We start from the raw sequence: 288,358 nt of genomic DNA, 5'->3' as shown, positions 1-288,358 counted from the left end.
GTGCTTGTCAGAATACTTTGGTGGTCATCAAGATTGAAATCTACAACTTCCTGTCAGTAGTATTGATGGCGGTTGTTTGTCACACACACTCACACACTCGAAGATAAGCACATTAAGGACAAGACATACAAAAGGTCATTGCACGTTTCGGTGCAGGTCGCTATAGGCACAATCCAGAATTTGCTCAATCGACAGTTTTAATTGTATTATATGTATGTCATGTATGTATGTTGAACTTCTTTCGCAGCGTACGTCGCCAACAATGCTAATCGGAGGTGCGGAATATATTAAATATTGTACGTAAGTCATGTTTATCATCAGCAGCAGCAGCTATGCTCTAATTGCTGCCGGATGAAGGTCTCCAAGCCATTCTGATCACTCAGGGCCCCCGTGATGTCATTATTTATCCAGGGAAGCTTCACTGAGTCGCAGCCCTCTTTCAGGAAAGCCCTGCTACATTGGATTACAAATTTAAGACCTTTTCAGCGAATTAACGACGAGTTGTGTTCATTAAACAAGCGGAAGAAACCCGGAACACCCGGAGCAAACCCACGAGCCAACACTCTATCCCCCGCACCGATGGAAACAGGTGGCGATTAGTCCACTTGCTGTACTCCCTTCCACTGGCGAGCCAGTGCATCGGTACCACCTTGACGCCCACGGCAAGTGAGTTCCACAACATTCGTGTGGTGATCCCCTAACCCTCGCCGTTGCCTCCACAGTGCTGGATTCCAGCCGGCCACGTGCAGCGTAGCCACCACGTGCCCCGCTCGAAGGAGCAAGTCACGTAGCTCCTACACTTTAGCTGATCTCATCTCCCCAGAGGAGCGGCGGGGGGAGTCTTTTTTTGCACACAAAAAAAAAAACTGCTGTTTTCTGGATTTTCACACTTCTTTAAGACGAACGGTATCGTCCCCAATTCTCCCTTTGTCCAAACAATCACCTCGTGACATTTGGCTTTTCTCAGCTCCTGAGATACCACAAACAGTGGTTTATGGCGTCGCAAGGTTTCCTCCTACGTTAGCACGAGGCTGTGTTTGGCCTATCACGGTGGTCCTGCCCAGCTTTCCGGCGCATTTTCGGGTTGCTATCGCGCGTTGTTCGGCACGGCGTCCGACGTTCCGTCTCCACGTGCCATATTCAGCACCGCATGCAGCCCATGAAATCTGTGCAATTCCCAACAAAGTTCTTGGCGGCACGTGCAGCGCAGCGGAGGACATCGAGCTGAGCAGCGTACGCGCACAACCCGAAAACACACGTACCACGGCTGCCCCCTTCCATTGCACCTCTGATTGGCACAGTTGGTTACGTACGGCGCGAAAGAAGTTCAGCACACATCGCGCATCGGCGATTTTAAACAACTGGATTTACTCTTGACTTGAAGCTTTCGTGACTGCAGGAATCCATACTCTTTGCTTCTTTCGGTAAAGTCACGTAGGTAGAAAAAATAATAATAGATGATGACGTTTTGATCGCCACGCAAGCAATCGTCTTCAGGTGATTGCTTGTGTGGCGATCGAAACGTCGTGATCTATTCTTATTTTATCAACTGGATTTACCCAAACAATGTTTTTTAATTACATACTTTTTTTTTTTACCAGGTAAGGCCAAATTGATCTTTACAGGTCCTTAACAGAAGCGACCCGGCCACTAATGATAGCTCAACGGAAGTGGCTTATCATGATGTGGACATTTATAAGCAGCCAAATACTCTCAACCCACGTTGATTCTAAATGAACAGGGAAAACCCGGAAGACCCGGAGAAAAAATTCACGTGACCACGGGGAGAACACGTAAACTCCAAATATATAGGTGTCAGGGTCGGGATCGAACCTGCGACCTCCTGGATACCAGGACAAGCCGTTGACATCTTTCCACCGTTACGCCTCACAAACTTTGCTGCATAGTAGGGCAAAATCGTGAAGCAAACAGCGCCAAAATACAACATTTCTATCATGTCGTTTATACGGTGGCTTATTTTCCCACATATTGAGGGGGTAAAATCTAACTAATATCGATGCCGATTCAGAGTCTCTTTTTTTTCGTACTAAAATTTTACAACCGTGGCAATGTATCATAGCTTGCTCACACGAAGCTCATATTTTCTCAAAACATCGTTTTTAAGGTCCCGGACATTGTAAGAGGCCACTGCTTGCCAGGTGTTTTGTCCTTTCGTGGTTGATTGTTGTATTCGGAGACTGCGGTTTGATGTCCCATCGAGTTGTTCCCAACAACATTTCCAAAACACCGTTCCTCTATTCGTTCAACATTTTTAATAAAAAGTTATCCTTCATTTCAGTGACACCACAGCTTTTGCGAATTTTTAAGATTCTCAAAATCGATTGATGTTGAGCAAGTTTTTATTTTTTTACGCCGTTGTAACTAAAAGTGTAACCGCCACAGGCTTTTATGGTTCGTGGGCTGTCCAGTCGATGAGGGAATGATGATGAATTGTGATCGTACGAGTGTGGTTTTACCTTACGGGGTGGGTGGTGGGGGCTGGTGGGGACCTTGGTTTGGGATGTCAAGCAGAGCTTCCAGTCGAACCTCTCTCCCCTCTCTCTCACACATCTTGATTTGATCTCGTCGTCGAGATGCTGGGCTGGCTAGATAGTGCGCGTGCTAATTTCAACCAGCATCTCATTACAATTACTTACATTTGGCTTACATTTCAGCATGCTTGCTTAAACAGCGTGGGGTGAGTCGGGTTATTGTGTTCAAAAATTGAACGGTCAGCAAATAGGTTGGGCTTGTTATTAGATTACATTTTGAGCAGTATGCCAGCAGAACAAATTGGCTTTTTATGCAGATTCTTAAACAAATATATTCCATGTCTGCTTCGGAACTTATGAATGCCATTAAATCTGTCAAAAGTGTTGAATGAGATATCATTAGTGTGCCGCGTAGCCAACAAACTCTCGACGATTCTCGTGGCCCATATTGAGGGCAGGATATCCAAAAAAATCCTCATGATTCCTGCCTAAAAAGTTTTAAAGTAGCCAGCCCGGGTGTTATTTCACCCCCTCTTCTTATATTTTGTTAGTCAGCGAGCGCAATGTCATCAGAATGTCGAGAGGCCACGCGCCACGATGACGTCCCAAAGAATAACGGCGAGTATTCTTAGGTTTTTTCGGTAAAGTCACGTAGGTAAAAAATTAAAATTAATAAAAGTAAAATAAAATAAAAATAAAAGATAAAAATCACGACGTTTCGGAGGCAACACAAGCTTCCGTCTTCAGGTGGAACCGTCACAGCACGATGGCTGTATTTTTATTTAACTTTTATTAATTTAATTTTTTTACCTACGTGACTTTAAAAAACAAAACCTAAGAATATGAATCCTTGCAGTCACGAAAGCTTCAAATCTAGAATTAATAACGGCGAGGTCACGCATCAAAGCTGACACGCGTGGTTACGTTGCGTCGAGTCACAGCAATTGCAGCGAGTTCTAGCGGGGCATTGACATCAAATGTCCCCAATGTTGCAGGTGCACCTGAAGTCAGTAGCCGAAAGGATTTCTCAGTTATATGCGCGCATTCGGACTTGTTTTCTACCGCCGCACAAATTATTTCGGGAATAATTTCAGCCCTTTCGTCAAAGCCACTGCTGGTTGAGAGCCTCCCCGCACCGTCGCGAGGTCACGGGGGGTTACCTTGACCATACGTCACTGCGCTGTGCACACAATCGCACGTCAAATTGAAGTTATCTTCAACACCCACCTAAGTAGAAAATTTACGTCCGAAAACATAACAGAGCGGAAGGTCGCTACTCGCAGGGCACGTGGCAGGCCGACAAGTCCTGCAAGGGGCACGGGATCATCCCCTGCGGCAGTCTATCACGTGCCCTGGTCGTGGTTGACCCCGTGCTCCCTCGCCGAGTAGTTCAGCTTGCCGAGGTCTTACTGCGTAGGCCGCGTTTGAACGCGAGAGCTGATGAATAGGTTTTCGGGGGGGGGCTAAGACCTATAAGCCCTAGCCCCCAATCGCTGCACGTGTTGCAATGTTAACATTTGCAATGTTAGCATCGCCACTGGGGGAGACAAAGGCGGCCGAGAGTGGTGCTGGCCGGCCTTCATAGGTGCTCGCTAACAGCACTTGCCCCAACAGTGTGTCAGGGCTATACGGGGGATCTTTGTCTTTGCAGCGAAGTTGTGCCGTCGAGTGGAGTGAGAATACTCTAACGATGGGGCTGGGACACAGCTGAACAGAGACTCCGATGGAAGGCATGGAGAGGGCATTTTTCGTCTTTTTGACATTTTTTTTTCTCAAGAGGTTGGCTAGCATGGACAACTAGACCAAATACCGTCAAGAGGAGCCCTTTAGCAATGCATCAAGTGGAGTTATTCTACCAGCAGTGGAATTTCAGGGCTGCACCTGAAGCTATACTATCGGTATTTGTTGTAAAGCTCTGCAACCCTCCACGTTAGAGGACAAACCTTGGAAGTGTATATCACATATCTACTTCTGAGATCTCTCAAAATAACACCCGGTCCACATGGCAGCAGCTTCACACCCTCGCTGCGATCGTCACAATTCTCAGAGATGACATTTAGCGCGATGAAATGCGGAACGGATTGCAACGTGACAGAACATTTTGTGTTGCCATTTGGTAACTCGTCTGAGACCATCAACTTAGAAAACCTGGTTTAATTGCAGGCAGCTGCCTGGATTCTCAAACCCATGATATTAGCGGTGCCAGTCCAGCACTCTAAGCTCCTGAACGACCCGGACATCTCATAGTAAGAGCTTTTCAAGAACGCGAAGTTGTACAGCATTGACACCGAGAATGAAATGCCATCAAAACATTTCCCGAGTGTGGCCTCACGGGAGTGGTGACAATGTGGGGGAGGTATTATTGCTTCGGCTTTATGCATGTTGAACTTCTTTCGCACCGTACGTAGCCAACCATAATGAATCGGAAGTTGTTTTAGCAGTTGTCCTGTATAGCTCTACGATGTGTTTTGGGTTTCAACGTTTATAATTGTCCGGCACGATGCCCGACGGTTCAGTCCACATTCTACTCCACGTGCTGGGATCTTCTGCAGGAGCTGAATGGTGAGAAGCTCCCAGCACGCGGAGCGAAAGCTCAGACATCATGCCGAACAACACCTGGTGCAACACACGTTTGAGCATGTGGGGGAGGCCTTCATCCAGCAGTGGCGAGGTCATTGGTTTATAATAATTGTTTGAGCGCTGAAATGCTACACCGGGTGTCTCACAGCACCATGTGGTTGTGTTGTGAGTGCGTTGCCTCTCGCTAGATGAGGCTGCAGTTCCACGGGGCTCTTGCCGTGCGTTTTGGGGGCCTCCAGAGGGAGCCCCTAATGGGGCCCTTGGGCAACAATGAACTGGCAGTGTAAAATGTGATGCATTTCCTCGGCTTACTCTTTGCTGCATTTCAACGTGTGATCCACATTTATCACACCCTCGTGTAGGCCTATAACACGCAATGGCCGGCATATACTACTGCGTGGACATATAAAGTAGGAGTCGTATTCGTAACCCTATTAGCTGGGATTCCCATTATCCGCATGAACTCTCAGGTCCGTGAAAACTCCTATAGTGCATGCCCCTTCTCGTCCTACTATTACTCGCGATTTTTCAAGTTGATAAGTGAATGACATCGCGTGTATAATGGGCTCCGTGAAGTTCCCCCCCCCACATCACCGCGGATAAGAAGAGTTCTACTAAATCTTAGATTGCCTGTGGCCAATTGTACGGTTCTGTATGGTGACCAGCCCTTGTATCACGGCCTCGTTTACAAGTTGAGCAGGGGTGGCATACAAAAATAAATATATATTTAAAAACTTTAAACAAATGTTAAATCCTTAACAGAATGACTGTTTGATTTGATAGCTTTCGTGACTGCAGGAATCCATACTCTTTGTTTTTTTCGTTAAAGTCACGTAGTTATTTTATTTTTATTTGTTTTATTTTAGTTCTAACTACGTGACCTTACCTAGAGAACCAACGAGTATAGAATGACTGTTGTTTTGTTTCTGTGTATATGAGGACGGAGCTAATGCCCGTTGCTTGTCTGCCACTGGTTTAAATTCATCCGGCATCTCTAATGCGACGAAAGTGCTGTGACGTCACAGTGGACAGTGCATGCTGTGATGAAACCATATTTATTGGACTTCTTTTGCACCGTACGTAACCAACCGTGCTCATCGAATGTGATGTTATCCGTAAAAAAAAACTTCATTTTAAATTTGGTTCGCTAGTTTTTAACACTCTACATACATGTGGGGCTAAAGCGGCGGCACAGTGGAAAGCTCGCTGAACTACGAATCCAGAGTCTTAAGTTGAATCCAGCGTGCCAAGAAACGCCATGGTGTGTACATGTTAACTACCTCGCTTGGAAATACCAGAGGTCGTGGGTTCAATTCCGACCCTGAAATCTTAATAATTTGGAGTTTGCGTGTCTCTCTCCCCATGGTCGCGTGGATTTTTTTCAGGGTCCTCCGGTTTTTCCCACCGCATTTAGAATCAACGTGCGTTTAGAGTACTTGACTGCTATACACTTCCACGTGATAAGCCACTCCGTTGAGCTATCATTTGTGGACAGGTCGTTTCTCAAAAAAGAGCTATTTAGCTTCGTGTGCCTTACCTGGTCAGAAAAAAGTCGTAGTTTTAGTATTCCCGGCCATGACTAACATCAGCGGTGAGTGACGTCTGAGCCTGTCCTGGCCTTCCCACTTCACCAACCCGCACTAGCGAGTGTGATGAAGTATGGTCAGACACATCACATGACTGACACACAACATGGGGAGGCCTTCATCCAGCAAAGGACTGAGAAATCTTTTATATAACGTCACATTTATTGTATAGAATGCTGTACGTCACATGCTCTAGGTTTAAGGGTTATTGATGCAATGAAACTCATTTGATATTGCTGGGTTGGTGATGGGTATAATTTCCCAGAGCCACAGAGCTCTACTTCACGTTTAGTTTTATCCCCCAGAATTACATCGTGCTATTGAGTTGCAAAGCATGTACCTATCGGTGCCATACCATGAGTTTAATACATTCAATTTTCGAGATAACCAACGCGATCCGACAAAAGGATATCACAGATCTGCTTATAAAGTCCCTTTTTCTAAGCGTATACATATATATCCCCACGAGGGGGAGGACTTTTACGTGCGCCCTGCAAATAGCGGTCGTCTTGTGCCAATCAAACTTAAATGTGCAATTATCGGTGCTAGAATAAATCAACTTAAATGACAAACCAAATTATTCTGCTGTTTTGTTTGTGTGGTCATCGCTGGCTGGGTTGAAACGATCAACTCACTCCACTTGTGACCCAGCTTGTGGTAAAATAAAATAAAAACGTTTAATAGTAATATTTTAGTTTAATCAACATTTTTATTTATGCTAGAGAAGGAATCTGATGAGCTATGAAGCTCTTTTTCACAGATGCCCAGTAGGGGCGGGTCAGTAGGTAACATCGACAAAAATACAAAAATGACCACAACAGTAATATTAAGTCAATAAAAAAATGTATAGACATAGCATGACAGTACTTATTGCCCTGGTGCATACATGGATGAATGGAAGGATTGTTATAATGATCACTCCACGAATATCAGCAGTGCCGGTTCTGTTCTTGGCGACGATGTTACCTCCCTGAGCCACTTCACTCGCCAGCTATGTTGATGACAAGTGAGACAGTCCCCGATGCTTTCGTAATAAAACCAAGTCGTGGTGCCATGGATCACAGTGGCGTTGTTTATCCTGCTTGGCATTGTTATCCTGTGTAGCATTGTTATCCTGGGTGGCATTGTTATGCTGTATGGCATTGTTATCCTGTGTGGCATTGTTATCCTGTGTGGCATTGTTATGCTGTATGGCATTGTTATCCTGTGTAGCATTGTTATCTTGTGTGGCATTGTTATGCTGTATGGCAGTGTTATCCTGTGTGGCATTGGTATCTTGTGTGGCATTGTTATGCTGCATGGCATTGTTATCCTGTGTGGCATTGTTATCCTGTGTGGCATTGTTATCCTGTGTGGCATTGTTATCCTGCGTGGCATTGTTATCCTGGGTGGCATTGTTATCCTGTTTGGCATTGTTATTCTGAGTGGCATTGTTATCCTGAGTGGCATTGTTATCCTGGATGGCATTATTATCCTGCGTGGCATTGTTATTCTGTCTGCCATTGTTATCCTGCGTGGCATTGTTGTTCTGTGTGCCATTGTTATCCTGCGTGGCATTGTTATCCTGGATGGCATTGTTATCCTGTGTGGCATTGTTATCCTGTGTGGCATTGTTATCCTGTGTGGCATTGTTATCCTGTTTGGCATTGTTATCCTGGGTGGCATTGTTATCCTGTGTGGCATTGTTATCCTGAGTGACATTGTTATTCTGTGTGGCATTGTTATCCTGGGTGGCATTGTTATCCTGTGTGGCATTGTATACTTGGGAAGTCCACTGACATGGGCCAACGACTGCACGAAAGACTTTTTTAAAATAAAAAATCACGAGTAAAATCTGAATTTATGTCCGAAACAAAAGGTGTATAAACATTTCCATTAATGTCCAGATAAACTGCGATTGCATCACAGCCCCCGCCCCCCCCCCCCCCCCGTATCACCAGGAGGAGCATCAGGGCCCGCTGGTGGTCTGGGGACCCCACTGCCTGAGTGTGCGTCCGTTCCACGACACTTACACTTGAAAGCGTCCGGGAACACCTTTGTACACTTATGTGATATTACCACCTATCAAGATGCGCTATGCATCACACCTTGATTGTTGATATTTTTAATTGAATAATTTTGTATAGAATAGTTTTTCTAGAATAACTTTACGCAGTTTAGTGTTTTGTATGTAATATTACCACCGATCAAGATGCGATGTTAATCACACATTGTTGATCTTTTTTATTGAATCATTTTGGAAAGAATTCTTTCTCAAGAATAACTTTACGCAGTTTCGCGTTTTTGATGTAATATTACCACCTATCAAGATGCGATGTTAATCACACCTTGATTGTTGATCTTTTTTATTGAATCATTTTGAAAATAATTCTTTCTCGAGAATAACTTTAGGCAGTTTAGTGTTTTTGATGTAAACATGCTGCCACCTGCTGGTCACTACCAAAGTGAAACCAGCATGGACACATCGGGCTAAGGCGGTTATTGGGGGCCGTCCATAAATGACGTCACGCAATTTTTGACGATTTTTGACCCCCCCCCCCTCGTCACACGGCGTCACAAAAAGTCAGACCCCCCCCCCCCCTCAAATATGATGTCACAAAGCTCTGCCTCCTCCCCCCCCCAAAAAAACCAAATTTCCATTTTGAAAATAAAACATGCTTCAAATCGCTTTAAACTATTGTCACTGTAGTGCGTATTTAATGTGACGCTGCACTCTGTTGTTGTGCGAGAAAACATTTATTAAAAAGTCTATTTAATTCAGTAGAACGTGTTGTCTATATTTATTTAAAGTTACACATTTTGATGTGACGTCACATTTCTCAAACCCCCCCTCCCTCGCTACACATCGTCACAAATGTCTGACCCCCCCCTCCCCCCTAGGTGCGTGACGTCATTTATGGACGGCCCCTTAGATTGCTCCGCGTGTTGTTCGGTATGACGTCCGACGTTTCGCTCCGCGTTCTGGGAGCTTGTTCAGGAACGTCGAGCGTCACGCCACGTGACCCAACAGCGTATCGGAGAGCGCTGCGGCACAAGCGCAGATAATTATTCGCCAGGCTGCCTTCACGTGTTACCAATCTTTCATGTTCATATGCAAATTGAACCACAGCGCGCTGCACGCACCCGATGATGGGTAGTCGTGGCGAGGCATAGCACGAGAGGGCCGCGAAGCAACTGGCGTTGCTAAACACTGTGCACTAGAGACGTTAAGCATGGCGTTACTCGCTTACCTCGCCTGATATTTGATGCATTTTCACTCTTCGGGGTTGCTCATCAAGAGAGACAATATCGACGTTTTGTCTCGATTTTATAATAAGCGTTCGAGATTTGCACTTAACACAATATCGAGTGGTGACTGCAGACTGTAAACATTTTAAATTCGATCTGGCCGCTCCGTTTACACGCTATGAAGAAGAGCCATTGCCCGAAACATCGCCAATTATAGTATAGCAGGGCACAAAAGGGGGTGGGGGTGGCCAGCACCACGCCCCGCCGACTTTGTCTCACCGCACACCGCACCAGGTACACTCCTCATTGGAGGCTGCGTCGATCTAGGGGAAGGCTCAGGGCCGATTTCTCAACTAAAAATGTACTATTTTTTATTTTACCAGGTAAAGCCCACTGAGCTACACAGCTCTGTTTTTCAGAAGCGACCTGGCGATCACAAATGACACCCCAGTGAAGTGGCTTAGCGTGTAAAAATGTGCAGCAGACAACGCAGATAAGCGTCACTGCTGGTGGCCGTGAGCGGGAATCGAACTCAGGTCGCCGGCTTCGTAGCGCAGAGCGCTACCTGCTACACTACCGCTCCCTATCTTGTAAAAAAACCACCAGCTCGTCTCTCTATGACCAAGAACAACCTCCTTGCAGTGGTTGATTCTGAAACGGTTACAAATTGGCCAAAGCGCTTTGAGATGCTAATTGTCGTTATAGGGTGCCATATAAAATCTGAATGCAAATCGTCATGTTACACATTGTTCTTTTACAGAATGTGTAATTAATATACGGTTAATGTACGTTGCCATTCGGTAGGTGGTCGTCATTGAGCGTGCAGGAGCAATTGGTGGACCAGCAGAGGGCAGTAGCAGCAAACCCCGTTGTCACGTGGCACTCACTTGCTTCCCACGTCAATGCCACCCCGCACTGACCGCCGTGGTGAAGTATGGCCAAAGATAACCACCACGACCCGCATTACTCGCACACCTCCGATTAGCACGGGTGGCTACGTACGGTGCGAAAGAAATTCAACGTGCAGTACATGCGTGGGGGGGGAGGCTCTTATCCAGCAGCGGATGATGTGTCCGTCATATATTGGAATCGCTGCGCCCACGTGAACCACCAGGTGGAGGAATTGTTCACACAACGCAACGGCCCATATCGAGCTGAGTGCGAGCCTCAACGAGTGAATGTGTGCCCAGGCAATGCTGATGTGTTGTTTCGTCAGCTGACAACAACCTCACATTTACAATCAACATTGTGAGTATTTACACTATGAGATCTCTTTTACCAGTGGCAAAATATGATGGTAGGTTTTTACCCTTTTAACTGGTACAAAACTGACACCTTTATTCAAGGCATCATGTTTGCAATGACCACAACACAAGTAGTCAATAAAGCAAACAAAAAGAAGCAACTCTGATAAGGATAATAATATGCACTGTCCTTGAAGTTGATTGGCCCACACCCGAGACGGCTTTCTTTAGAGCCTAGTCCCCATTGGTGTAGGGCCAGATGACACCAGAAGGCGTACAACTCAAAAACAGTGCAATATCAGAGTATTGAGAGTTCGGGGTAAACATTTACACTATGAGATCTCTTTTACCAGTGGCAAAATATGATGGTAGGTTTTTACCCTTTTAACTGGTACAAAACTGACACCTTTATTCAAGGCATCATGTTTGCAATAAGGATAATAATATGCACTGTCCTTGCCACTGGTAAAAGAGATCTCATAGTGTAAATGTTTACCCCGAACTCTCAATACTCTGATATTGCACTGTTTTTGAGTTGTACGCCTTCTGGTGTCATCTGGCCCTACACCAATGGGGACTAGGCTCTAAAGAAAGCCGTCTCGGGTGTGGGCCAATCAACTTCAAGGACAGTGCATATTATTATCCTTATCAGAGTTGCTTCTTTTTGTTTGCTTTATTGACTACTTGTGTTGTGGTCATTGCAAACATGATGCCTTGAATAAAGGTGTCAGTTTTGTACCAGTTAAAAGGGTAAAAACCTACCATCATATTTTGCCACTGGTAAAAGAGATCTCATAGTGTAAATGTTTACCCCGAACTCTCAATACTCTGATATTGCACTGTTTTTGAGTTGTACGCCTTCTGGTGTCATCTGGCCCTACACCAATGGGGACTAGGCTCTAAAGAAAGCCGTCTCGGGTGTGGGCCAATCAACTTCAAGGACAGTGCATATTATTATCCTTATCAGAGTTGCTTCTTTTTGTTTGCTTTATTGACTACTTGTGTTGTGGTCATTGCAAACATGATGCCTTGAATAAAGGTGTCAGTTTTGTACCAGTTAAAAGGGTAAAAACCTACCATCAAACATTGTGAGTGTGTGATTTCGCCGCGTGGGGCCGCACGTGGCCGCTAGGCAGCCCAACGCAAAGCAACACAAACAGACACCGGTGACACGCCCGGGTGGGACGTATCGTAGGCACCCGATCTTTCACACCGTTGTTGTTCGAAGACGAAATTACACTCTTATGGAATGACACATTAGCCGGGCGGTGGTGGCTATGGGGTCGCCTGTAATCCAGCACTTTCAGTTTGTTGTCATTACCCCGCACCTCCGATTAGCACGGTTGGCTACGTACGGTGCGAAAGAAGTTCAACATACATATACATATTATGGAGGTGAGGGTTACTGAGGGTGCATGGACCCAAAAAGTGCGCGTCGTCTGCTTCACAGCGGACGTTAAAGATCACGTGATGTCATTTAGCTAGCCTAGGCCATTGTGTGTCGGTGCCCTGGTTCAAATTTGCAAGGTTTGTTTTTTATTACAGAAAAATCATCACTCCCTACTACAAAACACTTGGCAGACCCTCCTGAAAAGTCATAAGACTCTGTGAGTAAACAAGGGAAATAAAAAATAAAAATAATAATAGTTCTTGATTAGGGGCCACAGCCCAGGGAATTACATTTCGTGGCCCACGTAAAAATATACACTACTGCCTTACAATGATTGAAACGCCACACTGGAGGTGATTTGGTAATTAAATCAATAGCACCGCTGTGTCTAAATTAAAAGAGTTGCGTTCATTTGAACTTTATTCTATCTTTACAATTCGTATATCAAATTTCCAAGGTAAATAACAATCGAGCGTTTGGCATAAGGGCATGGTTTGTGGTAAAAACTGTCCAGGAAGGGAATTAAATCTTTACAAAGAATTGAAATACAACAACTCTAACAACCCCAAACTCTTGTCATACTTAACTTGGCCCTGGCTCAATCAGATATCCCTCGAGTTAATAATCCTGGAATCAAGTAACCTGTCTCTCCGCTCACAGTCCTGTGCCCAACCCAAAGGTGATCGCGTGCAGTCCCTTGCAGGCCACTTGGCTTACATGCTGTGACCCCTGGAAGAGACGTTGACCCCGCCACACAGGGGACTTGTTTTTGTACTCCTTTCCCGGAACAGCTGTATAAGCTTTACATTCATATCGCTTTATGTTTCTTTTTGTTGTTGTTATTTTATTGTAAAGCCCGTTTCCTTGCATTATCTTCCTGCCACCCTCCTCAGGCATCCTGTACTCAGCAAAGCTCACTTCCTGCTCACAGGAAATACTTCCTTTGTGGGCCCTTTATTCATTAATTTATCTCGCTTGCATTTTGTGAGCTGTGGTGGTTCGCGTGGTTGCGCCGCCCCATTAAACAGGGCATCATTTAAATGTTTTAGTGCCTTGAAGTAATGGTAAACTGCGCAATGCACTGCACCGCTTGTGTCTGTTAAGGCGGGCAGCAAACAACCTGCTCCTGCATAAACGTGTACTATCGTTGCCGAGATGTGATCATAGGACACATCTATCGTACGAGATAAGGTCCCGGTAAGCATGCAGAATTGGTCAAACGCTGCATGTTTAATAGGGTGGTATCAAACTCTTTGGGTCTTTCGGTACGATCGACACGTCGTGATATTTTTTAAATAATGTTTCTATCTACGTGACTTTCCTGCAGTCACAAAGCTTTAAGTCGAGGGTGGTATCAGTTTAGAAAAAACAAATCTTGTCTTGAGTACTGGTAATCGTTTAATTTCCTAAAAAAATATCCAATGTTTTAGGTTATTTCCTGTCCAAAGTTATTTATGTAACCTAAACACGGCACAAACACATTGCAATCCAAGTGTAACACACATTTACAAAGTGACAGTCGTCTTGACGTGAACATTTTATTTTCAACTGTGTCCGTGAATCTCGACATCATGTCAACCTTTGTGCGTGTGCATTTGACAATTAGTGCTTGGAATTTATGGAGCAATATAACTTATCGAGGCAGGGCACATGAGCAAAGATTGAGCTGATAATCATGATGTGCTGTCATTGCCAAGTGACTCACTGAGAGAACACCTAGTCAGGGCACATAGCCGCACCGACTCAGCTGTTGAGATCACACTCTGACACTCATTCTCGAGCGGTTTGCCAAGCGTAGAGAGAGTTTCACTGCCTCAATGCAATAAATAATGACCGCACCAACAGATCACGTCCAATTTGCTTTGCCAATGTAATTAGGCACAAGGCCGTAGCTATGGAGTCAACATTGGGGGGGAACAAATCTTCCAGGGTGTCTGGGGGTCCCAACACAGAAAAATATCTAAATTTGAAAACTCATTGCCTGCGTAAAAAATAAAAAATGCATTAACACGTGGGATGGACTTTTTGTTTAGTTTTTACAATAATGTCTAATAGTGTATTGTATTACACTACTCTGTTTTAACTTTTTTTTACCATTTCTTGTTTCATTGTATGTAATGGCAGAGATTAGGGATTAATAAAGTACAACCATAACCACAATTACATAAACAGAAATCTATGCATTGATTCATATGAAGACAAGTCCAGATATTGTGGCCAAGGGTTATCAAATAGTTTTTAGTTACATAGCATCGTAATTTTTTTTTTTGCAATATATTGGGGGGGACATTTTGAGCATATTTGAATGTCCCCCCCAATATATATTATAATTACGGCCTTGATTAGGCATATTACAGTTCCGAGAACTAAAAATGCTGGATATATTACGACGCAATGGACAGCCTTCGTTCACTTTACGCGGGTACGGTTGATGCTATTTCGCAATAATATGCAGCTAACGAATGTCAACCCCAAACATTCGCTGTGTGCAGTTCGAATTCACTCGTACGCGGCTACGCGGTCAGGCGTGGGACGACATTGCGCGTGTTTACTGTGCACGCTACTCGGCAGGCAGCTTCCTTCTCGTGCGGTTTCGCTTCGTTGCGCCCTCCTTTTCTTTATTTGATCGCATCTACAACCGCGTAAAGCGAGGCAAACCTGTGCACTCTCTGTAGCAGGGGTCCACAACCCCCGAGCCGCAGACCGGTACCGGTCCGTGGCCTGTTAGGTAACCGGGCCGCACAGCAGCAGGAGGTGAGAGCGGTGAGTCCGCGCGCGTGGCCTGCCCCCATTATTTTATTATTCACCACTTCCATCCGTGCCTCTTTCCCGCACCGCGCACAAGCTGCTAACCCCTAGTAGCCACAATGAGTAAAAAACAAACGTCGCTGGAGAGCTTCTTTGAAAAGGGGGAAAGACCCAATGATGAACTATCCCCCCACCGGTCCGTGAGAAAAATTGTCTTCCACGGTCCCTGGTGCCAAAAGGGTTGGGGGCCGCTGCTCTGTAGGACGCAGCCACCCGACCTGTGGAGTCGGCGATTGAGCGCCGCTGCCCGGAGTGCAATGCGGCGAGGAGTTCTCGATGCTGGTCACGAGGGGCGCCAGAAATTTACATTTGTTTCTGCCAGCACCCAACTTGACGACCTCACTCGCCATCCAGCGCCACCTTCCGCCGACGCTGATGAGTTTTGCTCGTCTCGGCTGCCGTGTGTCCTGCAAGGATAGGGTGTATTAAAAAGTTAAAGTGGCAAATGGTGTGCATAGGATATCTTTTTGAAGAGACCTCTTCTTGGTTCTTTCGGTAAAGTCACGTAGAAGGGAAATAATGAATTAATAAAAATAAAACATAATAAAATACAATTCTCACGACGTTTCGGCCACAACGCAAGCAGCCGTCCTCAGGTGAAGAACAGGTCTGTCGGAAAGAACCAAGAAGATGAATCCCTGCAGTCACGAAAGCTTTAAATCGAAATTTATTTGAAGCGAGTCTCGGAAATATCTTTAGAACAGTTTTTTTGTGTGTGCAGTTTGTTGCCCTTCTGGGGAACCTCCGATTAGCACGGTTGGCTCTGATATGATCAGACCTGGAGGCCAATGCTCATTAGAAATACTGCAGCATTGTTTGCTGAAATTGTATTTATAATTGTAGTTGGAAACCATTTTGCATGTCAACCATTAAAATTGTGATTGACACGTCTACCGACCTGCAGCAAAAATTGTAAGAAAATCTATTTATATAAAAAAAAACATTGGAAATGTGACATGTTAACACAGCTGGAATAGTGACATATTTCATTGGTATTGTTTTCTTTAAATTCAGAAACTATGTTGTAACGGAGGTTTGAGTTTCTAGTTAATTGTATTTTTTTTTATCGTGAGAGTGTTTATTTTTAAATATCCTCAGGAAAGTACGTGGCAATCTGTTGCGTTTGTAAAATAGTGGCGTTCCAACATAGTGCAGACAATGTCTGCAACCCAATTCTGCAAAGCATTGTGGTCGAATTTCCTGCACTGAAACAGAAAAAAATCATTCCACCTTCCAAGAATTATACACCCACGCCAAGTTCATATGTTCGGGAAACGCTTATGTATATATTCTTGTGTCTTTCGGTAAAGTCACGTAGATAGGTTCAAAGAAAATAATAATCAAGAATAACAGAAAACTACGACGTTTCGATCTTCAGGAAAGTCCCTTTTCCTGAAGCCCCTTTTCCTATAGACGACCGCTTACGTTGTGATCGAAACGTCGTAGGTTTCTGTTTTTTTATTATTTTCTTTTAACCTATCTACGTGACTTTACCGAAAGAGCCAATAATATGAATTCTTGCAGTCACGAAAGCTTTAAGTCAACACTTCTGTCTATTTAATCAGGCGAATCGCTGGGGCTCCTCCTATTATTTCACTAACCATGCCAAGCGCATGCATTTGGGCAACCACAGAAACACAAATCAATGATGTTAATAATGGCATTTCCAAAGAGCTAGCTAGTGTCGTAATGAACTTTGCGTAGTTTATAAAAATGCATTTTTTCATATAGATTGCAGGGCTTATGCTGGCCATGTTATGCTTGTGTTGTCAATTTCCGGCTATTTTCATCTCTCTGCAGCCTCTCGTGAGCTGGTTTCCCGTACTGGCTGGCTGGCTGCCTGCCAGCGACACGCTCTGTGTTATTGAATGTTCTCTCCAGGATGCAAGTAGATTCGGTCGTGCTCCAGTTTCCTGTCCAGAGAATGGGAGGGAGAGAGGGAGGTAGGGAGGGAGGGAGGGACCCAAAAATGTTGACTCCCTTGTACGCCCGATGTGCAGTGCTTTTGCTGCTTCTGGTGGAGAAGCCTCTCTCTTTTCAGGGTGGCCATCCACCCCGCCCTCGTGTGCCGGCCTTCACAGGTGCTCGCTAACAGCCACTTGCACACAAAGTCTGTTGAGGCTACACGTGGGGGATCTTTGTCGTCGTCGTCGTCTTTTCAGCGTCACTTAGCTTTGTCGTCCATGTCAGCCGAGTCGACTGGCAACCTGGTGGTGGTGGTGGAGGTGATAATACCCCCCAAAGTGATGCTGACACAGGAAATAAATTCAGAAACTGTCACGAATTTTTTTTTGCATGGATTTATGCTGAACTTCTTTCGCACCGTACGTAGGCAACCGCGCTTATCGGGGGTGCGCGATAAGGACAACAAACCAAACACAAAAGGCAGTTCTAAAGAAATGGGGTTTCACTCGTACCCCTTCTCCATTGGCATTGGTGATTTGACGAGTCGAGCCAGAACCAAACCGGGATACGATGGCCTCGCAAGACGTCTGATTCTGGTTCATTGTCGAGCAGTGCGAGTGGTGGGGTGAACAATTGTCATCGTGTTTCATCAGTCACACATTCATAGCGTGTGACGTCCAATGCCGGATTAAGCTAGTGCGGGGCCTGTAGCATGTGATGTTATAAAGGGGCCCTGAATAAAACCCACGTAAATATTAAAACACAAATGTTTAACTTGCATAGTAAAGTAATTGTATTTTTTCATTTGCTATACGGCCTGATAATACGACAAAGCGCTAACCTTAAATACCCTGTCGTTCATGAAAGTTTAAGGCAGGATAGTACTATAGTAATAGAGCAAGTGCAGAATCACTGATAGCTTGAAAGCATTTAGCGCGGGCCCTTGAAAGTGCGGGGCCCGTAGCTACATACGTAGCTACTTTTGCTACGGGGATCATCCGGCACTGGTGACGTCTGAATCATGGGCTCGGGTTGTTCAGTGGAAGAAAAAAACGATCTAGCACCTCCTGAGCTGTGGAAAAGAGCTATAGATGCGCAAAGGCAATGATTAGATGAAAATGATCAGGTATGTAACAATACATTAAGTCATAGATAATGCATGTATCAAACCATCATTATCATCCACGATCTATTTACTGCTGGATGAAGGCCACATTTAGGTTAGCCTGTGCGCATGAGGCAGATACAAATGGCAGTCACAACAATAAATGATTGAATCAAGCAATGACTCCAAATTGTGAAATTAATGAAATTGCTGGAGGTGTGGGTGCATCGTTACATACTTTAAATATTATCTGAAAGTTTACAAAAGACCTTACACGGACTTAAACCTCGCGGCCACAGATATCTCACTATGTGCTATTTTTTGAAATCTGCAACTACAATTCATTGTCTGTTGATTACATAAAATAAACAATCATTTCATTGTTGCACCACAAATATGCAAAAAAAACTCTTATTCTTCTATTGCACACGATTAGGAAAATATCTATTTCGGAACGTATGGTGGTGGCAGAGGGCCCAATTGTTTCACGTTAAACAGCGATAACATACAGGGCTGGAGCGGTGGTGCCGTGGTTACTCCGCCGACGCACGATGAACAGGGCGAGCCGAGTTTGATTCCCAGGCACGGCTAACACCAGTGGCAAGTGATATATGTCTGAACTGCCATGTTGGCTCTTTGGTTCTTTCGGTAAAGTCACGGAGAAAGAAGATAAATTAAATAATAAAATACGACGTTTCGATTGCAACACAAGCAACCGTCATCAGGTAGAACTAAATTTGAGAGAGAGACAAAACACAGACACGGAGACACACAGACAGACACACAAGCAGAGAGAGACACACACAGAGACACACAGAGAGAGAGACACAACATAGACACACAGAGACTCAATGCCTCTGTGTTGAGGCCTTAAATAGAGAGGGGGGGGGGGCAGAGAGAGAGAGGTGGGTCTGCTGGAGCAGCTGCTGGAGCAGAGAAATTAGCATGCCAATGAAAGACTCAACAAGACTGGTAATTTTATAGAGAGTTGTAGTTGTGTGAATATCCACCCCGAAGCGACTGAAGGCGAGAAAGAGCGAATGGACCTATCAGGGCCTGGTAAATTTTAGAGAGAGAGAAATAGGCGGATCGGACAGCTCAAATCAAGTCACCACACTGCCCAGCATGGTGAAGTATGGTGAAACAACAACAACAACAAAAACAGCTTCCCACGAATGAGGCACCTCGTGGTGAAGGGGGCCCAGCATCTCATCGGATCTCCAAAACAGTTGAGGCGTTTAAACTGGAAATTGACAATGCACCCACTTGTCCCGTGAAAGTGGTTAATAGCCTTCGGGTGTTATTTGACCGTTCACTCCCCTTCAATGCACACGTTTCTAAGGTGGTCCGGCTCTCCTTCTTCCACCTTAGAAACATTGCCCCGCCTACATCGCATTGTCACCTACTGACTTAGAAGGTGCACGCCGTTGTCTTATCTCGCATTCATTATTGCGAAGCTTTGTTACTCGGGGTTCCGAACCAAGGTCTTGGGCCGACTGCAGTTGGTCCAGAACGCAGCCGGCCGGCCGCCAGGATGCTCACACGAACCTCGTTCGCGTGAGCACATTACCCCGATAATAACACCTCTGCATCGGCTTCCAACTCAATTTACGGTGCGATTTAAAGTATTGCTGCTAACATCAGAGGGCCTTAAACGGCCTTGCAACATATTCTTGGGTTTTTTCGGTAAAGTCACGTAGGTAAAAAATAAAAATTAAAATTCATAAAAGTAAAATAAAAATAAAATAAAAATCACGACGTTTCGGAGGCAACACAAGCCTCCGTCTTCAGGTGGAACCGTCACAGCACGATAGCTGTATCAAGTAAATGACAAGTAAATGACTTGATACAGCGAGCGTGCTGTGACGGTTCCACCTGAAGACCGAGGCTTGTGTTGCCTCCGAAGCGTCGTGATTTTTATTTTATTTTTATTTTACTTTAATTAATTAAAAAAAAATTTACCTACGTGACTTTACCGAAAAAACCCAAGAATATGAATCCTTGCAGTCACGAAAGCTTCAAATCTGGCCTTGCAACATTTTACATTCAACAGCTCATTCACTCGCACGTACCGTCACGAGCTGTCCGATCCGCCAATTTGCATCTGCTCCATGTGCCGAGAACTCGACTCTGCACCTGGTGTCACCGAGCCTCTTGCATGCGCTGCGCCAAGACTATGGAACGCACTGCCACCTGTGGTCATAGAGTCGAGGTCACTCACCTGGTCTACGTCTTCTCTCGAGACTCGCCAGCTGCGCCTGGCCTACACTTCCCAAGTGTGACCAGTGGATTCTGGACTCTGTACTATTTATATTTTCTAACTTCGTGCATGGCGCAACTGAGATCCTTGGACGAATTACGCATTATAAATGTCAATTCATATTTTTATTAATTGAGCAATGTGGTGTCCGTCGTTAGTTGTGGCTCTCCGAACTTGCTCAACAGTTCTTCCGATGTGTTTCGGGTCCTCGTGCGTGTTGTTCGGCACGATGCCCGCGTAGCTTCCTCTTCTCCAAGAAGCTCACAAGCTCAGCGAACAACAACAACAACAACAACTCTTCAACCCGAACCACACAGCACGTCCGCGAAAATCTACACACGGGTGTTGTTCAACGTCGCTGGAACACAGGGCCTGTGTCTTCAGAGGTGGAGTTTTATGGGGGTCTATTGCTGGAAATAAAAAAAACTTGACCTGCCCTAAGCTTCCTTTTTCTAGTGTATCAACCCATAAAACGATAAGTACATGCACATTTATGTGTGTGCGTATATCGACATATATGCATGCAAGAGCATGCGTGGTGCACATTTACAATGTTATTTCAGCATTTATTTTCCCTTTATTATCTACCCAAACATTTTGCTGAAGGTTACGTTTTTCATTTAAATGTCAAGGATTATTACCCGCGTGTGCCACATCAATGGGCAGCAGTAACCGTAGGATGGGTTTTGCATTCCGTCTTCGGGGTGGATTTCCATCCGTCATCCCCTTATTTAGCGCACAGCTGGACTTCAAACGGTTCCGTTCAAAGTGCATGTACGAATCCGTTTAAGCTTTTTTTTTGTGTGCAGATGTTGGCGCTCTGCTTGCTCGGGCCGTCGCTGCGGAGCGGGTGGAGTGTGAATGCGAGCCCCCGATTTCTCAGCCGCAACGTTGACGATGATCCATCCGCGACAGCTAAAAAATTAACCCGTAAAAACAAAGTTTTTCACTATAAATCCTTTATATGAGTGGCATTGGTTTTATTTTATTATTCATTTCTGTTTTTCTTGAGTAAGAGTTTCATTTTTATCACATTGGTATTTTAAATTAAATATGAACAACAAATTTTCCTAAAAAGTGTAAAATTTTGGAAAAAATTTTTTCACGAAAATACATTGTCACGCACAACGAGTCTGTGTTGAAAATGTCAGCTCGATTGGATCACGGGGAGTGGGTTAAAAAACGACCGAAAGATTTGCACGGTCGTAAGCGCGCAAGCAAGCAAGTGAACTTAATATAAAGGATTTAAAAAGGCGTTCGGCTAAGACGGCGCTCACACTTGGCATTTGTGTCCGCGCGTAACATTTCGTCTTCACGCCGTCGCTCATTTGCACTCGCGCGGGGCACGCCGCTTGTAAAACGTGGCGACGTTTCAAAAAAGAATTCGTAACTTGTACTGCTGGACACCTGCGAGAAAAAAAAGCTTTGTAGCTCATCGGATTCCGCCGGTGAAAAGAAATATAGAAATTCTGATTCTATTCCACGTGAACGACTGCAAGGCAGAGTTTTTAAATCCTTTATATTAAGTTCGCTTGCTTGCGTGCTTGCTTGCTTGCGTGCTTGCTTGCTTGCTTACGACCGTGTAAATCTTTCGGTCGTTTTTTAACCCACTTCCCGTGATCCAATCGAGCTGACATTTTGCACACAGACTCGTTGTGCGAGACAATTAATGTTCGTTAAAAAAAATTCCCAAAATTTTACACTTTTTAGGCAAAATTTTTGTATTTTACATATATTCAAATATAACTCATTCATGGCTTTGGCTGAACGTCACAGTGTAAGAGCCCAGAGCGTAACCCCTCCACAGGCCGTGGCGGAGTAGCGCAGTTGGTAGCGCCCTCGCTTCCCATGCCAAAGGTCGCGTGATCGATCCCCGCGTCCTCCACAGGCGAATATATTTTTAAATCCTTTATATTAAGTTCGCTGCCACGCATATAAAGGATTTATAGTGAAAAACTTTGTTTTTACGGGTTTACTTGTGCGAATTTCCACATCGATGATCGTAACATTTCACCCTAGTTTAACCCCGTTTCATTTTAATTAATATGGAGATTAGCCAATCCCTCCCAAAAATCTGAGGAAATAGGGAGGTTTTTTTCCTTGTAAATGTGAAAAGTAAATAAATCTCTAAGCTGTCTGCACCATCCAAGGCAACCGATGAGTAATTACAGGTTAATGAGACATTTAATGGTCCTCCTCATTCAGTAATTTAATTTAAAAATCAGAGTGCACCATCTGCTATCGTGTGCGTGTGTATATATTAGAGACCTTAATTATAATAGTAATACGGTAACGCCCGACGTTACTCAGCAAAGCAGACCGCTGTGGATTAAACTCCTAGGCCAAACTCAGTAGTCACTAATTCATAATAATTAATTCATAATAATTGTAAATGTTGTGGTTTCACTCTTCAACACACCGGTGGGCTAAAGTGGTGAATTATTTGTCTTTTGTCAACGTGACACTTTTTTGCTGATTGGCCGTGTCGGGTGGTGGAGGGTTACGACACATTTATAAATAACGCGATCTAAACCCAAAAACGTTGATTATGAATAACATTGGTCGCGAAAGCCTACGTGTCAGTCACTAATTGTGAAAAAAAATAGTACTGCCATTACATAATTCAGTTGGCCGTGCCTCGCTTTCAAAGAGACCATTAATCTGCAGTGGCTTTCGTCTGGGTAAATTATCATATGCAAAGCACAATGTTTAATGGCGCACGATCTGTGCGCATGGTAAGTGGCTGATCTGCATGTCTGTATGTGTTTTGTCTAGAGAAGCCCTCCTTGGCCACTCCACAAATTCCATTGCGTTCTATTTCATATGCAAGCTTTTATGTGAACGAGGTGGAAATTATTAAGACGACCTCATAATTCTGCTAAGTCAGCTTATCTAATCTGCTCTACCATTTACATCAGCCTGGGATGTGATAAGAGCCACGTTTCAAAATCCTACAACGAATAAGCACATGCTGGTTTTTTTGTTTTGTTGTATTAAGCCGGATATTTGCACGTGATATTTAACCGCTACTGCAGAACTAACACACACACACAAGTGTTCCCTACCCATGGCACTCTTTCCTGTTGTTGTTGTTGCTGTGGGTTGTAAATGTTGTGGATTCACGCTTCAACACACCGGTGGGCTAAAGTAGTGAACTATTTGTCTTTTGTCAACGTGACACTTTTTTGCTGATTAGCAGTGTCGGGTGGTGGATGGTTACGACACATTTATAAATAACGCGATCTAACCCAAAAACGTTGATTATGTAAAAAAAAAAGTTGGCGAGATGTTAACTACCTCCCCTGATTAGGAGGGGGCCATGGGTTCGATCCCGACCCTAACGCCTGCTGTTGTATATTTTGAGTTTGCGTGTCTCTCTCTCTCTCCGTGGTCACGTGGATCTTTCTCCGGGTCCTCTGGGTTTTTCCCTCCACATTTACAAACGTGCGCTTAGAGTATTTGGCTGCTATATAAATGCCCACGTGATAAGCCACTTCTTTGCGCTGTGCTTTGTGACCAGGCCGCTTCTGGAATAGAGCTGTACAGCTCAGTGGGCCTTACCTGGTAGAAGAAAGAAAAACGTTTGGTTTCAAATAGTTTTCGTTTAGTAATGAGACATCACATTTGAACACACACGGCTTCGGTGAAATCTCTGCAAGTAATTTATGAAAGGGGAATCGCAGTGGACCTCCTGCAGCCCGTACTGCATTTACAAGCGCAAATGAGGCAGTGCGAAAGTGAACTGAAAGCAATGTGCACAGATATACTGAAATGATGGACCATAAAACGTATTACGTGCTTGCGAATGGCTTAACAAACCCAAGGCTAAGCAAGAGTCCACGCTATTCACCCTCAATCATCCCTTCTGCCGTTGGTGGAATGTTAATGCCATACTTAAATGCCACTATTATGCTTCTGCTGTGAAAATATACTCTGGGAAGTCAATGTGATGGACAGGCTAGGGTTAGGAATGTTGGCTCTCTGCCTGCACATCTGTGTTTTCTTATGTTAACTGGTGTTCTACTATCACTCGCCCCCACGCGCGGAGATGATCAAAACATGCGGTGGTGTCACGTGCGTTGGAATTACACTCTCCCTTCTAAAATGTGCACCGCACATTACGGGATGCGGGTCAGAGCTGAGTTAGTGTGTGTGTGAGTTATTTTAATCGCACTCTCGCCAATATTCCACCTTTCCTTTCCCCTCCGCATGTGTGCAATGCACATGCGGATGTGCGCAGAGGTATGGGACAGTGCCAACGTTTTTAGCACAACATTCAGAAAAGTAGTCAAATTAAAACACGACGAAGCTTTCTTTTTTTTTAATCCTTTATATTAAGTTCGCTTGCTTGCTTAGGACCGTGCAAATATTTCGGTAGTTTTTAACCCACTTCCAGTGATCCAATCGAGCTGACATTTTGCACACAGACTCGTTGTGCGTGACAATGCATTTTCGTGAAAAAAAAATTCCAAAATTTTACACTGTTTAGGGAATTTTTTTAAAATATTTAATTACCAATTATTTAATGCTGCCAGACAACCATCTGACCCATAGGTGGCAGCCATCTCAAGCCAGAGGACGAGAGGACTCTAGCCGCCCCGATGCCACGCATACAAAGGATTTATAGTGAAAAACTTTGTTTTTACGGGTTATACTTGTTATTGAGTCCAGTTGTACCGTCGCATCAGTGATTCACATGGAACTCGTAGTCCACACTTTCGACCGTACAGTACACCACTGTATAGGTTGGTCCAGATGTCTTGTGTCTAAAGTAAGGTGTATTTGAAACAGAAATGAATATGCAAAGGGAAAAACTAATACTGTATTAGTGATTTACAGCTTTCGTGACTGCAGGGATTCATCTTCTTGGTTCTTTCGGTAAAGTCACGTAGAAGGGAAGTAATAAAATAATAAAAATAAACCATAATAAAATTATTCTCACGACGTTTCGGCCACAACGCAAGTAGCCGGCTATTATTTTATTACTTCCCTTCTACGTGACTTTACCGAAAGAACCAAGAAGACTGTATTAGTGGTCAATTAATTGGGGGAGAGGGCAGGGGGGGCACGGGGGTGGGGGCACAAGACATGTGGACCACGCTGTAGGCTGCGTTCCTTCAACAGGAATAACAAAACGACACGGACTCTCTCCTGAAGCCTTCTCGTAGCTTGCAGACCTCGACATTGGCATGTAGCTCCTGAACACATTGCCACACGCCATAGAATACTGCCTTAAAAATACAATAAAATATGTACAGACCTTTATCCAACCGCCACTTGGATGAAGGCCTACCAGAGCCATGCCAGTCAACCATACTTCACCATGCTGGTTAACGTGGCTTGGTGGAGGAGGGGTATCCAGGGCCAGTTCATCACTGATGCGAGCCTTGGTCAGGAATTTAACTTATGTTCCCGGATTCATAGTGCAGTGCCCTCACCACTGCACCCCCCCCCCCCCTCTTACAGACATCGTCATTAAAAGCAATCAGCCATGGTCAATCCACTGCTGAGTTCATAATAGCGCAGTGTGCTAACCACTGAACCACCGCTCCCCCCCCCCGTCGTGGGTTATGGGTAATGAATGAAATAAATGTGACCTCATTCTGCCCACAAAAATCAAACATCACGTCAAATATTAAAACGGTGTGTGAGTTTAGGCACACTTTTTATAAACTGCAGGCATTCCATTTTCATCATATATATATCAGGGATATAGTGAAGTATCGATTCGTTGATTATTATTGAGCCTTGCGCTCACAATACAACGTGTAAAATTGTGCTTGTGAGAACCGATCATTTGAGAGTCATTTCTGTTCTATGGATGGTAATCGATTTACGTGACCTCTGTATCCACCTGAGGCACTTAAATGATCAACAATGGCCGAGAATAAGAATCAATTCACGAAAAAAAAAATTGTGACCCCCCGAATCGTTAAAGTTAATGAGGTCACACACGAAGAATATGCTCCGGTTTGCAAAGGCTAAAAAAGTGACCACCCAAATTTTGTGATGGATGATTTATAAATATACAAGGCTTGTTGCAAGTGATGACAGTGGCGGTCCTTAAAAAAGCACTCCTGCTCATCACCACTGCACTCTTTTTAGCTCGTGTCGAAAGATCGTTTGTAAAATATAAATATATAAATAAGTCCAACTCGCGGTATTGTACACACATGCGTGTAGCATACGACGGGCATGAACATAATTCCACGAAGTTACGTTGACGTAAATAATTTCATTTGTGACCACAGTCTGTTGAAAAGTGCACCTTTCATGGCGAGAACACGTTTAATTTTACGATTTAAGATTAGGTTTTCAATGAACATATACAGTCTAATTTCGCGATTTAAGATTAGGCTTTCAATGAACATATCCAGACTGATAACGCGGTCGTTGCGTTCCCGAGGAAAACCACGTTATGGAAAAACCTCGTTACAACAACAAATCCATAACATCGGGTAAAGCACAGTCCGCGATAGCGCGTGACACGCGTACGCAGGCTGAACAAAGACCGAGGCGCGTGGGTAGCGTCTAGAAGCATCCAGCAGCATCCCGACTCGCGTGACGCTGCGCCGAGGCAGCCGCACGAACGCCTTGTTCCTACTCGCGCGACGTAGTTCCGTTCGCTCAATCGCGTTCTATACAATTCGCGTGATGAAAACAACACGCGTCACAGGAGAACAACACTGTCCAGTACACATGCGGTGGAGTGGTGGCACAGTGGTTAGCGCAAATCAGACCTGAGAATGAAATCCGGCCAAGGGTGACATCAGTGGCGAGTCATATTTCAACTTGTCAGCCCACCCACCCCCACCCCCCCATCTATCATCCCACATCAACCATCATGGTGAAGTATGGTCAAATATTAAAACGTTCCCCATGACCGACACAGCATGGGGAGGAGGGGGAGGCGGCAGGGGGGGGGGGCTTTATCCAGCCGTGGATTGGTAAAACGTTACAAATGTAATTTTTATTCATCGAATACCAATTGTCCTTTACGGTCTCGCTCCACGCCACCTATCCATTCATCGCGGGGAAAACTGTGCCGCACAGCGACGGCTTGAGTGTTACAGCTGTTAACAAAGGTAAATCAAAATGACCCTTCTGGTGGGGTTTTTGTTTCTTCTCTCCAAGACGTTTTATTGCTCTTTTTTGTGTGTGCGCGTGTTGGCTCAGGATGCCCTTGAGCTGCGCATTGGTCACGTGGGGCTCCCCGCAGGCCGCTGACCTTTTGACTCCGCATCTGTAGCGCCTGACCACCTGCTGTGGCCCCTGACAGCCCCCACACTTCCCTTAATTAACGCTGCCCTGAAGCCTGCGGGGCTCGGAGCCTTTTAATCAAGACGTGACTGCTGCTGGCCACCGCCAATTGGCCACAGTCCACGGTGAGACCATCGATTCATTAAGTTGCTTTAAAAACATCACCGCTGAGACTCAGCGTTCCACACCAATACGCACGGCAGCCTCTTTTTAAAAAAGGTCAAACTTTCATAAAAGTCGTGTTTATTTCGCGGGTGGCTAAATGGCTTAGAGGTCAGAGTGATGGGCTGGTTCCACTGATATCCTGGGTTTGAATCGAGACAGTCGTCTGTGATTTAATCTGGGTTCTCAAGTGTCGGTGGGTTGATGGTCTCAGCCCGGTCACCCCAATGATGGTACAGTCAACCCATCTCGTTCAATTTTGGTTCTTGCACTGCATCCGTCTAAATTCCAGCTCTGAGAATAAAATATGAGTTTGACCTCTATGCTAACATTACTCTCTTGTGCAGAGTGGGTGTGAAAGTGCTGCTCTCTACAGCGTAGACTTAGAGATCATTTGAACGGGTCTCAGAAGTAGCGCTGTGATGTCCACTTCCTCGGGCGTTTCTCTAACCCGAGGAGTTGCACTGCTCCGCGAGAGATCCGCATTGACACTCCGTCTTGCGGCGTGACACGGAGAGCACTATCGGGATAAATCTGGGGGGGAAATGACTCATTTTTCATTTTTTTGAAAATATGTCACGCAGATGAGGGTTGGTTTTTTTCGTAGTGTTGTCATGCAAATTGTATCTGTGCTCAAACAAGGGGGTGATGCTCATTTTCATCGGCTGCCCTGGATAGAGTGGTTGAAATTCCACATTCACATGGCAGAGACAAGTCTTTCCAAAAGGAAAAATCACTGTTGACTTCTAACAAGGTGGTACTCGTATCACTCACTGTGGAGGGATAATGAGCTGATTTGACCCGCCCCACCCAGGATGTGATCTTGTAACCTCGCTATTGTGAGTCAAGCACTCTACCCATTGTAAAACTCGGACACGTAACGTGATGAGGGTAATTTTGTAATCATGTTTTGAAATCTATCGTAACAGATGTCGGTAAACAAGCTATGTAATCAGATTTCTTCTTTCAAAAATGGTGCACACATTTGTGATAAAATTTAATTTGCATGACAAAAATATGTCTCCCTTAAAATACACTCTCACCTGGGTATAAATAATGGTAAGATGATTGTTTGAGGGCGCTTTATACATTTTCATTATTAAGTTTGAAAATGCACAAGTACAAATGGCAGCAGCATGCATTATGAAATAGTCATTTACCGCTGTTCATTAAAGTTGCACAATTCGAGAAGTTTGTGTTCTGCACATTTTGAGTCGACATTCCTCGCTTAAAATACCTCACCACGATCACTCCACGTAAGTCTTTCTGCCTGCCACCGCTTCCAAAGCAGTTAAATTGCGTGAATGTACGTTGAACTTATTTCGCACCATATATAGCCAACCGTGCAAATGGGATGTGCGAGGGAAGGACAACAAACTAAACATAAAAAAATCGCTTCTAAAGAAACGAGCTTTCAAATGGATGGAGGGAATGTGTTTTACATCGTGGAAATTGCTCTTAAAATTAACCTGCCATCTCAGCACCGTGCTAATCACACGCCTCCCGCTACAACTGTACACCTTCATTCAAAACGCCACAAATATTGGTGCCATCAAAGTGGGTCTCGCTTGAAGCGAACTGCAGTAAAGGCTCCTCGGCACACACACACAACACATGTCACTCGCTGCGTGCGAGCTCAAGTGGCTGAATTCGTCGCATCCCCACTGAATAGGCCCTGGATGCCCTGCAGATTTGACCGTCCCCTTGAGAAACGGGACCCGTCAACTTCGTTAAGCCTCACTGGAATTGACAACAAACGCAAGCGGGCTTCCGAAGACGCTCGAAGATAATGAAATTGCGTTGTCCCAGTAATTGAGTGAAAGGGCTAATGTTAGCGCGAGTAACGACTGCATTAAATTCCGTGCCGCTTTATATTTAATTTTCGCTGAACGCCATCGAAGTCCTCGAGTATTCTGTATGCGAGGCGTGCTCTCTGTCTGCTTTGTCACGGGCACGCAGATGCCGTGCGTGTAATAGCTACCGTCGCGGTAAATAAGCCGACAAGCGAAGGGGGGGACCTGTGTTTATAGGTTAGCGAGCGGATGAACAGATGGACCATGAGATAGGCCAAGGGCGTAATTAATGGCAGACAGATGCATCACACTGAAAAGGTCCCATAATAATCATACGGTGCACGTAGATTGCCCGCGGAGATAATGGCAAGTGGCAGACACATTTATCAACATTGTAAAGTTCGTCGTCGATTATGCTCATTCCTGTTTTCAACACCGATCCGCCTGTGCTAGTCTTTAACCCCGGTTATAGATAAAGTGTGTGCGGGGGGGGGTTAATATTTCCTGCACAATTAGAACATAAGAGTAGACATTAGACAAAGTATAAATACAGGAGCTAGGGTACGGCCTTAAACGTTGCTTGGCCTTGCTATTGCTGGCGGAAAGGCCTCCACGAGAAAGAGCGCTCCAGCGAGCCCCTCCGGAGGGCGTTTGGCCTACTCTTCCACACTGACCAGGAATCTGGGAGTGTACATCTGCACGTTGAACTTCTTTCACGCTGTAAAGTAACCAACCTTGACACGTATCGGAGGTGTGAGAGAGATTGGAGTAAACTGCTGTTGAACTGCCGGTCGACTCACTGTGTGGTTGCACCCATTTACACCGCGGACGGAACAGAGGCAGTGGGAATTTAAACTCAAAACTAAACTATGTTTTATTTTGCAAGGTAAGACCCACGGAGCTTATATATATAGCTCTTTTATTTCAGAAGTGACCTGGCTATCACAAATGATAGCTCAACGAAGTGGCTCATCGTGTGGATATTTATAGCAGCCAAATACTCTAAACGCACGTTGACTCTAACTGGGGAGAGAAATCCCGGAGGACCCAGAGAAAAATCCACGCGATCACGAGGAGAACATGCAAACTCTAAATATACAGCGGGCGTCAGGGTCGGGATCGAACCCATGTCCTCCTACATACCAGGCGAGGTAGTTTAAATAAACTTGCCGCATTATTTCAACTGCTGTGCCTGAAGATCGAACCAAACCGGTGACGTCTGGTTTCTCTTCATCCTATCCGGCCAGCTACCGGTACAATGTTATCCAAGTCATTCATAACATTGGAAGAGATAAATAAATGTTTTACCACGGTACAAAACATCGTAATTGCTGCAAGTCCAGTTGAGTGTGCGATAACCACTACGCCCGGCAGCATTGCAGAAGGGGTAGCACTTAAACCTGGTTACAGAGGAAGACGGTGATTGATAATTTCCTTCACGAACGACAGAAGGGACAACAGACGAGGCATGAGACAAGCCGGATTATTGATGATCGCAAATTATCTTGAGTGCCCTCCCACCGCTCGCTACTGTAACAGCAACAGCAGTAACGGGCACTGCGTCTGCCTTTCCCTGCGATGTGAAACCGCCTCTTGCCTCCCCCCCCATCGCCTGGACCCCCGCCTCCTTCAGAGCTTTCTCTGCACCGCCACTCGCTGCCAAAGAACACAGGGAGAGGCATCGACACGTGCTTCCCGTTTGGAGCCACTCTCGCTGCTAACACCACTCGGGCTGCTGCTGCTGCTGCTCAATGCACAAGGCAATCACCCAGCAAGGTTCCATCCTCGAGCACTGAATTCTTCCCCCTCCCACTTCGCCACGGTGAGTTACAGCTTTACTAACCACCACTAACTTGCTCGCTCGCTCGCTCGCTTGTTCGTTCGTTGTTGTAGCTGTGCATTGGCGATTTGTCAGCGTGTCAAGTTCTTGCAGGGACGTCAACTGCCTCGCCTGGTTTGCGGGAGGTCGTGGGTTCGATCCTGACCCCTTGACGCCTGCTGCTGTATATTTGGAGTTTGCATGTTTCTCTCTCTCTCCGCGTGGTCGCGTGGATTGTTATCCGGCTCCTCCGGTCTTTCCCTCCACATTTATAATCGACAAACTTTTATTAGAGTATTTGGTTGCTATACATTTCCACGTGATAAGCCACTTCGTTGAGCAATGATTTGTGATCACCAGACTGCTTCTGAAAAAGAGCTATATAGCTCAGTGGCCTTGCCTGGTGAAATAAAAAGTTTAGTTTCGACAAAATGACTTATCCAGACAGAAATGCAACACATTCGTCAATAACACTGCCCTAAAAGGAAAAATATATTTATATAAACTGAACGATGTTTTTGTATTTTTACCAGCTAAGGCCAACTGAGCGACCTGGCCACAAATGTTAGCCCAATTAAGTGGCTTACGTGGAAAATTATATCAGCCAAAAACTCTAAACGCACGTTTTTAAAATGTGGAGAGAAAACCCAGAGGGCCTGGAGCAAATTCCACGCGACCACGGGGAGAGAGAACATTAAAACCCCAAATACACAGGTCGGGATCGAACCGACGACCTAATGTTAACCAGGCGAGGTGGTTAACATCTCGCCACCATGGTTTCACCTACGATATACTGTATATATCGTAGGTGGCGTTTGGGGCAATTGGCATCTTATTTAAAGAAGGGGAATTTTCTGAAATGTAACCTATTAGTTATTTGTTTCCTTTTAAGGCAGTGGTTATTAACGAATGTGTTGAATTTTTGCCATTTGTGCTTTTGCACCGCTGCCAATGCAATATTAAGAATATAATGTTTTATCTACACAAGGTGAGAGGATGATATACTGCTGGTGGTGTTTTGTGGGACGTTACATTATTTAAGTGCCTGTCTAAATCACCGTGACTCTATAATCTGCAACGAGTGAGCCAATGTTATTCGTACGTAACTATTCACGGGCCATGTATTTTTATTTTCCAGTGTTATTTTTTACAGCGGAAGATTTTGCAATGAAACAAAACGTGTCTACAAAAGTTGCAGGTGCCAGGTTATAACCATCCTTCGTTATGCGGTGCATTAATGGTTTTAACGACGATGGTGAAAAAGTTTAACGTAAGTTTACAAAGCTTTCTCAAAGTTTCGATTTAAAGCTTTTGTGACTGCAGGGATTCATATTCTTGGTTCTTTCGGTAAAGTCACGTAGAAGGGAAATAAAAATAATAATAAAAATAAAACATAATAAAAATTCTCACGACGTTCTCACGACGTTTCCCAAAGTGTTTTGGCCACCCATTGTACAATAACACGAATAAAGTATATTTAACACTTCATATCACATTCATTTCAAGTTTCACGTCATCTCTTATGAGCAATGTATCGTTAAGATGCTATTAATAATGTTGAATGTATTACTATACATTTTTGGGTGGGGTGAGAAAGCATTGTTTTCTTGACTGTACTTTGAATTTGGTGACCTGAGTTTGTTTTCTGGCCATGGTTAACATCGGTGGGTAAGTGAAGTGTGATGACAAAACTTCCATGACCAGCCCATTTGGGCCTTTATGCAGGAGTAGATGGACACGCTTATGTAAATTAATTATATTTGTTAAATCACTCATTGATGTGTGCATGTAATTAAAACAAACGAATTATCAGTGGAAGCAATACATATTTACTCAATTTATTTTATGCAGAAATATGTTTGTTTATTTGAAGAATAGTAAGTAAATGTATAATCGGGCCCAGAAATGAAGTTGATTTGGCTTAGGGAGAGACACGAGTGGGCTACCTCGACAGGATACACTTTTCGTGGGATCTCTTCACTTCAGCCACAATGCAATCGGTCTTCTTGCCATTCCTGAAGGTGGGAGTGCATTCTTTGGGAAATTCATTGGCCACAAAAGACTTTCAGAAGAGGGGCGACCCTTTGCCACTCGAGTAAAATTGTTTATAACCCAGGCCGATTAGAGGTGGCAGAAAATACTCATAGGCAGCTTTGCTTACTTTCAAGGCCACTGTTTGAAATTCTATCCTAACCTCTGTCAAGCGTTTGCCATCATTCATATGAAATGTTCAAACAAAATGTCCCCTTGCTTTTTGCCGTAAGAGTTTTGTGAACATATTCACGAGCACTGTTATTTCATGTCACAGGGAAATCAATCACTCGGCCCGTTGAGCAGTATTCCACTTTTTGTTCAACTTTATGTAATGTACTTGGACTCATATTTAATGGCGTCGTGCATTATTAAGACACCCTCTCGCATTGAGTGGTGCAAGTGGTAACAATAGTGAATACCGCTTCTTGGTTCTTTCCGAAAGAACCAAGAAGATGAATCCCTGCAGTCACGAAAGCTTTAAATCGAAATAGTGAATACAGCAAGAAGCACCTGGGTTCAATTCCTGACTCTGGCACCTTCCCGTGTGGAGTTTGTATGTTCTCCTCCTCTTACACATATGTTGTCTCTGGTTTCTCTGGTTTTCTCCCCAAAGCTAAACACGTACATTGTCGCCGGTGTTGGCCAAATAATCGCAATTCAGGACTCTTCTGGAAAAGTAATGAGACTCAGTGTGGCTTTCCTGGGTAAATAAGAAATGAGTATTATTGTTGTACTAAAAGTGTGCTGACATACATGTATGCAGTGCACAACGCATGGGGCCATCCATTTAGTACGTAAGCATGGAGGGGGGAGGGGATGGGGTTAACCCAAATGCGTACGCTTGCGTATGGGGGGTCGTACTGACAATGTACGTAAGCATAGGAAACGGGGGGGGGGGGGTGAAGCCTCGATAATAATTTGTCTACATTGGCCTTCAAATGAGCCACAGTTCAGTGTCTTCAGCTGTCAGACAACAAGTCCTGCCGGGAGAAGTGGGACTGTGGGAGAGGTGTCACTTGTATGCCCCCCTGACTGCAGCTATCACGCAGCTCAGCAAAATAAGTGGCCAAGGTACGCGACTTTATTCTTTAATGTAGCCGGCGGTGGACTATCTGTTTGCTTAAACACGTTAATATTATTCATCCTTGATCGTTTCTGCGTCGATTAAATATCGGCCGTTCTATAGGATTCGGGGGGGGGGGGGGTGTAAAAAGTACGCGTGCCTACAGAGAGGAGGGAGGGGTCAAGTTTTGACAGATTTTTGCGTACCTACTAAATGGATGGCCCCTATAGCATGCCCTGGTCCAACAGAGCAGTTTGACGTGGAACGTGGCGACCGCGTAGCGCGCGTTGTAGCTGGAAAATAAGCAAACGCACATTGGCGAGGGCTGTGTTCATGTTGGGTTGATTTACATCGGACGGATATTGTTAGCTGTAAGCTGTAATGAGTGGAGTCCCTGCCCAGCCATGAACCTCCGTGATGGATGAAGTGATAACTGATTAGCAGCAAGTATAACACGCTCGTGACCCGCCCCATACATGTGCAGCCCTCCTCCAGAACAGGGCTCGGATCACGGTAAATGCCTCTTCTATCAGATCTGGCATGAACACGGCCAACAACTTTTCCCCTTTTTTGAAAAAATATATACTGGGAGAGCATAACAACTCTTTCGCTCAATAAACATTCTCTAGACGTCGCGTAATATTTACAAAAATAGTTGTGGGAATTTTATTTTCTTTGTTTGTTTTTTTTCCACCAGACGTCCTCTGACTCTGGCTCTGGCTCAGACGTGAGCGCGACGATTTAAAGGAATTGTTTTGAAATGCGACGAAAAATATCGTAGCCTTAGGCCCGCAGTTGTAGCGGTGTACAAACACTGACTGACTATACCTCTCCCCTATAGTGAGAAAAAAGTATATACACTCGCTTCTATCCTCGAAATATTTCAGAAAAATTAACTTACTGTGTGTGATGCAAACGCAGTGCAAGTGGCTGTTTCCGGTCCGTAATTGTAAAAAATATTTAAGTTTAGCTCTTCGGTGTATTTTCCGGTTGTGACCATGACGTTGTTTGGCATGATGTCCAACGTTCCGGCCCACGTGCTTCTCCTGGAACTGAAAACAGTGAAACGGAACACGCCGGAACACCACGTCAAACAACACCCGGCACCATCCGAAAACATATCAGAGGGCAGAGCCATCCAGCAACAAAGACAAAGATCACCCGTACAGCCTGAACAGACTGTTGGGGCAAGTGCTGTGAGAAAGTAGCACATATGAAGGTCAGCACAGCACACGAGGGTGGCCAACACCACGCCCGGCCGCCTTTGTCTCCCCAGTGGTGATGCTTACACACCGCGCCAGGTACTCATTTGAGGCCGAGTCGAACCAGGGGATGGCCCGTGGCCGTTTCAGATAATCGTCACCGGTGTTGGCCGTGAGCGAGAATGGAACTGGGATCGCCGGGGTTCCTAGCGCAGCGCGCTACCTGCTACACTACCTACCGTACAGCAAACTCAACCGCGAATAACCTCGACGCAGCGGCGACGATTTATTAAGTTGTCACATCCATAAGTCGGGGGCGGGGGGGGGGGCTGGGGGCGTGAGGCTTGCCGGAGGAGAGAAAGTCATTGGCAAGTGAACAAAAAAATACTGCGACTATGCTGGTTACTGGCAGATGATGAGTAAGGGGAGAGCAAATGAATAGGGGCTACCTTGTTTTCCATGCCTCCCCCCACCCGCCTCACCACCACCACCATGTGAGTGCTGGGGGAGGGGGGAGGGAGGTCGCATTTGCCGGTGTTGCGTTACCGTGCAAGAATGCGCGCGCCCCAGCGGAGGTGCGGGCTCCATGTGGTCCACCCGTGTAATTCTGCAGATTAAAAGTGGTGGAGGGGGGTGTGGGGTGGAGAGACACGACACGACACACAGTGGGGGGAGAGCGATGGGAGGGAGACGTGGATGGAGGATGGATGGGTGGTGTGTGTGGGGGGGGAAGAGCAGTTAAGCCTGGACACCATCTGGTTCGAGTTAGCGCCCCCCTTGGCTTGGCGAGCGTCACGTCGGCCGGGTTTTGGGACTGGCACGGCCAAGCGGTGGTGATGAACACTTTGCGCGCGTCACTTGCTCGCGATCAAATCTCCCCTGGATTGGCCCCCCCCGATCCACCGAGCTCTTGTCAAGCCAAGCAGGTGCTTGGAGCCCGGTTAGTGTTGGGTCGGTTTTTGTTGTTGTTGCGGTGCAGTACAACATCGCACGTCCGACCTTCGTCACATATCTCGTCCCTGAACGAATAATTAGCCGCCCTCACCCAGCGCCGTGTTTGTGCGCGACGTCGCTGCCTACGGGATGTTTAAAACACGTCCACCGCCGTTTCACACGCGGTCGTGCATTCTTAATCTTGCGTGGCATTTGCTTGCTTCTAAAGCGCAGTGAAGCACTATCCCGCGTGTTTTTTGTTCTTTTTTGCTATTATTATTAATACTACTACTACGTGTAAAGCGGTGTGGTGCGCATTCGTTGTGTTCAGTGACATATTTGTGCACGGTATAACTGTCGTGATTGACTGAGGATCACGTATCTGGAGATGTTCCCATATCCACCTGTAAGTTCACAGTCACCAGCAGGTCGGATATCGCCACGTGGTCCTGGGCTTGGATGCGAGACCGCCACGAGAACGCACCACGTTGCCGTGCGGCTGTGGGACTCCGCCTGCCTGAGGTGGCCAGGACATGGACATTCACAGCAGTGGAGTGAATCTCTCCGTGCGGAGCTTCGAGCGTTATTCTCGCTCGTACGTGCCACGGTTTTTTTTTCTTTCTCCAGGGTTACTTTTGCTGTCCCCCCCCCCCCCAAAAAAAAAAACACTCGTTAATTTCATTTGGTCACTAGTTGATCGGCTACTTGCATTTTAAAGGCTATTCCTGATGAAGGCAAAGAATCAGTGACTCGGTGACGCCTTCTTGGATAGATTAAGGACATTGTTATCTTTCCAAATACAAGACTCCTTGTCTCAATTAGGGTTGCCAGCTCAAAAAACAAGGGCATCCCATGGGAAGGTGACGATCTCACAATACCTGAAAAAAACAGGGGCTTTCATTCTGTCACTGATTTTTGTGTCTACGTCTGTTGTCTTCCCCCCCCCGCCGCACCTCCAATTACCACGGTTTTCTACGTACGGTGTAAAAGAAGTTCAATGAACTGTACATACGTGCGTGTGAATTACTCCGCTGCAGTTCGCATCAGACGCGTATAGGAGCTGGATGTAATAATGCGAACGACTGAATCATAAGCCCCAACTTTATTACCAAGGCAATTTGCGGTTACTGTCATTTTCGTGAAATCCCTGCAGTTAGCATCGCAGTTCAAAATCGGAATATTTATTGACACTGGAGGAATCCGATGAGCTATGAAGCTCTTCTTTTTTACAGATGTCCAATGTTGTCAGGCCAGCAAGTTAGAACAGCAAACAGGACAAAAACAACGATAGGAGCGCAAAATAGAGAGAATGGTAAGCAAGTCACTAAAACGTAAGTAAATTAATAACACATTAAGTATATCCGTCTTATTTATCAAGCTTGGGCAAGGCAGCAACAACAACAACAGCAAATCAGGTATACTTCATGAGATAAAAAAGAACACATCGATCAATTGGTAAGATTTGAGCAATGGTCTGACAATAGTAGGTTGCCAGGCACGCGCAGCTAGTTTAGGTATCTAAATGACGAGTGGGCGAGCATTCGAATCTAATCTGACGTTCTGCTCCGACATTCTGACCGGCATGGCAGTTGAACCAAAGGGCAATGTCCCTCAATCTCCCCGCCTATATCCACCCAGCAGCAAACACCGGCACGCCACTGTTCGTCAATCGGTAGGTCACGTGTGCTGGGGTGTATAGTGGTCATCTCGCGTGTGGTGGGGTGTATAGTGGTCATCTCACGTGTGGTGGGGTGTATATAGCGGGCACTCTGACCACTGGCCAAGACATCTGGCCAGAATGGAAGAGTAGGCCAACATGCCCCGGAGAACGGACCCGCTGGTACCCCCCCTCCCCCACCGCCCGCACCGCAGTAGATGCCCTTTGGCCAGCAGTGGCATGAGAAAGACGCTTCAGAGCTCAGTTTTCAGTTTCATTTATTAGGTATAGCCCTGTGAGCCATTCGGCTCTTGAGCTGCACCTTTGCTTCGTATTATTCACAAGGATTGCGAGTTTAACAAGGCGCAACTGGTGAGCGCCTCCCATTTTGCGAGGTGTTCAACGAGATTGATCCAATTCATATTATTGGTTCTTTCGGTAAAGTCACGTAGAAGGGAAATAATAAAATAACACGCTTAACAAATGAACTCAACACCCATACCTGTCATACTCGCCGTTTATAGGTTGCTCAGAAACACTGCGTTCACCCAGATTATATGATCAGCCCATTGTGGGTAATAGGGCCAGAACAGAACGCTCTGTACTGAAGACAACATTAAACGGTGGCGGTGTTAGCGATTAAAAGTGCATCCGTAAAGTTGTTGCGTCCCTTAGCTTGCAGCTATAAAATAAACGAGTCTCTACGTCGGGTACGAAACTAAAATGATTATGCGAACTGACTCACGAGCCCCAATTGTATTATGAGTGCACACTAAACCATGAACACGTGTTTCTGTCGTACACTTCAGCATAGCTGAACACACCAGGTTAATAATTGCACGCACACAAACACACGCACACTGAAACACAAAACACACACACACTGAAACACAAACACAAACTGAAACACAAACACACACACACCGAAACACACACACTCAAACACACACACTGAAACACACACACTGAAACACACACACACACTGAATAACAAACACACACACTAAAACACAAACACACACACTGAAACACACACAAACACACACACACACTGAAACTCAAACACACACACACACTGAAACACAAACACACACACACACTGAAACACAAACACACACACACTGAAACACAAACACACACACACTAAAACACAAACACACACACACTGAAACACAAACACACACACTGAAATACAAACACACACACACTGAAACACAAACACACACACACACTGAAACACAAACACACACACACTGAAACACAAACACACACACACACACTGAAACACACACACACACACACTGAATAACAAACAGACACACTAAAACACAAACACACACACACACTGAATAACAAACACACACACACTAAAGCACAAACACACACACACACTGAAACACAAACACACACACACTGAAACACAAACACACACACACTGAATAACCAACACACACCCACTAAAACACAAACACACACACACACACTGAAACACAAACACACACACACTGAAACACAAACACACACACTGAAACAAAATGCCCAAAGTCTTGACGTCGGCTCTCTCTGTGTAACTTTTTCTTTCATCAACCGCACACATCCTGAAGTTGTCAAAACGCCTGGAAAGACCACAGCTCTTTCACACATTTTGCCTTTTATTTTATTCCCCCCTTCCCTGCCCGAACGCCCGAGGTCATGGTTTCATTTCACTCGTAAAGTAAAACTTTCCCCCAAACCCACACACACACCTAACGAATCTCTGACAAGCCCCTGTAGCCCCTTGTGTTACAGCCACAGTGAGAGCCCTTGTTTAACATTAACTGCTGCGGCATTAAACACACGCAACAAAAATCAGCGGTTGCGTTTCAGTTCCACGTTCCTGTTGTAATTGAACCTGCTCTTAAAACCAAAACTTTCGGGGAAACCTCCCCACCTCCGTCTGTTTGATCAAGCGCATGTGCATTTGGCTAAGAGTAAAGCCGTTTTTTTGTGTGTGTGGCCAATTAGTGCTGTCTGGGCAATGTCGTAAAAAAACACATTGCATGAAATAAAATGTATTAATAGTATCCTGTGGCTTAATGTCCATTGCAGTGCTTTTTAAAAAAAATGTCATATTAACATGCTGCACTGGTACGTAATCATTAGGTTGGGTTTTATTTGGTACTAATTGCATGTAATGTTGCATGGCCAGTTTAACATGTAGGCTTTCGCGACCAGTATTATTCATAATCAACGTTTTTGGGTTAGATCGCGTTATTTATAAATGTGTCGTAACCCTCCACCACCCGACACGGCCAATCAGCAAAAAAAGTGTCACGTTGACAAAAGACAAATAGTTCACTGCTTTAGCCCACCGGTGTGTTGAAGCGTGAAACCACAACATTTACATTTTTTTATTTTGCATGGCCAGTTAGAAGAACACAGCACGCGTGCATTTGCGCACCGTGTCCATTTTTTCGTGTTCCCTTTGCAATTTGTCGAGGCGGAACGTTTTTGTCAAAAAAGAAACAGCACGCACGAGTTGCAGTGGCTTCTGCTTCCTGTCTCCAGGAAAGCATCGAGACTCTTGTGGCTGTTGGCGATCACAATTCGGGAAAACGTACGAGGTTGGAGGGCATATTCAGAAATGCGTGCCAGTCCTCACGGAGACTCAACGTGAACGCGGTGTTGCCATCTTTGGCTTCATTGAAACCAGGTCGGGTCGATGACCAGAAACTCTTCCGACCACCCGGTCCACCACATCCAGTATACCTATCGCCATGGCTGTGGCTACTCGCCACGTGCCTGTTCCTACGAGTCAGAGTGCCTGTTACTCGTCGCGTGCCGATTCTAGCGGCGATTCAGAAATTATTTTGCGGGAAATTCATGGCTTGGTCAAGGTTCAGGGCAGTGATTCCATTCGTAAATCGACGATTATTTTTTTCTTCAGACATAGCGAATCGTGGCATTTCTAGTAGCACCAGGGGTGACATTAATCCATTACATGTAAGATATTTTAAAATGAATGTATCGTGAGATTAAGTATTGATATCAATCAATTATTCGATGCATCACTCGAAACCTCAACAATATTTGTTTTGGAGTAATATATTTTATCTTGTTTATCGAAAATACAGCATCATCGTCAGCCAAGATTAACATAGCTATATAAGAAGTTAGTACACACATGAAGCAATGTTTGAATTACATTAGTGCGCAGATTTGCAGAGGTGCGTGTGTGTAGAGTGCTCACGATGCCTACGCTACTTTGATCTATGGCTGTTGTCCAGTGCATAAAAACATTTGACTCAAATTTCAACGTTGCTGTCACCTCTACAATCACCTCTTGCCCATCTCCTTCAGGGTTGCCAGTCAAAATTAATGAGCCAGACGAAACGTGTGTTTGTTCAGACAATATGCACTTTTTTTCTCTCACCACACAGATGGCGTTGGAGTTCGCTTAAATATATAAGCAATTGTTTTACAAACTAGATTCGAAGTTTTCGTGACTGCAGGAATTACTCGTTGGTTATTTCGGTAAAGTCACGTGGAAAATAAAATCAAATAATAATAGAATACGACTTTTCAGTTGCAACATAAGCATGTAAGAATGAATGATAAAACACAGACACGGAAACAACACAGGCAGACACACATGCAGAGAGAGACACACACAGAGACACACCGAGCGTGACACACACCAAGATAAAACACTTTATTGAAAGAACCAAATAGCAATTGTTTTACTTTACCAGGTACACTGAACTACGTAGCTCTCTTTCAGAAGAGACCCGGCCACAAATGATAGCCCAGCGAAGTAGCTATTCACGTGGACATTTCTCGCAGTTTATACTCCAAACGCGTGATGTTGATTATAAATGTGGAGGGGAAAACCGGAGGACCCGGAGAAAAATCCATGCCACCATGGAGAAATAGAGAGACACGCAAACTCCAAATATACAGGCGTCAGGGTTGGGATCGAACCCACGACCTCCCGCATACAAGGTGAGGAAGTTAACATCCCACCACGCCCTATGGTGGAATATGCTTAGGATCTGTTTAATATCAAGTTCTCAGGCTCTCAGCCCCCCTATAATGCCCGCTCAGATGGTATGTGTCCTTCAAAAGAAACCCAGCCTCCATTATAGTGGGGTTTTGCCATCGAGAGCAGTGTGGTACTGCATGACTGAGAGCACCTCTGTATATGATGGCAGCGTGAATCAAGCGTTAATTTTGAGTGTCATTCATATAAGCCACATGGCTCTTTGGGTTGATGTCAAAATTCTCTCCCATGTAACGTTTGATTGGGTATGAATAAATATAGAGAAATGTCCAGAACATTAGACAGGCTTTGCGAGAGGTGTGGTTAAAACAAAGAACAGGGGTTTATATTCCCATTGCCAATGTGCTTGCTCATGGGCTGCCGAGATCCTGGGCTCGAATCTGGGCAGCCAAACATCATTCAACTTGGGCTTTCAAGTATAACGAGTTTATGATCTCTGCCTGGTTACCAATGATGGTACAAATATCTATCAGAATACATATTCTATTTGGTTTTGCACTTAATTCAATATTTTATAGTTCTGTGAATTCATAAGATATGGAGTTGGCTGCCATGTGATGAACAATTTTATTGCAGAGGTGTGGGAAAATGTAACACCTACTGTTCAAAAAATATAAAGGCCACTTGAAGGATGTTTCCTAAACGAATCTATTTTATTTTATTTACCAGGTAAAGCCCACTGAGTTACAAGCTATATTTCAGAGGTGATCTGGCCACACATGAAAACTCATCGAAGTGGCTTCTATCGTCACGTGGGATGTATACGAGCAGCAAATAAATAAAATGCATGTTTCTAAATGTGGAGGACAAAATAGGAGGACCCAGAAAAAATTGTCACACGACCACCACGGGGAACACGCGAACTCCAGATGTACAACAACAGGTCTCTTTAGGGTTGGGATCAAACCCACGATCTCCTGCATACCAGGCGAGGGAGATAACATCTCACCATCACTGCAGCGACAAGTCCCGTGAAAAATGTCTTTTGCAACCTATCTCTACTGCATCTCACTGCACTGCAAGATTTCTGAATGGATTCTCTCCCTCGTGACATAATCACGGCACGTTTGGAATACATCGGGGGGGGGGGGGACGTATCAAAGTAAGATTAAGAAAACAACAATGGAGTAGAGATGTAAAGAATATATCACTAAATTCCTAGAATCGTATGTTTTAGCTGTGGGATACGGCATAGTTCAAAAGTAATTGCATTTATAATAACCAAGCAAGGAATGTAATTTACCATTATCACCGCACTGGGAAAGGTTAGTTTTTAAATTGTACGTGATTAATAATTAGAGATAGTGAACATATTTTTCAAAAAGGAGTATGGACAATGGACATGAAGGAGCCCATGTGAAGAAATTATGGTTAGGGCTCAACTGTTTATTTCTATCTTGATTTGAAGCTTTCGTGACTGCAGGCATCCATACTTTTTGGTTCTTTCGGTAAAGTCACGTAGGTAAAAAATAAAAACAAGCGTCCGTCATCAAGTGATGACGGACGGATTTTGTTTATTTCTAACACACAAGGAGACGGTGCACTCAAAGTGCGGCACAAGGTGAAGATGCAATGAAATCACCGTGTTGGTAAGCACAATGGCGGAGCCAGGATTTTCAGGTAGGGGGGGCAACCCCTCCAGCAATGAGACATGATAGAGGAGTTGTTAGTAAGTAAGGACTTGTCCCTTGCTTTTTATTCGACGCGTGTGCGGCGATGGCGCAGCCATCGATAGAGGATCGAAGTCGAACCGCGTGTGATCGGCATCGCGCTCGCTGAAGGTGAATGCCTTCAGGGAAGTCGTGGACTGTATACGCAATTGCGCAAAATTCTGAGTCACTTGTAACTGCTTTGCCGTTACTTAATGTCAATTATGGACTCAGACTATTGTCATATCATCTCATAGAGTCCCTGGCACACAGTGGCAGTGGGGGTCGCAAAATACCGATTTTTTACTAATAAACCCCAATGATCCGATGAAAATTAGGGATTTCGATCGGATCATTGGGGGGAAGGGGCACCTGCCACCCCCCCCCCCTCCCCCACTGGCTCTGCCAGTAGGTAAACATGATAAAGAATCAGTCCATATCTCTCTACATAAATAACAAAAGGTAACATGAGAGATGTCACAGTTGTGGGCAGATTAGTTCTCATCACAACACTTTTCTTTTCTTTCGTATGGCATGTAAGAAACCGTTTGTAATAGACGCCACAGTTGAACGTTGAGGTCCATCAACCAATCCAAGGCGACAGTAAGACGCCGTACGGATTGCAGCGATGCCGCCAGGGTGGGCGCGTGGCTGATGGCGCTACTCGTCGATGATGCGTTTGACGGTTTGGGGCTTCGTCGCAGTTTCGACGATTCTTTGATTTCCCCGTTGATGGAACAACGTTTACGACGATGGACACGTCCCGTGCTGCGTCCGAGTGCAGTTCAGCGTGCTCCACAGCCGTCGTGGATCAACACTTCAGGCGGGGCAAATGCAACTCTGGTCGTGCGGAAACAAATTGTCGTGTTTTTGGCTTTCGCTTGGTGTTGCATTGTCCGCTTCGCTTGCTGGCCGCTTCTTCAAGGATGCTTGAAGTCAGGGCCTTGGAGCGAAACGTTGTGGACATCGTGCCAAACAAACACGCGGCACGAGTTGATAACACGTCGGAGAACTTCGTAGCACAACTGTGACATCCTACACAGGGATATTAAGCTGCGGTGACGAAATACCGCTGCCATCCAACTTACCGCTCCTGGATGTAAGATCTGAATTGCTGACCCCCTGCTCATAATTATAAATTATTTATTTATCCAGGAATGCCACACTCAGTCGTAGGACTCCTTTTCAGGAGGGCCCTGTCCCATTGGGTTTTTTTCGTTATTTGAAGAATATTTTCATCCGATTAATGACGAGTTGCGTTAATTATACACGTGGGAGGAAACCGGAGCACCCGGGTAGAAAACTCACGTGGCGCGAGGGGGCAACACTCGATCCCCGTACAGATGGAAACAGATGGCGCTTGGTCCACTTGCTGCACCGTTCCTTTCCTGGCTCGCCAGGGTATGGCAACCCCGACACCCACGGGAAGAGAGATTCACGGCAGCTGTGCGGTGATCCGCCAACCCTCGCCTCCACATCGCTGGACTTCTAGGCGTGTGGCCACACTGCCCAGCTACCAATACAACCAATCAAACCCATAGGGTGCTTCATGTAACGCCTGCTAAAACACTGGTGTACGTTTTTTATTTTCTTCCCCTCATAGCCGCAGGATTTCGTACCGCATTGCCAACTGAACAATGGTGAAATGCTTCGTGTTGCCAAGAAGCCACTGAGTTTTATTTTGGCTCCCAGCTTGTTTACTTCTGGCAACATTTATTGTCTCTGTGGACTCATTGCAGTTTGAGGTCTCTCCTGGGGTCAGCTATAAAATAATAAATACGCGAAATCCACACGGAGTTTCTCCCCCTATCCCCCCCCCCGCTCGTTTGTTGTAAAAGCATGGCCGTGTTTTCCAGTCAACGAACCAATTATTTGCGATAGCAAAACGGAACCACGTGTATCTTCCCTCAAGATGAACAGTGTTCCACTGTACACACAACCCCTCCTAATTGCCAAAAAGCGGCCGGGCTGTCCACCGAATCATTGTTAGTTCAGTCTGCGTGGGGTGTGTTTGGTCTTGCGATTGTGTGTCTAACACTGGGACGTTTGCGGTCAGAGGTGAAAGAGCCAAAATAATCAGTGCCCCTTTTGTTCCTCCTCCTCCTCACTTCTGAAAATTGGCAAGCTGATGTCTGCACGCCACATGCACACGGCGCCCCGAATCTGCATACGAACTGTCCAGCGCGCGACAGGAATACTACACTCGCTCGAGCTAAAGCCGGTGGGGTCAGCAGATTAACCTAAATGGCTCCATCTGTTCGGTCTTCTCGCTAATGCGGGCCAAGCCTCGGACCTCCGAAATCTGTTCTCACTTAGCGGAAGCCGAACATTTTCAAAGGGCACGACATATTTGCTGGTTTTCTGTTACTGTACGAGATTAATTTAATGGGGGGGGGGGGGCATTCTGCCGGGGTGAGGTTAGGACACTCGAAACAGGCAGCTGTGCAATTAGCTACTAATTTAACTCGCAGGAAAACTGGATTAATTGCATTAAGGAAACAATTTGCTACATCCATTACGGTAACGAGATGATGACCAGACAGGTGAATGATATATAATCTGCATGCAATGGAGTGCTCAATGTACGTTTTTAATGGCATTTGTCACGTGCTATTTGATTTTTAAATATTAGGCTCTCATCTGCTTAATCGAAGGACGTAAATAAATACATTAATCGTAATATTAATTTACATAATAATCGATTATTATTTTTGATTGCCATTTTGTATTTTCTTTCGTGCATTTTTGTTTTGGCATTTTATTAAGTCCAGATGGGCATATGTTACAATGCACAGGAAGGGCGCTGTGGAACTGTAGGTTGGTGTTCCTTCCTAAGCAAAGGCCTTCTGTTGTACGTCTCAGTCATCGGTGTATTTACGAGCTGGCATTGTTCTACATGCAGCCGTCCATCCAGCACAATGAAGAGCATTACTTTGATTGAGCACAATTGCAATTTTCCACGACAAGAGAACATGGATTATGTTTTTTTTAATCCGTCTAACGGCAGCATTTTAAAAAAATATTAACCCGTAAAAACAAAGTTTTTCACTATAAATCCTTTATATGCGTGGCGGCTAGAGTCCTCTCGTCCTCTGGCTTGAGATGGCTGCCACCTATGGGTCAGATGATTGCCTGCCACCATTAAGCAATTGGTAATTAAATATAATTTTTTTTCCTAAAAAGTGTAAAGTTATGGAAATTTGTTTTCACGAAAATAAATTGTCACGCACAACGAGTCTGTGTGCAAAATGTCAGCTCGATTGGATCACGGGAAGTGGGTTAAAAAACGACCGAAAGATTTGCACGGTCGTAAGCGCACAAGCAAGCAAGAACTTAATACAAAGGATTTAAAAACAGTCTCAAACGTAATGGCAGTGCAAATCGTTCTCCGGCGGAGGTGCAACCCTGCATTTGTTTTTTGTCGTGCCACTGCCGGCAGAAGCGTCTCCAGTGGAGGCAGCAGCAGGACCTTCAAGTGGATGGTATTTGGCCCACACCTCCACGCTGGCCAGATACAATCGACCGCACGTAACCTGCCGAGTAGCGCAACCGTCGTAAACCCATTTATACTGCCGGGTAGACAGAGGTGGGATTTATTTTAAGAAACTCGCCGTGTCGCCACAGTCCTCCTGGGGAGAACAAGCAAGTGACCTCTGGTTTGCGAGTCGTGTGCTAACCATTACACCGTCGCAATGACCCTCTTAGAACGGACATTTTCTAATCGGCGCTGCGCAGGCTGTGTTTGTGTGAGTGCGGTTTACCAGACTCATCTGTCCGTAGACATATCTCATCAGGTCTCTTGTTTCACCGCCAACATCAAATCCCGGAGCACGTCATGGGACACGTCCATGATCTGACCATGAGCTGATCTGGCTAAATCTCATTAGCGGGGACATCTTTGTATTTATCGGCGGGTTGTGTTTAGCAGTTGTGCACATTAAGGGCTAATTAAATAAATAAACGTCTGAAAACGTTGTGGGAAATGTCCGTGGCAAAGTGGCCAAATTGGCACAAGACCCCAGAGTCAGCTTTTCAACCTGAGTTTATGAGAAATGTAGAGTCAGCATACAATTGCCGCATGAGTACAAGACAAGCTTGAACAACTTTTGTTTATTAATTGAAAGTTGTGGAGTATTTATATTGTAGATTTGAAGCTTTCGTGACTGCAAGGATTCATATTCTTAGGCTTTTTCGGTAAAGTCACGTAGGTAAAACATTAAAATTAATAAAAGTAAAATAAAATTAAAATAAAATAAAAATCACGACGTTTCGGAGGCAACACAAGCTTCCGTCTCATTTACTTGATACAGCAAGCGTGCTGTGACGGTTCCACCTGAAGACAGAAGCTTGTGTTGCCTCCGAAACGTCGTGATTTTTATTTTATTTTTTATTTTATTTTACTTTTATTCATTTTAATTTTTTACCTACGTGACTTTACCGAAAAAACCGGAGTATTTATATGTGTATGCTTGTTGAGTTGTATTAATTCTGACTCTTGTCTTGTATGTGAATAAGATCAATTTGGCGCTTCCAGGCACTCTGCCGGTAACTCGATTATGCAAAAGGCTCAGATAATACGCTGAAGTCACTGCCAGTTACGGACCACTTCTCTTAACCATGAAAACAAATAAAGAGAAGGAAGAATCCGTCCATGGATAATCGGAGTTTTCATAGATCGATGGGTGCCACAGATAATATGAGTCATGGGTAATAGAGCTGTGTTTAAGAAGAGTTTCACACCATATACATAGAACGGCCCACTTCAATAAATGCTTGCTTACTTTCAGAGTAGCTCGGTTGCTCGGAAATCAGAGTGCTCAGCTGATACCGCTGAGATTCTGGGTTTGAATCCAGGCCGATGCCTGATATATTAAACCGGGATTTCAAGTGTACTGAGTTGATGGTCTCAGCCTGGTCCAACGATTGTACAAAAAAACATCTCATTTCATTTGATTCTGCACTTCATTTGGCTATATTCTAACTCTGAGAAATAACAATATCGGGTTGACTGTCATGTGACAAACGTTAATCTCAGTGGCAGGGGAATTAGCAAAGGGATGAAAGGGACCTCAGAAGTGGCTCTGTAATATCTGCTTCTGTAGGCCGTCCTCGACACAAAAATCGTTGCACTGCTCTGCGAGGAATCTAAATAGATTCTTCATCGCATGACACGATGCCGATGGCACAATCGGGATACAATTAGCGAATAACATTAACAATTAACGCGTTATTTATTTTACTCAAATTTGTATTTCCCTCTGAGAGTTGGAGGAACATTGCTGAGTTGTCAGTAGGGGGCACTACGCATAGGTCAGGTCATCGGCCACCCAATATGGGCCCTCTGCAGGGTGTGATGAGCCGCTGAATTGCTGCTGTACTAGTGAATATCCTATCACGTTCAGCAAATAAAGCCAATGAGTATAATGTCCAGTTCTTAGTTGCAAACCACATTCGGTGCTGCAGTGGCAAGAGGTTAACTACCTCGCCTGGTATACATGAGGTCTTGATTCAATCCCGACTCTGACGCCTGTATATTCGGAGTTTGCATGTCTCTCACCGTGGTCGCATGGACTTTTCTCCAGGTCCTCCGGTTTTTCTCTCCACATTTAGAGTCATGCGTTTACAAATGATAAGGATTACTTCATTGGGCTGTTACTTGTGGCCAGGTCGTCTCTGAAAAAAAGAGCTGTATAGCTCAGTGGGCCTTACATGCTTCAGTCGACCATTAAATTGTCTCTTTTTGTACACGGCTCTTCCAAAAATCTACAGCAGAATATAATATATGTAGCCATGAAAACTTCAAATTAAGATCACATTCAATAAATTTGACCGACTTAATTGTCCGATTGGAGCTATACCGATCAGGCAGCACACTTTACGATTCAAGCCAGAATCTAAAGTTCCACTTCCATGTGTGAGCCCTTTGCAAGCTTGTTGTTTTTTTGCATCACGAGCTCACTGGTCGCACCAGGGCCAACAATAAAGCACCCGGCAGCACAAACGCCACGTGCGTGGCGGCCCAAAATCTGGTGTCTGCGTACACTCTCCCCGATTGCCTCTTTACGCGTCGCCAAATGCGTTCGTGTTTCTGGCCACTCGGGAAATGTGTCACTTAAGTACACGCAGCCTCAATTGCGGTCACGCAGGCCAAAGTGTCTCACTGTTGGTTTTCCCCTTAATTGAAAATAAATAAAACAGCTGCACGCATCTATTAACTTAGCGCAGCCGTGCACCGTTGCGTGGGTGTCTCTGAGCCATATCTAAAACATATATATGCTTCAGGCCATCGCCCGTCTGCTACGAATAAAGGCCAATGCCCTTCACGTCGCCTATAATATCCGCATTTCCTCTTCAAGGGGCAGCGCTATTGAAGAACGTGTTTCGAGTACTTGTTGTGTGTGCTTGTGCACCGACTGTCAACGCCGTTCCACGAATTCGTTTTTAACACGTAGGAGGCTTTCGCGAGCAATATTATCCATAATAGATTTATTTGGCGTTAGATCGCGTAAATATGTAAATGTGTCGTTAAAACCCGCCACCACCCAACACAGCCGATCTGTTGTCCTAGTCACACCATTTACAAGCCACAACAGATTGTAAATGTTGTGGCTTGGCTCTCCAACACGCCGGTGTGCTGTACTAGTGACGAATTGGCCACGTTCTGTTTACGTGACAAACCTTACTAGTTGGCTGTGTCGGGTGGTGGCGGGTTTTAACGACACATTTATATATTTACGCGATTTAACCCACAAAACCTCGACTATTAAGAGGCAGTGTTTATCGGCCTCATTATAATCGTGTACAAAGTATGACCAAAATAAATAAATAAATCAGATCTAGGAAGCAAAAGCGACACGTTTATATATTTAGGCGATCTAACCCCAAAACAACCTCTATTGTGGATAACTCGTTTTAATTTCATTGGGGCTGGGTGTCTGGACACTCGTGCCTCCCGCAGTCGCTGCACCACTGAACTGCACCACCAAGTTCTCTTCAAGCTACAACTCCAATGGTTAAATTAGGCAACATATTCAGACTTGTGCTTGTTTACTGGAGGGGGAAGGTGGGGGGTGGGGGGTGGGGTGCTGTTTAACTAATACCCTATAAAAAATGCACATTAAATAAAAGTGCCTCTCGCGAATACAATAGTTGTAAATCGTGGCCCTTCGCCTGTCAGTGAAACGGAAACAGCTGTGCCGTGTGCCCAGCGTTCTTAGACAAAGCCCGTGTCCCACGCTTCCGATCGACTATTGTGGGGTTTTTTTGCTGCCGCGTTTCGTTATTGTTTCGATTGAACTTGGGTTAACCTGACAACACCCTCTTTTTTTTACGCACGACTGCCACGTTTCAATCTTTGCAAAGGAAGACCAGTGATCGTTATGGACGTTATGCAATTAGTATGCCTACACACAGAGGTTGCTGGTTCACTCTCCCGGCCCTCAGCAGTTGAAACGCAGGGGGGAGAAGTTACTTTAAATCCTCCACCGCACCTCTCCCTGTCCACCCAAAATCTTGCGCTACACTTAAGCAGCTCCGATTAGCACGATTGGCTACGCGCGAGACGAAAGAGGTTCAACATACTGCACGTACAATTCATTAACCCCCATTGTCAAACTCAAGAAACGTAAGACGTCCGTCTAATCGCCTTTTAACTATCCCAATAAACAAGCATAGGAATGGATGACAAAGCCGTTGCGGCAGCAACGTTTTGGAACAACCTCGTTTCCTCCCTTAACTTTGTAAAATCTTCCTTCAACAAAAAATTATCCTGAAGCAGATGGTTAGTGCTGCATGCAACTGCGTTTGCGAATGCGATTTGTGGCTTTTATCCTTACCCATGTATTGACAGTTACATTTTTATTTGCAAATTTATTGAGGGACTGTGTTGTCTTGGGCTGGTCTGGGACTCTTTTTGCTGTTGTTTTGCTGCCTTGCCTAAGCTTAGAAATTGGTATACATACCTAAAGACGGAGGCTTGTGTTGCCTCCGAAACGTCGTGATTTAATTTATTTGTTTTCTTTTTTAACCTACTTGACTTTACCGAAAAAAACCAAGAGTATGGATCCTTGCAGTCACGAAAGCTTCAAATCTAGAATACTTACACAATTTGAACTTATATACTTTACTATTTATTTTTAGTGATTTTACTTACTTTAAATCTTGACTTAAAGCTTTCGTGACTGCAAGAATTCATGTTCGTGGGTCTTTCGGTGAAGTCACGTAGATAGGTTCAACCTATTTACTTCCCTTCCCTATACTTTGCACTTATTTAGTTTTGTTTGTGTATTGTTTAGTCGCTGGAACGTTCTCATCCGCCCCGACTGGACATCTGTGAAAAAGAGCTTCCTAGATCATCCGATTCCTCCAGGATCAATCAACATTCTGATTCGGTAAACAGTAAATGTGTACACAATGGTGAATCGACTGGTCACATGACGTCTGGCCAGCGAGGAAGAGTAGGCCAAATACACTCTACGGGCTCTTCTTTCCAGCACATCCGTAAAACAAAAATTGTTGGGTTGTGAATTTCCTATTCTATGCAATAAGTATGCTTGCAGACGTTAAAAAAAAAACATTTATACTCTATGGCTGAATGACTTAATGTTTACACTCACTTTTGTTTAATGCCCTATGCGAGCACACGATTGCCTTATACTGGTTGGTTATCTTAAAATAAACGCTCACATACACACTGGTGAGGTGCAGTGGAGGGAAAAACAAAACTTCCTTCCTATCTGCCCCCCTACTGATAGAGGTACTTTGAAAGTCACGAATTATTTATCAAGAGATATCTCAAAGGAGGAATGTAATCAGGAGCACAGGCACTCCCAACTGGAATGCACCGCTTAAAGATGATAACAACAATACGTGGGGAAAGGGAGGGGGGATGTCGAAACGAACGAAGAGCTGGTGTCATGCTTGCACGCCCTGCGCTGTGAATCTTGGGCCACGTGAGTCGTTCTTTACTGGTGAAGGCTACTGGCGGCTTAGCACCGGTCAGGCGATCGGTTTCACCAACCGAGGCACTCATCAGCCAGCGTGGCCAAAGTCTGTGAATGCACGGCGGGAACGAGTGTATCTCCCCCGACCGCTGGCTGGGCAGCCCGCTTCAGCAGATCTCATACCCTCCTAAGCACGCATTGGCGTCGACGTTGATTGCAACACAACATCACCAATTCACATTCTCCCGAAGCATCCGACTTTGCCACGCTAAAGCCTGGCCTTCTCCCCCCGGTCGCCGCCACCGCCGCCCTCCCCCCGTGTCTCTTTCCTGCCTTCTGCACGTTTCGCAACGACTGCAAGGTCTGTGTAGAGCAGAGCAGGGGGAGGAGGGGGAGGAGGGAGGGAGGGAGGGGAGAGGACGGGAAGTATGATGACTTTTTTTGGGAGCTGGGGGGGGAGGTAGCAGGGGGTTTGGGGGAGAGGATGGAGGGTTGTCGTGGACGTTTCGTTCAAATAGGGGGGAGGGGGGTGAGGGGGGGTGGGAAAAGCTGTGGGGAGGGGGGGGTGAAGGTTTGGGTGCGATGCTTCCCGTTGTTGGATCGGAGCCAGGAGGGAGGGGCCACGGACGCTTGCTTTGGGCTCCATCTGGAATCGTGGTGATGGACAGGCGTGTCCTGTTTTCTTGCTACCGTTTACGAGGGAGCAACCGAACCCAGGGCACTGCTCCGCGAACTCGGCTCCAACGAAGTTTTACTCTTCAGCTAAATGCTTCGTTAGAGTACTGCTAAGGTTCTCGTTAACGGTGGGAGGGGGTTTATATATTTGTTCGTTTGTTTTCAAGAAGCGTTTGGTGCCAAATGTGGCTTTCGCGTGTTCGTAATTGACCCGTTCGTTTTAGGCGATTTTGGTTGTTTTCAATCGACCGCAAGGTAAGAAGAGATTACGTATTTTGTTGTGCTTGGCTAGGAAGCTTCAAACACACACGTGTAATTTTTTTTAAAGTTCGGCCAATGTCGGATGAGAGTTAAATCTCTCACGTATCGTCCTAAATTGTTGCGGTGTTGTAAAAGTTGTTGTAGAATAACGCAAAAGCATACGTCAGTGTTTAGAGATATTGCTCCTTAATATTGGCCTTATGCAGTATTCAATGTAGGCTGTGGCATGTGTATTTGCTATGAGTCTAGCTTGTAGCATATTTTCTTTGCCTAAACTTAACGAAATAATATACATTTGTATAATATCCCATACCATGAACTGAATAAAATTAATAATGAACTGAATACTTTATCTACAATATATAATTGTCATCGAGTGTAATCTTTCTTATTTTGTCTGGTGGGAAGTTGGTTCTCAGGATTTATGTTATCTTTCTAGATTTGAAGTTTGTTATCTATTAAGCAGGTATAACACAATATCAGTCCGTGTTGTGTATATTTTTTTCACCGTTAAAATGAGTACACTATTTCAAGCGGGTTTCCGGTACGAATATATTCGTAGATCTATCACTCTGCCATGTTCTCCATTTGTTGTCTCTCTCTATCTCTCTCTCTCCGTGCGTACATGAGAAGGACATGCTGTGTCTAGTAGACTCATGTCTCGTATTAAGGGAAATGAGACGGGGGCTCATACTGATTTGATTGCGGTGGATAAATGATGCATTTGGCCAAAGCACTGCACTCGAGTGGCTGACATCAGTGGCTAGAGATATCTGAACAGCAGGTCCCGAACTCCCTCGTTCACCAACCTCCACTGGCCATCTTGGTGAAGTATGGTCGAACAACTTCCATGACCAACAACAGCAGTGGGTTAGGTATAAGTCGCCGCGGTAGCGAGATGTTAACTACCTCGCTTGGTATACAGGAGGTCGTGGGTTCGATCTCGACCCTGACGCCTGCTGCTGTATAATTTGAGGTGTGTATGTTTCTCTCTCCGTGGTCGCGTGGATTTTTTTCTCCGGGTTTTCCCTCCACATTTATAATCAACATGCGTTTAGAATATTGGGCTGCTTCTGAAAAAAAAACGATATAGTTTAGATGTTCTTTGGCAACCAAAAAAAAAACTCACGACGTGTCGACTGCAACACAAGAAGTTTTAACTTAAAACTTTCGTGACTGCAGGAATTCATATTCTTTTGTTCTTTCGGTAAAGTCACGTAGATAAAAATATATATCATAATAAAAGTGAGCGTACTGGCAGTCTACAATGTATACTGTAGCCTGGTAGACTCTAGCCTGGTTTTTCTGCTGGTGAGCGTATTGGCAGTCTATAATGTAAACTGTAGCAATTGTTATCAAACTGAACCTGAGTGAGCGTATTGGCAGTCGACGTTTCGGGCACTTGCCATTCCACATGCAACTAGAACACTTTGCAGCAGTTAACGTTGAGCGGAATCAAGTTGGGGGGGGGGGGGGGCGCTAGTCTCTTGCGTTTAACAAGCGAGAGATGATGTTTAAGCGCTGCGGTGATGAAACTGTGTTCACCGTCATGGCGAGAATCCCTCGCTATTAAAGTCGTCACCGTAGAGCACGTCCCGGGGACAATACACTTCCCTGTCTCACACGACTCTGGCTCAACAATACCCTCTCCCTCCCTCCCGCTGTCTCAGCCCCCCCCCCTCTCCACCAGCAGTCTTGAAAACGTCCACTTTGTCGCAATCCTTGTTTTTACGCAAATGAAAACTTGTTTTTACGCAAATTGTAATTTGCGTAAAAATTATTTGGCGATGCCGCATTGGCACAAACGCACACATTCGTTATTAGTCCGCAAATAATTTGAATTTAATGGGTCCTTGCGTCAGGGTCAGATGATTGATTGAGCTGTACCCTAATGTTCACGATTTTTCGGGTGGCGCGGTGGTTGACGCGCTGCGCTGTGTGAACGAACCCCGCGAGCCGAGTTCAATTCGCGGCCACGGCCAACCATCATTGGCCAAGCGGCACACGGTGGCGAGATGTTAACTGCCTCGCCTGGTATACAGGAAGGCGTGGGTTCGATCCCGACCCTGAACTCACGTATATTTGGAGCTTCGCGTGTTTCTCTCCCCGTGGCGGCGTGGATTTTTCTCCGGGTCCTCCGGTTTTCCCCTCCACGCTTTGAATCACCGTCACGCGTTTAGAGTATTTGGCTGCTGAACATTTCCACGCGACCATACGCCACTTCGTTGACCTATCGTTTGTGATGGTCAACGTTGCTTCTGAAAAAGAGCTACATTGCTCAGTGGGCCTTAGCGGGAAGAAACAAAAAATAGTTGAGTTTTTATCAGCCTACCCTGCACTGAGCGATCAGCATCAAGTCTGGTCACACAACAACAACACCCCCCGTCTGGCTGACAAGGAGGCGTGGGGAGGGAGGTCTTCATCTAGCAGTAGGTGGATTGACAAATGTCTGTACAACAGAATCAACATAAAACAACACGACTGCTCTCGCCCCCCCATCGTCTGCCCACCTCTCTCGCCTTGAGGATTCACTTGGCAGCGAGGGCATTTCAGATGATGGTGATGACGACGACGACTGTAATCTCCTCTCCTAGTGGTAGTTAAATGGTCTCACGAGTAGAAACGTTGGGAATCATTGTAATGCGGGGCTTCTGCAACGCCTTCCAAAGTGTGTGTTTGCCCTAGGAAGTATTTAATTACGCAGTATGGAAGCCAACGGGCGTCTAGCGTTAATAATGTGTAATTAGTGTACACACCTTAGTCAATCCACTGCTGGATGATGGCCTACCAATGCTCTGTCGTCCGTATTGGATGTTTTGTTTACATACTTGACCACGCTGGTCAATGCGGGCTACATGAAAACAAGTTCAGGTATCACTCGCCACTGATGCTGCTCGTAGTGTCTGGGAATCGAACTCGGATGTAGGGCTGAACGATTAATCGATTTCAAATCGAAATGGCAATTTGAAACAATGCGATTATTAAATCGCAAAAGCTGATATTTTTTTCGATTTGAAAAGTCCTCTTACTTTCTTATTGGAATTGTTTATTTTATTATTATTATTATTATAACTTTATTTAACTTAACAATTGTTCCATGTTTGATTGTTCTATTTCAATGAAATTTTTTTTATAAATACATGTTGGAAGCAATTCTTATCTTTTAAGTTCTCATCCATGCATTAGAATATATAGAGCAGTTCATATTTCGATGGTATCATGTGGTAATGCTCCATCACATGTTTTAAATCTATTACACAGTAAATATTGAACTGAAGCTAGACTTAATTTTTTTTTATCGCAAATCAAATCGCAATCGCAATGTCTGTCAGTACAATCGTAATTAGATATTTTCCCCAAATCGTCCTGCCCTGCCCGGGTATACCGCGATCAAAGTGCAGCACCACCGCTCCACTCCATTGGCAAACGCAGTCCAGTACTCGAGTCCTTCTCTGTTTCTCGGGGTTTTGGGAATCCCTTCTAATAAACGTGATCAATATCCAATAGGCTGAGTCCACAATGGCGACTCGACTTTTAATTCTCGAATTTCGTTCAAATTGTATCAACTTCAGTTTAGGCTTTCGCGAACAATATCATCCATAATATAGGTTTTGTTTGGATTAAATCGCGTAAATATAAATGTGTCGTTAAACACGCCACCACCCGATACAGCCAATTATTAAGGTTTGTCACGTAAACAGAACGTGGCCAATTCGTCGCCTGATGAAGCTAGTTGTAATTACTGGTGAAACGTCGTACTCAGATTGTCAATGTTGTTGATTTGCTCTGCAACACACCGGTGTGCTGCACTAGTAACGAATTGGCACGAATTGGCACGTTCTAACCCCCAAAAAAACCTTGATTATGGATGACCTTCGTGAGAGTCACCATGCCCCCTCCACCCACCACGACTCCACCCCACTCAGCCACGGACAGACGGGCGGACGGAGATATTCCGCAATGCATAAACGCGTGCATGGAACGACAGTGCTGCAGTTGGAAAGCGATGGTCAAGAGGGGCTAAGAGACCCGACGTTTCGTTTACGAGAGACACCGCTCCTGATCAGCTGCACGGGCGGTTCAATGGGCGACACGGCAGAGAGCAGCAGGCAATGCTGTCCAGAGGGTGGTCCAGATCTCTTGTTACCGCCCCCCCCCACCCCCCATTTCTGTAAAAGTATTAATATACGTTTGAGCCAGGTTCATTTAAAACAGAAATTAATATGCAAAGGGAAAAACACGTGAGCGGTCAATTAATTGGGGGTCACGAGACATCTTGGACCACATTTAGAATCGACGTGCGTTTCGAGTTTTTTGGCAGCTATGAATAACCACGTGATGATGGATGATGATGGGCCACTTCGTGTCGCTTGTAATGGCCAGGTCGCTTCTGAAGAAAGAGCAGTGGGCCTCAACCTGATAAAATAACAAACACACTTTTAGTTTTGTATTGGACCGCCCAGGAAAGTTTAGAGCGTGACTTTGTTCTTGCAGTCAGTCACCCTGCCATGGGTTTACCCAACTTTCACTGTTCACTCACGATAGGTTTAATCAGTCCCATACTGCATTTGGAGGGGGGGCAAAGTGGAGGGTGGGGGGCAGCTAAACTCCCCCACCCCTCCCTTTCTCGTCTATTCTATGAGTATAATCCCTCCCCGGTCTATTTTATGAGTAGAACAAATTTCTATCCACGAGTGTAAGCTCAAGTAAAGTGATGCGCATCAGAGTCTTTCTTCATACACTGTACATGGGGGGGGGGGGGGGGTGTGATAGCCGGAGCAGAGTTCATGACAGACGCAAGAAGATCATATCGCGAATGATTCTGTTTGGGCGTTTGACAGTTTTTAAAAGTTTGTTTTATATTTAATGTTCTGCACCACTCCCTGAGGTTTTCGTATACCGCCCCCACCACCACCACCCTCCCCCCACCACCTTTAAACAAGGTCATGCTTCAAGGCTTGCGTTTCGTCTACACAGTGTGGAGCTGGAACTTACCCAACGTACTCGTCCTTAAAATGTGTGACGCAGTTTGAATTATCACCGTAACACTGTCACAGCGCCACCCATTGTGGTTCTTGAAACGCGACACGCGTCCGACTTTCACGCTTTCGGATCTAGTTTGCTGGTCGATTTGGAAATGTGGCCCCGCATCAAATGAAATCTATCCCCGAATAAATTTTGCAGAAATATATTTGTTTTTGGTAAGGATTCATCATTAAACGCATCTGTGATAGAATTTAGAATATTTGTGATGGCGTAATGGTGCTTTTAAATATTTCTGATAATCCGATCTGCCTGAGTGTTCAGACACATTAGCGTGCCCTCATTTGGCGAATTTTTCAGATGTCTCATCGTCTGATGTTGCTGCATTGATTGCCAAATCGACGCCAACAACCCCCGTCCACTCGATTCAACTCCTTGGACCCTTTTGTGTGCGCCAACTTTGCATTGTTAACTTCAATTGTTGCATTTATCTCTACCCAGTTGTTACTTCGCACAGGCAATGTTCCATCTCCTTTCTAAATCGCCACCATATTTCCTCTCGAAAAAAATCCCCCCCCTCTACAAAATTTAGACCCAAATACATTGAGCAAACTTTTGACCAATCTTCGTCCGTTCGTTTCTCAATCCCGCTTGTGAGAGTCGCAGCGACAGTGTGTTGAGCAGGACGGTCCAGACCTCCCTTGCCCTGGCAACAGATTCCAACACTGCATTACTATACAAGTACTACATTACACTATACACTGCTAGACTACACCATACACTACACTACTGTACACTACTATACACAGATACAAAATTAAAATTACTTGATACAGCTATCGTGCTGTGACGGTTCCACCTGAAGACGGAAGCTTGTGTTGCCTCCGAAACGTCGTGATTTTTATTTTATTTTTATTTTACCTTTATTAATTTTAATTTTATTTTTTTACCTACGTGATTTTACCGAACCCCCCCCCCCCCCTAAGAATATGAATCCTTGCAGTCACAAAAGCTTCAAATCTAGAACTATACACAGACTCTAGCTCTTCATGGGGAATTCCCAGGCGTTCCCAGGCCAGCCGAGCGACGTCGTACTTCCAGCAGCAGCGTGGTCCTGGCCCTGCCCACGGGTCTTCGCCCAGTGGGACGTGTCCGGAAGAGTTTCCAGGGGGAGTCTATCTGGGGGCTATCCATCCATACAAGGTGCCCGAACCACCTCAACTTTTGACCAATCTAAAATGTTCAATTTTTTTCGAAGATCTTTGAAAAATGATCGCAGGACCATTATTTGACCTCAAATGTTTTTTTTTAGAGCCCCTTCCTTCAGTCTGAGATTTGAAGCTTTCGTGACTGCAAGGATTCATACTCTTAGGTTTTTTTCGGTAAAGTCGCGTAGGTAGAAAATAATAAAATAAAATAATAGTTAATGAAAATAAATCAATTAAATCACGACGTTTCGGAGGCAACACAAGTCTCCATCTTCAGATGGGACCGTCACAGCTAAATTTACTGTAATTTACTGATTTATTTTCACGTATTTTTATTTTATTTTATTATTGTTTACCTACGTGACTTTACCGAAAAAGCCTTGGGTTTTGCATAGTACAGAGATAGCCCTGGTCTAGGACACAAACAACTCGCTCATTGCTGCTGACTGGGGCATTGTCCATTCTCGCTCTCCTTGACCTGAGAGCAGCGATTGGCACGATCGATCACGGCGTCCTTTTGCATTTCCTTGCCGAGTCGTCCACTGTTGGGGTGACCGGCTTGGCACTTATGTGGATTAGGACATATTTAACAGGCTGGGGATGATGATTTTAATGTGATGCCATGATTTTAAAACGATAAATGTAAATGTTTTGTTTTATTTTACCAGACGTTAAACACCTCGCCTGGTATACAGGAGGTCGTGGGTTTGATGGCAACCCTGACGCCTGTATATTTGCAGTTTAAATGTTCTCTCTCCTCGTGATCGCGTGGATTTATCTCCAGCTCCTCCGGTTTTTTCACCCTACATATTTAAAATCAACGTGCGTTTGGAGTGTTTGGCTGCGATGCATTGCCACGCGATAAGCCACTCCGTTGAGCTATCATTTGTGGCCAGGTCGCTTCTGAAAAAGAGCTGTGTGGCTCAGTCGGCCTTGTCCACCTGGTTAAACAAAAATTGATTTAGTTATCTTCTTGGTTCTTTCGGTAAATTCACGTAGAAGGGAAATAATAAAATAATAAAAATAAAACATAATGAAATAATTCGCACGACGTTTCGGCCACAACGCAAGCAGCCGTCCTCAGGTGACTTTACCGAAAGAACCAAGAAGATGAATCCCTGCAGTCACGAAAGCTTTAAATCGAAATTTGATTTAGTTAGTTTAGTTTTAGCTCTGCGGTGACCGGTGACCCCTGCGCATTTCCCGGACGCGGCTGCCCCCTCCGCACGGTGGCTCTCGGTGCCTCCTGTGCAGTGCTGCCCCTCGCTGCGTTGCCATCGCCTCGCCCAGTGGTGTCTGCCGCTCGGAGACGACCGTCGGCGTTTAAACCCCGCGCCTCCTGTTAGCGCCGTTGGCTACGTACGGTGCGAGAGAAGTTCAACGTTCAAACGTGCATTCATAGTCCCTTGCTTTTTGGGTTCTCTGACTTAGCGTTTTTACTGCTTGGATTGTTTTCCCACCTTGGCCAATGTTTGTGTGTGTGTGTGCGTGTGATGTAAATTGCCTTGAGTAAGTTGTAGTTGTACGCAGGGCGCTTTGTAAGTGTAATTTTTAATGAAAACCTATTTGAGTATGAGGATTCAAAATATGTTAACTTTTAAGAAATATATAAAGTGGCGGAATTATAACTGTTAATAAATCATCATATTGATGTTGCATTGTTGTTCATATTTATTTCCCGTTGCTTCTACTCCGGCAGATATGGTTCTGTGTTTAAAGACATTTGCTTTTAAACGGAGATTGACAGCTCAATAGGTTTCTCACTTGCCTTTAAATTAAGCCAGTTTGTCAATTAAACTCTTTATGAATACGCGAACGATCTGTAACTCGATGCTGTATAAAGGCCTCCTTATCCCATCTCCGTCGTATGGGTTGCACGACTATGCTTCACCACGATGGCCAGCGAGGATTGGGTGTGGTAGAGGGGCCCAACGATCGGTTCAGAGGTCATTCACACCGCCGGTGACATGGCCGTGGCCAGGAACGAAACCGGCTGGGCGCACCATCTATTTCGTTAAATAAATAAAACATCCACCATTGTCTTCTTGGTTCTTTCGGTAAAGTCACGTAGAATGTAAATAATACAATAACAAAGCATAATAAAATAATTCTCACGACGTTTCGGCCACAACGCATGAGAATTGAGAATTATTTTATTGTGGAGGAGGTTGCGAATATTTTTTTATATTTTTCCATTCTACGTGACTTTACCGAAAGAACCAAGAAGATGAATCCCTGCAGTCACGAAAGCTTTAAATCGAAATCCATCATTGTGTGAGCCCCGAGGTTTTTGGTGAAGCGAAACATAAATGGCCGGGAATGCAAATGAGGATCATCCCCTCGCTTGCTTACGTACCCGAGCTTCATGCGGCGTCTGTGTCTGTTCCAGAGCCCAACGCCAAACGCTACGATCCAGGATTCCCTACCGGCGCTGTCGTCAGCATGGAGGGGACATGCATGAGCTGCGTCAAGTACCTCATGGTGTTCTTCAACGCCCTTATCTTTGTAAGCCACAACCCTCGCGTCTGCACAGACTTTTTAAGCACGTAAGCTTCCAAATACCTAGGCTTAGCAGTAACACCTCCTGCTGTCCATAATCCTTTAGAAGTTTCCTTATTGGTTTCAAGTAAATCAGCTGGCAGGCCATGTGTTAACATTACCTACCATTTTCACGTTTACGATGGATCATATAGTGCTAATGTTCCGTGGCTTGCATGACTGAGCAGTGTACTTAAACAGAATTTATATGTCTCAGTGACCTTGCCCCAAAGGCATTTAAGAAGTTTCTAGAATTGTTTTTGTTTTGCGAGTCACTGTAAAACGTTTAGAGAAGAGCTGACTGTGACCTGAGCAGCAGCAACAACAACATAAATCCCTCTCCTTGCAGAACTGTTTATCTTTTTAAACGATGTTTCTTTGAACGGCAGAACATAAAAATTTTATTTTTTTACCAACTGCCACTCAACTTCACCCAGAACATCGGAGCAGCCTACGCCAGGCTAACAACAGCACAGAAACACACAAATCCCAAATGACAAATTTTTAAAATAGTCCCCCCCGCCCCTGCCCCCGTCCACCAGCCTCACTCCCAACTAATAATATTTGCAGTCCTGGAATACCACGAGGCTGCTGGCGAGCATTCCTGGCTGCCAGGCTCTGGGTGTCTGCAAGCCGCTAATTGAATCCCGTCTGACAGCTGGCGGGACTCTGCCTGGTCGCGGTGGGCGTGTGGGCAGTGGCGGACCCTGGCGGGGTCGCCGAGGTCGTCTCCTCCCATCATCCCTTGCTGCTGAGGAGCGTGCACGTGATTTTGGCCGTGGGGGCCGTGTTTCTGCTGCTGGGGCTCCTGGGCTGCTGCGGAGCTCTCTGTGAGAGCCGGAGGACGCTCACTTTCGTGAGTATTTGCGTGCGTGCGTGTGTGCGTGGGCGTGCGTGTGTGCGTGTGGGCGTGCGTGCGTGCACGGGAGAATGGGGAGCGGTAGTGTAGCGGTTAGCGCGCTGTGCTATGTACCCGGCGACCCGGGTTCGATTCCCGCTCATGGCCAACACCAGTGACGATTATCTGAACCGGTCCTGGGCGTCCCCTAGGTCGACTCAGCCTTAAAAAAGTACCTGGTGCGATGTGTAAACATCGCCACTGGGGAGACAAAGGCGGACGGGCGTGGTGCTGGCCACCCACCCCTTCGTGTACTGTTCCGACCTTCATAGGTGCTCGCTAACAGCACTTGCCCCTACAGTCTGTTACGGCTATACGGGGGATCTTTGTCTTGTGCGCGGGAGAGAGAGTGGCAAGTTGACACCTCTCCCGAATGGCTGGGTAGTTTAAAGTGTGCGCTCTGGTGTTCATTGATGTGCCACCTTTTGCACTGAATCTCAACTCGTATCTTCCGCCATGCCACTGTTGAATTATTCACAGGTATCGGTCATTACGCTGGTAACTGGGGGGTTGCCACCGGCCCTGGTTTACCCAGAGTCGTCCCCCTTTTTGAGGTAGTTGCCTTGGGAAATGTGTAAGTCTTCCTGGGGCACTACAAGCCCCATTTTATGTCAGTTGCATAAACAGGACCCTGCGGGGTGGGCTGGTAGGAACGAATAACCAAAGAATATAAACATAATGTATTATTACACTTGTTAAGCCAGGAAAGCCCCACTGAGTCAAAGGTTTTTGTAGGGTCCTGCCAAGTGTTTGCAGTAGGGGGCGATGTTGATACACGGACGGACGGACGGACGATATAATCTATTGGTGGTCTGGTCCACTTCGTTCCTACCAGTATAACACACCCCTGAAGACAATGCAAATACATGCAGTTGCCCCTTCTTCTGCCATTGTCAGTTATTCCTCTTCCCGCGATATGTAATGGGGTTTGATGAAAAATCAGAGGTGGCTATATGACTTATAACTAAATAACCAAAAGGTAGGAGCAAGGGCGAGGGATGCGCCAAATATCGGCAAAGATAAATTCCATTTCCGAAATTAAAGTGTGTGCTTTGGAAGGGAGCGGCCTGATTCGGAGAGTGGGCAAAAATGTTCCATGAAGAAGATTGACAGCTCCACAAACACCGCCTCACTGCCATCTGCGAGTCGCAAAGCGGTACATTTTGAGAGATATATCAGAGATTGGCCAACAGTGCGTGTTTGGAACAATTCAAAGGCAGAGTAGGGATTGAATTCCATTCATCCACTTGTAATAAAGCTCTTTGAGACGACTTCTGGAATCTGTCTTTTATTCACTTTGGGTTACATCTACTTCACGCTGCTGGTAGGCAGCGTGAAGGGAACAGATAGACCAAGAGAGACGCACTGCCACGTGGCAACTCGGAGCCCCGCTCCCACAGATAGACCAAGAGAGACGCACTGCCACGTGGCAACTCGGAGCCCCGCTCCCACAGATAGACCAAGAGAGACGCACTGCCACGTGGCAACTCGGAGCCCCGCTCCCACAGATAGACCAAGAGAGACGCACTGCCACGTGGCAACTCGGAGCCCCGCTCCCACAGATAGACCAAGAGAGACGCACTGCCACGTGGCAACTCGGAGCCCCGCTCCCACAGATAGACCAAGAGAGACGCACTGCCACGTGGCAACTCGGAGCCCCGCTCCCACAGATAGACCAAGAGAGACGCACTGCCACGTGGCAACTCGGAGCCCCGCTCCCACAGATAGACCAAGAGAGACGCACTGCCACGTGGCAACTCGGAGCCCCGCTCCCACAGATAGACCAAGAGAGACGCACTGCCACGTGGCAACTCGGAGCCCCGCTCCCGCGTGGTCCCTTCCTCCGTTGGTTCCCGTTCTGACCCCCGTGTCGTTCCTCTCTACCCCTATTTAATACCCGGGTCACGTGGTACGCTTCCGCCAATCCTCGTTAGCCTGCATCGAATCTTCCAGGCTCCCTCGTCAGCTCCCGGGACCACGCCCCTGACTCATCTCCCCATTGGCTGAGGCCAAAGCCAGCAGAACCAATCTCCATAGCTGTCACCCTTCCATCACGTCAGGGCCATGCCCCCAGGCTTCCCCCCATTGGCTGTAAACCAGGACCGGCAGAGCCAATCACCATGACAAGTTGTGATACGTCAGTGAGCCGGATATATTCTCATATTACACACTGAATGCCATTGTCCCCTTTCTAGTTCCCTTCTTGCCCATGTCTTTGTGTCGCAACTCCTAAGTCCATGCCCAGGTCTGATGGACCAGGCACAGGAAGCTGTGGGATGTCTCCAATGCCTCCACTGAACTTAACCGAGAAGTTCACACCGGTTCACAAATGTGATCCACGGTCTGCTTATGATTACCATCGTTGCACGCCACCGGGATTTATCTGACTTTCTACGATATTTGGTGGCTACATCTGGAAGAGGGTGCTGCGGATTATTAGATTTAGAGGGGAAGCATTGTTTTGAAGGCAGGACTTAATCCAGTGTGTTAGGTTAAGATGAGACATTTATTGTTTCATCTCGCATCCTGCTTTTACACCATTTCCTAGGTGAGACAATGCATGTATGTATGTATGTTGAACTTCTCACACTTAGCCAACCGTGATTATCGGAGCCAACCATGCTTATAGGAGGTGCGGGAGAGGGGAAGGACAATAAACTAAACACAAAAAGCAGTTCTAAAGAAAGAAGTTTTCAATTTAGAATGTCTCATCTCGCATCCTAATGTCACACCAATTCCACTTCAACATATGCCTGTGTATCATAGTAGTCGACATTTTGCGGCTATTTTAAAATGTAACCATTCGTAAAACTACGACAGGATTAGGAATGAGAGCCATTGTCACTTTGATCTCCACTGCGTTGCCAACCGCTGTGCATGATCGTTTCCTGGATGCATTTATGAACCTGGAGTCCACGAGTCACATTGGCATTGAAGTAGAATTGTCACGCTTTAAACAAATCTGCTGCCATGGGAGATGAAAGATCGCTCTCTCTCTCTCTGCTCTTAGAGAGCGTTTCGAAGTGCTATTAGACGATTCCACCATATGTGCTCCAGGATGTAAGATGAGCTCTTTATGAGGCTGCACGTAATGGCATAATAGAGAATATATATATAACAAAGACAAAGATCGCCCGTATAGCCTTCATATATTGTTGGGGCAAGTGCTGTTAGCGAGCACCTATGAAGCCGGCCACGGCACACGAGGGGGTTGGGTGGCCCGCACCACGCCCGGCCGTCTTTGTCTTCCCAGCGGCGATGTTCACACATCGCACCAGGTACTCATTTCAACTGAGTCGACTTCGTGGAAGCCAAGGATAATCGGGACTGATTCAGATAATCGTCACTGGTCTTGGCCGTGAGCGGGAATCGAACTCGGGTCACCGGGTTCGTAGCGCAGCGTAGCGCTAACCGCTACATTACCGCTCCCCCTCACACTACCGTAAATACATATATACACACACTCATATATATGTCAAGGATTGGTAGGGACTTCATAGGCTCTGTTTTGAGTTTCTAATTAAACCTCTTTACATGTATCAAATGTATGTACTGAGCAGTTGTTATTTGTAACTAATAAATCGTTACCTGATGAAGATGAAAGCAGTTTAAGAGAAACGTACGTTGATGTGGAATTCAGTCATGAAATCTGTAAACGATACCTTTGTAAACGTGACAATCTTTGTCATGTGGTGGAGAGCTAATGACAAGAATACTGGCATAAAATGCGGAGACATTGTTGGTAAGGTATAATCTTACAGGCCACATTCACGTAACGTGATTAAAATAGAGTAGAAAAACTCACTGAGCAACTGAGTCGAGCATTTTGGACAATACATATATCCACTTCCATTCTGTATTCGCACATATGAACAACATTTTCTTTTAGTTCCGAGCCAACTGGTCCGCTGTTAACCAGAGAAAATGTCTAGAGGCGTGCAAATTCTGAACCGTTTTTACCCATCAGGTGCTCATCAGCAACCAGGCTTTCGAAATAACTGCTGCCGCTTTACCGGACCTTATTTGGCAAGCTCTTCATCTCGCTACAACACGGGCCCAATAGAACGATAGGCTTTTAAAATATACCTTGAAAATAAATTGGCAATCTAAATGTACTCTGTTAGACGATTGATTGATACTACAGCAGAGTTATTTTGAAGTCGTGGTCTATAGCTCTCCAATCTTTTCTTAGGGGTGCACTGCATTGTTGTAGGGCATGGCGTCCGATGTCTCGCTGCATGTACTGGTAGCTTATTCAGAAACTGAACTGTTGTCCTTCCCCCCGCACCTCCGATTAGCACAGTTGGGTACGTGCGGTACGAAAGAAGTTCAACATACGTACACATCTCTCTCTGTGACCCCTCCAGGTGACTCGTGTCCCCTGGTTCTGCCTAGGTGAGAACAAAAACACGTGGGAGAGTGAATCATTGTTGACCTTTGTATTTTCAGCCACAACGATGCAAGTGATTGTTCTGGTGTGTGTTTTCGGTTCCAGTTCTTCATTCTGCTGCTGATCATCTTCATGGTCGAGTTAGTTACGGCGATCGTGGCATTTGTTTTTCGAGAACAGGTACTGTACTCCAAAACCGTGGCTTCTATCCATCGCAAGCATTGAACCCAGCCCCTTGTGTTTTAGACACGGAGTGGATCGTTCCTGATTTCTGACAGTGGCCAATGCAGCAAACGATTTAAACATAACATGACCCTCCGTCCTCACCGACCTGTCGTTTATGTATTGCCATACAGGGACTCCTCTTCATAATAAAGGTTTTTGGGTTAGATCGCGTTATTTATAAATGTGTCGTAACCCTCCATCACCCGACATGGCCAAACAGTTAAAAATGTGTCACGTTTACAAAAGACAAATAGTTCACTACTTTAGCCCACCAGTGTGTTGAAGAGTGAATCTACATCATTTAAAATTTGAGTACGACGTTTCGCTGGTAATTACATCCAGCATCATCGGGCAATTGACGTGTTAAAGGGACTCCTCTACTTTCAAACATTCGACTCACGAACTTTCAGCGATACGAACAAACCTGTCCATATGTCCAGTTGCCTGTTCGGACCGAGAGACGTAAGTTCAACCGCCGCGCAATAGATGGCGGTGGTGGCATCTATATCTGTAGAACATGAAGAGCCAGTGGCATCTACATCTACAGATAATGATACAACTTTTAAAGCCTTTCCCCGTGTTTAGTGTACATGCCGTCCAACATGTTTGGAATCGAGAGGAGTAAAGTTGAACTTACGAACAAATCGACTTCCGAACAGACCTCTGAAACCTAACTCGTTCGTGAGTAGAGGAATCCCCTATACTTATCCTGCCTGATGCTGCTGTTGTGTAATGGTCAACACAACCAAATTTTCCACCTAGAGGTCATTAGTTCGACTATCTGGCTTGCAAAGTCAGTGGTCAAGTTTCTTAAATCCAATAGTGTAAATTGGTTACACACCCACAAGTTAGTTGATCGGCATGCCGCGTGTGGTGAGGTAAAGTATGGGTACCTCCACCTCTTCTACGGTGTCTGGCCGGTGTGGAAGAGTAGGCCAAGTTACCCTCTATAGGGACTGTCTAGATTCTAGAGCGCCGTCTGTTTGAGGCCATTCTGTCAGCAGTGGCGTGACAAACATGTTACTGGGCTGCACCTTTACCTCTTCACGCTCACCTCTTCTCGGAATAGAGGATTAGTTACGTATTTTACGTGATTCAATGCCACATGTATTGCCTATTGCGATTTGCGTACCCAGTTTATTGAATGCAGGCTTCTTGAAAAAAGCTTCAAGATTTAAACTTGATTTGAAGCTTTCGTGACTGCAGGGATTACTCTCTGGTTCTTTCGGTAAAGTCACGTAGAAAGAAAATAAATTAAATAATAATAGAATACGACGTTTCGATTACAACACAAGCAACCATCATTAGGTAAGAATGAATGAGAAAAAACAAACCTAGTAAACTTAGCAATATAATGCAATACAACACAGAGAGTCGGCTAACACAACAGTCAACACCCCACCTGGTTGATTACGTTCTTCCAAAGATGGCTAAATTTGAGAGCGAGAGAAAACACAGACACGGAGACACATAGACAGACACACACAAGCAGAGAGACACACACAGAGACACGCAGAGAGAGACACACACAGACACCCCCCCCCCTCTCTCTCTGCCCCCCCCTCTCTATTTAAGGCCTCGACACAGAGGCGTTGTTTCTCTGTGTGTCCCTCTTCAAGTTTGTTTTTGTTTCTTACAACACAGAATCATTCTCATCGTATTCATAAAACACAATAAACTGTACGGTACATTATGTGGACATTTTCACAAATTAGTACCATCTAAAAATAGCAATGCTTTCAGACAAAAGCTCAAACCATTGGCCAATAACTTCCGCTCAAAAAAATGGAAAAAAATACAAGAGGTCATGTTTTTAGCAATGCCCCTTTCTTCATAGGGGTGAGCTAAAACGATCCTGAGAGATTGAGTAGAACAATAGTTGGACACTGACACCATGGGACCCTGATCGACATAATTTTAGGGAGGAAAAACAACATCGATATTGACCGTTCTTAAATTGGAAGATCAACAGTTACCCTTTTCATTCGCAAACACTTACTCACAGACAAAGCCTTCAAAAGTCTACAATATACGCATAAACGCATTATGTGTCAGGAGTTGGCGATGCAATGCTTCCATCGGTAATTCCGTTGTGCTCGCTTCCCCCTTAACCCTCCCTCTGCGTAGTTAAACGAAGATTATTTTGCTCTCGAGCTCAAGATGCGCTATCAAGGAGACAACGCCACTGATGTTTTCTCAAGGTTTTGGAATTCAGCTATGAAGACGGTAAAGAGTCCTTTTTCTCATGGGACCTGTTTGTTGCTGTTTTTGTTGTCAATGCCGTGCCCTTGGAACATCCACCCATCCCTCGGTTTTGTTGTTGTTTTTGCTGCCTTGCCCAAGCCTGATAAATCGGACTCATTTAATTCATTTATAAAAACACTTTTATTAATTTATAGTTAGCGACTCGCTTACCTTTTTCTCTCATTTGCACTCCTATCGGTTTTTGTTGTTGCTGTTGCTGTACCGTTTGCTGTTGTCGAAACTCGCTGACCCGCCAATGCTGGACATCTGTGAAAAAAGAGCTTCATAGATCATCAGATTCCTCCTCCTCCAGTCTAAACAAAGATGCTGATTTTGATGTTGTAAAATCTCCCTCCCTCCCTCCTGAACCTCTTCCAACTGACTCCCTCCCTCCCTGTCCTCCTGACCTCCTCCTCCTCCTGAACCTCTTCCTCCTGACTCCCTCCCTCCCCATCCCCCTCTTCCTGACCTCCTCCCTCCCTCCCCCTCCCTCCCTCCCCCTGCCCCCACCACTATCTCCCCGCTGCATATCCAGTTCGGATGCTGTGGGGTGCGAGGTCCCTCGGATTTTTGGGAAGGAACCCTCTTCTGGCAGCTGTCCTCGGGCAAGATAATCCCAGAGGCATGCTGCAAGGGGGACATTCACGCAGAGAGTGAGGCCACGATGGACAGGCTCAGATGCTTGCTGGGGGACCCCCGACACCGGAATGAGCAGGTACATGAACAGGTACCTCCACAGGCACCTCCAGAGTGGAAGGGGAGCAGTGGAAGAGCCTGGCGGATATCCGTTATACTCTTAGTGCTTTCGGTAAAGTCACGTAGGTAAAAAAATGAAACTAAAATTAATAAAAAATAAAATAAAAATCACGACGTTTCAGAGGCAACACAAGTCTCCGTCATCAGGTGGGACCGTCACAGCCAGATTTGCTGCATCAAGTGAGGCAGGGATTCCAAGATGCAAGCTCTTAAATACAAGTTAAGGGGGAGGAGGGGGGGGGGAGCTTATCAGAATGTGGTAGCCAATGAATGGAACGTATCGGGAGGGGGGGCGGGGCTAAAAGAAGGCACGAAGTGCTCGTAGGCGTCGGCGACGTGGGCGTGTTTGTGCACAAGTAACTATTGTTGCACATGATAACGTATTGGACGAGGAGGGGGGGGGGCTAAAATAGAGTACGGGGTGCAAGTGTACGTGGACATGTCTATGTACAAGCACCTGTTGATACACATGATAGAAAAGAACGATATCTGTTACTTAACAAAACATATCTCGGGATACATTTCCAAGAGGACCTGCAGAACCGTGATGAATGGCTATGCCGTGGGGAAACCATTTACCGGACAGTGGCTCGAGATTTGAAGACAATGTTCATACTGGGAGTATGACTCCTCGTGATGATATCGTCATAGTAATACGATTCAGAGCCACAAAACAGATGGCGATATAAGTTTCGAAATTTTGGAAATTCAGTGGAACGATTGTTAAATCTTGCAATTTTATCCGAATGAAGGGGAAGCGGTGGTGCAGCGGTTAGCGCGCACAGCGCTATGGAAGCCTGAGTTTGATTCCTGGCCATGGCTGACACTGGAGTTGAGTGACTGAGACAACTGTAAATGGAGGTGGGGTGATGATTATTTTTACAGCATCTACAGTGAGGGAAAAAAGTATTTGATCCCCTGCTGACTTTGTACGTTTGCCCACTGACAAAGTAATGATCAGTCTATAATTTTAATGGTAGGTTTATTTGAACAGTGAGAGACAGAATAACAACAGCAAAATCCAGGGGATCAAATACTTTTTTCCCTCACTGTATTCATTACCCGCAGATATTGTTACATCTGGCAGGCGTGGTGGCGAAGTGGTGAGGGCGCTGCATTATGATCCTCGCGACCCACATTTCAATTCCTGGTCATGGCTAACATCAGGCCCACACATCACCAACCCACATTGACCAGCATGGAAACAATCCCCTTGGCCAGCATGGCTTATGGAATCCTTTATTCAGCAGTGGATTGACAAAGAGCCATAAAATAATTATTGTTATTGATATGTCATACTCGGAATAATAGCGACCACTCCATTTTGAGAATTGCATTAAAATTTATCATTTTGTAGCTCTTGAGGTTAATTTTCTTATGATTGTTTTAGGCATATGCTCTGTACTAATTATGGAATTATGTCCCTGGCCATTGTGTTTAAAAAATACCACGTAAAATATAAAATACAGAAGTACAAACCAAACACACACTTTCATTCTAGTGCCTGTCAAGTATATATTTTTCTATTGCTAAATTTGTCTCGTTTTTTTCAATTTAACATTGGTATTTCAGGCATGGTAAATTAGAGTCTTATATTTTCCATACCTATTATAATGATTATCATTATTATTATTTATAGCATCTTTCGTCCAATTGCATCTCAAAGCTAAATACAAATACCTCTTTCATATAACTTTGCTGTTGGCTATTAACAGGGCCTCACAGTTTAGCAGAGGTGTGGACTCGAGTCATGTGACTTGGACTCGAGTCAGACTCGAGTCATGAATTTGATGACTTGCGACTCGACTTGGACTTGCATAACAATGACTTTGTCCCACCTATGAGATGTGGACTCGAGTCATGTGACTTGGACTCGAGTCAGACTCGAGTCATGAATTTGATGACTTGCGACTCGACTTGGACTTGCATAACAATGACTTTGTCCCACCTCTGCAGTTTAGGTGGAGTGCTCTTACTAATAGTACCTGCTAATCCAACAGCAATTGTTTAACAAGCCTGGCTCTGCTATTAAGACGCGGACAGTTGAAACTGGTTCACGCTTTGCTCACTTAAACAAAGGCTGCTTGATAACATGGGCCTGGAAAGCCAAATAGGCTGATTTAATAAAAAATATTGTTTTTTTTATTTAAATGTGGGGACTGGGTGGTCGTTATGCTTTATGGTTTTTCCATTTATAATTTAGTGGGACGCTGGACAGATCCTAATGCAGCGTGGCTGCGCTAAACTGTGAGCAGCTGCAAAAAGCACAGCGTCATGGTTTAATTGTTTAATTTCACTGACAGACATAGGTCTGCTCTTCCTTAAAGCCCCCAGGGTAGCAGTGGTTTTTACGGAGCCGCACCAAGGGAGTGAGTTGGGACCTGTCAGCAAAAACCGGGTGGCAGATGGTCTCACGGTCAAGTATTCTTAGCGCGTAGAATGCGCACACGATTTTTGTTTTCAGGTCTGCCGACGTAACGAAGCAAGATTAGCGACGAAACTAATTTCTGGTGGAAATGTTCCTTGACAGGGATGCTACACGAAAATTATGCAGTCCCTTCACAACTACATACTGACTGTGGGAGGAGTGGTCATAGGGTTACTCCTAATACAGGTATGAAATGCACAATTATACTCACTCAATGTGAAGTCAATTTGTTTGTGTTGAGAATATCAATTCACTACACCATCCGATGTAATTTCTTCAGTAGCAGAACTTTACATTGAAGGTAATGGCACCCGTTAGTTGATCACAATGTTTACTGAATCTGTAGCTAGCATGTGCACTTCACAAGAACTCGTTGGCCCCACGATGTTTGTTTTAACGCGTGCTTTCAATCACTTCATGCAAGCCACTGGAGATGTCCTTCTGTGACTGTTGCCAGCCAATAGAACTCAACACGCCCATCAACCAGGGCCGTATTATCCAATAGGCACAGTGAAAACTAAAGGGCCTACGAAAAAAAATGTTTAACCATATTTTTTTGTTGTTTGTATGATAACAAAATGTAACCAAGATATATTGTTGAATAAATATATTCATTTTTTTTCGATTTAAAGCTTTCATGACTGCAGGGATTCATCTTCCTGGTTCTTTCGGTAAAGTCACGTGAAGGGAAAAAAAAACGTAATAAAAAAAAATACATTTAAAATTTTATTTTATTATGTTTTTTATTATCATTTATTATTTCCCTTCTACGTGACTTTAGCGAAAGAACCAAGAAGAAATATATTCATATAACTAGGAGAGGCACAGTGTATATACTAAGAGGCAGAGTCATGTCAATGTTAATGTTTTTTTCACAAGGTGAGAGGAATTAACACCAGAGATTAATTTTGTCGAGATATTTTCACGTAAAAATTAGCAATGACATCTTCAAATGGTGTTTTTTGCACAATCTAATTCTCAATAGAGAGTGGTGCAAAGAAAGACAAGACATTATCACTGAAGTTATCACTAAAGGCCTATGAAACAGAAGTGCCGAAGGCCTATAAGAACCTTAATCCGGCCATGTCGTCAACAACACTTCCTTCAAATAAAGGAATACGTGTGCTTATGCACAGTGCCAGCCTTTTGGGCCACCCTGTATATAATGGGTGACATTTCTGGCAATGACCCTTCTCCACAGCACGTGCTATATGTTGCGCTATGAAGCTGGAGGGCAATTGCCCAAAATGTGGCCGCTTCAATATTTATTTCGTTAAGGCCACACAGTGTTGGTCACGAGTGTATGTGTGTCAATTGTGCTAGTGCACCACTGACAGCCAGCGCAGCATCACCAAATTTGTTGCCACACAAGGATAGCTCTGTCGGCGATAATATCTTTCAGTCAGCAAGCCCACCGCGCACAATATTTTCGATGAATGAATGGTGAAGTAGGTCAACGTAATATCCAGAAATAAATTGAGACTGCGGATAATTGTAATGCTCTCAAAACACCGCCCGCTATTATGCAGAAAGCCATTAAGGATTGGCAATCAAGGTCACGTTTTGTTTGCTGCGATGAAATTTCATCTTGCGCCCGCATCCCCCTTTTCCTCCAGGGCTGTAATTAAAAGAAAATGCAAAATTGAAACCACCCCACGGAATTCTAATACCATCCTGTGTGCACACATTGTAGTTGAGAGGAAACAATTCCAACGATTGTTTGGCTCAATGCGTCCTTTAGGAATCAATTTTAGCAATCCATTCCGGAATTGTTTCTCTCTTTATATTTCTCTTCTGTAATAATTTTTTTACATCAGCAACCAAAGCCCACTGAATTATTAGCTCTTTGTCAGAGGTGACCTGGCCACACGTGATAGCTTATCGCAGTGGTTTATATCATCGTCATCATCATCATCACGTGGGAATTTCACGCAGCAGCGAAGTAATGTAAACGCGGGTTTCTAAATTCGGAGTGGCAAAACCGGACGAGAGGTATTCAAATCCATGCGACCACGGGGTAAAACACGCAAACTCCAAATGTACAACAGGCATGCGTCGTCAGGGTCGGGATCGAAGCCACGAACTCTTTCGTACCGGCGAGGAAAAGAACGTCTCGAACGGGGACGAATAATTCCTGGGATTGATTGTTGAAATGGTTCCTGAATTTCCACTCTGTATATGTCCAAATTAAATTGTGTAAGTGCATTGATTCTCTTCGCGGGACAGTACAACATTACTTAAAAGGTAATTTAGAATCCTCCTGACGTGGCCGTTTAGACCGCTGGCACCCCTTACAGGTTTCCAATCATTACGAAATGAAAACAGATTGTTCCAGGGCACACATTTATTATACTTATGAAAATAAAGTATACAAAATCAAACGTGTGTGATTTATACCCAATATATAACAAATGTAGTGCCATTTTTACATATTTTTAATGTAAAATGTCAAATATACAACAAATATAACTTGAAGTGTAGCTTCCTGGAAATTGAGTTATATGTACGTAAAAAGTATACTCCTTAATTGTTTTACATTGTTAACGTATTATTTATTGTTGCTTAAATGTTTATACAGGTTTCCGTTCATTACGAAATGAACACATTGCTCGATGGCACACATTTAGTAAACTTATTAAAATCAAACTTTAGGTCACATATATGGTTTGTACCCAATATATAACTAATGTAGAGCAATTTTATATTATTATTTTAAAATGTCAAATGTACAACAAATATAACTTGCAGTGTCGCTTACTGGAAAATTAGTTATATGTCGATAAAAAAGTATACTCCCTAACTTGTCAAATTGTTAACGTATGATTTTCTGTTGCTAAAATGTTCGCTTAATGCCAATGTTGATATCAGGATTATGATGCTGTTTATATATCACATTGCTTTGCATCACATGTCTCCCCCAGGCACTCCTTAGGTTTCATATTATACACAAAAATCATCAATAACACAGTGTTTTTGTGTGTGTGTCTCTCTCTTCAACAGCTGCTTGCCATGTCCTTCACCCTGTGTCTTTTCCGAAGAATGATATGATTTATTTCGTTCGTATCCGACAACCAGATTTATTCATTATCATCATCATCATCATCATAAAACCCAAGAACCTACAACTCCTCTTAAAAAAAAAACTCCAGGGAAGCAAACGTTCTCCTGACGTTTAGCGGTGCGTGTGGAAGTGGACAGTTTCCCACCACGCGCAATTGTACATCTGTAACATACAAATTGCAATTTATGATTTCACTTATGAAGGAGATGAAAACGTCTCCCGCTAATGATCACCTTTTCTACGCAGCACGTGTACATATTGACTGTACTGTATGGTGTGTCTTAATTTTTTGCTATTACGTGTTTCTTATGAAATCAAAATGTAAGATCTAAATCATTTTTGTCGACGTAGTGGAGAGATAACAGCTTGCTGTGGAAGATTAGACACCTGCCAGTTATTAAGAATGCCGCCCATCAACGTATGCGGTGAACACGTCTGTTACAAATATCTTGTAGCTGATATTACTTTTGTATACTGTGTAATTATTCGCCCCATTAATCGTGTCATTAAACGAAGCGATTAAACTCCTGATCTCTCAGTAAATGAATCCATATACTGTATGTGCACTAAGTGTGAGCAATGTGTTCAAGACTTGTATTATTATTATTCCGTAACAACTGGGTTGTTTATGATAATTGGTTTTTTACCCTTCTATCTGGCAACAAAACTGACACCTTTTTACAAGGAGTCATGTTTGCCTAGACCACAATATCTGCAGTCATAATGCAAACAAAAAACATAACTCTGATAATGTGCACTGTCCTTGAAGTTGATTGGTCCACACCCGAGACAGCTTTCCTTAGAGCCTAGTCTCACATGGGTTGGACCAGATGACGCCAGATAGAAGGGTAAAAAACCAATTATCATATTTTTACTGGCAAATGAGGTTCCCATAGTGTAGATGGGTTGTTTATGTTTATACATTTTTACAAAATTTTGATTACACCACGAAACTAAAATGTGCAGCTGGTGTAGATTTCATGAATCTTGTGTAAACGTTCATGATAAATCTATTCTGTACCCTTCACAGGAAAACTAAAGTGCATTGCTTTTGAAAAAAATTAATAAAGTTGTCCATACTCAGCCTATGCATTGAAGACATTGTTTAGATTTGCCGCTTTGCAATACACACCACGTGTGCTCCTTGGATAGAATGCGAGCTAGTTATGGGTGCAGACGCTGCGGGTGTCTTGCGTCTCCGCAATACCCCCAACCTCCCCCCCACATGCTTACATTGGACTAGAGACAAGGGGTTGACAACCTTTTACGAAGGAGACATTTTTTTTTTCGACCAAAATAGCCCAAGAGCTTTGCATCACACGCAGAGCTACTTGTACACGTGCACAAACATGGCAGGTTCTACGACAGATGACAAAGAAACAAATTCCGACTGAAATCAACAAAATAGGTGATGGAATAAACTGCGGCCATTTTGTCGTTGTCCCCCCTTTAGATGTTCTTTATGAATACAATTTGACCCTTGTACATTTTGGTGTCACCAAGACAATTCCATAGTGACTTTTCATTTTATAAAAAAATTCAAATTATCTTTGCGTTAAATTTCGATTTAAAGCTTCCGTGACTGCAGGGATTCATTTTCTTGGTTCTTTCGGTAAAGTCACGTAGAAGGGAAATAATAACATAATAAAAATAAAACATAGTAAAATAATTCTCACGACGTTTCGGCCACAACGCAAGCAGCCGTCCTCAGGTCCTCAGGTGAAGAACAGGTCTGTCGCTGTCTTCCCGACAGACCTGTTCTTCACCTGAGGATGGCTGCTTGCGTTGTGGCCGAAACGTCGTGAGAATTATTTTATTATGTTTTATTTGTATTATTTTATCATTTCCCTTCTACGTGACTTTACCGAAAGAACCAAGAAGATCTTTGCGTTAAATAGTGTTTAAGATTAGGGTTGTTTTTCAACAAACGGCTGCCCACTTGGTGGCAGCAACAGATCCGCAAGTAGCCGCCAGGGGTTTGAAAGCCAAAGAGGCGTCACATGCGGCTTCGGAGACGCAGGCCGCCAACCCCTGGACGAGGAGACAGGTTGTTTCTGAACACGGGGCGATAGCAGTGCCGGATGATCCTCGTAGCAAAAGTAGCTACATAATGCTACAGGCCCCGCACTTTCAAGGGCCCCGCGCTAAATGCTTTCAAGCTATCAATTCCGGTTCAACAAAATGAGGGTACCCCAATGGGTTCTCTCTTATCGCCAGTGGTAGCGAATGCTTTCATGGAGAAATTTGAGACAGATGCCATCCAAACATCCACCCTACGTCCTTGTGGAAGAGATACGTAGATGACACGTTCGTCATCTGGCCACATGGCCTGCCAGCACTGAACCGATATCTCAACCACATCAATTCCATACACTCATCTATCAAATTCACCATGGAAGTGGAAAAGGATGGCAAGCTACTATTCCTGAATGTTTTTATCGAGAAGAGACCTGATGGCTCATTGGGACACTCTGTCTACACCATGAGCATCACCTAGCCAGTGAGCTGGAGCACATACACCAAGCTCTCAGGATGAACGGATATTCTGACCGTACAATCCGCAAAGCTGTCTCCCCAGCCATGGGGAGACAACCATCTGAGGATTCAACAAATACCATCACTTTGCCATACATAGTAGGCGTTACCAAAAATATTATACAAAGTCGGTGATTTAAACCCATCTGTAAAGGATGTGATTCCTGATATGCAATACCCGGGTGTCTACAAACTGAGTTCTGGCTGCGGCAGCAGTTACATTGGGGAAACTAAACGACATGTCTCGGACCGGGTTCGCGAACACAAGTCAGATCTGAAACACGGTAGGACCAATACTTCTGCCGTTGCTGATCATTGTTTTAACGCAGTGGGCTCACACGAAATTGACTTTTCTAAGACGAAGGTACTCTGCAAACCCACCAGCTATTATCAGAGATTTGTTCATGAAGCCATCCAGATATATAAACACAGACACAACTTCAACCGAGAAGATGGGTACAAACTGAGCAATCATTGGAAGGACGTTATTAACCAGGTAAAGTCTTAACTGACTGTGATGTATACATCCTACCTGCCTATGTCAGCTGTTATTTCCGACACTCTGTGTGTCTTTCTCTCTCTCTGTTCATCTCTCTCCGATCTCTACTCCAGTGACCTGGGTGCTGCCGCGGGGTCCATTTTATGCCCCCCCCTCCTTCTCTCTCCCCGCCCCCTTCTCTCTCCCCGCCCCCTTCTCTCTCCGCCCCCTTCTCTCCCCGCCCCCTTCTCTCCCCGCCCCCTTCTCTCTCCCTCCCCCCTTCTCTCTCCCCCCTACTGCCGAGGTCTATATAACCTCGTGCCACGGCAGATCTTTCGCCTACTTCAGCAGCTTTTACTTGCTGTGGTTGTCCACCTGATGACGATTGCTTGTGTTACGATTGAAACGTCGTGATCTATTATTTTTCTACCTACGTGACTTTACCGAAATAACCGAAGAGTATGGATTCCTGCAGTCATGAAAGCTTAAAATCAGATTAAAAGACATTGGCTAGTGCTAACTCCGTGACTTGTGTTATAAGACTTTGGCTCGTGTCTCGGGTTAGCTGAGCTTAACTCTGTGACTTGTGTTCGAAGACAGCAGGTAGTGTCTAGGGTTAGCCGAGTTAAATCAGTGGCTATAGCTAGAAGAAAGTAGGCTCGGGCCTATGGAGGCGAGGCCCCATTATGAGAAGAAGTTAAGAGCCTGGCTTACTTCGTTGAAAGAAAACGGTGACATGAGTGATGCCGAGTGCTGTTATAGGCTCCAAATGTCTTCCAGGCTTGACAACGCGTTTACTTTTTGGGGATTTTATCAATGGAGAAGTGCATGCAGCTTAGCCGACTAGTGTGGGGAAAACATGAAGAAAGGATAACAATCACAGCTGGAAAAAAAAATATTGCTCAATAAATATTGCAAAGCATTTGGCAAACTTTCGAGACCTGACTTTGAGAACAAAGGGATGGACATCAACTTAGCAGTGAACATAATCGTGATACGTATGGAGTAAACCCATATATTAAGCTATATTTTAAATTTATAACCTGTGTAGCAATAAATAATACGTTTTACTTGTCCAAGTGAAAAGTGTTGTCATGCATCACCAACTCGTAAAAATGCCAAAGGTCTTGGTTTTATTGGTTGTGCTTGCCGCGCAAATGTATGCCCCAGAGTGCAATAATGCAAAGTACGTTGTACTTTGGTACGGAATTTCCCGGCAACGTATTATCGCTTAGTTTCAGTGAAATCTTTATTGGCCAATTCACTCGTTTATCAACACTCTTAATTGTTTTTTCTTCAAAAATATTTGCATGCATTCAAAAAAGTTTATTGCATGGATGTGTAGTGAGTCCAACTGAGTCACAGACCATGTTCTTGAGAGGCAACAACATTTATTTCACAACACGTATATACAAAAGGGATAACTGCCCCTTTACCAGATACAGCCGAGGGTGGTGACCACCCAGCTAACAACACAACCATACAGGAGTTATGGCTACGATGGACCGGACTCTCACTCGCGTCTTCAGACGTAGGACATGGAGCTTCAGCTTGTAGAACGAAGCGACCCCGGTCCCTCCAAGGGACCCACCTTATATCCTCCCGGGTCGGGGCCGGCTCCGCCCCCGAAGAGTATGGATTCCTGCAGTCATGAAAGCTTAAAATCGATAAAATCGATCCCTCTCAAGAGCTCTCCCTGGACACGTGATCACCCCTAGCCCCCCACCTGGGGGCCTCTCTGTGGACCCTCGAGATCACGTGTCTGCAGGGTCAACCAGAGTGCCATGGCCCTGGGCAACCCTGCCCCTGGGCTGACACTCTCCCGCTCCCCCTTGTGGGAGCCCGCACTGCACGCTATGCGTGGTGCCCTCGCTATCCCAGCGCTCACCAAGCCTCGCTAGGGCTGGTACTACACCCACCTACGGGGTGTCCGCGTTGTAGGGACATCGCACGCCACGGCCCTCCAGGGCCGGCACCACACAGTGACATCCACAATGTCACTGTAGATGTATAATTCAACTGCTTCGACAGTTCTGCTTATTGCTACCCTCTTGGCATTTTGGGTTCTTTTTCCATAAACTGATTTAAAAGAAAAAATCTCACACAAACGAACAAAAACATTTTGACAATAGACACATTTTCTGGCACAGGGCTGCGTCTCGAGGTGTCTGAGCTGTTAATGAAATAACTTCGATAAATCTATCAACATGTCTCCCATTCAAACAATGTGTCCAAAGCCCACGGATAATTGGTATATATTTTAAATAAGTAAACATTTTTTACAAAGGGGAATGGTTTACAATCAGTGCATTATTTTTGCTCATGGATTAGAAGCAAGAACAATGACAATGAAAGTGGAACAAAAGGCTGAACAATACACAACCATGCATGGAGAGATAAATATGCTTCGTCACATGCACCTGTTAAGGAAAATAGGTGGGCTTGGTTAGGACACGTTGCTGGTAAAATGAAACAAAATTGTTTAGCTTCATTTGTATATATGTTTTAAGTGATTTGTTTACCTTTACTATACTTTGCGCTCCAATCGTGTTTTTTTCTTGTTTATTGTTGTAACATGCTGACCCCGTTCCTCGACTGGACATCCGTGAAAAAGATCTGACAAGCTCACCGGATTCGTCCAGGATGAATAACGATTCTTATTCTGCTCCGAGAGATGATGCCTAATAGACAAGACTGGCAGAATGGAAGCCGCGTGGAGCGATGAAATCAGTTTTTTTTGTGCAGGGATTAGATGGGCTATGAGGCATGGTGAGAGTGTTGGGGAGTTCTTCATCCAGCAGTGGAAAGATATTGGCTAATGATGATGATGGTGATAAATAATTGTTTAAAGAATTCACTGTTAATCATTCACATAGTAAACGTTTACAAACAATTGAACATTTATTTTACATTGTGATCATCGATAAATGTTGGACTTGAATGTGCCACGAAGAATTGGTGGTGTAAGACGCTTCAATAATTACAATTTAATAGAATTATAGTCACTCATTGTACAGTGTGAATCTCACATTTTAGCAACAATTTCCATTTGCCGCATGACACATCAAATACCTATTTTCTCTTTCTGAACAGTTTGGTTGAAATTATAATTCATTAATAATTAATAATTCCAAGCTTAACTATTTATTAAAACACATACATTTTACATGTCAGGCAGTTTTTAAAACATTTATTTGAATATCTTTGCCAGATGTTTTTTGTTTGTTATAGAGCTGTGACCGCCGTGGAAAGGGAGTTGATCGATGTAAGTTTTCTCGTAATAGCAGTTGCCTCAATTACTTGTCATTTAATCACTTGGTTCACCAATTGTTATGGCATATAGTGGGGAAGACACACGCGTTCAAATATAATGTACTACATCAACAGAGGGTGCCATGGTGGCTGGATTTTAACTACCTCGTCTGGTATACAGGAGGTCGTGGGTTCGATTCCGACCCTGATGCCTGCTGTATATTTGGAGTTTGCGTCTCTCTCTCTCATCATCATCACGGTGGCTAGGATATGTTAACTACCTCGCCTGGTACACAGGAGGTCGTGGGTTCGATTCCGACCCTGACGCCTGCTGCTGTATATTTGGAGTCTGCATGTCTCTCTCCCTCCTCGTAGTGGCTTGGATTCTTCTCCGGGTACCTCCGGGTTTTCCCTCCGCATTTATTTGGCTGCAATACATGTCCACGTGATAAGCCACTTCATTGAGTTCGCATTTGTGGCCAGGTCGCTTCCGAAAAAGAGTTGTATAGGTCAGTGAGCTGAGCTTACACGTCGTGCACACGTGGACGCAATATGAAGGAGTGTATTCGATACGTGGTTTGGATCTGATCAATTATAGATACAATCGTTGTCCATGAACGTTGTGCACGCAGACATGCGCTCTATTGTGTGGGCTATGTTGGATACAACGTCCGTTGCTTTTTAATAAAGCGTTACAATGCGAAGAATATGTGACGTCAGTTGCCTCTAAGGGAGTGTTTTATGGACGAAACACATGTGTATCACTTTAAGAGTGATGCACAAGCACACATAGCAAAACAACTCAACACACTCACCAACAACCCTGCCCCATCATGACGCCAGTGTTACAGACTCATGTGTTAGGTTGTTTTTGTTATATGTAGGAGAAACTTACATTGGAGTGACATTAATGAGATAGAGAGTAATTGCATTTGCTGTCATTCACAAACGGATTTAAAACTGAAACAAGTCATTATTAATAGTCAGATTGACCGAGTAAAAAAGTACAAAAATATACATATTTAAGAGGTATTTGTACGTGGTATTCAGGCAGAGTGCTATTGAGTAAGAATTTCTTTATTTTCAGTGTCAAGGTTTAAGTAAACCTGAATGGCTGGATGTTTTTTTTCTTTCTATCTGATCATATCGTTGTCATCTTGGACACAAAGTTGCAGAGTTGTTAAAAAGTTGCACGTTCCGCTCAGTTATCCAGAATGTGATTTGTGAAAAAAACAATTGAAGTCAACTGATGTTTTGAGTTGATAGTTGTGCAAAACCAAGCTGAACCCATATTTCACGTTGTCATTCATCTTCCACTCGTTATTTGGTGCCTTGAGCTGTCGAGGCGTGACCGTTTCCTTCGCTCATCTCTCCTTGCCATGCTCTCCCTGTCCCCATCGCTGCACCTGTCAACTGAGCCAGCTTCCATCCCGTCCAGTGTCCCGACGAATGACGTCCATTCAGATCCCGGTCTTGCTCCATCACCGCCTTCCTTTGCAGCCGGTCACCATTCACCCCGGACCACCGTCGCAGTCTTTGTCGTTCGTTGCACGCTCTCTCTATCTCTCTATCTCTCTCTCAGGGGTGTTTTTTGAGAGTTTTTTTTTTGTCAGAAGGCTTTCATATCGAAGGCAGGTATCTTCTCGCTGATGCCATTGGATGACACGTTCGGGCAGCTTCGTGGACGTGTGGCACTGCCAGCCGTTCGTGTCACGTCCCTCTTCTCCACACACGTGGGCCTCAATGCATGTCAAGGCAGACGCTTGCTGCCGATGATTGCCTTCAAAGTCGCAGGGGGTGGGTTTATTTTGGTTTCCATACTTTGCGGTGTTCAGTGAACATGTACACCTTCGTCGAGCAGTTTCACCTGTGGACTTTCTAGGCAGTGCAACCACACCGCATCCCAGGTGTTCCGCCCTACAAGGAGGCAGGAGACTGTACAGGAGCCTCCAATTGATGATTTTCATCAGAGCCCACATCTGTGGTCTTGTTGTCCGCGTCTTTTATGCTTTGAAGTTACTTCCGGCAATTCAACAGATTGAAGAGTTTGATCACATGTGCTGGGCCTTTCACCAGTCTCAATTTCCAATGCTTTATGCCGAGATTGCTGTTCCCCTGAAGTCCTTTTCTTGCGCCTGCCATTCCAGACACAACGCAGTTAAAATTTTTGTTGGCGTATCGTTCGACACACAATGTGGGTCATTACGTAATTACCTGGCTGGCCATTTAATCGAGTGTTTACATCTGTTTTCAGGTCAGCTCAAAGTGTCTCACCGTTTAAGCAAACAATGAGGCAGTGCATATCACCGCTGTGCAGCCCTGTACCACTGGTGGAAAATCCACATTCACATGGACACTGCCAGTCCATCCGGAGTGCAAACGATGCTGTCTTCCTACACACTGATACTTGTACCAATCCTAGAGTCCTGATACGCTCAATTAGGCCCCAATGTGGCATTCTACCCGCAACGGTCTGCGATTAAATGTTCTTGCCATAGCGCCACCTGGATACATGTGTAGAGGAGTAAAATGGGGACGTGACGTCAGGTGTGCCGTTCAGTGCGATGACGTCACGTCTCCTAGGGTACTTAAGGGAGTACCCATGACGTGAGCGGGGTCACCGTGGGAACGGGTAACGTAAGCAGGGTGAAGAGGGAACCAGTGGGTAGAGAGAGGGATCGAATAGGGAGTCTGGGGAGAAGCCGGTGGTAGCCGTAGAGCTGCTTCTCTCTCCGGTCGGTGGAGTAGGCAGAGTCCACGATCCGACACGAGAGAGAGACCGGAAATTTGAAAAAAGTGCTTTCACTTTTTTCAAATTTTCACTTTTTTAAATGTTTATTTCTGTGGATTTCACACCTGATGATGATTGCTTGTGCTGCAGTCGAAACGTCGTGAGAATTTTCATTGTTTTATATCAATATTATTTTATTATTTCCCTTCTACGTGACTTTACCCAAAGAACCAAGAATATGAATCCCTGCAGTCACGAAAGCTTTAAATCACTTTAACATTGTTAGTCGTGTGGCTCAGAAGTCAATGTGGTTGAACGTGGCTCTCTAGCGTAAGGATTCGATTGTCTCCGCCTGGTCACTGATGACTGCACGAAAAAAAAATAACGAAGTTAAGAATTTTGCTTTGCACTTCATTTGGTGAAATGTGACTGTCATGCACCGATCTCATTGCAGAATGTGTGGGGAAAGTGCACCTTCACCCCCCCCCCCTCCCCCCTGGCCTAATTGCGTAAATAATAGAGAATTTCACATAAGTCCTGTGACAAAAAATCTTCCCTTGCAGGCTTTCTGTGACACTTAAAAGTTAAATTGCTGTGATATTTCCTCATGGATTCCTTATCATACGACCCGATGTCGATATCACCATTAGAATAAATTCGCAGCTCGTTAACATGAGGATCCCGTGTTGCTAAATCGTGAAACTGTCTGAAAGATTTACAAAAAAAACTCACGAATATACAAGATGATAACTACAAATAGAAAGTGGAAGATTGCCCAGCAACCCACTTGCTGTCCAACCCATATGCTGCCCCACCTTATTGTCGAACAGGTGATAGTCACACACACGTTTGAGTGATCCACCTACCCAACCTCAAAAGTGTTATATTACTGGCATGTGCCACTGCAACAACCGTCATTCGCCACTAAGTGGCGGTGACGTCACCACGACGCTTGTGCCAGGCCATGTGCACCCTGAGGCCACGTGAAGTGTGTGCCACTGCACACAGCAGTAAACACATCGTGATGGTGGAGGATTTTAATTATTGATGGCAATGCTGCCATGGAGATCGCTGCAATGTTACCGGTGGCAATATGAATCAAACACAGCTGCAAACAAATGTAGTTGCGTTCGTGCCGCTATTACCTTGCACGATACAGAAGATATGAGACTATTATCAATATGATCAATAGTATAAGTATTACGATCGAAAATGATGTATTCGTTGCAATCAAGATGCTTTTGTATGCTTTAATATCATCTGACGTTGTCAATGTCCCTGTTTGTGTTTCCGTGTGAGGACCGCCACCTGCAAAAACAAAACGAAAAAAAGAGTGGATTGTTAACGTGGGAAATTATTTCGACCTCTTCTTTTTGTATTCATTGCTGGATGAAGGTTGACCCATGCCACATCGGTCATGAGAGTGGTTTGACGATACTTGACCACGCTGGTCCGTGCGGGTTGGTGATGAGGAGGGGTAGAGGGAATCGAACTCAGGTGGCAAACATAATAGAGGTTTTTGGGTTAGATCACGTAAATATATAAATGTGTCGTTAAAACCCGCCACCACCCGACACAGCCAACTAGTAAGGGTTGTCACGTAAACAGAACGCGGCCAATTCGTCACTAGTACAGCACACCGGTGTGTTGGAGAGCCAAGCCACAACATTTACAATCTGAGTACGACTAACTTCATGATGAAGCTAGTTGTAATTACTGGCGACACGTCGTACTCAAATTTTGATTTAAAGCTTTCGTGACTGCAGGGATTCATATTCTTGGTTCTTTCGGTAAAGTCACGTAGAAGGGAAATAATAAAATAATATAAATATAAAACAAAAAAATTCTCACGACGTTTCGACTGCAACACAAGCAATCGTCATCAGGTGTGACATCCACAGCAAAAAAAATTTCTTGCTGTGGATTTTTATTGTTTTTTATTTATATTATTTTATTATTTCCCTTCTACGTGACTTTACCGAAAGAACCAAGAATACGTGGTACTCAGTTTGTAAATGTTGTGGCTTGGCTCTCCAACACATAACCGGTGTGGTGTACTAGTGACGAATTGGCCACGTTCTGTTTACGCGACAACTCTTACTAGTTGGCTGTGTCGGGTGGTGGCGGGTTTTAACGACACATTTATATATTTACGCGATCTAACCCAAAAACCTCTATTATGGATATAGGTCACGAAAGCCAACAACGTGCTAATCAGGTGGCAAGGTTCGACGCAGCACAATGCACGATCGTCCCCATCACTCCCCGCAATTATATTGTATGCCTTTAATTTATAGGATAGAGCTCTTGTGTGTAATCGTGTATTTACGAGCACAGGACAGGACTGGATTGGCCAGTGCTAAAGCATACGCACACATAATTAATATAAACAGTTTAGATAGAACCTTTGTGTAAATAAGCGGTTCATTATGGTACAATAAATTAGTTTATGTCCACAAATGTCATGAAATCGGAGCAAGACACTGGAATTTACTTTGATGAAACCCAACAAAATACTCTCGGCGACAATTGATGGAAAACTTTTAGAAAATGGTTATAACAGTAACTCGAAGGCCTGTGGCCGCATTTGCGGAGCTAAAGCCACCGCTGCCTGCTTGCTTAGCAGCACGTGTTTGATTCTATGCTTTGACCTAAACTCAACGGGGAAGTTCAACCTCTCTGTACGCCCTGCCTCACGCCACTTTAAAGCCTGTCCCCTGTACCCCCCAGGCCTCAAACCCACCCTGATGAGGCCACAACTTTTGGCTATTTTGGCTCTAAGCATTCTATTTTTGTAGGCCCCCACCTCCATAATCGTTACGCCCCGCCCCTTAATGTTAGCCCCGCCCTTTCCTTTGTTATGCCCCGCCCCCTTATTCATTAGCCCCCGCCTCTTTCCGTCAACATTACACTCGCCAGTGAAACACCCATTGCAATCAACTTGTGTTGTGGTCTTTTTTTTTTCAACACCTGACGTTGTCAATGCCACTGCGTATGTTTTCGTATACGTTTCCGTATGAGGATCGCCATCTGAAAAAAGCAAAACGTCACCGTTGATGTGGGGAAATTATCTAGACACGTTTTTTTTTCATTCATTCACTACCGGATGAAGGTTTACCCATGCCCCCCCCCCCCCCCACATCGGTCATGGAGAGTTGTTTGATAATACTTGACCACGCTGGTCAGTGCGGGTTGGTGAAGGGGAGAGGGTGGACGGAATCAAACTCAGGTCGACAGGTTCGTAGCACAATGTACGAACCTCCCTGCTCCACCACTCCACGCAATTGTACGTTATGACCTTTATTTATAAGATAGAGCCCTTGTATGTACTCGTGTATTTACAAGCACAGGACTAGACGGGCCGTAAAAAGTAAATAAGCATATACACAAAGAATGAACACAGACATTAGAAAGAGCCTTTGTTAAGTATAAATTGTTAATAATTATAGTACAGGAAATATGTTGGCGTCCACGAATCTCAAAAGATGGCGGAAAGTACTGGAATTTAAATCCAATTATTTACTCTTTGGGGAAATTAATGGAGCACATATAAATATAACTATTCCGTAACTGGGTGGCCTGTGGTTGCATTTGCGGAGTTTAAGTCATGCTGTCTGCTTGCTTGCACGTGTTTCATTCTACACTTTGACCTTAACGCAACGGGGAAGTTCAACCTTGCGAAACTCCCTACCTCATGCCACTTTAAAGCCTCTCCCTTTACTCCCCAGGCATCACCCCATCCTGACGAGGCCACGACTTTTGACTCTTTGGGCTCTGGCACCTTTAATTCTTTAGGCCCCACCTTCTTCATATTTATGCCCCGCCCTTTTAATATTTAGCCCGCCCTCTTCATGGGTATGCCCTGCCCCTTACTCACTAGGCCCCACCTCTTTATGTTAAGCCCCCCCCCGTCCCTTCCTCTGGATGCGTTTTTTAGGTCGTGTTGGGTAATTGTGGAAGTTAGGGGTTGGGGTGGGATGGCATCATGGTGATCAAAATTCTTCTTCGAGCGACCATATAATAATCAATGCTTAGTACATGGAGTGCTGCAAACTGCAGTGATGTGGTGGCAAATTCACAAATGGGTGATGTTGAAAATAAAGGACCAGTGAATGCATTGTATAGTTTTAATTTAAATTTTTCCAGCTTTAGAACGTGCATGATGTTTGATGCCATAGGCACATGATCTGGTTTAAGTGTTTGTGTGTACGTGATAGATCAGTGCTGAATTTTGTCATTAGCTTGTAATTGCCTCGTAAATAAATTACTCACCTATAATTACTGTGTACGATTCTCTAATTAACAATCACCAGTGCAATTGGAACAAGTGTACATTTTACATTTGTGCCGACAAAAGTAATATCCGCTTACCGGTAGTTACTCGCATAACATTTGTGCAAACAGCTTCATTCTTTTTAAGGTTGTCTGGACATCTCTTCAAGAATTCTTCAACTCTCTCTATTGTTGAGTTAAAGTGGACCATGAATTTGTCCAGATTTTCTTCAACGTTAGTCAAGTACCTGCTGTTCATTTCCTGCAAGCCCGGCTACAGCGTTGACACGTATTAAATTCAACATTTCATAATTGATTACATAAAACCAACATTACTACCAATACCATTAATGTATCTAAATAGATTCCTTATACATTACAAATTCAGGTAGCTAACCTTAGCTGCAGAACTAAAAAAAAAATCTTAGAAAGTACAGCCCTTTGCCAATCTATGCCCTATGATGGCTTCCCCATACCATATTTCACTACGCTGGTCAGCATGAGTTGGTGAAGGTGGGGGAGGTCCAAGACCAGTTCAGATATAACCAATGGTGTTATCTATGTGTCCAATGGGTCAGAGCAGAAAACTGGTACCACCTAAGGTAGCACAACTTTTGCAGTATTGTTGAATTTGCATGGCTAATGAGAGTGATTCATTTGATAACCCACTCATTTAAAATTGTCATCACATAATTCGATGTTCTTGGCCACATAATAACGTTGGAACTACTAAAGTTATGCCACCTCGGAGTAATATCGGCGAGTCAGAGATGTGTTCTGGGCCCATGTGTAATAACAGCCATAGAGGTTCACGTGGGGATTGGCTTGCCGGTCCTGCTTGTAGCCAATAAGGGTTGAGATAGGGACCATGGCCCAGGCGTGATCACGACAGGTCATCAGGAGTGATTGGCCTAGCCATTCGGGGCCCCAGCTAATGGGGAGCCGGATGAGGGGCGTGGTCCCGGGATTGGCAGGGAACCATCGAGAATGGTCGAAGCTGTCCATGAACGATTGGCTGGGGGGACCACGTGACGAAGGTATTAAGAGCGAGTGGAGCGGAACGATCGGGAGCAGACTGAAACTGACAAGAGCAGGGTCACGCGCGGACGGGGGCTCGGGGTGCCACGTGCGCGGTGGGGACTTAGTGCGTGGTCTGTCCTCTCTCCGTTGTCTGCCAGCAACGGAGAGTGAGTGAGCAAAGTGTATTGTGGAGTGGAAATAAAAGGACTGATTCCGAAGCCGTCTCAAGAAAGATTATTACACATGGACTCACAGCGCAGAATGTAACTCAAGTCACAGGGTGCGTAGAACAGCGCTCGAATCACAGTGCCACAACTCTATCTTTAGACGTGACTTAACCGACTTTGCCGAAAGAACCAAAGAATAATTCCTGCAGTCACGAAAGCTCCAAAATTAAATCTTTACACCAATAATAAACTATTTAAACATGGAAAGTTGATTGAAATGTACAATTATTTAATATAAAATAATTGTTCTTATACATCCACATGTTGCATACATTGTGTTGATATATGCATAATTACTCACAAACATGTACTAAAGTCACGTGGTAAACTGGGCTCGAATTTACAAATTAAATGGGAAGGTGTTTGGTAAAAAAACAAATAGTTTTAATTTTTTGGACATGCTGGTACAGCTCAGATAATTTAATATCAGCTCCTGATGATTTTTTTTTACATTGAATCCACGATGAAGTTGTTTTCATTTAAAATGATGCTTCAAACTTACCAATTTGAACGTGTTGTTACAGCCATCATTTAACGCTTCAGAAATGTAAGATGTGATTTCATGAGGACATGACCCTTCTCCAACATTTGTTTTGTATTCGTGAAAATATATTCTTATCAAACAAATATTGATGATGCTCTTACAGTCTTTCTCCTATAAATGTAAAAAAAAGAATCGATTAAAATATTTGCAAAAGTCAAATAAGGCAATTTCAGCAAACAAACATACAGTATATGTGAATGTCGAATTTAAATGCGGTAGTGGTTGCTTACCTCATTTGAGAATGTATAATTTACTTGAAGATAATTTATAGGACGTCTTTTATCGTGGCCTTTGCTCTGAAATAATACAACGATCCAGTTTTCACAACGTTTCATGATTATTATTGACATTAAAAGCACATTGGCATAACATGTACAAGGCCATATACATTTTTATTTATATAGACATTGCAATGAATTTCAAAGTCTCTGCTATTTAATGTATTTGCTTACATGGTTAACATAAAATTGGCATGGAATTCAACATATTTCATTATTCCACTGAATGTGTTCACTATCAGTTTAACACGTAGATTTTCGCGAATGTGTTCACTATGTTAATCTGGTATTTCATTCATGTTATATTTTATATATATACGCTTTTATGTAACAATGTATATTTATATAATATATGCTTGATCTGAATTCATATACTTACAAATTCATCAATATATTGTCTTGCCTTGACATCGATCATTTTATTACAATTTAAATTTCTCTTATCAACATTTCCCTGAAACAAAACAAGTATCATTATATGTAGTTGCATAAAACATGTGGGGTTTTGTTAACAATTTGTATCTCATAAATGTTCAGATGTAATTGGAGCAATATCCTTTCATTGATTCTTACCTTTATGACATGCGTGCAAAGCAGAAGCATCAGCATCTAAAAATGTCAATATCACAAGTACCGTATTACTTTTCAGGCTCACACGCAAGACAGACATTAGCAGACATCTCAACAAGCGTCAACGTTCATTGCAATCGATCAACACTGCACATTTGGAGAGCTTTGAGAAATCTCGAATTTCAAATGACAATACAGCGCTCAAGCTGATAAATGGGCACCCATGTCCGATGACCCCACCGTTAGCCTTTAAAGGAAAAGCATCCCACAAATCACTGCACAGGACGCCAAGATATGACCTGAATTAAGTGCATAGGCAGGGTTAGAGTGGGCCATTGGGCAAACCAGGTCTTTGCACAGTAACCCAATCGTGGTGCTGGCCGAGATATTATCTCCTTTTCCCGGTATGCGGGAGGTCGTAGGTTCAATCTCAAACTTGACGTGTCTATATTCTTAGGTTTTTTCGGTAAAGTCACGTAGGTAAAACATCAAAATTAATAATAATAAAATAAAACGTCGTGATTTTTGTGTTTTATTTTATTTTTATTAATTTTGATGTCTTACCTACGTGACTTTACCGAAAAAACCTAAGAATATGAATCCTTGCAGTCACGAAAGCTTCAAATCTAGAATTGACGTGTCTATATTTGGAGTTTGCATGTCTCCCTCCCGTTGGTGGCGTGGATTGTTCTCCGGTCCTCCGGTTTTTCCCCTCCACATTGAGCATCAACATCACGCGTTTAGAGTATTTGGCTGGATGAATGGTGACTCAGTCCAACTCTGTTTTGAAGTTGAATTAAAAACGGGGTTAGGATATATATATTCACAACATAGTTACTGACGAAGCACAAGCGATTGTCAAACAACTAAAGGCAGCACACACTGATACAAAAAAACGATAGAATCAATGCGCTATAGCACTGATACTAGAATCAGTGCGCAATAGTTTTTTTTTGCTTGGACAACGTTTTTTGCCAAAGAAGGTATGCAACAACTGGTTTGGCCACAACGCCATCTAATTCTTTAAATATACATCAGCCAGTGATACATCAAAATCTTGACACTTTTGAAAAGCGCATTTTGCGACTTCCATCAAGCCAAGCACATGTCAAGTAACATATTAGTTTTTTTTTTCATTTAACATCGTACATTTTTATGTCTTTGCTACATTTTCCACTCTTAGTAGAGTACATATTAACATGAGTATATTTACAAGGCTCATTTGTTACACAAGTAACACAACCGTGCTTGCAATGTTTTGTTCATGAGAGAAGCTTGACGAATGAGCCACGGCACGTTAAGGGAAAAATAAATCAGAGATGAACGATTTGGAGATTTTAAAATAGATATAATGTAGAGTCTTGCAGCAGTGGTGGTTTGAGGATATAACCAAGAAAACAAAGCAAAAGCTGAGGGACCTAAGTCGCTAAAAGGGTAACAGGTTGTTGAAAAATAAAATAAAATCCGAATAAACTCATTAGCCAAAGATCAAATCCCCTCTCGTACCTTTATCTTCCACGTATCTCCGATAAACACGGTTGGCTACGTACGGTGCAAAAGAAGTTAAACATACATACACCTTGCATCCATCTCTCAACTCACTACATCTCCAGCAGAAAATTCTGGTAGCATGGCCCTTTGAATTTTTTTCCCATTGTTTAAAGCAAATTCGTTTAACTACGATGACAAATATGCCTGAAGCTGGTGAGTAAAAATACAATTGCGGACAATCACTTACAGCATATAATGGCCGTGCAGGTGAAGATATTCTCAATAAAGTCCGAATACGCATGTCTTGTTTCTTGATCAGAGCAGTCGGGGTCTTCTCACACTCGCATGCTTGTAAGCCCACTTGGAAGGCAGTGTGAGCTTTTTGATGAACGTGCAACACAGGAGGGGAATCAAACGTACCCGATTAAAATACGGACTTTGACTCAACAGCTTTGCGTCGACAAACAAAATGAACAAAAGCACGCGTCTTTAAATTCAACACGCGGTCCAATACCGTCCACGAAACGCTCGCACAGATGCGTACAACAAATAATTGCTCACTTTGCTCCTTTCGACGTGGGAAAATCTGACAAATTCACTCAACAGTCCCACTTCGCCCTCTCCTCGTCCGACAAACGCAAACGGGTTAGCGATGTACTCCCGACACACTCCCGTCTTGCGAGCGAGCTCGAACATTAAAGTCACATCGTGTGTCCGCGCTTGCCTCGTGCACACGAACGCTGACGAGTGCGTCTCGCCTGTGGGTTCTGTGTCTCGAACTTACCGCTTCTTCTTCTCTGTGTGTGCGTGCTGATGTTACTTAGAGGGAGGCGTGTTTTTTTTTTGGGCTGTTGCTACAAATCATCCCACGTCAAGACTCCTCCCACACGAGCCGGCAGATTTCACTTCTGCACTGGCAGGTTGCGTTGCTCAATGCAAACAAGACAAAGCGCCGTTCCGTTTCGAGCTGTGTGCTTACCATCGATATATTGCGAAAGGTTCCTGTCTAACAACTCACGCACAGGCAAATGATATCGGGCAGAAAAGAAACCTGTCCGCAATAAAATTGCGTGGAAGTACATCGGCCCTTGTGTTAGTTGGTTTCGTAACACTCTAAAGGTCGTTGAGATTGCACAGAACATTGTTTGGCAAAAGCCGAGTTAAACAAGTTTGCAGACCTGAGGTACTTTCCGTTATCAGCCGTGAACAATCTGTAAATGTCGCAGCAATTTTACAATTGCCTGCGCTGCATTCAAGGCCCGCTTTGTAGAACATAACTGGAGAAAATTTTATCCAGTTTTTTTATATATAGTGTGCAATGATATAATTACCCTATATGTGTGCATATATTTAGTTTAACAAAAGTAAAAACGTGAATGTTCTAGCACAGTGTGTTGATTGACTGATGCCTGTCTATGTAGTCTGCTATACCTATTATAATCACCCAGGAATATCCTTAACGCTCGTGACGTCACTCCACATCGACCAGCCCCCCTCATTAATATTCATGAGCAGGTGACGTCCTCCAAATGTACACCCCCCCCCCACCCCTCATTCATAATCATGAGCAAGTGACGTCACTCCACATGGAACAGCCCCCCTCATTAATAATCATGAACAGCTGACATCCTCCACATGGACCCCCCGCCCTCATTAATAATAATTAGCGGATGACATCACTCCACATGGGGGGGGGGCGAGGCGCCTCCTCCCCCCTCCTCGGCGTCAACTCACAACCCTCACTACAAAGGCAGAACCCTCACGTCACGTGATCTCCGTAACGCTATTGAGACATCAAAGTAAAAAGGACGTCATGATGAACAAGGGATTATAACCTTTAAATGACATAGGTCTGTGTCACCGCGCCCTGACAAATTGCACACGAATGGATGCAATGAATATCACGTCGAGGTCTGCTTTTCGCTTGCAAGTTTCAGATTTACTGCAATGCACCCCCGTCCTTGGACGGGCAAAAGGCTCGTGAAGTATAACGTGCACGTGCAAGCACTTTGTGAATCCACGGCTGAATGGTCTCCCTATATTCACCGTGTCAGTCCTGGAGGTTGCTGGGCGATATTTCATCACGTTGGTCATTGCGGGTTGAACGGCCTTCGGCCAAGGGTCTGCTTATGCATAAATCACCACTGATGTTAACCGTGATTTAGGATCGCCAGGTTCACAAACCACAATGCTTCACTCCCATGCATAACTACACACTAAATGTTACACATCTACATTGATAAGATACGTATCTTGAAAAGGTATGCATCTCCAAACGCAGTGTATTCCTGCAGTGTGGTATTATACATGTTCTGATTGAATGCGTTGAAATACAGCCAGCGCATTCCGAAAATACGAGGAAATCGCTAAACTTTGTGTCTGGATAGTTTCTGAAAAATAGCAGTGGCCCGTTAATATTGATTGAGTGGAACTGTTGAAGGAATCTACCAGCAAACCCATTCAACAATATAAACACAACGTAGCAGCCATTGGGCTTCCCACGCTTCTGGACAATGTCCCACGTTGATTCACTTCTCATTAATAGGACAGTGGATCTACACGCGTTGTTAATCACAATTGCAGCTGCCCACAGTTGACACCAGATGTGTTACATCGCCGTTAATAAAGGCAGAGCTATCACTGGACCTATGGATTTTCAGCGTTCAGTCAAACGCGGTGTTGGTGAAAGGCAAGTGTTCTAACTTCGTGGAGTTTCATCTTCTTGGTTCTTTCGGTAAAGTCACGTAGAAGGGAAGTAATAAAATAATCAAAAATAAAACATAATAAAATAATTCTCACGACGTTTCGGCCACAACGCAAGCAGCCGTCTTCAGGTGGAGAACAGGTCTGTCAAGTATTATTATTTCCCTTCTACGTGACTTTACCGAAAGAACCAAGATGAATCCCTGCAGTCACGAAAGCTTTAAATCGAAATTCGTGGAGTTTGTTTCTTGCAGTCGTGCCGTGTGTGCCTTCTCCGATGTGTTGTCCCCTCTCTTGCACGTGCCGACAGCTTCTTGGACAACGCACGTCCTGAAGTCGCCTCGTCACCCCAACGTGGACGAGGCTTGCAACTCGATCACAATCGACAATCGTCGCATGCAGAAGAGCAAGTGACTTTGCAGCGCTGCCTTTTTTTGCATTGGTTTCATGGCTTTATTTTGGTGATTTCGAAAAGTGTATTGGTTGAGCCATGTTTGTTTGTTGTAGTACAGAGTTAGACTGATGGCCTTAATCTAAGTTGTTTTATGGTTGTTGTTGTTGGTTGTTTGACTTGCATCCCACTGGGATTTTTGCACACAGCGTTGGTGTACGGTGATTTTTTCTGCAATATTTTGCTGTCTTTTCTTGGATTTTCTGTTTGCACTCAGTCACATATTCACTTTAAGATGTTTTTTTGTTCATGTTTTAGTTTTTTGTTTGTTGCGGTTGCACCCGATTCAAGAGCCGAATGGCTCACAGGGCTATACCTAATAAATGAACTTGAACTTTTTTTTGCAACAACGAACTTTGCCGGAATCTCACGAGTAACATCGGCTGCCTTCACACCAAGACGTCGGAAACGAGCAGCGGCGGCAGGCCACGACATCATGGAGGGAGAATATGAGCCCATTCAGTTCCTGAAGAAGCTCCCAGCATGTGGAGCCAAAACGTCGGACACCGTGCCTGAACGACACGCGGTGCAAACCCGTGAACGCATCCGAGAGCAAAAAAATACCGGAGGGCGACACAAATGCAGGGCCACAGAGATGACAAACGAAAGTCAGGAATTTCTAAAACACAATCCGGCTACAGTGATCAACTTTGAACAACCTAAATACCTTGTTTCATCGGTATGACTCTTAACAATTTTCGGCGTTTCATGAACGCTTAACTCTGCACCTTTAAAAGCAGAGCAATGTGGCTCACAGGTATAGTCCAGCACTTTGGACGTAAGAGTTGGGGGAATCATGCAAGGCAATACAAATACTTGAGTTTATGCACCCACCTCTCTAAAACGTTGAGTGGTATTTCTTAATTGCCGTGGTTTTTATTCGCACCTCCGATGAGCACGGCTGGCTACGTACGGTGCGAAAGAAGTTCAACCTACACACATACGAGGTATGTTGCCATGGTGTAATGGTTAGCACACGGGACTTGCAATCCAGAGGTCACTGGTTCACCCTCTCAGAGATGGGGAGAGTTGTCTCAATACTCTTTGGAAGGGGCAGTGAATTAAGAAAATGCCGCAGATCATTATTTTTACTTCTTAATAATAACTATTGGTCTCAAATGTATGTTTTATTCGATCTGTCGATCAGCCTCTATTCCCCAAACCGAGGGATTTCGTAACGTGCATTGGACATTAACATGGTGGCATTAAAACACACAAACTACGAGAGAAAGTGATGTGAAAGATGCACTTACACATTCGTTCACTGAAGCACAAAAACCGTATAAAGTGCCTCGTTTCAAATATCATGAATTGCACATTCATTCCACTATGATATATAAGACCTAGCCATGTTTTAGACAGTGGTGCATACTTTAAAAATAATGAAAAACTCCAAGGCAGCTTTTAAGACGTCTTCATGTTACACGTTCTCTTGCCTGTTCTGAAGTTTCTGCCGCTCAGACTTTGACATGACCACGTATCCTCACGTCCGTCGACATACAAGTGAAATGTTTGTGGTTCATTTCAATCCCCACAAGAAAGGAAAAAAAACCGCAGCTGTCATGTCAATGAAATACTCTTTTGGTTATTTTTTACATGAAAGTTGTCATATCAAATGCAAAAAGTAACACCGTATGACGTCCCTGGCCAGTATCAAAATATTAAAATAGTGTTTCACCCTCTCTGGCAATCAAACAACTGTTAAGATGTTAAAACACTAAACAACAACCTTTTGCAAGTTATGTCTGCATTAACCACATATACTTGTGGTGAACATGCAAACAAAAAAACATGCTCTGGTGGTATATGATGCATTATCTTTAAACTGAATGGTCCACACCAGAGACAGCTTTCTTGAGAGCCTCGTCTCAAGCGGTGTTAGACCAGAAGACGCCAAAAGGCGAACAGCACAAAGACAATGCCACAATCAGGACATTGCGAGCTCGTGGTAGGCTCTCCAACACACACCCGGTGTGCTGTACTAGTGACGAACTGGCCACGTTCTGTTTACGTGACAACCTTTACTAGTTGGCTGTATCGGATGGTGGCCGGTTTTAACGACACATTTATATATTTACGCGATCTAACCCACAAAACCTCGACTATTAAGAGGCAGTGTTTATCCGCCTCATTATAATCGTGTACAAAGTTTGACCAAAATAAAATAAAAATCAGATCTAGGAAGCAAAAGCAAGGGTGGGCCTCCTAAGCCCTTGGATGTAGGACTGCCTGGGAAAAGCAGCAAGCGCCATAGCTTTGAGCTGCCAGATGGCTATAAGGCAGATGTGTGGATTCTTAAATATATCTGTGTGAAGCGTTCGAGTGTTTACACCCCTTGTATGGAACGCAGTTTTTTCTTTCAGAGTGATCTTGTTGCCCCACGACCACAACACTGGAACTGGTTCGAACATCCAAAATGTAGGATGTACCTCAAAACAAGTATTGAGAATGAGTGCGGATTGCTTCGATAAATAAAGGCCGTTAATGAAAATTAATATAAATCATCTCTGTTGCTAGCCTGGCACCAGTGGTGGAAATTCCACGTTCCCATGGCAAGAGCCACGCTGTATGTATAGAATGAACACTGGTGATGTCCCACAAAGCAATACTAACTTTTTTTTATTCTATAGGGATGATGGGCTGAGCCCAAACTCTGTCGATTAGTTTTACTTGCAGCGATCCAAATTGTGAGTAGACTGTGTCACCTGGCGATTATGTAACATGAGTAGAATTTAAATTCAGGACTGTATTCACATAGGCAACCTTCCCAAGTGTCTGTAATTTAAAAGATCGTGTGATTAAATTAAAATATTTGAAGTCTCTGGAATTCCCAAAAAATAAAAAATGACAGTATTCAAATCGTCGAAAGCAAATGATTATCAGAACATGTAAAGTTGAAACGTACCTCAAAAGAAACAAGCCTACCCGGTACTTAACGTGCTAAAACAAAAGACGTATACTGAGTGACAGGATTCAGCTGACGCCGTGTTCAGCAAAGGTATCTTTATTAGTTGACCCACAGGTAACGCCCCCGGTCATACGGCAGGTAACACGCCACGCTTCAGCAACTCCGCCGCAGTTAGAACTCCCCTCCCTCGCTCTCTCCACTTTGTCACCCAGGGTTCCAGCCTTCCTTCCCAGCCAATGATTGCCAGGGAGCTTTATCCCCGAAGGCGACTCCCTCTGTCCGCGGATGTCTTAAATCTTAAACTAATATCTGCCCAGGGATTTGACCCCCCCCCCCCCCGCTTATCATGAACTGGCCAGGTGTCCGAGTGTCGCATTCCTTGCCAGTCACTCATTGTCCCAGGGCTCTTGTGCCAGGTTATAAGTAACTGATTCTCCCACATCTACCCCATTGCATTGCGTTTGCTTGTCTGGAATGCATAGATGATGTGTTCTTGAATCTGCTCACTGATTTGCCCGCGGGATTTTAAAAATGCGGATGGAACAATTATTATTTGTATAGATTATTCATTGCAATCTTTCATAATGTCCGATTTCATCTTAAACTGTTTCGCAGTTAGCGATCCAAGTGTCCGCAAATATTTCATGTCAGATTTGATCGCATCACAGGCAATGAAACACGCGGCAGCGGCCCAACCTATGGTGCATTGATGCGTTTGGTCAATACAATGAATGGGTGATTGGCACGCCAAAGGAAATTGATTAAAACCCACATGTCGTCAACGTCATTCACCATGATCTACCCACTGTTCGATAAAGGCCTCCCCAAGTCGCGACCACTCCTCATAGCCATTCACTGAAACAATCCATCTCGATCCTACACACGAGCTGCAGTGGATGTGCTCTGAGGGCATGTTTCCCTCCTTTGGCTCCTATTCCGTAGTTAGTCTCGACCACCGGCCGTCATCTCTTCTAGCCACGTGTCCTGCCCCAGCCCACTTTTGTTTTTATTAATGGTTAAGAAGATGTCTCTAACTTGTCGTGGTTCTCTGTCTCGGCTCCGGCTGGAGCACGCGTACCACACACATGTCGGTGATGTGCAGCGCGTCTTCTTCGAACGCTGGGGAGCCGGAAAAGCCCCTCTCTGTACCAGCGTGGAGGGCACCCTCGTGTTCACCTTCTGAAGCGCTCGCTCGTCACCGTGGCGTGCGCGATGACCACCACCACCACGTGACTTTTCTCTCGTGTTGTGCGCACTGCATTTAGCGCCACAGCGCGTGGATTTGTAGCGTTTATTTGTTTGCTGGTGACTTTGTGTGTTTCATATCGGAATCGCCTCCAGTGCTGTTGCTGCTGGCGGCAATAAAAGCTGTTTAAAAGTCTGTCTCAAGAACAAAGACGGTCACTGCATACCGTGCGCTTTCAGATGCGCGCGCTTCTGTGGCCGTCTGGAACCCTCGTCCTTCCGATCTTAGGAAGCCACTGAAGCTGTACACTTTTAAATCGAGATTGATTTTTTTTTAACTGCTTTTTGTGTTCAGTTTGTTGTCCCCCCCCCGCACCTCCGATTAGCGCGGTTCGCTACCTACGATGCGAAAGAAATTCAATATACATACACCTTGCATGCTTCTCTCATCTCACTACATAAACGCGGACACCTAGTGCCACTGCGGCTATTGACAACAGCCCATGGACCGTGCACTGCCCGACAAAAGAACGTGAAGGTGGTGGTATCAGCAATTCACCAGCTCACAGACAAAGCATCACTCAGCACTGAATCTCTCAAAAGTCACTCATTTAGTCATGCAAACGAAGATAATATATGGCTTGCGCATTGCAGTATCGGCTTTTCCCTTTGTGCGAACGTGTGTTAACGATAGCAGTGTTGCCTGAAGGAAGCCAGCCAAAGTGATGTTTGAGATACAAGACGTTTAAAGTTCAGTGGCCTGTAAAAAAAAATATATACACTTACGTGCATGCAGGGGCGGTTTCTTCATTAGGGCGATTGGGCGACGCACCACCAATGTCATTCAACCACAGAGTCACGCTAGCCGTCACTGTGCCTCTGGATATAGTCCAATCAGCGTCATGCTACGTTCTGTGGAGTACCGCCTCTTTTTGGGCGATTTCCCTCCAGCTGAGAATCGCCCCGAGTGGTCCCATAGACTTATATTCAAAGATGGTTTTTTTTCGAACGGGGGCGCTGCAATGCATTCTCTATGGCTTCCGGGAGGGCTCGCCCTAACGTGCTTACGTCATCATACGTGCTTACGTCATCATACGTAAGCACGTTTCATCCAACAATATAATTTGTCGCCACCTAGTGGAATCTTTAATAAAATAAACTTGAGTGGTTTGTTTTAATAGTGAGTATAGAAACAAACAAGATGTATTGTAAGAGTCACTTTATTTTTCATTAATATTAAAGAAGTGAAGTTGCCTTTACATGCTTAAGCTGTTAATTTATCCATTGCATGGGTGGACCTTATCCTTATCAATCATCCAGACATTTGCCCCCCCTGAGAGATTTTGCAGGAGCCGCCACTGCGTGCATGTAATAACTTGAATACATCTTAACGAAGTGTGTCGGCGGAGGGGAGTTTGACTTCACGTGAACTCTCTCCCTCACTGCCACACCACCCTAAAGACAAAGATCTCCCGTGTAGCCTGAACAGACTGTTGGGGCAAGTGCTGCTAAGCGAGCAGCACCTACAAAGGGGGTTGGTGTCCAGCACAACGCCCGGCCGCCTTTGTCTTCCCGAGTGGCGATGTTTACACACAACGCACCAGGCACTTACTCGAGGCTACGTCGACCTAAGGGAGGCCCAGGACCGGTTCAGATAATCGTCGCTGGTGTTGGCCATGAGCGGGAATTCGAACTCGGGTCCCGCGCTAACCGCTACCCTACTAAGACCATCCCGACAGCAGTTGTTGACCTCCAGTGTGCTGATGATGCTGTGGTGTGTGCCCATTCGTCATGCAATCGTCTAAATTTTTAACGAGGCATATGAGAACGTGGGACTGACGCTTTAAAAACTAAGGTCGTCCATCAACCAGTTCTCAATGAGCAGTCCCCAGTACCAATAGTCTACTTCCACGGTGAGACTCTGGAAAATATTGAGCATATATCCCATACCTCGGAAGCCTTCTTTTTTTTTTACTTGATACAGCTGTCGGGCTGTGACGGTTCCACCTGAAGACAGAAGCTTGTGTTGCCTCCGAAACGTCGTGATTTTTATTTTATTTTTATTTTATTTGACTTTTATTAATTTTAATTTTTTACCTACGTGACTTTACCGAAAAAAACCTAAGAATATGAATCATTGCAGTCACGAAAGCTTCAAATCTAGAATTCTTTCTCAGAATGCTGACGTCGATAAAGAAATCCAAAATGGCCTGAAATGTGCAAGTGCAGCTTTCGGTCGGCTGAGGAAAAGTGTGTTTGAGGAACGTGGCCAAGATCATGGTTTATCAAGCAGTCGTAATCTCTACCTTACTGTACGGAGCGCAGACGTGGGTAACATCCAGGATTCATCACAAAGCGCTTCACAGCTCATCCTGTGATTTCCATTTGCAGCCGTTTCAACAAATGTATCTTCCTTTGTTAACATTCAGCTACAACACACTCTGTGTGTATTGCAGGTGAATTGTTGTGTTATGTTTACAATGTAGCGGAATGCTGGGTTCAAACCACGAAACGTCTGCAACAGGCGGCGAATGAGCCAGCCATGGGCCAGGTCACCGTCCAATCAGAGTAATAAAATATCCTTGGACTCTCGTTCAATCCGGACAACAAAACGTAATCTCTCCTCTAGCACGCAACAAACTTTCGAGCGTCGATTAACACCCTGTAAGTTTATGGATAGTTGTCTGCAGGTGCAAAGTGCATTGAGAATACGTGTGTACGGTTTCTTAGACCTGTGTGTATATACATGTACAGTACATATATATTTCCTCCAAAATATATTTTTAGCCGCAAATGTTGACAAACGTGTTCAGACTGGTACACGCGGGTGGTTCAAAAAAATAAAATATAAGTGCTGGGAACACACCGATAAACACGACGCGAGCGAGGGAATCATAGACAGAGGCTGTTTAAACATGCTCACGCACGAAATAGACGCCTTTCACGCCCGCCACTCGGCATCAACTCTTGCATTAAACACACGTACATGACGTGAAACATTGGCAACAAATATGCTTCGATAAAGAACGCCTTTTCTTTCATTATCCTGATACTGGCAGAGAACAAAACACACACCAAAGCGGTCCCATATATTCGGGACACTACGATTTAGATGGAGGAGAGAGTCCATTTACAAGGTGCTTGCTGTGATGACCATTGCCAACTCTGAACACATCATGAGGTTCTTTACGTTAGTATCCTGTTACAGCTGATGATCTTGAATCCGCGTGAATCTAGAATGCACATCAACTGTACCCTGTCATCTACTTTGAATTTCTTTTTTACCGCGCCGATGTTTATATTTCAAAAAGTAGGTTTTGAGCCTGGTTAAGTGCAATAATACCACCAGGGATTTCCAGGTGAAGGCGTTGATCTCTTATCTGTGGGAAATGTATCAGGGTCATCACATCTCTACACGAGCAAAACTGGCCTCATCATTATCCGCTCCTCACGCACCTCGACTCAGTGACGTTGTTCCATCTTCTTGCTTCTTTCGGTAAAGTCTCGTAGAAGGGAAATAATAAAATTATAAAAATTAAACATAATAAAATACAATTCTCACGACGTTTCAGCCACAACACAAGCAGCCGTCCTGGCCGAAACGTCGTGAGAATTGTATTTTATTATGTTTTGTTTTTATTATTTTATTATTTCCCTTCTACGTGACTTTACCGAAAGAACCAAGAAGATGAATCCCTGCAGTCACGAAAGCTTTAAATCGAGACGTTGTTCCAATGTCAATTCAACGGTTGGTGGCACGACACCTGCTTAGGAAGCAATATAACCAACAACACCGAACTAAAACTGAACTTTATCCTTTTCTTTTTCAAGGTAATGCCCACTGAGCTCTATAAAGCTCTCTTTCAGTGGCGACCTGATCACAAATGATAGCTCAACGGAGTGGCATGTCGTGTGGAAATTTACAGCAGGTAAATACTCTAACCGAAGGATCTAGAGAAGAATTTACGCGACCAATAGGGAACACATTCTGTGTCGTCACCCTGAATCCACGTAGGTTAGCCGGAAATATGTTTATGGGGCCTCATTTACAAGATTTTCTTTATCCATATTTGAGTTGACATGGCTAGCCTTCCTGCCCCTCCCGTGACCCTGCACGAATGGGAGATGATTGTCACGTGGGTGGCTAGGGGAGCGGTAGTGCAGTGGTTAGCGAACAGGCTGCACTACGAACCCAGCGACCCGACGACTTTGATTACTGCTCACGGCCAACACCAGTGACGATTATTTGAACCGATCCTGGGCCTCTCCGAGATCGACTCAGCCTCAAATTAATACCTGCTGCGGTGCGTAAACATCGCCCACAAAGGAAACAAAGGCGGACGGGCATGGTGCTGGCCACCCACCCCCTCGTGTTCCATACTGGCCATCATAGGTGCTCGCTAACAGCACTTTCCCCAACAGTTTGTTCAGGCTACACTGGGTGGCTAGAGGAGGGCTGTGATGACTCGTTACCATTTGTCACGTAGGTTTTCTCTGGGTACTCCTGTTTTTTTCCCCACCCCTTCACCAAACGCTCAATAATGGACATGCCAACATGTCCCGATCCAGGACCCTCGTGAGAGAGAAAGACAGAGAGCCTTGAGACGCATTGAGGCTTCCCTGGCGATACACGTGGCATTAATTACAGATTCCAAACTCGAATACTCGGATCCACTGACATGTGACGGTTACCAGAGCGCGTGGAAATGTGCAGCCCTGAAAGCACTTGCTAAAGGCTCTGCTGACGGAAGGACCTCCACTGAACACAGCCCTCTGGAGGGTGTGTGAACTACTCACCCGCGAACCGTGTACGAGCGACCTGCCGATCCGACTTCACGGTGGTGAACCCATTTCTACTGCTGCTGGGTGGACAGAGGGTATAGGTGTGGGGGGGGGCGGGGGTTAAGAAACGCTCCTCACTGTTTCACCCGCATCTCTGGGAGGGTGAACCCGTGCCCTCTGGATTGCGTGTGCTAACCATTACACCGTGGCAGCATGCCTCGTCAGTTGGACTTCTTTTGCACCGTACGTAGCCAACCGTGCTCATCGGAGGTGTATGCTTGCACATCCGTAAAGGTATACAACGATGTACAGACATGCACTCACCGCGTGTCACAAGACAATTCATCGTACTTTATAATATCGTTAACGTTATCTTTATTGACATTGATTCCATGAACCCAACCGCAAAATGTCCTCTCACTTTTTGCCTTAATAATCTCAATTCTGTCGAATGGGTTCGAAGTTCACCTGATGAAATGTCGCAACTCTCATATACTTCCCTCCACATTTAGAAACATGCGTTTGGATTAATCAGCTGCTATAACGTTCCACATGATAAGCCACTCCTTGGAACTATGATTTGTGGCCAGGTCGCTTCTGAAAAAGGGCTATGCAGTTCTAGATTTGAAGCTTTCGTGACTGCAATGATTCATATTCTCAGGTTTTTTCGGTAAAGTCACGTAGGTAAAACATTAAAAGTAATGAAAGTAAAATAAAACAAAACAAAAAAACAAAAATACTTTTAATGTTTTACCTACGTGACTTTACCGAAAAAACCTGAGAATAGGGCTATGCAGCTCAATGGGACTCATTTCCCTATGACGACCAGTATCTCTCTCCCCAACTGAAATATGCGCATTGTTTCTGTACAGCGTGTAGTAGGCAGACCAAGACTCTATGCAAACTATGTAAAATAAAACGTGAGTGTGTGTATTGCAACAGTTGCATAATTGTAGAGCAAAGGGTACATTTCGGAGCCATTGCCACGTTGTTGTATTGATATGCTTGAGTTATATTGATATGCTTGAGTTATATTGATATGCTTGAGTTATATTGATATGCTTGAGTTATATTGATATGCTTGAGTTATATTGATATGCTCGAGTTATATTGATATGCATGCCAGCTTTGGTAACCTTTGGTATGGATACAAGTGACAATTCGCACGTGATGTGATCTAATGTTTAAAGGTCATTCGAAACCGTTTCTAAAAGGTTTAGTTTAATCAGACAAATTCCCCTTGTTTTAAAACTGTATCTGAAGTCACACATTTATTTTTAAAAACCACAGTGTTTCTATACTAGTGCTCCTTTGAGCCATACTCAGCCACACCCGTTGGACAGGTCAAATTTTACATCTTCTCAGGTTTTTTCGGTAAAGTCACGTAGGTAAAAACATTAAAATTAATGAAAGTAAAATAAATAATGTTTTGTTTTATTTTATTTTATTTTACTTTCATTAATTTTAATGTTTTTACCTACGTGACTTTACCGAAAAAACCTGAGAATATGAATCATTGCAGTCACGAAAGCTTCAAATCTAGAATCAAATTTTACATCGGCATGTGTCCGTGATAGAGCACTATTAACGATGCCAAATAATTACTCCAGAATAATAATGATGACGACGTTGGCAAATATTGACCCAGAAATTGCCTCGATGGAAATTCGGCCTCAAAAAGTCTCAATGAGCCTCAAAACTCTCCTACATGAGCGTCTCATATATGTTTGATGAAGACGAGGAATGGGTGCTTGGCACGTCAGAGGAAACTGATTAAAACCCACATGTCGTCAACCTCATTCACCATGATCTACCCACTGCTCGATAAAGGCCTCCCCAAACCGTCACCACTCCTCATGGCCATGCCCTGCAACAATCCATCTCGATCCTACACACGAGCTGCAGTGGATGTGCTCTGAGGGCATGTTTCCCTCCTTTGGCTCCTACTCCGTAGTTAGTCTCGACCACCGGCCGTCATCCCTTCTAGCCACGTGTCCTGCCCCAGCCCACTTTAGTTTTTATTAATGGTCAAGAAGATGTCTCTAACTTGTGGTGGTTCTCTGTCTCAAGAACAAAGACGGTCACTGCATACCGTGCGCTTTCAGATGCGCACGCTTCTGTGGTCGTCTGGAACGCTCGTCCTTCCGAAGCTACTGGAGCTATACACTTTAAAATTAATATCGAAATGTATTTTTTTGGGAACTGCTTTTTGTGTTTAGTTTGTTATCCCCCCCCGCACCTCCAATTAACACGGTTGGCTATGTACGGTGCAAAAGAAGTTCAACGCACATACATACGTACAGGCATACGTCTCTTAGTGTAATTCCAAGCATGCTCCTCTCCACGATTGTCTGCACAACGTTTTAGCTTTCGACCCATTCTCTTGTTCATTCTCCAGGTTTTTTTTTCTTTAATTATAAATAGCAGGCAATATACACCAGCTTGAAACGTTGTTATTATGCAGGCACATTGGCGAAGTTTCAAAAAGTATCACATCCTGTTCTTGTGTGCCTCTGTATTTCAAACATTTGATCCCAGTCTGTCCTCAATAACTGCCACAGCGTAAATGTGCGTTGCATGTCTTGTTTTTGCTAATATTTATATTGAGCCCAAATTTGCATCCTCCTTGAAAAAGTTCTTCATAATTTTCGATAGTTATTTTACATTCGTTCTATAGCAATGCCTATGTAAGGAATGGCGTTATGTGTAGCGTTTGGAGTATTTGGCTGATCTAAATGTCCACGTGATAAGCCACTTTGTTGAGCGCTCATTTGTGGTCAGGTCGCTTCTGAAAAAGATCTATGTAGCTCAGTCGGCCTTGCATGGTAACATATAAAGTTTATGATAATTGGTTTTTTACCCTTCTATCTGACAACAAAACTGACACCTTTTTTACAAGGAGTCATGTTTACATAGACCACAATACCTGCAGTCATAATGCAAACAAAAAACATAACTCTGATAATGTGCAGTCCTTGAAGTTGATTGGTCCACACCCGAGACAGCTTTCCTTAGAGCCTAGTCTCACATGGGTTGGACCAGATGACATGTTTTACTGGCAAATGAGGTTCCAATGATATAAAGTTTAGTTTAGATGTCACCAGCAATTCTGAGATGGTAAATGTTTTTTTCTCTCCATTTTTGTGTGGCTACTCCCCACCTATTCCAAGACGTCTGACCAAAATGTGAAGGTGGCTCAAGACGCCGTCAATTCTGGAGGTGCTCTCCAGAACTCTTTCCTTTGGGGGAGGGGGGGGGCCTTAAGCCAGCAGTGGCATGACCAACTGCAGGGCCCTCTACATCGCAGCAGGTTCTGTTACTGCTCGACAAAAAAGCCGGTGCGGTGGTGTTATTTTCGTGCGCAAATTTTTGATCGTTTCAGAATTAATAAATTCATTCGGTCATCGCTATCGCGTTTAAATGCACGCCCGATTGTAAACAAGTCACGTGACGTCAACGGAGAGTGGTTTCCTTCGCGGTCACACATGTTGCGGCTTTTGCTGAACATTTTTTTTCTTTTTTTCCCGCAAACATGTTCCAAAACAAGAAGCTTCCAGCATCTCATTTGTCGATGTCCAATGTGTATCGCGACTGTTATTGCTGTTAAGGTTCGTGCCACCGAAATTGGCCCGCACTCGAAGACGCGTGTTTGGATTAACTGGCAGCATTTCAAGCTAGTGTGAGTATTGTTTTCAATTGGTACGTGTTCTCAAGTTACAGTTCGTATCGACGCTTGCTATATATACTATGCGGTACGGAACATTTAGAAAAAAACATGACTTCAAGACAATAGTCGTGGCTATCATAAGTTCCATCGCACACCTGTATCTCTGCCATCCCTTGCGTCTGCACACGCACAGTGTGTTATCAACAAACAAGAAACTACATTCAAATGTGTCAGTGGTGTCTTGTTATGAGTAGCTTGCAATCGGCAGGCTTGCGTTACAACATATTTGAAATAAAGTGTGACACTCATTGCATTTACGTGAAAACATGAACGTTGAAGTGTCTACTTGCTTGGGCTCCGGCGAGCTTTGGGTTGCCTTCATCTCTACCGGTGGCCCTACGCCGGCATTTGTAAATTCCACATTACTATGGCGAGCATCAGTGTATCCAAGTGGCAACCACTGTTAGCTGTCCACAAAGTGGTACCCGTTTTATCGCCTACGGAAGGGCTGACGTGTCGCATCTAATGACAGCTGATATAATTTTTTTAATAAATAAATACTACGAAATCCGCGACGCTGTCTGCAGTGTAAGGTGCAGCAACACCTCACTGATGTCCTGTGCTCCAATGTCTATCCTGCTTGCCTACAACTGGCACCGACTACCCGGGGAAGTGTGGACCTCACCTAGTCGTAGATTGACAAAAGAACTGTACATGTACGTGTACCTCAAACTGAGTATTTGGATTATTTCTTTTATTTTCTTGGTTCTTTCGGTAAAGTCACGTAGAAGGTAAATAATAAAATAAAAGAAATATAAAACAATAAAAAAATGCTCACGACGTTTCGACTGCAACACAAGCAATCATCATCAGGTGTGAAATCCACAGCAAGACATTTTGAAAAAAAGTATTTCTTTTGTTTATGTATGTGTATAAAACAGTGTTGATTAATATCTTTGGCCAATTTCGTTTGAGTGGAGATGTTTGATATATCACTATTATTATTATTTACCACGTGCGAGCTGGTACAGGCAACGTTTTTTTATATGTACAACCCAGGACATATAGATGGCAAACTTGTGATGGGGGGGGGGGTCCCAGCAAATCTGAGTAAATTTGAGCCAAATCAATGCACTACTCGCAGCTCACTGCTGTCAGCTTGTTTACAAGTGACTCTATTTGGCGGAGCCGAACTCCATTCTGTGTGTCCACTTATAAAAGGCCTGTATGTTAGTAGAGACAACGAACAGCATGATGTTACAGCGTATGTGTCTGTGCATTCACGACATCAAGGCGTAATAAACTCGTACAACACGTAAGCAGGTAGACGCCATGCAAATATTGCGAGGGTGCCATTTTATATTTTTATACTTAAATGAGGAAGCAGGAAAAATGCATTGTTCATGTCAGTAATGTGAAGAATGTGAGTAAAACTATACCCCCCCCCCACCCTGTTCTTTAGAAACATGAAGTACAGTCCTGGTAAACATACAACATACTTGACTATTATACAGCAAACACGGCATTTGAACTTATCTGAGTCTGTGACAGCTGGAAAGAAAGACGTGAAATACACAGCACTACACACTCTCGCAATGTATCTCATTGTTACTGTGATCAATTTCATCGAAATTCCCTCCATGGCCAAATCACTAGCAAGGCACCGAATCTCGTCAGATCTGAGAAGCTAAGCGGGTTTACAGCCTGGCATAGTACTTGGGTAGGCGACCACAGGGGGTGACTTGTCAGCAGAGGTCGCAACCGGGTACCCGATACCCGTAACCTACCCGATACCCGGCTACCCGTACCCGGCCGGGTACGTTTGCGACCCTGGTGCGACCGGCTACGGGTAGGCCGTGAGTCACTGGTGAGTCACCGTTTGTCAATCATTTCCCAACGTATTCTTAGGTTTTTTCGGTAAAGTCACGTAGGTAAAACATCGAAATTAATGAAAATAAAATAAAATAAAAAACAAAAATCACGACGTTTCGGAGGCAACACAAGTCTCCGTCATCAGGTGGGACCGTCACAGCCGAATTAGCTGCATCAAGTGATGCAGCTAATTTTATTTTAATTAATTTTGATGTTTTACCTACGTGACTTTACCGAAAAAAACCTAAGAATATGATTCCTTGCAGTCACGAAAGCTTCAAATCTAGAATTTCCCAACGTCTTGTCTCTTCTCACAATTCAAGTTCCTAGAATCAACCCACCCGCGCCTGCAACATGGCTTCATCCCAGAGGTCGCAATCAGGTACCCGATACCCGGTCGGGTACGGGTAGGGTACGGGTACGGCCGGGTACGGGTACCTGTTTGCGACCCTGGTGCGGCCGGGTATGGGTAAGGAATCAAAACCCGTTTGCGACCTCTGCTTGTTCATGCGTTAGTGTGCATGGGCTGTGACGGTGGCCAGGAAAGGACAATTGTCGCGTTGTGTTCTCCTCTAGACGTTCCGGTTTTTTCCCACGAGACAAACACTCGTCTGTGCTGTCTACTGTACCCTTTTTGCTATTATCAAGACACTGAACGATGAGACGGGGATTTACACTTTCTGGCGTAAACACAGATGGTGTTCTGATGTTCAGACACCGAATTGACACCAACAGCAAAGTGTTCCGTCTGCATTAAACCACGTATACCTGTGGTGGAAGATCATTCACATTAGCCTTCATAATACGTACACCGTCCTTGAAACTGATTGGCCCGCACCAGAGACAACCTCTTTTTAAATCCTTTATATTAAGTTCGCTTGCTTGCTTGCTTGCGTGCTTGCTTGCTTGCGTGCTTGCTTGCTTGCATACGACCGTGCAAATCTTTCGGTCGTTTTTTAACCCACTTGCCGTGATCCAATCGAGCTGACATTTTCCACACATACTCGTTGTGCGAGACAATTAATGTTCGTGAAAAAAAATTCCCAAAATTTTACACTTTTTAGGCAAAAAAAAATGTACTTTACATATATTCAAATATAACTCATTCATGGCTTTGGCTGAACGTCACAGTATAAGAGCCCAGAGCGTAACCCCTCCACAGGCCGTGGCGGAGTAGCGCAGTTGGTAGCGCCCTCGCTTCCCATGCCAAAGGTCGCGGGATCGATCCCCGCATCCTCCACAGGTGAATATATTTTTAAATCCTTTATATTAAGTTCGCTGCCACGCATATAAAGGATTTATTGTGACAAACTTTGTTTTTACGGGTTATACTTATTACACACTTCCATTTAACTGTTGTTGTCGTTGTTGTTGTCGTTGTTGTATCCTCAAAGCTTGTAACTCAATTTTAACCCACTTCCCAATGTGGTATCGACTGGAAACTTGGTATACTTATGTCATACTGATGACAATACTATATTCTATCATAAAAAAATAGATATTTTTTTTTACATTCTTTTTGAAATGTTATGTTTCGGCTTGGGTCTAATTGTCCACGGTCAACTGACGTTGGCTGTAATTGGCTACGGTCCCTTACGTGATGGCAAGCTTTGGGGCCACTTCCTGGAGTCGTGGAGTTCTTCCATTACTAGTACATTTCATAAAAGCGTGTTTTTTAAAAAGTGTTTTAAAATATTACTTATCATAGCTTCGACTCAGCAGTGCTAGACCAAAGGCTGCCAAAATGTAAACAGTACCACTGTGGCTGTCGCCTGATTAGGCCGGTTGTAATTGCCAGCGAACCATCGTAGTAAATTTGTAAATGTTGTGGGTTTACTATCCAACACACCGGTGTGCTAAACTAGTAACGAATTGGCATGTTTCGTTTACGTGACAAACCTTAGTCATTTTCTATGTCGGGTGGTGGCGGGTTTAACGACACATTCATATTTACGCGATCTAACGCTAACACCTCTATTAAGAAGACCTGTGTTTTATTCCAGAGAGGTTCAAGGCTTTTTTTTAATAATGCAATGCATCAGTGCATTGTCATGTGGATTGTTTGATCATACATCACCATGCTGGTCAGTATGGATTGATGATAGGAGCATAGATGTGGAAGCATAGGAGTGCAGTACAACAATGGATTTGTTTGCACTGCACTCCAAAGCTCTATCTTCGATCCCAGTAGCCACAAGCCCTCTTGGCAGCCTGTTGACACATGGCAGTGACCAATCCAAGCACGAAAGATGATTTGGCCGAAGGCAATTTGCATCGTGAGATCGTGAGAGGTGGAGAAGGCTTGGGAAGCCTTCATTCAGCGGTGGATAGATCGTGACGAGCATGATGATAGTTCATAGGAAAATCAGTCATGCTAAATTTACCAGTGTGTGCTCCTGCATGAAAAGATAATGCACAAACTGAATTTAATGCTGAACTATCTTGAAGCAGGCCATGATGTGTAGCACCTAAACCCAAACATCTATTCCCGCAGGCTCCTAAAAAAGTGCACTCAGTTGACAATTATATAAGCAGCGCGTGATTTTGATGCGTCACGTACAGATGCGTGAAAGAAACATTGTGGACATTGTACATTCGTATTTTATGGCATGATTGTGAGTCGGTTATTCACTTTAGAAAAATAACCAGCTATTTCCAATGCACCAATGGACGAAGGCCTCTCCACACCATATTGATCATGGTGGGGAGGGGGGGGGGGTTAGACTATACTTCCCCACGCTGGTCAATGCGGCGGATGTCACTTGTCGCTGATGTTAGCCGTGACTGGCAATTGATCTCTGGTCGCTGGGTTCACAGCGCGGCACGCGAACCATGAGAACAACAGCTCCACCCCATCGGTCTAATCACACTTCAAGTATGTCTACAATCTCGTGGCAGCTTCGACTCTGTTTGACGTGGCACTGTGTTGTTTAAGTACGCAGACACAAAGAAGGCACTGGGCACTCACACAACCAGTTCACGTTGAAAATTGAGTTTTTCATTTTGACATTTTGAAACCGGTTTCATAGACACAAGACAAAAGCGGCTGCAGCATTGCATCAGCAAGACCTACTGTATTGAGAAATGGGCCTTTTTTTGTGAGCAAACAATAAGGCCCATATCGGTGCTTGAGGAAGTGAGTGGCAAGGCTGAGATCACCCCTGGGCAGGTTCGTCTCTTCGTCTCCCCAGTTCCGATGATGTAAATGCGCACTAGGTGTTCGTGAATATCCGAATTGGAGGCCCAGTTCGGATATCACTGTTTTGGGAATTGAACTCGGGTAGCCTGCCTCGTAGCGCAGTGCATTTAAGGATGACACTGCATTGGTGATCAAACACACGTGCAAATAGAGTGTGCTTCAAAAAAATGTTAACACTTATACGGGACTGTCGTTTTTAATGGGAAAATAACGGATAATAACACAGTAACATGATACCAATGGAGACTAGGCTCCTCTAAGAAAAGCTGTCTCGGGTGTGGACCAATCAACTTCAAGGACAGTGCATATCATCATTATCAGAGTTGTTTATTTTTGTTTGCATTTTGACTGCTTGTGTTGTGGTTATTGCAAACATGATCCCTTGTATAAAGGTGTCAGTTTTTGTACCAGATGAAAGTGTAAAAACCTACTACTAACTTTTAAAAAAGTCAAGGAGTCTCCATTTATTCGCCATCATTGTCAACACGTGCCTGGAATCCTCTGCAGGTGGTCTCCAGAGCCCGACGGCACATTGCTTGTGGTATTGTTGTAAATTCTCGGAAGTGTTCAAATATTTATTTGATGCGTCCTGTATTTATAGGTATTCGTATTCAAGTGTATGCAACGATACATCTTAACTGTACAATTAGTTTTCGTGACTGCAGGGATTCATATTCTTGGTTCTTTCGGAAAAGTCACGTAGAAGGGAAATAATAAAATAATAAAAATATCAAACAATAAAAATTCTCACGACGTTTCGACTGCAACACAAGCAATCATCATCAGGTGTGAAATCCACAGCAAGAAAATTTGAAAAAAGTGGCATTTCTTTTTATTGTTTTATATTTATATTATTTTATTACTTCCCTTCTACGTGACTTTACCGAAATAACCAATTATCATGTACAATTAGTGTATAGCACCAGTGCTCTTCGCTGCAAGGCCCGCTCGCCACTGGGGGCCCCTGGCGGCCTTTAGTACGACCCCGATAATACACAACACGTGACCGCCCCCCCCCCCCCATCATGGTGTCACAAAGCACAATGGTTTGAAATGTGTGGCAGCCCTCGCACTGATGACGTCGGCGAAAGTGACCCCCCCCCCCCCCCCTTGGTTAATGCAAACCATAATCTCCACATGATAAGACGAACCTTTTGTTTCCCGATACGTTGAAACTAAAGGGATTTGATTTTCTTAGGTTTTTTCGGTAAAGTCACGTAGATAAAAAATTAAAATTAAAATTAATAAACGTAAAATAATTTTAATTTTTTACCTACGTGACTTTACCGAATGAACCTAAGAATATGAATACTTGCAGTCACGAAAGCTTCAAATCTAGAATACAGGGATTTGAGGTGCGTATTCACTTTCTGGGGCGTGTTGCAATGCAGATGACATACAAATAAATGCAAACATTTATGGGCAGGGAAATAGTTAATGACATTAATATACTTTATTATCAAACACCTGGAGGCTGGGGTGAAGGAGAGTTACGGTTTGCAAATTCTTGCAGGCACTAAGATAATTTATTGCAGGAAATTGACGCGTTTACAGCTTTTCTCTTATGTGAAGGAAAGACACAAATGTACACGTTTTCTCATTGAAAATAGGTAAAATTTCAAAATATCAATGTTCTGGTCAAAAAAGCAAAGTTTCTGGGGAATAATAGCCATTTTCTGTACTTTTGAGGCATACGCAATTAGGAAATAACACTTACTACCCAGGAACAAAATGTTTTTTTTGTCACAGAATGTAATCTTTAACGGAAAAAAGTAGAATTTCCAGTAAACGTCTATATTATGCTTGTAATGTGTAATCGTGCAGGTTTCTAGCGTCATAAAATCCACGGTATGAGTCATCTGTCATCTATTAACATTGACAATGTTGTAAATCTTCTTGATGTTGCATACATTCTGCCATAGCTTGATTCACGCTCTCTCCCCACGTGTGTATCCAGTCTCTTATCTCTGCGATGTGTCCACACCAATCCACCCAGCGGTATAAATGGGGGCCGTCACAGGTCCATAGGTAGGTCCGCGTGCGCTAGGATAGGGCGTGGGTGCTCCTACGTCTTCAGAAACGTCCGGCAAGTTGGGAGAGTAGGCCAAATATCCTCTAGAACGCCTCTCTAAAGCTGCTTCTAGTCGCGACTTTTCCCCTAGCAATGGAAACAGGAAGACTACTTCACAATACTGGAAAATCGCCTGATGAAGCTGGTTGTAATCACCAGCGAAACGTCGTACTCAAACTGTAAATGTTGTGGGTTTACTCTCCAACACACCGGTATGTTGAAGCAGTAAACTAATTGGCACGTTTTGTTTACGTGACAAATCTTAATAATTGCCTGCGTCGGGTGGTGATGGGTGAACGACACATTTATATTTACGTAATCTAACCCAAAAACCTTTATTGTGAATAATATTGGTCGCGGAAGCCTACGTGTTACACTCCACGTCTACCTTTTTACGTCTGCAGCACAACTTAGGCAGAGCCACTGTCTACAACATATCCCAATGCCTGGCACAAAGCTTGCCCGGACCCTCCCCGGTCCACTTGAATTATCTCTCCACAGAACTCGCATTTCTCCTGTGCTTATAACATATCCAGTCACCCCCTCCTGTCTGTCTCTTCTAAGTGAGTAATTCATCGTTGATTCCCCCTTGGGCTCAATGGCAAAAGCCCTCTGTCGTGTCCAACCTTGAGCTGTGTTTTTCCTTTCACCTTGTGGGCTAACTTCCCTAAAGATGTCCAGAAGAATCCATTGTTTTCGGCCTGTTGGCCTATTTTTTTTTCTAACTTCCTTCCAGAACTTCCTTCATTGAGCTCTCAAGTCTGAAATGGTGCCAATTCACTTTTTTTTTTGCTCAACGTTTGGATTGTTATCAGAAGAGTTCTCACCTCATTAACTTGCTCGAGAACCTTCTCTGCATCCAGCTGATGTCTCTCCGTCCGACGTGATAGCCACATCATGAGATGTTCCGGTCCCGTTATTTCTTCCTTTATCGGAGTCTGACGCATACGACACTGCTCCATGCTGCGCTCTTCATCCCGTTATGTCCTTCTAACAATAGCGAGACGTGTCTGCTGGCTTTACGGTCCAAATGTTTACAAAATTCAAATTCACTCGCAAACAAATTTGGGTAAATACCGCGTGACAACAATTCTCCCCCACCGGGCAAACTACACTTGCCTGTGAAACATAGCACCTTTGTGATAGACGTGTGCTATGACAATGGTGAGAATAACAATAAAATACATTTATGAGTGGGTATATTAACTGCGAAGTCCTGTGACTTGCAGGTTATACATTACTTTTCTGCTGGTTGCACCGAAGATTGATTTTGAGATTTGGCTACTTTATTCTCAGATTCAGAGAGAAAATGTATCTGAGATGTAGTACTCACTCAACATTATACGGCTGCTTAAACTATGCACATTTTCCCAAGAGTAAACAATCGCATCTGGAATATTCAATCGAACCATATTCAACATAGCTGCATTGGCATAGACACACGGTTTTGAAATTGTCAAGAGTTCAAAAAAATGATGTAATTTGCATATGTTTATATTTACAATGAACACATGCTGAAACTTAGCTTCAAAACTGTCTATGTGTAGGTTATTGAGTTTGTGGTTGTTCATACTCTTAGCTCTTTCGGTAAAGTCACGTAGGTAAAATTAATAAAAAATAAAACAATACAAATCACGACGTTTCGGAGGCAACACAAGCTTCCGTCTTCAAGTGAAACCGTCACAGCAAAATATATAAGGTACAGATATTTTGCTGTGACGGTTTCACCTGAAGACGGAAGTTTGTGTTGCCTCCGAAACGTCGTGATTTTTATTGTTTTATTATTTAAGAGTATGAATCCTTGCAGTCACGAAAGCTTCAAATCTAGAATTTGTGGTTGTTGTGTGCCCACATGCACTTGTGTTTAATGTCAAATGCAACTTGAAACGTTAATAAACATAGTTTTAGAGACATGTGTTTTATAGCAGGCTTGTGGTGGGATATTCAGCGTGAGACAGCGCATTGTAAACATGGTCGTGAGTTTTTTTTTGGTATAATTACTGCTTTAAACATGATTACTTTCAGCAAAAATTGTTCATCCATTGCATAGGGTATAGAAACTCGGAAGAACATACAACAAGCCCCATTTATGATAATAGTTTTTTTACCCTTTTGTCTGGTAACCAAACTGACACCTTTTTTTCAAAACAGTCATGTTTGCATTGACCGCAATACCTGCGGTCAGAATGCAAACAAAAAACACAACTCTGATAATGTATGCACTGTCCTTGAAATTGATTGGTCCACACCCAAGACAGCTTTTTTTTAGAGCCAAGTCTCACATGGTGTTGGACCAGATGCCGCCAAAAGGCGCACTCACTTGGCAATGCTTTACTAGAATCTACTGTCTTCACATTTACACCCTTTAACGGGTGCAGGTTAAAGTGCAATTGCCCGCCCACACAAATGGGATATCTGGAGAGCATATTATTCCACACTGGCTAGAAATCTTGAGAGCGAAAGAAATACTCGCACTTTACCCCATAATCAATTAGGAAATAACACTTACTACGCAGGAACAAAAATAACTAATTTGTTACACAGTGCTATTACACCACCGTGGCAGGATTGCACCCATTGCCAGACATAACGATACATTGACAATAAAGGTTTTTGGGTTGGATCGCATAACTATAAAAGTGTCGTTAACCCACCATCACCCGACGCAACTAATTCAGAATCAGATCAGAATATGTATTCCTACTGGAGGAATCCGATGAGCAATAAAACTCTTTTTCACAGATGTCCAGTAATTATTAAGGATTGTCACGTGAACAAAACGTGCTAATTAGCTATTATTTCAGCACATCGATGGTGTGTTAACGACACATTTATATTTTGCAAGATGTAACCCAACAACCTGTATTATTAATATTATTAGTCGCGAAAGCCTACGTGTTAAAATAACAATACATCGAGTGGACTTCAAGCGACGCAATATGGAATAACGAGCATTTGCAGGCCATCCTGCATGCAACACTATTATAGTTCGCACTTGTACCCTTTCGTTATAAACATTGTATCCTATAAATAGCATGGCACCCCAGACAATTCTGCTGAGGATCGAAAGTGACAACGGGATGGAGGAAAAGCTCAATAAGTGCTTTCGCGTCGTGTTCCACCAAACTGCGCGTATCCTGCTGCCCCTCTTCCTTCCCACCTGCAAAGTAAACTGCATTTTGTCTTCCTTTCATCAGTCCTCGGCAAGAAAGCCTTACGTGTGCAATATTAACTGCCTCGCATCATTTCCCGCTCCCCCAGCATAATGCGAATTTCCTTGCAGGCCTGCCAAATGTCAGGAAACTGTGCTTGAGCATGTATATGCGAGCGTAAGTAGAAGATACATCCGGGGTTGTTTGTCTCAAAGCACACTGGCTTAAACGGGGACTTAGGAAAAGCATTCGCGTTTATCCAGCGAGTACCTTGCCTAAGCATCTCACAATAATTTCAGTGGTGATGAAAACAAGCAACTATGCCACTGAACTGTTTATGATTAAACAGTTTATTTGGTGATGTTGCATTGGCCAGTGGTGCAAAAGCACAAAATATCCCCAAAACCGCAACATTTGTCAACGCTGCATTCAAATGAAAATCATATAATTGGCAACACATCAAGCAAAGGTCCTTATAATTTGTACGGACAACCAAATAGGCTGATGGACTAAAACATGTTTTTTTGGTGTGGAGACAGAACGCAGCTCCGCTTATATACTGCATCCTTTTGCTAAACTATTTTATTCATTCTTTAATTTCATTAATTATATATCGATTACTCGTTGGTTCTTTCTGTAAAGTCACGTAGAAAGAAAGTAACTTAAATAATAGAATACGACGTTTCGATTGCAACACAAGCCACCGTCATCAGGTAGAACTAAAATTGAGAGAGAGACAAAACACAGAGACGGAGACACACAGACAGACACAAGCATAGAGAGACAACAGAGACACACAGAGAGAGACACACAACATCGCCACACAGAGACCCAATGCCTCTGAGTCGAGGCCTTACATAGAGAGGGGGGGGGGAGCAGAGTGAGAGGTGGGTCTGCTGGGGCAGCTGCTGGAGCAGAGAAATTAGCATGTCAATGAATCCATCCCGAAGCGACCGAGGGAAATAAGATCGAATGGCCCTCTGAGAGCCTGGTAAATTTTAGAGAGAGAAATAGTTTGAGCAAACAAAATTTAGCAAATCTTTTGGAAATGTAATGTAATGCCACACAGAGAGTCGGCTAACACACAGTTAACGCATAGTCTGGTTGATTACGATCTCCAAAGATTGCTAAAATTAGAAGTTAAGTGTGATATTTGACAAACAGAGACACACAGAGAGATGTGTGGAAATCCACCCCGAAGCGGCCGGGGGAGAGAAAGAACGAATGGACCTATGAGAGCCTGGTAAATCGATTCTATTTTTTAATGGGATCTATTTTACCCCCCCCCCCTCCCATTCGTTCAAATTGTATTCAAGGCGCCATGTCATGTGATTCAGGATGCAGCTGGAAATGTTCCCCTCGCATCGCACCGCTTGTGCCAGAGGATGGCTTCGAGGGAGGTTGGGACGGTCGAGAAGAGACGTAACGTGAGACACTTTTAGTTGCTGAGGCATTCAAGTTCCCTATAAATGTACATTATTATCCTTAAGTGATTGCAGATGTCAAGCTTCACGTATTTATAGCCAACAATTCCTCTTATTCATCCTTTCTATCCTTCCATATCAATGTCTTCCCACAAAACATGCCAATATGTTTACCCCAGAGAGTCGGGTTGCTCAATGTATGCTGCCCAGGCACAGATAGCAGCAGTAGCAAATGGTGGCAATATCGTAACTGATAGCGCCTAGAAGTGATTACACTGTTGTCCTGTTGCTGCCTATAAAATAAAACAATGTAGCAATCTCCACTCCTTTGAGTTACTGGCCATCATGGTTATGTGTGCAATAATGGTGATGTCACCTTGACAATGATGGCGATGTCACCTTGGCATGGAATGCATTCTGGGATATCCTGTTATTTTTTGGGATGTTTAAGATATGTATTCACGTGTAGTATATGTTCACGGAGATGAAGCGATGAACTGTGCAATTGATACGGTTCACGTGTAGGTGCTATAGGTGGAGTGTCAATGCTGTCAAGCAAGCAGACATTGATTTAATGACTTAACATTTCCCGTCGTTCAAACAGCCCAGATCTCATTGCTCCACAGATCTTGATGTTTTAATCACTTCATTTTCATAATAAACTCCAGGAATCCATACTCTTTGGTTCTTTCGGTAAAGTCACGTGGGTATAAAATAAAATAAATCACGACGTTTCGGGTTTTCCCACCTAATGACGGACGCTTGTGTAGCACCCGAAACGTCGTGTTTTATTTTATTTTCTACCTACGTGACTTTACCGAAAGAACCAAAATAGTATGGATTCCTGCAGTCACGAAAGCTTAAAATCAAGATTAAACTCCAGGAGGAATGCTATCCTCAGCTTACCATTTGCAAACAGACTGGAGACAAGGCCATTTTTACTTGAATCCCGTTCGACATTAGCTCCATGTTGAGCCTTCATCCTTCTGAGAACTTCACAGCACCCTCTCAAACAATCTTTGCAACGTATTCCCTTGTCCCAAATTGCCTTAAACTGTGTCCGTTGCTCCGAAACCCGTACCCACACCACGGTTGCGGAATGGCCCAAGTTGGGAAATAATATCTCACGACATCAGAATAGGGGAGCAGTGGGGGGGGGGAATCTGTACAAATGCATTGCCTTCAGTGGTAGATTAGAATGCAATCAGAGGACGATGCTTGGAAAACCAAAACAGGTGGAGATGAAGCGATGAAACGCACAATTGATACAGTTCATGTGCAGGTGCGGCACGGTGGCGATGGGGGGGGGGCACGGTGGCGAGGGGGGGGGGCACGGTGGCGAGGGGGGGGGGCACGGTGGCGAGGGGGGGGGGCACGGTGGCGAGGGGGGGGGGGCACGGTGCCGAGGAGGGGGGGGCCACGGTGGCGAGGGGGGGGGCACGGTGGCGAGGGGGGGGGCACGGTGGCGAGGGGGGGGGGGCACGGTGGCGAGGGGGGGGGGGGCACGGTGGCGAGGGGGGGGGGCACGGTGGCGAGGGGGGGGGGGCACGGTGGCGAGGGGGGGGGGGCACGGTGGCGAGGGGGGGGGGCACGGTGCCGAGGGGGGGGCCACGGTGGCGAGGGGGGGGGCACGGTGGCGAGGGGAGGGGGCACGGTGCCGAGGGGGGGGGGCCACGGTGGCGAGGGGGGGGGCACGGTGGCGAGGGGGGGGGCACGGTGGCGAGGGGGGGGGGGCACGGTGGCTGGCGGCGTGACGATGGCGGCGATGGAAACCACGTAGGAGATCTTCCACGTGGCCGGACGATGGAGAGAGATGTCGGTGAGCAGCGACGCAGCCAGGACCCAAGACCCCACACACGAGCCCCGAGCCCCGGGTCTGCTCCCCCTTATATCCCCCCAGGCGTGGCTCGGCCCCGCCTCCGGCCACGCCCTCTCGTGGAACCTTCCAGCAGGTTCCACGAGTATCTCGGCTAGCCCCACCTTATACAATTGCTCCAGATAAAACCTCCTTCTCTGATTGGTTGTTACTTAAGCGTGCCCGTACCCGTGATTCCCCTTCCAGGCCGCAAGGTGTCACCCTGTCATTACACATGTATTGCAATTCATACTAATTTATAAAAAAAAAACGACATTCTGTCAAATAAGTGGCAGAGTTGCAGCCAAAATAGCTACATGATATGGGCCCTATCGATTTACACCTCTGTCAATTGATAGAATAAAACTATGCTCTTAGGTTTTTTCGGTAAAGTCACGTAGGTAAAAATAAATAACTTTACCGAAAAAACCTAAGAATATGAATCCTTGCAGTCACAAAAGCTTCAAATCTAGAAAGAATGAAACTACTTAAACAAATGTTGTTGTATACATCATTATGGAAGACATAGACTAATTCTGAAATAGCTTTTCACGTGTATTTATTTACAGTACTGTACAGCATATACATGCTGATGTTTCATCTGCTGGATAATTACGTATGGTGTATATTAATTAATCTACCTTGAAGATGTTCCTGGTTGTGCTGTACAGTTCTTCAGATGTGTTTTTGGGGTTGTACCGCGTTTTGCTTGCGATGATGTCCGACGTTTCGCTCCACATGCTGGGAGCTTTTCCAGGAATTCAATTTTCAACCGTCGAACATCATGCCATGAACCCAAAAACACATCTTACAGGAAGTTATAGGAGATGGTGTACCGGAGGGCAGCCCATACTATGAACGGAATTATGTGACACTCACCTGACCCTCGACATTCACAAAATAACTGAGCCTTGCCACTCAGAGGTGTATACAATCTAGTGGGAAGCTCGTTGAGATGCAAAAACATTGTAACCAATGTTTTAAAACCAATGTTTAACATCAGCATTTGTACCAGCAGTTTTATTATTACATTTACAACAAATGGTTAGCCATTGTACGACTGCAAATGGGTGTTTGCCACGAACTGAGTTCTTGTAAATGGAAGGGCAGATAAACACCACCAGGACCAATATGCCAAATTACCGGATAAAATGTAATTTATTTTCTGAATTTCAAACTCGGTGAGCTAATCAATGACATTGGTGGAGCAGTCTCAGGGGAGTTCTACAAAGCTACATATATTTATGTGCAAATTAGATGTTGGTTATCAAACATATTGAAATTTGCATTTATTGGAGAGATGATTTTCTTTTGGAAGACCAATAATCAATCAATCTGATGCTACAACTGCAGTGGAATTTGTGAGCATTCTATAATTTTAATATTGCATCTCAAAATTGTCTGGAGATTTGTGTTTATAGACTCGTTATGAAAATAAATGTATTTTGTACATTTCAAGACAATTCACACATCACTCGTTGGTAATGCACGTTGGAATACACCAGTCTACCAAAGGGAAGTGTTCAGGCTTGTATGTACGTTGCCAATCTATGATATTCTTGTGTATGGAAACATGTTCAGGAGCTCAATGGCAATGTGGAGGTCTGCGAGCCACAAGAGGGCTTCAGAAGAGAGAGTTCTCGTGGCTTTGCTAGTCCCCCTTTGGCCCTTGAAGGGGTGCAGACAAAGTGGCTTTCTAAATGGTTCATAGCTTGGGGTTTAATGGCCATTAAATAGTGAAGAGTTACCCACCTGGAGCACTTCACCAACTCGCACTGAACAGTGTCGTCACGTGTGGTCAAACTCTACAACCAACACTTCGTAGGGAGGCCTTGATTCAGCAGTGAATAGGAAAAGGACCACAGTTATACATGAACCGCGTACAAACACATTCCTGCGGAGGGAGATGGTAGGAACGTTGGGTTGCTCGGTCAATGGCCAGGGTCAACAGCGGCGTGGTGTATTCCGCAAATATGCCAGACTGTGAGGGCGGGCACAAGCCGGCGTGAGTAGGTTAAACGTTGAGTTTTATAAAGGCACCACGGGGTGACCAGCCCCTCCCCACCCAGCCCCCCCTCCACCCAGCCCCTCCCCGCCCTCCCCCCCAGCCCCTCCCCACCCTCCCCACCCAGCCCCTCCCCTCCCCACCCAGCCCCTCCCCACCCAGCCCCTCCCTGCACGACGGACGGACACAATAATCCCCTGTGGGCTGGTGGAACCAGTGGGTTCCTGCCAGTGTTACGGATGCAATGCAGGGGTAATTGGGAAGAGGACAAGAGAGTGATGGGAGAAGGGTGCAGGTTAGATTTGTGGGTGCTGGGAATGTGAAATTAAAGCAGGGCTGACTTGTCGAACCAGCCTTGCCGCTGCTGCGATTCACCTCCAAATTGCGTCCAATGCATTGGGCTACGCGTTCCTTTTATACTGTACATTTAAAATATGTAGTCTGTGTGGCACAGTCTGCAACTCGATGTCGTTTTTTTTGCTGTTGTAAAACACATTCCTGCGGAGGGAGCTGGTAGGAACGTTGGGTTGCTCGGTCAATGGCCAGGGTCAACGGCGGCGTGGTGTATTCCGCAAATATGCCCGACTGTGAGGGTGGGCACAAGCCGGCGTGAGTAGGTTAAACGTTGAGTTTTATAAGGGCACCACGGGGTGAGCAGCCCCTCCCCACCCAGCCCCACCCCTCCCACCCCCTCCCCACCCAGCCGCTCCCCACCCTCCCCACCCAGCCCCACCCTCCCCACCCAGCCCCTCCCTGGACGACGGACACAATAATCCCCTGTGAGCTGCTGTAACCAGGAGGTTCCTACCAGTAAAAACACATAGAAGGGAAGCAGAATAAATCCATGCTGAAGAATCAACAGCGCCACATTGCCACCTAGCGTCCACCTTTTGTGATACAGAGGTGACGTACCGATGAAGGTTCACACATCATAGAACAAAGGTTCTTGCAGACAACATAATGACTATAATGTACAATGCGGCATTCGGTCTTAAGGTCCCAATGCGCAGTGGATGAAAAGCAGGAAACAAAACAGAACCAGGGGCAACCGAGGGAAGGCCACTTGAAAGAGATGGGTTTTTCAAAGCTGACTTAAATACATCGACCGACTCCGATTGCCTCAATTCAAATGGCAAGGCGTCCCATAGCGTTGGTGCAACGCTAATAAAATCCCGATCACCAAAAGAGCGCTACCTAGAGACCTGAGAGTGCTGAGCAGTTGGAAATCTGAATGACCTTGATGGCATTTTAAAATAACGCCCGCAGCATTACAGGTGTTAATGCTACCCCCTGCCCCCTCCCTTTGGTGCTGCTGATCCTGCATAATGCATGGGCATAATATGACTTTGAAACCCCCCCGCCCACCTCCTACGCATTTCCCATGAATATGCTAAGTTCCTCTTGATATGCACATTCTTTTGTTAAGGCGCTCTTCTTCCACCTCCAACCCAGCTTATATATAAGCTCCAAGCTTGGCAGTGTCTCATTCTTCACCTGAAGACGGCTGCTTGCGTTGTAGCCGAAACGTCGTGAGAATTATTTTATTATGTTTTATTTTTATTATTTTAGTACTTCCCTTCTACGTGGTGACTTTACCGAAAGAACCAAGAAGAAGAGGTGGGGGAGTCTACAGTCTTGGTGGAGGTGGGGGGGGGGGGCAGTGGCAGTGGCGGCCAGTTGGGGGTCCACCTCGCTCCTCAGATGCGTGAACACCGATGGGGAGATGACAGAAGAAGTATAGGCAAGAGAGACTGGGATGCAGTGGGATGAGAGAAATGTGGGCTAAAGATATAGATGTATTAAAATATATATATAACGGGACCAGAGAAGAGATACAGATGATGAATACAAATTTTGTGAAACGAGAGCGATGTCGACAGGAGAGGGAGTTAGATTAAAAAGAGATATACAGGGTGGTCCAGATGTCTTATGACCCCAAATGAATTCTCTCTAACACTTACTATTTGTGTCCACCAATGGGGGTGTGTGATGTAAGCAATATAATATGCGTAAAATTAGGGGCCAATTAATTGGAGATAGCGACATCCGGACTACAGTACAAACAAGATCGGGATTATAGAGTTTAAAATCCCCACGTAATTGTGAACTCGCGATTTGAATTCGAGCTCATATTCGGTGCACCCCTTAATTGGTGAATGTGGGGGGGGGGGGCTCTTTAGTTGCTTGGTGCCCAAGCAGAGTGCCACCCCTGGTGGGCACTGGGAAGGGAATACACCCTGCCACTGAGGACCCCCTTCTAAAAAATAAAAACACTCTACTACAATTTAAAAGTTAAGTCCAAAAAAATTGGTACCGTATTAAACAAAAGTTAAGTGGGTTCTGTTCTTCAAAAGGGCTCCTTTCAATATGCTAACCGTCGTTTTGATGTCCAAAAAAAATACAAAAATGTGTCCTAATTAAGTAATGAGCATCACAGCCCCTTGAGTTTTGCTCAGACTGCTGACTTCGCAATAAAGCCGACACGAGTGAACGTATTTCTGCCTTGTTGCATAACCCCTCGTCCACAGTAGTTACTTTACACACTGTTATCTTCACTGGTAAATATTTGCACATGTTCAGATATAAAGTTGCTCTAGAGATTACGATGATCATGATGGGCCCTAAAGTAGCATCGTCACTTCGATTAATGGCCAACACAACCGAGACCCTTATCGTTACAGTCCTTACAAACAACACTGTTCTAAGCCTCGATTTAAAGCTTTCGTGACTGCAGGTGATTCATCTTCTTGGTTCTTTCGGTAAAGTCACGTAGAAGGAAAATAATAAAATAATAAAAATAAAACATAATAAAATCATTATTTTACGTGACTTTACCGAAAGAACCAAGAAGACTGTTCTAAGCCTTTAAATACTTCCAGAATTCACTTTTGTACTAGGTAGCTCGTCCGATGCTAAACATCTGGTTCGACTGTCTGTACGGATGTGCCAAACAGAAGGCTCTGATTAATGTGCTTCTGTCCTGATAGGAAGCTAATTCCAGTCGGACGCCCCGACAAACCGCATTTCGTAACTGCCATGTAACGCCACTTGTTAACACATTTGCCCTACGTGTCAGTTTTTTTTTCGATTTAAAGCTTTCGTGACTGCAGGGATTCATCTTCTTGGTTCTAATGGGTAAAATCACGTAGAAGGGAAGTAATAAAATAATAAAAATAAAACATAATAAAATAATTCTCACGACGTTCCGTCCTCACCTGAGGACGGCTGCTTGCGTTGTGGCCGAAACGTCGTGAGAATTATTTTATTATGTTTTATTTTTTTTATTATTATTTTCTGTACACATTGTGTCCAGAGGACCAGATGGAGCAGTGTGGTGAGTGCACATCACTGGAGAACTTGCCACTTGAGTTCGATACCCGAGCGTGATTAACATCAGTGGATATCGATGCCTGCAGCAGTCCTCCTCCACCGATCTGCATTGATCTGGTGTAGTATGGCCAATCAGCACTCATGATCAAAAGCCTCAGGGAGGTCTTCGTCCAGCAATGTAATTACAAAGGGCTATGAATTACGTTTGTGTTACATTTATTATTACTTAGTAATTCTTCAGATCCGGGGTTCATTGTAATAACAATTACAGCAGTACTGTTTTGCCAGCTCACATTACAAATTGCAATTACGTTGTAATTGTGTAATTAATTCCTAATTACACAATTACAATTGTGATTTGCCCCAGGACTGGTATACATACACAAACTATATCGCAAACTGCACTTTGTGCCTGGCCTAAGGCCAAATATCGTTCGTTATAGTTCTGCAGAAAATATTATTTAACTACAAAACTGAATCTAAGCAGTGTTCCCCTGTCGATGTAATGCTACACTTTACTGTGAATGCTTTTGCTCAGTGAGAGATAATAATGGAAGCAGAATGCATTTTACCTTTCATTATCAGTTTAACACGTAGGCTTTCGCGACCAATACTATTCATAATCAATGTTTTTTGGGTTTAGATCGCGTTATTTATAAATGTGTCGTAACCCTCCACCACCCGACACGGCCAATCAGTAAAAAAGTGTCACGTAGACAAAAGACAAAAAGTTCACTGCTTTAGCCCACCGGTGTGTTGAAGCGTGAAACCACAACATTTACAATTTGAGTACGACGTTTCGCTGGTAATTGCATCCAGCATCATCGGGCAATTCGCCAGAATGGTGAGGCTCTGCTCTGTCTCCCGTTCTTATATAGAGCAGCAGCAGCAGGGTGACGTCATTATGTTTCTGAAAAGGCAATTTTTAAGTTAAGTTTGGCACGTGACTGCCACAAAATCGCCCTGGACGCGAGTTAGGCCTTGCCAGATGTCAGAAATGAAACGGAATCGACGAGCCTGGTTTGGATACGTGCCCACCAGGAGTTTGGAATGGGCGACCAGCAGGGCTGCGAGGTTGGCCATGAGTTAGCAGCGGTGAATGTTACCTCCTCTGCATGTGCGGGATCTTCTCCGTCACTCCAGTTTCCTCCCGTATGCCGAACACGCGTCAATGGAATTTGGCAAAAAATGCCCCAGTCCAGGAAACCATCCCGAAAGAGGGTGTTGCAACCCAGTGATGTTTTACCGTGAATAGACATACTTTATTTTTATATTTTACCACGTAAGGCCCACTGAGCTATACAGCTCTTTTTTCAGAAGCGACCTGGCCACAAATGATAGCTCAACGAAGTGGCTTATCACGTGGACATTTATAGTAGCCAAATACTCTAAACGGCATGTCTCTAAATGTGGAGGTAGGAGGAAGAGTAGGTCAACATATTCTCCATATGTGGCTCTCTGAGCTCCCAGCGGTGCGGGCGAGTGATACCACGTCTTGCACCTTGATCCTTATCTGCACATGGAAGCAGGCTTCAATAATTTCCGTGGCTTCTAGGTGGCAGTAGAGGTTTACAAATAAGAGCTACGTAACTAATGCGTCATACGCATTGCCATTACATGTCTCTCGCAGTGCTGGGATGCCTAAGTTGATAGAACATCAATAAAAAAATATCCATTGGAATTGTTACCAGACATCGTATTATACAGAGCACTTCACTCGTCATGCTTTCAAATGCAATAAACTAAAAAGGAAGCTATCTTATCAAGCATTTGATGTAGAAACCGGTGTAGTATTTCAAAAATACATAGACCATCTATGTATACAACACTGTGATAAGGTATACTTTATACTTCATGCATATTACTGATATATTTTAATAGTGCATTTTAAAGCAGACTCATATCCATGCTGTTAATGATAAAAAAATATATTTATTTTTTTACTTTCTCAAATGACATCTATCTCCACTCACAGTCTGAAAACATTTTCAGGAGCACCCTGTCTCGGTTAACTGATTGCATGTGGAGTGGTGGTGCAGTGGTTAACACACTGCACTCTGAACCTGGTAATCCAAGTTAGATACCTGAGCGTGGATAATATCAGCGGCGAGCGATATCCAAACCAGTTCTGGGCCTTCCCTTCACCAACTTGCATTCACCAGTATGGTGAAGTATGTCCAATAACCCCCCCCCCCCCACCATGACCAACAAATTGTGGAGAGTAATTCATTCACAAGTGGATTGACACGACGGCTGTATATAATCGTTAATACCCTGAATATATATTTTTAAAATATGAGAGACCAAAAAACCCACAATGCTCATAGAAAACCCACACATGCACTCTAAATCTAGGTGTGTAGCATCTCATCCCCTCGCAAATCTGGTGAATAATTGGAATTCAGGGTGGCAATACAATTTCAGAATCGTTCACCCCCCCCCCCCCCCCCCCCGTTTTTTTTGGTGAATGTCGCCCCTGTAAGTGACTGCAGCCTTTATGTGAACCGGTCGCATCACACGCGTACGAATCGTGGTGGATTTTTTTACACGCACGAATTAATGCAGCGATGAATTTCCGCACACGTACGTAGACAATTCCATCAGAAATCTTGTACTGCATATCTACATGTTGAACTTCTTTCGCATCCTCCGTATCCAACCGTGCTAATCGGAGTCTGTGCGGTGTACTGGCCTATACCAGGCACCTGATTGGCCCAGCAGGCAGTGCCGGATTAAGCTAGTACGGGGCCTGTAGCATATGTGATAAAAAGGGCCCTAAATTACTTTACTTTAATTAGTAAAGTAATTATATTGTTTCATTTGCTATACGGCCAGATAATACGACAAATGGCTAACCTTAAACACCCAGTCGTTCATAAAAGTTGAAGGCGGTATAGTACTATAGTAATAGAGCAAGTGCAGAATCACTGAACCGGAATTGATAGCTCTAAAGCATTTATCGCGGGGCCCTTGAAAATGCGTGGCCCGGAGCATTGTGCAGCTACTTTTGCTCCGAGAATAATACAATCCGGCACTACCTACAGGTCGAAGTCACAATGCGCTATGGCCGCATCCTCCATGCGATCCACGAGTACCGCGTCTAAGCCGTGGGCCGCAGGCGTGTGCCAGCAAACCCGCACAAAACCTCTCAGGTTCTTTCGGTAAAGTCACGTAGAAAATAAATTTAATAGTAATAGAATACGACGTTTCGATTGCAACACAAGCAACCGTCATCAGGTAAGAATGAATTAGAAAACCCAACCTAGTCAATTTAGAAATAGAATGCAATACAACAGAGAGTCGGCTAACACAACAGTCAACACACCACATGGTTGATTACTTTCTTCCAAAGATTGGTCAATTTGAGAGAGGGACAAAACACAGACACGGAGACACACAGACAGACACACATGCAGAGAGAGACACACCAAGACGAAAACCCTTCGTGGCTACGGCGGTCAGCGGTGGTGGCGCTGGGCATGAGAAAAGACCGAGCAAAAAAGTGTAGGGCTTCAAGTGGATGGTGTGGCCCCTGATTCATGGGGGGGGGGGGGGGCGGTATAGTTAGCTCATCGCACTGCATCTCTATTTCTATCTACCGGTACCCCCCCCCTTATCTCACTTCACCCCTGGCTCTTGCCTACATCTCTCCTGTCATCTGATGGGGACGATTGCTCAAAAATGTATTTATACTCAGGGCATCCAATGGATCGTCACCACCACTGACAGACTGTACGAATAAACTTTTGATCAAATTCGTAAATCACTGTGGACTTGCATAGAGATGTTGTATACATTATCTCTGACTTTACTCCTAAAAGAGGCTTATTTAGTAACTTAAATGCCTCGAACAGCCTTGGGTGGTGACTGGGACTCAATCCATTTCTAGAAATCTGGCATGCTGTTGCTTTTCTGGATGAATAGTTCACTCAGGAATGCGAGATCATTTCCCCCGTATAATGAATTACAGCTTAAAGCAGAATTTAACAGCTTTAATTCTAGTCACTGCCTGCCTTCCTCGCCCTTTGATTTTTTTTTCATTGCTTAAAGCAACTTTTAAATAGAGCGTTGGCACTGATTAAAAATCTGCCTTTAGCAGGGCAGGAACACACGCGGATTGTGTACATGTACACGTTGGATGATGGCCTCCTCTCGCTATGCAGGTTGGGGGGGGGAAGGGGAGGGGTGTTACTTGACCATACTTCACCACACCGGGCAGTGCAGGCGGGGAGCACGCGCGTGGAGAGTTACATCAATTTCATTTTGCTTGCAGTGCCTTCTGGTAGCAACCCCGGAGGCCCAACATCTGTGGCCTGCGCAGTAACATCTGACACGAACGGTGGGTGCCCATCCAAGCATTGTCCAGGCTCACGCCTGCTTAGCTTCCGAGACGCTGATGAGAGCGGGCGCACGTCACGCGCGATTCGCTCTTGGGCAAAATAAAAGTAACGGAGATGTCGCGCATATTATTCACAATGTTAACCAAATAACGTTTAAAGCTGATGTATACCGTTTGCGCAACGAACAACAGTGAAGCAATAGCGAATATTATATTTTTTTTAAACAAAGACATTCGTAAAAATCCTCATAGTCCCATGCAAATGAAATGTATGATGTATGGCAGCAACATTGGTCAACAGAGCACGCACATTTTACCCGTTCCTCCGAGTTTGCAGTGAATGCGATGAATGTGTTTGCGATTAATGCCACACGTTTTTGAGTCTGAAGCCACTTGCTTTAGGGAGGTGTTGCAAACATGCATACATACCTCACAGAGCACCGTAATCTGCAAACAATGCACTCGCTTCACGCATATGCTGGCCTGGGCGGCTGCTGTGCGCGTTTGCTGAATTTCTTTCGCACCGTACGTAGCAAACCTTGCTAATCGGAGTGTACCCGTTGGCAATCTTTCTTTCAGGAGTCCCCATTGCATTGTTTTGCTTTGATAAAGGCTCGAGATTGGTCAGGGGGTCAGGTATGTGGCTTGAAATGTGGGGGGCGGGTGGTGGTGGAGGTTTTGTGGCCAGCCGTGTGGTCCACATTACACCGGGGGGGGGAGGGGGTGTTTGAGCAGAGAGAGTTGAATGTTGCACGTTAAATTTGAGCAGACCCGGCAATTGACGCTTTAACCCTTTTACCATCCCGATGAAGTCTGAATGGCGATAGCTACCAGGGGCACTGGCTTCACACCAGCCCCGAGCTGCGTGTACATCTTATTTGCCTCCTCTGTCCGCGCTGCTTCTTTGTATATTATTTGGCTGCGCGAAGCTCCCTAGTTTCTACTGCCCCAAACAAAATACACACGTTAGCACATTCGCGGCACGCACGCACGCACACACACGCGCGCGCGCGCGCAAAGACACGTTTCGAGTCGAGCACAACGAGCCGTGGCACTTGGGCCAGCGCCGGCTACACAGGAAGGTCCTTCCGGAGAGCCTCATTCGCCACATCGGCCTCGGGCTCACTTGCCCCTTTCGATCATCATCATCTCTCTCTCTTTCTCCCCGCCGACTCGCTCGCTCGCTCGCTACATTCTGCATTGTGTGCAAGGGGCGGCAAGTAGTTAGGAGGGTTTTTTTTTGTTTGAGGCATTCCGCGAATTCCAGAAATTTCAAAGATTGACCCCCCGGTCCCTCGTTAATAAGGCCCCCGGCTTTTTTATTTTTGTGTCGCAGAGTCCTCGCTGACAGACTTTGCAGGCTTCTTGCAGAGCTGTCCATGGGGGAGATACAGGTGACCTGTTTGTTTTGCCCGCAGTAGTTTCCACATGGACAAGGGGGGGGGGGGTCCTACAAACCCACCCGGGCAGTCAACGTGTCGCTGCTGCTGTTGATGTTGTTGATGTTGCGTAGCATTTATCCTGTTTTGGTAGTACGTCGCTACACTTCAATGTAATACTGTGTGCAGTTGAAATGTCTTCAACCAATGCAAGGCGTATGAAATGACAACCAAGACGTTGAAGTCCAATTCTGGAATTCACCATCGCAATTTATGAAACGCATTTAGTATTTATATTTCCCTTGTTATACCACAATATAAATACTACTACAAAGTACAAAACCATCAGGGCTGAATTATGAATGGTATATTGTTCATGCATTTCAAGCTGCTACAGTAAGGCTATTATGTTCGTGTCGAAGGGTAATGTAATGCATGTTTATCTTGCAAAAGCCGTTCTCAAAATGATTCATCGCATTGCGATAGTTGTGTAGATAACTATTTCAGTGTGCTCCTTGTTAACGAATTTAGTAGAGGGGCATCAGACGATAAATTATCCTTTATCTCACGGCTTTATAGGGCAAAAAACATTATTTTATATGTTTTCTATCATTCTTCATGTCCGACAGTTGTAGATTTGAGCAGATGAGGCAATGTCAACTACGCACTTTAAAAACAATAAAACCATGCAATAGTAAATTGTCATTACTGCCTTTAAGCCACAGATGGTTAATCCCGATCTGCTGTTCAACTGGTGACAACAACACTGCTATTTCTCATATACATCGGCATTAACCCTTCACACTTGTAAGATTTTTAGATTAACTTCTTGCGGGATTTCTTTTGTTCATCAAGAAAGCGACATATGATCGGAACCCTTCGAAAGCACTCAAACGGTCCGTGTTAATGTATTACCTTCGACTAAATGCTTTGGAATACATTAATTAGCGCAAATTATAGAGCATCGTTTGTCAGATGTCAGTATACAACACCGTGTAGTTTTTTTTTCCCCAGCTCTGGCCATGCTTCTAATGACGCCACGCCAAGACGCTGGTAAACTCTTGCCAAAAGGACCTCGGCGTCTCGGCGTGGAAGAAGAAGAAGAAAAAAAATTAAAGTTACACAAAAAAAGTCTCTACAGGCACGCTGTCAACACAAATATTTGCTTGGGAATGGCGCCGGGAAGCTGACAAGTATTTTATTACCGCGGCTAAAGTCGCTTCGTTGTCCCAGCCCCCCCCCCCCCAATTTGTTTTTTAGAGCGTTTCCATTCCTTGGTCTCGGCGCTTTCTAAACGTGCGCGCCGAGCCGCGGATTTCTTCACGAAACGCCGCGAGGTTGGCACAGGCGGTGCCGTGTGCGAGACGCGTTTGAGGATGGGGGGGGGGCGGCGAGGGGGAGAGGGAAGCGGGGGGGCGAGGGGGGAGGGGGGGCGAGGGGGAGAGGGGGGGGCGAGGGGGGAGTGGGGGCGGCTTTGGGGGAGAGGGGGGGCGAGGGGGAGAGGGGGGGCGAGGGGGGAGGAGGGGCGGCGTGGGGGGAGAGGGGGGCGAGGGGGAGAGGGGGGGCGAAGGGGCTAGGGGGGGGCGAGGGGAGAGGGGGTGGGGGAGAGGGGGGCGAGGGGGGGGGCCCTCGTCAAACGCCGCTAATGCCCCCCCCATCACCACCACCCATCAACCCCCCCCCCCTCAAGGTTACAAGCAAGGCGTCTTTAAAGCAGGGGCTTGTTGGCGAGCACGTTTTTATTGCAGCAGCAGCAGCAGTAGGTGAGGGAAGAGAGGGAAAAAACCCAACCCAGTCTGGGATGAATCACGGAAGAATTGGAGAATACGTAGACGGAGGAGTACAGTGGACTTTCTGTTGAGGGGGGGGGCGGGGTGTAGAGGTAAGGAGGGTTTCAAAACGAAGGTCTCAAATATACATATTTGAAAACAATGTAGCGATCATAAAAGTACGGTTTGCATTACGACGCGCGTGAAGCGGTGTCAAGCTCAGAGCGTTGTCGAAGCGCAAACCCCGAGTTTGGCCCCTTGTAGTGAGTGTGCGACGATCACCGCCCACTGGAGTGGGAGCCTTCGCCCTGTGCGAAGAATGTTAAGCCGCCTCTCGCCGCCCTCGATGCTAATATCAATTGTCAATGCACACCAGGGTGCCCACTAACATTGGACGTTGCTACGTATTGATCGAGAATGGAAATGTAAGATGACGTGTGATACGCCAACATCATCAGCAGCAGCAGCAGCAATCCACTGCTGGATGAAGGCACCCACAGGCGGACGTAGCCACCTCGCATGACCTTGTGATGCAAACGATCCACTCGGCAACCTCACACGGACTGGTTCCGTCGCTCCATCTCCTCACTAGACGTGCGTTCATTCCTTGGCTGCCACTCTTGTTATTCTTGACTCTCGGCCATCCACATCCCTTCTGGTGACGTACCCGGCCCAACGCCCACTTACTTTTATTAATATTTAATTTTGTTTGAATACATTGAAGAAAATTGTGTTTTTTTTACTAGGCTATCCTATTATTTAAGAAATTGATTCCTCCACCAATTTGTCCGTTGGGTTTCTGGAATACATCCGATAACACGATAATAGTTACCATAGTAAGTCTTACCTCTGTTCTCATATGTGCCGCTGGACGGGAGGTGATGAGAGGGGCTTTATGTTGTCATCTGCATCATCAGCCACGTCACGCTCGGCATGGCTTGTCGGGAGTTTCCCACCTTCGGGAAGCAGTTTTTCTTGCTGGCAGTCGTTTCTAAAGAGACCCGAGTAATCAAAAGACAAAACACATCATTATTGTCTGATTGGTTCTTTCAGTAAAGTCACGTGACTTTACCGAAAGAACCAAGAAGATGAATCCCTGCAGTCACGAAAGCTTTACATCGAAATTTACATCATTATTGCTTTTATATTATTAATCAACGAATAATCCCAACTCTAGTATTATACTATCTGTGTATATATTTGCGCTGTAAAACTGCATGCGTTTTTAAAACGCGGTAATTTCTCAATTACATTGGTACTGAATTTGACTTTAAGAGACCATCACACATTATACACTACCGTGTGTAAAATTAATGTTCATCTTCAAATAGCATGTTTATACGAAGATTGATATGCAGTTGGACATATCGATATATGGATCTATAGATAGAAATAACATTTCTATACAGCACTCAATATAAAAGAAAACATTATATTTTGCGTATATTCATCTACAGAAATAAATACATACATGTGCAAGAATATACAATATACACAGCCTATACCCCAAAACACCCAGGAATTTGTCCGATCGCGTTAGATTTCAGAAGATAAGAATAACTTGAACCTGGATAATGCTTGACTGGAGAGGCAAGCACGATGCACAAGACGAAAATTCTCGACTGCCTTGGGCTATGTTGGCAGCAGAAGGCAATGCAACACAACTCAGTGTTGTACTGTACTATGCATATTGCGTCAACGCTCTCGGCCTTGACAAACCCACACTGACCAGCTCGGCGGTGAAGTATGATCAAATAACTCCCATGGCCAACCGTGGCATGGAAAGACCTTTCATCTAGTAGTAGATTGACGAAAGGGCTGTACACACACACAGTGTGTAATAACGTTATATCGTCAAGATAACGACTGTGTGGCGCTCTGTCAATCTACCACTGGGGAGGTTGTTTGACCAATCATCACCGCATTGGTGCAGGTTGGTGATACCACTCGCCACTGATGCTATCCGCAAGCTGGGAATCGAACTCGCCTCGCCCGTGTTTTTGTAGATTTCGTGCGGTAACCACTGCACCACCGCTCCCCCCTTCCCCCCCCCCCCATAATCAAGATAGGTATATGGATTTTGAAAACAGATAAATGTAATCACGGCGGGTATCTGCTACAGTGATGGGTCTCACCTGAACAGCTCCACACACCACCGCGCCGTTGAAAAAATTCGTCAATGATGCTTAGACGACACCTTCACTCGATGCCATTGAATGCCACCCGCAGGATAGATGCGTCACATTGTGTGCACACACGACATGTTGAGGCTTTCATTTTTCGTATCATTATTGTTTGTGCTTGTGCACCACTGCTGATGCAGCAACGCCAAATGAGTTCTTGTAAAGTTTATTTGAAAACTAAAGTGAAAATGTCTTGCTACCTGCAGTCCACACAAAGACAAAGATCCCCCCTATAGCCGTGCTGTTAGCGAGCACCTATGAAGGTGGGCACGGTACATGAAGGGTTGGGTGACCAGCACCACCTCAGCCGTCTCCCCAGTGGCGATGTTCACACATCGCATCAGCTGTGCTCATTTAAGGCTGAGTCGACCTAGCGGAGGCCCAGGACCGGTGGAGATAACCGTCACTGGTGGTGTTGGCCATGAGCTGCAATCGAATTCGGGTCACACACACAAACACACACGCGCGCACGCACCCACGCATTCATGCATTTACAAGCAGTGCTTTATGAGATGACATTTCCAGTGATGCAATGGGCTGGTTGAGATGCTGAGAAGGCACTTGGGAAATGGGACGGGCGAGCAAGGAGAGCTCGAAGCACGGCCACCTCTTGCAACACGATCTTGTTGCGCCTGTTAAGCGAAAGGGGTTCACATTTAATGGCCTGGTGGTTACTTTGGCTTGCACTGGTATTTGACCCACAGTCCGTCTTAAATGTCAAAGCGACATGCTTTCTCTTCATTAGGAGGAGCATGGAATCGTCCATCAGAAAGGAAGGCGAGTGGTAGGGCATAGAACTGGTTTGTTTAAAAACACACAGAAGTTGCATTTCACCATTGCCGTCCTCATCATCATGTGGCTATTGTCAACTTCTAGATTTGAAGCTTTCGTGACTGCAATGATTCATATTCTTAGGTTTTTTCGGTAAAGTCACGTAGGTGAAAACATTAAAATTAATAAAAGTAAAATAAAATAAAAATCACGACGTTTCGGAGGCAACACAAGCTTCCGTCTTCAGGTGGAACCGTCACAGCCACGACAGCTGTATCAAGTCGTGATATTTTTTATTTTACTTTTATTAATTTTAATGTTTTTACCTACGTGACCTTACCGAAAAAACCTAAGAATATTGTCAACTTCTCCAAACATCATTGATTACCCTTCCCACGAAAACCACCGTGTATATGAGTAACTGTGAAGTGCAGCATATATATACTTTCACGTCTCCCAATGTACAGTAATGTACCCTACTGATGTTAATAATTGTATCGGTAAACTGCCTATTCAATGGCCTCATATGAGATGCAAATTATTCAATAGATTTGTTTTAAATGAAACAATCCCCATTCATAGTATCAAAGCATTGAAATGTAAGTTATTAGAAGCACATTTACTTGATTATAACTGCGTGTACAGTTTACCATGTTATGCGCACGATGGCAGAAACTGCGGTGCTGTGAATAAACCTAAACAATGCAGTTGTTTCACATGTAAGTTATATCCTGTGTGTTGTTTACCAGTCGCGATAACATGATCTCTTGATGCGATACAGTGATGTATGTAATGCGGACATTTCTCCACAAGTAATTCACATTTCGTTCACTCGGCTGGTGAATATTCCTGCACTGTAATAAAAAAAAAATCTGCATTTTTGAAAATACTCAATTAGTAGGTGTGAAAATTAATCAGCACAATCGTAGCTCTTCGTGTGCTCGCTAGGCATTCGTATTCACTTGTCTGCCTGGGGACAGCTCCCTCTCTCTACCTTAACCTCCCTCCGTCCCATACCGATCCCCCCCCCCCTCCTCTCTCTCTTCACGTATCGTAGCGCCGCACTCCACACGATGTCCCCTTGAACCACAGATATAAAAAAAAGGCACACGTTGAGGTCACTTCTCCGTTGATATTTTCCAACAGTATAACATTTTAATTTTTTTTACTTTTTGCTCGGTGACACCGTCGCTTCGTGCGTTTTTTCATGTCACGCTCAGGACAGATACTTCATCTTGTGTGCACAGTCTACCCTGTAACGTGAGACGCGTACGCAAGGCTGAACAGAGACTGAGGCCCGTGAGTAGCATCTGGAAGCATCCAGCAGCATCCCGACTCGTGTGATGCTACCCCGAGGCAGCCGTGCGACCGCCTAATCCACACTCAATCGCGTTAAATCCAATTCGCATCCGCGTTATAAAAAATTAGCATTCATCCATCGTGTTACTGTATATCCAATTCGCGTTATGAAAACACGCGTTATAGGATGACTGACTGTACACGAAAAAATGCATTGTATAATGAGAATATATAATCATACGAATGATTACACTTATTTACTCGGGAAAGCCTCATTGAGTCTCAAGACGCTGTTTCAGGAGGGTCGTTCCAAAGTTCTTTGCAGTAGGGACGACGACGTTGCTTTGTGCAATTTCACTTTTCATCATTTGCGGGTCATTTTTCACCATTGCGATGGTCGGCCCATGCCAGTTGCAATGTATGCTTTTTTAGCTATGGGAGGCTACCAAAGAACCCGGAGGAACCCCATACAACACAGAGGGGGACAATATAGAAACCCAAAACACAAATCGAACCCAGAGCACACTCTTGCTGCGAGGCAGCATGTATGGCCGTTTTTTTTCACTTATTTGCTGGATGAAGGTCTCCCCACGCTGTGTGAGTAGTGGGGGTTGTTTGACCATACTTCACCACGCTGGGAATTGTGGTTTGGTAAAGGTGGGAGTGGGGGGAGACCAGTTCAGATAGCACTCGTTGCTGATTTTAACTATGGCTGATAATCAAACGTAGGTCACCAGGCTCATACACACGGTACACATCTGGTGACAATATGGGGATGCATTGATCCAGCAGTGGATTTTTTTGACGCGGAAGCAAGGACGACTTTCAGCGACTTCTACATGGCGTGAACAAGTTATACACGCGGCACGGCTGCAAATCGAGAGCGCACAACACAAAGGCACATTCGCAAGGCACTTATATCGGACAAGTGCACAATTATGACGCGCGTGACGTTTGTGCGTGCACATCAATGTGGGTGCGTTATCTGCGCCTGTGCAGCCGGTCAGAGTCCAACCAACTTTCGCGGTCACCTTCATAGACAATTTATCATCGGTCATTCATCTCGTTCATTCAGGCACATCGCCGCTCGACGTGGAAGTGAAAGTCGGGGCGACGGGCCCTTGAAATGCACATTTGCTTTCACGAGCCTCGCCGGGACATTTGACAAGTTCCACACTGCGCCCTCCCCCGCCCCCCGGCACCTCATCATTCCTCGCTGTTTGTTGGCGTGCAACATTTGCGAAACCTCCGGGAGTCGGAGAATGAGGTGTGGAATCAATGGGGGGAGGTGGTGGAGGAGGATGAGGAGGAGGGAGCGGACGTGGGGTTCACGGGGACGTCGGATTAAGCCTCGGTTGGGCATATGGAAACCTCAGCTGCTGTACCCACACCCATCGTCAGCCAGTCGGAACACCAACGTGCCATTTACACGAAGCATGCCGAGGCACGAGCAGCCGCAAGCTTCAAAAGTGTAACATGACGGGGGGGGGGGAATGCGAAAAGATCTTAAAGAAGTAAAAAAAAGAGGGCATCTCTCACCCGCTGCCTTTTGATATTTCACAATTGAACTCTTGAACATCATCATCCATCACCGTCATCACCAATGATCAATCGTTCGTCATCATTCACCAACATCACGCGTGGTATTATTGTTGTTATTATATTTATCCTCGCCATCGCCAACATATTGTAGCGATGCACCACAGCAATTAAAAGCAGACATTTTGAGTACTACCTAAACGAGTAAATTAGATTATCTTCACATGTTGATTATGGGTAGGCACATGTGTAACAGACTAAATGTCAATGTGTAATGTTTATCGTGAGGGTCGTGCTTGTTATTTTATCCGTTCCTACAGACTTAGGGCTGCTGAGCGCTCGCTCTCCAATAGATGCTAGATTTGGGACGAGAAGAAGATGCTTTTTACACATCACCGCTGTTGAGTCACGTGCTTGTAAGTGACCAAAAAACAACAACAACAACAACAACCGTGATACAGCTGTCGTGGCTGTGACGGTTCCACCTGAAGACGGAAGCTTGTGTTGCCTCCGAAACGTCGTGATTTTTTTAAACTTTTATTAATTTTAATGTTTTACCTACGTGACTTTACCGAAAAAACCTAAGAATATGAATCCTTGCAGTCACGAAAGCTTCAAATCTAGAATTCCACCGTGATGGCGCACAGATTTTTTTCTCCTGGGAAGCGTTGGGGATTCCTATGGAGAAATCCGAACATCACCCCAACGTTTTGAATTAAAACTTTCCTGACTTCAGGAATTCATATTCTATGGTTCTTTCGGTAAAGTCACGTATAGATAGAAAAAAATATAACAATAAAATGATAAAAAATAACAATGAAAATAAAGTGAATACAAATAATAAAAATATAATAAAAATTGTGATATTTTTTTGAATTGTTATTCACTTCATTTTCATTATTTTATCGTTATTATTTTTTTCTATCTACGTGACTTTACCGAAAGAACCATAGAATATCACCCCAAAGGCTCCAACTCAAAAAAAAGTACCATCTCTTGAAACCAGCCTGTCTGCCCTCCCACGCATCACGAACGCTGCGTTTTGTGACTGCAGTCTTCGTGAAGACTCCTGGCATCGTAGCAAATAATTCTAGATCATTTGTAAAAAGAGATCGCATGAGCTCTCTGATGTTTTTTCAGGTTATACTGTTGGTTCACGTTAACACATTCCTGCGGAGGGAGCTGGTAGGAACGTTGGGTTGCTCGGTCAGTGGCCAGGGTCAACGGCGGCGTGGTGTATTCCGCAAATATGCCCGACTGTGAGGGCGGGCACAAGCCGGCGTGAGTAGGTTAAACGTTGAGTTTTATAAGGGCACCACGGGGTGACCAACCCCTCCCCACCCAGCCCCACCCCTCACCCAGTCCCTCCCCACCCAGCCCCTCCCTGCACGAGGGACGGACACAATAATCCCCTGTGGGCTGGTGTAACCAGGAGGTTCCTACCAATATTACTGATATCTGTTCAAGTTAGACCGTACTGATGTGTTTTAGGGTTGCGTCGACGTGTGTTCGGGCTATAGAAAGTGAGATGCCCCTTTGCGGTTCCTGAAGAATCACCCGGCGTGCGGAGCGAAGCGTCAGACATCGTGCCGAACAACACGTGGTACGAGCCGAGAACGCGTTCGGGAGCGACACGACACACAAACCTGTGCAGTCGTGGATCAACACATGCGATAATCGATAATCACCTGTGTGAGACTGAACGCACCTGAGCGTCCATAGTCTCGTTCGCGGATAGCATAAACTATTAAACTGCTGTTGGTTGTATTTTTCGATTTAAAGCTTTCGTGACTGCAGGGATTCATCTTCTTGGTTCTTTCGGTAAAGTCACGTAGAAGGGAAATAATAAAATAATAAAAATAAAACATTAAACATAATAAAAGTATATAATAATATAATAATATACAATAATATAATTAAATAATTTTTTGCATGCTTTTTTTCTTCTTTTATTATTTCCATTCTACGTGAATTCACCTGTTGGTTGTACTTCATGCTCACGTTCCAACACGATCGATCACAGGCTGCTGCAAACAATTGCACTTGCACTGCTGTGCAGTGAGTTGTCGAACACGGTTTTTGTAGCGGTTGCTTTTGTGTTCCTGTCAAAGACCAGTAGATGGCACCCACATCCACAGATCTGGCTTTGCTCAGTCTTGCTTAAAAGACTGTTGAAAATCATGATCATTACTAACTGCAAATATACGTAATGCAAGAGTAATAATAATGAGAATGTTATGAACGCGTTAGCCTGGGCTCAACACTAACAATCTCCTTCGATGACGGATGCAGGCCATAAGGTCACATCCGAAACTGTCAGGACTTTTAAAACCTATTTAATAAAGTTTGGAATTTAGCCTGGACCTGTCCGGTTCTTTTTGTTACTCGAATATATAATGAATAATGTGTACTAATTTATTAACCTCACACGAAACCATTCAATTTCCAATAATATTTATATCGTTAAAATCATAGACCTGCGTTGACTTTGCTCTCGTAATGTGGTCCCAATGATGTTTCATTTTCAATTATGCACTTTTAAAAATATAGACGGTACAACCCTGTCATGATGAGAGCACGTGCGGAGGTTAAAAACATCGTTCTAACTGTCGAGAAAAGCACGTGGACCAGGGTGGGATGTCACCTGAAGGGGCGATGACCAATGGTCAAGAATAATAATGGAGCTGCAGCCAAAGGGAGGAAACGCACCCAAGAGGACATCCACCATGAGGATGGAGCTATGAAGTGCTAAGCTAAACTTTTATATTGTTTTATTTCACCAGGTAAGACCCACTGAGCTGTATAGCTCTTTTCAGAAGTGATCTGGACAAAATAATAGCTCGACGAAGTGGCTTATACTCGAAAAGCATGTTTCTAAATGTGCAAGGAAAAACCGGAGGACCTGGAGAAAATTCCACGCGATCACGAGAACGTTTAAACACCAAATATACAGCAGGCGTCAAATCCACGACCTGTATACCAGGAGAGGTAGTTAACATCTCGTGTGTAGATTATCGGTGAATTATTTAATCGCAGGATTGTGTAAGATGGAAAAGGCTTGTGGATGGATTCATCCAACTGTGGATTGGCCATGGCTGATTATTGTAATCTCATATAAAATAAATACGTAATAATTGTAATAGGTTTTTACCCTTTCAACTGCTACAACAACTGACAGTTTTTGGTGTTGGACCAGATGACGCCAAAAGGCCTTTTGGCGTCATCTGGCCTTTTGGCGTCATCAGGTCCAACACCAATGGAGACTAGGCTCTAAGAAAAGCTGTCTCAGGTGTGGACCAATCAACTTCAAGGACAGTGCATATCATTATCATCATCAGAGTTGTTTCTTTTTGTTTGCATTTTGACTGCTTGTGTTGTGGTTATTGCAAACATGATTCCTTGTATAAAGGTGTCAGTTTTTATACCAGTTGAAAGGGTTAAAACCTATTACTATATTTTGCCACTAGTAAAGGAGGTCTCATAGAGTACGTAATCATTGTGAGTCTTTTGTTGAGGGTTGTTTGACAATATTTCACTATACTGCGTGTTTGTGAAGGAGGCCACCCATAACTGGTTGAGATATCGCTCGCCGGGAATGTTGGCCGTGGCTGGGAATTTGAGCTCAAGTCGCCAGATTCATAGTGCGGTGTACTCGCCAATACACGTCAGCCCTATCCTAGCCGTATTCTCCACCACCATCATCATTCTTGTTGATAACAGATTAACACGTGAGAAGTGCAACCTAGAGAGTCGGTGCAAAGGTAAATAGGTGCAAAGTTTATTCTCTCTTTGCATTATAGTTACTCTTATCTCGAGAGTAAAAAAAAACTATGAAGAATTCTGCTGTCATCTTCTTGGTTCTTTCGGTAAAGTCACGTAGAAGGGAAATAATAAAATAATAAAAATAAAACGTAATCAAATAATTCTCACGACGTTTCGTCTACAACGCAAGCAGCCGTCCTCACGTGACTTTACCGAAAGAACCAAGAAGATGAATCCCTGCATTCACGAAAGCTTTAAATCGAAATTTTATTTTGCTGTCATTGAAACTGTGAATAATTCAAAGTGAAAACTTGGCAGTTGTGTCCATTGTACCTGTGGCCAAATCACCAGGAATGTTCCTAGTCTTGATAATTTTCAGAAGCCAAGCAGGTATGAGTCTGGGTAGTGCTTGGATGGGCAACCAGCATGCATAGAACAGGCATTGTCGGCTGCTGTGGGGAGCCACGTTGTCAGCAGAGGACATTCTTGCAATATTCATTGTTGTACTGTACTATGCTTCGGCATATATATATACTCTTTGCCCTCACCGACCTACACATTGTTTGCGAGAATAGTAAATTGTACTTTTGCAGCCTTGATTATTTTCTTAATTTTAACTTTATTAGAATCGTAAAGGATGCGGGTGGGGAGGAGGGAAAAAAATAAAAAAATAAAATGAGGCGCATGGAGAAATGTCTCTGGTTCATTTCACACGGAGCAGCGTAATTTATTAAAACAACTAACAATTAGTTATCACAACAACGCACACAAAAAATGAAACCCATGAAAGAGATCGTTTTGAATTCACTAAGGAGTCAACCCTCAAAGCGGGCACATTTTTTTTCGTAACTACCGGACACATGTAATATAGAAATGCCATTTGCGCATGTAATAAACTTGTTTATTTACATAGCAGGGAGTCTGTCTTCATCTCCATCCTGCAGAAAGAGGGAATGCAGTCTGCGGGGACCTTGATGGAAATGGCCACCCATGGTTATCAGATAACTGTCTGGGAAGATGCCATCAGATTGGGCTGTGTACGTGCAGGCATATCGGAGGGGCCATAGAGCTCTGTGGTGACTGGATCGCATTTGTAAACAGAGTGAAAAAGTCGGGCATCTCGGTAACAAACTTTTCAAAAGTTTGTCGCTCCGCTCTAACATTATCGTTAGAACAGTATTAATAACGTATTCACAAAACAATGGCTATATTTGTCACTGTGCTATACACGCAGTTTTTTTCAAGATAACACAAGATTTCATTGGCAAATTATTGATATGAAAGCAACTGTCTGCGTATGATGTAAAATAGGAAAATACACTATTTCAACTGGTCCTCTTAGAACATAATATGCTGTGTTAACCTTTTCGCTATTATACTTCACATCCAGTATGTGTTCCTTATTTGTGCTTTCTCTCTCTCTACTATCATCGATACCGGTAATAATATAAAACCATAACCGCAATTCTAGTTGGTAACCATCGTCTCGGCATGATGATGATCATAATTATGAAGTTTACGGTTCCTAAGATTTATCGCATTCAACTTGAGGCAAAGAATACGCCTCGTAGCCATGGACCTTGAACTTAATACCCACACTCCTCCACACCTAGCCACCCTGCTGATAATGTACCAATCCACCTCATAATCAGTAAATTAATCTTTGTAAAAAAAAAAAATCTCTAACGGCTTCAGTGGTCACGCAGAATGTGCACTAACACAGTCTGCGACCTCGATGTGTGTGCGCGCGTGAGTGTTTTGTGCAAAGTCTGCAAAACAATATTGGCAACTTTTACATTGCATGCGGACTAATTTAGATTATTGTTGTACCATAGGAATGTGGACTTTCCACCACCGATTTGGTGCCACTAACGGGAATCAGCGCAACCCAATAACTCAGAGAATACACATTTGACTTTATTCTTCAGTTTAATTTAACGGTGGAAATGTTTGAACATATTTTATTGAGCATTTTAAACAGAATATCTGTACGCACAGGTTTATTGGTGTTTATATCCTAGTAACACGTTACTATTACAACCATTCAACCATTAACAACTGCATCATTATCAGAATAAGTGTTAAGACCCATACAAAGTGTGCAATGCATTGTACGAAGCTGGGATTAAACACATTGTGCTTTTAGAGTGCATAAATTCAGGCTGCAGCCTGCCTTGCATTGTTTAAACGTGTAAACGATAAGCGTTCGACGGATGTGACTACCACTGAATATTATTTTTATGACACACTTCCTTTGACTTGTTTAGTAATCATAGAATGTGTTTTTTTTGTCAATACTTTTCTTAGAGGCTGCACAAAAATGGGAAACTGCGAGTTTATAAATATTGAGCAAACATTCTTAAGTATTAAGTAAATAACTGTAAACATTGTTATATGCCATTAATAAGGTTGTGCATTTAAAGTTTGTCGGATGTGCACAATCGTCAAGTTAACATTTTCCTGAACAATTTGAGTTCATATATATTTGCTTTTAGACAATATATATGCCTGGGCGATACATAAAGTGAGTGTGCTATTCTGCTTTCTCTTGAATAACATCATTTTAAATGTAACCAACATTTTTGTTCCATTGCACTGTTATATTCCAGTATGCTTAGTAAGTATGGGTGGTTGGATGCAATAAACACACTGTTTCCATCATAATGTGCTGAATTACTAATATTCTCGCCAATGTGTTTTTGCTTTAATAGTAATAAAAAAAACAATGGTGAAAAAAATCAGAGCATACCAAGAATTAAGCTTTATCGTGAAGGAAATGTATGGTAGGCAGGACAAATCAGCAGAGGCAAGTCCTTATTTTTCGTTGGCAGTACTCCACTCCACTGCAGGAACTAAATTATCTGCCGCATGCATGTTGAAGCCTCGATGCCTCGTGTGCAATGTGTCTGGGCTTGATTGGCTCACCCTTCTGTGCCAGAGACGCAGTGGACATTCCTCACGTGTGATGGAAGCTCACCGGATGGCTCAATTATATTGAAGGCTGACTAACTGGCTGGCTAGCATCTGTTATATCCTCAATGAGTGGCTATGAATGCGTTTGAAGGCCGATTCAATGCCCGGTTACTAAGGTTGCCACGTATCGTGGTTTTCCCAAAATAGTAGTCGTTTTGAGGTATTTGTCCTGGGAAATCTATAGGTCTTCTTGGGACATTAAAATTATTGGTATGTGTCAGTCGTGTAATAATACAACCACGACAGAGAGTGCATTTACGTGTGGCTTTTAGCTCTTCCACTAATGTAAAATGTACTTCTGTCCATGATATGTGCTCGCTTTTCCACCCCGTAGGTGGAAACCAAATTGGTAAATGGCTGTCTCTACCCCTTATTAGAAACGCCCATTCCTGTTTTCTTACCTTGTGCAAGTTTTCCCACTGCGTCATGGCCCACACCATAAATGTAAACAAACAAATATCAGCCATCAAAAAAATTGTGCTCAAGAGCGTGTCATCATTGCAACATTTTACGTGTGGCTCATTGAAAAAATATTTATAATACATATTAATGTGATTGCGCGTGTGTAAATGATAGATCAATAGTACAAAACATATAATCGTGTTTGGTGGAGTGGTGGCACAGTGGTGAGTTCAGAGCGCTATAAAACCGGTAACCCAAGTTTTAGTCATGATCACGGCGAACATCAGTGTTGAGTGATATCAAAACCAATCTGGCCCTCTCAGCCCTTCACCAACCTGCACCAGTCAGCGTTGTGAAGTGTGGTTGAAAAAATTCAATAACTGGTGAGGCCATCATAGCCAGTGGTGGATTACGTATAGCTGGAGTCCATTCTTATTTTATTTACAGCAACGTGAATCGTGATATAAAGTGCATCTTGTAAAAGCAGTTGCTAGTGGTGATATTTTATTATTAATTGTTTCACAACTGGTAAATTAATGGCAGAGGGGGTGCATTTTGCTTTGGGGGGGAATTGTTTTTTTATTGTAAACATAAAAAAACAAATCCATGAAGACGAGAGTAAATGCCTGAACATGAAAGTGGGCAGGCTGAGAGTAATGTATATGAGAGGTGTGTTCAAAAGTCTATAATCTGTTTAGCCACAGGCAGTTAGTTAGCAGTACAATGCCAGGCCGCACACCGATGGGGAGAGTGGTCTCAAGTTTCGTTTTTTCATTTTTTTGCTTAATTGTAGTTTTCAAGAGATTCGGTGTCAGTTTCCCAGACGGCACATGTCACTGTTTCATCGATGGACGGAAATCACCAAGCGATCACTTAATTCGGCGAAAATGTTCCACTGCAGACATGCACTTGTATTTCTGCCATTCCGAAGTGGCCCAACGATCCTTAAAGTTCATACCCAGATTGTTATTGTTGACGATTGAAACCTACTTATTGGCAGCCTCGCTCATGAAACCGATGAGCTTTTAGATGCTGAGCACATTCTCAGATGACGCTCTGCTATAATGTATAGCAATCCTCTTTATTATTTATTTGTTGTTGGTTATATTGTTGCAACGCTGCACATGTGTGAGTTAATCGTTTTTTTTTCCTTCCACGTTGGAACAACAAATTCACATACATATTAAACTCATTTTTTTTTACATAACAGTACATGTTAAATTAAATTCTGAATCCAGTTCAACGTTGATTGATTGTTATCTGATTTGTTCCTGACTTGTCTTTCAGAGGCTTCCGTTTGAAGCCTTTGATGTGACGTTACATTGCTCGGAGGTGAAATTGTGTGACTTGTAAGGAGAAGCTTTTTCCAAAATCACGCACCTGTGAGTGTGGTTAACGCATGCTGCCAGATTCAACAATCTGGCACGCACTGAAATTCAAAAAAGAACACACGATTACCCACAATGCGTTGCAGTGACCCATGCCCTCATTGTTGATTTGAATGTCAGGGCAATCTTTCTATGTTGACTTTATTTTATGCCAAACATTTGCAGGTTCATTTCGCAACAGTAAAAAACAATTACATTAAACCATTATTGCATTAGGCATTCGCAACTATTCTTACAGCACGAGCATAAACGCGAGGGCGCTGTTTCACAGATGTCTATCATCTGTAATACTTTCACAGTATGAGGCGATGTTGCGATGTGGTTTACCCAATTCCCATGCAAGATTTGTTTTTTTTTCTGCCAGGCAGCGATGGCTATGCACGTGGCCTGCAATCCTGTACTTTGGAGGCAGCTATAGTCAGTGAATATCGAGGTGCCATACCCTGGCCTTCCAGGAGAACGAAGTGCAGCAAGTGGACTAATTGCCATCTGTCTCCATCTGTATGGGGATCGAGCGTTACCCCCTCGCGCGTGTGATTTTTCTCCGGGTGTTCCAGTTTCCTTTAACTTGTATAATAAACACAACTCATCATTAATGATCTGAGCACGTAATAAATATGGGACCCTCTTGAAAAAGAGTAATATGACCGAGTGTGACTTGCTGGATAAGTAATTAAATTATTATTATTTACAATAGAGCCTTTTGCGAATTACTTTATGATTAAATTTGATTTGTCAAATTTGGATCGTGACGCCCACATGCATGGCCACCTCTTTTTTAGAACGCCTTGAACTTCCACTGTGAAAAAGACACGTGCATATTTCAGGGTCATCTTTTAATCATCATAGTGTGTATACGCTTAAACCTGCAGAATCCATCTATTGGGTCATAGCCACAAAGTAATCACATGGTGTGAGTATATATTTGGTGTATTAATGAAGACCATTGATTGAAAGGAAAAGCCAATCAAACTGTAAACAACACCCACCATCAGGCGTATTACCTTCATGTAAACTCTTTCCCGGAAAAAAAAAATTCTTTATAATTCAAGGTATCCTAAACTTATATTTACAGTCCAATATCTTTCATCAAATATTTGTAATAAAGTATCATCATAGTGATTTTCTTGCTCAAGTTAGCATTGAGGTGGTGCTCATGTGCTGTTTACAGCCCTGAGTTAGTAGTGGACATTCCACATTCTTATGGCAGGTGCAGGACTATCCCGAGGACAGCCACTGTAAATATACGTGCATTGTGTTTTAACGTACATAAAAGCAAATTAAATTGCTTTTTGTAGTGACATACCAAATTGATGTATACAGCATCTGTACATCAAAGATATCAAATAATAGTATGACCACATTCATCTTTTTTTTTACTTTACACTGCCATCATCACATCAATAGAGATCAGATGAATTATCGTGGAAGATGTTTTTTTTTTATAAATCTGAACCGAATAAATAATAAGTAACAATATATTGCAAATGTGATTTTAAGGACGATGTGTTTTCTGCCACCATCGCAGAATTAAATTCCTCTTCGATCATCAGCTTCCGCTTTACTCCTGCGATAAGTACGTGGTAATTTTGTTTGCTACGTGTTGCTGGAAAAAAGTTTTCCTTATCAAATTCACAGCGGTGAACATAAAAACCATACACAGCCAAGCTATACCACGTGACATACAGAAAACAGCTGACAGTCCCGGGTGTCCAGATTGTGTTTCAACCTGGTACAACTTGGGACAATGTCCAATGCCTTCGAGACGGGGTTTACTCGGTTGCTTCACAATCGACATTTGAGTGCCTTGTTATGCTTATTTTTAGGTTTTTTCGGTAAAGTCACGTAGGTAAAAAATTAAAAATTATAAAAGTTAAATAAAAATAAAATAAAAATCACGACGTTTCGGAGGCAACACAAGCTTCCGTCTTCAGGTGGAACTTTACCGAAAAAACCTAAGAATATGAATCCTTGCAGTCACGAAAGCTTCAAATCTAGAATTTTTATGCTTACCCAAACTCCATGCCTCGCTCATGCCTCCTCTGGCTGAGCCGTGCCGGGATGGCACAGGCGTTCGGTGTTTAGCTTGTATGTAAGATAGTTGCGTTCATGAAGAACACTGCGTTTTGGAAAAATCGCGTTATGATAAATAAATTATCAACAATATCGGGCAAAATACAGACCGCGATAACACGTGAGATGCGTTTGCAGGCTCAGCAAAGATAGAGGCGCGTGGGTAGCATCGGGAAGCATCCAGCAGCATCCCGCCTTGTGCGACCTGCTTATTCCGTTCGCTCGATTGCGTTTTATTCAATTCGCGGCCGCGTTGTCCAAAAAATATGTGTTCCCTCACACATTCGACGCGTTAAATCAAATTTGCGTTGTGAAAACACGCGTTATGGGAGAACAGACTGCACATGCATTTTGTGGCCGTCTGGCACCGCTGGGGAACCTATGTTTGAATCCAGGTTTGTGATTAAACTGCGTTGGCAGGTGTGGAGAGTTGATGGGTCTCAGCCCGGTCGACAACGACCGCTCAAAAGAAAACCATAACATGAAATTAAATGTTGACTTTTGTTACATTTCCATCTCGGAGAATTGAATACAGTTTTGATAGTCACGTGAGAGGTAGTGCAGAGTGGGTATGCGAGTTCTTTTCTCGAGTTGGCACCAAGAGGTGGCTCTGTAGCAACCGTGGGCTGTTCTCAAACACGAAGGGTTGCAGCGCTCTGTGAGTGATGCGAATTATTTGTCTCATGATAGGATGCCAATAGCACAATCGGGATATAATTTCGTGGGATGTTACAATAATAATAAAAACGAAACGTGATGAATTGGCAGATAAAAGTAATTCTGACGACCGCGATATAAGCATCCAGTCATTCATCTGAGAATCGATGATATTTTATTCATGTAAATTGGATTCTAAGAAGATGCTTATATACTTACCTGCAAGGGATAACACGAAACCATTATGTACATTGGTACATAAAAGAAAACATCGGTTCTTATACATTCCATTGGATGTGTGTACCATGAGCTTAGGACTCGATTAATCAGTTTTGTTGATCGACGCATCGTTCCACCACTGTAATGTATCCACTGCAACTTGAAGGGTATCAGAGGGGGACTCAAATGGCACCCCCAAAAGTCTTAAAATGTGGCCCAAGGTTGAAGGAAATTTTTTCATTATTATCTTGAATTTTTATCACCAACATTTCCAATGAGGAACCATGGGGCTGGTCATAGGAAAACATGAGCGAAGCATTAGCAGCTTAATTGTATGAAAAGCTTTTCCGAACCAAGTCAGTGACTCATAGGTAGGGGTCTATAAAAATCTGCAGAACCATCAGCTTCCTTTAAAAACATGTTATTTCATCTTGGGGCAAAACAAAAAAAAACCTCCTTGGCATGTTATGTTTCAGATTAATGTGGATGACATGCCTTCACTTGTGTATAATTCATTTATGCAATTGACTAAAAGTATTTGATAGAAAATGCTGCTAAGTCGATTCACGAATGTCTAACGCTCATGCTTAACTCCTTCAACATTCTGCTATCAATGAATTATCTGACAACCGTGAGGTAGGCAGACACATTCCATCTAGGTCATTGCCTTCCTACAGTTTGAATAACTTTTAACATAAGGAAGCAATTTTTTGGTATTTCCACTATTTTCAAAATATGTACAGTATAGCTGTAATTGTCTTTACTTTTGCACTTGTGTACCAAAAAAAGCCTCATTGAGTCTCAATACACCTTTTCAAGAGGGCCCTTCCAAGTTATCGCAGGAAGGGGGCAATGTTTGCTATGCGTAATCCAGATTGAGTAATTTGGAGGTAATTGTTCAGGACTTGAATGTTTAACCAATCCCAGTTACAATTTATAGGGTTATTTTTTTTTGCTATGGTAGGAAACTAAAGAACCCAGAAGAGAGCCATACAGAACAGGGAGAGATCATACAAACTCCACAGAGAGAGGCACCCAGATCAGAAATAAAACCCACGTCTCTGCCAACCTGCCACCATTTAAATCATAATCGTGTCATTCGCTGCTGTGGAAGATTGTGCATTATAAAGTATGTACATCTTTCCACGTCAATATAAAAAAAAAACTTCTAATTTGCTTGCTGTGGATTTCACACCTGATGACGATTGCTTGTGTTGCAGTAGAAACATCGTGAGAATTTTATTGTTTTATATTTATATTATTTTTTTATTTCCCTTCTACGTGACTTTACCGAAAGAACCAATAATATCATTAAAAAAAATCACTCCATTAGCCGATGGGTATTCCGGGTTAATTAACCCCCATTGTGAAAGTGGCGTGATCTGGCCCACAACATCTGGCAACCCAGCGGTGTTTGTTTCACAAGCATGACACTGCTGATGAGATTCAAAAATGTTGAAACTGGTCCAGAGTTTCTGATTGCTCAAATGCTGCTGCGAAATATGAGTGTGGAAGGCCGAGAGGCTGATGGACTTAAATAATTGTTTCATGTGGAGAGATGAGAGTAAGTCTCTTGACTTATTTTAAATAAATAGCAAATCAGATAGGCTGGTGTTGTTTGGGATGTAACATTGTTGTACTATATTACCATTGCACTTCTAGCAATAGTGACATTTATTTATCCTGGAAAGCGTCGCTCAGTTTTAAGACTCATTATCAGGAGGATCCTGCATTGGGATTATTTGGCCAATTTTGTTAATAAGCCTTCGGCTTCGTGTGGGAGGCAGCAGGGTCATCCACAACACCATTAGCAAGGGAATAACATTCGAGACTCCGCACAGATGGATTCAATCCACTTGTTCTACAGCCATTATCTGGCTAACACACTGCCCAGATAGTTTAGGAAGATAATATTACGTTATTTATTTAATTACAAAATCGTGCCATCACCTGTGGTGAGAATTAAAAAAGAGAAGACTTTTTTAGTTGTTGTGCAGCACTGACATCCGCAAGTGTTGTGTCTGCTTGGTCTTCAACGTTTTGCTTTCGGAAGGCATCAAAGCTCAGATGACATTATTATCACCACACTGCTGTGAACCCTTTTGTGAATGGATATGATTCATCTTGCTTTGTCCCAGAATCAAAAAGGGACACTTTCTGCTTGGATGGCATGTGCCTTTCTCATCTAGATTGTTTATTTAAAATTCTACAATACAATATTGCAGATGAGGCTTGGTGTAGTCGTGAGTGATCTGGTGCCAGCTGTTTTAAAATGCCAGTTTTAGGCTGCCAAGATTTGAGCAGGTCTGTATTCCTAAACGTATTATATGCTTTCTATGACATCACTGATTTGCGTTGTTAAATACAGCATAATGCAACAATCATTGTCTAAGCCTAAGCCTGCCCATTAACGCTACTTTTGAGCCCAGAGGCCACATAAGCCTGTAAAACATTTGTGCGTAGATGTAGTATTTCAATGGGGGGAGGAGGTGGCACAGAAGTTGGTGTCCCACACTTTGAACCCGATGACCCGAGGTTGATTCGGAGCAACTCCAAACATCAGTGGTGAGTGATATCTGAACCCGTCCTGGGGCACCCCCGATTTCATCAATCCGCAGTAATCAGCACGATAAAGTATGTTCAAGTAACCCCTACGACCAAGGTGCCATGGAGAGGCCTTCATCCAGCAGTGGACTGAAAAGCATGTGTAAAAAGTAAATGTTATAAAAGCTATGTTTATGTAAATATTAAGAATATATCTATTTTTTTTTTGTTCAGGAGAGCTGTCCCGCATTCGGGTGTTTGATGTTGATTTCATTTGCGAGTGCGTGGCTTAATGTGGGAGGAACCCTGGGAACCTGGAGAAAACCCACTCGCGCGTAGGGGCAGCATTCAAACTCCGCACAGAGAGATGAGAGAATACATCGCTGTTCTGCCATCGACTGACACAGGATCGTAGACTATTGCCACTCTCTCACGTGACCCTCCCCCCTCCCAGTGCCGGATTATCCTCGTAGCATAAGTAGCTACATATGTAGCGGTAGCTACGCGCCCCGCACTTTCAAGGGCCCCGAGCAAAATTCTTTCAAGCCATCAATTCCGGTTCAGTGATCCTGCACTTGCTCTATTACTATAGTACTATACTGCCTTCAACTTTTATGAACGACTGGATGTTTAGGGTTAGCGAAATATCGTATTATCTGACTGTATAACAAATGAAAAAATAAAATTACTTTACTATGCAGGTTAAACATTTTTGTTTTAATATTTACGTGTTTTTTATTTAGGGACCCTTTATAACATACGCTACAGGCCCCGCACTAGCTTAATCTGACACTGCCCCCCCCCCCATCATCCAATGAGCTATCTTGGCTCATGCGAGGAGCTGGGAGAGCATTGTGTGTGTCAGTCAGTGGGGGTGGGCGGTGCTCGTGGCTGCTGCGAGGAGCTGACAGTATGACCTGGTTACCATTATAAACACCTCTTGGCCGCTATCCATATATTTCCCCTCTTGTTTTATAATGTTGTTCAATTCTGGACTCGGTGACCTTGTTTACGAGTTCCTTCTTCGGGGATTATCCCCTTCCTTCGTTTAATCGTGTAATCATTGAACGGCGTTTTGCGATGCAATTGTCATGAATGACAAGATATACAATTACATTATTTTACAATAATCACCATTTGATCAAAGGCATGATTATCGCGAATGGCTCGGGATTATTTCCTGAAACATTGTCACCGTGTTCTTGGTTCTTTCGGTAAAGTCACGTAGAAGGGAATTAATAAAATAATAAAAATAAAACATAATAAAATACAATTCTCACGACGTTTCGGCCACAACGCAAGCAGCCGTTGGCAGGTGAAGAACAGGGCTGTCGGAAAGACAGCGTCTGAATGAACATCACCGTGGTGACACCACAGTGACAACATCTGAACTTGGCCTGGGCCTCCCACGGGTTAGATCATCCTCAGTGCACGGTGCTTTGTGGTCAACATCAATAGCGGGGAAACCATAAGTGGTTGTTGGCCACATCAAGCCCCCTTGTGTATCGTATTGGTTTTAATAGGCGTTCGCTAATAGCACTCGGGGGGGGGGGGTGGTGGGTGGAGCAGCGGTTAGCGCATCTGCACTGTGAAACTCGACGACTCCCGAGTTTGATTCTCAGCCGGGGCTGACATCAGTAGGCGAGGGAGTATGTAAGCCGGTCCTGGGCGCTCTCTCTCCCCCTCTCACCAACGAGCACATCGGGGAAGTATGGTCAAGCATCCCTCGCCGCCGACACGGCATGCTGAGGCATTCGTCCGGTCCGTGGTGGATTGACAGAGGGGTTATAAGTTAATTCATTCAATGTAATAACACGTGTCCCATCAGACCGTAGTGCTCAACAGGGCCTCTTGCTTGCTACTTCGTGTAAATATACATTGCAGTGTTACGGGAGATCGTATTTCAGTCTTGTGTGTAAGGCCACGTAACCCATTCTCACCTTGGCGTGTTAACATACGACGAGTGATAGAGATGTAGAATCATTTTCAGAGGTAAAAAAAAATGTTTTTACTGATCAATACCAGCATGGGCGCAACAAGATTGCTTGCAAAATACGTTGCGTTGTGGGTGACATCATCAGCTTAGACGTACTGGAACAAGAAACACATTACGAACCATCACATTGCCTTTTTACAGACACGTACACCACCGGCTGTCATTCACGCAGTTGACTTTGGCAAGCAAAAACACGCTCAAATATACTGCGACATGTTTTTTTTTTTACGGATGCATTTATATATAATTCAACAACGAACACACGCTGTACACACATACACGATCTCGCTCATAATTCTTGAGCACTTACCGTCGATTGAGTGTCATTGTATCGTATATTAATGAGCCCCCTCCCCCCCCCCGCTTTCATTGCACTGCGGGTGGATATCATTGGTCTTGTAAAGCCGCTCCGGTGGAGTCGTCGTAGCAACGTGGCGCAGTGGTTGATGCACCACACACTCCGACAACCGTGGCCTGAGTTGGATTCCCGATCACGCAATTTTCACTTGCCCCCCATCCTCCCCCAGCCCTTCTCCAACGCACACTGACCACTGTGGTATATATGGTCAAACAATTGATCGAGTGTGGGAAAGCTTTCATCCAACAGTGGAAAGAGAAGAGCCGGAGATTATTATAATTATTATAAATGATTTTTTTGTTATGTGGCTGCCTACTGATTTTAGTGACATTTATGTCAGTGGCCCATCTGGTCACAACAGGTGGTCGGATTACATTGCCGTTAAACATTGGCCGTTAAAAGTGGTGTTGCCGTCTATAACGCGATTGTATAAAGTAGCAGCAGACTTACTGGCAGTGGTGAAGCAAACAGAGGTGCCCTTTAAAGTGGCACACATGTCCAGTTTTGCCACCTTCTGTTCCACAGAAGAAGAAAAAAGTCATTTCAAATCTTGCTCACGCTGGCACCTTAACAACAACAACAACTATTCACGTTTCAAGTTTGGCCCCTGCATAATAAAGCAGTGCGTGTGGCCTTGTATTGTTCAATTTTAAAGGTTATCAGTTGTTAACGCCGAGGTCTGGGGGGGATGTCTATTATGATGCCTTCTGCCATCCTCCCCCCCCTTGTATAGCGTCTTGTGTAACACTACGCGGTGGCCTATTCTGCTTTTTTGTTGTTGTCCAGGAAAAGTCTGGCGAGGGCTTTGCATCGCAAGCCAGTTTAGAGGCCAATAGACCCGTGCGGGGGCTTGCTTGTGAGACGGCCAAAAATTATCCCCTCCATTCCGAGGGCCTTAACCAGGGCGAGCTGGCATGCCTCCCCGGCAGTTTTAATTCCGGGGCCAAAGAATGTCGAGAGACAACCACAGAGACTTGCCGGCTTATTATTCACCACTCGCCCGGCGTGATTGGCTGTCAAACCTAGGGCAAGGCTCTCCCACCGCCCGGAGGATTTTCCCATGCCATTCACGTACAGCCTCCACCCACCTCTCCACACCCAGCATATTTGTGCCCTCCTACTTCGTTTCGGGAGAGGAGGAGGAGGGGGAGGGGCGGTGGCGGCGCGGCTTTTTGGTCCCTTAAATGCATGAATGCGTGCCTGGGCTCTGTGCATGCCACACGTGGGAGGGGGGGGGGTCCAGTAGCAACCTGTCATCTTCGTATGCTTCATGGGAGTCTCGTCCCACGCTCGCGCACCCAACGCACGTTGGCGAGAGGCGTTCAAGTTATGCGAGCTGGAACAGACTTGCTATCAACGCCCGTGGTGTAATATTTGGTGTGGTTGCTGTTACCACGGGCAGGTAGTTACGTGCTGTGTGTGCGCGTGTATATATGCGTGCGTGTGTGTGTGTGTGCGCATGGGGTTGTGTATAATTTATGTAAACAGAGGGCGAATCGTTTTGAGAAAGAGATGCCAGCAGGCAAATTTAAGGCTGACTTTGAAGTCCGTGTTCAGCGCCGTGTCCACTATCCACCAATCCGTCCACTGTACGAAAATCTCTTCTCGCATGTCACTTTATAACTATATTGAAAAACGCATTATCAAGTGCAATGTCTGCAATGTATTTTCACGTTCAAATGCCAAATCTCGTTAACAAGGCCACGGATGAATTCCCGATACAGAATGAAAGCATCTTGAGCGAGTAATATTTCAAACATTCATCATCGTTCAGCTCGGCAACACACACGGCAGATGGTGCAATGTTTTTTTTTATTTAGAAAACAGAGCTCTGGAGAGAGTGAGGAGTGAGTGAGTGAGGGGGGAGTTAAGAATAGCAGTAACCTTCAGCGAGCAAGTGGTTTGTTTCAGGCTGGTTGCACGCTGGACTCTGAGTCATGCAGCCAGCCTTGGCCGAGCTTAGCATGGGAACAGCAGCAACCTGGCGTGGTGCCTCCGCGCGCCCCGGCACCACACACATTGAGCCAACATAAAGCCTTGCAGTCACCGTAATTGCTGCGGGGGTGGTGGTGGTGGTGGGGGCAATTGTACAGCAGTTGGGCAAAAGGGGGCTTACCTTGCCACATGGCCTCGGTGCCCCGTTGTGGGGATGTTGCTCTTGTAGAAAAAAAAATGTGTCTTCACTCACGTGGGTGCAGAACGGCGTGCTTTATTGGCCGTGTTCTTTGGCCCACTTTCGATATCACGTTAAATTAAAAAGTGAATATTACGAGTGTATGTTCCACATTCAAGGCGTTAAATATTTCCTGTAATAATTCTTCAATGCTGGCTGATGCACGCTGGCCTAGCCACTAGACTAGACAATAAACTAGCAACCCATCCACCAGTTTCAATGTAGCACGAGACTGCAAATTCGCCAGGCTACGAAGCCGCGAGTTCAGAGAGCCACTCGAATAGAAATTGAATTATACCCAGCCACTTATTCAAGTAGGCACGAGGTTAGTTGATAGCCAGGCTACCCAGTTACTAGTTTAACTAGTCACTAGACTGGCCAATTCACTTCCTTTCCAGCCTTTCATTTAGTGAGTCACTAGAGTAGCCCTTTGCCAAACTCACCGACGCATGCAGAGTATTCTACATATGGATTTATATAATGGAAATTATTTTGAACAATCTCTAAGCATAGCAAGTAAAGTTATATATATATCAATTTTTTATTTTGCAGACAAGGTAAAATAAGAAAATAATTTTTTTTTTCGAAATGTATTTTGCAAACTCTTTGGTTCTTTCGGTAAAGTCACGTACCTCCGTGACTTTACCGAAATAACCAAAGAGAATGGATTCCTGCAGTCACGAAAGCTTCAAATCAAGATGTATTTTGAAAGATAATGTGATCATGACATTAATGTGTTGTAATATATCTGTGCATAGAAGTGGGAACAAGGATTTATCTTCCATGTCGTTATTGCCCCTATAATTATGAATGCATTGAGACAAACCACACTGTCAGGTGGGTATTAAGTTCCAACATATACAATTTAATGCATTACTAGCTGCGCTACTCCCGTGTAAAATAGCTCCAAAGCTCACATTTAAAACAAAAAGTTCACTTGGAACCAGTCTTGAAAGAGTTAATGTGCATTTCGAGTTAGCAAAAAAAGAAATGCATTTTCAGCAGAACGGAAGAAAACAGGCGCAGTGTTAATGAATGAATGGATTTTTTTTTAAAGTACCATAAAAGGCGGCAGGTAGAGAAAGCCTTGGCCGCGTGCCTTTCCCACAGTTACCTGAAAGCGAGGGGCGATAAACGCGTGGGGGCTGCGGTGATCACGTGGAAGCAAAAGGAATGTTTTCGGTGGTACCGTCAGCGGCAGCAATGTCCCCCCCCCCACCTTGTAAACACTTGACTCCCCTTTCAAGAACTTGCGGGGGTGGCGTTGGCAGGGCGGGCGGGCGGGGCATTAACCCCGCTTTTGTGTCTCATCGCCACCCTCAGCCCGAGCCCATTGGCAGAGCGAGCCAGCGACGCTGCTGCTGCTGCTGCCGTTTGCTGCAAGTGGCTTTCTCGCGAGCCGGTGCTGTTTGGCTTTCCCACACAGCTGACTCGACTTGCAGCGGTCTGCCAAAGCCGCACGCCCCGTACGTAGCCTGCAGACCCGTGCATTCCTCCGGTGAAACTTATCTTCCGATTGTAAAATAACAGGCATTGCACAATGTGGTCGCTTGCTTTTATAGACTGCGTCTCTCACGGCCCCCCCCACCTCCTCCCACCCGCCACCCTCATAAGTTGTGCAACAAACCAATCTGCGTCTAACTACGAGCTGATGAATTGTCGGAAATATTCCGCTATCGGTTATCATGCGCCGCGGTAGAAAGTGTTTCCCATCTGTCATAGAAAATAACACAGCTTCGCGTGCACGACCTCCACGTTTGCATGGGATCAGAGAAGCGGTTGAGCCAGACAGAGCCTGGACTTGCAATCCAGAGGTCAACGGTTCAATTCCACCCCCCCCCCCCCCGTGGTGGTTGAAACAATGTTGCAAGTTTACTAAATCCCCCCCCCCTCTCCACCCCCTTCTCTGTCCACCCAGCAGTGTAAACGGGTGCCACCACAGTTACAACATTTGTAAGATCGCACGTGGCGTGATGACGTTTGGGTTGTTGTCTCGCTGATTCCAAGACGTTAGGGCCAGTGTGCAAGAATAGGTCTCAATATCCTCCACGGCAGGGGCCTCCCTACAAATACACAATCCCTCTTGTCGAGCCACTTCCCTGAAGCAGTGGCGTGAGCAGACGATTTCAGGGCTGAACCTTTGCCTGCTATATAGGACTTGGCTTTACTACAGCGACTGGCGCGTTGTTCCAGAAGTCAGAAACCCGATGAACATCACTCAATGGGAAGTCCCCATCTGGTTGTCCTCTAGGGTTACTGATAGAAAAAAAATCCCCTCCCCACAGGAATGTGGAACTTAGTGACTCACGGCGTGTGGATACTATATATGCTGTGCGCACGAGCATTTCTATAGCAACTTTGTGCGCGTGTTATGCCGAGTTGGAAGCGGCAGACGAGGACAAAAAAACTCAATAAACTCGTCAATCACACTGCCCTGAAGTGAACACATATCGAACAATAATGTCAACTTGTAAAGGTATTCACGAGTTCTCAGAGAGAGAGAGAGACCACGACTAAAAGGGTGTAAGGAACGAAAGACAAGTGGGAACGGACGGCACCAAATTCCACCCCCCCCCCTCCAAGCTTTGCGGCCCTCTATATATCAAGCTGTTTTCAGTAATTAACAGGTGTTCACGTGCGAGAGGAAACCAGGGCACTTGGTGAACGCCCCACGCGTGTGAGGGGGAAAACACTCTATTCCTATACAGGTGGGAACAGATGGAGTGCACACTCACTGCGCCGCATTCCATACCCTTGCGAGCCCGGGGTATGTCACCTCAACGCCCACGTGGAGCGGGTGTATTCATGCGGTGATCCGCCAACCCTCAATGCTGCCTCCACAGTGCTGGATTACAGGCCAAGTGCATTAGCCACCACCGCCCGCTGCATCCGGGCAATAACCCTCTCTGCTGTGTTGAGAAGGGCCATTTCCCAAAGCATCACCTTCGTCGAATATGATATTTCCCGAACAAATAAACGTCGATCTTTTGACGGGGTTTTTTTTTTCTGACATATCTTCACGCACTGGCTGCATTTACGTAAGAATGTCTGCATCGAAGCATACAGCCATGAGTGCCAGTCTGTGCCTGTTTTATGTCACTTTATCAAAATGCACCTCACACACGCGCGCGCGCGCGCATTTATATGTAACAGAGGAAGGCCCAGTTCGCCTTTGAAATCTTGGCAGCTTTTGGGATTGTTTTTTTTAAATAACCGAGTGTACACTTGACCGCTCCATGTCACGTTCGGTTTGTATTTTACTATTTTTTAACCCCACGACAAACAAGCTCGCCACGAGTTCCCTTACTCAGCACACTGCCCTTTTCATCTCTCAGCACTCGAATCGTGGCTCCACACACCTGCCTTCAGCTCCCTGTTAAACTATAACCACCGCAACGTTGTCATGCTTTGGTGACTCACCAGAATGATTAAACTGGGATATTGATCCAAACGATCAATGCCGTTTTTGGGGGGAAGGTTTCGCATTTCTCCACGCGCTCGCAGCGGCGTTTGGATAACCGTCGGACAAAGCGCTTTCAGATGCGCTGCTGCGGCCGTCTGGAACGCTCTCTTCCTTCCGATGTTCGAAAAACCACCGGAGCTACGCACTTTTAAATAATGTAGATTTAAAACTCATTTCTCTCGAAGTGCTTTTTGTGTTTAGTTTGTTGTCCTTCCCCCGGGGCCTCCGAATAGCACCGTTGGCTACGTACGGTGCGAAAGAAGTGCAACATCCGTACATACACATATCTGTCCTTGGCCCCTCCCAGTGACTCGCGTTCCCTTGTTCTGTCTATCTGTGCTTCTATTTGTCCTTACAGTAGACCGTCGCATATCTGACGTTGCTCGGGACTGAGGTATAGAGGTCGGATATTTGAACGTCAATTAGAAAATGTGTCACACTAGGCACTCATTTTGTTACTGGACAAAAAGCGATACTACTACAAAAAACTGTGTTAAACATGCTGTACTGTAATTCAGAAGCAAGTGAATGTGCATTATCATACAAATGCATTACATTGTATTTGTGAATGGTTTGGATTTGTGAACATCGATAGAAAAATGAATGTTACACCATGCACAAATACTTCACTGGGTGTTGGAGGTGCATTGGTCACGATGCATATAAGGTGGTCGGATACGCGGGCGTGGTGCTGTGTTCCTGCCTTTGTCTTCACCTCCGTGGCTCTTAAAGCGAAGTAAAGATGCCTGTTTCTGTATATGTACACGAGAAACCAATTGAATATTCAGCGGGTAGTCATTCTACGATGACTCATGCACCCAGTCACACTTATCAGCAAAACTGATCCTAGAGAGTGTGGTTGTGTGAATTGCCGTGATAATTTGTGGCGACATAGACGAGTCCGATAAATCAGAATGGTTCTATTATTTTTACGGCATAATTTGCGGGTGCTTGCAATATCTCGAAAACATAATTTTAATAGGGGGGGGGGGGGGTAAATACATTCTTATTTGATATTGGGGCATCAGCTTTCAGGCAGATATATTCATTGCATGACTCGAGAGGACATGAGTGTGTAAAATCTTTCTCCAGACCAGTTAGGGGCAAAATACAAATTTGTTACAATGCCTCGTTGATGAAAGCACGGTGATCGAATCTTAATGCAATTAAGCCTCAAACCTGGCCCCCTTATTTCCACATGTAAGCAACCGTATTGCAACCCAAACGTTTGTTCAAAAAATCGAACCTCCTGCAACAAGCTCTCTGCATTCATCAGCTACGGCCTCTCCCCATTCATAACAGTCAATGGTGCTAGTTCAGGAATCCGCTGGTGCTGCCGGTTCGAGAGCCAATGGGCCTCAGTAAGAAAAGGTTTTAGGCAAACAGCTGATGCAAATCTTCTATCCCCATTCTGTGCGCTCACGAGCAGCGCAGTGCAAAGCGGTGAAGTTGTGTTTGCTGTTTCCGAGCAGGCGTTAGAATGTTGATGGATTGTTGCCATCAACATCAACATCCCGTCGTCCTCTTTGGGATCACGTCTTGGCTTAAAGCCAGATGTGCCGAATTTAGATTTGACGGATCTCAAAGGACCACGAGACAGGGGCAGTGGCTGTCCCTATAAGCGTGGCGCTTGATAAGTTGCGTCTCTCCGTCGTTCTTCCACGCTGTGTTCTGCTCCCTGGTTTGTGTTCACAAGTGTCCAATCCGCTTCGAGATGAGTGGAGACTCGTGACTACATTTTTATCAAGACAGAAATTTTGAGTGTGTTTTGACTCCTAAAATTAGCTTTCTTTATATAGACAGGTGAGAACCCATTTAGATTAATTGTTTTGTTTTTAGAATGAAGACTTTGTATGACCTTGCAAATACTTGCTTTGCATACGATTTCCCATATTTGTGAATTTGCCCATGACGGTTGGGATTATGTGGCTTTTGAAATCGATAACACATCCGAGCATTTCTTTTTTTACAAAGTTCGCTCAACTCATAAAATCGTGTGGCTTTTTTGTAGTGGAAACAATACTGTAATGCCATGTGGAATTTAAATGTTTGGGCAGCTATGGAAAGCAATCGCGCACTTTTTTTTTTGGTAACTGACTCAGTGGCAAACGTGACGACTACGTGACTGGCGACTCAATATCTTCTCTCGTATAAAAGCCCGACGTTCCGTTTGTCCGTATTCTCGTCCCTTTGGGCAGCCGACTAAATTATAAGAGCCTTCCAGAAGGCCTGACTCAAAAAGTTATAGAAAGTGGGCACCCCCACCCCACCCCATCCACTACGGATGTGCGCATGAAAAGTTGATCTAACATCGAGTCCAGACTACTTTTGTAGGCAGGAGTTAGAATAAGGCGACCGCCGGAAACATAGTTCAGTGATAGTACACAGCCAGTGATAGTACACAGCCAGTGATAGTACACAGTGATAGTACACAACCAGTGATGGCACACAGTGATAGTACACAATCAGTGATAGTACACAGCCAGTGATAGTACACAGCCAGTGATAGTACACAACCAGTGATAGTACACAGCCAGTGATAGTACACAGTGATAGTACACAACCAGTGATAGTACACAGCCAGTGATAGTACACAGCCAGTGATAGTACACAGTGATAGTACACAATCAGTGATAGTACACAGCCAGTGATAGTACACAGCCAGTGATAGTACACAGTCAGTGATAGTGCACAGCCAGTGATAGTACACAGCCAGTGATAGTACACAATCAGTGATAGTACACAGTCAGTGATAGTGCACAGCCAGTGATAGTACACAGCCAGTGATAGTACACAGCCAGTGATAGTACACAATCAGTGATAGTACACAGCCAGTGATAGTACACAGTCAGTGATAGTGCACAGTCAGTGATAGTGCACAATCAGTGATAGTACACAGCCAGTGATAGTACACAGTCAGTGATAGTACACAGTCAGTGATAGTGCACAATCAGTGATAGTGCACAATCAGTGATAGTACACAGCCAGTGATAGTACACAGCCAGTGATAGTGCACAATCAGTGATAGTACACAGCCAGTGATAGTACACAGTCAGTGATAGTGCACAGTCAGTGATAGTACACAACCAGTGATAGTACACAGCCAGTGATAGTGCACAATCAGTGATAGTACACAGCCAGTGATAGTACACAGCCAGTGATAGTACACAACCAGTGATAGTACACAGCCAGTGATAGTGCACAACCAGTGATAGTACACAATCAGTGATAGTACACAGCCAGTGATAGTACACAGCCAGTGATAGTGCACAATCAGTGATAGTACACAGCCAGTGATAGTGCACAACCAGTGATAGTACACAATCAGTGATAGTACACAGCCAGTGATAGTGCACAACCAGTGATAGTGCACAATCAGTGATAGTACACAGCCAGTGATAGTGCACAACCAGTGATAGTACACAGCCAGTGATAGTACACAGCCAGTGATAGTACACAGTCAGTGATAGTACACAATCAGTGATAGTACACAATCAGTGATAGTACACAGCCAGTGATAGTGCACAACCAGTGATAGTGCACAATCAGTGATAGTACACAGCCAGTGATAGTGCACAGCCAGTGATAGTACACAGCCAGTGATAGTACACAGCCAGTGATAGTACACAGTCAGTGATAGTACACAGCCAGTGATAGTACACAGCCAGTGATAGTACACAGCCAGTGATAGTACACAGCCAGTGATAGTACACAGTCAGTGATAGTACACAACCAGTGATAGTACACAGCCAGTGATAGTACACAGCCAGTGATAGTACACAGTCAGTGATAGTACACAGCCAGTGATAGTACACAGCCAGTGATAGTACACAGTGATAGTACACAGCCAGTGATAGTACACAGCCAGTGATAGTACACAATCAGTGATAGTACACAGCCAGTGATAGTGCACAATCAGTGATAGTACACAGCCAGTGATAGTACACAGTGATAGTACACAGCCAGTGATAGTACACAGCCAGTGATAGTACACAGTGATAGTACACAACCAGTGATAGTACACAGTCAGTGATAGTACACAGTGATAGTACACAGTGATAGTACACAGCCAGTGATAGTGCACAATCAGTGATAGTACACAGCCAGTGATAGTACACAATCAGTGATAGTACACAACCAGTGATAGTACACAACCAGTGATAGTACACAATCAGTGATAGTACACAGCCAGTGATAGTACACAGCCAGTGATAGTACACAACCAGTGATAGTACACAGTCAGTGATAGTACACAGCCAGTGATAGTACACAGTGATAGTACACAGTCAGTGATAGTACACAGCCAGTGATAGTACACAACCAGTGATAGTACACAGCCAGTGATAGTACACAACCAGTGATAGTACACAGTGATAGTACACAGTCAGTGATAGTACACAGCCAGTGATAGTGCACAATCAGTGATAGTACACAGTGATAGTACACAGTCAGTGATAGTACACAGCCAGTGATAGTACACAACCAGTGATAGTACACAGCCAGTGATAGTACACAACCAGTGATAGTACACAACCAGTGATAGTACACAGCCAGTGATAGTACACAGTGATAGTACACAGCCAGTGATAGTACACAGCCAGTGATAGTACACAGTGATAGTACACAGCCAGTGATAGTACACAGCCAGTGATAGTACACAATCAGTGATAGTACACAATCAGTGATAGTACACAGTGATAGTACACAACCAGTGATAGTACACAATCAGTGATAGTACACAATCAGTGATAGTGCACAATCAGTGATAGTACACAGTCAGTGATAGTACACAGTCAGTGATAGTACACAGCCAGTGATAGTACACAACCAGTGATAGTACACAACCAGTGATAGTACACAGCCAGTGATAGTACACAGTCAGTGATAGTACACAGCCAGTGATAGTACACAACCAGTGATAGTACACAGCCAGTGATAGTACACAGTGATAGTACACAGCCAGTGATAGTGCACAATCAGTGATAGTACACAGCCAGTGATAGTACACAGTCAGTGATAGTACACAGCCAGTGATAGTGCACAATCAGTGATAGTACACAGCCAGTGATAGTACACAGCCAGTGATAGTACACAATCAGTGATAGTACACAGCCAGTGATAGTACACAACCAGTGATAGTACACAACCAGTGATAGTGCACAATCAGTGATAGTACACAGCCAGTGATAGTGCACAATCAGTGATAGTACACAGCCAGTGATAGTGCACAATCAGTGATAGTACACAATCAGTGATAGTACACAATCAGTGATAGTACACAATCAGTGATAGTACACAGCCAGTGATAGTGCACAATCAGTGATAGTGCACAATCAGTGATAGTACACAATCAGTGATAGTACACAGCCAGTGATAGTGCACAATCAGTGATAGTGCACAATCAGTGATAGTACACAATCAGTGATAGTACACAACCAGTGATAGTGCACAATCAGTGATAGTACACAGCCAGTGATAGTACACAGTGATAGTACACAGCCAGTGATAGTACACAGCCAGTGATAGTACACAACCAGTGATAGTACACAGCCAGTGATAGTGCACAATCAGTGATAGTACACAATCAGTGATAGTACACAATCAGTGATAGTACACAGCCAGTGATAGTGCACAATCAGTGATAGTGCACAATCAGTGATAGTACACAACCAGTGATAGTACACAACCAGTGATAGTACACAGCCAGTGATAGTACACAGCCAGTGATAGTGCACAATCAGTGATAGTACACAGTGATAGTACACAGCCAGTGATAGTACACAGCCAGTGATAGTGCACAATCAGTGATAGTGCACAATCAGTGATAGTACACAGCCAGTGATAGTGCACAATCAGTGATAGTACACAGTGATAGTACACAGCCAGTGATAGTACACAATCAGTGATAGTGCACAATCAGTGATAGTGCACAATCAGTGATAGTACACAGCCAGTGATAGTGCACAATCAGTGATAGTACACAGTGATAGTACACAGCCAGTGATAGTACACAGCCAGTGATAGTACACAATCAGTGATAGTACACAGCCAGTGATAGTACACAACCAGTGATAGTGCACAATCAGTGATAGTGCACAATCAGTGATAGTGCACAATCAGTGATAGTGCACAATCAGTGATAGTACACAACCAGTGATAGTACACAACCAGTGATAGTGCACAATCAGTGATAGTGCACAATCAGTGATAGTACACAGCCAGTGATAGTGCACAATCAGTGATAGTACACAGCCAGTGATAGTGCACAATCAGTGATAGTACACAATCAGTGATAGTGCACAATCAGTGATAGTGCACAATCAGTGATAGTACACAACCAGTGATAGTACACAACCAGTGATAGTGCACAATCAGTGATAGTGCACAATCAGTGATAGTACACAGCCAGTGATAGTGCACAATCAGTGATAGTACACAGCCAGTGATAGTACACAGCCAGTGATAGTGCACAATCAGTGATAGTACACAACCAGTGATAGTACACAGCCAGTGATAGTACACAGCCAGTGATAGTACACAGCCAGTGATAGTACACAATCAGTGATAGTACACAATCAGTGATAGTACACAGCCAGTGATAGTGCACAATCAGTGATAGTACACAATCAGTGATAGTACACAGTGATAGTACACAGCCAGTGATAGTACACAGCCAGTGATAGTACACAGCCAGTGATAGTACACAATCAGTGATAGTACACAACCAGTGATAGTACACAGCCAGTGATAGTACACAATCAGTGATAGTGCACAATCAGTGATAGTGCACAATCAGTGATAGTGCACAATCAGTGATAGTGCACAATCAGTGATAGTACACAATCAGTGATAGTGCACAATCAGTGATAGTACACAATCAGTGATAGTGCACAATCAGTGATAGTGCACAATCAGTGATAGTACACAGCCAGTGATAGTACACAATCAGTGATAGTACACAGCCAGTGATAGTACACAACCAGTGATAGTGCACAATCAGTGATAGTGCACAATCAGTGATAGTACACAGCCAGTGATAGTGCACAATCAGTGATAGTACACAATCAGTGATAGTACACAATCAGTGATAGTACACAGCCAGTGATAGTACACAACCAGTGATAGTGCACAATCAGTGATAGTGCACAATCAGTGATAGTACACAGCCAGTGATAGTGCACAATCAGTGATAGTACACAGTCAGTGATAGTACACAGCCAGTGATAGTACACAATCAGTGATAGTGCACAATCAGTGATAGTACACAATCAGTGATAGTGCACAATCAGTGATAGTACACAACCAGTGATAGTACACAATCAGTGATAGTACACAGCCAGTGATAGTGCACAATCAGTGATAGTACACAGCCAGTGATAGTGCACAATCAGTGATAGTACACAATCAGTGATAGTACACAATCAGTGATAGTACACAGCCAGTGATAGTACACAGCCAGTGATAGTACACAACCAGTGATAGTACACAGCCAGTGATAGTACACAATCAGTGATAGTGCACAATCAGTGATAGTACACAGCCAGTGATAGTACACAATCAGTGATAGTGCACAATCAGTGATAGTACACAACCAGTGATAGTACACAATCAGTGATAGTACACAGCCAGTGATAGTGCACAATCAGTGATAGTACACAATCAGTGATAGTACACAATCAGTGATAGTACACAGCCAGTGATAGTACACAGCCAGTGATAGTACACAGCCAGTGATAGTACACAATCAGTGATAGTACACAATCAGTGATAGTACACAACCAGTGATAGTACACAGCCAGTGATAGTACACAGCCAGTGATAGTACACAGCCAGTGATAGTACACAGCCAGTGATAGTACACAATCAGTGATAGTACACAACCAGTGATAGTACACAGCCAGTGATAGTACACAGCCAGTGATAGTACACAGCCAGTGATAGTACACAGCCAGTGATAGTACACAATCAGTGATAGTACACAATCAGTGATAGTACACAATCAGTGATAGTACACAGCCAGTGATAGTACACAGCCAGTGATAGTACACAGCCAGTGATAGTACACAATCAGTGATAGTACACAATCAGTGATAGTACACAACCAGTGATAGTACACAGCCAGTGATAGTACACAGCCAGTGATAGTACACAGCCAGTGATAGTACACAGCCAGTGATAGTACACAGCCAGTGATAGTACACAGCCAGTGATAGTACACAATCAGTGATAGTACACAATCAGTGATAGTACACAACCAGTGATAGTACACAGCCAGTGATAGTACACAGCCAGTGATAGTACACAGCCAGTGATAGTACACAATCAGTGATAGTACACAATCAGTGATAGTACACAGCCAGTGATAGTACACAATCAGTGATAGTACACAATCAGTGATAGTACACAATCAGTGATAGTACACAGCCAGTGATAGTACACAATCAGTGATAGTACACAGCCAGTGATAGTACACAATCAGTGATAGTACACAGCCAGTGATAGTACACAATCAGTGATAGTACACAATCAGTGATAGTACACAGCCAGTGATAGTACACAATCAGTGATAGTACACAGCCAGTGATAGTACACAATCAGTGATAGTACACAATCAGTGATAGTACACAGCCAGTGATAGTACACAGCCAGTGATAGTACACAATCAGTGATAGTACACAACCAGTGATAGTACACAATCAGTGATAGTACACAGCCAGTGATAGTACACAATCAGTGATAGTACACAATCAGTGATAGTACACAACCAGTGATAGTACACAGCCAGTGATAGTACACAATCAGTGATAGTACACAGCCAGTGATAGTACACAATCAGTGATAGTACACAGCCAGTGATAGTACACAGCCAGTGATAGTACACAGCCAGTGATAGTACACAGCCAGTGATAGTACACAACCAGTGATAGTACACAACCAGTGATAGTACACAGCCAGTGATAGTACACAGCCAGTGATAGTACACAGCCAGTGATAGTACACAGCCAGTGATAGTACACAATCAGTGATAGTACACAGCCAGTGATAGTACACAGCCAGTGATAGTACACAGCCAGTGATAGTACACAGCCAGTGATAGTACACAACCAGTGATAGTACACAGCCAGTGATAGTACACAGCCAGTGATAGTACACAATCAGTGATAGTACACAATCAGTGATAGTACACAGCCAGTGATAGTACACAGCCAGTGATAGTACACAGCCAGTGATAGTACACAGCCAGTGATAGTACACAGCCAGTGATAGTACACAGCCAGTGATAGTACACAGCCAGTGATAGTACACAATCAGTGATAGTACACAACCAGTGATAGTACACAGCCAGTGATAGTACACAGCCAGTGATAGTACACAGCCAGTGATAGTACACAATCAGTGATAGTACACAATCAGTGATAGTACACAGCCAGTGATAGTACACAGCCAGTGATAGTACACAATCAGTGATAGTACACAATCAGTGATAGTACACAGCCAGTGATAGTACACAGCCAGTGATAGTACACAGCCAGTGATAGTACACAGCCAGTGATAGTACACAACCAGTGATAGTACACAGCCAGTGATAGTACACAATCAGTGATAGTACACAATCAGTGATAGTACACAGCCAGTGATAGTACACAGCCAGTGATAGTACACAGCCAGTGATAGTACACAGCCAGTGATAGTACACAGCCAGTGATAGTACACAGCCAGTGATAGTACACAGCCAGTGATAGTACACAGCCAGTGATAGTACACAACCAGTGATAGTACACAGTCAGTGATAGTACACAGCCAGTGATAGTACACAGCCAGTGATAGTACACAGCCAGTGATAGTACACAGCCAGTGATAGTACACAGCCAGTGATAGTACACAACCAGTGATAGTACACAATCAGTGATAGTACACAGTGATAGTACACAGCCAGTGATAGTACACAATCAGTGATAGTACACAGCCAGTGATAGTACACAATCAGTGATAGTACACAGCCAGTGATAGTACACAGCCAGTGATAGTACACAGCCAGTGATAGTACACAGTGATAGTACACAGCCAGTGATAGTACACAATCAGTGATAGTACACAGCCAGTGATAGTACACAATCAGTGATAGTACACAGCCAGTGATAGTACACAACCAGTGATAGTACACAGCCAGTGATAGTACACAACCAGTGATAGTACACAGCCAGTGATAGTACACAGCCAGTGATAGTACACAATCAGTGATAGTACACAGCCAGTGATAGTACACAATCAGTGATAGTACACAGCCAGTGATAGTACACAATCAGTGATAGTACACAGCCAGTGATAGTACACAATCAGTGATAGTACACAGCCAGTGATAGTACACAATCAGTGATAGTACACAGCCAGTGATAGTACACAACCAGTGATAGTACACAGCCAGTGATAGTACACAATCAGTGATAGTACACAACCAGTGATAGTACACAGCCAGTGATAGTACACAGCCAGTGATAGTACACAACCAGTGATAGTACACAGTGATAGTACACAGTCAGTGATAGTACACAGCCAGTGATAGTACACAGCCAGTGATAGTACACAGCCAGTGATAGTACACAGTGATAGTACACAGTCAGTGATAGTACACAGCCAGTGATAGTACACAACCAGTGATAGTACACAGTGATAGTACACAGTGATAGTACACAGCCAGTGATAGTACACAGCCAGTGATAGTACACAACCAGTGATAGTACACAGCCAGTGGTAGTACACAAGCAGTGATAGTACACAGCCAGTGATAGTACACAAGCAGTGATAGTACACAACCAGTGATAGTACACAGCCAGTGATAGTACACAACCAGTGATAGTACACAGTGATAGTACACAGCCAGTGATAGTACACAACCAGTGATAGTACACAGCCAGTGATAGTACACAGCCAGTGATAGTACACAGCCAGTGATAGTACACAACCAGTGATAGTACACAGCCAGTGATAGTACACAAGCAGTGATAGTACACAGCCAGTGATAGTACACAACCAGTGATAGTACACAACCAGTGATAGTACACAGTGATAGTACACAGCCAGTGGTAGTACACAAGCAGTGATAGTACACAGCCAGTGATAGTACACAACCAGTGATAGTACACAACCAGTGATAGTACACAGTGATAGTACACAGCCAGTGATAGTACACAGCCAGTGATAGTACACAACCAGTGGTAGTACACAACCAGTGATAGTACACAGTGATAGTACACAGCCAGTGATAGTACACAGCCAGTGATAGTACACAGTGATAGTACACAGCCAGTGATAGTACACAACCAGTGGTAGTACACAAGCAGTGATAGTACACAAGCAGTGATAGTACACAAGCAGTGATAGTACACAACCAGTGATAGTACACAAGCAGTGATAGTACACAATTCAGCGTTCTTATGACACGGACGTCACGTGTGGACAAAAAGTTGTGAGCTGAGGCAGCAGCAGCAGCAGTTTTGTGTTTCTGAACATAGGTGGAGCTCACGTTCTGTAGTTGTTCGATCAAAGTTACTGTACTCTACCAACTAAGATAGTACACTTCAGCATCATCGTGATCCTTTATTCGTCCCACACCGACCACCACTCGAGTTGTGTCTGTGTGTGTGCGCGTGTGCAGCAGATGATAGAATGCATTGCCATGGCGAGCAATTGCACGTTGGTTTTTGTAAAAGAGCACAGACACTTGTACAAAAACACATCAGGTCGAGGAAAAAAATGGTGGGGAGGGTTTCTCTTTAAAAGTAACCCCCTACAACATAAATGGAGCATTCCATAGCTAATTCCTCACATATGCGTGGCTTCATAAATAGGGCCCCATCTAAATCACAATTTCATGGTAAGTTGCAATTACCACAAAATCTGATGTTCGCCGCAGGGATTATTTATTTATATATCCAAAAAAAGTTAACGTGTTCCATCAAAAATGTTCAGGTGTTTGTAACAATTTCACGTGGTATTAAAAAAAAACACATTTAAGATGCCTTCTGCTCATTAGCATTTACAAAGTTTAGTTATGAGCATTTACAAAGGGTTTACTTTTTTTTAAAGAAATTTTACTTGCATAAAGAAATTAATTCATCGGTTTGGACTTAAGGTATTTTATCTTGAACGTGAGTTAATGAAGACATTTTACTCCACATGAACACTTTTTAATTATTTGTCAAAATAAATGTTTCGTGTATTGTCTGTAAATATGTAAACACGATCAAATGGGGATGAAAGTATTTGGAACGAGAGAACCATACTCTATTCACCTTAAATGCTACACGTAAAGCATTTTTGACCATAGGTTACAATAAAGCTGTCTCATTAAAACCTAACTAAAATACTTGCTTGTTGGAAATGACTTTACCTGCATATATAGACGTTGGATTTGCGGTATTTTGTATATATATAATTCGTAGCTGGGTGGTCCAGAAGTAAAAAGTTTGCACTTGCGATGGGTTCAATGGCTTGGGCCCTCATCCTCATCCTTCATTCCAACATGTTTTTTTTAGCGCAGTGTCCCAAAGCACATAGGGGATGTCAAGAACACTATATGCCATCTGCTCACTGAAGAATTTAAATATTTCACAACACTCAAATATTGTGTGGGCATCCTGGCGAGACTTATAGAAGGACAAATGAAATGAGAAGTGGTAGGCTTCAGATTACTGTTTTAGATTTTTTGCTTTCTTTTTTTCACCACCTTACCGAACTGCCCTGTGATTATTATTTTTTCTCGTTCTACATTTCTGCTTGCGCGGGGTTTTTTTCGTGACTTCTGCATTGCTTTTCTTCCTTGCACGAAAAAAAAAACACTCGGTAATGATTTCGATTTAAAGCTTTCGTGACTGCAGGGATTCATCTTCTTGGTTCTTTCGGTAAAGTCACGTAGAAGGGAGATAATAAAATAATAATAAAAAACATAATTAAATAATTATTTTATTTAAAAAAAATACAGCATTTCACCATAATTATTTGATTTTATTATTTTATTATTTCCCTTCTACGTGACTTTACCGAAAGAACCAAGAAGATGACTCGGTAATGAGTTTATGAAACTGCCCAATCAGGGCCATCCTGGCAAGGAGTCTTGAGACGCGGTTTAAGACTCGTTTGAGGCTTTCCTGAATAAAGCATCGCTATAAATTGCCCACAACGCTTCAAATCTCGGAAAACTAAGCCAGTTTGATCCTGGATAGCGCTTGGATGGGTGACCACCATTCATAACACATGTTATAGGCTGCGGGGCTTACGTGATGTGTAGCAGAAGGTAACCCAGATAACGCCATCGTTGTGTTTTACGTGTAGGTTGTCCACCCCCCTTTTATGAACCTGCACCGACCAGCGTTGGGAAGTATGTTTTAACGTGTGTGTTTTTTTTCTATTTGTTATTCAAGAACCCAGAATACAAAGTAGATTCCGCAGAGGTGCGGTGGGACAGCGAATAGCTTGAAACAAATCCGGAGAGATAGAACCCTCAAAATTAGGGACCAACTGCAGGTGCCTGGGCTCACTGCCCTACCACGGTTGGCTACGTACGGTGCAAAAGAAATTCAACGTACGGTATATACAACTATCGCGAACAGTAATAGGTGAAGTATGGTTAAATTACCCATATGGCATTAGGGGATTGGTGTTCACGTGCAGTCGTAGTTCAGTGTTGTTTTTCTCAGCGCATGTTTTAATTGTTACTGGGCAGTAACGTCTGCAACGGGCAGGCATCGCTACCAGAAGTTTTACGAGCATCACAAACGGTGCATTAACCTTTCTCTCATACTGCACTACGCACACATGATGGATGTATGTATGAGTGCATACGTTAAAGATTTATGCCTCTGTGTTGCTGAACATCTGTCCCCATGACCCCAACGAGGCAATGTTGAGGTGTTAAATTATAAATATATTCTGCTATTTGTTAAATATAAAAACTGTGTTTACGGTATTTCAATACTGTCCTTTACCCTTCAAGTTCTGAACTTTTAAATGACAGCAATTGCTCAAGAACTAACCATCTTGTGGCAGGAAACCATAAGATTTGAAAATATGTGAATGTCTGGACATTTTATTTGATTATAACAAAATACTGTAAATGCAGTTATTCTTTCCTTTTAAAAAATCCACAACCATGATGCACAATGCTACTTCTGTACGATTAAAGAGTCGAATATCTATCGCATGCTTTCGGATGCCCTTCTGCGGCCGTCTGGAACGCTCTCCCTTCTGATGTTTGGAAGCCAATGGAGCTATTCTTTAACACTGCTTCATGTGTTCAGTTCATTGTCCTTCCTCTGCATCTCCGATTAGCATGGGTTGGCCACCTACGGTGCCAAATACGTCCAACCCACATAGACTCACACATACACATAGACTCACACAGAGACCCATAGACTCACGCAGAGACCCATAGACTCACACAGAGACATAGACTGACACAGAAACCCATAGAGTAACACAGACCCATAGAGTCACACAGACACGTAGACTCACACGGAAGTCCATAGTTTGTTGTCCTTCCCCCGCACCTCCGATTAGCACCGTTGGCTATGTACGGTGCGAAAGAAGTTCAACATACATCTATCACGGAGGTGTACCGATTTACACCCTCCACATGACCCGCCAGGGATTCAAGGAATTGTCGCGGTTCGGTTGACGATTGCATTCACACAACGTTCAATTGCACATCATTTCACGTTGTGTTAAAAAACATCTCTCAGCCAATGAGTTGCCGCAGTAGTCACGCGATCCCATTGTGGATCCCACAATGGGATCCCATTGTGTACATACACCACAACAACGAATGCGAACGTAGAGACTTAGATTCTCACACGCGCAAATCTGCCCACGTTTTTTGCGAGCTCAAGAATCGTGATTCGGGCCCATCGATCCCATCGCCGCTGCTCTTATCTACGGCGTTAAGTTTGCTCTCCTTGCCCCGCACCTCGCATTAGCACGATGGGCTGCTTACGGTGGCGAAACAAGTTCAATATTTAGTACATATGTTGAGTAGTTCCGACGGACGTACTCGGAGACGGAGGTGAGTTAGGGGCTTCCGCCAGGGTTTATTAACTCTTATCACTACTACACAGCAGGGTACACAACTCCCAGGGGCTAGGGGGGTCCTACTCTGAGTCGGGTCCCTGCCGGCTAGCTCCGGTCTCTCTCTCTCTCGTGTCGGATCGTGGACTCTGCCGACTCCACCGAGCGGAGAGAGAGGCACCTCTATGGCTACCACCGGCTTCTCCCCAGACTCCCGATTGGATCCCTCTCTCTACTCCTGGTTCCCTCTTCACCCTGTTTACTATCCCCGTTCCTCCAGTGACCCCGCTTACGTCACGGGGTCTCCCTTAAATACCCTAGGAGGCGTGACGTCACGTGCACTGCCCAGCGCGTGCGACCCCACGTCCCGTGACGTCACCGCACCGGACAGTGCACGCGGCGCCACTACTCTCCTCGACTCCTCTACACATACGTACAGTGACTTTAATCGAGGAGGAGGAGGCATTGGGGCACTGGGTTTGTTTGCTCTGTCTCTTCGTAGTCGGGGAAAATGAATCGAGCGTAGCCATATGATTTGTTTTTAGGGGCCGTCCATAAATGACGTCATGCACCTAGGGGGGGGGGGGGTGTCAGACATTTGTGACGATGTGTGATGAAGGGGGGGGGGGCGTTGAGAAATGTGACGTCACATCAACATGCGCAACTTTTAATAAATATAGACAACACGTTCTACTTAATTAAATGGACTTTTTAATAAAAGTTTTCTCCTACAACATCAGAGTGCAGCGCCACATTAAATACGCACTACAACGACAATAGTTTAAAACGATTTGAACAGGGGCGGTTTCTTCATTAGGGCGATTGGGCGACGCACCACCAATGTCATTCAACCACAGAGTCACGCTAGCCGTCACTGTGCCTCTGGATATAGTCCAATCAGCGTCATGCTACGTTCTGTGGAGTACCGCCTCTTTTTGGGCGATTTCACTCCGGCTGAGAATCGCCCCGTGTGGCCCCATAGACTTACATTCAAAGATGTTTTTTTTCGAACGGTGGGCGCTGCAATGCATTCTCTATGGCTTCCGGGAGGGCTCGCACTAACGTGCTTACGTCATCATACGTAAGCACGTTTCATCCAACAATATTATTTGTCGCCACCTAGTGGAATCTTTAATAAAAGTAACTTGAGTGGATTGTATTAATAGTGAGTATAGAAACAAACAAGATGTATTGTAAGAGTCACTTTATTTTTCATTAATATTAAAGAAGTGAAGTTGCCTTTACATGCTTAAGCTGTTAATTTATCCTTTGCATGGGTGGACCTTATCCTTATAAATCATCCAGACATTTCCCCCCCCTGAGAGATTTTGCAGGAGCCGCCACTGGATTTGAAGCATGTTGTATTTTGGGGGGGGGGGGCAGGGCTTTGTGACGTCATATTTGAGGGGGGGTCTGACTTTATGTGACGATGGGGGGGGGGGAATCGTCCAAAATCGCTTGACGTCATTTATGGACAGCCCCTTATCACAGTTTCTGAGCACACGCCATCAGAACGCCAATCAGTCAGCAACAAAGAGCACCATTCAATTTATAATGATAGGTCGGGGTCCAATAGGTTACAAAAACGGTTCCGAAAACATTAGAAAAACTCGACGACGGGAGAACATTTCAAAGTGGAGCAGTGAGAGGGATTGAGCAGAAAGGGAAGTGAGCTTTAATGGTGGTGGTGGTGGTGGTTGAACACAGTGTGGGAGGCTGTAGTGGCGAGATGTTAACTTTCGATTTAAAGCTTTCGTGACTGCAGGGATTCATCTTCTTGGTTCTTTCGGTAAAGTCACGTAGAAGGGAAGTAATAAAATAATAAAAATTTAACATAATAAAGTAATATAATATATAATATAATAATATAATTGTTTCCCTACTTTTTTTTTATTACATATAATTTATATAATTATATAATATATATTTTTTATGTTTTATTTTTTTTACTTCCCTTCTACGTGACTTTACCGAAAGAACCAAGAAGAGATGTTAACTGCCTCGCATGGCATGCAAGGAGATCGTGGGTTTGATCCGGACCCTGACGCGTGTGTAACTCAGGAGACAAAGTTGACCAGGTGTGTTTCTGGCCATGCCGCCTTGTAGAGTAGTACAGCCAGCAGGGTTTTACTAGACAGTCCGGCATTGTATGTGCAAGTGGCACGTGTTGTATGTACAAGTGGCACGTGTTGCTGCCCCTTCGGCAAATCCGAGTGCTCTTGTGAATTAGGGACGCCACAGTGGACGAGATGTTAACTACATCACCTGGTATACAGGAGGTCGTGCGTTCGATCCCCACCTTGACGCTTGTATATATGGAGTGTGCATGTTCTCCCAGTGGTGGCGTGATTTTTTCTCTGGGTCCTCCGGTTTTTCTCTCCCCAGTTAGAGTCTTAGAGTGCTGTGGCTGCTGCTATAAATCTCCACGTGTCAAGCCACTTCGTCGAGCTATCATTTGCGGCCTAGTGGCTTCTGAAAAAAGAGCTCATTGGGCCTCACCTGATAAAATAAAAAGTTTAGTTGATTTAGTAGTTATGTTAGTGGTGGATGACAGTCAATTAGGTAGACCGAGTCCTCAACCCGGATGGAAGAATCAATGAGTGACGTTTATGGGCACAAAAAGAATGTTGTCAGCGATAGAAGAGTGAGAGAGAAGCGACTAACAGTTCACGGAGGTCTGACGGTGATTTGTTTTTCTTGTTGAGCAAAAAAAAGTGTTCCCCTGCTCTGAATGTCTGCTCTAACCACCGCACGGGGGTTAATGTCACAACATACGATGGGACATTTTATTTTCAGACATTGTGGTCACAACATATGATGGGACATTTTATTTTTAGACATTGTCGCCTCACTGGCATTGAGACTCCTGTAAGTAATAATGCTTACATCTTTACCAAGGAAATACTTATTTGGTTGTAAGTGCTCGTTTCGTTAGGACATTTGCTTGAGGTTATTTCTTTTGTACATTTGAGTGTAAATTCAATATGTTTGTGGAAATATAAACCCCATCATATCGGCGATATCAGGAGATCAGCCTGCATCATGAAATGCGAAAAGTATTACTGACGAGGCATTTCGAGAAATGTTCATTTAGCGTCTTGACACGTGATCTTGGCGTGAGAGTGTAATCAGGACAGCAGGCGGATGACTGACATTACGTATAAGTCCGCTTTCGCAAAGTCTCCGCGCGACAGGTGTGGAGAGTTAAAAGTGCAAGCTTTGGGGCCTAGTTGTTCCGTGAGAAAAAATGTCCATACACCTGCTGTTTAAAACATTTCAAGCCCGTACCAGATCACTTCAGGAACCTGCACCTGGAGCACAGATTCAGATCTAGAACACGAAAATCAGATGCCACGACCACACAATCCATTCTCCCTTTCTCTTTAATCTCTCATTCCTTCCCCCTTCCACCCCCCCTCCCCCCGTTCACCCTGCAACATGGAATGAAACACTTCAATCCAAGATGTCGTACACGTGTGGGACGTTGCCTTGATGTAAGAAATAATAAAATAATAAAAATAAAACATAATAAAATAATACTCTTAGTTCTTTCGGTAAAGTCACGTAGGTAAAAAATTTAATTAAAATTAATAAAAATAAATATTTTTATTTTTATTAATTTTAATTTAATTTTTTACCTACGTGACTTTACCGAAAGAACTAAGAGTATGAATCCTTGCAGTCACGAAAGCTTCAAATCTAGAAATAATAAAACAATTCTCACGATGTTTCATTCAGACTCTGTCTCCTCGACAGACCTGTTCTCCACCTGAGGACGGCTGCTTGCGTTGTGGCCGAAATGTTGATGTACGAAGTTAGCATGCCGGGCTTGCAATCCAGAGGTGGCCGGCTTCGATTTCCTGGCACGGCAGTTGAAACGAAGGGGCAAGTGTCTAACGTCGTCCTGGCCTGCGTCTGTCCACCCAGCGGCGTATGGATGAACGCACCACAGCCAGTTAACCGGCAGGTCGCGTGCGGTAGGGCAAGATGCGAGTCATCGTCCCACTCCCCCACCCTGTCTACAACGTGGAGGCCCTTCCACCAGCAGTGGCACAGCCAAGGTATTGCGGGGCTGTACCTTTATCATCACTGCTTACATGCTTGTGTAGGGGCATTAGCCTCTACTCCGCTAAACAATGCGTGTGTTGTGTAAAGTATTTAACACGGGCCGGAACAATCCCGCAGTTCATCAATTCAAATCATTGTATTGATCTAATGGGACGCAGCAATGGCGCAGTGGATAGCGCACTGCTCTACGAGCCGAGTTCGCCTTGAGGGCGAGGGCGACACCAGCGGCAAGTGAAATCTGAACAGGTCCTGGGCAATCCCATCGACGATCTGCGCTGAGCAGCGTGGTGAGGTATGGTCAAACAGCACACAGCATGGGAGGTTTTCATCCAGGAGCGGATTGACAATGGGCAGAAATAAAAATATATATATAAACAATTATCGTGGTACACGCATTCAAGCCCCGTGAAAGAATGAACGGGTCTTTTTCTGATTGTGTGTGTTCGATGTAGTGGGTTCATGACCTTACCCCTGCGGTCTCCAGAGGTGCTATCATTCACCACGCGGCTTCCTTGAAAGAAGCGATTCTGTAACTGAATTGCGAGCCCGAAGCACAATTCAGGGAGAGAGGGAGATGGTGGGGGAGGGGGAGGGGCAATGTGGGAAATTGTTCCCCCATTAGCAATCAATTTGGAGGCTTTGGAGTTTTCCTTATTTGCAGGGATTATTTGGCCTCTTCAAACGGCAGTGGTTGTCCTCAGGATAAACTGACCGGAAAGAACGTGGGGGCGTCGCCACGGACTCAACGATGCCGGTAGAGATGACCCCCGCTGCTTATTGCAGCAGATAGACCCCTTCGACTGTGAGTGCAGCCTCAGTAAACAGATGCGGCGCGGTAACTTGTAAAGGGCCCAATATCTTGCACAGCGGTCACCAAATGAAATGCCCCACGGCACTCTCACTTGAGTCCAGCTCTCAAATTAACGCGCGCGCCCAGTGTGCGCCGTGTCCGTTAATGTGCGAATGGGGCACGGTTTTGTAAACGGAGACCAAGGGCACAGAATGCTTACGGTGTCAAGCATCGTAGAATGGGCTAAAGGTGAAAGGTTCTACCCCGCTCGTTTAGCTCCTGCTTCCGCGTTGCGCTGGAGTGAGCTATAGAGAGCACCTCGTTTTGAAAACTAATTTGAAACTATTTTAATTTTACCAGATAAGGCCCCACTGAGATATGTAGTTATTTTTCAGAAGTGACCTGGCTATCACAAATGATGGCTCAACGAAGTGGCTTATCAGGTAGAAACGTATAGCGGGCAAAATAACTCTTAAAACACGTTGGCTCTAAATGTGGAGGGAAAAACCGGAGGTTCCGGAGAGAAAAAAATCCACACAACTAAAAATAACAGCAGGCGCCATAGTCAGGATCGAACTCACGGCCTCGTGTAAACCAGGCGAAGTAGTTAACATCTCGACAACGTGGCATCCCAAAAGGTGGGAGCAAACAAACTTTATTTCACCACATGCTAGATCTTGCCATTCAACTAATTGTGGTGTACTCATTTATTATCCTCGATGGAACAGAAGCAGTGGGAGAGATTTAAGAATTTTTTTTATAAGAAAATGCGTGCAATATTCATCTGTTATACCAGGATATCAAACGGTGACCAATGCGCTAGCCATAACACCACGCCAGCGTCTTAAGCATCGTAATGGGCCATTTTTATCAGTGGGATCCAGCCTGTGTGAAATGTTCATCATTGACAATGGTGAAGTGAATTGTCTGTAAATATACCATAGAGAGACACGGATTGTTCGTGAGGAATATATTTCTTCATCAGGAAATCTTGTGTTATCAAACACAGTTGTGTGCTGCTGATGATACTGTTGATGATGCTGATGATGATGATTGTTCAAGGTTCATTCTTATCTCCCACACCACGACTTAACTTCAGCCAGGTCTGTCTGGGCCAGTGACCCAGAAAATATGTATACACCATCGGCACACCACATCCAGTATACACGTTCGCACTGACCATGGCTTGAGAGTCTATCTCCTCCAGATTACTGAAAGCCTGGAATATCTTCTTGGTTCTTTCGGTAAAGTCACGCACTACGTGACTTTACCGAAAGAACCAAGAAGATGAATCCCTGCAGTCACGAAAGCTTTAAATCGAAAGCCTGGAATATATTCAGTGAAAATATATGTTCTGTGCACACGCTATCCATGTCACTCATCCCACCTCCACAGAAATGCCCCGACACATTTTGTAAAAAATATTTTTATAAAAAAAAAAACCCATAGGTCTACACGGAAGTTAATGAATATTTTTGTTGCAAAAGTAACGCGCCACAGGCGCTCGTGATGGATAATAGCAGTGCATACTGAAACGCTCAAGCCATTGCTCTGAGTGCATTACCCGTGGCTGATACTTGTTATTAATTAAAATTCCGTCTTAAGCGTGGCTTGTTGGTGTACGGCATTTTTTTCCCTTCGGGGTTCATTTACGCGAACGACGCTCACACAGTTGAGGGCCTGAGTTCGAGTCCTGCTTGGATACCAGCAAAGAGGTCCTATAGATAGGACTGCTTGGCCGGAACTTTCAGTCTTCTGATACGTGCATTGTGACGGACGCTTGTGTTGCGCCCGAAACGTCGTGATTTATTTTATTTTATACCTACGTGATTTTACCGAAAGAACCAAAGAGTGTGTGTGTTTGTACTGTTTGCTTTTTGGCGTTCTCTAGTCTAGCACAGAAGCCTGTTTCTGGTGTAGGCAAATGAGTTTCAAAGACAATGCACAAATTATAACTATCATATATAACTATATAAATTCTAATTATAAATGATAATTATAATTTATAAATATACATTCTAATTATAATTTATAATTAGAATTTATAAATAAACATTCTAATTATCATTTATAATTATAATTTATAAATATACATTCTAATTATCATTTATATTTATGATTCATATTTATAAATTCTAATTATAATTTATAAATATACATTCTAATTATAATTTATAATTATCATTTATAAATATACATTCTAATTATAATTTATAATCAGCGCGTGTCTGTTTGCATGTTTTGGCACAGGTACGTGTGGTCAATGCAAACTATTTGGTGTTTGAACATCTTAACACCTGCTGTATTGCCAGAAAGGGGACAACTTATTCTTACTTTTTTTTCATCATCTTAACTCTCAAGGAAATGGTTTCAGAAAATTCACAAGTACAGCACAATCGAAATATTTGAAATTGACATCATAATTAATATAGCAAATTACATATCTTACGTCATTCCACTGCTGGATGAAGGCCTCCCCGTGCCTTGTTAGTCCTGAGGGTTGTCGACCGTACTTCTTATTCTTGATTCTTTCGGTAAAGTCACGTAGAAGGGAAATAGTAAAATAATATAAATATAAAACAATACAATTCTCACGACGTTTCGACTGCAACACAAGCAATCACACCTGATGATGATTGTTTAATATTTTTATTATTTTATTATTTCCCTTCTACGTGACTTTACCGAAAGAACCAATAATATGAATCCCTGCAGTCACGAAAGCTTTAAATCAAGACCTACTTTAATTCAGATGCAACTGGATCTATGCATTTTAAAGTCTGAATTGATAACCAATTTCTTCAGAACTGCTTTTTGTGTTGCGTGTGTTGTCTTCCCCCCCCGCACCTCCGACTAGCACGGTTGGCTACGTACGGTGCGAAAGAAGTTCAGCATACATATATATACATACTTCACCACACTGGACAGCGCAGGCTTGGTGATGTGATGACTACTGCTGATGTTAGCCACGGCCAGGAATTGAACTCAGGTGGCCGAGTTCATGGAGTGGTGCACTATCAACTGTCCCACTGCTCCTCTCTGAAATGTACACACAGTAGCAGGACTGTGATATAATTACCTGAAACTTTAAAATGGCATTGATCGCTTCAGATGAATGTGTCACTAAGCACTGAAAGATAACTTAAATGGTGTCATTTGACTTTTTTTTTAACCCATCCCCATTTTCTTTATTTTCTCCAAAGCAACATTGTTACAATTTCCACAAAGCACCGCACTCCACTGAAAGCCACATATGTAATATTGTTACGGTATGTATATTTAACAGTTTCATTGACGCAGCATGCACCATCGTTGCTAATATTTCCAGTCGCCCTCCGATACGTTTCCGGGTCATACCGCGCGTTATTCGGCCGGATGTCCGACGTTTCGCTCGTGGACATGTGTGCGAAAAAGAGCTTCAGCAGGTCGTCTCATCGGATTCCTCCGGTGTAAATACGTAACTAACCCCGATTCTGATTCGCTTCCACGTGGCGCTTGAGCGTCTTTCGTGTGGGACGGGCAAATGCCGACAAAGGAGCGCGCGCACGCACAACGCCGATGTCGGAGAGGCGCTCTGCCGTGCCACGTGCAACTGCTCGGCAAGCGTTCGAAGCTGCTGCAGAGCGGGGGGGGGGGTGGTCTTTCTGCTGCTCGACGGCACTTAGAAAGTGATCTTTGTTTGAGCTTGGCATGGGAGATGAGCTGAAGAGTGGGTAGACTCGGCATGGCCGGGCAGCTTGTCAGCGTGAGAATGCGCATCTCGCCGCCTGGAATGTCGCTTAAAGTCCGACGCCGCCACGTGTGCTGAGTGAGTGGGGATTTCAGGTGTGTGTGTGTGTGGTGGTGGGGGGGGGGTGTTGTTGTTGTTGTTCTATTTTTTTTCCTTCCACTCGTCTTGTTCGTCTTTCTCCAATCGTTGTTTCTCATCTCCCGCCTCCTCTTCCTTCATTTCCTCCTCAACATGTTGTGTCAACCTCTTGCTTGGAACTGTCCGAGGCTCAACTCCGGAAAACACTCCGTGAGAAATCAAAGCCTGTCCCTAACTTTTTCACTTTCATTGCATAACACCGTTTCCTTTGCGCATCCTTCTCTGCTCATTGTCCCGCCGCCTCATCACCATCGGCCCTCCTCGCGTGCCATTGTCCTCCTCATTATCAGCTTCCCTCCTCCGATCCCGACACTGACGCCTGCTGTATATTTGGAGTTTGCACGTTCTCCCCGTGGTCGCGTGGATTTTTCTCCGGGTCCTCCGGTTTCTCCCTCCACATTCAGAATCAACATCACGCGTTTAGAGTATTTCGTTGCTGTACATTTCCACGTGATGATAAGCCACTTCTCGATTTAAAGCTTTCGTGACTGCAGGGATTAATCTTCTTGGTTCTTTCGGTAAAGTCACGTAGAAGGGAAATAATACAACAATAAACATAAAACATAATAAAATACAATTCTCACGACGTTTCGGCCACAACTCAAGCAGCCGTCCTCATGTCATTCTTCACCTGAGGACGGCTGCTTGCGTTGTGGCCGAAACGTCGTGAGAATAATTTTATTATGTTTTATTTTTTTTATTGTATTATTTCAATTCTACGTGACTTTACCGAAAAAACCAAGAAGATAAGCCACTTCGTTGAGCTATCATTTGTGGCCAGGTCGCGTCTGAAAAAGAAGCGAAATAGCTCAGTGGGGCCTTACCTGGTAAAATAAAAAATATCTTAGTTTGTTTCGCCTCCTCCTCCATATAATAATCTACAACCATTCCGCTCGTTATCATTTACCCGCCTCAGTCTCCTCCTCCATGTCATCATCTGCCATCGTCATCACCCCTCTTCATCCTCAGTCGCTCCCCCAGCTGAATTGAACATCTCACCTTTGTGCAACAAAGCAGAAAATCACTTCCACCAACACTCCTGTTGCTACCCCCCACCCCTCTCCGATAGTTGCCAGCGAGACCTCTTTAAGCAATGCAAACAAACAAATGTGGACATTTAGCCTCCTAATAAATCCCGAGGCCTGTGTTTGGCTTTGCCTGGGTGCCCCTTCCTCTGAAACTCGCTCTGGAATGTCTTCCCCCGTGGGTGTTTGTTTCCCCCTCAAAGGTTTGAGTGAGCCTTGGTCTACCTACCTCAGGGTGTGAATGTTTGGAATTCTCGAGACGGCATTTTTTGTTCACCTTTGGGCCCGCTGCTTTGCTTACAAAAGAATTATACAAAGGACAATTCTTTTTTTATATTTTCTATTGTTGTTCCTCATGGCGTGACTTTACAGTAAATTCTCTGCTCAGTTTTTAGCGGCCTGGTCTATATAGTTCCTGAAGACAGTTGTTGAAAATGACATATTAAATTTCGATTAAAGCTTTCGTGACTGCAGGGATTCATCTTCTTGGTTCTTTCGGTAAAGTCACGTAGAAGGGAAATAATAAAATAATAAAAATAAAACATAATAAAATAATTCCCACGACGTTTCGGCCACAACGCAAGCAGCCGTCCTCAGGTGAAGAACAGGTCTGTCGGGAAGACAGCGTCCTGAGGACGGCTGCTTGCGTTGTGGCCGAAACGTCGTGAGAATTATTTTATTATGTTTTACTTTTGATAATTTTATTATTTCCCTTCTACGTGACTTTACCGAAAGAACCAAGAGGATGACAAATTACTTTTGAGTGTAACTGGACAGACACACATCGTCGCGCTGTGTGCGATTGACACACGAGCCACGGTGGGAAAGAGGTTCTCGCCACAAGTAATCGCTACCGAGAACACAAACAAACGCGTTGTGTTACTCGGCAGCATCATGGGTGAACGCCTCTATACATAAGCTAACTTACTTCATGTGTACTCTTTGGTTCTTTCGGTAAATCACGTAGGTATAAAATAAAATGAATTCAATCACGACGTTTCGGGCGCAACACAAGCGTCCGTCATCAGGTGGGACCGCGCCCGAAACGTCGTGATTTAATTTATTTTATTTTCTAACCACGTGACTTTACCGAAAGAACCAAAGAGTATGGATCCCTGCAGTTACGAAAACTTCTAATCTAGATTGAATTACTTCTGTGTCTCCACGTGTAATTAAAATATGTTTAGCCCATCAGCCTGTTGCCTTTCCAGACCCTGTAGAGAACAGGGACTGCGATTGAATCTGGCCTCTGTTTCCCGACTCAGGTGGTCTCCCATTAATGGGTTAATGGGACAGCTATGGCTTTAATATAACAACATCTTTCTCAAAATCTAGGAGCGTTTCCAGAAACACTTTGATGCAGGCGGATTATTTGTTTTCCTTGCAAATAACATATTTCAATTGGGGGTAAAAGTAGGCACTTTGTAAATATGTTTTGCCAATTTGTTAATTGCATTTTTTGTTATTCTGTGTTATTATTTTAAAAGATAGCGGCCCTTTATATGGAACGCTTTTCGCAAGGTAATTTTGTGCTGGTGTATGCTCCGTTCTTATCCATGGGAAAACTGTTCAACCGTTTCACTATATTGTTTTAAACAACTGGACATTGGGAGTTCAACGGTGAGTCTCACTAAAGACAAAGGTACAGCGCTGTAATGTCTTTCTCACATCAATGCTGGCAGAAGGGCCTCTAGAAGTTCCAGAGAGCCCCCTTCGAGAGGATGTTTGGCCTACTCTTCCACAATTGCCAGATATCCTGAGAGAGCTGGAGGTACCCACGCTCTCGACTACCACGTGCGAGCTGCCGACCGACTAACTGAGGTGCACTGCTGGGTGGTCAGAGACGGTGGATATAAGACACGTTCCCATTGATGCAATGAGTGAACTGGCGACCTCTGCATTGCAAGTGCAGTGTGCTATCCATTACACCATGACAGCATGCCCCCCCCACCACCGCCCGATTCTCGCGAGAGAAAAAATACCAAAACTGTAAATTCATTCACTGGGGTAGAACACAACTTAGCTTTGATGGTGACAATTGTTGCTTTAAATATATTTAACAAAAAATTCTTCCGCAAAAGTTTGTTTTTCATTTGTTTTATTTACTTTGCTCTTCCTCTCTGAAACTCCTGCGATGAAAGTTGAAACAAAAGTCGGTGGCGCTGCGAGTGAATCCCCCTGCACGCACTGAGAAGGTGAGAGAGAGACTTTTTGACTTTTGAAACAACTTTTATTGCTGCCAGCAGCAACAGCACTGGAGGCGATTCCGATATGAAACACACAAAGTCACCAGCAAACAAATAAACGAACGCTATAAATCCACGCGCTGTGGCGCTAAATGCACCGCGCACAACACAAAATAAAAGTCGTGTGGTTGTGGTGGTCATCGCGCACGCCACGGTGACGAGCGAGCGCTTCAGAAGGTGAACACGAGGGTGCCGTCCACGCTGGTACAGAGAGGGGCTTTTCCGGCCCCCAGTGTTCGAAAAAGACGCGCACATCACCGACATGTGTGTGGTACGCGTGCTCCAGCCGGAGCCGCGCCTTGAGCAGGCCCCTGAACACTGGAAGCACAGAGCAGCCGTCAGTGTCACCTTGCAGCATCTTCTTCCTCGTTATATACACCGTCATCTTCGCCTGAGAACAGGCGAAGTTGGCGAGGTCATGGCGCTTGTTAGCCAGGTAAGGCACCACCCCATATACGAAGCTGCTCTTGTAGAAGGGCACCCCCAGTTTCCTGAAGATGTCCCCCAAAAGGCGGAACATTGGTTTTTAGGCGCTGGCAGCATAAGTACTGGTGGAGGCAGATCGAGAGAGAGAGAAAACGCGGTCGTGGGGCGCCGTTCACCTGCGGGTGTGACGGGGCGACCCCCACGCATTGCCGGCGATGCCTTTGCCGATCTCCGTGGTGGAAACGGCATCATTCACGTGAGCTTCTTTCGCGCCGTACCTATGTCTGTCTGTATGTATGGATGCACCTGTATATTAAACTTATTGCGACCCATACGTCTGTATGTATGTACGTTGAACTTATTTCGCACTTTACGTATGTCTGTCTGCATATATGTACCTGTACGCCAAACATCTTTCGCACCGTATATATAACTGTATGTACCTGTATGTTGAACGTCTTTCGCACCATACGTATGTACATTGAACGTCTTTCGCACCGTGCGTATTTCTGTACGTCTGTACGGTGAACTTCTTTCGCACAGTACGTAAGTCTGCATGTATGTACGTTTAACTTTCTTCGCACCAATGCGTATGTCTGCACGTACAATTGGACTTCTTGCGCGCACGTACACGCGTACACGCGTCTGCATGTGAGCACGTCGATCTTATTCATATTCTTAGGTTTTTTCGGTAAAGTCACGTAGGTAAAAAATAAAAATTAATGAAAGTAAAATAAAATAAAAAATCACGACGTTTCGGAGGCAACACAAGCTTCCGTCTTCAGGTGGAACCGTCACACGATCTTCTTTCGCACCGGCACGTAGCCAACCGTGCTGATCGGAGGTGCGGCGGAAGGACAAAAACAAAATCACCTTTGGGGCTCCCTTTTTCATCTGCAAAAGGGGGGGGGCCTGCAGAGCGGGCTTCCTCATCCCACCGCGAGACCCACAGCGACTTTTTCCAGGGCAGCAGCAGCAGCCTTTTGCACTCAACGTCACGGCCGAATTAATCGCCCTCGCTTGGCCCATGTTTTTTTTGTCCACCGCTCATTCAAAACATATTTCCACCGCGATGAGTGGCACCGCCCCTGTGTCCACTGTGCACCCATTGAGTTCAGACTTTGAGTTTTAAGTGAGCGTACGATTGCTCAACTTGCAAGGAGGTGCTGATTTTTGGTCCGTGCCACCTTCGCAAACGTAGTCGATTGACAATGGCGCGTGTGGCGGGGTGAAGTGTGGGCTGCTCTCTCCTCTTCCGAGATATCTGGTTAAAGCATGGAAGAGTAGACCAAATACCCTCTCGAGGGGCTCTCTAGAGCTCCCTCTTATTGGAAGCTCTTCTGCCAGCAGTGGCGTGAAATAGCAATTGCAGGACTGCGACTTTAGCTGCCGTGTCAAACCGACTTGGATCTCTACAATGACCAGATTTGGAATTTAAATTAAAACTAAATTAAAATTTATTTTAACAGGTAAGGCCCACTGAGCTATATAGCTCTTTTTCAGAAGCGACCTGGCCACAAATGATAGCTCAACAAAGTGGCTTATCACGTGAGAAGTTATAGCAGCCAAATACTCGAAGCGCATGTTGTTTCTAAATGTAAAGGGAAAAAACGCAGGCCCCGGAGAAAAATCCAGGTGGCCACGGGGAGAACACCCAAACTCCAAAATATACAGGCGTCAGGGTCGGGATCGAACCGACGGCCTCCTGTATACCCGGCGAGGTAGTTAACATCTCCTAGCCACCGTGACGTCCCTAATTCATGAGAGCGCTCGGATTTGCCGAAGGAACAACACGTGCCACCACTTGCACTTACAACACGTGCCACTTGCACATACAACACGTGCCACTTGCACATACAACACGTGGCACTTGCACATACAACACGTGCCACTTGCACATTCAACACGTGCCACTTGCACATACAACACGTGCCACTTGCACATACAACACGTGCAACTTGCACATACAACACGTGCCACTTGCACATACAACACGTGCAACTTGCACATACAACACGTGCCACTTGCACATACAACACGTGCCACTTGCACATTCAACACGTGCAACTTGCACATACAACACGTGCCACTTGCACATTCAACACGTGCCACTTGCACATACAACACGTGCCACTTGCACATACAACACGTGCAACTTGCACTTACAACACGTGCCACTTGCACATACAATGCCGGACTGTCGAGGGAAATCCTGCTCGCTGTAATACTCTACAAGGCGGCATGGCCAAGAACACACCTGGTCAACTTTGTCTCCCAAGTGACCAATCACGCCGTAAACACAATGACAAAGTGCCCCCCCCCCGTATAGCCATGCAAACTATATAGGCAAGTGCTGTTTGTGAGCACCTATTAAGGTCGGCACATTTCACGAGGGGGTTGTGAAGTGAGCAAGCACTTCACCCACATCCCTTGGTCGTCCCAGTGCTGATATGCAGATTATAATCTGCACATTAAACTGGGTACTCATTTCAAGCTGAGTTGAGCTAGAGAAGACCAAATAGCATTTCTGATAACGGTTATGGATGATGTTATCCATGATTGGGAATTGTACCGAGGTTACCTGGTTTATAGTGCAGCGTGTTTATTGCTTCGCACAAATGTAGTTTAAATACAAACAAAAATATCCCTCATATAGCCTGATCGATTTAGAGACTTTCGGGGAAAGTACTGTTCATGAGCGACTAACCATGCACGGGGCAGTGTGGGCAGCACCACGCCCGGCCGCCTTTGCCTCCCAAGTGTCGATGTTGACACACCACACCAGGTACTCATTTGAGACTGAGTCGACCTAGGGGGAAGCCCGGAACCGTTTTAGATAATCGTCAGCGGTATTGGCCGTGAGCGGCAATCGAACCCGAGTGGCCAGGTTCGTAGCGCAGCGCAGCGCTAACCGCTGCACCACCGCTCCTCCCACGCACACAGACGGACACGCACGCGCACATGCACAAGCACGGCTGACCCAACTCTCCCATGAAGGTGGGCACAGACATGCCAACACCCCCCCCCCTCCACCGACTGTAGAAATTTTTCTCATTTTTCTACACTGGATGGCCTGGGCAGCTGTTTGGACATGTGTTGGTTATCAGAGGCGGGAGTCATCTCACTGAGTCTTTGCCCTTGTGTTTGTTGTTTCTTTCTCTCTCTCTCTCTCTTGACTATCTATCTCTCTGTGTGAAGTTTATACGCATCCCTTCGAGCAGAAGAGACACACATCCTCTGCTCCCAGCCTCCACACAGCAGCATCCCGGGTTCCGCGCCCCGGCGTATCCTCCCGAAGCGCCCTTCGTTTGGTCTCCGCGTTGTCTCGATGCTGCTGCTGCTGCTTCTTCAGTGTTGCAATGCAGCAACCAAAAATTGGCATCGTTCGTTTGCGCACCCCGGCGTCCGTGTGAAACCCTTTGCGCGGATGCAACCAACGAAGTTTCGGGCATCTCTGGCCCGACGACGTGGAACGATCTTCTTGGTTCTTTCGGTAAAGTCACGTAGAAGGGAAATAATAAAAGAATAAAAATAAAACGTAATAAAATAATTCTCACGACGTTTCGGCCACAACGCAAGCAGCCGTCCTCGGGTGAAGAACATGTCTGTCGTAAAGACAGCGTCTGTCTTTCCGACAATTATTTTATTATGTTTTATTTTTATTATTTTATTATTTCCCTTCTACGTGACTTTACCGAAAGAACCAAAAAGATGAATCCCTGCAGTAATAAAATATTATTTTATTATGTTTTATTTTTATTATTTTATTACTTCTCTTCTACGTGACTTTAGCGAAAGAACCAAGAAGATGAATCCCTGCAGTCACGAAAAGCTTTAAATCGACGTGGAACGAGTTACCAGCTCATGTTCGGGGGAAGTCCATGTCCAGAGCCTGAGCCAGAACCAGTGTGTGTTCTTTTGCAAGCGACTTCAAACATTGTTCTTCCAAAGTGCCTGCTACGTGCGTTGAGTGAGCATCCGTGACGGACTGGACTGGTAAGATTTCGCGATGAGAAATGCTCAGACTGAGCGACTGACTTACAAGAGGTGATCCTGACTTGCTCCTCGCACGCAATGGCAGAACAAAGGAAGGTGCAAGTGGGGGGCATTTGCACCTCACCTTCCTCCCTCCACCCCCAACCCCTCAATGAGAACCAGGACATGGGTGTTTTATTGATGGTTATCGGAGAAAATGTAATTTGTGGATGTATGTTGAACTTCTTTCGCGCCGTACGTAGCCAACCGTGCTCCTCGGAGGTGTGGGAAATGCGTTGGACGTTGATGGGGACTGCCCTCCACTACTCCATGGGAAGTTTTTAAGATATTATTCTGTCCACATTTGCAGCGAAACGTTGGACATGGTGCCCTAACAACTATAACAAAAAAAACTATCAACTATTTTTTATTTTACCAGGTAGGCCCCACCGAGCTATACGGCTCTTTTTCAGGAGCGACCTGGCCACAAATGATAGCTCAACGAAATGGCTTATCACGTGCCAAATTATAGCAGCCAAATACTCGAAAAGCACGTTTCTAAATGTGGAGGGGAAAACCGGAGGACCCGGAGAAAAACCCATACATCCACGGGGGGAGAGACATACAAACTCCAAATATATCAGCATCATCAGGGTCGGTATCGAACCCACGACCTACTTCCTGTATACCGCGCGAGGTAGTTAACATCTCGCGGCATCAACACGAAAACACATCAGAGAGATATGCAGCATAGCCGCAAATGTCTCCGTAGTAATGGTAACCCTTTATTCAATTGTTGACCATGGCTGACATGAGTAGTGACATCAGAACAAGATTCTGAAACTCTGCTACAGTCGACTTCACCGACCAGCGGGGAGAAGTATGGTCAAACAATCCCCATAACCGACGCGGCATGAGAATACCTTCATCCAACAGCAGATGCACAGAGTGCCGCAAATAAATTATAACAAATGTAAATTAGCAGCAAATTAATTCGTTTCATTGCCAAAAATGAAATCACATTTCACCCTTCGATTTAAAGCTTTCGTGACTGCAGGGATTCATCTTCTTGGTTCTTTCGGTAAAGTCACGTAGAAGGGAAGTATGTTATTTTATTATTTTATTTTATTATTTTATTTTATTATTATATTATTATTATTATATTATTTTATTATGTTTTATTTTTTATTATTTTGTTACTTCCCTTCTACGTGACTTTACCGAAAGAACCAAGAAGACACATTTCACCCCTTGACAAGCTGAATCTCATCAGCATGATGCGGCCTGTTCAACAAATGCCACTGGGTGGCCCACCATCACATGCTTGCCACCCAACTGACATCAGTGGCTGCCGTTTCATTTTTCTTGTCACATATTGATATTCAGAGCAACAAAAAATTGGCAACATTTGTTTAAATGTTTATGTTATGAAGCTCGATGGCTAGCTTTTAAAATCAGTAATTGATCAATGAATTAAAACAAATTACGAAAGGTTTTTGAAAACAGCAGCGTACATCTTAAACAAATCAGTCAATCGTTCAAGTCGCGTGAGGTGGGATAAAGTGTGGGTTACTCCCGCCTCTTCCAAGACGTCTGACCCGCGTGGAAGAGTAGGCCAAATTCCCTCTACTAGATGAGCTCTGTAGAGCTCCCTCTAGTGGAGGAGGCCCTTGAGCCAGCAGGGACGTGAGCCGGCAGTTGCAGGGCTGCACCTCTATCACCTTCCGGGACTTACATTTTGTTTGGGTCGACTCGTTTTCTCTTCTCGAACAACAATACCTTCACATTTACCTGCACTCTTTCGACTCACTTCTTTGCCCGTCTGTCATTACAGCATCCGAGTGTATTTGTGAATGCCTGAGATATTGCGGGCGAGTACTTTGTGACAAGAGTGTGGGGGTGTGGGTGTTGGTGGTGGGGGGTAAAACAGCTTCCAGTAGGCGCCAGTGGCGGGCGGTTTGTGGCTCCCAGGTTGAAGAAGCAACGAGATTCGCGTCTGGATTTCCAGTCTCAGGCGATAGCGCGTGCGCGCACGGGCTAATTGATAATTGGAACACAAAGGTAACACATGTTGGTGGTGGTGGTGGTGAGACAAGCTCTCTGGGGAAGCTGTGTGGGATGCGGGCGTGCGTCAGTCTGCGAGCGAACGCGCTGATGGTGAAACCACTGCCGGCACATTCCAGTTTCTCAGTGGGTCTCTGTGAGTCTATGGGTCTCTGTGTGATTTTAATGACGTTACCCATGTGAGGCTATGGGTCTCTGTGAGGCTATGGGTCTCTGTGAGTCTATGGGTCTCTGTGTGATTTTAATGACGTTACCCATGTGAGGCTATGGGTCTCTGTGAGGCTATGGGTCTCTGTGAGTCTATGGGTCTCTGTGAGACTATGGGTCTCTGTGAGGCTATGGGTCTCTGTGAGTCTATGGGTCTCTGTGTGATTTTAATGACGTTACCCATGTGAGGCTATGGGTCTCTGTGAGGCTATGGGTCTCTGTGAGTCTATGGGTCTCTGTGTGATTTTAATGACGTTACCCATGTGAGGCTATGGGTCTCTGTGAGGCTATGGGTCTCTGTGAGTCTATGGGTCTCTGTGAGACTATGGGTCTCTGTGAGGCTATGGGTCTCTGTGAAGCTATGGGTCTCTGTGAGTCTATGGGTCTCTGTGAGACTATGGGTCTCTGTGAGACTATGGGTCTCTGTGAGGCTATGGGTCTCTGTGAAGCTATGGGTCTCTGTGAGGATGTGGGTCTCTGTGTGATTTTTATGAGGTTACCCATGTGAGTCTATGGGTTTCTGTGAGGCTGTGGGTCTCTGTGTGATTTTTATGAGGTTACCCATGTGAGTCTATGGGTTTCTGTGTGATTTTATGGGTTATCCATGTGAGGCTATGGGTCTCTGTGAGGCTATGGGTCTCTGTGAGGCTATGGGTCTCTGTGAGGCTATGGGTCTCTCTATGCGAGAGAGCACCGATAATAAAGCTACTGCCAGCGTGTTTCAGTTTCTCAATGGACCCACCTGGACATTGTATCACTTGCAATGGGAAAGCCAGAGGCGGACTGGACTGCTGCGTCAACTGGGAACACGATCAACCACTGGTATGTTACTTAAAACGATGCCTTATGGGGCCGTCCATAAATGACGTCAAGCGATTTTTGCCCCCCCCCCCCCCCTTCGTCGTCACACGGCGTCACAAAAAGTCAGACCCCCCCCCCTCAAATATGACGTCACAAAGCTCTGCCCCTCCACCCCCCCAAAAATGAAACATGCTTCAAATCGCTTTAAACTATTGTCATCGTAGTGCGTATTTAATGTGGCGCTGCACTCTGATGTAAAACATTTATTAAAAAGTATATTTAATTAAGTAGAACGTGTTGTCTATATTTGCGCATTTTGATGTGACGACACATTTCTCAAACTCCCCCCCCCCCTCGTCACACATCGTCTCAAATGTCTGACCCCCCCCCCCTAGGTGCGTGACGTCATTTATGGACGGCTCCCATATTAAAAAAAAAACACCACAGGATCCATGAACATCTTAAATAAAATAGAATATTTGCTCTAGCTGAGCAGTGAATCGTATGGAAACTTGTATATGTGTACTGTGTGTTGAACTTCTTTCGCACCGTACATATACGACCGTGCTGACTGGAAGTGCGATGCATTGCCCACTGGTAGAGCTTAAACAATGGTCCCAACGTGGTAGGCAATGTCACAGACACAATGCAGATCACGAGTGCATGCTCCCTGTGTTTGCATGGAGCGTGCACCCGTGATCGTGCATGCACCAGTTGGGTAGTCAGTCTGCTTACAATGATGTGCAACCACTATTTGAGCGGCTTCCTGGGCCACACACCGGACACACGAGAGATTGCGAAATCATGTCTTGGATTAAGGTGACCAATCAATGTTGAGTCCCGTGTCATCATTGGATTGTTTGCGCTGACAATTGAAGCCGCTTTCATTACGCATAACGAAAGCGGATACCAAATGTACTTTTTTCTGGCTAATTCAATGCTACTGCCTCACTTCAATGTGAACTATAATGCAACAGAGGCCAGTTGCACTAATAGCGTTACTTATAACGCGTACACTGCTTGTTTTAAGCCAAGTCTTCCTTGACAGAGAGATTCGGAGTCCCAATGGTGTATGTTTCCACCGGCTCTCAAACACTTCACTCGATCTATCAACGTGGGCTTCGAGAGAACGCAGTCTGGGCTTGAGCAAGGATGCGTCGCGTGGGCGAAGACGATGACGGCCTGTGGATGACACCGGTGACCAAATGAAAGCCACAAAGGGGGGTGGGGGTGTGGGGGAAGATGCCAGAGAGGATGACCACCGTGGTGATGAAACGGTGAGATCGGCTCGTGTTCAGGATCGTGGCATCGTAAGGGTGACAAAAGGAGACCTGATGGTTCAATGAGCCACTCTGTCTACAGGAAAGCCACCCATACGGATGCTTACCTAAAACCGGATTCCCACCACCATCCATCCCAGAAGAATTCACTCATCAAGACTCTATACCATAGAGCCCAATGCATATCCGACCAGAAACACATTGCCAGTGAACTCAAACACGTACGCCAAGCCCTTTCCCCCCTTCCAACCCAGCTTAAATATATGCTCCAAGCATGGTGCTGTTTCATTCAGACGCTGTCGCCTCGACAGACCTTGTTTTCACCTGCGGACGGCTGCTTGCGCTGTGGCCGAAACGTCGTGAGAATTATTTTATTATGTTTTATTTTTATTATTTTATTACTTCCCTTCTACGTGACTTTACCGAAAGAACCAAGAAGAGGGGTGACAACAGCATTGGGGAGACTTTAATCCATCTGTGGATAAGCAGCGGCTTATTGTGATGATGATGGTGATGGTGACGCATGTAAATACCGCATGCACACGACTTGGAAGCTAAATTACTCGGCACAAGTCTGGGTTCTGTGTGCTCATTTAATGTGCAAAATGTGAACGCATTATGAGCGCCTCTCTGCGAGACACAGTAAATACATGAAATTAAATTTATTACATTTTGATTTGTGTAACTAAGGAAGGTCACTTCTTGGCCCATGCCCGGCAGAGCACAATTGCTTCGAATATATTTCAGGACACGTTTTATCGAAAACAAAAATAGAATGTTTAAAGTCGTGACCTTTTCCCATATTTCTTTCATTCTTTTCGGCCTACTGCTCGGTTCGTTCCAGGCGCGCTCAGATGTACCACCATCACTAAATGTATTCGTATTTTCACTTGTTGGTTTATATTGTCGACAGATAATTCCAGCATGCCGAATGCTAGCAGAGCAGTGTTTGAATGCTGCGTTAGATTTGTTAATGATGAATTGTATGCAGGAATGGCGATGAAGGACACACACAATGGCCTGTTCTCTTTCACATTTCCTCGAGATCTTTTACGTCCTTAAGGGAGGTGACAGCACATCCGTCCAGTGGGCAGGGTGATAATTGATCTTGTTCCTGCAGGGACATTATCAAATTAGGAGTGGGGCTGAGATGGTATCTAGAGCCAGTGGCGCTTCAACTTAAGTGAGCACATTGAACGAGTAAAAGACCACCCAATGTTCAATCAGTGGTCACCCCTTCGTTGTAGAAGTTGGAAACACACGCGCAACATTGACAAAGAATGAAGCTTGTGACCTAATGCTTGATTTGTGACCTCATGCTATACGTGACATAATTTTAAAATGTGCTGCGTATAGGTACCGCAGCAACAAAAGTCAAACGACTTTAACAATGAACGTTCTTCATCGTACCGTGTCGAGTGCCCTTGTCCATTGTCTACACACTTTGTCTCAATTTTGGGGCTCGGGGGGTGGACTCGATGCATTAGGAAATTGCCTAATGGCTGGGTCCCAGGTTCAAGCATGTGCGTCAGGTCAGTAATTCTCAATGTTATTCCCCATGCCCCCAGCGAGTGAAGCAAGTGCGCGCGATCGGCTTGGCGTTTGAGAGGCTACGCTTCTTAGCTCGCTTTCACCTATCGCCTCTGTGTTGGTTTTTTTTTTTTGCACCGTCCCCCTGGAATTGTCGGTACAAAGGTAACGTCACTGCTGGGTGGTGGTGATGATGGTGGTGGTGGTACATTTGAGCGCGCCTGGAACGAACCGAGCAGTGGGCCGGGAAAAAAGAATGAAAGAAATATGGGAAAAGGTCACGACTTTAAACATTCTCTTTTTGTTTTCGATAAAAACGTGTCCTGAAAGATATTCGAAGCAATTGTGCTCTGCCGGGCATGGGCCAAGAAGTGACCTTCCTCGGTTACACAAATCAAAATGTAATAAATTTAATTTCATGTAAATTTCGATGTAAAGCTTTCGTGACTGCAGGGATTCATCTTCTTGGTTATTTCGGTAAAGTCACGTAGAAGGGAAGTAATAAAATAATAAAAATAAAACATAATAATACAATTCTCACGACGTTTCGGCCACAACGCAGCAGCCGTCCTCAGGTGAAAACCAGGTCTGTCGATGCGACAGCGTCTGAGGACGGCTGCTTGCGTTGTGGCCGAAACGTCGTGAGAATTGTTTTATTATGTTTTATTTTTATTATTTTGTTACTTCCCTTCTACGTGACTTTACCGCAAGAACCAAGAAGATGAATTTAATGTATTTACTGTGTCTCGCAGAGAGGCGCTCAGAATGCGTTCATATTTTGCACGTTAAATGAGCACACAGAACTCAGACTTGTGCCGAGTAATTTAGTCGTGTGCATGCGATATTTTTATTTCCATCCGAAGGATGCGCTTCAAAATAAACCTAGTGGGGAGTCAACGCAGGATTAAATCAAACAGGTAAATAAATATGTCAATAAATAAACGCGGGATTCTTTTCCTCCGAACTTTCTGCGCGTCACTCATTTACGTGAAGCTAAAAATCTATATACTGCGTGTCATTCATACATTTTTTTGGGGGGGGGGGGTCGGGGGATGGGCAGGTATTAAAGAAGTTTCCTTTCCAAATCAAGTCCTTGAGCAATAAATGCACCGGTTTTCGAATTCATTTTTTATCAAACCTTCGCAACTGCAGCATACAACGATACGGACACTTGTGAAATATCGCAGGACCGCAGAAAACCAGACCAATGGAATTTAAGGGGGTTAAATCGCCCATTTGGCATGCTGAACCTTTTGTAAATGCGCGTGTAAATTGCCGGCGCGTTCCCCATGCAAGCCGAACCTGTAACAGCCTCGGGTTTCCCCCAAGTTCAGTCTCTCTCTCTCTCCTACGAGCCCCCAAATTGCATCGTAGGCCACATCGCCCCAAGCTGCCGCGTCTGCTTTGATCCGCAGTCTCTGTTTCCACTTTCCTGATCCGCAGTTCGACGTGAGCAGTTTCTTTTCTAATTAACTCAGAGAGTTACTTGCGATTCCAGACTGCCTGGTCGTCCTTGTTTGACTTGACAAGCCCCAGATGCATTTCAAATGCCTTCTCTCTCTCTCTCGCTCACTCACTCTCTCCTTCCTCTCGCCTCTCTCTTTCTGCACGCTGCTAATTCACCGTAATGTATGTTTAGGTGAAGCTCATGTGCGTGTTCACGTCTGCCGTTGGGCTTAGTTGCTGGCGAGACTGAGAATTATTTGACCTCTTATTTGGTGACACTGAAACGCTTCGCGGCCATTCTCTACCGTGTTGTGCAGGAATTCAGATAGCGTTCGCTCTGAGCACACGAAAACTCTTTCCAATATATCAGGGTTTTTTTTCGTACCACTCCGGTTTTTTTGTGTGTGCAACTTCACCTCCACGAAGGGTCATTTGAAATACGAGGAAGCACTAACATTTAGACAAAATTATGTTTGTTTGTAGAGTGGGGAAAAAACAGGTTTTTTTTGCAAATGTAGTTCAGGTAAAAGCATATTGTTTTTGTTTTTGAACCCCTGCAATCAGTAACGAAAATAAACAATATTTTGTTTGATTGAGTGGAGTGCTTGAAAGCATTTATGCTGGCATTTGCTCTTAGTATTTTCTGGGTAAAATGACTTGAGAGAATTTAAGACCGGATACATTTTTACTCATCTAAGTTTAGCCGAAATTTGATATTTTCGTTTCCTTGGTGTTGCTATTCACACAACGGCAAATGTATGTGGCCTGCATAATAACGCATAATTTCAACAAATATTTTTAACCTGAACAATGCACGCGTCCAATTGTGTGTGCGAGAATCAATGCCTTTTCAATTAGTGTTACATAATTGTACGCAATGCATCCTCATAGCCCGCATGCCAATTGAGGCTGGTACATTCACCACTATGTGAAATAAGAACTGCTTCTTGGATAAATTTACAACCGTAAATCGCAACGATTAAACTGAATTTTAAGGGAGGTGATTTTTTTACATCCCTCCTTTAGATATATATTTACCACTTCACTGTACGTACATGCATTATTACACGCACACATATAGTTGGAAATTCAGAATGATAAATATATATACACAGGGAAAATTAATAGTATTCTTTGGGTCTTTCGGTAAAGTCACATAGATCAAAAATGTCACGACGTTTCGATCGCAACACAAGCAATCGTCATCAGGCGGATGCAAAGAAAAAGTCTTTTGCAAATAAAAATGCAGCTGGAATGTTACATCTCAACGTAGCGCTTAATGTTTAACATTGTGGGTTTACGAATGCCTTACGTGAGCAAATTAATCTGTATTGCGGTGAAAAATTGGTGAGGCCACGATGTTCAAGTTCAAGTTCATTTATTAGGTATAGCCCTGTGAGCCATTCGGCTCTTGAATCGGGTGCAACCGCAACAAACAAAAAACAAAAAGATGAACAAAAAAACATCTTTAAGTGAATATGTGACTGAGTGCAAATCGAAAATCCAAGAAAAGACAACAAAATATTGCAGAAAAAACACCGTACACCAACGCTGTGTGCAAAAATCCCAGTGGGATGCAAGTCAAACAACAACAACAACCACAAGACAACTTAGATTAAGGCCATCAGTCTAACTCTGTACTACAACAAACAAACATGGCTAAACCAATACACTTTTCGAAATCACCAAAATAAAGCCATGAAAGCAATGAAACTGTGATCATAGGAACTGTGACGGAATTTTCACAATAAATGACATAAACAACATGTACTACTATTCTTAGGTTTTTTCCGTAAAGTCACGTAGGTAAAACAATGTAAATTAATAAAAGTAAAATAAAACAAACGTTTCGGAAGCAACACAAGCCTGACAAACGTCGTGATTTTTTTATTTTGTTTTATTTTACTTTTATTAATTTACATTTTTTACCTACGTGACTTTACCGAAAAAACCTAAGAATATGAATCCTTGCAGTCACGAAAGCTTCAAATCTAGAACATGTACTACCAAAACCCTGCAGCCATAGCTGGCTGCATGAGTCACTCCACAACAGCAGGAGCATCCTCGATGATATGGCCGAACATCTGCGTCGTCCACCGCTTCCAGTGATGGCAAGGTTGGAGAGTTCATCCCGTCTCGGCTGACCAGGAATTCCATGATGTTTTTACAGGTCCCTTGCCGTGGCTTGTTTTTATTTTCTTCTTATTCTCTGTCTCTGACCCATGCATGGATGGCCGTTACTTTTTTTTTCACAGCAGTTGATGCTTGTAAGAACACAACAATTCTTGATTCGTGAAAGCGTAAAAAAAAGCTGAGCCTTCATTCTCTATACCTCCTCCGCGTAAATTAGTTTTTATATTTTAGTTTCAACTCAGCGGTGCCCGATTATTTCTTGTCCCCCGCCCCCCCTCTTCCCCCACGTCAACCTGACTTTACCGCTGACGTATTCCATTTGATTCCATGGGATATGCTGTTCAGAGCGGTGCAACGTAGCACACCAATTAGCGTCGTGACTTTCGAAGGGGACACCGTGCAAAGCAAACTTTCGCGAGTCTGCACGAATTGTTTTCACGTACCACACACTCAACAATCCCACCAACACCCCCCCCCCCCTGCCCCTCCCCAAATTCGCCGTCTCATATAAAAAAAAAAATCGGCGTGCCACCTAAACAAAAATAAAAGAGATCGCAGGCGCATATATCGATTTCGAGGTTGTCTGCTTTTTTTTTTTGCCTGAATTAACACCCCACGGCCGTCATTGCCAAAGAAACATTCGGAGAATTGCGCAGAAGAGTTGTTCGGGGAGCTGCAGCGCGAGGCCTTTGCGCGGGTTGGCGGAACCCATTTGTGGCAAAGGTGGGGATAATCACGACTGGCAGTGCTGCGGAGGCCCGCGTATACCTTTCTTTGTTTGTTATGCCCCGGCAATATTAAATGTTTCAATGTGCCTCTTGTTCGACTCGGAGCAAGAACATGTTTTATAATACAGCTCGCTCCCATTTTACCCCCACTGTTTCCTGAACTCATTAGCTTTCATCATTGGTTTCCCCCATGGTCCTGTTGGAATGGCTTGAAAGCGCCTTGATTGCTCAAGCTGTGTGTGTGTGTGTGCACCGTATTTATTTAAGGGAGCACGGCTTCCTCCCTTGCCCCCCCCCCCTTTTTTTTGCTCGTGCACAATAGCCGCCGTTGACGTAACATGCGGGGCATTTTATGTTGCCTAAATTAGGCAAACACAGCTCTCCTGTGTGATTTTTCGATGTCGGCTCTCCATCGAAAGCAAATGGTGATCAGCTAAAATGGCTGTCATGTGCAACCGTGTACTTTTTTTATATTTAAATATAACTTGTGTGGTGGGGGGGGTTTGTTCATTTAAAAATGCAACGAAAAATTTGGCTGCGCGTTTTTTTTGTGTGTGTGTATGTGTGCATTCTTTACAAGAGGTTTTTTTTTCAAGTAATCAGTTTTCCAAATAAGACTGATAGACCACTGTGGCACTCACTTTCTGGAAGTCATTTCCCACGTTTCCAAGACCCCCGGGTTTTCTTTTTTTCCCTTGGTGGTTTATAGCACTTCAGCCTATGGCAGAGGAAGTTCACTTTGTGTGTGTGTGTTCACGCTGGGAAATTACACCAGGTTACAGGAAAGGCTCAGCTCGGGGGTTGAAGATATTTATGACTTAAATATAACCGTAAAATTCTGCCATTCTACAATCTGCACTCTCAAAACCGTAAAGGGGCCCTCTGCAAGCGTTGCCAAATTTCTGACTTTGCCATCACCGTTGATGTCCTCGATGGAAATGTGGATCTCTTTCATTGCTTAGTAAATGTATGTAAACTAAACTAAACTATTTCATTTCTTTATTTTACCAGGCTAGGCCCAATGAGCTGGATAGCTCTTTTTCAGAAGCGACCAAGCCACAAATGATAGCTCAACGAAGTGGCTTATCAACATGTGGACATTTATAGCAGCCAAATAACTCTAAAGACACGTTTCTAAATGTTTCGCCAGTTGATTTTATCCTTTTCACACTGAATGTGCTGACAGTTTACCACTGTAGTTCGTTAAAAATCGTTAAATATATTGTGAATTCAAGTGTATTATTAATGCATTTTATTACACGTGCTAAATAAATGCAAATATTTTTTTAAAATACATGCATATTCAGCTGTGTGGGATGCATTTCTCATTTCATTATCATCATTCACAGGCAGCCTGATCTGTCGGCGTATGAAGTCTTCTTCTTTCATATGGCATGGTGGTGGGGTGCGGCAAGCTACAGTTTTTTTAAATTGGTGTCAAAGTTTAATGTTGAGGTCCTTCAACCAAGCCCGGGCAGTAGTAGAAGCTGTACGGATCGCAGCGACACCTCCAAGGATGCGCGTGGATGAAGGAGTCATCCTCATTTAGTATCATGAAACGTTTACTGAAGCTGAGCCGCAATGCACACGCAATACCGCCGCCGTGATGGGCAAAGAGGTAACGGTAAAGGTGCAGCCCTGAAAGTGCTTGTTCACGCCACTGCCGGCTGAAGGGCCTCTGTTGGCGGGTATTTTTGCCTACTCTTCCACCCTGGCCAGACGCGTGACTTTGGAGGCGTTGCCGTCCGTTCACACCGCTGAGTTTCAAACTACCAGGGCGATCGCTGAAAGAACCGGGGCATGCAAATACGAGTGAGTGTGCCACTTCCAAACCTGCCCCGGCCACCGTAGACATCCATTAATGGTTTACCGTGTTAAGTGTCTTCGCGTTAAACTCCACGCGAGCAGTTCGGGATGAATGAAGTTGTGACGAAGGTAGATTTTAACTTGTTTTTACGCTGCAGAAGTGGCGATCTGCAGATTCGTCGTCGTGTTGGACTGTGCACTGTACCTTGAACCTCCTCCACCCCCCCCCCCCCAACGGCATGCGTCGTGCAGAAAATAGCCTCGCGTTGATGATGTTGTTGTTGTGCACGAGTGCGCGTGGTTATTCTCCAAACAGGAGCCGAATGTGGGAAAGGTGAGGCAATAAATAAAGCAAATAAAAATACTTAAATTTCCATTTAAAGCTTTCGTGGCTGCAGGGATTCATATTCTTGGTTCTTTCGGTAAAGTCACGTAGAAGGGAAATAATAAAAATAAAACAATAACATTCTCACGACGTTTCGATTGCAACACAAGCAATCATCATCAGGTGTGAAAAGCACACCTGATGATGATTGCTTAGCTTTATTATTTTATTATTTCCCTTCTACGTGACTTTACCGAAAGAACCAAGAATATAAATAAAAAGACGTTTGTCGGAGAAAGGGTTAAGTGGAGCGTGAATCCAGAACTATTCAACACCTTTTCCCACCCTCTGCCAAAAAAAACTGAATTGAAAAAGCCACAAAAAAAGGAGGAGGGGGAGTGAAATAAATAAATAAGAACAATACAGATCACTTCAAATAATTGACTACTGCGCAGGAATGTGGAGTGGACTTGTTTCGTTTGAAGGGCCCTCGTCGATAATGAACTTAGAGTCGACTGCTTCTAGGGTCAAAAAAAAACCACGCATCCCTGGACTGACCACACATCGGACTTTCCTAACACTTACAGCTCCATTGCGATTCTATTTTTATGGAAGTGGGAACATCCTTACTCTCCCCCCTCCTCTCCGCCTCTGCACAGACCGCAAATAGCAAACAACGGCGGCAGTCATCTTCTTGGTTCTTTCGGTAAAGTCACGTAGAAGGGAAATAATAAAATAATAAAAATAAAACATAATAAAATAATTCTCACGACGTTGCGGCCACAACGCAAGCAGCCGTCCTCAGGTCTTTCCGACAGACCTGTTCTTCACCTGAGGACGGCTACTTGCGTTGTGGCCGAAACGTCGTGAGAATTGTATTTTATTATGTTTTATTTTTATTATTTTATTATTTTCCTTCCACGTGACTTTACCGAAAGAACCAAGAAGATGAATCCCTGCAGTCACGAAAGCTTTAAGTCGAAATTTAACGGCGGCAGTGTCAAGTGTAAACGTGTTGCACTTCGGCCCAGTGACACAACGCACGCCGTGCAGTGTCTTTCTTGATGTCGCCACCTTTTTGTTAACGGTGCTGCTTTTATTGTTGTTCATTATCATCAATTATCTATCGCTGAAGCATTCCGCGGTTAAGGAACGAGATGATAGATTGTTGTTCTAAAGTCTTTTTTTTTCACCCTGCACTTATAGCAATTTTTTTTTTGTGTCGGAACGCAATTCGTATATTTTTGTTAATGTTTTTTTTTAAATAAATGACACACCTATGCATATTTGAGAAAGTCAGTTTGATTCATTATTTTAAGCAAACGAGGTTAAATTACAAAGATCTGCCTCTGGGGCAGTGTTAATTACCCCAAGCTTCCGTCTGAACTTTTGTAAAGGCCGTTGGGAAATTATGATACGTGTTGTAAAACACTTGAGAAGAGGGAGAGAGAGAGAAGTTAATGTCGCCTTTGTGCATGAAAATAATAATTGGACCTAAACGTATTCTCATCGGAGACCAAAAAATAAACATCCAGCGCTGGCGGGGAAGAGTGGTCATGCAATATTGGCGAGTTTTAACACAAAGCCGGTGCTTTTACAATTAAAACAAGTCTCTACATTTCTGCAAAAGTAAATAAACGTTAAAAAAAAGTTGTGAGTTTAAATGAAATTATGCAGCTGCGCTTCTAAATGAGTCTTAAGCGCAGACCTTTCAAGATGCATGTGCGGTGCAATTGATAGGAAACACATATGCAATAGATTTGTTTTAATAATCTAGCCTTAACGCTCACAAAAATGCCAGCCTTTGTCAATCCACCAATGGTTGACGGCCTCGGCATGCCATGTCGGTCATTGGAGTTGCGTGTTTTTTTAAACCATAATTCACCACGCTGATCAGTTTGGGTTGTTAAAGTGGGGGGTGGGGGGGGGCCCAGGACTGGATTTGATGATACCGCTTGTCACTGACGTTAGAAGTCTGCGGGAACCGAAGCTCAGCTCGGCTCACCACAATCTACCCTTCAACTGCAATCACGAAAATTCGTGAGTTTTGTCTACGCATCGGCATTCAGATTTAACCTCCTTCACCAATTCGCCGGCGACCAGTGTGGGTTAGGCGAAGGTGACACTAACCCCGTGACCAACGCACGGTGGGGTAGGTTGCCATCCAGCAGTGGACATGATGAAGGGATGTGCCTTGTTATTGTTGTTATATCGTTGGTATCGTCTGGTTATGGACACAATTTGCATTTTACTAAATAAATGAACAACGTGTGGTTTAAATGAACGCTGCAAAAATGACACCACTGCCACTCTTAGGTTTGTGTGCAAAGAAAACAACCTCTTCTTTCAGGCATTTAAATTATATATCTCTGCTTTCTATTTCTGAGACTCCTTTTATTTTTTTATTTTGGCGGCATTGCATAGAGCCCGAGATGGGACTCTCTCTTTTCAAAATGTCAAATGCTCTCAGTCATCTGTAGCCTTCCGTGAAAGTGTATAGAATGAAGCACCTTTTAAAAGCTTTGATATTTACCTCCATGTAAATTTTTTTTAAAAGACGTGTTTTTAGAGCTTTGCAGAAATTGTTATTCGTGCCCTTTTAGGTGCTGCAGATCTTTAGAACACGTGTGTAATTTGCAAGCAGTGGACTATATCGGAGTCAGAATATTTATTTAGACTGGAGGAATCCGATGAGCTATAAAGCTCTTTCTTCACAGATCTCCAGGAGGGGTGGGTCAGAACGTTACAACAATGAACAATACAAAAAAAAACACGATCGTAGTGCAAATTATGGGAAAGGTAAGCAAATCACCAAAATAAATGCAAATAAAACAAAACATTTTTTTATTTTACCAGGTATAGACAACTGACCTTTTTCAGAAGCGACCTGGCCACAAACGATAGCTCGGCGAAGTGGTTTATCGTGTGGAAATTTATAGCAGCCAAAGGATAAAAAACAATCTCGGGTCGGCATCGTCAAAATGTAAAGCTAAACCTTCGCATCAAAAAAACATTTTTTGTTGCTGGAAATCTCACACTTTGCAAAGCTCGGAATGCTTGAGATGAGTTGTGACGTAAGGCACTTTGGGTCGTCGGTCCATTTAAGCACGCGCCCTGCAAAGGCTTATCCCTACTCTCGCCCGTGTGGTTTATTTAATGCACATGGTTTGGTGTGGCACTACGGACATTTAACCATTTCCCACGCAGAATCCCAGCAGTTGCTAAATATGCTAAGAATCCCAAAGCAGTGGAGGGTGACCGTCCAGGCGATCCATACGGGCCAGGTGTCATAACATCCTGCTCGCTGGTCATTGTGCAAACTCAAATAGCACGTCCACCGGACTTGCCCCGACCTCTCACTGCTCAATGGGGGTGGCTGGCCCGAGCACCCTTCAGGCCTCTCCAGCTTCTCAGGGTTCGGGGGGAAACGCCTCGAGGCCTCGAGGTGCAACCTCCTGTGCAGCAGACACACACACACAGATCCCAGCAGCGGCAACTCGTTTCCGCATCGGCCAGTCGCGTCCATTCAGATTTATACAATTACGGTACCATATTTTTTTGAAAATAAGATGCACCTTCCCCCCCCTCCCCACCCCACTCACCGCCCCCCTCCCCCCCACCTGAAATGTGCAAGCAAAAAAATTGCGGGTGCGTCTTTTTAAGTGTAAACCAGGTGTGCGTTAGTGCGTATGTGCGCATATTCCGAAATGTATTTTGCTCCAAATCCGCCGGACGCGATGCAACGCAGCGGCCCAATGACGCGTTGTGTTGAACCCCTTTTCGTGCCAACACCGTTCCTGTATTGGCGCGTCCCGTGAGTCTCAAAGTACCCCCCCCCCCGCCCCCCCCGACGTTCCTTGATGGAGTGTAGCTCCCGGTGATGGCCCAGCGGCCACAAGTGCCCCGCGCACGGTGACCTCGCGAGTGCCAAAGATCAGCGGGACCTTTATGGTTCCATCTCGAGTGTCACGGCTCATGATGACAAGCTCGCCGACGAATGGGGGAGGTTTTTTTTTTGCGCTTGAAACCTCTACAACCCGACCTTTATTCTCCGCCAAAAAGCATCGCGACTCGTGTAAACATCGAAACCTCCACGAAGGCCATGTGTTGCTGGGAGGAGGTGAGGCCGTGCAATTGGCAAGCAGTGTCAACTGTGGCCAGACGAATGAGTAGCGTAACAACAACTCAAATCTTCTTGGTTCTTTCGGTAAAGTCACGTAGAAGGGAAATAATATTATTTTATTATTTCCTTCTACGTGTAAAGTCACGTAGAAGAGAAATAATATTATTTTATTATTTCCCTTCTACGTGACTTTACCGAAAGAACCAAGAAGATGAATCCCTGCAGTCACGAAAGCTTTAAATAGAAACAACTAAAATGTACTCTCGTTTCCTTCGAGTATCGTATTCAACTATTCTCATTTCATCGTCGTCGTCATCGGCCGTGGTCAATTCACTGTTGGATAAATTGCCTCCCCAATCAACCCAGCGCCTGCACATGAACAGATTTAATCGTTCCATCTCCCTGGTTTGGCTGTTCGATGTTTTCCTTTATAGTTTTATACATTTCCTTTATTCGCAAGGTCATTCGTTTTTGCCACTTTTTATGCATTTTGTCATTGAAGAAATACTTGTCAACATTGCTGGATCGTCACATATTTAATGACGGACATTCACTCGTTGAAACTAAAACGTGTGCAAATTAATAGATCCGCTCCAGATGTTATTTAAAAACTAATATATTTGCAATGCTAAAATTGTATAAATTAGCATCGTCATCCATCCTCCATTCACATCTGGATGAAGTTCTCCCCATGTCATCGTCACGCCCCACAGGCTCACGAAGCCACAGTCGGTATTACTCTCACACGTGAGACAATTTCTTCGCTCCATCTCCACGGTCGTTGTCCTCCCAGGTACGATCCCTACTCTGGTTGCCACTTCATCCAGTCAACCGTCAACGCCTCGAAGCGATATGTCCTGCAGTAGACCACTGATCATTCCGAACAATAATCATACTTTAATTTTATACAGTGTCATTCATGCCAACGGCAGCGCACAACGCTGTACATTAATTATAAATATAAGGACCACATCCCATATATGCGCGGTTGGCTACGTACGGGGTGAAAAAAGCCCAACGCACACATACGTAGCAAGCAAATAAAAACCCTACTCCCGAGAAAAATAAAAAATGAATCAACAAATTAAGAAATGGCACCAAAACAAGAAACTATGGTAAAAACGACGTCTCTAATCTACGTGTTAGTTCTGTGATCCTCGTGTGACTCTCTGTCTCTTATCGCAATTCCCTGCATGGATATTTCCATCCTTCTTTGTGTTTTTGACATTTTTTGTTCCATTTTTGTTTTGTGCGCCATGTATATGACGTGGCAGGCAATACACGTGGTGGGATGTCGGGGCAGCCGCCAGTTTAGAAGGGGACCGATTTAATCGACCACAGAAAAAGTGATCTTTTACAATTTTTGGCCGATTAGTCAACTTCATTGACCAATCTTCCCAGCTCTGCGCGTTATTATATCTTTCAAATACCGTACAGCAATAGGTTCTTTCGAGAACACCCGGAAGAGCAATTGCCAAAAAAAAAAACACCCCAACCGGGACGAAGCAATAATTGTCTCTCGCTACGATGCAAAGTTACGTTGCCCGCAACGCTGCCCTACACCTTGCCGGGCGAGTGAACATCACTGGGATATCTTCTTGGTTCTTTCGGTAAAGTCACGTAGAAGGGAAGTAATAAAATAATACAAATAAAACATAATAAAATAATTCTCACGACGTTTCGGCCACAACGCAAGCAGCCGTCCTCCCTTCTACGTGACTTTACCGAAAGAACCAAGAAGATGAAACCCTGCAGTCACGAAAGCTTTAAATCGAAAAATCACTGGGATATATTATCCCCGGCTTGAGGCACCCAGTGAGAATAACGCTGCTGGACGCTTTCCTGCTCGTGGCTGAAACCAGAGGGAACGTGGCGAGTTCACAGCGCGACCCAGACCCAGGGACGGGCCTCCCTCACGCCCCCCCCCCTCCCCACCAAATGCCCCCCACCAAATGCCCCCCCCACCAATTGCCCCCCCCCACCAAATTTCCCCCCCCCCACCAATCCCCCCCCCCACCAAATGCCCCCCGCCCACCAAATTTCCCCCCCCACCAAATGCCCCCCCACCAAATCCCCCCCCCCACCAAATGCCCCCCCCCCACCAATTGCCCCCCCCCCACCAAATGCCCCCCCCCCACCAAATGCCCCTCCCCACCAAATGCCCCCCCCCACCAAATCCCCCCCCCCCCCCCCCACCAAATGCCCCCCCACCAAATCCCCCCCCCCCACCAAATGCCCCCCCCCCACCAATTGCCCCCCCCCAACCAATTGCCCCCCCCCACCAAATGCCCCCCCCCCCCACCAAATGCCCCGCCCCCCGTCCCCTCCTGTGTAGCCTGCTCAGCACGGTCCATATTTCAAGCCCCCAGAGAGCAGGAGACGTAGAGGCAATAAACATGAGTACCCCTGGTCCTCAACGGGCAAGCATATGTTCTCATGTCCCTCTGGTCGTGAGGCGCAGTTGTGATCACTGACAATTTACGGTGGAACAGAAGTTGGGTGTTTCACGCCTCGTTTTTCTTCCTACGGATTTGTGGTTATTCATCTACTGCTCTGAGTTTCATCGCACGTAGTAGACTGATAAACAAATATGAATATACAATCAAGTACTTATTTATGTTTTGATTTAAAGCTTTCGTGACTGCAGGGATTCATAGTCTTGGTTCTTTCGGTAAAGTCACGTAGAAGGGAAATAATACAATAATAAAAATATAAAACAATAAAAACAATTCTCACGACGTTTCGACTGCAAGAAAATTGCTGTGGATGATTGCTTGTGTTGCAGTCGAAACGTCGTGAGAATTAGTATTGTTTTTATTATTTTATTATTTCCCTTCTATGTGACTTTACCGAAAGAAACCAAAAATACTTATTTTTGACTAATTCATCCTTTTCTTTTCCACCAGGTAAGGCCAACTGAGCTACATAGCCCTTTTTCAGAAATGGCCTGGCCACAGATGATAGTTCAACGAAAGTGGCTTATCGCGTGGAAATTTTAAGCAACCAAATGCTCTAAACTCACGTTGATTCTAAATGGAGGAACAAACCGGAGGACCTGGAGAAAAACCCACTCGACCACGGGGAGAACATGCAAACTTCAAATATACAGGCATCAGGGTCGGGATCAAACCCACGACCTCCTGTATACCAGGCGAGGTAGTTCACATCACGCCATAAATCATGAAATGATGATAATAATCGTCATGTATCTGCACGTCATCAAATCATCATGATGTGTGGATGTTTCTACTGCTTTGAGATTCAAATGTACACGGTGAATTAATGTATAAATCGGTTGCGCAAATGACCCACACGGCCGTTATTATATTCCGCAATGTTCCAGTAATCGATTTCTTTCTGAAGTCACTTTTTTAACTTCCCATCGTATTTTCGCGCGAGGAATTTACTTTTAAGTGTGGCTTAACGCGCGTGGTTTTCTTTTTTTCTTCCCATTCACAAAGAGTGGGCCCGGCAATTTTTTTGTTACACCGAGGGTATTGGATTTTGATGGAACGTAAAGGCACACTGAGACAGCAGGGGACCCTGTGAGCCATCAATGTCCTGTCTGACCTCTCGGTTGACCCCTAAATTCACACTGTCACCGCCTATACTACGCGGGGATGTGATTGTCACAGCGTGTGTCTCGATTAGAATGCGTAACGCCTGATAGGGAATTGATTTGGACTTAACGAAGCATTTTGGAGCTCTTTTGGAGAGAGAGAGAGAAAAAAAAATCCTTATACCGGCTGCTTTGTCTTTGTAAACTATTAGTCTCTATTCTTCTGTAGACTTTAGAAACGGGTTTTCATTTTACATTCATAAAATGTACAGACATGTGTGTTGCATGTCAATTAGCGCATGTTCATTTTTGGAAAACGAATTCACTTCATTAATGACCTCTTGTGCATTTTTTTGCACAGTCTGTATAGTTTAAACCAATATAAAGACAACTTAATAGACTTGTTTTTAAGTCCGACATTTTAATTTGCGGGTCAATTTAAAAATGGCATTCAATCTAAAAGTTTGAAACATTTTTACAGGATATTCAACTGTTACACATTTTACTGTTTTACAGTCAAAGTTTTGTGATGCTTATTTACACGTGTATTTTTTAATTACAGCACGTTGCTATTCCACTGTTAGATAATAGTCTCCCCATGCTATGTCGGTCACGGTTGGTTGTTTGACCACACTTCACCAATCTGGTCATTGCGGCTTGGTAAACAGGGATCCCCACAACTGATGTCCCTGCCGTTAACCGTGGCCGGAGATCGAAGTCGGGTCTCCGGGGTCAAAGGGCGGCCACTACACCACCGCTGCTGTGCCCGATGCTGTTTTGACATCTTGAAAATACAAAACAGAAGTCAAAATCCTCAGTACTCTGCTGTGACTATTACTCCCTGACTAACGTAGATCATTTCTAAATCGAAAACCAACTTCTTCTTAACTGCTTCTTGCGTTCAGTTTGCTGTCCTTCGTCCGCACCTCCGATGAGCACGGCGGGCTACGTACGGCGCAAAAGAAGTTCAACATACTGCACATGCATTTAATTCGTAATGCAACAAACAGCTCGGTTGTAGGATAAGGGGAGAGGGGGGAAAAAACCACAGTCCATCGCGCTTGTCAACTGCGCACAGTTTTGCTTTCATCGTTAGATGGTGGAGGGGGGAAGAAGAAAAAAAAGCGCAACGCGCAGTGAAAGAATCGAGATGTTCAACGTAGCAGTGTGCTGCACTCGTGCGGCAAGCCAGAAAAGAGAGAGAGAGAGAAAGAGAGAAAATCCCCCAACAAGAACAGGACTGCAAATGACAAACAGCAACAGATGTGGAATTTGTGGGGGGGCTCATTCATGAATTGTGCTGCTACCACCCCCCCGTCCCCGTCCCCGACCCTCCAACAAATCCCCCCCTCCCCGCCTCCGCCTGTGCCGTCGCGTAGAGCGTCGTGAACGAGTTGCTCAAGTGCACTTTGCCGGCGGACAAAGGGGGGGGTGGGGGTGGTGAGGGGGCCTTTTGCGCGGCACATGGCGGGGCCACGGGATGGAACGCTCCGCCGTTTGATGTCCTGGCACGTGACGTCGCGTGGACAGGTGTTGGATTTGCTCGGGCCCCGGGCCAATCTTAATGAGGACAGCTGAGCGATGCAACACCCCGTTTCCCCTCTCCCGAAAAAAGAGAAGTCTTGGAAAGCAAAAAAATAAATTAAATTAAAGAGGCACATTTTTTTTGGGGGGGGGGGGTGGGGGTTGGAGAATGTTTGCTGCCATCTCTTCCATCGGCCATCCCTGCCGCCAGCATTCAGCGGAGCACCGCGCCCTTCCGCAGTCTGCTTTACATCATCTTAAGTGTTTCAAAGTTTTCCTTGCCGAAATTAATGATCGCGTTTATCCCACATTGTGTAAAATGGACACGCAGCCACTGACATTCTTACGCCACATTCTGTTAACTATTACGCGTGCTGGTTACACATTGGTAGATGGATCCCTTACAGTATTAAAGTGTGCATGATGATTTTGACCAGATGTACAGGGCCTCTATTTTCTCCTTCGTTAAACCTTTTTTTTTTTGCACCCACACGACTGTCTGCAAGAATAACATGCGAACATTACAGTAATACGATTAAGTAATGCTCAGCGCTTCGGAAATCTACTTCTTCTTGTTGTTGAAGGCCTGCTTATGCTATATGCTGTGTCTGTCGTGGGGATTTTTTTTTGGCTGTACATCATCACATTGATCAGTGTGGGTTGCTGAAAGGAAAGTGGGCCCACAGGACCAGTTCAGATGTCACTCCCGACTGATGTTAGCCGTGGCTGGGAATTCAACGCAGGATGCCGGGTTAGTGGCAAAGTGCGCTAACCACTGCACCACCACGCCAATCTTTCAATAAAAGGTTAAGGTGCAACCCTGCAATTTCTTGCTCACTCCACTGATGGTAGAAGGGCCTCCGCGAGAGGGAGCTCTAGATAGCCCTGCTAGAGGGTATTTGGCCTACTCTTCCACGCTTACCAGACATCTTGGAAGGGGGTTGGAGTATCCACACCTTTATCCCACCACTCGCAATCTGCTAATGGACTAACTGTGATTGCACCCATTTATACTGCAGGGTGGGCAGAGAGATTGATGAACGTGAACATTGTTCCACCTGCCACTGGATTGCAAGTCCAGTGTGCTAACCGTAATGCCAATGCAGCGTCAAACATTTCAATATATGTTTAATAAATTACGAAAATGGTCTGTTCTCTGAAGTATAAGTAGATTACAATATCTAATACTCTGGTGATGTGCAACACTTCAACGCTGTAGTTTCAATCTTTTTAGCTTGACTCAGGGCATGATTATAAAAGCTTGCCCTCAACTGTAATATTGATATGAACGACCCTGTGACATACATTATAAGAGCAGGTGATGATTTGACTGTAACACGACCCAAATCCTAAAAAGTGTTAAAATAATAATAAAATATAGCCCACACTAAATTTTCTTGCTCATGAACTCAAAAATAAAAATTCCAATTGTACAAAAAAACATTTTAAGGAACTATTTTTTCTAATCCTTTTATAAAAATACACGGTGCATGCATGGATATACACACGAAAGGTAGTACAATTGTTATAGCAATGCGCTACGAACTCCTGCGTTCTATTCCCAGACACGGTTAACATGAGTGGTTCATGGTAGCTGAACCGGTCCTGGGCCTCCCCTAGGTCGACTCGGCCATAAGCGAGTACCTAGTGTGGTATGTAAATATTAGCGCTGGGGAGACAAAGGCGGTTGGGGCACGGTGCTGACCACATAGCTCCCTTGTGCACTATGCCAGTGTGAATATGTACTCGCTAGCAACACTTGCCCCAAAAGTCTGTACGGCTGTAGGGAGGATCTTTGTGTGTATGTACGTACAATATGTACAATTATGTTTGCATTTGGCAATTGCCCATTTTTTTTCTTTTTGGAATGAAATAGTTCTTGTTATATAAGTTCCTTGACAGCTGCACGATATAGGATTAACGAACACATTCGCAAACGTTCTTTTTTCCCTTCGTCGCCGTCATTTTTATTTCCATTGCCCCATTTGTTTAGCCTTAAACACTGGGGGGGGGGGGGGTTCCACGTGCTCCCAACGCGACCGTTGGGACCACGTGGGTTTATCTGTTGCGGTCCCTTTTGAGCGCAGTGTTTTAAAGGGGAAGCATGAGATTGGTGGCTCTGACCCGATCATCACTGACAGACGCGTGCCATGCTCAGAAACCGCTCCCGCCCCAGACCTTATGCCTCCTCGTGTGTCGTTCACACGGACATCTACAGAATTGCTTAATTTACATTTGCCTGCTTTTCCCCTCGCTCAGCTAAGATGCAATGAAGCGTCAAAATGACAACACGAGTTGCAAGATTACTAGGATGTTCTTGGTTCTTTCGGTAAAGTCACGTAGAAGGGAAATAATAAAACAATAACAATAAAACATAATAAAATAATTCTCACGACGCTGTCTTTCCGACAGACCTGTTCTTCACCTGATGACGGCTGCTTGCGTTGTGGCCGAAACGTCGTGATAATTATTTTATGATGTTTTATTGTTATTATTTTATTATTTCCCTTCTACGTGACTTTACCGAAAGAACCAAGAAGATGAATCCCTGCAGTCACGAAAGCTTTAAATCGAAAAAAAAATTACTATTATGATGATGATTTTTATTGTAGTTATTATTATGCGGGATAATTTCGGTAAAGATATTGTGTTCACAATCTGAATTATGCCATTGACTGGCTTGTGAGTTTTTCAACTCTGTTGTAGTTTTTTTATTACTATGAATAACGAATTTGTTGATTCGATAAATATGTATCAATATTATGATGATGGTGATGTAAGTTATTATTGGAAAGCTTTTTTTGGCAAGTTTATTCACTGAGGCCATTTAATAGATTGTGAGATATGCAACATTGATTAATCCCTATTAGAATTAGTAGACGCTGAATGATATAAAATGTACTTAATTCTGCAAGGAAAAGCAGAGGAAATGCGCATTATTGCGCATGCATTCTCTTGTGGTGTCTTTATGCTGTCTCGTGTTTTCTGTAAAGTAAATTAATATTTGTATAAGTTTATCACAGACAATGGCGATATATTTACAACCTTAATTTTTACACCTTTGCCATTTCTTAATATTTTATTAAGAAACTAGAAAATGTTATTGATTGAAAACTAATTTTAGATTGAAAATTAATTTCTTCAGAACTGATTTTTGCGTGTCGTTTGAGGTCCTTCCACTGTCCCTCGGTGCGAAAGATGTTCAACATACGGCGCGTACATAGACGTTACAAATCTAACGATATTTACAAAAATGAGCCGTACGTGCGGTGCGAAAGAAGTTCCATACACAGCCAGTGACGGATTATCCTCGTAGCAAATGTAGCTACATGTGCTACGGGCCGCGCACTTTCAAGGGCCCCCACGCGCCAAATGCTTTCAAGCTATCAATTCCGGTTCGGTGATTCTGCACTTTCTCTATTACTATAGTACTATACTGCCTTCAGCTTTTATGAACGACTGCGTGTTTAAGGTTAGTGATTTGTCGTATTATCCGGCTGTATAGAGAATTAAAACAATACAATAACTTTACTGTGCAAGTTACAAATTAGTATTTTAATATGTATGCGGTTTTATTATTATTTAGGGGTCCCTTTCTAACATATGCTACAGGCCCCGCACTAGCTTAATCCGGCACTGTGGCCAGCACGTCCACAGACGTCAAGAATCTAACGATTTTTTGCAAAAACGGGCCGTACGAATGATTGTTGGACCTTGCGTCGTCCAACGGGCCTGTTGCATCGCCGCATCGCGGCAAAGCGGCGTCGCGTGCGGACGATGCCCATAGCGGGCCCGTACACATCTCTGTTTGACCTCGCGTTTGCATCGCTGGGCACGAAACGTTGGCGCGTGCGTGGCGAACGCCGCGGGCGTCGCGTGGCGCACAGGGAGTGCGGCGTGTGCCGCTGGTGCGACAGGGCGGGCGGGCGGGCTGGATGGATGGATGGGTGGGGTGGGGTGGGCGTGCAACCGGTGCCGCTCTGTGATGGTCGTAATGAATCCCGAGTTTTGTCCTCGCAGGCACCGTTTAAGTTGCGACCCCGCAGATCGTGGCCAGCTGTAGGGCCAGACAAACATTGTGTGTCCCCCCCCCCTCCCCTGACCGACCCCCAGACGGTTTGCGTAATGGGACAGGGGTGGACAAAGTGGGCGGCCACTTGCGCAACTCCTCCCGTAGCCTCCCACGTGTGCCCCCATTGTCCCTGGTTAGTGTTGTAATGGAACCACCGAGCGAGTGTGCCTCTAGGACGATGACAGTGTGCAGTGTCATCTGCCAGATTCTTTTTTTCCTCTCTCTCTCTTCTTGCTCCGCACGCACTCGCGTGCTCCGCTTGTTTTGTGTCAAAGTCAACACTGTGCCTGTGCGTAGTCACCCGCCGCTTAGCATGTGAATGGCACTCGACATTCTCATCTGTTCGACAGCATGTGACCTCTCATGCATAAACGTTACCCTAATTGAACATCTTTTTGGGGCGAGCCGCTATGAATTTATTGCGGCCCTCATTGCCAGCTGGTAATTTTACTCTCAAAAGCGGGGGAGGCGGGAGGGGCGGGAGGGGCGGAGGTGGAAATTCTAAAGATGCATTTGTGGTTTTGCTTTGACTTAACTAAACCACGTGTAATTTGTCTAAAAGTGGCAGAGGCTTTAATGGCATTGTAACAAAAACGTTTCTTAAGTGGGGGGGGGGGGGGGGTTGTCGTAATTTAAAAGGCGCTGTTTGGACTTTGAAACATGTAAATAAAATAAATGATACAGGGACACATTTATATTTAAACCGTTTTTTAAATGTACAATCGCACGTGGTGTTGCCTGAATCCAACATTGTAAAAACTATATATATATTCTAATGGCCCCTATTTTTTTCTCTCAAACTACAATGGTTGTTTTGAAAATTGAATATTTACATTTTTTTGGTTTTGTTATAATGTTGGCTAAGCCCAGGCTCAAAAAGTCTCAACGTACCAAGCAGCCAGCAACAAACAGCACAAACGAGGGCATACTAGTCTAACTTAAATATGTATCTTGACTTGCACAAGGTTAATAAGAAATAGGCACAAAGAGACGATCACATAATAGAGTTGTCTGGGGTTAGATCGCGTAAATATCAATGTGTCGTCAACCCCACCATCACCACCACCCGACACAGCCAATTAGTAAGGTTTGTCATATAAACAAAATGTGCCAATTAGGTACTAGTTGAGCACGCCGTTGTGTTGGAGAGTAAACCCCACAACATTTACAATTGTTGTGGGTTCACGACAGCAGTAATCAACCAGAGTTTAGTGATGCTGAAAACACCTGATGCAAAAGAAAATTGGAGCGATCAGGATGATCACGTTTAAATTTGCGCATAAGGTTTTAAGCCAACATGGATCCGTGCTGACGTGTAGCTAATACATAATGCACCACATCCTGTCTCAATCTGTCTGTGGGATTTAAAGGCTTCCCCTCATTTTGATAGTGGTCGGTAGTTATTCAAATAACATCTTCAAAGAAGACTCGTGTTCTCAGTTTCAATTAAAACAGCAAAACACCTGCCTTGAGTTTATTCCTCTTTAAAACAAACAAAAAACAATACCGGCATAATTAGTTTCATATCTATCCAACTGAAATGCAACAACTTTTCGTGGAATATTGTGTCTGGCCACGTAACGGTGACGTAACTGGACACTTCCAAAGATCACGATGGGAAGCGTCAACAAAAGTTGCCCGGGAGGCTGGCCAGGTTTCCATCGACAGATGTCTCGAGAATGAGCCACCAGCTCCAGTGGAGGCCATCCTCAAATCATTAAAAAAAAAATCTCATTTTGGGACGCCTGTTCCAATGCAAGGCAGCATGACGCGCCACTGGCTGCTTATGAGTCTGAGAGGAAGATGAAGGGGGAGGAGGAGGACGAGGGAGGGAGGGGGGAAACAAATAAATAAATAAACGCGTACACATTTTTTTTTGTTTGCAACAAAAGACAAAAGTTTCAAAGGAGTAGACAGATGTATCTTTGTTAGAGCCACTTGTGGCCATAAAACGTGAAGGGGGAGTGGGTGTTCCTTCTAGCCGAATTAGCAGATGACAAAGAATATGAGAACTGAGTTGGAACCGTACGTTCTGTTGAACGTGCTTTTGCTTTCTTTTGTACGAGCTGCTTTTTTTTTCATTCTTCTATCGAAGCCAGTGCTGTTAACGTATTTAAGCCGCGGATCATACGACCGAGATTTAAAAAAAAAACGGGAAATAGGATTCTAATACCGTTCTTAAACTGATATATAGAAAATGCTTCACGTGGAAAAAAATTTAGTTAAATTATAAATTGAAAAAAAAATGCTGTGTTTTTTGTTGTTTTTGTTTGTGATTATGTTGGTTTATGACATGGTAATGTGATTCACAAGTCAGAGGGTTAATTAATGCGATGCTGAGCAAAAATGTGGCTACTGCATTGGCAGTGGTGAAGTGTCGGAAAAAGCAGCCAAATTAACGCCCCACTTCAGGGTTAACACAACCTCATGTATTTGCTCACGACGTGAGAACGCGTTAAATACGTTATTAAGGAACTTTCCTTTGTAGCATGTTTATCACAGCAACAATTTCACACGATACATTTTGCTTCAAGGCATTTATTCATTAATTCTGTTGATTAATTAAATTGACACGCACTTTCCTCTTCGTGCATTTTTAGTTTTGTTATTATGTTATTTAATTAATGATGTTTTCATATTCATCTGAAATATATTTAAAAGTAAATGCCCGCCACATCCTGCATCGCCACACAAATCCAGCAGTGAATAGATAATGGCTCATGATGTGAACATTGACAATATGCAATCTGTGTCTATTCCATTACTTCCCATACTCTGCGTGAATCGTGGCCTATCCACTGCTGTATGAAGGCCTCCTCAAGCAATCGATATCCCTCGTGGTCTCGCAATAGCCACAATCATTCGAGCTTCTGCACACCAGCCGATCGGGTCGCTCCATCTCCTAACAGCAGGCGTTCTCTCGCTGTGTGGGCGCCACGTGGTGAGATGTTCACTCCCTCACCTGGTACGCAGGAGGTCGTGGGTTCGAGCCCGACCCTGACGCCTGCTGTATGTTTTGGAGTTTGCGTGTTCTCCCCGTGGTCGCGTGGATTTTTCTCCGGGTCCCGCGGATTTTTTCCCTGCACATTTTCAAGTATTTTTTGCCGCTACACATTTTCACATGACACACCACCTCGTTGAGCTTTCATTGTTGGGCAGGACGCTTCTGAAAAAAAGAGCTATAGAGCTCAGTGGGCCTTACCTGGGTAAAATAAAAAATAAAAAGAGTTTGTGTAGTTCAGAGTGTGTCCCCTCCTTTCGCGGCCACTTTGCGATCCGTCGCAATCATCGACCATCATCATCGTGCCTCGTTCGCCACTTGTCCTCTCCGTCACTCTCTCACTTTCCTTAGTATTCAATACGATGTCTCTCACCTTGTGTTTGCCCTGATATCCGTCTAATTCCAAGCGTGCACCTCTCTCCCACGCTGCTTTGCGTGGACAATTGTCTTTGTCGGTGTCCACGCCACTGAACCGTACGTGGCAGCAGGTAGTGCACATTGGCATGTTGATTTTCATGATCAAGTTCAGATTTCCAAAGCGCTCCAACCAGTCCTCAATCGCCTCTCGCCCACCCGCTGTCCTTTAACCCACACATGGGAGTCATTGTGCCGGTGACCATTATTGAAGGTGGACAATGATCTAAAGAATGAAATTAAGAGGAATAAACAATAATAATGTATACAGCGCCGTTCGTGCAAATTGCATCTCGCACAGATTTTACACACGGGAGGCTCACATCTGGTTCGAGAAGGCGGCCAGAACCGGCACCAAAAAAAAAAACCCAAGCTCTGTGATCCTATACTTGGATGTTTGGCTAACGTAGTTACACGTTTGTACAAACACAGAACTGCATGTAAAGTGAATGGTGGTGCGCAGGGACAAATGCCAACGACAAAACAACAGACGATCACCGTTCAACACGTCACTTTGCATATGGTCCATTGGGAGGTGCACGCATGTTGAGCGAATGGTGTTAGGATGCAGTTTTGGTTGAAAATGCGTCGACATAGACTTACATGCGAGGAGAGATTATTTGTGAGATAGAGAAAAAAACAAGGGGTAGGATTAATTTGGAAGCACGACCCAATATTTGTTTAACATTCGTCCCCCTTCTGAATATTTTTAGTTCGTGAGTGAAACAAACATTACGTGACTGAAGCGGAATCCCTCTTTCAGAGTTGAGAATAAGTTGCAAAATACAAAGTAGAGCTAAAGGACCATTGCCAAAATATCACCCTCCTAGCATTGTTCTGTTATACAGCAGCGTTAAATGACGAATCTTAAAAAAAACAATCATTATCACATGTGTATATGTGATAATGTCCTTCCCTGCACCTACAGTTAGCACGGTTGGCTATGTATGGTTTGAAATAAGTTTAACATACACATCAAATGTAGTTTTCACACACACACATGCATGCATGCAAATATGAATAAGTAAACGTGTGTAAGGCTTCATGCACATAGAAACCACACCATACGTCGTTTTTACATACGCACATTAACACAGACTTACTTACGTTCATACATAATCTCCGCATAGAGGAACACCGTATTAACTAATTCTTCTGGTATATCTCACGGCTTGCTATTGTGCACCATATCCACAGCCGTGGTGTGATAAGTTGCTATACTTAGCAGGATTTAAAACGGATTTTTTTTTGTATGTGTGTTGTTAGCTCTCACAAGTACTCCATCGAGGATGGATTAGAAAGTAATTTGCCCACCATATGGCCAAGGGAGATGGGCCTCATCCCGCCACCTCCTTGCATATGACATTGGCTTTTGATTTTGAGGCCTGCGCGTGCCATGTGTCTCGCTGGTTCGGGGGGGGGTCAGGTGTTAGGAGGTCGCACAGAGGCGGGAGGGGAGGGGCTGAGGGGTCAAAATGCCCCGCAGCTGTTAGGAACCGTGACATCACTGCCTCTAAGGTCACTCCCATAGAATTCATCTATTGTACCGATAAACAAACACACTTTACGGTGGTACGCAGGCATACATTTCAATAATTAAGGAGGTATAAAAAACTTGTATTAATTGTGGCTGTTTATTTCCCTTGTTTTGTATTTAATTGGACAGTCTTGCATTTGGTAGGGTACTGTGTGTTTGTTGATCGGCATGGAGGTGCACATTTCACATAGGGTTAAACCAATCAGTTGGCCACTCCAGCTGGATATTATCGATGAACATATGTTTACGCGTGTCCGTGTTGCGTGTGCGTAGAGGCAGATTATGGGGAGCGGTGGCGCAGCGGTTAGCACGCTACACCACGAACCCAGCGACCTCGAGTTTGATTCCCGCTCATGGCCAACATCGGCGACAAATATCTGGTCCAGTGCTGGGCCTCTCCTAGGTTGACTCAGCCTTAAATGAGTACCTGTATAAACATTGGCACTGGGGAGACAAAGGCGGCTGTTCGTGGTCCTGGCCACCCACCCACTCGTGTGCAATGCTGGCCCGTCATAGGTGCTCACAAACAACACTTGCCCCAAGAGTCTGTTAAGGCTATATGGGGGATCTTTGTCTTATAGGCAGAGTGGTGTCGTAGTGGGATTTGCACTACGCCTTGCCACTTCCAACCTGGGTTTGATTTCTGCCCTGGGTCTGATTCCTGCCCATGTTAAAAACAATGAAAATTTAAATCTAAACCTCGCCTGGCCTTCCTTGAGGTTCACTCAGCCTTAAATTAGTATCTGGTGCTTGGTATGAACATTCATATTGGGGTGAAAAAGATAGCGGGGCTTGGTAGCTTAATCACATATGCTGCATTGGTCTAAATCGGTGCTCACAGCATTTGTACCAACAGTCTATATGGCTAAACGGGCAATCAAATTATATTTACATTTTATTTATACTGATTCATAGTATACAGTTTAACTTTGGCAAAGTTTGGGATTTTTTTTTTACGTCCTGCCGATTCAACATTAACTCTTCACATTTGCTTGAGAGGTTAAACAAGCTGTTAGCAGACACACAATGTATTTAAACGGGATTTGCATTACAATTAGCATATTTAGCCTTAAAGTATTTTAATTGGAAAAAGTAATCCGGAGCAAATAACATCATCGCTGGTGGTATGTTTAGCGATCGTGCAATAGTTAGCGCACTGGCCTATCAACCCTGTGAACCTCAAGGAAGGCCAAGCCAGGTTCAGATTTTAATTGTCATTGTTTTTAGCATGTTCAGAATCAAGCCACGGTTGACATCAGTGACAGGAAATATTTTAAGCGGTGCTGGGTGGTTGCCCCACCTCCACCCTTCACTAACCTGTGCTGATCAGTGTGGTGAAGTATGGTCAATCAACCACCGTGACAAAAAAGTAATGAGAAGGCCTCCATCCAAAACTGTGATTTTATTATTATAACCTATGTGGTTATGACGTTTGCCTTTACGCAATCCACAATGGATTTGTTTCCTGTCCAAAATACGCCAACAGACGTTCTTTTCATCATTATTACCATTACATTGTCAATGATATCATAAAACGTAACTTTTTTTTCAAAATAAGAATATCTGAATATGGACCAAAGTTGTGAAACAAGCTAAATTAAACACAACCATTTGAGAAAATTTCGAGAGATAGATAGAGAGAGATAGAGGGGGGGGGGGAACGTGCACAGTGTGCGTTCGCAAGTAAGAACCGCGACTCTTACTGCCCGAAGCGATCTCCGAAACCCCCCATTGGGTGCTCGATTGTCACTCGCGGGGAAGAACCATCCCCGACATGCCAGCGCGTGCAACAATGAGCCCCTTTGTGCCGTGACCCCTCCCCCACTCCTCCACCCGCCGCCCTCTCCCCGCGATCATTAGACGGCGCTCTGTTGGAGAGCTCGCCCCTAAACGCCGCAGTCTGCCGCAGTTTTGAAAACCGGCAATTTGTTTAATGGTGCTATGTAAATGGTGGGAGGGCCCTGGGAGAGAGAGAGGGGGGGGGCATTCACGTGGCAGCGAGCGTCTTTGTGCGCGCGCGCGCGTGTGCGTGTTTTATTTTGGTTTTGTTTTCCTCGCACGAGGGCCGAATGTTGGGTTCGGGGTTGGGGTGGTTGGGGTTGGTTTCGGTGCGTTGGCGGGTGGGACGGTGGGCGGCCGGGCGAGTTGGCTGGTGGGTGGGGTGTTTCTATCTCCCCCCCCCGCCCGCCCGCCGCCTCCGCAAGTCCTATTAGCATCCCAAGTGCAGACGCGTGCTCGCCCGCTCGGCTCTACGCCTGCTGCTCACAGCAGCCGGCACTGAACAGGTGGCCCAAGTCGTGCTCTTCGTGGCGGGCTTGGCCAGGATCCGACGGGCTGGCCCGGTCCCACCGAAAGACAATGTTTGTGAGCGCGTGCGTGTGCGTGCGTGCGTGTGTGCGTGTGTGTGTGCGTGCGTGTGTGTGCGCGTGCGTGTGCGTGTGTGCGTGTGTGTCCTCATTCAATAGGATGCGCACCAGCTGCTGTGCTGTGTTTTAATCGCCCCTGAATATCAATGAGTGGCTCCTGAAGAAGAATTCCTGAAAGCGCGCAACACGTTTCAGATATATGTAGATCGCAGATAATTTCGCATTCGTCTCTCTGGTGGTGTTGTTGTTGTTATCATTGTTATTCAGTGTAACTTCCCGCTCAAAACAGCTTGGAGAGGGACGTGTCTCCTGTTTGAAGCCCTGTGTGAGTGGTAGAAATTCCACATTTCGATGGCAGGAGTGAGTCACATTATAATAGAACAAGCAAAGTTGAGTTCTTGCAACTTAGTACTAATTTTATCAACCACAGCAGATGATGGTGGGCCGAGTGAACCCCAGAGCAAGAATGTCAAATTGCAAATTGAGCCCGGTGAAGACTGTGCCACCTAAATAGTGTGTTGCGAACGACCACTCTGGTAACATTCGTTCATTGGTCATTTCCCCCCCCCCCCCCAGATTCTATCCCGATTGTGCTTTCGGCATCGTTACCATTCAAGACCTCTCGCAGAGCAGTTGCAATCCTTCGTGTGAGAGAGTGGGCCCCGTATAAGTGGATATCACAGAACTACCTTCGAGTCGTCACATCTTGTGCACCCAGCAGAGGCAGCACATACCCACTTGTTATGTACATTCGAGTCCTATTTGTCGCAGGGCAAATCGATATTTCCTTCGCAGAGACAAATTTAGGTGCGGGAGTGAATTGAGTGCAGTTACTGGTGAGTGGGCTGAGGCTGTTTAGCTGTGGTAACATTTAATTGTATCCCTTGGCACTTTCTAAATGTGTCTCAAAGCAATTCTGTGTTTGTTAACTACGTAAACTGAATATTTATATATTTATTTATATGTAATGGAATTCTATTTGGCTCATGCAATGCAGGCTTGTTTCCATAAACAAAATCACACATAGAAATCCTACAGTATTTGGTGGAAAAATATAAACCATCTTTGTTGAAGCGTGATGGAAATGTGTAGGTCACTGAAAGAAGCTGTCAGCAAATGTACGCAATGGAAGATCTAATTTATGATATCAAGTAACGAGGGCTGAAAATATAAATGTCCGATGCGTGGCATGATAATGTATCACCGTGACAGTTTATATGTGCAGCGTTTTGCAGGAAAACCTTCATCAGAATCTTCGTTTTATACTGCAGGAATCTGATGAGCTGTGAAGCTCTCGTTCACAGATGTCCGGTAGCGATGTGACCGCTGGAATCTGGCATTCTCTTGTACTTACCTGCGCTCAAAGTGCCTGCATCCTCATGAGTATGGGAGTGGCATTTACACTATGAGACCTCATTTACCAGTGGCAAAATATAGTAATAGGTTTTTACCCTTTCAACTGGTATAAAGGTGTCAGTTTTTGTACCAGTTGAAAGGGTAAAAACCTATTACTATGGGAGTGGCCTTCATTTTGATGGGCCAAAACGAGTGGAAACTCCACGTTCCCACGCTAGGGGCCACGCTGTCTTTAGAATGACAATTGTCAACCTCTCGCAAAGCAGTGGTCACATGTGCACTTGAAATTAAACGAATACGTTGGCGATGCTGCATTGGCAGTGATGCAGAAGCGCAAATAAGCAGAACAAGAGCAACAAACTCAACACATTCGTCAATACCAGTGTGGCCTAGAAAGGAGAAAAACATGGTAATGGTTGACGTTTCGGGCAATAACCCTTCTTATTCATAGCACATACTGTGAAAATGAAGGGCCGTGTTTATATGAATAATTTCTTTCGCTCTAAACAGTGCTGGCGTCGGGGCAAAAGCGTGCCCCCCGCTGTGCCATGTTTCCGATTTTGAAATGAGCTGCAGAGCGACGGCGGCAGGAGCCGACACTTTATCACGCAGCCGCTGTTATGGCTGGAAGTGATTAAACCGGGGGTGGAGCGAGAGCCGAAGCGTTACCTGGACGCGTCCATCTTCCTCCTCCTCGAGCGCGGTCTGACACCCCCGACCCCCCACCCCCCCCCCCTGCGCTGGCACCTGCAGACGCGGCGCGAAAAAACCCAAAAACAAAAACACACCACCGCCGATGAATTATCCGTGTGTCTTTGCAGTACAGTAGTGCACTCTTTTGCTTTAAAATAATAATAATAATAATTGACCGGGGGGCATGCCGGAGCGAGAGGGTAGAGGATGTAGTGAGCCAGGCGATGGCGGGCGAGAGATGGCTGCCGCTATAGCTCTGGGCTATTGACCGCTAGGAATGTTGTACTGTCTGACGGCCCGTCAAATCTCTGTGGGCATGAGTAGGAACACGCTGGTGGAACAAAAGGAATGCACGAGGCCCCCCCCACACACACAAATCCAACCAGCCACCCACCACCTCCGCCTCCCCTGTGTGTTGCTGCTGCTGCCGTGTGAGGTCATGTTGAATGTACGAACTCGCGGGGGGGGGGGGCGGGGAGCTGGCGGGGAAGAGGGGGCTCGCAATACGAAACGTTTTTCGGTTTGGCCATGTTTGTTTGTTGTAGTACAGAGTTAGACTGATGGCCTTAATCTAAGTTGTCTTGTGGTTGTTGTTGTTGTTTGACTTGCATCCCACTGGGATATTTGCACACAGTGTTGGTGTACGGTGATTTTTTTTCCTGCAATATTTTGCTGTCTTTTATTGGATTTTCTGTTTGCGCATAGTCACTATAAGATGTTTTCTTGTTCATGTTTTTGGTTTTTTTGTTTGTTGCGGTTGCACCCGATTCAAGAGCCGAATGGCTCACAGGGCTATACCTAATAAATGAACTTTGAACTTTGAATACGACCGGTCAGGCTGGGATGAGAGATGGTGGGGGCCAGGTCTCTCGTACGGGGGAGGAGGAGGAGGGGGAGGGGGCGGTCGTGGGGCTGACGGCGCGCACAAGCACGCCCGTGTTTTGCGTTTCGAGCCGCCGAAAAATGTTTTCCAACGGGGAGGGGGGGTCGGCCCTCCCGTTGCGACGGCTGAGTGTGGGTTGAGAATGTTTGGCCGCCACGGTGTTTCCAAAAAAAAAAACTATTTAAAAAGAAGAAATGTCGACGAATTTCTTTTTTTTCAGGAGGGGCGGGCGGGGATGGTGGTTTAAATCACACGCATTGTGCATATTTTCATTGTGGTATATGCCAGCGAGGATTTACTTAATGGGTGATTTTTTCTTGTTGTTGTGTTCGTGCTTTTTGAACGTGCGTGTCTGGATGTGATTTTATGTCCAATGTCATACGTGTCATTCCAAGAGGCTGCAGGCTGCACTTAATTTACATTTCGCAACATGATGCAAAAAAACCACGGAGCTGTGAGTTTTGTATACTCATTTCAGGTGTTGCCAATGTTGGGAAAACGTGAAAAATATGAACCAATAAAATGCACTGGACACGTCAAATGACGATCACTTGCGCTGGCTCATTTCCATTCACTTGATGCACAGAGTCTGGAAAATGAACGGGCCAGTGGTCTTCGCGTCTTCGTGTCTCAACTAGTTAGGGGCTATTAGCGCGGTTTGGCTACGAAGCGGTGCGAAATGAGTTCAACATCCATAACGTGCATAGGGACGATTTCACCTAAAGTACCTGCAAACATCTGTGCCGTGCCGTCCCCCGTCCGCGAAAATGAATTAATTGCCAATGTTCAAATGAAATTTAATGTGATTCAGATCAAGAGGCCCCGAGGCTGTCTGAGGAATGTGGGAACCTTTGCTAATGGGAACGCAGGGCTCTGCCGCAGTTATACTCGAATTCTGGTTTCACTTAAGCTAACGAAGCTTGGCTTTGATTTAACAGGCAAACCCAGAAATATAAAGTTGTTACGCTTAAGTTGAAGAAGAAGAAAAAAAGGCGTTTCAAACCTATTTAATCGCATGAAAAATACCATGCAATAAAGTTGTTATTGTGTTTTGTTTTACGTAACAGCAAAATACTTTTTAAAAAAAACTATTTTTATACTTGTAAAAATACCGTACAATAAAAACAAAAGCGATGAAATATCACAAACAGAGCAATATATTACAAATAATGATTCGTCCACCGTGCAAAAATGTGGTGACGTTCTCTCCTATGCCAGCAAATAAAAAATGCACAAACCTGGAATTTTGGTGCACTCAATAACCTCTCTGGTCAGGCCATTCAGCCCCAATTGGAAGCATGGAAGAAGAATTACTCTCGGCTATCTAAAATCACCACCCCCTTGAATTGTTTGTTGGCGCCATTAAATCGGCTTTCTACTCGGCCCTATGATTTTTGTTTTTGTTATTACTCCTGCTGCTCCTCTGTAGCTTACCAACCATTCCTCCGGCACAAAGGCGTGTGACACGGTGTAATTGAACGCAGTGTACATGGCGCTCACGGCCCAGTTTCCAAAATGTGTTTCTGAGACGCATTACTCCGTCGCGAACGCCTCTATTTTCTACGAGTCATTTCGCTGCCTGAGAAATAAATCCAACCATGGCCGATAGGACATATTCCGGATTTATTTCTGATCAGTTTTCAGGTGACGCACCGATCGTTGTTCTGCGTGATGGACGAAGTTTCGCTCCGTGTGCTGGGAAGCTTACAACTAAAAACGTTGTTTTATTTTACCAGGTAACGCCCAGTGAGCTGCTATATAGCTGTTGTTCAGAAGCGACTTGGCCACAAATGATAGCCCAACGAAGTGGCTTATCACTTATACATTTATAACAACCAAATACCCTAAGCGCGCGTTGATTCTAATTGTGGAGGGAAAAACCGGAGGACCCGGAAAAAAAATCCATGCGACCACGGAGAGAGGGACATGCAAACGCCAAATATACAGCAGGTATCACGGTCTGGATCGAACCCACCACCCTCCTGCATACCAGGCGAAGTAGTTAAGATCTCGCAACCGCGGCGTCCTTCATCTGGGCTTCAACTTCGTTTTTGGCAGTTCAGCTTAATGGGCTTCCACCAAACAACAACCAGAATGAAAAAAAAAACATCGCACAACCGCGACAGGTTCAGGATTTTGCGCTTCACGAACGAAACATTCTCGCATATGCATGGACTAATTGCCACTTTCCCCAACCTACCCGACACCAATGGGCAGCCAGCCCCCCCCCCACCCACCCACCACCTTCCTCATCCATCTCGACACCCCCACAACACCTAGTCCCCCGCTCCCTGCTGGCATTGAATGTTTGCAAAGTCGCGCGTCGCTTGTGGAGTCTGCTAGCATGGTATCCCCGACAGAATGCCTGGCAGGTGGCATGCCTGCCTGGAGTGAGTTGTGTGGGTGTTCGTAAATGTTTGTGTGGGTGTCTGTATTGGCCACCCCCGTGGCGAGCAGCAGTGCAGCGGTTAGTGTGCCATCGCTACAAACCCGGCGACCCGAGTTCGATTCCCGCTCACGGCCAACAACGCCAGCGACGATGTTCTGAGCCGGTCCTGGGCCGAACCTAAGTCGACTCAGCCTCAAATGAGTACCTGGTGTAGTGGGTAAACATCGCTACGAGGGAGACAAAGGCGGCCGGGCGTGGTGTTGGCCACCCACCTCGTGAGCCGTGCCAGCCTTCACAGCCGCTCGCTAACAGCACCTGCCCCTACAGCCTGTTAAAGGCTATACGGGGTTCTTTATCATTTGTCTTTGTCCTACATGCCAAAGGTGGCTGGCTATGGCTCCAACCACACCATCCCCTCATGTACTTTGTTGGCCTTAATCGGTATTTGCTCTACATTCTATAAGGCTAAATGGAGAGTCTTTGTGTGTGCGTTGTATTTCATGGCCACGCACTGGAAGTGCATGTGAGGGGAGAGACGGAGACAGAGAGGGCCAGACGTGAGAGAGAGAGAGGGAGAGGGGGAAACCCACGGCATAGTTGAAGGGACGCCAAGTACTCCCTGGCTCTCGTTGGCTAAAACCCCGTGGGCACAGAGAGGCATTCGGCTGCAGGGAATTCCAATACAGGGACTCCTCTATTTACGAACGAGTTAGGGTCCAGAGGTCTGTTCGTAAGTCGGTTTGTTCGTAAGTCGATTTGTTCGTAAGTCGATTTGTTCGTAAGTCGATTTGTTCACAAGTCCAACTTTACTCCAGCCTATTCCAAACTTGTTATAGGGCGTGTACACTAAACACGGGGAATGGCTTTAAGAGTTGGATAATCTCCTGTAGATGTAGATGCCACTGGTTCTTCATGCTCCGCGGATGGAGATGCCACCACCGCCACCTGTTGCGCGGCAACTGGACATACCGACAGGTTCGTTCGTATCTCTGAAAGTTCGTCGAATGTTCGTAAGTAGTGGAGTCTCCGCATTCTGCAAAAGCCACGTCGTCGTACGTGTACCGGGAGATCGGCAACAATCGCACTGGGCTGGAGCCAGATCGGTGCGCTTTAAAAAGGCAGCACTCGGTGTCCCAAACCTGTGAGCACGGTCAGGGGCACAGTTTGTAGTGAAGTGTGGCAGCAGGACGGGTCTGTTAGACAGCGCTCGACACTGATGTCAGCCGTGGCCGGGAATCCATCTCGGTCCTGCGGGTTTGTAGTGTTTGCGTGCTAACCACTGCACCACCGCTCCTCCAGAATGTAATATAAATACAGTAAAACCTTGGGTTGCGAGCATTATTCGTTCCGGAAACGTTTTTGTAATCCAAAGCACTCGTATATCAAAGCACTCGTATATCAGTTGTGATCACGTGACGCTCGGCAGACAAAGCGTGTACACGTACTACTCGTATTGCAAGACCTCGCTCGTTTATCAAATAAATATTTATTTAAAAAATGTGCTCGTCTTGCAAAACACTCGCAGACCAAGTTACTCGCAAGCCAGGGTTTTACTGTATATCAAATCATTCTGACAATATACAATGAATAAGAAGTTCATTATAATCTGTAGCTATTCGGCTAGTAACACATGGGACACGTCAATAGTCAAAATGAATGGAATAACACGTGCCATGAATTTTATTTTATTTCATCATCATAATCACTATCATCAGCCATGGTCAATCAACTGCTGAATTAAGGCCTTACCAAGCTGTCACCATCTCTCACGATCCGGCGCACGAGCCGACTTCATCGCTCCATCTCCGAGAGTAGACGTCCTCCCGGACGCGTTCCATCCTTTGGCTGCCGCTCCGTTATTATCACTTTCGACCATCGGTCATCGTCTGTGCTAGCGGGTTGACCTCGGCTGGCCGGGCTCGTAGCGCTGTGCGTGCCTACGAGCACTGCGCCACCGCTCCACCTCTTTAACACGATAGTTCCTTCAACATTTTGGTGAATCCGTGGCACGACATCAACGTGTTTGTGGCTGGATAGCCCCGTAGTCAGTGGGTTTACCACAGCCTGTTGGCCTTGAAGGGTGCCACGGTGGCGAGATGTTAACAACCTCGCCCGATATAGAGGAGATCGTGGGTTAAATCCTGACCCTGACGCCCGCTATATATTTGGAGTTTGCATGTTTCTCTCCCCGTGGTCGCGTGGATTTTTCTCCAGGTCCTCCGGTTTTTCCCTCCACGTTTAGAAACAACATGCGTTTAGAGTATCTGGCTGCTATAAGTTTCCACGTGATAAGCAACTTCGTAAAGCGATCATTTTTGGTCAAGTCGCTCCTGAAGAAATAGCTATACAGCTCAGTGGGCCTTACCTGGTAAAATAATAAATCGTTTAGTTATAGGTTACATGTTCAGAAATTCCTTAAGAACGCATAAACCGTACAAGTAGTATCAGTATTCTCCTCTCAGTAGTTTATACAACCATGGTCAATCTGCTAAACGGTCCACAAAGTTGAGCATCACTCCCAACGCGGCAGCAGCAGCAGCATCAAAATCACGTGTTTCACATCTAAAGAGATAGATGTTCCTTTCCAGCGCACGGCACATGACTCTTCCAAATCTCACTTGATACAGCAATCCTCACTTGATGCAGCAAATCTGGCTGTGACGGTCCCACCTGATGACGGAGACTTGTGTTGCCTCCGAAACGTCGTGATTTTTAATATTTTATTTTTATTAATTTCAATTTCATTTTTTACCTACATGGTGATTTTACCGAAAAAACTAAGAGTATCTTCCCAATCTGTACACCGCGCAAAGTGTGGCTGGGCAGTCCGCGTAGGCCATTTCCTGCAGGGGGCCAGACGCAAAATGCGGTCGGCGGTGCGATCATTTCGAACTCGGAGCGACGGGAAACTTCAACCGCACGTCACCATGGGGGTGACACACACGTTCCCTTGACGTTACTTCAAAATTCCCGCTTTAGCCTCGCGAACAAACAAAATAAATCCCAGCATGCGCGTTCCGACGGCTTTACGGCCGCGCTCACTCGCGCGGGGAGTTTTTGTTGTTGTTGTAAACACTGCAAAAAAAATTCAGGAATTCACGTGAATAGCATCGGAAAGTTATATTTGTCATCGAAGTCGCGCATTGACAATATCGCAGCCGTGAGCACGCCCGTGACGTGTGTCGGTGGTGATGTGGCTTGGCGAGATTAGGAGTGCGAGTCAATTTCTGCAAAAGACCGTGGAGGTTTGCATTAGCCAGGACATTTCCATGTTTCCCACAAGTTGTTAATCTACGACTCGTATATTTGTGGTTGTTGTTGTTGCATGTGGTTTACTGACGATCAAAACGATGATTCGTAAAAAAAAAACGCAACTGGCATTTTCCCGTTGTGTGGAACGAATGGCACAGGGCACAGACAACGCGCGCAAGGAATTGCGTTTTAAATCACGTAGCATCAAGATACGCGACTCGTTTCGGGAAAACAATGGTGACTTGGTGAGTAGCGTTTACACACTCTGTGAAGTTCATACTTTCAAAATAGTCAAGAGCGTAGGACTTTCTCAGGCAATATCTTGGCAATCTCTTGCCTGAGAAAGCATTGCCCTTTAAAATAGTGGACGATTGTTCAGATAAACCAGGAATCTGAGGTTTGTTTATAAAATAATAAAACATCGAACAATACGATTACATTTGTTCGACGGTGCATATCATTGATAATAGGTTTCTCACAGAATTGTTCATTTATTGAATTAACCGGTCTTCGTTAGGCCTCTAGTATTTGATACATGCCTAAGGAAAGTGATGCAAGCATGTGTCCAGAAGGGAGATATTTAAAACAAATGTACGCATTAAATCTCAGGATTGTTTTTAAATCTGAAACAATGAAATCAACCCACTCCTTGTATTTTATACGATCACATATAAATAGGGGTCTTCAAAAATAAGGCACGTGTATGTATGTTCAACTTCCTTCACACTGTACATAGCAAACCGTGCTAACTCAAAACCACATAGCGTATCCATATGACTTCTTGGCATGGCACAACACTGTTACGTGCATTGCATACAGAGCGCGTCAATAATAACAACATTATTTATGGGACTCAATAATACCTGGTTGGCACACGTTAACCACGCGTAAGCAGTGCGAGGTTAAGTGTCAAGCTAAAAATTGCAGCACTTCATCTTGAGCCTACTGCTGCTGCTGCTGTGTGGCATGCTGGGCTGAATGTGTGCTCGGTTGTGGGCCCCCAATTGTCAGGTGGTTTCCAGCGAGTTGGCCGGGACGTGTAGCAGCTGGGTGGGGCCCACACATTTTGAGCTGTTCTGCAGCCGAAATGGGCACAAGTGGAAATTTTGGGTTTCTTGGATAACGTTGCACAGAATTTGCAAATTATAAAGCAATTTCCGGGCACTCTCTTATGTGGGATTGACATCATATCCGGGTGCGGGTTTGTGTTTTATGGGGGTGGCATACTTGGTGCGATATAATATTAATCACGCAATTAATGTACTTTTTTAAAACGTAATTTGAAAAAAACACCTTAAACCCACAGAACCCAGCCTGCGCTTGGTAACGAATGACCCATTCTGCATCATCGTGTTTTTTTTTATTTCTAATTAGAAAATTTCAACATCCTTCGCGTATTTCTGAGTTTGCGCGTTTGGAGGTGTGCACGCATTCGTGTGCGTGTTTGTGGGCTCACGGCCAACACCGGTGACGAAAATGTGAACCGGTCCTGGGCCTCCCCTAGGTCGATTCAGCCTCAATTGAGTACTTGATGCGATGTGCAAGCATCGTAACTCGAGAGGCAAAGGCAGTCGGGTGTGGTGCTGGCCACCCACCCCCTCGTGTGCCATGCCGGCCTCTCATAGGTGCTACTCGCTAACAGCACTTGCCCCAAAAGTGTGTCAAAGCTATTCGGGTGAGCTTTGTCTTTGTGTGTGTGGGGGGAGGTGTCTCTATCTCGCTCTCCTCTTCTTCCTTTGACAAGAATGCTATGCTGTGAATTTTAAAACCTGGCAATGACCCAGTGTTTACAGAAGCATGAAAAAAAGAAAGAAAAATCCATACCAGGCAGCCCATATCCTCGTCATCTGAGACGGCGTGTGGATAGACGAACACTGTGAAAACGGAAATTAGTGTTCGCTTTTTTTCCCCTCTTTCTCTCTCTCTCTCTCCCGTTAGAATGTACATTTTAAAAGATTAAGCAAACTGTTGTCACCTCCAGTCTCCTAAAAAAATTGGCATTTATTTGACAAGGATGTGACCTTGCTTCAATTATCAACTACTATCCACGTGTATTCCCACGAAAAGAAGAAGAATAATAAGAAGACGGAAAGTTTCGCTTCTCTTTAAGTTGCCTTGTGGGCGCAAAGTAAAGAGACTCTACCAGCAAGCGTGGACAGACCTTCTTCACGTTTTATTGTTATTGTTTACTGGCTAATTCAGTGTGCTTCCGACAGACTTGCGTATTTGATAGATATAAACGATGGCTCGCTAAAGAGTTTCAGCAAAGTTATTGATCGCCGCTTAGAAACAAATACCGTTGCATAATATTTCTGTAAAAGGTCCATAAGTCAATATACCCCCCCCCCACACACAAAAACACATATGAATTTTTTTATTTAAAGCTTTCGTGACTGCAGGGATTCATATTCTTGGTTCTTTCGGTAAAGTCACGTAGAGGGATATAATAAAATAATATCAATATAAAACAATAAAAGTTCTCACGACGTTTCGACTGCAACACAAGCAATCATCATCAGCTGTGAAATCCACAGCAAGAAAAATGTGGAAAAAAATGTTCTTGCTGTGGATTTCACACCTGATGATGATTGCTTGTGTTGCAGTCGAAACGTCGTGAGAATTTTTTTTGTTTTATATTTATATTATTTTATTATTTCCCTTCTACGTGACTTTACCGAAAGAACCAAGAATACACATATTAATGTTATTATTTGCGAGTAATTGGAAGCAGGCTTTGTTCTTGTTACAGTTTGTGGGGGAGGGGGGACGATCCTCCATAATTGAAAATCTTTTATAGATAAAACCAATTTTTATTTTGCGTTTTTGAACATTTCTAAATGCATGGCCTTGGATTCAAAAGCAAATTCAATAAACAATCGGCTCCCATTTTATTCAACAGTGCATTTTTTTTTTGGTTTTAAAATATGATATTACGTCCAGTGTTAGCATCCTTCAAATCGCCCGAATACAAACATTCATGTGTCCAGGTTAACTAAAAAGTTACTAAAAAGTAAAACATTTTATTGTCTAGTCAATGTATGTATATGTTATACCCGGGGAGGAGTGGGGAATGTTTATTTGAAGCTATATTTGTTCCACATTAACATAATTCGACTCTACATTGCACACGCAGTCACTCACGACCGGCTGTACGTCTTCGTGACTTTTTCGTGCACGTTTTACATTCGCAAAAGGTAATAATATTTAAAAAAAAGCTACAAATGCTTGAACAAGCTGAAACTCTAAAGTTACCCAACTATAATAATGGTAACTGAAATCAATTCTGTGCAACGGCCCTTCATGCCACATGCCTTTAGGAAAGTGCACGATCACCGCCTGAATGTGTGCGAGCGCGTGCGTGAAAACGTACAAAACGTGTAGTCCGCAAGGCGGTTGGTAATCTTCTTGGTTCTTTCGGTAAAGTCACGTAGAATGTAAATAAAAAAATAATAAAAATAAAACATATTAAAATAATTCTCACGACGTTTCGGCCACAACGCAAGCAGCCGTCCTCAGGTGGAGACCAGGTCTGTCGAGAAGACAGCGTCTAAACTCTGACCGGCTGTATGTGCTGTCTTATCGACAGACCTGTTCTCCACCTGAGGACGGCTGCTTGCGTTGTGGCCGAAACGTCGGGAGAATTCTTTTGTTATGTTTTATTTTTATTATTTTATTATTTCCATTCTACGTGACTTTACCGAAAGAACCAAGAAGATAAATCCCTGCAGTCACGAAAGCTTTAAATCGAAAGCTGTTGGTAATGTTTTAAAACCGTGGGTCCTGATCCAACGCACCGTTCTCAAAATAACGTAAAGCCGCGGTGGTGCATTAATTATTTTTATTATTTTACACAAACTTCGTTCGACCGTCGACATTGTGTTTTCGCTAGTGGTCATCGACAGCCTCGCAGGGATTCATACTCTTAGTTCTTTCGGTAAAGTCACGTAGGTAAAAAATTTAATTAAAATTTATAAAAATAAAATAACAAAAAATAAAAATCACGACGTAATTTTTTTATTTTATTTTTTTATTTTATTTTTATTAATTTTAATTTCATTTTTTACCTACGTGACTTTACCTAAAGAACTACGAGTATGAATCCTTGCAGTCACGAAAGCTTCAAATCTAGCCTCGCAGGGCCCCGCCGACGCTCCCACACGCGGCATAGCGCGGCAGTGGCGTGTGGAGAGGAAGTGAGAGAGAGAGGAGAAAAAAAAATATACACACGAGCGCGAAAAAATGTTCTCACATTTTGGGTCGATCATTAAACCTGCTCGAGTGTGACAATGGCCATGGTTACACAGCGTTATGCCTGGGAAAGCATCTCCCCCCCCTCCCCCCAAATGCTTTCATGTCTTAACTCAATGCACTTGTATGTGCTGAATGATTAATCTTATTTTGTCATGGGGTTTTTTTTTCTTCAGTGACCAGTTTTTTTTTTGTTCCCTTGATAAAGGAAAAGTTTGACCTGCATTTGTTTTTGTCACGTGACTACTCGGGCATCGTGGAAGAATAGGCCAAAACACCCCCCTAGATGAAAGGGCGGGGGGGGTGGCCTCCACAGCTGTCTTAAGTGGAAGCCTTTCAGCCAGCAGTGGAGTGAGCCAGCAATTGGTGGACATCATTATTATTATTATCTTGACTTGAAGCTTTCGTGACTGCGGGAATTCATATTTTTTGGGTCTTTCGGTAAAGTCACGTAGATCGGTAGAAATTAATAAAAAAACAATAAATATAAAAATAAACAAAAAACCCCGACGTTTCGATCACAACACAAGCGATCGTCATCAGGAGGAAAGAGGGGAGATCTGCTGAATCCTGATGACGACCCCTTGTTGTTGTGATCGAAACTTCGTAGTTTTTTATTTATATTTATTTGTATTAATTTGTACCTATCTGCGTGACTTTACCGAAAGACCCAAAGAATGTTATTATCATTTGTACGCATGCATCTACCACCACCGCCATCGTCAACATCATCATCATCAACGCCATCGTCTCTTCTTACACGTGTCCAGTATCGCTTTGTTAACATTTGCTTCGTAACTAAACCACGTGGAATTTCGATTTAAAGCTTTCGTGACTGCAGGGATTCATCTTCTTGGTTCTTTCGGTAAAGTCACGTAGAAGGGAAATGATAAAATAATAATAAAACATAATTAAATTCTCACGACGTTTCGGTCACAACGCAAGCAGCCGTCCTCAGGTGAAGAACAGGGCTGTCGGAAAGACAGCGTCCGAATTAACACCACCAAGCTTGGCAGCGTATATTTAAGCTGGGTTAGAGGAGAGCGCCTTGACAAAGGAATATACATATCATTGTAAATTCATATCAATGTAAATTCATATCAATGTAAATTCATATCAATGTAAATGCCTTTGTCAAGGCGCTCTCCTCCTCTAACCCAGCTTAAATATACGCTGCCAAGCTTGGTGGTGTTCATTGGGACGCTGTCTTTCCGACAGCCCTGTTCTTCACCTGAGGACGGCTGCTTGCGTTGTGGCCGAAACGTCGTGAGAATTTAATTGTATTATGTTTTATTTTTATTATTTTATTATTTCCCTTCTACGTGACTTTACCGAAAGAACCAAGAAGATAACCCACGTGGCTCCACCAATATTGAGCGTATGGAGAGCGGCAACGTAGTGGTTGGCGCACTGCGCTACGAACCCGTCGACCCGAGTTCGATTCCCGCTCACTACCACCAACGCCAGCGACCATGACCAGAATCGGTTCTTGACCCTCCCGTAGGTCGACTCAGCCTCAAATGAGTAACTGGCGCAGTACACACGAGGCTGAGTCGACCTAGGGGAGACGCAGCACCGGTGTTGATGGCAGTGTGCGGGGATCGAACTCGGGTCGCCGGGTTCGTAGCGCGGCGCGCTAACCGCTACACCACCGCTCCCCACTCCCTGTGCCCCCCCCCCACCCCCCACTCTACCGATGACTAAATGCTCAGAGCGACCCGGGCTGCTTTGGCCGCGAGGGGTAAGGCATGCCGTTATTAAATGCCTGCGTCGCAGGCGTGTGCTCGCCCCCTCGCCCCACACGCTAATTGCGGCAAGGCAGGTGGCAGCGTCACCACCCCCCCTCGCTCTCAGCAGTTCGGCTCGCTCGGCCACTTCCCAAACTGAGCCGGCCCAGTGAAGCATCGGCGGCGGCATTCCGGTGTCGCCCGACGGTGTCACGAGCGGCACCCCCCCCCCCTCACCTCTTGTCGTGGTCAGTGCCGGATGAAGCTCGTGCCTGGGCCTGTAGCATGATGTTGTAAAGGGGCCCCTACGTAAATAAAACACGTAAATATTAGAACACGCATTTTTAACTTGCATGGTAAAGTAATTGCATTTTTTTCGTTTGCTATACGGCCAGATAATACGACAAATCGATCACCTTTGACACCCAGTCGTTCATAGAAGTTGAAGGCGGTATAGTACTATAGTAATAGAGCGAGTGCAGAATCACTAAACCGGAATTGATAGCTTGAAAGCATTTAGCGCTGGCCCCTTGAAAGTGCGGGGCTCGCAGCTGCATGTGTAGCTACTACATGTGTAGCTACTACATGTGTAGCTACTACATGTGTAGCTACTACTACATGTAGTAACTAGTTGTGCTACTCTGCTCATTCGGCACTGGTCGTGACCCTCGTGTGTGAGGTTGCGTGACGCCAAGTCCTCCGTAAAGCTGTCTACCGCGATTTAAATGAATTGCAATCGAGCGGGCGTTTGAACTGAGTTCAAACTTGAGTTGTTGTTGTGAATTTTGTTGTCGTTAAAGACTAAATAATGTTAGCGATGTTCACTCGCGGCATAGCAGGAGCATTCGAAACAAGCGCAGAGAATTGTGATTGTGGAGGATTGTAATACTGACTTAGTACATTTCATGTTCGCGCCATGATTTAAGCGCACGGCTGCCCCACAAATGCGTTAGGTCTCACAGGCACCGTCTGCAGTGCTGTCACAGCAGGGTGTAATAATTGCGATGGAATAGTTATATGCAGGTACCGAGTTAAGTAATTTGCAGATCAGATTTCAAGTTTGGCAAATTTGGACCACGCTGATGCTGGCACACAATGGCCTACTCGTTTTGAATGAAATTTGCGCTTCCTTCCGATATCAGGAAGCCACTGGAGCTATGCACTTTTAAATCTATATTGAAAACTAATTTCTTTATAACTGTGTTTAGTGTGTTGTCCTTCCCCCACACCTGCAATTAGCACGGGTTGACTACGTACGGCGTGAAAGAAGTTCAACATACATACATATTTAATGTCCACAGTGAAATAGCCGGCGTGAAGTTTATGGTAAATATACGCCCGCAGGATTGACCGGGGCGGCCTGCTAAATTCAAACTGGGAACCTCTGCAGCGAGCAGCAAATGCGCTCTCGTTAAGCCAGGGTACTGCCCGGAATTGTGATAAGACTCACGGTAACATTTCATATTCACCTCTACCAACTCACTGTCTAATTGTGATTCTTTAACCATGGATGCAACAATTATGGACATCCCATACGAGACAAAAATCATATAGGGCCAGGCTGATGCCTGTTGCCGAACACTCTGCTCACAGTTGGAAGGTTCAAATCCCGGTTGAGGTTCGAGTGGGGTCAATAAAATGAGCACCACTTCATGGGAATGCAAGTACTTTCCCTGTGGATGTGTGGGTAAGCCCCTCCATGAGAATATGGAATTTCCATCACTTCGCTCAAGACCGCCTAGAGAGCTGAGTGCCACTAAACGCGTCTTTGGCCGTGGAGACTCTTTGACGTTTGTTTTTTTCTTTTTACGAAAGTCTTCTCATCTTCACCCCTATTTGGGGCACGCATGACACAAGGCCGTGCGATTGTGCGTTCGAGAGGAAGGAGTGGGAGCTTTGAGTTTCGTGTAGGAGTGGGGGTGGGGTGGGGGGTGACTGGGGGCTTTAAAGCCCTCGTGAGTGGCATGCGGGACCCGTGAGTTGCATTGCTCAGGAGCGTCTGAGCGGACGATGGAAATGCGAGTGTGGTCGGGGGGCGGGGGGCACATTGGGGCCCCAAGAGGCTCTCATTGGGTAAATTGAGTTCCTTGATTTATTTGAGGTTGGGGAGGGCGGTGCTCGCTTTGAAATTTACCGTCAAAAAGTCAACAGGGCAAATACCAAGGTCCTTTTCGGTGTCATGTTGGCTTGAACCCGGTCAAATAAAAGTCCCAGTCCCAGGGTGAGAAGAATCGTAAAAATGACTCTTACATTTCGTTGTCCGCCCACTTTTGCAATGGCAATGCACAGTGCCGTACGCTTAGACGCACGTGGCCTCTCTGCTCGGGGAAGCTGATCTGTTCAACGTCTCTTCTGAAAGCTCAGTAGAGCGCGATGCACATGACCAACCGCGCACAAGTATCACTTAACGATTGCTATCGATTTAAAGCTTTCGTGACTGCAGGGATTCATCTTCTTGGTTCTTTCGATAAAGTCACGTAGAAGGGAAATATTAAAATAATGAAAATAAAACATAATAAAATAATTCTCACGACGTTTCGGCCACAACGCAAGCAGCCGTCCTCAGGTGAAGACCAGGTCTGTCGGGAAGACAGCGTCTGACGCTGGTCTTCACCTGAGGACGGCTGCTTGCGTTGTGGCCGAAACGTCGTGAGAATTATTTTATTATGTTTTATTTTTATTATTTTATTATTTCCCTTCTACGTGACTTTACCGAAAGAACCAAGAAGATTGCTATCGAGTTAACGCAGCTCCCCGTCCCTCCATTGTAGTTGCTGTTATTGTTGTTGTTATTGTCGTGGGCCTGTACATACCCACTGCTGAGCAAAGTCCTTCCCCATGTCCGTTCGTACCTTCCTATTCTTGGTCGCTTCTCTCCAAGAGCGGCCTCTGATTTTTCTTTGATTTCGGCTCTTTTTTTTTTGGGTGTCACTCCAATCGCTTCACGGACTAATGGCTTCCCAACACTGCAGCAGGCCCTGGTTCAATTCAATAACCGGCAAGGGAAGAGCGACTTGTAACAAAGCAGTGATTGAACAACACTATTCTATGCAGACTTTCGTTTTGACTTGGTGCTTCGTGTATGTGAATAGCATGAACTAATAATTATCTATTAATGTACATCCATATGTGGGCGTGCGGTTAGAGCTAACGACACCCGGCATTCAAGCCGCAGCCGACACAGAAAAGCCTTAAAGTATGTGTGTATGTTGAACTTCTTTCGCGCCGTACATAGACGAACGCGCTAATAATCGAAGGTGCGGGTGGAAGGACAACAAGCGAAACACAAAAAAGCCGGACACCGAAAAGAAAGGACGAAGCAGGGAGTGTGTTGTAGACCTCCATAATGTGTTGGGACGCATTACGTTGACAAGCGAAACAAGGGCCTGAACCAAAGTGTGTATTGTGTATTGCGTACTAATTGTCTATCTTAAATTCATGAAGACCATTTTTACTTTGGTCTTATTCCTATCGATTAAAAACCGCATACTTTGTTCAAATGTCAAACGGAACGTTTTGAGCTCTACTTGTTTGCCAAAATTAACCTCTTTACAAACAAACATAAAATCGAGCAAATAACTGCCCGTAAAGTGTACACATTTCTCCCGACAAAATTGCGATGGCTTTTGCAACGAAACAACGAATGGGCTTTTTTTAATCGACGTCAATTAATTCACCAAATACCCAACATGAATTTTGCTTTGACACGTCACGCTCACACGCCGCCATTTAACAATAACGCTCGCCCACAAAAGGGGAATGAATTGCAGCGCTATTGTTCCACGGTTTTTATTCTGGCCCGGCATAATTTGTGCGATGATTGGTCATTTGTAAATCCGTGGCGACGGCAGCAAAAGGGCCCATTTCCTGATCGCGACGGTCAGTGGGAACATGTATTTCTGCCGCTTTGGAGACTCATTACCACACATTGGACATGATGGCCTTATCTCAGATGTTTGAGCAGACGGACAGAATGTGTGTGTGTTTTAATGGTATATAGCACACGCGCGCGTGTGTGTGTGTACGCGCGTGTGTGTGTGTGTGTGTACGCGCGCGTGTGTGTGTGTACGCGCGTGTGTGTGTGTGTGTACGCGCGTGTGTGTGTGTGTACGCGCGTGTGTGTGTGTGTGTACGCGCGTGTGTGTGTGTGTGTGTGTACGCGCGTGTGTGTGTGTGTGTGTGCACGCGCGTGTGTGTGTGTGTGTACGCGCGTGTGTGTGTGTGTGTGTGTACGCGCGTGTGTGTGTGTGTGTGTGCACGCGCGTGTGTGTGTGTGTGTACGCGCGTGTGTGTGTGTGTGTACGCGCGCGTGTGTGTGTGCACGCGCGTGTGTGTGTGTGTGTACGCGCGTGTGTGTGTGTGTGTGTACGCGCGTGTGTGTGTGTGTGTGTGCACGCGCGTGTGTGTGTGTGTGTACGCGCGTGTGTGTGTGTGTGTGTGCACGCGTGTGTGTGTGTGTGTGTACGCGCGTGTGTGTGTACGCGCGTGTGTGTGTGTGTGTGCACGCGTGTGTGTGTGTGTGTGTACGCGCGTGTGTGTGCACGCGCGTGTGTGTGTGTGTGTACGCGCGTGTGTGTGTGTGTGTACGCGCGCGTGTGTGTGTGCACGCGCGTGTGTGTGTGTGTGTACGCGCGTGTGTGTGTGTGTGTGTGCACGCGCGTGTGTGTGTGTGTGCACGCGCGTGTGTGTGTGTGTGTGTGTACGCGCGTGTGTGTGTGTGTGTGTGTACGCGCGTGTGTGTGTGTGTGTGTGCACGCGCGTGTGTGTGTGTGTGTACGCGCGTGTGTGTGTGTGTGTGTGTACGCGCGTGTGTGTGTGTGTGTGTGCACGCGCGTGTGTGTGTGTGTGTGTGCACGCGCGTGTGTGTGTGTGTGTGTGTACGCGCGTGTGTGTGTGTGTGTGTGCACGCGCGTGTGTGTGTGTGTGTACGCGCGTGTGTGTGTGTGTGTACGCGCGCGTGTGTGTGTGCACGCGCGTGTGTGTGTGTGTGTACGCGCGTGTGTGTGTGTGTGTACGCGCGTGTGTGTGTGTGTGTACGCGCGTGTGTGTGTGTGTACGCGCGTGTGTGTGTGTGTGTACGCGCGTGTGTGTGTGTGTGTGCACGCGCGTGTGTGTGTGTGTGTACGCGCGCGTGTGTGTGTGTGTACGCGCGCGTGTGTGTGTGTGTACGCGCGTGTGTGTGTGTGTGTACGCGCGTGTGTGTGTGTGTGTACGCGCGTGTGTGTGTGTGTGTGTGTACGCGCGCGTGTGTGTGTGCACGCGCGTGTGTGTGTGTGTGTACGCGCGTGTGTGGTGTGTGTGTGTACGCGCGCGTGTGTGTGTGTGTGTACGCGCGTGTGTGTGTGTGTGTACGCGCGCGTGTGTGTGTGTGTGTACGCGCGTGTGTGTGTGTGTGTACGCGCGCGTGTGTGTGTGCACGCGCGCGTGTGTGTGTGTGTGTACGCGCGTGTGTGTGTGTGTGTACGCGCGCGTGTGTGTGTGTGTGTACGCGCGTGTGTGTGTGTGTGTACGCGCGCGTGTGTGTGTGTGTGTACGCGCGTGTGTGTGTGTGTGTACGCGCGTGTGTGTGTGTGTGTGTGCACGCGCGCGTGTGTGTGTGTGTACGCGCGTGTGTGTGTGTGTGTGTGCACGCGCGTGTGTGTGTGCACGCGCGTGTGTGTGTGTGTGTACGCGCGTGTGTGTGTGTGTGTACGCGCGTGTGTGTGTGTGTGTACGCGCGTGTGTGTGTGTGTGCACGCGCGTGTGTGTGTGTGTGTGTACGCGCGTGTGTGTGTGCACGCGCGTGTGTGTGTGTGTGTACGCGCGTGTGTGTGTGTGTGTACGCGCGTGTGTGTGTGTGTGTACGCGCGTGTGTGTGTGTGTGTGCGCGCGCGTGTGTGTGTGTGTGTGTACGCGTGTGTGTGTGTGTACGCGCGTGTGTGTGTGTGTGCACGCGCGTGTGTGTGTGTGTGTGTACGCGCGTGTGTGTGTGTGTGTACGCGCGTGTGTGTGTGCACGCGCGTGTGTGTGTGTACGCGCGTGTGTGTGTGTGTGCACGCGCGTGTGTGTGTGTGTGTGTACGCGCGTGTGTGTGTGTGTGTACGCGCGTGTGTGTGTGCACGCGCGTGTGTGTGTGTACGCGCGTGTGTGTGTGTGTGTACGCGCGTGTGTGTGTGCACGCGCGTGTGTGTGTGTACGCGCGTGTGTGTGTGTGTGTGTACGCGCGTGTGTGTGTGCACGCGCGTGTGTGTGTGTGTGTGCACGCGCGTGTGTGTGTGTGTGTGCGCGCGTGTGTGTGTGTGTGTACGCGTGTGTGTGTGTGCACGCGCGTGTGTGTGTGTGTGTGTACGCGCGTGTGTGTGTGTGTGTGTACGCGCGTGTGTGTGTGTACGCGCGTGTGTGTGTGTGTGTGTACGCGCGTGTGTGTGTGCACGCGCGTGTGTGTGTGTGTGTGCACGCGCGTGTGTGTGTGTGTACGCGCGCGTGTATTGTGTGGTGGTGGTGGTGGTGTAGCGGTTAGTGCTGTGCGCTATGAACCTGGAGACCCGGGTTCCGTTTCTGCTCACGGCCAACACCAGTGACGAATATCTGAACCGATCCTGGGCCACCACTAGGTCGACTCTGCTTCAATTGAGTACCTTGTGCAATGTGTAAACATCGTCATTAGGGAGACAAAGGCGGTCGGGCATGGTGCTGACCACCCACACCGCATCGAGTGCTGTGCCGACTTTCATCGGTGCTCGCTAACAGAACTTGCCCCAACAGTCTGTCAAGGCTATAAGGGGGATCTTTGCATTGTGCGGTGTTCATGGAGGGAACACATATCTACGTACACATAATGAGCCGGTAAAGAGTGTGATTCATATTCAAGGTTTTTGGGTTAAATATGAATGTGTCGCAACCCTCCACCACTCGACACGGCCAATCAGTAAAAAATGTGTCACGTTAACAAAACGCCAATTGGTTACTTCTTCAGCCCACCGGTGTGTTTGAAGAGTGAATCCACAACGATCTAACCCAAAAACCTTTATTAGGAATAATACTGGTCACGAAAGCCTACGTGTTAAAAAATATTGTGATGTGGACGTTTGATCCACATAATTGCAGTCTGGCATAATGAAATGTTTACAGATTCTTAGGCAACTTGCCCATAACGAAAAAAACAACGTGCACAGGAGCGTATTGTATCACTTGCCACATTTTTTTGTTGAAAGATTGCATTATTTATTGGTTTGACACGCTATTCCGTAAATCGGGAACAAAAAAGATCACTTCTAAATTTGTGTTGATTCGCCAGCGGGCTAAAGGTCTGCTATTTGTATTCTTGGTTCTTTCGGTAAAGTCACGTAGAAGGGAAATAATAAAATAATAAAAATAAAACATAAAGTCGCGTAGAAAGCAAATAATAAAATAATAAAAATATAAAACAATAAAAATTCTCACGACGTTTCGACTGCAACACAAGCAATCATCAGGTGTGATGATGATGATGATGATTGCGTGTGTTGCAGTCGAAACGTCGTGAAAATGTTTTTTTTAATTGTTTTATATTTTTATGGTTTTATTATTTCCCTTCTACGTGACTTTACCGAAAGAACCAAGAATATGAATCCCTGCAGTCACGACAGCTTTAAATACAAATTTCTGCTATCTGCGTTCTATTCGAAATGTTCCTGCCTCTCCAATTGTTGTCCTGACAGAAAAGTTGTTGACGTCGTGCGGTCAATTAAATTTGCCGGAATGGATTTCGTCAATTGTATCAGTGTAAAAACGCGGGGGTGGGAGAGAGAGGGGGGGTGTACACTATCGTGTCGACATTGTAAACGATGTGCAAAAGTAGAACTGAGAATTTTGGACTTTAGCGCGACACAAAAAAACAACAATCTGGAAACAGCGTCTTCTAATAAATAAAAAATACAGACGGAGGTTGTATGCTGAGAATGCGTCAATAACGCGGTGTGTACATGCGAATGTTTGAAACCGACGTGGCAAGTTTGTTTTTTTACTCATCACGGCGTTTAAGCCCGAATATCGAGGGCACGGTTGAGGCCCCGTGGTTGCATCATAATCGTAATGATCGATGGCGCGTGGAATGTTTTAAAACAATTGATACGAAGCCAAATTAGCCATTGCTGAGTGATTTCGAGTAACGGGTGCAGTTTGGCATCGCTTTACGTGAGCGTATTGCATTGTATCGGTTCTGCCATAAGCCTGCCAATTTAAGCGGTAATCTGCCGATATTTAAACCTTCTGAGGCTTCTACCGCATACCAATTTTCAAAGCAAAAAATTACGCACATTTTTGTTTTAATGTTATAGAGCAGCAACGGGTTTGGAACTTGGCAGGGTGTGTGTGTGTGAATGTGCCAATGAGTGAGTGTGTGTGTGCAAGTGAGTTGGAGCAATTGTGTGAGTGCGTGACTTCGTGAGTTAATTAACGTGTCTGTTATGTACGTGTGTGTGTGTGTGAGGGTGGGGTTGTTTGTGTGTGTGTGTCCATGTGGTGACTATATGTGCAAGTGTGTGTACGCATATACATGTAAGTTCGTATGTGAAGGGGGAGGGGGGGTTGGATTCTCGCTCACGGCCAACACCAGTGACGATTATCTGAACCGGTCCTGGACCTTCCCTAGGTCTACTCAGCCTCAAATTAGTACCGAGCGCGATTTGTAAACATCGCCACTAGGGAGACAAAGGCGACAGAGCGTAGTGCTGGTCACCCTCCCCCTTGTGTGCCATGCCGGCCTTCATAGGCGCTCGCTAACAGCACTTGCCCCAACAGTCTGATGAAGGTTATACGGGGGATCTTTGTCTTTGTGCGGAGGAAGTGGTTGCTCAGTCGTTAGCGCGCCGCGCTACGAACCCGGCGACCCGAGTTCGATTCCCGCTCACGGCGAATGTATGAATCTGTCCTGGGCCTCCCCTAGGTCGACTGAGCCTCAAACGAGTACCCGGTGCAATGTTTCAACATCGCCACTACGGAGACAAGGGCAGCCGGGCGTGGTTCTGGTTACCCACCCCCTCGTGTGCCGTGCCGACCTTCATAGGCGCTTGCTAACAGCACTTGCCTCGACACTGTTAAAAGGCCATACGGGGGATCTTTGTCTTTGTGTGCGAATGTGCATGCGTGTGCATAATTGAGCCACAGGTCCCAGCAATAGCTCGGCAACATGTACAAGATTGCGTGGGAAGGTGGTCAAATATGATAGGGATCGATTCAATGGAAGTCAAGTATTGTACTGCAATATATACAGCGCCTCCAAATATGGGCAAATCGAAAGCCATCTGGGAATTCTTGCTGCGGATAACAGCCATGCATTGTGTACGCACAGAATGAACAACCCCCAGTGGGTGTACGTTGATGAGTCGTAGCATTTAAGTCGACATGTCATGAAAATGCAACACGTTCACCAAAATGTTTATTTTGGTTATTTGTGCTTGTGCGCCACCGGCGATGCCGTATCACCGAATAAAGTGTTTAAATTGTTTGTCACGTGGCAATTCCTAGTTTTTTGTACGTATTTATTTTCAATGATTTGCTTTCTTTTTACTATACTTTGCACTCAGATCTTTGATTTTGTATTGTTTGGTAACTTTCTGACCCATCCCCTACTGGACATCTGTTAAAAAGAGCTGCATAGCTCATCGGATTTTTCCAGGATAAATAAAGATTCAGATTTTTTCTTGTTTTACTTTTGAGTTCAGTACTTAAAATAAACATTCACCCGAAATAATACAATACTTCTATTTCCCAATTTAGTCTTGTCATAGATATATAATTCTATGTCATGATATATTCAAAAAGTGGCTACTAAAATAAATATATATGTGCACATACTGGATAATCTGTGCATAATTATGGACGTGTTACACCAGGTGCTCAAATAAGGCCAGGTGCTCACCTGGATTAAACCCAACACAGGTCGAGATAATACGACTTGCCATTTACATTATCCATGGTCCGGGAATCGAACCCAGACGGCCACGATTGTCGTGTAGTGTGCGAATCACCGCGCCATCGCTCCCAACAAGAGCGACCCATTTATATTTTAACGCAATATAAGCCAAAAAAAAACTATAAAATGGATCATTTTGGTCGCGAAAGTCGAACGTGTTAAACACAGATAACGATCCTCCTATGTAGCCGACGAATGTTGGCACGGCACACGAGGTGGTGTGCGTGGCCAGAACCACGCCCAGCCGCCTTTGTCTTCCCAGCCGCCTTTGTCTCCCCAGCCGCCTTTGTCTCCCCAGCCGCCTTTGTCTCCCCAGCCGCCTTTGTCTCTAACACGTGACGTCAACCGAGGGGAGGCAGGACTCAGGACCAGTTCTGATATCCACTACTGATGTTAGCCATGGCCGGGAATCAAACCAACGTGGCCAGAATTGGATGAAAGTGTGCTTACAATACACGCACACAAAGACAAAGACTCCCCCCCCCCTTACAGCCTTGACAGACTTTCGGGGCAAGTGCTGTTAGCGAGCAGCCATAACAAAAGATGGACACGGCACACGAGGGGGTGGGTGACCAGCATCACGCCCGGACGCTTAGGACCGGTTCAGATAATCGTCACCGGTGTTGGCCGTGAGCGGGAATCAAACTCGCGTCGCCGGTATCGTAGCGCAGACCGCGACACCACCGCTCCCTGCACTCACAATGTACAAAAACAAAGATCCCCCATATAGCTTTAACAGACTGTAGGGGCAAGTGCTGTTAGCGAGCACCTATGAAGGCCGGAACGGTACACGAGGTGGTGGGTGGCCAGCACCACGCCCGACCGCCTTTGTCTTTCTAGTGGCGATGTTTACACACCGCACCAGGTACTCATTTGAGGCTGAGTCGACCTAGGCCCGGGACCGATTCAGATAATCGTCACTGGTGTTGGCCGTGAGCGGGAATCGAACTCGTGTCGCCGGGTTCATAGCGCAGCGCGCTAACCGCGACACCACCGCTCCCTGCATTCACACGCACTCACATGCACTCGCACGCACAAATGCAGGATTTCAGGGCGATTTCCCATACTGTTTAGTCACTACAGTGTGTGTGTGGGTATTGTACACGAGTGGAAATTTACTTGCGGAGGAAGCTTATCCATATGATTTGCGGTGCTGAGAAAAAGGAACAGGCCAGCCGCTGTTGTGGAGCGACTCCATCACCAACGCTGAGACAAAAAAATACCGAAAGCAGTCAATCGGCCCCTAAAGTGCAGCATGTTCGGCGCTTGCAACTAATACGCGAGACTGCAACACAATTGCTTCCTACACAATAGGACTTAGCAGCGTCGTTTAAAACAGAAATCCCATACGTCTAGGATAAAATGATCCCAACGTTGAGATTTAAACAGTCCTCCTGTAATCGGTCCCCTAAATAACATGCATGTGTGCTTTCAAGGTTTTGTACTTGGATTATATATTACACTTGGGTTATATATTATACTAAGGTGATTTATTAATTATCAACATTGAAACATGTTTGGGGAGTCACATATTTGCATGTATGTACGTGAATAACAGTATTACATTTTAATAATGTGAACATCTTTTTCAATCCACTGCTCGTTGAATGCCTCCCCACACAGCGTTGGTCATGGGGTTTTATTTGAACATTCTTGATCACGCTCGTGGGTGTGGATTGGGAAGAGGAAGGCCCCAGGTCTGGTTCAGATGTCACGCACTCCTGATGTTAGCCGTGGCTGGATATCGGACACCCCACATATCAATTAAGAACACTTAAATACAGCAGTTTTGTAATTTTAAATATTAAAACTAAACAGTAAACTATTCTTATTCTTGATTCTTTCGGTAAAGTCACGTGGAAGGGAAATAATAAAATAATACAAATATAAAACTATAAAAATTATCACGACGTTTCGACTGCAACACAAGCAATCATAATCAGGTGTGAAATCCAAATTTTTAAATTTTCTTGCTGTGGATTTCACACCTGATTATGATCGCTTGTGTTGCAGTCGAAACGTCGTGAGAATTTTATTGTTTTATATTGTATTATTTTATTATTTCCCTTCTACGTGACTTTACCGAAAAAATCAAGAATATGAATCCCTGCAGTCACGAAAGCTTTAAATCAAAATATAAACTATTCGTTTTCATTTTACCAGGTAAGGCCCACTGAGCTGCATAGCTCTTTTTTTCAGAAGCGACCTGGCCACAAATGTACTAGCTGAACGAATTGGCTTATCGCGTGGAAATTAATAGTTGCCAAATACCCTGCAAGCATGGTTCTAAATGTGGTGGGGAAAACCGGAAGGACCCGGAGAAAAATCCACACGACCACGGGAAGAGAGACATGCAAACTCTAAATATACAGCCAGCGTCAGCGTCGGGATTGAACCCACGTCCTCCTGTATACCAGGCGAGGTAGTTAACATCTCCTAGTCACCGTGATGATGATGATGACAGAGAGAGACACGCAAACTTCAAATATACAGCAGCAGGCGTCAGGGTCGGCATTGAACCTACGTCCTCCTGTATACTAGGCGAGATAGTTAACATCTCCTAGCCACCGTGGTGCCCATTCAAGCTGGGGAGACAACGTTGAGCAGGTGTGGTGCTGGCTTCACCACGTTTACTGCATTAGCCCTAACAATGTGCTCGTTATCAGCACTTTTCCCTAATGTCTAAAGGTCCAAACAGACTATCTTTGTATATTCGCACTCATAAAGCCTTGCTCTGTTAATTGTGATCATTGGCAGTCTTTTGTCAATCCACTGCTGGACGAATGTCACCCCAAGCCGTGTCTGTCAAGAGGATTGTTTGACCATAGTTCACCATGATGGTCCGTGGGAGTTGCTGATGACCCAGGACCCGTTTAAATATAACTTTCCACTGAGATGTTAGCCGTGACCAGGAATTGAACTCAGGTCCACGAATTCATGGTGCAGTTTGCTAACCACTAAGCGGAAAGCTACACAACAATCTTTAGAGACTTGTTCAGTGTATGTTTGCATAAAGCGTGCAATCATCGTCAGCCACGGTCAAATCCACCGGCAGATAAAGCCTCGCGATATGTGCTATATCATCATATTTCAGTGAATGGTATATGAGCCATTTAATATAAAATATATAACGCATAGTTTTTGGTGACTAATGTTATGATTTATAAAAAAAAAACAAATGTTCGTCAGATTTTCGGGTGAGATAAAATTAAGCTGCAAACACATGTATCCAACACAATCTCCACTATACACTGACGAGATCGATATCATGTTATGGAATACATATATATGGGTGCCATAGTAATTCAATGTGTGTGTGTATTGTATATCAATTCTGCAGGGCCACTCCTTAGGGACCGGTGGTGTAGCGGTTAGCGCGTTGCGATACCAACTCGGGAACACGAGCTCGATTCTCGCTCACGGCCAACACCGTCAGCGACGATTATCTGAACCGGTCCTGGGCCTCCCCTAGGTCGCCTCGGCCTCAAATGAGTACCTGATGCGGTGTGTAAACATCGCCACTGTGGAGACAAAGGCGGCCGAGCGTGGTGTTGGCCACCCACCCCACTTGTGCGCAAGTGCCGGACTTCATAGGTGCTCGCTAACAGCACTTGCCACAACAGTCTGTCAAGGCTACACGGGGGATCTTTGTCTTTTGTGTATAAATTCTGCACCGTCACCTCTTTAGTGGGGGCAACGATGCCAGCTCCTGATTAGAACGCGAAGTTGGCCATGGCTCTCGTAACTCTGTTCCCCCTTAGTTTCTTATCAGCCCAGCTGTAAGGCTCAACTGCAAGGTTATATCGCTACCCTGCCCTGCGTCGCGTTCTGTATGGCAACAGCGGTGATGGAAACGCTTGCCTGAAACCTGATATCCATTTTCCTGGAGTACCCTGTCCAGGAATTTAAAGGGCTCACCGCAAAACTTTTTTTTTCTCTCTCTCTCTGCGCTGTTCTCTTTTCGTGCAGACTTGAAGTAATATGAGGGGATTAATAAACTCATGTTAGTGACAGTAGATATTGAGCCAAAACGCGAGCCTCGACTAGCTGCCTAATTGTCGAGCTTGGGATGAAAGCGACATTAAAGGAAGGCGGAATTTTTTTTAAAAATTGTATAACAATCTTCTGTTTAATTCCCCCCCCCCCACCCAATTTATTTTAATGGGGGGCTAGGTGGGGGGCTTCGTGTTACGGAGGGAAAGAAATCTCGCAGAGCAGTGGACCCTGCGTGGCAGACAATGTGTGGCCCCTGGGAGTGAGTTATTTTTTTTCACAGAATCTTTCAAGTTTACATCATATCCTTTACACAGCTGGGAGGGGTGGGGGCACACTTTATAAACTAGAAAACGATGAACTATTGTTTTATTTTACCAGATAAGGCCCCCTGAGCTCGATAACTATTTTTCAGAAGCGACCTGGCTATCAAAAAGGCGAGCTCAACGAAGTGGCTTATCGCGTGGAAATGCATTGCAGCCAAATACTCTAAACGCAAGTCGATTCTAAATGTGGAGGGAAAAAGCGGAGGACCCGGAGAAAAATCCACGCGACCACGGGGAGAAAGACACGCACACTCCAAATATACAGCAGCAGCCGTCAGGGTCGGGATCGAACCCACAACCTCCTGTATACCAGGCGAGGTAGTTAACATCTCGCCGCCACCGCCGCACCTGACGCGGCAAAAGTCATTCGGATGGCATTTCAAATCGTCAGGCGGGCGGCAACGTCTGAATCGTGACGACCCCGTGAGTCGCGTGCCTTGCGCGTGGAGGGAAACACCGGATGATCCGAAGAAAAGTCCACGTGACCACAGAGAGAAAGAGAGAGAGACACCTAAAACTCAAAATATATAGCAGCCATGAGGGTCGGGATCGAACCCACGACCTCCTACATACCAGGCGAGGTAGCTAACATCTCGCGAACGTAGCGCCCTAGCAGCGATGCTGTGAGGTTGTTTATTGCATGACGGTCAACCCGATACGACGTTTGTCATTCTCAGCGCTAGAATTTAGCCAAATTTAAGTGCAAACGCGAATTTATTCACGTTTTTCCTTCTTTGATTTGTGCAGTCATTTGGTGTCTGAACTGAGACGATCAACTTTCTCCACGTGAGAACCCGGCTTTAATTACAAGCGGATGAAACCCAGAACAGAAAGTCTCATCGTAATGCGAGCCAGGCCCAACCTGAGCCCCCTCACTACGAGCTCTTCAAGCATTTTTTGCACGGGCATCCTTTCATAACAATCAAAAAGGTATGAGAGTCTCCATCCCAAAACAAGTGTGCCTTATTCATCTGATAGGAGCCAGTCTCCACAGGACGATCCATGTTGAACAATATCCATACTTCGATAGGAGGGTTAAGGTGCATCCCTGGAATAACTTACTCATGCTGCTGCTGCTGATAGGGCCTCCGCTAGAGGAGGATCTAGAGGACATTTGGCCTACTTTTCCACGATGACTAGATGTCTCGGGAGAGGTGTCTGATCCGTGAAGCTCCCCATACCACCACCACATGCGGATCGGCTCACTGCGGTGCACCCATTTATTCTGCGCGGTGGACAGAAGAGGGTGGATTTCATGAACTTGCAGCATCGTTTCAATTACCACGCAGTGAGATTGACCCGGTGACCTCTGGGTTGCAAGTCCAGTATGCTCACCGTTACGCTACGGTAGGCAGCATCCAAATCGGTGGTTTTAGTTTTATTCTTTGATGACAGTGATATTCTGTATTTGTTAAGTTGGATTCTTCTTCATGACGATTTTTTTTGGTTCAGGGTTTATACAGTTTTCTCAGTATAGGATATTCATGAATTATGCAAAGATGTGTTTTTGTTAAACACCTTCGTTTCTTGTGCAAAACCAAAAAATCCCATTAATCATCATAATCACACATGCTCGTGTTTTAATGCGTGTGGCATGCCATTATGTTTTCTTCATGTGGGCGAAGTAGCTTTTTCTACGGGGCAATAATTTAATGTAATTACAGCGGTGATATTTTTCTTTACCTAAATCGAATGACCTCATGATTCTTCGAACCTGTAAATATGAGCACACAAAGCTTGAATAATAATAAATAATAGTGCATATATCGTAGAGTATAAGCACCATAAAGCCCTTTGTCAATCCACTGCTGGATGAGGGCCTCTTCTGATGATGATTGCTTGTGTTGCAATCGAAACGTCGTATGCTATTATTTTATTTATTATTTTATCTTTATACGTGACTTTACGGAAAGAACCAAAGAGTAATTCCTGCAGTAACGAAAGCTCCAAATTAAGATTAAACTCACCACGCTTGTTAGTTGTTGATCGATGAAGAGAATGCTCAGGACCAGTTCATTAATTACAAACCAACTTGCGTCTTCTTAAAAAAGAAACAATATTCATCCACAGAGCTACAAGAAAGAGAGCGCGATACCAAAGCGGAAGGAGGCATTCCACCACGGAATGTGTGACGATGAGCAGTCACCAAACGTGGGATCAGAGAACGGCATTTAGTAAGTCACTCGTGATCCCTCTGTGTGCATGCAAGCGAGCCTATTGTTGCCCTTAATTCCACGCGTCTGTCCGTCTGTCCACGTGGCTACCCCCGGCGTGTTCTCACACTCACTTGAAGGGTTCACATCTCTCGCTGTTTCAACGTGACTTCACACGGGGTCTCAACGACAACAAAAACATTTTACTCCGGGCGTGCCATTCATTCTGGGCACTGTTACAACAAGCTTTCAGGTATGTTTAACGATGGCTGGAGAGAGAAAGAGAGAGAAAAAAATAACTCTTTGGGTCTTCATGCAACGTCATTATTGTTATTGTACGTTTAAAACGAAGGATATTTTAAACAATGTTGTTCTGGTTTTTTTGTGTGTGTGCTCCGAAATATGTTTGCGATGGACACCGGTTGAATGGCAGCCTTCTGAGGTGTAATTAGCCTGCGACCAAATCACACGACCGCTCCCCAACACCTTCTTGGTTCTTTCGGTAAAGTCACGTAGAAGGGAACTAATAAAATAATAAAAATTAAACATAATAAAATAATTCTCACGACGTTTCGGTCACAACGCAAACAGTCGTTCTCAGGTGAGGACGGCTGCTTGCGTTGTGGCCGAAACGTCGTGAAAATGTTTTGATTATGTTTCATTTTGATTATTTTATTATTTTTCTTCTACGTTACTTTACCGAAAGAACCAAGAAGATGAATCCCTGCAGTCACGAAAGCTTTAAATCGCTCTCCAACACCTTGGCAGATCTCACGAGCTAAGCTGGGGTTGAGCCTGAATAGTGCTTGGATGGGTGAGCACCGTGCAGAATCGGGGCTCTGGGCTGCGCGGCTACGTGGTGGACAACAGAGAGCGGTGCCACAAAATCCATTGTTGTGCTGTACTTCTGCGCCCCCCCCCCACCCCACGTCTATCCTCGCTGCATTCACTAAACTTCTACTCGCAAGCCTTCACGTTGACGTTCACCGCTTTCCCCGCATGGCGCAGTTTGGTTCAACATCACCCGTGATTGACACGGCGTGCGGACACCTGGATTGTTGTCAAACATCCTGAATAGCGTGGCATGAGGAATCCTTCATCCAGCAGTGGATTGACAAAGAGCAATACGTCATCATTATTCAGAACACGACCTACACACCCGTTCCCTTTCTTACACTCGTATTACTTGTGTGTGTTTTCTACTTGTTGCAATGTTGTACAGCCAATTCAATGAAAGCATGATGATGTAACGTCCATGCCCCGATGTAATTAGCCAACGCGAACAAGTTGCTCTCAGTGACGACGCTGCTCCGTCGAAAGCCCCCGCGGAGGCAACGGCAGAGACGCTGCGGAGAGCGCGAAGCGACGCCGCTCCTCCAAATCGGCCGAGTCGCCACGTGTGACAACAATTGGCCATCTTCATAACATCGCCAGCCACAGAAGCACCACGCCAGGACCCCCTAAGGACTTTCCCACAGTAACGCGTAACACGTGTTGCTCGCAACACGATGGTATGCGCGGCGCTAGCTAGCTAGCGAGGAGCGCGTAGCCCCCCACAAAAAATTGCCCGGGCAAATTTTTTAGTTTCCCCCCCCCCCACCGAGGCCAAATTGTTGCAAGCTCCTGAAAAAAAACACTTTCCGCTCACATGGCGGCCGAAAAGTTTTGATTTCAAACCTTGGTCCATGTGTGGGGCAAAAAAAAAACTAGGGGGGGGTGGGGTGGGTGGGGTGGGTGGAGTTGGTGGGGGATGAGGATGAGTGGGAGGGCAACTTTTATTTTGTCCACGCAACGAACGGACGATGTGTGACCAGTCAGTGGCTGCCCCGTGGGAACGGCCAACACCGTGCAAGGTTTGGGGGCGTCTCGCTGGCGAATGGTCTCCCGGTGGTCATTGGTGAAATTGTTCGAGTCGCTGCAGGCAATAGGGTTCGGCAGGCAGCGGAGTTCGACTTCCACGACAGACAGCTGTGTTTAAGTCTACGCAACCGCTGTGCGTTCCACGGTTCCGTCGTCAGCTCAGTCAGAACGCGCTCGTCATCGACACCGCGATGTTTGCGAACTTCTGCGCGGGTGTCGCTTGGCCGTGTCGACATGTGTTAGGTGGGCCTCCAGGCAAAGCACAAGATGCACCAATGACTGCGTCCCTCGGCTCCTCTGCCCGCGGCTGCTACCTGTGACCTACGGGGAAGCTGATAAAGCGGACTGGGGCTCACGTCGAGATTGGGAGGGAGGCGACGGGTCGGGGGAGGGTGGGCGGGGGGTGTTGATAGAGGACGACCTGCACAAAGCCGCTTTGTGTCTGTCAGCAATGCGAATGGAGTGGGGAGAAAAAAATAATTCCATTGCTTCCGCTCTGGTCCTGGGAAGAGAGAGAGAAAAAAAACGACGGCCTCTTTTCGAACGCTTATTTATAGCCTGCCCGTGTATCGTGAACGCACATTGTCTAAAAAAGCCGCGTTGCTGCCAGCGGTAAGGCGGTCGTAGTCGTGTGCTATTGGCGTCATCATAATCGTTATGATGATGATGATGATCGTCATCATCGTCGTCGTCAACGTTGCCATTATCAGCATAGTTGTGTTGTTCTATCGACACCTCTCCCTGCTCGACGAATGAAGGCCAATGTGTACGCCCACCGTGAATGTGCCTGCGTAGCACCTTGGCTATGGGAGACTGGAAATGCGTTCAGGTGCACGTGCCGATTGTGTTTTGGCACGCTGCACCGCAATAGCGTTGTAATGGGGCACGTATGCATAGCTTGTAAGTCGGTAACTAATTAGAGGAAACTCGCCGTCGCGTACATCAAACAATGATCGATTCAATAAATGCAACAACACGAAAAAGGTTGATTAAAATGTGCAATTTAAAAGCACAAAAGGCTTTTCGGAGTATGAATGAAGGGCACTAGCATTGCATTCTCGTGGAAAATGGTGATCACAAATTTACATCCTTATCTTAATTTTTTAAGAAAAAAAGTAAAAATATGGACATTTCTGAAATAATAATAATAATAAACAGATAATTGTAAGCATTTGCAAAAAAAGTATCACCTCTTCATCGAACCAGCCCTCATTAGGAAAACGCACTGGAATTCCTGACTAAACCCTTTTCTCTGAAAATTCCCATTAATTTATCCTGAAATATTTTACCATCATTTCTACCTGCCGATATTTATGGTAATTCCTAACGGTGAATAATATTTCCAAAAATGTACGCTTGCATGTAGCAACGGATGGTCGATGACAGTGAAACAAATGGAAATGTGTGCGTTGCGATAATTCATTATTATTTTATGAATAGGGCTTCCTGCGCTTTGGTGCTTTCCGTTGCAGCCACAGCTTCGCACCGCCGAAGGAGATTGCGTTAATCGTCGACAAAACACAAACCCGTTGCCTTTCTACGACAAACAAAAACGCACAACAACGCGCGCGCGCCCCCGCAGTGCATCTCCTCGTTGTGATGTCAACAAAGCGTCACTGTCGTCTCACCAGTGCAAGCACCATCCTCTCTAGAGTGGTGGACGAACAAAAACACATTCCTGCGGAGGGAGCTGGTAGGAACGTTGGGTTGCTCGGTCAATGGCCAGGGTCAACGGCGGCGTGGTGTATTCCGCAAATATGCCCGACTGTGAGGGCGGGCACAAGCCGGCGTGAGTAGGTTAAACGTTGAGCTTTATAAGGGCACCACGTGGTGACCAGCCCTTCCCCACCCAGCCCCACCCCTCCCACCCCCCACCCAGCCCCACCTTCCCCACCCAGCCCCTCCCCACCCTCCTCACCCAGCCCCTCCCCACCCTCCCCACCCAGCCCCTCCCCACCCTCCCCACCCAGCCCCACCCTCCCCACCCAGTCCCTCCCCACCCTCCCCACCCAGTCCCTCCGTCCCCACCCAGTCCCTCCCTGCACGACGGACACAATAATCCCCTGTGGGCTGGTGTAACCAGGAGGTTCCTACCAGTATTAGACTTACAGTAGTCCAGCTCCTGACACCGCCAAACAGTTACGCATTGAAAGAGGTGGGTCTTGGTGATAACAACAACTAGACTTCTTCTTCTTGGTTCTTTCGGTAAAGTCACGTAGAAGGGAAATAATAAAATAATAAAAATAAAACATAATAAAATAATGCTCACGACGTTTCGGCCACAATGCAAGCAGCCGTCCTCAGGTGAAGATCAGGTCTGTCGGGGAGACAGCGTCTGAATGAAACACCACCACGCTTGGAGCGTATATTTAAGCTGGGTTGGAAGGGGGAGAGCGCCTTGACAAAAGAATTTGCATATCAAGAGGAATTTAGCATATTTATGAGAAATGCAAAATATGTGATTAGTACTACTTGTGGAATGCGTAGCGGGTGGGCGGCGGGGTTCAAAGTCATATTATGCCCGTGCATTATGCAGGATTAGCAGCATCAAAGGGAGGGGATAGCGGTAGCATTAACAACTAGACTACGACACCGAAGAGGTAACAGTGGTCACTGCAATGCACTGAATGACAGCGACCTGAGTTTGACACCCAGCCACCGCGAACGTGACTCTTCTTCTTGTCGCAAGGCTGCCGATGTAGACGCTGAGCAACCACTGCAATTTCACATGCAGGTGGTCAAGTCCAGACAGCCGCATCAGGAGACAGCGGAGTTGCATCGCTGTGACGTCTCCGTCGCATTTGTGAATCGGGGCATCGCGTCGTTGATACGTTCCGGATGACCACACCGCTGGAGAACTTTTTAATTTTCTATTTGTGCATCAGCTATCCGCATCTACCATGATTTGTGCAGTGGACGGGGTTTGGGGTAGACCATGAGCTTCGTGAAAGATGAAACCCAGGGATCTTCTGTGTTGAGTCTTTCACAAGGTGTTTTTTTATTTCTTTGAACTCCATTCAGCTCTCTTTATCAGGGTTGAACTCGCTCACATTAGGAGTGAGTGATATCTGAACCGGGTCATTTCATCATTTTCCTCTCTGCCCTGCTGCCCTGTATCGCCACCAAGTAATCATCATCCCTCCTCTCTTAGAAGATCTCCCTATCAATTCTAGATTTGAAGCTTTCGTGACTGCAAGGATTCATACTCTTAGTTCTTTCGGTAAAGTCACGTAGGTAAAAAATTAAATTAATAAAAATAAAACAATAAAAATCACGACGTTTCGGAGGCAACACAAGTCTCCGTCATCGTGCTGTGACGGTCCCATCTGATGACGGAGACTTGTGTTGCCTCCGAAAACGTCGTGATTTTTATTGTTTTATTTTTTATTAATTATTTTTTTTACCTACGTGACTTTACCGAAAGATCTCCCTATCAATGTTCATGCCCCACCCCCACTTTGCGTTGCATCGTGAGATGTATTATTGTCGTGTGTTTTAACTCTTCATTCACATGTAAGATGTAAGCCTCATCCTTAAGACTCATTTTGCAGAGGTCAAGTGCTTGGCATATTTAGCGAGTGCCTTGAGTTGGTCTTATAATGTGTGGGAGGCACGCAGAGTGTCAACAGAAACCCCACCGAGGATGCAAGGGGACGAGTTAAGGTGTCATGCCACCACCATCATCATCATCAGCCATGATAAATCTACTGATGGATGAAGGCCTGTCCAAGCTGTCACCAAATTCCTGCGATGGAATAATGCGCCTATCACCCACACGCAAACTGTTGTGCAAATAATTCGCTACTAATCCTACTAAGGAAGGCGAAGTGCCACATCAATCGGTCACAATCTACGAGCTCTACTGCCTACCACTTGCACCCTCCTCTTGCCCTCTAGGTGGGTGTCTAACCCAGATTCTAGATTTGAAGCTTTCGTGACTGCAAGGCTTCATATTGTTAGGTTTTTTCGGTAAAGTCACGTAGGTAAAAATTTTAATTTAATTAAAGTAAAATAAAAAAAAATAATAAAAATCACGACGTTTCGGAGGCAACACAAGCTTCCGTCTTCAGGTGGAACCGTCACATCACGATTGATGTTTCAAGTAAGAGAAGCACGCTTCAGCCGCACCGAACCTCACAATAATAATATCCAGGTGCCTGCCTTGGCTCCTCCCACCCTCAACCAGTATATATACAAGGACTGTTTTCTTGGAATTTCTCTCACTTGAAACAGCAATCGTGCTGTGACGGTTCCACCTGAAGACGGAAGCTTGTGTTGCCTCCGAAACGTCGTGATTTTTATTTTATTTTTATTTTACTTTTATTAATTTTAATTTTAATTTTTTACCTACGTGACTTTACCTAAAAAACCTAAGAATATCTAACCCAGATGATCACTCAATTTCTCCAGGATGCAACCAACCCTGCCCCCATCATTATGGGTGTGCCACGGTGGCAAGATGTTAACTGCCTTGCCTGGTATACAGGAGGTCGTGGGTTGGCTCTCAACCCTGAAGCCTGCTGTATCTTTCGAGTTTGCATGTTCTCCCCGTGGCCGTGTGGATTTATCTCCGATTTCTCTGGGTTTTTACCTCCACATTTAGAAACATGCGTTTAGAGTATTGTCCTGTAAAACATTTCAACGTGGTAAGCCACTTCCATTGGGCTATCATTTGTGGCCAGGTTGCTGCTGAAAAAGAAAAAATATAGCTCAGTAGGCCTTACCTGGTAAAGTAAATGAAAAAATGAAATTAGGCTGCAAAGGGTGAGCGCTGATAGTGAACATTTGTTTCCTGCATTGGGGAACTTCAGACCAGGCATCGTATTACTTGTCTTAATACAATGTAAGTAGCGGTCGAAATGGAGTTTGTTTTGTTGTATACAATGCACAAAGTAGCCGAAGAATCTATTATTGATTTTGACGACCACTTTATTGCGTTATTTCACAAGAGGTTCACAAACACACGTGTACCAATTGACAAACGTATACGTATTGCCCTTTGTTAATCCACGGCTGGAAAGAGGAGTTCCTTTCATTCGTGGGGGGGGGGGGGTGTTTGACCATACTTCACCAGGCTGGTGAGTGGAGGGGAGCCCACAACTCGTTCAAATATCACTCACCACTCATGTTAACACATTCCACAGGAGCATGTGGCCGAAACAACATCAGATATTCATATTGGGCAAAACAATTGTTTTTTTTCATCAAAACCTTTATTATTATTATTACAATGTATGCAGTGTATTTAAATAAAACATCTGAAAATGCAGCAATCGATTGCAATGCAACAACAACAAAATCCTCGTGGACGGCAAAGTTCGAGGACGTGTCCCGATAAACATAACAGTCACATCTTCTTGGTTCTTTCGGTAAAGTCACGTAGAAGGGAAATAATAAAATAATAAAAATAAAACATAATAAAATAATTCTCACGACGTTTCGGCCACAACGCAAGCAGCCGTCCTCAGGTGAATAATATTATTTTATTATGTTTTATTTTTATTATTTTATTATTTCCCTTCTACGTGACTTCACCGAAAGAACCAAGAAGATGAATCCCTGCTGTCACGAAAGCTTTAAATCGAAATATAATAGTCACAATTATGCGTGTGCACGCGGGACGCTTGTGTGTGCATGTGTGGTATTTAGCGGGGGGGGGGGGGCAAGAGGGGGGGGGGTGGCAGGGGGGCGGGGGGGCCGGGGGGTTGGGGCTCAAGTTAGATTGAGCCACTCCTGTCCGTGGCAATTCCTGACCAAATCCAGCTGGACCAGAAACTCCCCCCCCCCTCCCTCTCTCTCTCTCACAACCCGTCCTCCTGTGCTCGCTGAGACACAGCAGCTGATGCCTGGCGGGTAAAAGGCCCATTCCTGTCGAAGCCCCCTATCAAGGCAAAAAAAAGAAGGCCCAGCCTTAAACCGCAATTATCTCACGCAAGAGTTAAATAGAGATAGAAATAAGGAAGACACCGGGGTTTCTTTGTTATGTGCGTGTCACCCTGCACACACCTCCTCACATATATATCACGAGTTGGCAGTCGTGGTCAATTCGCTGCTTGATAAAGTACAGTGTCATCTCGCCAGATGTTAACTTCCTCGCCTGGTATACAGGAGGTCGTTGGGTTCGATCCCGACCCTGACGCCTGTTGTATATTTGGAGTGTGCGTGCCTCTCTCCCCGTGGTCGCGTGATTTTTTCTCCGTGTCCTCTGGTTTTCTGCCCCACATTTAGAAACACGCGTTTAGAGGATTTGGCTTCTGCTAGAAATGCCCACTTGAGAAGCCACTTGGTTGAGCTATGATTTGTGGCCAGGTCGCTTTTGAAAAAAACTAACTCTGTAGCTCAGTGGGCCTTACCTGGTAAAATAAAAAAATATATAGTTTAGTTTCGAGAATCGATGTTAGCCCTGGCTGAGAATCACATTCCGCTCACCTTAGTTATTAGCACAATGCACCACCGGTCGATTAGCGAAAACCTATTAATCCAGCAAGTCAATGCAAGCAGATGGTGGTCCCTGCATTCGTATCCAGATGCCTTTGTATCCACGGTGCCAATGTGTTCTCGTTTTTGGCTGTGAAATATTCACAGACGCACGCACGCACACACACACACGCACGCACGGCACGCTCAATGAATATACCGCAGGCAAGCAGTCCCAATTAGACGCAATTAATGGGCCACATACAGTCCAGCTTTCTGAGGCAAGTCAACGTCTCTCTTCGCTGGTGACCTGAACCGGTTGCCTTACACGCAGCTTAACTGCCTCGTCCAAGAGCCCTTGAGTCTGGCATTGGTGCCGGTGGGTGGCGAGGGCGAACAGGGCTTAGCCCCCTTCAACCTGCGTATCTGCCAACTCTAGAATTCACAGTCAACATCGCAAGCAAAAAAAACCTCTGGAAGCCAGACTCGGTGAGCGGTGACCCCGACCCCTTAGCTGTGTCAGCCCACCAAATGCTCTGCGAGTGGGAACCCTGCGGTCGGCCTCGTGTTTGTAGATATTTCGTTTTGAGAACTATCGTTTATGAGGGCATTTATGGAGGCAGCCCAAAAAATCCGTTTACCCATCACCAGGGTCGTTCATTGGGGGGGGGGGGGTGCGGGCCCAGGGCAAATCCCACCGTGTGCCCCCCCCCCCCCTATCGACGCCATGAAACTAAAGCGGAAGTATCACATCTGACGACATCGAGGTGTGCCCCCTTCCCAAAAAATGCGGGCCCGGGACGCACCCCCCCCGATTCGCCGTACCCAAGGGACACCTCTGTCCACTACCCACAATGCCCGGGCTATGTTGAATTAATCGTTCGCATAATGGGCATGCGCCACGTCCTCGTTTTGCCAAAATTCAACATTCAATGCACGAACGTGTTAGGCCGAAAGCTCCGGTCGACATGAAAAAAAGAGGAGCCTTCGGACTCGGTCGTGAAATTCGCGAGTGCATTTCAGGAGCGGGGCTGTGCTCTGGGCGTTGTTCCAACCCCTCGTGCTTTGCGGCAGCGTCGCAGTTTTTGGAGCGATGGGGCGGGTTGGGGGATGCAAACTCTTCTCGAGCAATTATGTAATTTAGAGCACAATGGGCTCGCACACCTGAACGCCGAGTCTGGGCAGGTGCGCGCGGATTGCCAGCGCCCATTGTCCACATCGCCGCAGCCGCCACCGCCTGAGCTCTTCCCTTTTCCCTTTTCGCTTGCGAGCGTCAAGTGAAATGCTGCGGCGCAGATAGCGCGCGGATAATCTCACCTATCGTAGGCTAAATCCCACCCATTCTCTTTTGAAGAAGTGCCGCCGAGTGCAATTGGACAGGAATGAAGCTTTTATAGCAAAAAGCCGCAGTACAATGTAAAGGATTTAACTGCAGGGTCAACACACAAACACACGCAAACGCGCACACACCTGTTCTCACTAAAGCTCGCAAGTGAATGGGGTCAAATTGGGAAAGTTTGAATTCATGCATTTCTGCTGTAAATTCCCATCCGTGCATATTGCATCCAAGTCCACGATCCGCTCGATATTCCGTGGAGTCAGGCTGTAACAGCGATGTCACGTTTTAACAAAAAAACATGTTCCGGTCGAGGATGGCGACAGTCCACTCGCATAGGAACGCTGACGATAATAGTGCGAGGGGATGGGATCATTGGGGATTTCGAGGTCTTGGGTAACGAATGGTTGGATATGTTGTCGTTGGTAATAACATATTTACATACAAAATAAAAATAAAGATTACGATTACTGTAAAACTTTCAGCTAAACTTTTTTTAATGTTACCAGGTAAGGTATCTTGTGGAAAGTTACGGCAGCTAAATACTCCGAACGCGTGACCTTGATCTTAAATGTGGAACGAAAAACCGGAGGACCTGGGAAAAAATCCACGCGACCACGGGGAGAGAGACATACAAACTCCAAATATACAGCAGCAACAGGCGTCGGGGTCAGCATCGAACCCACGACCTCCTGCATACCAGGCGAGGTAGTTAACACCTCCTAGCCACCATGATGATGATAAGAAAGAGAGACAGACCCAAACTCCAAATATACAGCAGCAGCAGGCGTCAGGGTCGGTATCGAACCCACGACCTCCTGTACACCAGGCAAGGTAGTTAACACCTCCTAGCCACCGTGGGCACCTGACGGCAATATAATTGGGCACACCGCTGCTACTCAATTGGCAGGTTGCGTGTGGTGGGGTAACGTGTGGGTAACCCCCCCCCCCCCCCTTGTTCTAAGACCTCTGGCCTGTGTGTGAGAGGAGGCCCTCTCGAGTGATGGCCTCCTCAGTCCTCGGTGACGGGAGCAAGCAATCGCACGGCTGCTGCACCTTTGTTATTCACTGCGAGTCATCATCATCATCGTCGTCTAGCATCGTCTATCCACTACAGAATATATGTTTTTGCCCACATCGACATCATTAGCACGGTGTGGGTAATGACTTACGTGAACTTGTAAACGTTGTCCGTTTCGCATTATGGCGCATTTTTGTACGTGTTTATTATGTATTTATTTAACTTTTTGTTCATTATAATGCATGTTGTTTTTTTACATATTCAGTCCCTTTATTTAATCCTGTAAAGAACTTTGTATTGCATTCTTTTCATGAATTGTGCTATTTAAGTAAAGTTTGATTTGATTGACGCTTCAGGCATAACCTACCGTCGATATTTACTCGTCAAAAGCGAGGTCACGTCTCTCGCTCTCTGCCTACACCACTTACATTTCAGTGACCTCAGATGTACTGCACCTGATATAATGAATTATTCCCATCATACGTTATGTCATGTTTATGTAATGCATCTTGAATATGCACAATGCTATCTCTGAAGGAATGTGACCTGAAGCTTCCTATGGGTACCACATTATAAACAAACCCATCGCATTTCGGCCGTGCATCCCGGCTAAATGGTTTAAAAATGCATGAGATGCAGAGATAGGATGTGGGATAGATGTAGTAGATAGCAACACGGATGGCAGAGGTGTGTAAATGTGCTCTGTAAATACAGCTACGTTCCATATCGAAAGTTGCAAATTAACAAGCTGGGAATGTCTTCCAAAAGCTCGTGCAATGTGTACACACGCTTCTGAGGACGTGGCTTATATGGTAACCACGGTCAGTCGCACGGTCAGCTAACGAGAAATGGGTAGCTTGTAAAGTATATGAATACATTAGTTTAGGTAAATAATCCAGCTCCAGTAACTGCCGCTTTAAAACCACCCTATGAGCAAGAAATCGCACCTCAGTTATTTGATCTGGTGGGTTTTTTTAATTTTAAATAAAAATGTTTACGTTCGAATGTTTCCGTAAGGTTTTTGGTTCATTTCACTCTTGAGTTCAGTTTTGAAATGCCGCTCTGTGGCCCTTGCGGCGAGAATTCTGTTCCACCAAAATGTCTATATTTGCTGATGCAGCCACTTCGAATCATGCCTGTGATACAGTTCCAGGCCCCGAAGCTACTGAGCACATGCCTCGGATGCTCGCTTTATGGAATGGCGGCAGAGCGACAAAGGATTGAGTGTCTGGACACTGGCGTCCTCCTTTAAACGAACTATGTGGGACCGAGAGAGATCAGTGGAGGCATTTCCTGTGTCAGCGTAGCTCAAAGAGGCATGTTGCAACTTGGCTGGAATCAAAGCCAAAAGTTTCTTTAGCAGCTGCCACTTTCCCATAATTTTTTTTTTTGCCGCACTGAGCACACTGTATGATAGAGGCAGGGGCGCCAACTGCGCTCTTAAAGATTACACTTTTGCACTCTGTAAAGTGACACTTTGGCAAAATTTTGCTGATAGAAAAAAAGTGCACTCACGCGCACGCGAGCGCACGTAGCCGGAATTCACACTGCGGTCTAAATGCAGTTACTTTTTTCGAGTGCAATTTTATTATAGCTCACGTTTGTGACATTGTTTTTGCGTTCCAGTGATATGTGAAAATGCCCCTCGCTGCTTGCTGGGTGGTGAACTAAATTGTGGAACCGCTTTTATTGGTTGCGCAAAAAAGTGCGCCCCCAGCCACTTGGCAAGTGGCAGGAACACATTAGTTAAAATTAATTGCAGGTTCGCAAATGCAAACTGTTAATGACTATACCGCTGATAAAGTTTATATTCATGAGGTCGTTGGCCAACCCGGGCATAGTACATAATTTCCCCCGGTTATTAAATGCTGCAATTTTTATGTAGTAAAAAAATGATATAGTGTATACTATATTTTTTTACGAAATGTGACTTAAGTGACATAAGATTAAATTAAATTACATTAATTACCGAAAGGCAGCCTCACGTTAATTAATTGTCTAGACAAGCTTTAACAACTCAGGAATGAAAAGATGTGTATGTTAAGGTTATTGCGTCATACAATTTTGAATTAGCTCAGCAAATGTTTTTTTTTTAAAGCTCAAAACACCTTTTGTGTGTGCGGCCTTAAAAATACACACATATATAGCAGGCGACGTTTCGGGCAATACCCCTTCTTTATGGCACGTCATACCTTTGTGAATTAATCGTTGTTTTAAATTGGTGCAAGCGAGATTAGCCCGTGCATGCCGACATTCAGTTAGAGTTGAGCACGACGTCAAATTAGAAATCATATTTTCGTCCCACGTTATTCGGTGTTACCGCTTAGACTTTGGTGCACAAAGCACATGCAACGAAACAAACATCAACACATTCGTCACTAACACTGCATTCAAATTAAAACAATTATAATGGGCAATGTTATGGCAAATGGCAACGGGCCTTCTTAACTTTCTCGATCTTCTTTATTTCCTTCTATCGCGTGCCGTTCGTGCGTCTACGCGGCACAGGCGCAGCTTTTCGTACCAAAATGCACCTCTGAAAATATTTCCCAAAATGCACCTCTGAAAATATTTCCCAAAAAATACAAGTAAAAAAGGTGGCCGCAGCTTTGGTTGACGAAGAGACCCGACTTTTGTTTCGAGGAATACGACTTTGGGATGGTTGTTTCATTTGGCTGTGACACATCCCCATGTGTGACGGCAAAAAATTCCACCGGGTGGAACATCAGGCTTATATTTTTTTTTATATGTTTTATTAGGGGAGGGTAGGAACGTAGATGTGGAGTTCGGGGGGGGGGGCAGGAAAAGTAGGCACGCGAGACTCCGTTTTAATCCTGCAGTGTGATTTAAAGTCTGCGCCGCATGCCAACAGATTTCCTGCCTCAGACTGCAGGCGTGTGTTCATGTCAGCTGCGTTTTTGGGCCTCAGTAGGAACAAACCAAGAGGCCACATTGCACAAAGACCAAGATCCCCCCCCCACCACCATAGTCTTAACAGACTGTTGGGGCAAGTGCTGTTATTGCAAGCACCTTTGAGAAGCCGGCACGGCATCACCACACCCGGCCGCGTTTGTCTCCCCCAGCAGGTATTCACATCGAGGCTGAGTCTACCTAGGGGAGGGCCCAAGGACCGGTTCAGATAATCGTCACCGGTGTTGGCCGTGAGCGGGAATCGAACCCGGTTCGCCGGGTCGGTAGCGCAGCGCAGCGCAAACCGCTTTCACAACCGCTCCCCAGTCGGAACAGACCACGAGGTCACATTGCACAGGTCAACAACAAACAACCGCCAATTCGCCCCTAAGTGGCGGCGACGTCACCACGGCGCTTGTGCCAGGCCACGTGCACTGCGAGGCCACGTGAAGTGTCGGACGCCCGCTGGCGCGAGGTCACGGGACAGGCCCAGGTGCCGTGGGTTGACATCGCGCGCATTAAATCCAACCAAAAAATTCAATGTTCGTGGGTGCCCCCTCTCTCAGCGCTGCTCCGATAGAGCGTGAACGCAGTTGCTCCCGGCGTCTGAATGCCCGCACTGTAAACGGTGAACTGCCCAGCGCACTGAACGAAGTCGATATTGCATACGTTGGCGTATTTTATCATGTCATTGTTTATTTCGTTGGGGGAGGGGGCGGGGGGTGGTAAATGGCTTTCCGATGTGTGTGCTCACATTCGATGCGAACGCAAGGGACAATCGTGAATTCCGTATTGATAACAAAGTTAACGCGGCCGCCTCCTGTACATTCGTGCGGTGTGTGTGTAAGGGAAGCGTTCACGATTGAGGGCGATTTAAATTGCACGCCTCTCATTACGAAATTGTGAAACGCGACGGGGGCAGTCGCATCCGCTTCTTCGTCGGGTAAATGTACGCGTCGCATTTGTGTTGGATTAAAAAGAAACACATTTACAGTCGATTTAAAGCTTTCGTGACTGCAGGGATTCATCTTCTTGGTTCTTTCGGTGAAGTCACGTAGAAGGGAAATAATAAAATAATAAAAATAAAACATAATAAAATAATTCTCACGACGTTTCGTCCACAACGCAAGCAGCCGTCTTCAGGTGAAGACCAGGTCTGTCGGGGAGATGAGTCGCGTGTTAATTTGCAATATGCTGGGCATCGACCATTGATTGTATTACATTGTATTGTAAATTACGGTTTAATTAAACGTGACATAGCTTGTACATATTCGTGTACAGCGAGGTTATGATTAATTGTAAAAAAAAAATTGGTGTACAGCCCGTTGTCAATCTAGTGCTTGGTGAGAGCCTCCCTACACCATGCATCTCATGGGGTGGAGGTGTTCTTTCGACCATACTTCACCGTACTGGTCAGTGCGACTTGGCGTACCCTAGCGATACATAATATGAAAAAAATCCGTCTGGACAATGCCGTACTTGAAGCAAGTTTTATTATTGCGTGAGCGAGTATACTCGCAACCGGCATATTACATGTTATGCAAAAGTTGGATTGTACATGCGTACATTGAACTTCTTTCGCACCGTACGAAGCCCACCGCGCTAATCGGAGGTGCGATTAAATATATTAGCTCACAAAAGCAACATTTCCCCAACCCGCAGCGCCGCACTGTACAATCATTCATTTAGCTTCGTCTCGCTCGTATTCGAGCGCATGCTGCCGAACCACGTTCCCCCTTCTTCCCCTGCGGGGCCGCCGACGTTCATCTGCGTGCGTTCATCTGCGTGCGTTCATAACATGTTCATCTGCGCGTGTTCATCTGCGCACGTTCATCTGCGCGCGTTCATAACACGTTTATCTGCACGTTCATCTGCTCGGGCTCATCTGCGCGCGTTCATCTGCGCGCGTTCATAACACGTTCATCTGCACACGTTCATCTGCACGTTACGTTCATCTGCGCGCGTTCATACACACGTTCATCTGCACGTTACGTTCATCTGCACATGTATCTGCACGTGTTCATCTTGCGCGCACGTTTGGGCCGCGAGCGCCGCAGCGTCGCTTCGAGGTTCACAGTCCATCCGCCCTCGTCTCCTGACGATGGAACTGAACAGCGCAACAGCGGCGCCAGCCACTTGCAATCCGCCTAATCCTCTCGCTGCTCAAGAGACAATGTTCGCAGTCAGCTTCCTCCAAAAAGTACGTCCTTGCTTTGGGGGGCGGGGGCGGGGATAAACTATCTGCAGAGAGAAGTATGAACGTGTACGGATGGTCTGTCGCGAAAGATGGATCGACCGTGACAGATGTGCTGAGATATCCGATGATCAAGCTCAGGCGACGGAGTGACAGCGGATTGTCGTAGAGCCGCGTCCGATGGGACGTCCGGGGAGGATGCGGAGCGATGGAATCGGCTCGGGGTGTGCGGGGTGCAAGGTGGATCGTCACATCGCCCAATCGACGGCGAACGGCTTGGGGCGGTGCGGTGACCTTTAATCCAGTTGTGGATTGAGCGTGGCTGATGATGGTGGTCGTGGTGGTGGTGAGATTTTTAACCTAACTGGGAGAATTTCTTAAGTGGGTGGGAATTAACGCGAATTCTCTCTCTCACTCTCTCTCCGTGCAATTTGGACGGAAAACCAAAAATAAGACCACAAGTGGCTCGTCCTTTTAAGCAGAGGCGTTGAGAAAGTCAAAACGAGCATCGGGGAGAGGTGGAATCAATTTTTTCGCTCTGGCTACGCTGAGCTACTTGGGAAAGAACAACCCGGCATTTTCCAGTGACCTGAATGGTGGTATTGATGGGAGAGAGATCAACAGGGCCCAAACAGGCGCCACACACATTTATTTATTTATTTTTATTTAATCCCCCCCCACTTTTTTTTCTCTCTCTCTCCGCTCACTCGCTCACTTGTTATATGCCCCCCCCCCCCTGTATTTTGCGAGTCTCTGTGTATAAAGGTTAGTTTGCATGCCTGGTTGCCCGAACGTGCATTCGCAATGGATGTCCCTTTTATAAAATGAAGGGGTTGATAAGGGGCCGTCCGTAAATGACGTCACGCACCTGGGGGGGGGGGTCAGACATTTGTGACGATGTGTGACGAGGGGGGGGGGGGGTGAGAAATGTGACGTCACATCAAAATGCGCAACTTTAAATAAATATAGACAACATATTCTACTTAATTAAACAGTCTTTTTAATAAATGTTTTCTCCTACAACATCAGAATGCAGCGCCACATTAAATACGCACTACAATGCCAATAGTTTAAAGCGATTTGAAGCATGTTTTATTTTTTTTGTAGGGGGGGGCAGAGCTTTGTGACGTTATATTAGAGGGGGGGTCTGACTTTTTGTGACGCCGTGTGACGAGGGGGGGGGGGTCAAAAATCGTTCAAAATCGCGTGACGTCATTTATGGACGGCCCCTAACAGCCCCACGACCAACACCGCCCCCCCCATCCCTCGCCGACCCATTTGGTTTGAGAGTAAAGTGCAAAGGCTCTGAGAAATCCCTGCTCAAATCAACGATCGATGCGGCTCCTTTTATTAACAAAAAAAGTAGGAACCGGGTTGCTTCATGACGCTCCTTTTAAAAAAAAATGTCATTGCCTTGAGGCTGGTCGAATTGTGACCGATAAGAGTTAATTCGCACGGTCAGAACACAACATTTGGAAGGTGCAGCGTTGCACGTCAAAATCGCGTTCGCTCAGTCGTGAATGCAACCGCTGCATCGGGGAATCCCTCCAGAAATTGACTTAAACGCTTGTAGCTTTGTGTGTGTGTGTGCGTGTGTGTGTGTGCGTGTGTGTGTGTGTGTGCGTGTGTGTGTGTGTGTGCGTGTGTGTGTGTGTGCGTGTGTGTGTGTGTGTGCGTGTGTGTGTGTGTGCGTGTGTGTGCGTGTGTGCGTGTGTGCGTGTGTGTGCGTGTGTGCGTGTGTGTGTGTGTGTGCGTGTGTGTGTGTGTGCGTGTGTGTGCGTGCGTGCGTGTGTGTGCGTGTGTGTGTGTGTGTGCGTGTGTGTGTGTGCGTGTGTGTGTGTGCGTGCGGCTATTCCGAGTGTGCCTCTCTCCGTGCTTCTTCGGACACTTTCCATCTTTTTCCGCATGCCCCATTCCCGTTGTGTCAATGCTGCCGATCCAAACGTCATAGGACTCGGAGCCCCGCGTGATCGAGGAAACGAACACAAATCAGAAACGTGAGTCATCTTCTTGGTTCTTTCGGTAAAGTCACGTAGAATGGAAATAATAAAATAATAAAAATAAAACATAATAAAATAATTCTCACGACGTTTCGGCCACAACGCAAGCATCCGTCCTCAGGTGAAGAACAGGTCTGTTATTCAGACTCTGTCTTCTCGACAGCTGTCCTCAGGTGAAGAACAGGTCTATCATTCAGACTCTGTCTTTTCGACAGACCTGTTCTTCACCTGAGGACGGCTGCTTGCGTTGTGGCCGAAACGTCGAGAAATATTTTATTATGTTTTATTTTTATTATTTTATTATTTCTATTCTACGTGACTTTACCGAAAGAACCAAGAAGATGAATCCCTGCAGTCACGAAAGCTTTAAATCGAAACAGAAGCGTGATGTTGATTTTTTTTTTTTAATAACACGAGGCTGTTTTGGGACACGGGACACATCGAGGTGTGACGATGGCCAAGAGACGAGACTGCTGTGCGGAATGGCAGTCAAAGGAGGGGGATGGACCAGAAGGACGACCGCCCACAGGTCCGTTTCACGTGCAGGACTGAGATGGATCGAGGCAGCGTCTCCCAGGACAAGTGCGGGATGGTGGCAGTGCAGGAGAGGCATTCGTCCAGCAGTGGATAGATATTGGCTCGCGATTGTGGTGGATTGTGGGAAAAAACCGAGCTATTGACAATAATTGTTTTCTGCCAAGAGTTATGAGTCATTATTTTATGACATTGTCCGGTCAAATCCAACTACTGTAATGCATTGTGGAAAGATCTGGAAAATGCATTTTGCCGTAAACAGAGTTACATTTGAACGTATCTACTTTGTTGCGTTGATATTAATAATGTCCTGGATTATTTGCATATCATGTCACGTTTTAAGAGAACATTTCAAACGGCAGGAAAAAGTGACTTCACAATTTAACATATGTAAAACAAACACGTATTTATCGTTGTGAATATCATCTGCAACATACAAGAGTTTGCAGAAAACTTAAATCCCAATCGCAGTGAGCATGGATGAAACAGCGGGCAAAGTTAAAACAATCCTTGGGGTCATAAAAATACAAAATAAGTATACTCTCATTTACTTTCGAGCTTTTATTGAAGTACAACTTCCAAAAAATGTACGGTGGGTGGATTTTCCTCCACAATTGTCGGAATGTGACTTTATTGCGGTGACCAGCTATGATTTACCCCCACCAACCACCCCGCTCTCTTTTTAAACTTTAAAGCTTTTTCGCTAACTAAATGTTACTGGGGTATATAACACGAATGAGAAAAAATATATATGTGAAAGGGCTTCGTGAAGTTAATTGATTTCTGCTTCCAGAAAGACGATAAAACATCGCAACAAAAAACCCCCTTGTTTTGTATTTCCCTCCACGTGCTCGCTACAGTGCGTCATCAGCCACAGCCGCGAAATGCCCTCTCACTCTCTCTCTCTCACTCTCTCTCTCTCTCGCTCACTCTCTCTCTCTCTGCCTCGCGATGATTTTGTCCAAATTTCAGCGAACCCGCACGCACCACAGCCTGCAGACAGTCATCGGTAGGAAAAAATGACAAAACGGGAAAAAGTTTGGCTGAAAATGTATTAAACGAAAAAAAAACGCTTTCTCTCTCTTTCGCCCGCCCACCCGCACACACACACACCATATTATCCGGATTAGAAAACAAACTTTATTTTTCTCCTTGGTATAATTTTATTGACACTGGTCACAAGTTTGGAGTGTGTCTTACTTTCCAAGGCTTAATAATAACCATAGATCCTGCGTTTAGTCTTGCATGCTGTGGAGGTGTTAATCATGGCAGTGTTGCATGTGACACACGCACACACTCGGGGCTAGTAAAATGGAAATTATTTCTCGTGTTGACGAACCAAATATCAGATGCATCACCGTCCCCATTCTCATTGGCACCAATTACATTAGCCGTTCTCCTTCCAGAATAAAAAAAAACTAAATGTACGGATTTTTAAAAATCAAGTAGCATAGTAACATCGGCTTGTTACGTGTCATGCTTGCTTCTCCAAATCCGTCTACTCTGCAGCGTTATCCTTGGTACGGTCAGTGACAGATGGCAACAGAATGTGGTGCCCTTCATCCAGAAGTGGATTGATTGTGGCTAACGATGAATTTTAGTGACATCAAGAACAGTATTATTTGTCCCTCGGTTGTACTTTGCGTATATATGCAACCTGGCAATACTAAACATGTAATGCTCTGACTTTTGTGTATTTGTAATCAGTAAACAGTAGCTGGGGGTGGAGTGGTGGGCGCAGTGGTGAGCACACCGTGGTGCCATGAAGCCAGTTCAATATTCTGGTAGGAACCTCCTGGTTACACCAGCCCACAGGGGATTATTGTGTCCGTCCGTCGTGCAGGGATGGGCTGGGTGGGGAGGGTGGGGCTGGGTGGGAAGGGGAGGGTGGGGAGGGGCTGGGTGGGGAGGGTGGGGACGGGCTGGGTGGGGAGGGTGGGGCTGGGTGGGGGTGCGAGGGGTGGGGCTGGGTGGGATGGGGAGGGTGGGGAGGAGCTGGTTGGGGAGGGTGGGGAGGGGCTAGGTGGGGAAGGTGGGGAGGGGCTGGGTGGGGTGGGTGGGGCTGGGTGGAGGGTGGGAGGGGTGGGGAGGGTGGGGTGGGGTTGGGTGGGGAGGCGCTGGTCACCCCGTGGTGCCCTTATAAAACTCAACGTTTAATCTAACTCACGCCGGCTTGTGCCCGCCCTCACAGTCGGGCATATTTGCGGAATACACCACGCCGCCGTTGACCCTGACCATTGACCGAGCAACCCAACGTTCCTACCAGCTCCCTCCGCAGGAGGAATGTGTTCTAGCCACAACTAACATCAATTGCGAGTGATATTCGGGGTGGCCCTGGCATCTCAAGACCTTCACCGAACTCGCACTGACCAATGTGGTGAAGTATGGTCAATAAACCCACGTGACCGACACGGTGCTGAGAGACCTTCATACAGCAGGGGATTCATAAAGGTCTGTGAAATTAAGCAATGGCAAATCCTGACAATGTACAGTAGTTGTAATTCGGATACGTTAAGCGGCCTATATTTCGCTTAAATTTAATTGGATATACAATTTCACGCAAAATAAATTATCGTACAAACATATACCTTTTCACGTTTAATAATGCAGTGTTCAAACGATGATAAAGAGCAATGATGATACACCTTGTTATTAATTATTGGTATTATTTCATGATTAGTGCATGTAAAACAACCGTGGCTATTTTGTGACATCAATTATCCTCGGCATGGGAATGTGGAATATTAATCTCAGGGCGACCAATGGGAAATTGGTCCCACATCGATGCTCGCTTTCAGCTTTTAGGGACACTTTGACTTAAAGTTTTAAGCAAGTCAATAGCATCATCATCAGTCATGGTCTGTCCACTGCTGGATAAAAGCCTCCCCAAGCGGTCGACGACCACGTGATGCAAGGTGGTCAACGTGATGCAACAACAGTCGATTATTCCATCTTGTTCCTGCACAGGAGCTGATGTGGCCCCGCTCTCGCACGGCCCACTGTAATTACGAGATAAATGGAACCTGAATAGCGTGCACTGCCACACTTCCAGCTGCAGAGGGCATCTGGTCGTGGCTGAAACCCCACAAATGCCGAAACACCGAGTCTCTCCCCCCACGTGCTGCGAGAACAAATGTGACTGCATTCTCAGGGGCAGTGAGTTCATCACTTGCGGACCACAGCGATAGAGTTTAACCATTACAACAAACACATGCTGCTCGGTATATATCACTCCGGTAATTTTGTGTCAAGCGCACAAGCAAGAAAACAAACATATACGTGCTCTCCTGAATGTAGTCTTGTTTTTTCATTTTCTTGATGTATAGTTCTTCATTCAGTAATTATTGCGTACCATTTTAAATGTTTATATCTTGACAGTTCTGCCAGCTGTGTAGACCACGTCTCCGGTGTCTCAGCTTGTTTAAGTTTTTTCATAGCTGTTTAAAAGAGTAACTTTCAGCTGCTCAATAATTAATATTTAAAATGTACTGCCAACTAAATATTATCCGTGGTAGGTAAAACATATATAGCTAAATATGCAATTCATTTCCGTTTTTTTAAGTTGCTAAAATATCATTGCAACAACTATGGCTTTATCATACGCAATACATATTTTCCGCAGTGGTTTGTTTTTCTTATTAGGCTACAGTATTTTTACTTAATTAAATACCCCACAGCTCTTTGCAATTTACGGGAAAATATATATATTCTCTTTGTTTGAAAAGAACTCCAGAAGAGAATACCGATTGTGTTTTAACACAGTCTAATCACTCAAATAAACCTACAACACGATTGTCAAAAAGGACGCAGGTTCGACTCCCGTTCCATTTTTAGTGACGATAGCTCCACGACTAAGAAAGTTAATCAGGCAAAATCGCCACACCATTTTCACAACTGCCCAAATGGCCAAAGTGTATCAAATATTCACGCAAGCCATTGCAAATATTCACGCGAGCCATTATAAATACATTGGCAACTTAATTTTCCACACTTGTACAGTAGTTGACTTCTTCTTGGTTCTTTCGGTAAAGTCACGTAGAAGGGAAATAATAAAATAATAAAAATAAAACATAATAAAATCATTCTCACGACGTTTCGGCCACAACGCAAGCAGCCGTCCTCAGGTGAAGAAACGTCGTGAGAATTATTTTATTATGTTTTATTTTTTTTACTTTATTATTTCCCTTCTACGTGACTTTACCGAAAGAACCAAGAAGATGAATCCCTGCAGTCACGAAAGCTTTAAATCGAAATTTTATGTTTTATTTTTTTTACTTTATTATTTCCCTTCTACGTGACTTTACCGAAAGAACCAAGAAGATGAATCCCTGCAGTCACGAAAGCTTTACATCGAAATTTTATTATTTTATTTTTATAATTTTATCATTTCCCTTCTACGTGACTTTACCGAAAGAACCAAGAAGATGAATCCCTGCAGTCACGAAAGCTTTAAATGGAAATGTATTTTATTATGTTTTATTTTTATTATTTTATCATTTCCCTTCTACGTGACTTTACCGAAAGAACCAAGAAGATGAATCCCTGCAGTCACGAAAGAAGCTTTAAATCGAGTAGTTGACTTCTCTGCTCGAGACTTGCAGAGCAGACGGCACACTGCCACAGAAGGCTTACACATTTTCTCGGTCTAAAAATGTTTCGTAAATTACGGACCGCTCACTTAGGAATGCTCCGAACAAAGGATATTGTAAACATATCTTCCTGAAGAGCAGCCCTGACTTTGCTCTGTAAATATTGAAAGCCACGAAACAAAATTAGCGTTACGGTCATTGCGGCTTACCTCTCAGAATAATTGATACACACTTCCTTAAATTCAAGGATTTGATCGGCAATATAAGTTGCCATTATGGTACAGTATATACAATAGCGAGTTATGTTGCTTCCATAACAGGGAAAGAGATTCATCATTTCTTGTATCATAACAATTCAAGACGTATTTTCAGTTTAGGAATATCATGAGCAAAACTCCATCTCGCATCGCCAAATACATGTGAGTCTGTAGACGAAAACTGCCAGGCGTCATTTCCCCCCAAGCAAAGCGAACGGCTGGATGGGTTTCCACCTGCAGTGCCTCATCAGCAGAGCCCAGACTCGTTAAGCAAAGCGAACGGCTGGATGGGTTTCCACCAGCAGGGCCTCATCAGCAGAGCACAGACTCGTTAAGCAAAGCGAACGGCTGGATGGGTTTCCACCTGCAGGGCCTCATCATCAGAGTCCAGACTCGTTAAGCAAAGCGAACGGCTGGATGGGTTTCCACCTGCAGGGCCTCATCATCAGAGTCCAGACTCGTTAACCAATTGCTGCTGAGGGTTTCACCGGACGCTGTTGGCGAGAGGAGCGCGCGGGTTGGTGGCACGGACTGCAGCGTTAAGGTCATTCCTGGGCACTCGGCCAGCCTGCCACGCCCCGACACACACACACACACAGACACACACACACAGACACACACACACACAGACACACACACTCCACTTGTTGCTGCTCACGGATAAACATCAACACAATCGCGCTGAGCTCTAGATGTTGTTGTTGTTGATGATGATGTCGATGCCTTTGTTGTTATGTTGTTGTTATGTTGTTGTTATTCCCCCGCCCGCCGCCGCCAACTCTACTTGTGCCACCGTGTCACCAGCTCATCCTGTTTGTTCTCAGTAAACACGTGGCTCTTGAGGAGAAGTGAGCTCATCCATTGCTGGGGAGGGAGGGTGCAGCAGGGGAGGAGGGAGCGGGAGGAGGGGGGGGGCAGAGTTAAGGTCACAGAAGCTTCCTTTCAAAGTGGCGTTTTTCATCATCCGTGAGCGCCTTTCACCTAAGAGAATGTTTTTTTTGTAACCACCTTTTTTAACTGCTGCCATCTTGAACCAGAGTCTGGGTTCGGCGGATGCGAAAGTTGTAGAGGTTAGCAGCGTGTCCAGCCTTCAAAGTTCAAAACTCCCCGGTTTGACACACCGTGCCTCCTTGGCTTCGGGTTGCTTCTTCTTGGTTCTTTCGGTAAAGTCACGTAGAAGGGAAGTAATAAAATAATAAAAATAAAACATAATAAAATAATTCTCACGACGTTTCGGCCACAACGCAAGCAGCCGTCCTCAGGTTCAGACGCTGTCTTCCCGACAGACCTGTTCTTCACCTGAGGACGGCTGCTTGCGTTGTGGCCTAAACGTCGTGAGAATTATTTTATTATGTTTTATTTTTATCATTTGATTACTTCCCTTCTACGTGACTTTACCGAAAGAACCAAGAAGATGAATCCCTGCAGTCACGAAAGCTTTAAATCAAAATTCGGGTTGCTTTTCACATCGCAGCAATAAGATTACACCAACAACAACAGCAGCATCCAAAGTGGCTTGTTTTTTTTTATTTTGGAACAGGGCAATAATTGTCAAGCTCTTCTCTGCAATGCAACGTCGCATATCCGACCGTCACTCATCCGCCCGGGCCAAATTGAGCCACTGTGACCCTCAATTATTTCTGGATGTTCACAATGATCTGACCTCGTCACATTCACGCCTCGCCTACTACCTCGATCCCCATAGGCGGTTGGATACGTGATGTTGTGGACTGGACTCTACCTTTATCCTAAGGTCATTAAGAATTGCACTCTTGCATGGGGCAGAAGATATGTGACCGTATAAAGCCAACTGTTCAAGTAATCGCAATCATACAGTATTTATAATTATTTTTTAAAAGCAACCATGATGGGAAAGAAACCTTTATGGAAACGACCAAAACTATGTAGCATTGCAAATGAAACGCTTAAGGTAAATTGTCTGCGCGGATATAATTACACCTTATGGTGGGACGCCGGGGTCCCGAATAAACGGAAGTCAAAATCATGATTAATTTTAATTTATTTTTAGCGACTCCGTCCCACCGCGCACATAAACGCCGCGACCCGCCTGGCACGGATCGTTCTGTTGTCGTGTCGTGTCCAAGCGCAGCGGCGAGGACGAATGCGCAGAAGAAAACGTTGATGAGCGCATCGTGTATAGCTCGTCGAGAGGAGCAGATTGCCGTGTCGTTCGCCTTCAACAGACGTAAAATGACGTCGCAACGCAATTTATGCGAGAGCCGGGGGATTATGGGACCCCGGGGTCCTGCCATGAGGTTCAATTATTCAGGACAACATCCAGGTTTGAGTCAGTGATGCTGTCCTGGATCTGCAAGCCACTCTACGTGCAATCAATATACAACCATACTCCGGGAGTGAGCCTGTGCCTTTATTATAAATATCCCCACCAAAATAATCGTGAGAAATTATTTTTTTAAAAATGTGTTTTTCAAAGCACCTACAATCTTAAGTAAACAAAAATGTTTGCTAGCGCGCACTCGTATGAGTCCAGTCCGTCACGAATGCGCATTGATGACACGTTGAAGTCGGCTCTGAAACAACAACAACAACAACAAACAAACACCGTTTTGAGTCTGCTGCGGAACTGGCTCAGACTCAGGGATGGATCCCGAACATGAGCTCGAAGCGTGTTCCAGGTCGACGTCTTCTCACCGATCTCAATATTTGAACTCCCTCCTCCTGGTCAAACTCTCCCCTCTGTCAGACACGGGGCCATCTCATTCTCAACGCGGTACTCAATCAAATGTCGAGAAGAGACTCAGACGGTCATCAGAAATTAGTCGTGGGGTTTCTCAAAAACAAATTACCATCCCCTCCCCACCCTGGATCTTTGACTATATAAACATACGCATTTCCGGTATCAGAGTATGAAAAATAAGAATAGGTTTTACCCGTTCTGGCAATAAAACGGGTGTTAAAGCTGTTCAAACGCCAAATCGATACCTTTTGCAAGGAATCAACTCTGAATTAACTCCAAGTGCGAGTGGAGAACATGCAAACAAACATGCTGTAATAATATAATAATAATAATATATGCATTGTCAGACGTCATTCCTTGCAAAAGGTATCGATTTGGTGTTTGAACATCTTAACACCTGTTGTATATTGCCAGAAAAGGTAAACCCGAATATCATATTTTTCGTAAGCGTTAATTCGCGTTTCATCAGCCCATCTTGTCCCGTTACGCGCACCGCAGATGTCCGTTCTTCAAAATGACCGAACAATCATTTCACGGCAGGTGAATTCAAACGTGGGCACAACGCTCGCAAAGAGCCAATCGATCCATCGCATGGATAGCTGCTTCGCTGCATGGCCGCATTCGCGCGCGCTGTGTTATCACAACGCGCGCGAATTTAAACACAACGGGAGGCGGGATGGGAATCTCGAGACGTGAGTTGTGTTCGTAAATAAGATGTACAGGGAGGGCTTGTGCTTGTTACATTGGGGGGACGGGGGGGTATATAGGTGGGGACAGCGTGGCAAAGCCTTCATCCGGCAGTGGACTGACCATGGCTAATGATGATAATGATGGAAGGGGAGTCAAAGTCCTCATTGGAACGACGACGGCTAAGATATACGATGCCCCCGCCTCTCCCTGTGATCGAAACGTCTACATTTGATCAAGCGTTGGCTGGCGGTGGTGACCCAACCCCTCTGGTCCGTGTGTTTTTTTTAACCAACGACTGATGGCCTTAATCTAAGTTGTCTTGTGGTTGTTGTTGTTGTTGTTGTTTGACTTGCATCCCACTGGGATTTTTGCACACAGCGTTGGTGTACGGTGATTTTTTTCTGCAATATTTTGCTGTCATTTCTTGGATTTTCTGTTTGCACTCAGTCACATATTCACTTTAAGATTTTTTTTTTGTTCATGTTTTTGTTTTTTGTTTGTTGCGGTTGCACCCGATTCAAGAGCCGAATGGCTCACCGGGCTATACCTAATAAATGAACTTGAACTTGACTCGCGTACTGTATACGAATCTCTGCTATGAATCGCCGATTGCATAGTATTATTATTATTGTAATGTGGCACGTGGTTGCGGGTTGTTGGCGATCTGTTTTGTCGCGGTTCTAAATAACGCGCGCGCAGCCTTCACTTTTTTTAGAGGTGCCTTTTCATCTTATTCTTCTGCTTCTTCAAATTTCCACGAACGAAAGACGTTGAGGGGGGGGGTGGAGGGCTTGCGACCGAGCGGGGTTGGCACGAACGGTGATGCCGCTTTGAACGTAGCCCCTCCAGTGAGTGGCGCTGAACGTTTTCTCAGCCATTTTGAAGTCGTGCAGCGCGCGTAGTTGTGGGCTGTGTGCGGCCAGAGTAACGTCGCGCGAACGTTATCATCCAGCGTCAAGGATGACAACAAGGCGGGTGTGTGGCACCCGGTGGGGGGATGGAGGGGTCTGGGAGCGCAGTGGGAGCACTTGCAAACTTCGAGACGTCGATATGCGACTCCTCCAGAGAGGGGCTGGCTGCGACGCTTTTGTTGAGTCCGAATTTGTTAATGTCGGTGCCGTTTCTCCGTATCGATCAGCATCGTCCGCACAAGCGCGCTTCGTAGATCGAACTTGCAGCGTTGTGACTCGTGCGTGCGACGGTCCCAGCGCCTGTATTGTTATTATTTTGTATTGTAACAGATTTTTGCGGGGAAATGTTGACGCAATTAAATGTTTGTGAAACTGTCGTGGATTTATGGGGGGGGGGGGGGTAGGGTTATGATTTCATGCTGATGATTGTTTCCTATGTTCACTTGTAAATTCGTTGTAGGTTAAAGAGGAACGAAAGTAAAGGGATATTTATAGGTTAAAATTGCTACATCTGAAATAAATAATCAATGTCAAGAAAAGTTGTATTTTTCTCTGACGTTTAGAAAGCTGAAAATACGACGTTAAACTTGCAACCTTATTTTGCAACGGCTTTAAAATTGAAACGACACCTTTCTACTTGTTACCCAACAATGTAGCTATGCTGAAAAATATAAATATACTCCGCACATGGGCATATTTATAATAGAACATGGATATCGTAAAGATACATAGATTCCAGGTCTATATGTAACAGCAGAGTAAAGCAGCAATGGAGAATCAACACTTGGTTACTTATAAACTCTGCAGTTACAAGCATGCGTGGCTGTATATACACAGTGTGTGTGCATTCATAAGCAAAACTAGATTTATATACATTTCTAACATATACCATGTTTATATTCACGCATGTAATATCATGCAAAGTGCCTGCGTTGAATCACGACAGAAGAAAATCATGCCCGTGGGCACTTAACTATCAAGAGTGTAAAGAACACGTGTTCGTACAAACACACGCATATACCACGTGTGCAAAGCGAGACATGAGCCTACACATATCACGTACACACCATTTATACATAAACACGTGTACAGTTCACTCGCATGCGCAACTGCGTGAAACCGATGGGGAACACAACGGCGCTCCCCATGTAACGGAACGTCAGCAGCAGCAGCAGCAACGCAGTCGAGCAGCCGTGGACGCGAGCTTGCCATGGCACACAGAGCGGCGATGCGGAGGCCACGCGGCTGGGCGAACCTTCCCCACTGCTTCACTCTCGCTGTCTGCAACCTCTGACACGACGATGCCTTTCCCTGTCCATGCATTGAGGTTCAAGAGCAACGTTTGTAGCGACGCGTCTATACCGCCGCAGCAGCCGCCTGCAAACGCGAAGCTCCGGTTCCACCCGCGTTCTCTGCACCCGCCCCATCACTCCACGACAACCACCCAAACCCCGGGGACTTCCTTAACCCCCTCCTGATGTGTCC

General features: G+C 45.0%; 2 protein-coding genes and 2 long non-coding RNA genes across 15 annotated transcripts; 2 read left to right on the top strand and 2 right to left on the bottom strand.

Annotated features, from left to right (window-relative positions):
• Nucleotides 1-26,231: 26,231 nt before the first annotated feature.
• Nucleotides 26,232-37,521, bottom strand: LOC144722988 (uncharacterized). Of its 2 annotated transcripts, XR_013586122.1 has the most exons (3): nucleotides 37,269-37,521; nucleotides 36,478-36,538; nucleotides 26,232-35,781 (listed from the first exon to the last, which is right to left on the bottom strand). It is a non-coding gene; the product is annotated as an uncharacterized LOC144722988 (long non-coding RNA). The 2 variants fall into 2 exon arrangements; XR_013586121.1 differs by having other exon boundaries at nucleotides 36,478-37,521.
• TSPAN18 (tetraspanin 18) lies at nucleotides 31,356-77,902 on the top strand. 9 transcript variants are annotated; one of them, XM_078601470.1, is made up of 9 exons: nucleotides 53,780-54,081; nucleotides 59,737-59,811; nucleotides 62,668-62,783; nucleotides 63,475-63,672; nucleotides 68,210-68,284; nucleotides 70,457-70,555; nucleotides 71,109-71,300; nucleotides 73,860-73,943; nucleotides 76,758-77,902. In XM_078601470.1, exons 3-9 carry the CDS (start codon nucleotides 62,721-62,723, stop codon nucleotides 76,803-76,805), a joined length of 759 nt encoding a protein of 252 aa, XP_078457596.1. In that variant the 5' UTR covers nucleotides 53,780-54,081; nucleotides 59,737-59,811; nucleotides 62,668-62,720; the 3' UTR covers nucleotides 76,806-77,902. The 9 variants fall into 9 exon arrangements, with proteins under 9 accessions (XP_078457600.1, XP_078457595.1, XP_078457597.1 ...); XM_078601474.1 differs by lacking the exons at nucleotides 53,780-54,081; nucleotides 59,737-59,811 and adding an exon at nucleotides 31,356-31,635 and having other exon boundaries at nucleotides 71,109-71,288; XM_078601469.1 differs by lacking the exons at nucleotides 53,780-54,081; nucleotides 59,737-59,811 and adding an exon at nucleotides 31,356-31,635.
• A 4,811-nt stretch (nucleotides 77,903-82,713) lies between these two features.
• LOC144722984 (uncharacterized) lies at nucleotides 82,714-95,234 on the bottom strand. 3 transcript variants are annotated; one of them, XM_078601455.1, is made up of 10 exons: nucleotides 95,001-95,234; nucleotides 94,464-94,594; nucleotides 92,729-92,764; nucleotides 92,535-92,609; nucleotides 92,108-92,173; nucleotides 91,836-91,988; nucleotides 90,186-90,360; nucleotides 88,785-88,844; nucleotides 86,960-87,122; nucleotides 82,714-85,218 (listed from the first exon to the last, which is right to left on the bottom strand). In XM_078601455.1, exons 2-10 carry the CDS (start codon nucleotides 94,515-94,517, stop codon nucleotides 85,050-85,052), a joined length of 951 nt encoding a protein of 316 aa, XP_078457581.1. In that variant the 5' UTR covers nucleotides 94,518-94,594; nucleotides 95,001-95,234; the 3' UTR covers nucleotides 82,714-85,049. The 3 variants fall into 3 exon arrangements, 2 of the variants coding, with proteins under 2 accessions (XP_078457581.1, XP_078457580.1); XM_078601454.1 differs by lacking the exon at nucleotides 95,001-95,234 and adding an exon at nucleotides 94,778-94,994; XR_013586119.1 differs by lacking the exons at nucleotides 88,785-88,844; nucleotides 95,001-95,234 and adding an exon at nucleotides 94,778-94,994.
• Nucleotides 95,235-109,656: 14,422 nt separating this feature from the next.
• Nucleotides 109,657-259,801, top strand: LOC144722989 (uncharacterized). The gene is made up of 2 exons (XR_013586123.1): nucleotides 109,657-109,924; nucleotides 259,353-259,801. It is a non-coding gene; the product is annotated as an uncharacterized LOC144722989 (long non-coding RNA).
• The last annotated feature ends 28,557 nt before the right edge of the window (nucleotides 259,802-288,358 follow it).

This window comes from Lampetra planeri, chromosome 16, assembly GCF_965212315.1.
Source record: "Lampetra planeri chromosome 16, kcLamPlan1.2.h2, whole genome shotgun sequence".
NCBI lineage: Eukaryota > Metazoa > Chordata > Hyperoartia > Petromyzontiformes > Petromyzontidae > Lampetra > Lampetra planeri.
Note: the sequence above shows the minus strand (reverse complement) of the source record. Positions and strands in the feature narration are given on the sequence as shown.

Coding starts and splice junctions, on each gene's coding strand:
- TSPAN18 (XM_078601464.1), top strand. CDS start 53,266: ATGCACGGCGGGAACGAGTGTATCTCCCCCGACCGCTGGCTGGGCAGC. Junction 63,673..68,209: donor GCCGGAGGACGCTCACTTTC/GTGAGTATTTGC, acceptor TTTCGGTTCCAG/TTCTTCATTCTGCTGCTGAT. Junction 71,301..73,859: donor ATGAGCAGGTACATGAACAG/GTACCTCCACAG, acceptor GTTCCTTGACAG/GGATGCTACACGAAAATTAT.
- LOC144722984 (XM_078601455.1), bottom strand. CDS start 94,517: ATGCGTATTCGGACTTTATTGAGAATATCTTCACCTGCACGGCCATTA. Junction 92,765..94,463: donor CTGCACGGCCATTATATGCT/GTAAGTGATTGT, acceptor TGACATTTTTAG/ATGCTGATGCTTCTGCTTTG. Junction 87,123..88,784: donor AGTGGCATTGACAACGTCAG/GTGTTGAAAAAA, acceptor TTGTTTTTGCAG/GTGGCGGTCCTCACACGGAA.